At 36.3% G+C, this 281,125-nt stretch overlaps 1 protein-coding gene across 17 annotated transcripts; it reads right to left on the reverse strand.

Moving 5' to 3' along the window:
- Positions 1-21,491: 21,491 nt before the first annotated feature.
- Positions 21,492-225,273, reverse strand: RPS6KA6 (ribosomal protein S6 kinase A6). 17 transcript variants are annotated; one of them, XM_082377142.1, is made up of 26 exons: positions 221,419-225,273; positions 213,225-213,290; positions 210,678-210,756; positions 208,095-208,136; positions 139,637-139,696; positions 110,144-110,260; positions 104,248-104,313; positions 103,147-103,228; positions 102,395-102,475; positions 99,112-99,191; positions 88,048-88,154; positions 87,722-87,759; positions 79,390-79,532; positions 70,805-70,875; positions 70,482-70,570; positions 69,625-69,683; positions 67,865-67,967; positions 67,111-67,241; positions 66,540-66,662; positions 65,933-66,022; positions 64,586-64,744; positions 62,034-62,195; positions 57,026-57,102; positions 55,099-55,216; positions 22,934-23,074; positions 21,492-21,666 (listed from the first exon to the last, which is right to left on the reverse strand). In XM_082377142.1, the coding sequence occupies exons 4-26, from the start codon at positions 208,110-208,112 to the stop codon at positions 21,541-21,543; spliced, it is 2,241 nt and encodes a 746-aa protein (XP_082233268.1). In that variant the 5' UTR covers positions 208,113-208,136; positions 210,678-210,756; positions 213,225-213,290; positions 221,419-225,273; the 3' UTR covers positions 21,492-21,540. The 17 variants fall into 17 exon arrangements, 16 of the variants coding, with proteins under 16 accessions (XP_082233268.1, XP_082233264.1, XP_082233262.1 ...); XM_082377138.1 differs by lacking the exons at positions 208,095-208,136; positions 210,678-210,756; positions 213,225-213,290; positions 221,419-225,273 and adding exons at positions 166,887-166,996; positions 168,660-168,938; positions 173,905-196,450; XM_082377136.1 differs by lacking the exons at positions 208,095-208,136; positions 210,678-210,756; positions 213,225-213,290; positions 221,419-225,273 and adding exons at positions 166,887-166,996; positions 168,660-168,938; positions 169,127-173,896.
- Between the last annotated feature and the right edge of the window lie 55,852 nt (positions 225,274-281,125).

The raw sequence follows: 281,125 nt of genomic DNA on the forward strand, positions 1-281,125 counted from the left end.
ACAAGAAAAATAACGGGAACTATGAACCTGCAGCTTGCAAAAAGGAGAACCCAAACAGAGTAAGGTAAACAAAATGAGAAGACAGAGAAATATGCAGTAGACAAAGGAGTAAGGTAAAAACCCACCAGAACAAACTAATGAAGAGGAAATAGGCAGTCTACCTGAAAAAGAATTCAGAGTAATGATAGTAAAGATGATACAAAATCTTGGAAATAGAATGGAGAAAATACAAGAAACATTTAACAAGGACTTAGAAGAACTAAAGAGCAAATGAGCAATGATGAATAACACAATAAATGAAATTTAAAATTCTCTAGAAGGAATGAATAGCAGAATAACTGAGGCAGAAGAACAGATAAGTGACCTGGAAGATAAAATAGTGGAAATAACTACCACAGAGCAGAATAAACAAAAAAATATGAAAAGAATTGAGGACAGTCTCAGAGACTTCTGGGACAGCATTAAACGAACCAACATTCGAATTATAGGGGTCCCAGAAGAAGAAGAGAGAAACAAATGGTCTGAGAAAACATTTGAAGAGATTAGAGTTGCAAACTTCCCTAACATGGGAAATAGTCAATCAAGTCCAGGAAGACCAGAAAGTCCCATACAGGTAAAATTAAAGGAGAAACATGCAAAGACATATATTAATCAACGTAGCAAAAATTAAGTATAAAGAAAAAAATTAAAAGCAGCAAGGAAAAAGCAACAAATAACATACCAGGGAATCCCCATAAGGTTAACAGCTGATCTTTCAGCAGAAACTCTGCAAGCCAGAAGGGAGTGGCAGGACATATTGAAAGTGATGAAAGGGAAAAAACTACAACCAAGATTACTCTACCCAGCAAGGATCTCATTCAGATTCAATGGAGAAATCAAAAGCTTTACAGACAAGCAAAAGTGAAGAGAATTCAGCACCACCAAACCAGCTCTACAACAAATGCTAAAGGAACTTCTCTAGGTAGGAAACACAACAGAAGGAAAAGACCTCCAAAAACAAACCCAAAACAGTTAAGAAAATGGTAATAGGAACATACATAACAATAATTACCTTAAATGTAAATGGATTAAATGCTCCAAACAAAAGACATAGACTGGCTGAATAGATACAAAAACAAGACCCATATATATGCTCTCTACAAGAGACCCAGTTCAGACCTAGGGACACATACAGACTGAAAGTGAGGGGATGGAAAAAGATATTCCATGCAAATGGAAATCAAAAGAAAGCTGCAGTAGCAATACTAATATCAGATAAAATAGATTTTAAAATAAAGAATGTTACAAGAGACAAGGAAGGACACTACATAATGATCAAGGGATCAATCCAAGAAGAAGTTATAACAATTATAAATATATATGCACCCAACATAGGAGCACCTCAATACATAAGGCAATTGCTAACAGCTATGAAAGAGGAAACTGACAGTAACACAATAATAATGGGGGACATTAACACCTCACTTACACCAATGGACAGATATCTAAAATGAAAATAAGTAAGGAAACAGAAGCTTTAAAAGACACAATAGACCAGATAGATTTAATTGATATTTATAGGACATTCCATCCAAAAACAGAAGACTACACTTTCTTCTCAAGTGTGCACGGAACATTCTCCAGGATAGATCACATCTTGGGTCACAAATCAAGCCCCAGTAAATTTCAGAAAATTGAAATCATATCAAGCATCTTTTCTGACCACAATGCTATGAGATTAGAAATGAATTACAGGGAAAAAACGTAAAAAACACAAACACATGGAGGCTAAACAATACGTTAGTAAAGAACCAAGAGGTCACTTAAGAAATCAAAGAGGAAATCAAAAAGTACCTAGAGACAAATGACAGTGAAAACACGACGATCCAAAACCTATAGGATGCAGAAAAAGCAGTTCTAAGAGAGAAGTTTATAGCAATACAACTCTCCTCAAGAAAAAAGAAACATCTCAAATAAACAACCTAACCTTACACCTAAAGCAATTAGAGAAAGAAGAACAACAAAAAAAAAACAACCCCAAGTTAGCTGAAGGAAAGAAATCATAAAGGTTAGATCAGAAATAAATGAAAAAGAAATGAAGGAAACAATTGAAAAAAGATCAATAAAACTAAAAGCTGGTTCTTTGAGAAGATAAACAAAATTGATAAACCATTAGACAGACTCACCAAGAAAAAAAGGGAGAAGACTCAAATCAACAGAATTAGAAATGAAAATGGAGAAGTAACAACTGACACTGCAGTAATATAAACGATCATGAGGGATTACTACAAGCAACTCTATGCCAATAAATGGACAACCTGGAAGAAATGGACAAATTCTTAGAAAAGCAGAACCTTCCAAGACTGAACCAGGAAGAAATAGAAAATATAAACAGACCAAACACAAGCACCCAAATTGAAACTGTGACTAAAAATCTTCCAAAAAACAAAAGCCCAGGACCAGATGGCTTCACAGGCAAAGTCTGTCAAACATTTACAGAAGAGCTAACACCTATTCTTCTCAAACTCTTCCAAAATATAGCAGAAAGGGGAACCCTCCCAAACTCATTCTATGAGGCCACCATCACCCTGATATCAAGACCAGAAAAAGATGTCACAAAAAAAGAAAACTACAGGCCAATATCACTGATGAACATAGATGAAAAAATCCTCAACAAAATACTGGCAAAAAAAATTCAACAGCACGTTAAAAGGATCATACACCATGATCAAGTGGGGTTATCCCAGGAATGCAAGGTTTCTTTAATATACACAAATCAATCAATTGATACACCATATTAACAAATTGAAGGATAAAAACCTTATGATAATCTCAATAGATGCAGTAAAAGCTATTGACAAAATTTAACACCCATTTATGATCAAAATCTCCAAAAAGCAGGCGTAGAGGGAACTTACCTCAACATAATACAGGCCATGTATGACAAATCCACAGCCAACATCGTTTTCAATGGTGAATAACTGAAACCATTTCCACTAAGATCAGGAACAAGACAAGGTTGCCCACTCTCACCACTATAACTCAACATAGTTTTGGAAGTTTTAGCCACAGCAATCAAAGAAGAAAAAGAAATAAAATGAATCCAAATTAGAAAACATGTAAAACTGTTACTATTTACAGATGACATGATACTATACATAGAGAATCCTAAACATGATACCAGAAAACTACTAGAGCTAATCAATGAATTTGGTAAAGTAACAGGATACAAAATGAATGCACAGAAATCTCTTGCATTCCTATACATTAATGACAAAAACTCTGAAAGAGAAATTAAGGAAACACTCCCATTTACCACTGCAACAAAAAGAATAAAAAACCTAGGAATAATCCTACCTAAGGAGACAAAAGACCAGTATGCAGAAAATTATATTGTGAAAATTAAATTTCACAAATTATATGATTCCATTTACAGGAAATGTCCATAACAGATAAATCTACAGAGGCAGAGAGTAGACTAAAGCTGCCTACTTGCCTTAGAGCTGGAAAGGGGGTCAATAGAAGGATTGGGGATATGTGGTACAGAGTTTTTTGGGGGGTGGTGAAAATTTTCTAAAATTGATTGTGGTGATGGCTGCACAGCTCTGTGAATGTACTAAAAATCATGACTTGTACACTTTAAATTGATGAATTACATGTTGTGTGAGCTATATCTCAATAAAGCTGCTATCAAAAAAAAATCCTACCTAAGAAGACAAAGGTCTGTATGCAGAAAACTATAAGACACTGATGAAGGAAATTAAAGATGACACAAACAGATGGAGAGATATACCATGTTCTCGGTTGGAAGAATCAGTATTGTGAAAAATGACAACACTACCCAAAGAAATCTACAGATTCAATGCAATCCCTATCAAATTACCAGTGGTAATTTTTATAGAACTAGAACAAAAGATTTCAGAATTTGTATGGAAACACAAAAGGCCCCAAATAGTCAAAGCAATCTTGAGAAAGAAAAACGGAGCTGGAGGAATCAGGCTCCCTGACTTCAGACTATACTACAAAGCTACAGTAATCATGACAGCATGGTACTGGCACAAAAACAGAAATATAGATCAATGGAACAGGATAGAAAGCCCAGAGATAAACCCACCCACATATGGTCATCTTATCTTTGACAATCGTGGCAAGAATATACAATGAAGACAGTCTCTTCAATAAGTTGTGCTGGGAAAACTGGACAGCTACATGTAAAAGAATGAAATTTGAACACTTCCTAACACCATACACAAAAATAAACTCAAAATGGATTAAAGACCTAAATGTAAGGCCAGACACTCTAGAACTCTTAGAGGAAAACATAGGCAGAACACTCTATGACATAAATCACAGCAAGATCCTTTTTGACCCACCTCCTAGAGAAATGGAAATAAAAACAAAAATAAACAAATGGGACCTAATGAAAGTTGAAAGCTTTTGCACAGCAAAGGAAACCATAAACAAGACAAAAAGACAACCTTCAGAATGGGAAAAAAAATATTTGCTAATGAAGCAAGTGACACAGTATTAATCTCCTTATATACAAGCAGCTCATGCAGCTCAATAACCAAAAAATGAACAACCGAATCCAAAAATGGGTAGAAGACCTAAATAGACATTTCTCCAAAGATATACAGATTGCCAGCAAACACATGAAAGGATGCTCAACATCGCTAATCATTAGAGGAATCCAAATCAAAACCACAGTGAGGTATCAACTCATACCAGTCAGAATGGCCATCATCAAAATATCTACAAACAATAAATGCTGGAGAGGGTGTGGAGAAAAGGGAACCCTCTTGCACTGTTGGTGGGAATGTAAGTTGATACAGCCACTATGGAGAACAGTATGGAGGTTCCTTAAAAATCTAAAAATAGAACTACTATACGACCCAGCAATCCTACTATGGGGCATATACCCTGAGAAAACTATAATTCAAAAAGGGTCATGTAGCACAATGTTCACTGCAGCACTATTTACAATAGCCAGGACATGGATGCAACCTAAATGTTCATCAACAGATGAATGGATAAGGAAGATGTGGCACATATATAGAATGGAATATTACTCAGCCATACAAAGAATCAAAATTGGTTTATTTATAGTGAGGTGGATGGACCTAGAGTCTGTTATACAGAGTGAAGTAAGTCAGAAAGAGACAAACAACTACTGTATGTTAACACATATATATTGAATATAAAAAAAATCGTTCTGATGAACCTAAGGGCAGGAGAGGACTAAGTCTCAGATGTAGAGAATGGACTTGCGGACATGGGGTGGGGGAAGGGTATGCTGGGATGAAGTGATAGAGTAGCATTTTCATATATACACTATCAAATGTAAAATAGTTAGCTAGTGGGAAGCAGCTGCATAGCACAGGGAGATCAGATCCTAGAAGAGTGGGATAGGGAGTGTGGGAGGGATCTGCAAGAGGGAGGGGTATGGGGATATATATATACATATAGCTGATTCACTTTGTTATACAGCAGAAACTAACACAACATTTTAAAGCAATTATACTACAATAAAGATGTTATAAAATATGACATAGTAGGAAAAAATATTTGCAATAATAGATCATAGATAAAGGGTTAACAGCCCTAAATTACATTTAAAAACTTTTAAAAGCTGAGGAATAGAGAGCAAAATCCTATAGACTCAAACTTATGAAAATATATTCGACTTCACTCATATTGAGAGAAATGCAAACTAAAACTCTACTGAGGTATCATTTCTCACTCCTCAGCTTGGCAAAAATACCAAAGCCCTGAACTATAATCTCTGACTCATGAGGTCATCAGATGCTCAGAACCAGAGGTATTCAGAGAAAAAGATATAGGGAGATGGAGACAAGATGGTAGAGTACCAGGACGTGAGCTCACCTCTTCTTAGGAAAACACCAAAATAACAATTAGCTGCTGAACCATCATTGACGAAAAAACGCTGGAAACTACCAAAAAAGATATCCTACATCAAAAGCCAAAGAAGAAGCCATAACAAGAAGGTAGTAGGGGTGCAATTGTGATAAAATCAAATCCCATACCTGCTGGGTGGGTGACCTATAAACTGAAAAATACTTATACTCATTGGTGTGAGCCCTCTTGGAGGCCGCCATTTTCTCACCAAAACCTGGACCCACCGTACAGCCTATAGGCACCAGTGCTGGGATGCATCAAGCCAAACAGCCAAGAGGGTGGGAACACACCCCCACTCATCAGCAGACAGGTTGCTTAAAGTCTTCCTGAGCTTAGATCTGCCTCCTAAACACACCCCTTTACATGGTCTGGCCCACCAGAGTTACAAGACCAAGCTCCACCCACCAGTGAGCAGGAAACAATCCCTCCCACCAGAAGGCCTGCACAATCCTCTTAGACACCTCACCCCCCAGAGGGCACAGAGCAGAAGCAAGAAGAACTATAACCTTGCAGCCTGTGGAACAGAAACTGCAATTACAGAAAGTGAGGTAAAATGAGATGGCAGAGAAATATGTCCCATATGAAGGAACAAGATAAAACCCCAGAAGAACAACTAAGTGAAGTAGAGACAAGCATATCTATAATGATAGTAATGATGATCCAAGATCTCTGAAAAAGAATGGAGGCACAGATTGCAAAGATACAAGAAATGTTTAACAAAGACCTAGAAGAACTAAAGAACAAACAAACAGAGATGAACAATACAATAACTGAAATGAAAAATACACTAGAAGGAATCAATAGCAGAATAACTGAGGCAGAAGAATGAATAAGTGAGTTGGAAGACAGAATGGTGGAAATCACTGACATGGAACAGAAGAAAAAAGAATGAAAAGAAATGAGGACAGTCTAAGATATCTCGGGGACAGCATTAAATGAACCAACATTCACATTACAGGAGTCTCAGAAGGAGAAGAGAGAGAGAAAGGACCTGAGAAAATATTTGAAGAGATAATAGCTGAAAACATACCAAACATGGGAAAGGAAATACCCAAGTCCAGGAAGCATAGAGAGTCCCAGGGAGGACAAACACAAGGAGGAACATGAAAAACGACACAGTAAAAAAATTGACAAAATTAAAGACAAAGAAAAAGTATTAAAAGCAAGAAAGGGAAAAGCAACAAATAATATACAAGGGAATTCCCATAAGGTTAACAGCTAATACTTCAGCAGAAACTCTGCATTCCAAAAGAGAGTGTCATGATATATTAAAGTGATGAAAGGAAGAACGTACAGCCAAGAATGCTCTATCCAGCAAGGGTCTCATTCAGATTCAACGGAGAAATCAAAAGCTTTACAGACAAGCAAAAGATAAGAGAATTCAGCACCACCACACCACATTTGAAACAAATGTTAAAGTAACTTCCCTGGGCTGAAAACAAAAGGCCACAACTAGAAACAAGAGAATTACGAATGGCAAAGTTCACCAGTAAAGGCAAACATACAGTAAAGGTAGGAAATCATCCACACACAACAATGATTTCAAAACCAGCAACTGTGAGGAGAGTACAAATTAAGGATATAGAAATTGCATCTAAAATTAAAAGCCCAGCAAATTAAAACAATCATACACACACACACACACACACACACACATAGAGAGAGACTGCTATAGCAAAACCTAATGGTAATTGCAAGCTGAAAATCTACAATAGTTGCACACACAAAAAAGAAAAAGGAATCCAAACACAGCACTAAAGTAAGTCATCAAACCACAAGATAAGAGAACAAAAGAGTGAGGGAAGAGAAAACACCTACAGAAACAAATCAAAAACAAGAAAATAGCAATAAGAACATAAATATAGGTAATTACCTTAAATGTAAATGGAATAAATGCTCCAACCAAAAGACAGAGACTGGCTGAATGGATATAAAAACAAGAATCATATATATGCTGTCTAAAAGAGACCCATTTCTGATTTAGGGACACAAAAAGAATGAAAATGAGGGGAAGGAAAAAGGTATTCCATGCAAATGGAAATCAAAAGAAACCTGGAGTAGCAATACTCATATAAAACAAAATAGACTTTAAAATAAAGACTGTTACAAGAGAGAAAAAAGGATACTACATAATGATCAAGGAATCAATCCAAGAAGAAGATATAATAACTGTAAGCATATATGCACCCAACATAGGAAGACCTGAATATATAAGGCAAATACTAACAGTCATTAAAGGAGAAATCAACAGTAACACAGTAATAGTGGGACACTTTAACACTCCACTTACATCAATGGACAGATTATCCAGACAGAAAATCAATAAGGTAACAAAGGTCTTAAATGACACATTAGACCAGATGGACTTAATTGATATTTATAGAGCATTCCATCCAAAAGCAGCAGAATACACATTCTTCTCAAGTGCACATGGAACATTCTCCAGGATTGATCACATGCTGGGTCACAAAGTGAGCCTCGGTAAATTTAAGGAAATTGAAATCATAGCAAGCATCTTTTATGACAAAAATACAATGAGACTAGAAATCAACTACATGAAAAAAAAATGTAAAAAGCACAAACACGTGGAGGCTAAACAATATGCTACTAAGCAACCAGTGGATCACTGAAGAAATCAAAGAGGAAATCAAAAAATATCTAGAGACAATGGAAAAAGAAAACATGATGATCTAAAACCTATAGGATGCAGCAAAAGCAGTCCTAAGAGGGAAGTTAATAGCAATATTATCTTACATCAGGAAACAAGAAAAATACCAAATAAACAACCTAACCTTATACCTAAAACAACTAGAGCAAGAAGAACAAGCAAAACCCGAAGTTGATAGAAGGAAAGAAATTATAAAGATCACAGAAGAAATAAATGAAATAGAGACAAAGAAAACATTAGAAAAGATCAATGAAACTAAAATCTGGTTCTTTGAAAAGATAAACAAAATAGATAAATCTTTAGCTTAGACTCATCAAGAAAAAAAGGGAGAGGGCTCAAATTGGTAAAATTAGAAATGAAAAAGGGGAAGTTACCACAGAAATACGAAGGATCATAAGACACTACTACAAGCAACTATACACCAATAAAATGGACAACCTAGAAGAAATGGACAAATTCTTAGAAAGGTACAATTTCCCAAGACTGAACCAAGAAGAAATAGAAAATATGAACAGACCAATCACAAGTACTAAAATTGAAACTGTGATTAAAAACTCCCAACAAACAAAAGTCCAGAACCAGATGGCTTCATAGGCGAATTCTAACAAACATTTAGAGAAGAATTAACACCTACCCTTCTGAAACTATTCCAAGAAATTGAAGGGCAAGTAAGCCACCCAATCTCATTCTATGAGGCCACCATCACCCTGATACCAAAAACAGACAAAGATACCATAAAGAAACAAAATTACAGGCCAATATCACTGATTAACGTAGAAGCAAAAGTCTGAAACAAAATACTAGCAAACCAAATCCAACAATAAATTAAAAGGATCATATGCCATCATTAAGTGGGATTTATCCCAGGGATGCAAGTATTTTTCAATATCTGCAAATCAATCAACATGATACACTGCATCAACAAATTGAAGAATAAAAACCATATGATCATCTCAATAGATACAGAAAAAGCTTTTGACAAAATTCAATACCTATTTATGATTAAAAACTCTCCAGAAATTGAGCATAGAGGGAACATACCTCAATATAATAAAGGCCATATATGACAACCCACAGCTAACATCATACACATCAGTGAAAAGCTGAAAGCATTTCTTTTAAGATCAGGAACAAGACAAGGATGTCCACTCTTGCCACTATTATTCAACATAGTTTTGGAAGTCATAGCCATGGCAATCAGAGAAGAAAAAGAAATAAAAGGAATCCAAATTGGAAAAGAAGAAGTAAAACTCTTACTGTTTGCAGATGAAATGATACTATACATAGAAAATTCTAAAGATGCTACCAGAAAACTACCACAGCTCATCAATGAATTTGGTAAATTTGCAGGATACAAAATTAATACACAGAAATCTGTTGCATTCCTATACACTAAGAACGAAAAATCGGAAAGAGAAATTAAAGAAAAAATTCCCATTTACCATAGCCTCAAAAAGAATAAAATACCTAAGGATAAACCTACCTAAGGAGGCAAAAGACCTGTACTCCAAAAAGTGTAAGATGCTGATGAAAGAAATGGAAGATGACACAAACAGATGGAAAGATAGACCATGTTCTGGGAGTGGAAGAATCAATATTTTCAAAATGACTATACAATCCAAAGCAATCTACAGATTCAAGGCAATCCTTATCAAATTACCAATAGCACTTTTCACAGAAATAGAACAAAACATTTTAAAATTTGTAGGGAAAGAGAAAAGACCCCAAATAGCCAAAGAAATCTTGAGAAAGAAAAATGGAGCTGGAGGAGTCAGGCTCTCTGAATTCAGACTATACTACAAAGCTACAATAATCAAAACAGTATGGCACTGGCAGAAAAACAGAAATATAGATCAATGTAATAGGTTAGAAAGCCCAGAAATAAACCCACACACCTATGGTTAATGAATCTACAACAAAGGAGGCAAGACTATATGATGGAGAAAAGACAGTCTCTTCAATAAGTGGTGCTGGGAAAACTGGACATCTACATGTAAAAAATGGAATTAGAACATTCTTTAACACCATACACAAAAATAAACTCAAAATGTATTAGAGACCTAAATATAAAGCCTGATACTCTAAAACTCTTAGAGAAAAACAGGCAGAACACTCTTTGCCATAAACTACAGCAAGATCTTTTTGGATCTGTCTCTTAGAGTAATGGAAATAAAAACAAAAATAAACAAATGGGACCTAATTAAAATCAAAAGCTTCTGCACAGCAAAGGAAACCATAAACAAAAGAAAAGGAAAACCCACAGAATGGGAGAAAATATATGCAAACAGTGCGACTGACAAGGGATTAATCTCCAAAATTTACAAAAAGTTCATACGGCTCAATATCAAAAAAAAAACAACCTAATCAGAAAAATGGGCAGAAGACCAAAACAGACATTTCTCCAAAGAAGATATACAGATGGCCAACAGGCACATGAAAAGATGCTAATCATCACTATTTATTAGAGAAATGCAAATCAAAACTACAATGAGGTATCACCTCACACTAGTCAGAATGGCCATCATCAAAAAGACTACAAACAATAAATGTTGAAGAGGGTGTGGAGAAAAGGGAATCCTCCTACACTGTTAGTGGGAATGGAAATTGGTACAGCCACTGTGGAGAACAGTATGGAGGTTCCTTAAATATCTAAAAACAGATCTACCATATGATGCCACCATCCCACTCCTGGGCATATATCCGAAGAAAACCATGGCTTGAAAGAATACATGCACCTCAATGATCATTGCAGCTCTGTTTACAATAGCCAAGATGGAAGCAACCTAAATGTCCATCGTCAGATGAATGGATAAAGAAGATGTGGTACATATATACAATGGAATATAACTCATTCATTAAAAAGAATGAAATAATGCCATTTGCAGCTACATGTATGGACCTGGAGATTATCATACTAAGTGTAGTAAGTCACACAAAGAAAGACAATATCATATGATATTGCTTACATGCAGAATTAAAAAGAATAATAATACAAATGAACTTATTTACAAAACAGAAGCAGACTCAGACTTAGAGAACGAACTTGGGGGGAAGGGTGGGAGGAGGAATAGAGTGGGAGTTCAGGATTGCCATATACACACAACTCTATTTAAAGTAGATAACCAACAAGGACCTACTGTATAGCACAGGGAACTCTACTCAATATTCTGTAATAACCTAAATGGGAAAATAATTTTTAAAAGAATAGATACATGTATATGTATAATTAAATCACTTTGTGGTACACCTGAAACTAACACAACACTGTTAATCAAGTATGTTCCAATATAAAACGAACATTTAAAAAAATTAATACAACACTGTAAAAAAAATCTGTAATAACCTAAATTGGAAAAGAACTTGAAAAAGAATAGATACATGTATATGTACAACTGAATCACTTTGCTGTATGCCTGAAACTAACACAACATTGTTAATTAACTATACTCCAATACAAAATAAAAATTTTAAAATAGTACCAAAGCCCTTCAATACACTCGGCCGATGAGGCTAGGAACAACAGGTTATCTCATACATGCTGGGGAGAATGCAAAATAGCTTTATGTCTTTGCAGGGAATGTTGGCAGTATGTAATAAAACTACATATTTACTTACCCTTCAATCGAGCAATCTCACTTTTAGAAATTTACTCTGACCACACAACTTCAAAAATAAGAAAACTTATATACTCCTATGCTTTCACATTTATGTAGTTTCCAATATTTTACAATAACAAACTAGGCTGCCATAAATAACTGTAAAAAGGAATATGGAGGATATCTGTAAACCTATATGAATTTCCAAAATATATTAAGTGTAAAAGCAAAGTTAAAGAGAACACAGAGTATTCGATCTTTTATGCAAGAAAAGAAGGGAAAATAATAAAGCATGCATGTATCTGTTTATCTTTACATAAAGAAACACTGAAAGGATGAACCAGAAAACAATGAAGTTAGCTACCTATAAGGGGTGTGGTAAAATGGGGTAGAGAGGATACTGAAGGGAGTGATAGTTCTCTGAGCATATCTTTCTGTACAGTTTTGACTTTTGAAAACACTGAAATTCTACGTATTCTTAAAAATAAAATTAATACAATAAGTGAAGATCATCAAAAGGTACAAACATCTAGCTATAAGATAAATAAGTCATGAGGATGTAATATATAGCATGGTGACCATAGTTAGTACTGTATTGTATATTTGAAAGTTGTTAAGAAACTAGATCTTAAAAGTTCTCATCACAATAAAATAAATTATAACTTGTGTGGTGATGGATATTAAACTAAACTTATTCTGGTAATCATTTTGCAATATATACATATATCAAACCATTACATTGTACACCTAAAACTAATACAAGGTTATATGTCAATTATATCTCAAATTAAATTAAATTAAACCAATAAGAATAGAAAGGGGGGGCTAAAATTCAAATGAAATTAAATAAACCCAAATGAACATCAAATGAAAAACATAACCACACTAAAGAGAAACAACAACAAACTTAGTCATAAGTCATCCAGCATCCCTACCTGACTGAGGAAACTGCATGTCACCTAGAGTTCATGGTCCTGAAAGCACATTGTTTAAGTGGAAGAGACTTTAGGTATTCTGTTTGGGGAAGAGTGGTATGTGAATTTTATGTAGACATAGGCATTTAAAAATGTGTATATATGGGAAGGATACTGGGTAGCCAATAGGAGAATAGCGGACATGATTTGTTATGCTGCATCAATTTGCCCTTATTATGGCTACATCAATTTCCATCTGAAGGATCACTCCTCTTCCCATTTTCTATTCAAGTATTTTTTATGGAGTTGACTCTAGCCCCAAGAGCTAAACATGAGAGAGGAGGTAAGGTTTGGACCTGTTACTGCCATCTTGCCATCATGTAGAGCCTGAGAATGGGTCAGCATTGAAAATAGATCTGAAGGATGGAGAAAAAATGTCCTCATGATACTGCCTAAGACATGAATCCAGTCAATAAACCCCCTTTGCTTGGTTAAGTCAGTTTGAGTTAGATGTTAGCACTTGCAACTAAAAAGATCCTAATGGATTTGCTACAAAACCATGGTTAAAGACATTATTTAGTTCAGTGCCCCTTATATAAAGTTATCCTATGTTAAATACTTTTAAAACTTCAGCATCAGCAAAAAGCATCTCTTGCAGAACTGGCATGCTTCTTGTCACGTAATTGTTATATAATCTGCTGAGTTTCTCTTCTTGCCTTCCCTGTCAGGAAGCTCAGAGCTCAATTTAATGTTCAATTAAATTACCTGTTAGCCCTGGCTCTCAGCACACTTTTCTTATCGTTTTTCACAGTTTTGTTTTTGTGTTTCAATTTTAACAGCCTTATTGCATACATATTTATTACTATAAATAACCTTGAATCTCCTTTAGAAGAACGAAGAATAAAATCAGTAATAGTGTCTGGCACAAAAACACAATATACATCTGTTAAGTAAAAATTGCATCTATTAACAAAGAGAATGTATTTTTGTCAGAATCTGAATAATCAGAGGAAGTAAAATACAGTGCCTTACTTTACAATACTAAAGGAAAATCTAAAATACCTGTGTTCAGAAAATATAACAAATGTATTTGAGAGTCTTGAGGCAAAAGGAGAGAGAAAGGCAAGGCTTGGCTCCTAACCTGTGCTTAGGTAGGGGGATGGGGCATGGGGATGAGGGAAAGAGATAAAGAAACAGAGGCTGTTGTAGGCTTGAATAGAGCAGGTTCTAATTCTAGAAAAACCCAGTGGTAAAAGAACATAAACTCTACCTTCACAAATAGGTCCCCAACATTTTCAATCTATCTCTCCAAGTAAATAGGAGGGCACTGGGGGAATCATGGGAGAAACAAATTGTGGTCTGCTTCTTCTACCCCTCACCCTACCCTCCAAGTCAACCTAAGAAGATTAAATCAGGTTGAGCCTGGTAGGACTAAATTATTTCAGGGCACCAGTCAACAAAAATACATTCTTTATCCTGGTAGCTAATGTTTAAAAGACAAATGCAGAATGAAGTATACTTTAGTGGGAAGAAGTTGCTTAAAGTATTATGAGGTATAAGCAGTGATCAGATATTTTATTAAGGGATGGGGGAGATGGGAGGCATGAAAGAAGCAAAAGCATAAGAGTGATGAAAAAGATGTGGCCAATGAGAAAGCAATTTTTGAAGACTTCCCAAAGTTGCACTAGGGTCTATCTATTTACTTTTAGGAAGTTGAGAAAAACAGAAGAGGTACATGGAGATTCTGATTGCCAGGCTCTAGATGCATTTTTGAACCTCATATGAAATTAAGTTTCTATATGTGTATGCATAGCTGCTATAACCTAACATGGCCTACAAATGTTAGGGGATAAAATTTCTGTTATTCTACTTGATTTCAAGCTTAAAATAAATTTTCCAATACTTAAAGACTAAGATTTTCATTTGTCCTTACTGCAGAAAAATTAAGTTGTCACCTTAACTTACAGAAGAGTAACCTTAAAGTGGGAAAATATTACAGTTCAAATATCAAGGTTATATGCATAAACAAATGATATCTTGATATGCCTTTTTTACAACTGGCTCCTGAACAATGTATAGCAATTTTCAATGAAATATGCAAGAAGATATACGTGTGTATAAAAGCTGACACAATTTTATATCCATAAATGATCAAGCAAGGTCTAATGTCAAATGTTAGAAAGTTGCAGCCTTTTTATTTAGTACCCAGAGAATGCCAGTAATTTAACATGATATCTTGATAAATATTGCTCACAGAGTTTTAACAAGAATAAAAATAAATAAAATTTCTATGTCATGTTTGGCATACTGTAAATTCAAAATGATAGCCATTTCTTTAGTAGCACTATGAGGGGGAAAAACACTGTAAAATGCAGTACTGGATTTGGTCTTACATAAAAAATGTAGTACAATGAAAACTTTAATGTCAAAAGGAACAGTATTTTAAAGAAAACATTTATAAAATAAATTATGGTATAAACTCCATAATGCAGGCAGAGAAAGAAAATACTAAAAATCTGACTACTGAGGACCTTTTCTTTCAATTTCAGCTTTTAAGTTTTTAAGTATACGTGAATCAAATATACACAAAACTTCTACTTAATGCCATTTCTGTCTTGAGAAGTGCAAAAAAAGTCAGTAAATATCGTATTTTCTACATCAGAAAATAAGCCGATGAATCCCAAAGCGCTTGGGAAGTGTTGACAGGACAATTTTTTTTTTTTTCCCACTGTGGCTATAGCAAACTACACTCTTTCTGCATAAATCCTATGTAACTCACAACTACCAACACTATTTACTGTTAAAAAAAAATCAAACACAGGAAAACCACTTTCTCCTTTTCTTGTACTATGGAATTTAATGCAAAATAAATTCTCATTTCCAAACCATGCTTGCATTTGGATATTTAATCAAAGTTTCCTGTATAACTTTTATTTATTTATTTTTAAAATATTTATTTATTTATTTTTGGCTGTGTTGGGTCTTCGTTGCTGTGAGCGGGCTTTCTCTAGCTGCAGCGAGCAGGCGCTACTCTTCATTGGAGCGTGTGGGCTTCTCATTGCAGTGGCTTCTCTTGTTGTGGAGCATGGGCTTTAGGCACACGGGCTTCAGTAGTTACAGCATGTGGGCTCAGTAGTTGTGGCTCGCGGGCTCTAGAGCACAGGCTCAGTAGTTACGGCGCATGGGCTTAGTTGCTCCACGGCATGTGGGATCTTCCTGGACCAGGGCTCGAACCCATGTCCCCTGCATTGGCAGGCGGATTCTTAACCACTGCGCCGCCAGGGAAGTCCCCTTGTATAACTTTTAAAATGGTTGTTTCTTGCTAGACTGCTTCCGTGATGTTAAGAATGATTTTATCATATTAAAAAACAAACAACATTTTTGCTATAAGTGGTATCAATTTCAGAGGGAGAGAATTTGAAAAGAGAACTAAAATGTGACCTGAGAAATATTAGTTGATAGGAAAGAAAAAAAGCAAATAAATCTAATTGGTCACATTCTGACAATTTATTAAGAAACTAATGCACTTTGTACATTCTCTAGAACTGCCCCACATAAAATTAGATGCTTAATAAGACATTTTTTGATGAGTAAATTAGTTCATGTTATTACACAAACAGAATGAAAGCAAAACAGTCATCCAAAGAAGTTCTATTGTACACGGTTTAGAAATGTGAATATAAAACAAATTCTAATGTGTCCATCATATATATATGTATATATACATATATATGTCTATATTCCTAAGCATTCAGCTAAGATTTCTTGCTGGTCAATAAACTAAAAGGTACATAATTTGTGGAATATTATCTAACTAAACAATCTTGAATTTCTATATTCTAAAAAATTATTTTCCTTTGTGTTTTTCTTTGTATTTCAAAGAACCTTATGCCTATAATTTAGGGCTTATTATACCTTCAAGTATTAGCAATCAAACTGAATTTTAGATGATCAAGCTTTAAAATTTCATTCAAATTATATGATGGACTTCACTATATTGTATGACTAAAACCAGGAACAGTGCATCCATGAGCATAATGTATTGATAATAATGTATTTGATAATAATCACTATCAATGACACTACACTCTTGCATAGGAAGGCAGATAGCACACTACTGAATTATTCTGTTAATTTCAGCAATCATTCATTTTGAGATACATGCCAAAAATACTTGAATAAGCTTTGAAATGTAAGAAACTGTTCTAAAGGAGTTTAAGTGTAGTTGACTAATCTATACTTAATATGGCTTGCATTCTTGTTGAGGAATAACATTGTGATAAATAGGTTCTCTGTGTCCTGAAATTTAGTCAAAAGATCTGGAGACTTTGACTGCACTGACAGTTTGCATTCAATCTTTCTGTGCTCTTGTTTCTCTATCAATAAAATAGGAATAGAGTCTGGGGCTAGGGGGGAGACTACTTATGTTATATGGACTATGTAATATGAGAAACAAGAATACAGATAAATATGGGCTTAACAACAACTGCCTCCCTCCACACCATTCTTTCATAGAAGTTCATTGTGAAGTTCAATGGGATAAAAGAGCTTGGAAGTTTTTAAGAGAAAATGTAGATTGAGAAGTAGTAAGGAAGGAGCTGTGCAGAAAAACAAAAACAAAAACAAAACCCACAAAAAAAAGACACTTTTTTTGGATAATCTGATACTAGGGGCACGTTGTGTAAGTTCCTTGCCCCAAAATATCTTCCCTGATAATAACTGATTTTAAAATTATTCTCATCTGGCTAGACTGCCTGAAAATCCAGCAACTAGAAACTCATTTGATTAATGGACATCTTCCTTGAAAAATGTCAAATTATCTATTAGCCACTGACAGAAAAATGTGAATTAATTTAATAAAATAGCTTTCCTTTCACCTTTTTAGCTGAAAATAGCTGCTCTGTGAGAATGGAAGTTCTGACTCAGGGAAGGGGAAGGGTAGAGGTCCTTTTGGAGCACAGAATCCTTCTGGAGTAAGCTTTAATCACTGGAGTCCTCTGTGAGGTACTCAAGTAGGATAGCATGTGGGAGCTGGAAAGTCAGGAGGAAGAGAATGTAGAGAATGCCAAAGACATACTTTGCCTAGTTTAAAGCCTAAGTTTTTTAGTTGATCTTAAAGCCAAGGTAAGTGGTTCTTTTCCTTCTTCATATATGAAGGGCCTCTTACTGTCAGGAAAATGCTACTCAATCAGTATGAATAAGTTTCTGTGGGAAGTACAATTTTAACATGATGTTTCAAAGAGGAGACATTATAAACCAGCAGTCGCCACCTTTTTAGCACCAGGGACTGGTTTCCTGGAAGACAATTTTTCCATGGATCGGGGTGGGGGGGGTCGGTGGTTCAGGCGGTAATGCAAGTGATGGGGATTGGCAGATGAAGCTTCGCTCGCTCGCCCGCCCACCGCTCACCTCCTGCTGTGTGGCCTGGTTCCTAACAGGCCGCAGACCGGTATGGGTCTGCGGCCCGGTGGGTTAGGGACCCCTGTTATAAACACCAAGCATCTATTCTTAAGGCTTCAAGTTGCCGATACGTATAAAATCCTTTTGGGCTAACCAGAGGTGCTATCAAAATGCTTTACTATGTTTAATTACCAATGGCAATAAATGACAAAAATCAAGGTTTAGGCATTCACGGATCTAAGAAAATAGGCTAAAGTTTGATTTTCATGAAAGAACTAAAACCATTGTTTTTTTCCACAAAATCACCAATACCAGCACTACATTTTAATTTTCATACGAATGGTTTCCTGAGTTTATTCATAATAATATGTGCTTTAGGACAATAGATGGTAAAGTCTATCTGGGCAAATCTGTTTTTTCCCTTTGAGGAAAACAATACAATATCCTCTCCTTTCCAGAACAACAATAAAAACCCCAAACTGTGCTATCATTAAATACTACCAAGAACCATCAACTAGAAAGAAAAGCAATGCAAAATAGTGTTCACAAATCCATTAGAAACCAAAGTATTCTGAAGTCTCAAAGAAAGGATTTGTTTATACTGGTTAAGTATTTGTAGAAATCCCATCAAAAAATGTCCCATTCATATCTGCTTTTGTTGCTCTAGAGTTCTAGCCAAAATAGACATGATTAGGCATCCCTACCTGGGTTCCTTCGACAGAATGAGGGTGTAATTTGAAGTTTTCCCTTATAATAAGGTTGCCCCCTACTACTGTTGTTAAGCTACCATGTTCGAATTTTCCAGAAGAAAGCTCTCACAATTATTGGGAAAATCCACTAGCACATCTGCATCTTTTTTTTTTTTTTTTCATCTGCGTCTTTTATACACTGTCAATCCTCACTGAGTGATAAGGAATCATGCTGTTCATTGCTTATTTCTGATCACGTTCCTTTCACGAAGGGACTGTATGACATGACCTTTCTGAGCAAACTCATTGAAAAATTAAGATCATCTACTTTAAAAAACTACTGATTATGGAAAGACTGAAAGTTATTTTGTGGTCATTTTTCATTTTCCAACTTTACTTACCCTAATTCTACTACTACAAAAGCATACACGGAAATAGTGTCTCTGTCCTGAAAAGTTGAACACCAAAATCATACCTCTGAGTTTGTCATATCAATTCTGATAAGAAGATATAACATCACAAACAAGATAATGACAAGAGGAAAATAAGCCAGAATATAAGAACACAAATTGTCACACACAAGTACTTCTAGTAATAAAACAAAATGAGGAAAGAAAAAGCCAAACTGGGACATAAAAATCTACAAGATATGGTCCCAGTATGTTTCTAAGTAATGTTTTCCATGTAACACTAGATATTCCTTAATGTCTTTCCATTATTGCAAAAAGACACCTCAAAATAAGGATACATAGTTTTATATATCACACACAAGAAATAGATCTTTGTGAATGGAATATACATCACTTACATTATAAAGAAAATTATGTATAGTTTCTTTTATTAAATACTGAAGTTACAAGTCTCCTAGACTAAATTGTATACTTCAGCACTCAGTAATCACCTCTCTCTGAACTAAGCAAAATAAAATACACAGCAAACAGTATACCAAGCACGCACAAGTAGATCACTTATATTCACTAAAGAAAAGTAATATCCTCCAGTTTACATTCATGAGTTCCTTCTGTCAGTAGCAGGAGCAGTAGCAGCAGTAGTAGCAGTAGTAATGGTATTTAAAGTAGTAGTAATGGTATTTTCTTCAACAACACAAAAAGATTCTTTCAAATTCCATCATTTAGAGAAAACAATACATACTACGCAGTGGTTCTGAATCATAAAATTTAATAATAGGACAAATTTGGCCAGACTTTTTATTATAAATATGATTTTAAAATGTGTTCAAATTTTATGCAGATCATTAACATTAATTCCTATTTAAAAAGACTGTTTATCTTCTTGAAGTCAACTATTATGTAGCATTATCTAAAGTTTACTGAAATGCATTATAACTATATCATGTGTGCTAAGCTCACAAGTCCACTACAGTAAAGTTTCAACTATATGACCACAGGATTAAAGATAGATTAATATGCTACACTGTAATTCAAAGCACATGGAAGTCCAAAAAACAACAGTGTAGTTCATTATAAAGGGACAGATGATAATTAAATCCAATTGGTTAACTTGAAAGTCAGCTTACATAACACCAAGGTAGTGCCAACACCATGTACTTTATTTTCAAAGGCTTAACTATGACCTATTTAGTAGATTACAACACCAATATAAAGCCTTCGGCTAAAAATTTCTTCACTTGTATTACAATTCCATTAGATGTAAAATTTACAGAAGCCTTATGAAAACCTTTATTTCTAGATGAGGCCACTTATGGATAATATACAGGTCTGTCGGCACACATTATCTGTGATTTAATTCTTCTGTAAAATTTGGCATCAACCATATTAGGAGTTCACATATTAGCACAAATGATTTTTTCATCTGGCACTAAACTACTGTGTTTACATTTTAGTAACTACAGAGAGTCAAATGAATGGAGTCCTTTGGTTACACACAATAAGCTTCTACAATACATTTTTTGTTTGATTTTCTTAAAAAAAAAAAGAAGCCTATCCTTTCAGGATCTAATGTTAAAAAATACTGACATTGCTTGGCATTATACTATTATACTTCCATCTTAACTGTTGGTAATGATTCCCCAAACCATTATTTTACATAACCAGAAAAACTATTAAAGTAACTTTATTTGAAAGGAACTTTAGAAGTTAGTGTGCAGAGAAGTTGGTAGGACCTTGTAGACACCAATTTTATACTTAAATAAACACTTGGACACTACTGAAAAACAATGCAGTATGAATATTGTGGACCTGTATATGTTTTTTATCTCACTCTCCCTTAAAAAAAGGAAGCTTAAACAGAATATTCAAGTAATGTAGTAGAAAACAATGCCTTTGATATAAGATTAGACAAAAAGCCACACATTTAAATTTTTATTCATCCAGTTTGGCTGAGGAACACTAAAAATCTTACAGGCCAGTTGATGTTCGCTTTTTCATGCTCCGTCGTTGAGCTAAGCTTGAAGCAGCAACAGGCTCTAGGACTGGTTGAAAGGTCTTGTGAGTCAGGGCAGAATATGTGGCGACCACTGCTCCCTAAAATAATGAGAAATATCACAAAATGAATAACAATCTCTGGAAGTAAGAAAACTTCCACATTATATCATGAGAAATTTAACTAGAATACAACTTTTTCCCCCCAGGAAAATAATTGAGAATCCTTAATATGTGCATTGATGCTCCCTTGATTAATTAACACTTGATTACTTGTATATTTTTTACTTCAATAACTATGCTTCTTACAAATTTTTAAAACACTAAAATATATTATTTTTATCAGTCTTTCAAAACTTATCGAATTTGCTTTTAAATATCTTTTTAATCTTATTTTTAATAGGAATTGTATATATTTAAGACATATAACATGTTATTTTGATATATATACAGTAAAATGATTACTACAGTCAAGCTAATCAACATATTTTCTCTTCACACAGTTATCATTTTTTGTGTGATGAGAGCACCTGAAATCTTAGAAAATTTCCAGTACTCAACATAGTATTATTAACTATAGTCATCAGGCTTCACATTAGATCTCTAGACTTATTCATCCTACATAACTGTAACTTTGTATGCCTTAACCAATATCTCCCCATTTCCACCACCTCCATGCCCCTGGTAACCACTGTTCTACTCTCTGTTTCTACATATTTGACTTTTTTAGATTCCACATATAAGAGAGATCATGTACTATTTTTCTTTCTGTGTCTACATTATTTCACTTAGCAATAATGTCTTATGGGTTCACCTATGTTGTTGCAAATGGCAAGATCTCCTTTTAAAAAGCTGAATAATATTCTATTATATATAATATATTCCATACACACACACATCACAATTTCTTTACCCTCAGAGATTATCTGCACTCCCATGTTCATTCCAGCAATATCACAATGGCCAAGATATGGAAACACCTTAGTGTCCATCAACAGATAAATGGATAAAATACTAAACTTTAAAATCTAGGTCCAATGTCTATAAATATGGAAACCAATGGTTATTAATTTAGGAACCACTAGCCATCTTTTGTTTCCATACAAAACTTGAATTTAGTCTGCTCCTAGCCCCAGTGTCTCTTAAGAGCAAGTCAAAAACAATCAAGAAATTTTTATTTATCATCAGTAAGGCAGTAGGTAAAGAAGTTTGTTACTTTAAAAAGCAAACCAAAACAAAAAATCTATAAATATACCTTTAAAAAATAAAGATACTTTAAAGTAATTATATGTGTCATCAGTGGATGGCATGCAATGGCATTATTAGGTATCAAGCATTTAGAAGGTGCTTAAAAGTATGTTTGTTTTACCTTAACAACATGTGATGTATCATTCCTATTTGGCTGATCATTTGGCAACTGATCTCTGTGGGTTATCCACGAGTGTTTTAATACTTGTTCTGTAGTGTACCGCTGCTGTGGGTCCATATGCAGCATATGGGAAAGCAAATCCTAAATTAAAATGAAAAATATATATATACATACATGAAACTACATATCATTAAAGGTTTTAGTAAAATATATCATTTCACATTTTCTCAAAGTATGAAAGCATTAATAGCTTTGCAATCTGTTTTATTTGACCTATCATTAGGGAAAACAAAACCCATATACTGCATAGTTAACTGTCAAAAGAGAATCTTAAAACAGATTTTTCAAAATACAGTATATCCCTATTTACCATTCTAAAATCAGGGGATACCAATTCTGTGGAACTGGAATGTGGTTAGTGAGGGAGGAGAAAAATGTAAAGTAGCAGGAGCTATGGTGGAATGTGCTAAATGGTCAGGAGGAGAAAGGAACTATTGATCTTTGCTGGTAATCTGGGCCCCAAGGTATAAGGGTATCTGTATATAGATACAACATCATAGAAGGGAGGGTCCCATGTTGTTAATATGCTCAGTAACTGGTGGTTTACTGTATAAAATACTAAAGAAAGCAAAACTGCTTTCTAGCTGACTGCTAGCATTGTAGTGGTCAGAATATCATACATTTTTCATCGGAGTAAATGTGAATATGCTTATTTTCTCTATGTTGTAATAAAAACTTATAAATGTAACATAACCTCATAATAAAACATAATTTTAAATCTATTAAATGATGTAACAATTTAAAATAAACTATCTCTACCAAGCATCTTTTATAGAAAGGAGAATTAAACTCTCCTTAACAAGCATCTTCTAATATAGAAACAAAAGCATTTGTGAACTTTTTATCACTAGCAGAAGCAGTGAGAAACCAAAGACTACACTGTAATGTCAGAATTTGAAGAATAATGTAATTGGTTGAAACTATGTAGAGGAGTAGAACAACCAATCAAAAAAATCTTTTGAAAAAAGAACATATGTGCAGAAATAAATGAAAAAATAATATTTAAAATAACATAACAGTGAATTACATCAATAAAACAGACATAAATGATAATCATAAAAATGATTAAAGTTCCAAGGACTTCTGTGCCTCTGGCCAAGATGTAAAACCAGGAACTGGATTCACTCACCTGGTTGAAACCCAGTCCCTCCAAAAAAAAAAAAAATACCCATAAAATATAGGAAGCAACAGTATTCAAGAGATCAGATATTAGGCAATGAAGGAAAGTAACCCTTAAAAGATGGGAAACAAATCAATAAGCCCTATGATTGCTCTAGCTTAGAACCTTGAAAGAGTTTTCAGGATGCTGGGTAGGTAAGGAAAACTCAGGCAGAGCCTGGAAGATTCCCTGTGGTGACAAGGCAGAACTGAGAGTCAGGGAAGACCAGGGCAGAGAGAGCAAGAAAGATTAATGAAGAGGTAAGAGGAGCAGAGAGAGAACCCTGTAGGGTGTCTCTTCCAAGTGTCTTCACCACAAACCCATATGTGGTGAAAAAAATAACACAGGTCATGGGAAGAACCATATGAAAGGATTAGAGGGAAATGGGAGTTCATGCAGGGTGAAGAATATTGCTTGTTCCCACCAGTCAGACTGGAAAATCTCATATTCATGGAGTATTTGGTAGAGAAATTGAAAGAAACCTGCCTGAGTAGTGAGTATCCCTAGATTAAACACTGCTCTGGTCCTGCCTAAAAATATCTTAAAAGGAATGCACAAAAGTATCAATTGTTTTCCCTAACTTAACTCAGAAAGTAGCTCAAGAATGGGAATACAAAAGCATCCAGCACTCACCAAGGTAAAATTCACTATGTCAAGCTTCTTATCCAAAATTACAAGGCATACAAAAGAGAAGGAAAATACAATGCAAAATGAAAAGAAAAAAACTCAATCAATCAAAATTGACCCAAAACTGAAATATATGTTCAAAAGTTAAGTAGAGAGACATAGAAGATATAAAAAGAAACAAATAAAACAGAGGTGAAAACTAAAATGTGAGACAAAAAAAAAATAAAAAGAACCAAATAGGATTAATGGCAAATTTAAGATGGCAGGTAAAAAGACTGGTGAAGACATGGCAATAGACACTACAAAAAAGAAAAAGAAGTGCAAAACAAACAAGCAAAACAGCAGAGCATCAATGAGCTATGGGACAACTTCAACTGACAAAGCACACAACTTCAATTGGAGTCCCAGAAAGTAAGAGGGAAGAAAACAATATTTGAAGAAATAATGCCTCTAAAATTTCCAGATTTTATGGAAACTATGAACCCACATATCTAAGAAGGTCAGTGAACCCCAAGTAAAAGAAATAAAGAAAATTACACCAAGGGACATCAAACCAAATTGCTCAAAACCCAAGACAGAGAAAACTTTAAAAGTAACTGACAAAAGAAAAAAGACAAGTTACATATGATGAAACAAAGATAAAAATAAAAGCCCCATAGGCACATACATTAAGCTGCCCTGGGACAACCCCACCCACCAGTGGTGAGGTACCAGCCCTAGGTCCCCCCAGACCCTGCAGACAGTCACCTAGGCCCCTGGTCCCACTCACTAGCAAGCCAGCACCAGCCCTGGGACCACTGGGGCTGAACAGCCAGTCATGCCAGGACCCAGCCCTGCCCAAGAGTGGGCTGGCAGCCACCACAACACAGGGCCTGGCAACCAACTGGGCTGGAGCCAGCCCTGCCTGCCAGCGCACCCAGAGTAGTGGCCCCACCACAACAGAAGAACCCACGCAGCACACACATGGGGCACCCCTAGGACATATAGCTCTGGTGATCAGAGTGGAGTATGCTGATTGGCCCCATAGAATATCTCCTACATAATGCCACTTCTCCAAGATCAGGAAACATGACTGACCTACTTAATAAATAGAAATAAACACAGAGAACTGGACAAAATGAGGAGACAGAGGAATATGTTCCAAACAAAGGAACAAGACAAAATCTCAGAAGAACTAAACAAAGTGGAAGAGAGCAACCTACCCAATAAAGACTTCAAAGTAATGATCATAAAAAATGTTCAATGAACTTGGGAGAATAATGGATGAACACAGTGAGAAGTCTAACAAAGAGTTACAAAGTATAAAGAACCACAAAACAGAGCTGAAGAATACAATAGTTGAAATTTAAAAAACAAAAAAACAAAAAACACTAAGAAGGAATCAAGAGTACGTGACATGATACAGAGAAACAGATCAGTGAACTGAAAGACAGAATAATGTAAATCACCCAAGCTGAACAGAAAAAGGGGAAAAAAAGAATTTAAGAAATGAGGATAGCTTTTAAAAGATTTCTGGAAAAAATACCAAGAGTACTAATATTCACATTATAGGGGTCCCAAAGGAGAAAAGAGAAAGGGACACAATTTATTTGAAGAAATAATAACTGGAAACTTCCCCTACCTGGGAAAGGAAATGGACATCCAGGTCCAGGAAGCAACTGAGTCCAAAACAAGCTGAATGAAAAGAGATCCACACCAAGGCACACTATAACTAAAACGGCAAAAATTATAGATAGAAAATCTTAAAAGCGGCAAGAGAAAAGCAACTAGTTACATACAAAGGGATTCCCATAAGACTTTCAGTTGACTTTTCAGCAGAACCTGCAAGCCAGAAGGGAGTGCCAAAGTGATGTATTCAAAGTGATGAAAGGACAAAACATACAACCAAGACTACTCTACCCAGCAAGGCTATCTTCAGATTTGAAGGAGAGAGAATGTTTTACAGAGAAGCAAGCACTAAAAAAGTTAGGTACCACTAAACCAACGGCTCTCCAAGAAATGCTAAAGGGACTTCTCTAAGTAGCAAAGACAAGACCAAAACTAGAAATATAAAAATTACAAAAGGCAAAATCTCACTGGTAAAGGCAAAGGCACAATAAACATCAACCATGTATAAAACTACTAGGAAGGTTAAAAGACAAGAGTGGTAAAATCACCTACATATACACATAAAGTAGTTAAGAAATACACACAAAAAACATGCAAAATATGATGTTAAAAACATTAAACATAAGAGGGGTATAAAAATGCAGGGTTTTTAGATGAGTTCAAACTTAAGAGATCATCAACTGAAAATAATCATATATATTGTGAAATACGAACATCATGGTAACCACAAAGCAAAAACCTGTAACAGACACACATACACACACACACACACACACACACACACACGAGAGAGAGAGAGAGAGAAAGGAATCCAAACATAATACTAATGATAATCATCAAATCACAAGGGAAGAGAGCAAAAGATGAAGAAAGATAAAAAAAGACAAAAACAACCAGAAAAAAATTAACAAAATGGCAATAAGTATTGATACATACCTACTGATAATTATTTAAAATGCAAATAAATTAAATGTTCCAATCAAAAGACATAGAAAGTGGCTGAATGACTAAAAAAAACAAGACCATCTATATGCTACCTATAAGAGACTCACTTCAGATGTAAACACACACAAAAACTGAATGTAACAGGATAAAAAAGGTATTCCATCCAAATGGAAATGAAAAGAAAGCTGGGGTAGCAATACTTATATTAGATGAATAGACTTTAAAACAAAGACTGTAACAAGAGACAAGGACGTTACATAATGACGAAGGGGTCAATCCAGCAAGATGTATATCAATTGTAAATATATATGAAACCAAAGTTGGAATACCTAAATACGTAATGCAAATACTGACATTAAAGGACAAATTGACAGTAACACAATAATAGTAGTCGACGTCAATATCACACTTACATCAATGGAGAGATCATCCAGACAGAAAATCAATAAGGAAACACTGGTCTTAAATGACACGTTAGACTAGATGGAAATAATACAAATATACAGAACTTTTGATCCAAAAACAACGAAACACACATTTTTTTCAAGGGCACATGGAACATGCTCCAAAGACAGTTCACATGCTGGGCTGCAAAACAAGCCTCAATAAATTTAAGAAGGCTGAAATCACATCAAGCATATTTTCCAACAATGGTATGAGACTAGAAATCAAGTACAAGAACAACAAAAAAAAACTTCAAAAAAAACCCCCGACACATGTGGAGTCTAAATAACATGCACTAAACAACCAATGGATCACTGTAGAAATCAAAGAGGAAATCAAAAAATACTTAGAGACAAATGAAAGCAAAAACACAATGATCTACAATCTATGGGCCACAGCAAAAGCAGTTATTAGATGGAAGTGGATAGTGACCCACGCCTATATCAGGAAGCAAGAAAAATGCCAAACAATCTAACCTTACACTTAAAGGAACTAGAAAAAGAAGAAAAAAACAAAACTCAAAGTTAGTAGAAGGAAAGAAATAATAAAGATCAGAGCAGAAACAAATGAAATAGAGATTAAAAACCTCTAGCCAGAGTCATCAAGAAAAAAAGAGAAAGGGCTCAAATCAATAAAATCAGAAGGGAAAGAGGAGAAATAACTAATAGCACAGAAATAAAAAGGATCACAAGAGATTACTACAGTTATACTCCAAAAAATGGACAATCTAGAAAAAAATGGATAAATTCCTAGAAACATACAATCTTCCAAGACTGAACCAGAAAGAACTAGAAAATGTGAACAGACCAATTACCAGTAATAAAACTGAATCAGTAATAAAAACAATTCCCAACAAACAAAAGTCCAGGACAAATGGCTTCACTGATGAATTCTAAAAACATTTAAATAAGAGTTAACACCCATCCTTCTCAAAGAATTCCTAGAAAATTAAACAAAAAAAGAATACTTTTGAACTCATTTTATAAGGCAAGCATAACCCTGATAACAAAACCAAAGATACCACCAAAAAAATGAAAATTACAAGCTAATATCACTGATGAACATCGATACAAAAACCCTCAATAAAATATTAGCAAACTAAATTGAACAACCTATTAAGAGAAACACAAAATGATAAAGTGGGATTTATCACAGAGATGTAAAGGATGCTTCAGTATCTGCAAATCAATCAATGTGATACACCACATTAACAAATTGAAGAAGAAAAATCATATGATTATCTCAATAGATGCTGCAAATGCATTTGACAAAATTAAACATCCATTTATGATAAAAACTCTAAACAAAGTTGGTCTAGAGGTAATATACCTCAACATAATAAAGGCCATATATGACAAATCCACAGCTAACATCATAATCAATGATGAAGTCTAAAAGCTTTTCCTCTAAAATCAGGAACAAGATAAAGACGTCCACTCTCACCACTTATATTTAACATAGTACTGGAGGTCCTCACCAAAGGAATCAGACAAGGAAAAGAAATAAAATCAATAAGGAACACAGTCCTTAAATGACACATTAGACCAGGTGGACTTAACTGATATCTATAGAGTGTTCCATCCAAAAGGAGCAGAATACACATTCTTTTCAAGTGCACACGGAACAGTCTCCAGGATAGATCACATGCTAGGCAACAAAGCAAGCCTTGGTAAATTTAAGAAAATTGAAATCATATCTAGCATCTTTTCTAACGATGATGCTATGAGATTAGGAATCAACTACAAGAAAGAAACTGCAAAAAAACACAAGCACATGTAGGCTAAACAATATGCTCCTAATCAACCAATGGATCACTGAAGAAATCAAAGAAGAAATTAAAAAAAAAATACCTAGAGACAAATGAAAATGAAAACATGAAGATCCAAAAGATATGGGATGCAGCAAAAGCAGTTCTAAGATGGAAGTTTATAGCAATACAAGCTTACCTCAGGAAACAAGACAAATCTAAAATAAGGAAGCTAACCTTACACCTAAAGGAATTGGAGAGAGAAGAACAAACAAAACCCAAAGGTAGTAGAAGGAAACATAAAGATCAGAGCAAAAATAAATTAAATAGACACTAAGAAAACAATAGAAAAGATTAATGAAACTAAAAGCTGGTTCTTTGAAAAGATAAACAAAATTGATAAACCTTTAGCCGGACTCATCAAGAAAACAAGGGAAAGGGCCCAAATTAAGAAAATTAAAAATGAAAAAGGAGAAGTTACAACGAACACCACAGAAATACAAAGGATCATGAGAGATTACTACAAGCAACTATATGCCAATAAAATGGACAACCTAGAAGAAATGGACAAACTCTTAGAAAGGTACAATCTCTCAAGACTTAATCAGGAAGAAATAGAAAATATGAATAGACCAATTACATGTACTGAAATTGAATCTGTAATTTACAGCTCTAAACAAAATACCTATGACATTATTCAAAGAACTAGAACAAATAATCCTAAAATTTATATGGAACCATAAAAGACCCAGAATTGCCAAAGCAATCCTGAGGAAAAAGAACAAAGCAGGAGGCATAATCAACCCTCCCAGACTTCAGACAATACTATGAAGCTACAGTAATCAAAACAGCGTGGTACTGGCACAAAAGGAGACAGACAGATCAATGGAACAGAGTAGAGAGCCCAGAAATAAACCCACACACCTATGTGCAATTAATCATTGACAAAAGAGGCAAGAATATACAATGGGGAAAAGACAGCCTCTACAGCAAGTGATGCTGGGAAAGCTGGACAGTCACATGTAAATCAATGAAGCTAGAACACACCCTGTCACACCACACACAAAAGTAAACTCAAAATGGCTTAAAGACTTAAATATAACACAAGATACTATAAAACTCCAAGAAGAGAGTGTAACAGGGAAGAGCCAACCCTGACTCCATATTGGATCTGTTTCTTTACTTTAACCTTTGCTTCCTGTTGCTTTTGTTCACTGACAGGATACTGTCTATACATAATGGCCTGCCTTGGGTAACCCTGCCCCTCTGTGTGAAAGTTAAACCAAAGTGCCTTTGTTCAGGGAAACATCCTGACCCTGTCCACCTGTGAATAGCTGCAAGAAAGAAGAAATTAACACATCCCCTCCCCAAGGCTGGCCATTCCAGGAGGTAGTTACAAGACATAGCCTTTTTATTTTACTTCCTCACCTCCTCCCCCTCTCTATTCTATAAAACAAACTGGCATCCAGACCCCGATAAGATGGTGTTTTGGAGACATTAATCTGCCACCTTCTCAGTCTGCCAGCTTCCCGAATAAAGTCATATTCCATACCTCAACACATCATCTCCCAATTTATTGGCCAGTCATGCGGCAAGCAGAGCGAGCATGGATTCAGTAACAAGAACACAGGCAAAACATTCTCTGACATACATTCTACTAATGTTTTATTAGGTCAGTCTCCCACGGCAACAGAAATAAAAGCAAAAATAAATAGGACCTAATCAAACATATAAGCTTTTGCACAGTAAAGGAAACCATAAACAAAACGAAAAGACAACCTACGGACTGGAAGAAAATATTTGCAAATGATGTAACCAACAAGGGTTTAATTTCCAAAATATACAAATAGCTCCTACAATTCAATAATAAAAAAACCCAAATAACTCAAATGAAAAATGGGCAGAACACCTAAATAGACGTTTCTCCAAAGAAGACATACAGATGGCCAAAAGGCACATGAAAAGATGCTCATCATCACTAGTTATTAGAGAAATGCAAATTAACATTACAATGAGGTATCATCTCAAACCAAGCAAAATGGCCATCATTAAAAAGTCTACAAATAATAAATGCTAGAGAGGGTGTGGAGAAAAGGGAACCCTCTTATGCTGTTGGTGGGAATGTAAATTGGTGCAGTCATAATGGAAAAGAGTACAGAGGTTCTCAAAAAACTAAAAATAAAGGTGCCATATGATCCAGCAATCCTACTCCTGGGCATATACCCAGCCAATGCCATAATTCGAAAAGATACATTCACCTCTATGTTCATAGCAGCACTATGTACAGTAGTGAAGACATGGAAGCAACCATCGCTAAGTGTCCATCGACAGATGAACGGATAAAGAAGTTGTGGTACATACATAGAATGGAATATTACTCAGCCATAAAAAAATAATGAAATAATGCCATTTGCAGCAACATGGATGGACCTGGAGATTATCATGTTAAGTGAAGTAAGTCATAAAGAGAAAGGCAAATACCATATGATATCACTTTTATGTGGAATCTAAAATACAGTACAAATGAACATATCTATGAAACAAAAACTGACTAACAAATATAGAGAAGAGACTTGTGGTTGCCAAGGTGGGGAGGGTGGGGGAGGGAAGGATTGGGAATTCGGGATTAGCAGATGCAAGCTATTATATATAGGATGGATAAACAACACGGTCCTACTGTATAGCACAGGGAACCATATTCAATACCCTGTGATAAACCATAATGGAAGAGAATATGAAAAAGACTATATATATATATGTATAACTGAGTCACTTTGCTGTACAGCAGAAATTAAACACAACATTGTGAATCAACTATACTTGAATAAAATTACAAAAGAAACCACTCCCAACAAATAAAAGTCCTGGACCAGATGGCTATACAGGCGAATTCTACCAAACATTGAGAGCACAGTTAGCACCTATCCTTCTGAACCTAGTCCAAAAAATTGCATAGGAAGGAACACTTCCATACTTATTCTGTGAGGCCACCATAACCCTGATACTAAAACCAGACAAAGATATCACAAAAAAAGAAAATTACAGGCCAATACCACCAATGAACAAAAGATGCAAAAATTTTCAACAAAATACTAGCAAACTAATCCAACAATATATTAAAAGGATCATACAACATGATCAAATGGAATTCATCCCAGGGATATGAGGATTTTTCAATATCTGCAAACCAATAAGTGTGATACACCACACTGACAAGTTGAAGAATGAAAACCATATGATCATCTCAACAGATGCAGAAAAAGCTTTTGACAAAATTCAACATCCATTTATGATAAAAACTCCCCAAAAGGTAGGCAAAGAGGGAACCTACCTCAACATAATAAAATCCACATGTGAAAAACCCACAGCTAACATCATACACAACAGTGAAAAGCTGAAAGCATTTCCTCTAAGATCAGGAACAAGACAAGGATGTGCATTCTTGCTACTTTTATTCAACATAGTTTTGGAAGTCCCATCCATGGCTATCAGAGAAGAAAAAGAAATAAAAGGAATTCAAATTGGAAAAGAAGTATAACTGTCACTGTCTGCAGATGACATGATACTATACATAGAAAATCCTAAAGACACTACCAGAAAACTACTAGAGCTTATCAATGAATTTGGTAAAGTTTCAGGATACAAAATTAATGCACAGAAATCTCTTGCATTCCTATACACTAACAACAAAAGATCAGAAAGAGAAATTAAGGAAACATTCCCATTTACCACTGTATCAAAAAGAACAGGAGCTTCAAGATGGCGGAAGAGTAAGACGCGGAGATCACCTTGCTCCCCACAGATACATCAGAAATACATCTACAAAGTGGAACTGCTCCTATAGAACACCTACTGAACGCTGGCAGAAGACCTCAGACCTCGCAAAAGGCAAGAAACTCCCCCATGTACCTGGGTAGGGCAAAAGAAAAAAAGTAAAAAAAGAGACAAAAGAATAGGGACAGGACCTGCACCTGTGGGAGGGAGCTGTGAAGGAGGAAAGGTATCCACACACTAGAAGCCCCTTCATGGGCAGAGACTGAGGGTGGCGGAGGGGTGAAGCTTCGGGGCCACGGAGGAGAGCGAAGCAACAGGGGTGCGGAGGGCAAAGCGGAGAGACTCCCGCACAGAGGATTGGAGCCGACCTGCACTCACCAGCCCGAGAGGCTTGTCTGCTCACCCGCCAGGGCGGGTGGGGGCTGGGAGCTGAGGCTCGGGCTTCAGAGGTCAGATCCCAGGGAGAGGACTGGGGTTGGCTGCGTGAACACAGCCTGAAGGGGGCTAGTGCACCACGGCTAGCCGGGAGGGAGTCCGGAAATAAGTCTGGAGCTGCCAAAGAGGCAAGAGACTTTTTCTTCCCTCTTTGTTTCCTGGTGCATGAGGAGAGGGGATTAAGAGGACCACTTAAAGGAGCTCCAGAGACAGGTGCGAGTCGCGGCTATCAGTGTGGACACCAGAGACGGGCATGAGATGCTAAGGCTGCTGCTGCCGCCACCAAGAAGCCTGTGTGCGAGCACAGCTCAATATCCACACCTCCCCTCCCGGAAGCCTGTGCAGCCCGCCACTGCCAGGGTCCTGGGATCCAGGGACAACTTTCCCGGGAGAACGCACTGCGCACCTCAGCCTGGTGCAACGTCACACTGGCCGCTGCCGCCACAGGCTCGCCCTGTATCCGTACCCCTCCCTACCCTCAGACTGAGTGAGCCAGAGCAGCCGAATCAGCTGCTCCTTTAACCCCATCCTGTCTGAGGGGGAACAGATGCCCTCAGGCGACCTACACGCAGAGGCGGGTCCAAATCCAAAGCTGAGCCCCAGCAACTGTGCGAACAAAGAAGAGAAAGGGAAATCTCTCCCAGCAGCCTCAGGAGCAGCGGATTAAATCTCCACAATCAACTTGATGTACCCTGCATCTGTAGAATACCTGAATAGACAACGAATCATCCCAAATTGAGGAGGTAGACTTTGGGGGCAACGATATATATATATTTTTCCCTTTTTCTCTTTTTGTGAGTGTGTATGTGTATGCTTCTGTATGTGATTTTGTCTGTATGGCTTTGCTTTAACATTTGTACTAAGGTTCTGTCTGTCCGTTTTTGTTTTTATTACTTAAAAAAGCTTTTTCTTAATAAGTATTTTTAAATAACAATTTTATTTTATTTTACTTTATTTTATTTTATTTTAATCTTCTTTCTTTATTTTTTCTCCCTTTTACTCTGAGCCGTGTGGATGACAGGCTCTTAGTGCTACAGCCAGGCATCAGGGCTGTGCCACTGAGGTGGGAGAGCCAAGTGACACTGGTCCACAAGAGACCTCCCAGCTCCATGTAATATCAAACGGTGAAAATCTCCCAGAGATCTCCATTTCAACGCCAAGACCCAGCTCCACTCAACGACCAGCAAGCTACAGTGCTGGACACCCTATGCCAAACAGCTAGCAAGACAGGAACACAACCCCATCCATTAGCAGAGAGGCTGCCTAAAATCATAATAAGGTCACAGACACCCTAAAACACATCACCAGATATGGACCTGCCCGCCAGAAAGACAAGATCCAGCCTCATCCACCAGATCACAGGCACTAGTCCCTCCACCAGGAAGCCTACACAACCCACTGAACCAACTTTAGCCACTGGGGACAGACACCAAAAACAACGGAAAGTACAAACCTGCAGCCTGCGAAAAGGAGACCCCAAACACAGTAAGTTAAGCAAAATGAGAAGACAGAGAAACACACAGCAGATGAAGGAGCAAGGCAAAAACCCACCAGACCTAACAAATGAAGAGGAAATAGGCAGTCTACCTGAAAAAGAATTCAGAAAAATGATAGTAAAGATGATCCAAAATCTAGGAAATAGAATAGAGGAAAAACAAGAAACGTTTAACAAGGACCTAGAAGAACTAAAGAGCAAACAAACAATGATGAACAACACAATAAATGAAATTAAAAATTCTCTAGAAGGGATCAATAGCAGGATAACTGAGGCAGAACGGATAAGTGACCTGGAATATAAAATAGTGGAAAAAACTACTGCAGAGCAGAATAAAGAAAAAAGAATGAAAAGAACTGAGGACAGTCTCAGAGACCTCTGGGACAACATTAAATGCACCAGCATTCGAATTATAGGGGTCCCAGAAGAAGAAGAGTAAAAGAAAGGGACTGAGAAAATATTTGAAGAGATTATAGTTGAAAACTTCCCTAATATGGGAAAGGAAATAGTTAATCAAGTTCAGGAAGCACAGATAGTCTCATACAGGATAAATCCAAGGAGAAACATGCCAAGACACATATTAATCAAACTATCAAAAATTAAATACAATGAAAACATATTAAAGTTGTAATTATTAGTGAATTATTGTTTTATTAAAAATTTCTGCTCTTGTAGGAATCTGCCTTATCTACAAAGTATATGTTAAAATTACATTTTAAAATATGAAAACTGTTTTCACAATAGAAAATAATTACCAAAATATTGATTTTATAAGCTGCTCTTTGGAGTTGACAAAGGATGTCCAAATGTTTCTGGATTCTAATGGAAATCTTAAAGCTTTTTATTGCCTGTTTTTAAAGGTAATCTTGGCCAATATAATAGAAGATTAGAGCTAACCTCATGCTCAATGGTGAAAATCTGAAAGCTCTTACTCTAAGATCAAGATTAAGACAATAGTGCTCACTTTCACCACTTTTATTCAGAATAGTACAGGAGTCCTAGTCAGAGCAATTAGGCAAGAAAAAGAAAGAAATGGTAACAAATCAGAAAGGAAGAAATAAAATTGCCTCTGTTTGGCTATTGTAAATAGAGCTGCAATGAACATTTTGGTACATGACTCTTTTTGGATTATGGTTTTCTCAGGGTATATGCCCAGTAGTGGGATTGCTGGGTCGTATGGTAGTTCTATTTTTAGTTTTTTAAGGAACCTCCATACTGTTCTCCATTGTGGCTGCATCAATTTACATTCCCTAAGTGTCCATCAACAGATGAATGGATAAAGAAGATGTGGCACATATAAAAAATGGAATATTACTCAGCCATAAATAGAAACAAAATTGAGTTATTTGTAGTGAGGTGGATGGACCTAGAGTCTGTCATACAGAGTGAAGTAAGTCAGAAAGAGAAAAGCAAATACTGTATGCTAACACATATATGTGGAATCTAAGAAAAAAAAAAAGGTCACAAAGAACCTAGGGGCAAGACAGGAATAAAGACACAGACCTACTAGAGAATGGACTTGAGGATATGGGGAGGGGGAAGGGTAAGTTGTGACAAAGTGAGAGATTGGCATGGACATATATACACTACCAAACGTAAAATAGACAGATAGTGGGAAGCAGCCGCATAGCACAGGGAGATCAGCTTGGTGCTTTGTGACCACCTAGACGGGTGGGATAGGGAGGGTGGGAGGGAGGGAGACGCAATTGGGAAGAGATATGGGAACATATGTATATGTATAACTGATTCACTTTGTTATAAAGCAGAAACTAACATACCATTGTAAAGCAATTATACTCCAATAAAGATGTTAAAAAAAATAGAATAAAATACATAGGAATGAACCTACCTAAGGAGGCAAAAACCTGTACTCTGAAAACTATAAGAAAATGATGAAAGAAATGGAAGATGACACAAACAGATGGAGAGATATACCATGTTCTTGGATTGGAAGAATCAATATTGTGAAAATGAATATGCTACCCAAGGCAATCTACAGATTCAGTGAAAACCCTATCAAATTAGCAATGGCATTTTTCACAGAACAAGAACAAAAATTTTCACAATTTGTATGGAAACACAAAAGACCCCGAATAGACAAGCAATCTTGAGAACGAAAAATGGAGCTGGAGGAATCAGGCTCCCTGACTTCAGACTATACTACAAAGCTACAGTAATCAAGACAGTATGGTACTGGAACAAAAATAGAAATATAGATCAATGGAACAGGATAGAAAGCCCAGAGATAAACCCACACACATATGGTCACCTTATCTTTGATAAAGGAGGCAAGCATATACAGTGGAGAAAAGGCAGCCTCTTCAATAAGTGGTGCTGGGAAAACTGGACAGGGACATGTAAAAGTATGAAATTAGAACACTCCCTAACACCATACACGAAAAGAAACTCAAAATGGATTAAAGACCTAAATGTAAGGCCAGACACTATCAAACTCTTAGAGGAAAACATAGAACACTCTATGACATAAATCACAGCAAGATACTTTTTGACCCACCTCCTAGAGAAATGGAAATAAAAACAACAATAAACAAATGGGACCTAATGAAACTTGAAAGCTTTTGCACAGCAAAGGAAACCATAAACAAGACGAAAAGACAAGATTCAGAATGGGAAAAAAAATATTTGCTAATGAAGCAAGTGACACAGTATTAATCTCCTATATATACAAGCAGCTCATGCAGCTCAATATCCAAAAAATGAACAACCGAATCCAAAAATGGGTAGAAGACCTAAATAGACATTTCTCCAAAGATATACAGATTGCCAGCAAACACATGAAAGGATGCTCAACATCGCTAATCATTAGAGGAATCCAAATCAAAACCACAGTGAGGTATCACCTCATACCAGTCAGAATGGCCATCATCAAAATATCTACAAACAATAAATGCTGGAGAGGGTGTGGAGAAAAGGGAACCCTCTTGCACTGTTGGTGGGAATGTAAGTTGATACAGCCACTATGGAGAACAGTATGGAGGTTCCATAAAAATCTAAAAATAGAACTACTATACGACCCAGCAATCCTACTACTGGGCATATACCCTGAGAAAACCGTAATTCAAAAAGAGTCATGTACCAAAATGTTCATTGCAGCTCTATTTACAATAGCCAGGACACGGAAGCAACCTAAGTGTCCATCAACAGATGAATGGATAAAGAAGATGTGGCACATATATACAATGGAATATTACTCAGCCATAGAAAGAAACGAAATTGAGTTATTTGTAGTGAGGTGGATGGACCTAGAGTCTGTCATACAGAGTGAAGTAAGTCAGAAAGAGAAAAGGAAATACCCGTATGCTAACACATATATATGGAATAAGAATAAAAAACAAAAAAGGTCACAAAGAACCTAGGGGCAAGATGGGAATAAAGATGCAGAACTACTAGAGAATGGACTTGAGGACACAGGTAAGGGAAAGGGTAAGCTGGGACAAAGTGAGAGAGTGGCATGGACATATATACACTACCAAATGTAAAATAGATAGCTAGTGGGAAGCAGCCACATAGCACAGGGAGATCAGATTGGTGCTTTGTGACCACCTAGACGGGTGGGATAGGGAAGGTGGGAGGGAGGGAGACGCAAGTGGGAAGAGATATGGGAACATATATATATGTATAACTGATTCACTTTGTTATAAAGCAGAAACTAACACACTACTGTAAAGCAATTATACTCCAATAAAGATGTTAAAAAAAAAGAATAAAATACATAGGAATGAACCTACCTAAGGAGGCAAAAACCTGTACTCTGAAAACTATAAGAAAATGATGAAAGAAATGGAAGACGACACAAACAGATGGAGAGATATACCATGTTCTTGGATTGGAAGAATCAATATTGTGAAAATGAATATGCTACCCAAGGCAATCTACAGATTCAGTGAAAACCCTATCTAATTACCAATGGCATTTTTCACAGAACTAGAACAAAAAATTTTAAAATTTGTATGGAAACACAAAAGAACCTGAATAGCCCGAACAATCTTTAGAAAGAAGAAAGCAGCTGGAGGAATCACACTGTGTCTTCAGACTATACTACAAAGCACAGTAATCAAAACAGTATGGTACTGGTAAAAAAATAGAAATATATATCAATGGAATAAGATAGAAAGCCCAGAAATAAATACACACATATTTGGTCAATTAATCTACACCAAGGGAGGCAAGAGTATAGAATGGAGAAAAGACAGTCTCTTTTGTAAGTGGTGCTGGGAAAACTGGATATCTACATGTAAAAGAATGAAATTAGAACATTCTCTAACACCATACACAAAAATAAACTCAAAATGGATTAAAGACTTAAATGTAGGGCTTCCCTGGTGGCACAGTGGTTAAGAATCCACCTGCCATCCACGAACATGGGTTCGAGCCCGGGTCCTGGAAGGTCCCACATGCCGTGCAGCAACTAAGCCCGTGCACCACAACTACTGAGCCTGCGCTCTACAGCCCGCGAGCCTAGAGCCTGTGCTCCACCACAAGAGAAGCCAACTCAATGAGAAGCCCGTGCACCTCAACGAAGAGTAGCCCCCCGCTCCCACAACTACAGAAAGCCCGCGCGTGGCAACGAAGACCCAACGCATTCAAAAATAAATTAAATAAATTAAAAAAAAAGATCTAAATGTAAGACCAGATACCATAAAACTCCTTGATGAAAACATAGGCAGAACACTCTTTGACATAAATTGCATCAATATCTTTTTGGCTCTGTCTCCTAGAGTAATGAAAAAAAAAAAACAAAAACAAATGGGACCTAATTAAACTTAAAACCTTTTGTACAGAAAAGGAAACCACAAACAAAATGAAAAGACAACCTATGGACTAATTAAGGGATTAATCTCTGAAATATACAAACAGCCCAGGTAGCTCAATATCAAAACACCAAACAACCCAATCAATAAATAGGCAGAAAATCTAAATAGACATTTCTCCAAAGAAGACATACAGATGGCCAACAGGCACATTAAAAGATGTTTAACATCGCTAATTATTAGAGAAATACCAATCAAAACTACAATGAGGTATCACATCACACTGGTCAGGATGGCCATCATCAAAAAGTCTACAAACAATAAATGCTGGAGAGGGTGTGGAGAAATGGAAACCCTCCTACATTGTTGGTAGAAATGTAAATTGGTGCAGCCACTATGGAGAGCAGTATGGAGGTTCCTAAAAAAACAATTAAAAATAGTGTTACCATACGATCCTGCAATCCTACTCCTGGGCATATATCTGGAGAAAACCATAATTCGAAAAGATACATGCATCCCAATGTTCATTGCAGCACTATTTACAGTAGCCAAGACTTGGAAACAACCTAAATGTCCATCAACAGATGAAATGAGAAAGATGTTTTATACATATACAATGGAATAATACTCAGCCATGAAGAAGAATGAAATAATGCCAATTGCAGCGACATGGATGGACCTAGAGATTATCGTACTAAGTGAAGTAAGCCAGATAGAGAAAGACAAATATCATATCATTTATATGTGGAATGTAAAAAAAAGTGATACAAAATTAACATATTTACAAAACAGAAACAGATTTACAGATGTAGAAAACAAACTTATGGTTACCAAAGGGAAACGGTGGTGGGGGAGGGAAAAATTGTAGGTTTGGGAGTAACATATACACACTAATATATATAAAATAGATAAATAACAAGGACCTACTGTATAGCACAGGGAACTATAGTCAATATTTTGTAATAACCTATATGGGAAAATAATCTGAATAAGAATATATACATGTATATGTATATGTACAACTGAATCCCTTTGCTGTTCATGTGAAACTAACACAACATTGCAAATCAACTATACTTCAATTAAAAAAAAGAAATAAAATACATCAAATTGCAAGGGAAGGGGTAAAACTGTCACTATTTGCACATGACATGATGCTGTATAGAGAAAATTCATATATCTCCACCAAAATGCTATTAGAACAAATAAATTTAGTAAAGTTGCAAGATACAAGATTAATATACAGAAATCTATTGCTTTTCTATACACTAATAATAACCTATCAGAAAGAGAAAGCAAGAAAACAATCCCATTTAAAATCACATTAAAAATAATAAAATACTTAGGAATAAACTTAACCTGGGAAGTGAAAGACTATCCTCTGAAAAGTATAAAACATTGATGTAGGAAACTGAAGACAATAAAAAGAAATGAAAGATATCCTTTGTTCTTGGATTGAAAGAATTAATATTGTTAAAATGTCCATACTACCCAAAGCAATCTACATATTTAATGCAATCCTTATCAAAATACCCATGACATGTCTCAGAGAACTAGAACAAATAATCTTAAAATTTGTATGGAACCAGAAAAGACCCCAAATTGCCAAAGCAATCTTGAGAAAAAATAACAAAGCTGTAGATATCATGCACCCTGATGTCAAATTATACTACAAACCTACAGTAATCAAAACATTATGGTACTGGCACAAAAACAGACACATAGATCAATGGAAAAGAACAAGGCCCAGAAACAAATTGATGTTTATATGGTCAATTAATCTCCAACAAAGGAGGCAAAACAATACAGTGGGAAAAAGACAGTTTCTTCAATAAAAGGTGTTGAGAAAACTGAATAATTACATGCAAAAGAATCAAACTGGACTACTTTCTCACACCATATACAAAAATAAACTAAAAATGGATTAAAGAATTAAGACCTGAAACCATAAAACTCCTAGAAGAAAACATAAACAGTACACTCTTTGACATCAGACTTAGCAATATTTTTTGAACATGTGTCCTCAGGAAAAGGAAACAAAACCAAAAATAAAGAAATGGGACAACATCAAACTAAAAAACTTTTGCACAGCAAAGGAAACTATCAAGAAAACGAAAAGGCAGCCTACTGAATGGAAGAAGATATTTGTAAATAATATTACTGATAAGGAGTTAACATCCAAAATACACAAATAACTCATACACTCAACAGCAAAAGAACGAATAACCTGATTAAGAAATGGACAGGGGACCTGAATCAATATTTTTCCAAAGGCCTACAGATGGCCAGCAGACTAATGAAAAGATGCTCAACATCGCTAATTATCAAGGAAATGAAAATCAAAACCACACTGAGATACCACCTCACATCTGTCAGAATGGCTATTATCAAAAAGACAACAAACAACAAGTGTTGGCGAGAATGTGAAGAAGTGTTGGAGAGAATGTGGAGAAGAGGGAACCCTCATGCACTGTTGTTGGTGGGAATGTAAATTGGTGCAGCCACAAAGGAAAACAGTATTGAGGTTCCTCAACAAATTAAAAATAGAACTGCCATATGATCCAGCAACTTCATCTGGGTATTTACCCAAAGAAAACAAAAACACTAATCCAAAAAGTTATATGGAGTCTAATGTTCATTGTGGCAATTTTTACAGTAGCCAAGATATGGAAGCAACCTACATGTCCATCAATAACAAATGCATATATATGTGTATATATATGTGTGTATATATACACACACATTCACTGGAATTTTAATAAACCACTAAAAATGAAATCTTGCCATTTGCAAGAACATGAGTGGATCTAGAAGGTACTATGCAAAGTGAAATAAGTCAGAGAAAGACAAATACCACATGATCTCACTTATATGTGGAATCTAAAAAAACAAAATAAATGAATACACATAACAAAACATAAACAGTGTTATAGATACAAAGAACAAGCAGGTGTTTGTGAGAGAGGAGGGGAGTACAGTGAAGAAAGAAATAGGTAAGGGGGATTAAGAGGTACAAACTTCTAGTTGTGCAATAAATGAGTCATGGGTATGAAATGTACAGTGTGGGAAATATAGTCAATCTTTGGTGACATATTGTAACTAGACTTACCATGGTGACCAATTTGAAATGTATAGAAATACTGAATCACTATGTTGTGTAACAGGAACTTACACAGTGTTGTAGGTCAATTATATTTCAAAAACAAACAAGCAAATTCATAGAAAGAGAGATCAGATTTGTGGTTACCAGAGGCAGGGTGTGGGGGAAATAGAATTGGATGAAGTAGCTAAAAAGTACAAACTTCTAGTTACAAGATAAGTAAGTACTAAGGACGTAATATACAACATGATAAATATAATTAAAATGCTGTATATTTTATATGAAAGTTGTTAGGGTAAATTCTAAGAGTTCTCATTACAAGTGAAAAATTGGGTTTTATTTCTTTAATTTTGTATGTATATGAGATGCTGTATGTTCACTAAACTTACTATGACAAATATTTCATGATGTACATAAGTCAAATCATTATGTTGCACACCTTAATCTTATACAGTGCTGTATGCCAATTATATCTCAAAAAACTGGAAATTAAAAAAACACAAAGAAATGAACCTAGAATTTTATACTGAGTGAATATATCTTTCAATAATAATGGAGAAAATTACCAGGGATTAAGAAGGTCAATTCATAATGATAAAGGGGACAACTAATCAAGAGGTCAAATTTATAAATGATTTATGCACCTAAAAACAGAGCTTCAAAATACACGAAGCAAAAACTGATATATCTGCAAAGAGAAAAAGACCAATCCATAATTATGGCTGAAATATGAAAGTAGACATCACAACAGTATCTACAAACATTAATAGATTAGTAAGGAGATTTTATGAAAAACTTTATGACATCATATTCAACAATGAACAATTTCCTTGAAAGAAAAAGAATACCAATGCTCACTCAAGGAGAAATAAAGAAAACCCCAAGCCCAGATGAATTCACTGGTGAATTATAACTGTAAAATAAATAAAGGAAACCTCATTTAAAAGGGAGTCTTGCCTATAGGTTGCCCTAGTTTGCTTGTCCTGAATTGCAATTCTCTGCTTTTCCCCAAATAAACTCATTTTCCTGGTAAAATAACTGGCTCTTCTGGTTTTTTTTTTTAAGGTCAATATAACAAATATTTAAAAAGCAATTCCAATTCTAAATAATTCTTCCAGAAAACTGAAGAAGAGGTAATGTTTCCCAACTCATTTAATGAGGCCATTATTACCCTGATACCAAAATCAGAAAGATATTACAAGAAATCCACAAACCAAAATCCCTCATCAACATAATATAAAACTTGTGAACAAAAATTTAGCAAATCAAATTCAGTTATATGTACATATAAAAAGGATAACATATCATGATGAAGTGTTTATCCTGGGAAAACAAGGTTAGTTTAACAATTGAAAATCAATGTAATTATAAATGCTATAATAAAAAACAAAAAAAAAAACATGTGATTTACCTCAACAGATATACAAACAGCATTTGAAAAAATCCAACATCCATCCCTAAGAAAAATGTTCATCAAACTGGGAACAGAATGGAACTTCCTCAACCTAATTAAAAGCATCTATGTAAAATCACAGCCAATATCATACTTAATGGTAAAAAAAAAGAATGATTTCCCTCAAGACCAGGAACAAAACAAGAATGCCCATCCTCTTCACTTCTATAACACTATACTGCAAGTTCTAGCCATTGAAAATAAAGAAAATACATCCATATGAGAAAGAATTAAAACTCTTTATTCATGAATGACATGATTGTCTACGTCGAAAAACTGATGAAATCTACAAAAAAGCTACAAGAATGTCATTTTATCAAAGTTGTAGTATACAAGTTCAATATAAAAAAACAATTGTTATTTCTACATACTAGCAGCAAAAAATTCTGGAACATGAAATTAAAAACAATGCCATTTACGATAGCATGAAAAGTAGGAAACAGGTAAAATACACAATAAAAGATGTGTAAGATCTGTATATTGACAACTATAAAACATTGATGAAATTAAAGAAGGTCTAACGAATTGGAAAGAGATACCATGTTCATGGATCAGAAGACTCAGTGTTGTTAAAATGTCAATTCTCCCCCAATTGACTTATAGATCCAACCCCATCTCAATCAAAATCCTAGTAGCCTTTTTTGGTGGAAACTGAAAATCTGACTCTAAAATTCATAAAGAAATGCAAAGGACCCAGTTCAAAACAACTCTGAATAAGTAGAAAACGGTTGGATGACTAGCAGTATCTAATTTCAAAACTTAATTATAAAGAAACAGTAATGAAGGCAGTGTGGTAATGGAGTAAAGACAGACAAACAGGTTAATGGAACAGAATAGAAAGTACAGTAAGTCCCCCACATACGAACCTTTAAGTTGTGAACTTTCAAAGATGCGAACATGCATTCGCATGTCCAATCATGTACAAGTGGCTGTGCTTTTGTGTTCTTTACTGTACAGTACTGTATAGAGTACAGTAGTACAGTATCTTTATTTCAAGCCCAGGATGTCTGGAAGTAAGAGTAAAAGCAGTGGTGATGTAGCTGGTACTGCTAAGAAGCGCCAGGAATTGGAAGCCCAGAGAAAGGACAAAGAGAGATAATAGGAAGAAGAAGTAACTGAAGAATCAAAGATTCACGACACAGGAAATGGCAAGGGGATTTTCTTTATTTGAGGAGGCACTGTTAGTTTCTGAGGCACAGGATCTGAATGTAGAATGGTACACGAAGGTTGCAGCAGCCGTTCAAAACGCAATCCAGTGCTGTGTCATTTATGACGAGAAAAAAAGAGCTACTACCAAGACATCACTGGATCATTTTTTCTAGAGGGTAGATAAAATTGAATCTAGCAAGGAACCAGAACCTGTGCCATCAACGTCAGGCGTGAGTGAAATTGCAGCTTGCCCTCCATCTCCTACTGCTGCTGATCCTTCAGCTCTACCATCTCCTACCCCCCTCCCTCCTCCAGTCAGTAACCCTTCTTGCCTCTTTACTCAATGCCAGTCCCTGTATGCCAGCTGTTGTACTGTACTACTGTACTTTTCAAGGTACTGTACAATTTAAAATGTTTTATTTTTTGTTTGTTCATTTTTTATGTATCATTTGTGTGAAAATATTATAAAGCTATTACAGTACAGTACTATATAGCCAATTGTGATAGTTGGGTACCTATGCTAACTTTGTTGGACTTACGAACAAACTGGACTTATGAATGTGCTCTCGGAACGGAACTCGTTCGTATATAGGGGACTTACTTTATAGAAATAGAACCATGCATATTTAGGCAGCTGATTTTTGATCAAGATAGAAATGTAATTCCACAGAGAATGGATAGTATTTTCAACAAATGGTGCTGGAATAATCAGGTGTCTGTGTGGAAAAATTAGTTTTGAACCATATATTGCACCAAAAACAAATACTGAATCAAAATGTATCATAGATCTAAAGATAAAACCTAAAACTATAAAACTTCTAAAAGAAAACACAGGGGAAAACACTTGAAATTTGGGGCAAGGCAAAGATTTCTTAGCTATTAACACCAAAAACATGCTACAGAGAAAAAATAAAAATGAAACACTGTCTTTATCAACATTAGAAACAATTAAGAGAATTAAATGACAATTTATAGACTGAGACAAAATATTTGCAAGGCATAGCTCTGATAAAGGACTTGCATCTAGACTATATTAGGAACTGTCAAAACTCAATAATAAAAAAGTGACCAAAATAAAAAAAGGGGGTAAAAGATGTCAATGGGCAATTCAAAGAAGATAAATGGATGGCAAGTAAGCACATGAAAAATGCTCAACATCGTTAGTTACTAGAGAAGTGCAAATTAAAATAATATGAGATACCGTTACATACATTTTAAAATAGCTAATATTAAAAAAGAATGATCATTATCAAGTGTTGGTGGGGACTTCCCTGGCGGTCCAGTGGTTAAGAATCCGCACTTCCAATGCAGGGGGCGCAGGTTCAAACCATGGTTGGGGAACTAAGATCCCACATGCCGCACGGCCAAAGAAGAAAAAAAAAACAAACAACAACAAAAAACAAACAAATCAAGTATTGGCAAGGATATGGAAGAACTAAAACTCTCATACACTGCTGGTAGGAATGTAAAATGGTACAGGAACTGAAAAACAGTTTGGTGGTTTCTTAAAAAGTTAAATATATGATCCAATCATTCTACTCCTGAGTATTTAGACAAAAATGAAAGGCATGCATCCATGTAAACACTTTCACATGGATACTCACTGCAGCTTTACTGGAATATCACAAAACTGCCAACAACCCAAATGTCCATCAACAGGTAAATGGACAAACTGTTGTGTATCCATACAACGGATATTATTCAGTGATGTAAAGTAACAAACTATTGATACACTCCAATAACATGGATGAATCTCAAAATAATTATGAGAGAAAGAGACAAAAAAAGAGTATATACTATATGATTCCATTTATAATCATTTCGAGAAAATGTAAACTAACCCGTAGCATCAGATAGTAGGTCCCTGGTTGCCAGGGAATGAGGGGCAGGGGATTGTGAGTTCAGGATGTGAGGCAGGAGGGAAGGATTATAAAGGAACACGAGGAAACTTTCAGGGGTGATGCATATGTTTATTATCTTGATTTGGTGATGGTTTCATTGGTGTGTAAATATGTCATAACATTAAATTATATACTCATTTTGTTGTGTAGCACACCTCAGTAAAGTTGTTTAAAAAAATCAATGGTCTAGCCCAAAAGAATAGGTTCCTCTACTCCCACTCACCAAAGTATGTTTCAACATATAAATTAACTATACATACTAAAATTTAACACTACTCTGCTCCTCATTAAACCTTATTTGAGCTTTTGTACTTTCCTGTGGATTCTGAAGGTTTACTGAAAGGTACAGGTAGTGATGGTGAGAGAATGAAAAAGAATTTTAGGAGATGGGCCTATACAAATATTGAAATATACTACTATGGCTTTAATTTCACTCATGAGGGTTTTTATTGCTAATGGGAATTTCAAAGATTAACATTTGATCATCAAAGTGCTTTATACATTCTTAATGATATTAGCTAACACTAACTGAACACTTATTATGACTATGTGGTACATTTATTAACCTGGTTTATCTTCATAACAACCCTGAGGTAGGTACTATTACTCTCTTCACTTTACAGATGTGAAAACTAAGGCACGAAGAGGTTAAGCACCATTCCCAAGGTCACATAGCTAGTAAGTATGTAACACATAACTAGTAAGTAAGGATAGGCATCCAGGCAGTCAGTCAGAGTCTGGCTCATAAGTACTAAACTATACCTCTCAATCTTCCCTATTAAACTCAATATTGATGTCTGAACTTTACATAATTAATTGCTGCTTTCTTTCTAAAGTAATAACTATCATGTACACACAATAAGTGCTCAATGTTCATAGCACTAAGTAAGCATTCATGAAAAATATCAAAATCTGTTTCAGAAAAAAAAATCAGTTTTTCATAACAAAGTTCAACAATATTGCTTTATTATATATTCACTGAAAAAATTTAACTGAAATTAAGGACAGTTAAAGCTAAGATGGCCATACAATTTGTTATCCAAAATGGGAAAGTTGAGAGCCAAAGGCATAAACCAGGACTGTTCCAAGCAAACTGTGATATATGGTGAACCCTGTTAAAGCAAAAAGGATATAATTATTTCTGGGGTAAAATTCAGCTAAGTTATATAAGACTGAGATTGTCAATTTATATTTGGAGACAAAGACTGATTTCCAAAACCAAAGTGGATTCTCCTTAAATGAAAATGAAAATGCAGTAAACATGGCCATATCCTAAATGCTTATAAAACATTATAATTATTGTTTCTTTGGAAAGATGAACAGAATGCTGATTAGTTTACAATATCAAATAGCTTCATAGCACAGTATCAACATTTTGCTACTTTCTTTTAAAGAACCTGAAGTAGTTTTAATAGGGCTTAATCTATCTTACTTCTTTTTAACCTCCCTGAAAAACAAGCAGTAAAATCTCCTTGACAGAATGACGAGAGGATGGATGACAAATGAAAAAGCAAATGTGTCATTATCTTAGGTAATATTCACTGAATTTTCTTGATAGCTAAGAGGAAAATGAGCTCACTCACAGTACACAAAAATCTGTCCCTTCCATATGAATAATTTTCCACTTTTTTCGAAGTAGATATAGTAGTGTTGGCCAGGTTTAATAAAAGATACTGTGCTACGACAAGAATGATCACTTATATACAATCACCTGGGTATTTAGTTAGATAATCTAGTTGGAAGAAAGCCATTACTAATTAAAATGATTAACTTAATCTAACTTAGACTTAAAGATTTCCTATTTTTTTATATCCATTTTAAGTAAAAGTCAGCAAAACTCCAAATTCTTTGAACAAACACTAATATGGGAGAATAGCAATTTTCCTATTCTCATAGTACTCAGATGGCAAATTCATTAAAGTTTGGAAACTACTGATTAACAATTCATCACTTCTATTTCAAATTTAATCATGTGACTGAGATAAACCATTATTTTCACTTCAGTTATTACTAATTATACTGCAAGCATTTTAATTTGGTCAAATGTATTACAATTCATACTTCCTCAGTATAAAAGACTGAGTTCCATACATAAGTAACACTTTCTGCCCTGATTACAGGTAACAACAAATAATTATCCCTCACAATTAAATAAGAATATAATTCTAATTACTGAATTTGCTAGTGCATTTCCCTAGCTTTGTTTAGACATTGTAGTCTTTCTCTAGTATTATTTGGCACAAGGTGTTTGAAAGCTATAGTACTAGAAGTTCTAGAAGTATTTCAATATAGTGTTTTTGTTTTTGTTTTAAATTTTTATTGGAGTACAGTTGATTTACAATGTTGTGTTAGTTTCAGGTGTACAGCAAAGTGAATCAGTTATACATATATCATATATCCAATCTTTTTTCTTTTTTTACATTCTTTTCCCATATAGGTCATTACAGAGTATTGAGAAGAATTCCTTGTGCTATACAGCAGGTCCTTATTAGTTATCTATTTTACATATGGTAGTGTGTATATGTCAATCCCAATCTCCCAATTCATCCCCCCCCCACTAATCCCCTGGTAACCGTTTGTTTTCTACATCTGTGACTCTACTTCTATTTTGTAAATAAGTTTATTTGTACCCTTTTTTTTAGATTCCACATATAAGTGAGATCATGTTTGTCTTCCTCTGACTTACTTCACTCAGTATGATAATCTCTAGGTCCATCCATGTTGCTGCAGTTGGCATTATTTTGTTCTTTTTTATGGCTAATATTACGTTGCATATATGTACCACATATTCTTTATCCATCCCTCTGTTGATGGACATTTAGGTTGCTACCATGTCCGGGCTATTGTAAATAGTGCTGCAATGAACATTGGGGTGCATCTATCATTTCGAATTATGGTTTTGTCTGGGTATATGCCCAGGAGTGGGGATTGCTGGGTCGTATGGTAGCTCTATTTCTAGTTTTTTAAAGAACCTCCATACTGTTCTCCATAGTGGCTGTACCAATTTACATTCCCACCAACAGTGTAGGAGGGTTCCCTTTTCTCCACACCCTCTCCAGCATTTATTGTTTGTAGATTTTTTGATGACGGCCATTCTGACTGGTGTGAGGTGAGATACCTTACTGCAGTTTTGATTTGCACTTCTCTAATAATTTGTGATGTTAAGCATCTTTTCATGGGCTTTTTTTGCCACCTGCATGTCTTCTTTGGAGAAATGTCTATTTAGATCTTCCACCCACTTTTTGATTGGGTTGCTTGTTTTTTTGATATTGAGCTACTTGAGCTGTTCATATATTTTGGAGATTAATCCCTTGTTGGTTGCTCCATTTGCCAATATTTTCTCCCATTCTGAAGGTTGTCTTTTTGTTTTGTTTACGGTTTCCTTTGCTGTGCGAAAGCTTTTAAGTTTAATTAGATCCCACTTGTTTATTTTTGGTTTTAGTTTCATTACTCTAGGAGGTGGATCAAAAAAGATCTTGCTGCAATTTATGTCAAAGAGTGTTCTGCTTATGTTTTCCTCTAAGAGTTTTATAGTGTCCAGCCTTACATTTCAATATAGTGTTTTAACTGTAAAGCTGCTGTGTAATATAGATTAAGTAACAAGTAATAAGCTTTGGTATACTTAATTTCCATATTATAGGAAAGAAGTAGGTGAATGATAACACCTTTCCTCTGAGCCTTCTATTATTAAAGGGTTATAGACCTCTTTCTTCTCCATTCCATCCACATAAGCCAAGCTAATCAAGCCTTTCTTCCTCCAGAAAGTCTTCCCTAACATGTGGTAGACTGAAGAGAGTTCTGGACTGAAAATCAATTCTAGCTATGCCACTCAGTGTATGACCATGGACAAGGTAAATTCTGCACACCTTGGTTTATCTATCTGCAAAATGATGGACCAGATCCCACCTAGCTCTAGAAATCTATGACTTATAAATACGTGAACAAAAGACTTCACTTAAAAGCAACTTCAAGCCAAAATGGAAAATAAATATTTACATAAAACCTGACCACTTATTTCAAATTTATAGCCATTCACAGTAGTACATATATACAATGGAATATTACTCAGCCATAAAAAGGAATGAAATTGGGTCATTTGTTGAGACGTGGATGGATCTAGAGACTGTCATACAGAGTGAAGTAAGTCAAAAGAGAAAAACAAATATCGTATATTAACGCAGGTATGTGGAACCTAGAAAAATGGTACAGATGAACCGGTTTGCAGGCAGAAATTGAGACACAGATGTAGAGAACAAACGTATGGACACCAAAGGGGGAAAGCTGCGGGGGGCTGGGGGTGGTGGTGTGATGAATTGGGCGATTGGGATTGATATGTATACACTGATGTGTATAAAATTGATGACTAATAAGAACCTGCTGTATAAAAAAAAAAAAAAAAAAAGAACCAAAACAGCCAAGACAATTTTGAAGAGGAAGAAGAAGATGTGGTAGTGATAAGGTGTGGAGACTTATTTATGCAATAACAAGACTTTTAAAATAAAAGTAGTGTAATGTTGGCATGGGAGTGGGCAAGTACTGTATGTCAATGTAACAGTTCAGAGTGCTCAAGAAATGACCCACATATAATGAGAACTTGGTGTTATTATAAATTGGCATTATATTGATTAATTTAAAAAAAACTGACTACTTATTTCAAATTTATAGCCATTCACAATAGGAAAATATTTATATTTCTATATTGTACAAAAAAAAGCTTATAGTGTAAATTAACAATGCAAGGTATACTTGAGGAAAAGATTAAATAGTTTGTGAAAAGAGAATTCAATTAAGTATTTATTATGCTAGGTATGATAGGAAATGCAAAAGTGAATATGACATTTAAAGCTCCCTGAGTGGGAAAAATAAAAATGCGTACAAATGAATATATAACCAGGGAGAAAGTGATTAAGTACTAATACTCTAATAAAAGTACACACAATGCAGTAATAGGAACGCAGTTGAGGAAAAACACAAGTTGCTCTTTTTAAAGAAGGCAAGGGAGGAAGCCACAAATAACTGTCCTATAAAAACTTCTACTGGGCAATTCTTTTTTTGGTCAAGGGTGTATGTAGCTGAAATAAGTGACATTTTACTGACTTAAATTATTGTAAAATTTAGATAGAAATGCCTTCTAATTAATCAGGTATTATTGTGTTTATTTTTAATATATTGTGACATCATGAAAACTTCATTACTCTCTTGCCTCTTCTACTCTTGTTTTGTTTACCAGATTCTTCTCCTTGTCCCCACTGTTTAACAAAAGGGAAGCAGCAATGTCAATGTTCTCAATGCTGAAACTATTGTAGCAATAAGACACACAAAGCTAACATGACTTCCACTATCACCCCCACCCCCACCCCATTTAACTGAATGAACAAATTCTAGGAACTGTGCATGGACAGGAGGCAAACAGAATCATCTTCTATATGCTTCTGATAGTGACACTCACCAATGTCAAGAAAAGCACTGAAAAGGGAAAAACAACTTATAAGGAACTATAATTGAGTAAAACAATTGTCATGAGGTGACAGTAAATGTTACAGTTCTCCCAACTAAAGGGAACTAGTATAAGGGGTTATGGGTAACTGAACAATAGTTTACCTTCATCACTAATTTAAAACAGACAAGAAATTATCGAATTGTTAAAATGTACAGATTTTTTTTAAAGTTCATATAGCTCATTTGCTCAGTAATCTGCCACTATTTTCAGAAAAATTCCAAAGACAGAACTAAAGTAATTTAATCCATAAAAAGGGAATACATGAAAGAACTTGTGAAATATTTCAACATCCCCCAATATCTTTTTCTATGTTAATTTCTCCAGAATATCAGACTAAATGAGGTGAGAATAAAACTGAATTTTGATATCTATTATTCCTTAAGCACTACACAGATGCAAACATAAAACACACAGAACATGGAAAACCAAAAATCTAAGCACAAGTGGCATATAAATCTCTATTTCAGCATTAGATTCACTGTTGCTAGTTATTTTTTTTTTTAAGGAACACAAGAGTATCATGTGTATAGCTTTAAACATTGGAATTGTTCCTTGGGAAAATGTACTTTTTGACGCACGACCTGGCTGACTAGAAAATACATATATTTAATGAATAATATTAGTAGTTTCAATCACTTTATAAAGGGAAATCTGACAAATTATAAATAAACCAAATTGCATAGAAATGGAATTTTGGAATTGGAAGGAACCAAAGGGAGAACTTAATCCCCAAATTTTACAGATGAGCAAACTGAGGCAGCTAGTTAGTAGATCAAAAACTAGCACTCAGTTCTCTTGGCTTCCAATCAGGTGTTCCTTTTACTACACCACACAGCACACTTGTGTTATGGCTAAGATCCAAACACAATCTCCTCCCTGTTTTTCTAATGTTTAAAAGGTAATGATACTCAAATCTCTGATTTTCTTATTCTACAGTGATCAGGATACAAGATTTACTCCATAATGTATCCTACAGATTAGCTAATGTCCTTGAGACAATTAGGTTTTATCATTAGCAGACATTAAATACAAGCAAATCCTTTTGTCTTAAAATGTTTTCTACTTCAAAATGTAGCTTAAAAGCTTTAGGGCCCTATAAACCACATGCTGACAACTTTGGGTTGTTGTTTTAAAACTTAAAATGTTTAGACTATAAATGTAAGAATTAGTATACAAGCCTTGACCTATTATTTTTTCCCTAAATTAAGTAAGGCCAGTTACTTTGAGACTTCACTAATAACAACAGCCACTAGCCACCTGTGGCTATTAAGCACTTTTAAAATGTAGGTACGTCCAAATTCAGACGGGCTATAAGTATAAAATACACACCAGAATTTGAAAAATTAGTATGAAAAAAGAATGTAAAATCTCACTAATTTTTAAAATATTGATTAGATGTTGAAATATTTTGGGTATACCAGGTTAAATAAAATATATTATTAACATTAATTTCACCTGTTTCTTTTTGTTTTTAATGTGACTACTAGAAATTTTAAAATTTTAAAATTACATTTCTATTGAACAGCTCTTAGCCATCAATTGTAAATATCTAGGTACGACTGATAAAAAGTTTGTATATTCTCTAAGAATAAGTTAACATTATAAAAATCACCTACATAATCACTAGTCAATGTCTGTGCTAAAGAAGATATGATGTGTAAAATCATACTAAATGCAGAAATCAACTTTAGTTGGCTTTACATATTTTTCCTCAGTAGATTTACATTTTTGGTTTTGGTTAATACTGGAACTGGTTTATATTCCCTGATCACATATGAACTGATAAGAGAGAAATGTGCCCCAGAAGCATGGCAAAAAAAAAAAAAAAAATTCAGCCTTTGTCTTCTTCAATCCACACATATATGTGAATTGACTTAAAAACAAATACTGACATAAAACACCATCAGATACTTTGCAAATGCAGACTAGGCTATAACTTAAAGATTTCAGGAATTAACAGTAATTCAACAAAACAAAACATTTATATAATTTATACCTTTGCTCCATCTGAAATACTGTCCCAGTTTCCACCACTCAAAGAGAACTTTCCATTGCCTATACGCAGCAGTATCTCTTCAGGAGTATCATTGGGGCCATTAGCAAATGGAGTATAGCTATTAATAAAAAAGATTTAAGTATACATAAGGGCCTAACATATACATTAAATCTAATTGAAAGTGATGAGTATAGAACTACAAGCATATATTTACTATAGCAAATTAAGAATACCACCTAAAATTTCCCTTTACTGTTCATATCAAATTTTACATTTCAAACAATAAACTTAATCCTAATAAATTATTTAATAAAATGAAGAGTCTTGCCTACATCAATCATCTTTTTTTTTGCCTTTGATCAGTTAATCAATGTAAAATAAAATACATTTATGTAGCTCTACATTCTGAAAATCAGACCAGAATGAAACATGCAAATTTTGTATTCTCACAGGCATAAGTTAGCAAACCAAATATACCTACTATGAAGAAATTGTTAATTTCATATATTCATAATATATTTATTGAATTGGCTCAAATTTATTCATTAGCATTTTATCAATATTATCAGTGAAAACAAGTTAACAATAGTTTTAATTAATGTTTATGAAAAACTGGTTAAATATTTATATCAATGTAACAGAAAAATCCTCTATAGCCATTAAAATTATTACATGGATCAATATTCATGGACAGGAAGACAAATACATTGTATGAAGTTAAAATAGGTTAAAAAAGAATTATAGAATGACAAAAAGTGATCAGTTTTATACCATTGTAACAAATGGAACTAAAAATGGTATTCAAATTTGGGAACAGAAAGACTTATGGTTAAAAAGTATGAGGAAGATGTCTTAATATGTTAATGTGTTAATTCCCTCATGTAACAATTAAGTTGAGATAAACACACATACATATGCACACACACAAAATGTTTTGTTTAGTCATAAAGTAAATATTTGAAAGCAGCTATCTAGAAATCATATCCCATGGTTTGAAACCAATACTGCTGATTGCTGTTCACATGCAAACTTGAGCTACCCTTAACTTTAGCACTTGCTGTGGTCTATAACTATTTTGCATACATCTAAAAGTACGTGGAATATACTGACATGTGATTATCACCAAGCCAATAAATAATTTAGAGTCACCATTTTCATAACTTATCTTTATAAAGCTCCTGCTATGTCAAGCATATTTAATTATACTAAATGGCTTCTTTAAAAACTCACACCTAAGTACATTATAATTACATTATAATTCTTCAAATTCCATTCTACACATTAGACTTTGCTAAACCTAGCGTTTATCTACAGCTACACATTTTTACTCCTAAATAAAAGTGCTATTCATTATTAAGAGTAAAACAGCACTTGTATTATTTATAAATTAACAATATTAACACAATCCAATGGTTACATTTTTTAGTATTTCTTTATCCTTTTAAGAGAAGGCAGCTGTGCATGTTTCTGTAGTTTAGTATTGTTACTACTTTATTTAGCTTTCTTATAAAGCTCAATCTTACTAAATCTCTACTGCCAAGAGAACCAAAATTCAAGTACTTAAAAAAAATTAACATCAGCAAGTTCAGTGGGTAAGCACCTGCTGAACCATGAAATTATTTTATGCTCAAGTAAACATTTTCAAAAAGTAATACACTCAAATGTAAAATATCAAAGTAAAAATATATGCTTTGTTTTAGAAGTTTTAGTTCTAATTGAACAATCTTTTAATTATATATCTAAATAATGCCTCCTTAAACACCTTACCTTATGTTTTTTTAATTTTATAAGTACATAATATATAATATTTTGAAATGTTGATAGCATTTTCCTTAAGGTTACTTTCATCTGTCCTCTTTCTAGATGAAAATATACAGGTGAAATTCAAATAATGATGTGAATTAATCTGAGTATACAAATTTCTTACCCAGCCAACATTGTGTAAAAAAGGACTCCCAGACTCCAAATATCACAAGCAGCATCATAGCCTTGTTGCATAAGAACCTGAGAAAGAAATACTCATCTGGTACTACTCAGTATAAACTCAGTTTTCTCATCTAAAAGAAAGTTGTGTTTCTAATAATCTCACAAATGTTCACAATTTAGCTCATTTTAATCTTTTCAAAAATAGATTCACAATGTTAAAGGCAAAGTCTTCTGCAATTAACAAGCATTCAATAAGTGGCTGTTAATGTGATTAAGCAACATGAGTGATACAAAAAAAACAACCTTTTTAAGATATGATCCCTGACCTCAATGAGCTTTCACTCCTCCTCTCAGGAAATCCAGACACATCAAAATTTAAAATAATATGTACAGAGAGCTTAATATATTCTACACAGAGTACTGTCTTTTAACCCTGACACTGACTCTATGAGATAGATATTACTTCCATTTTGAAGATGAGGAAACTGAGGTAAATGTTAAGTAATTTGTCTAATATCACAAAACTAGTGAGTGGTGGAGCAGGCATTCTTACTCTAATGTCTGTGATTTTAATATCTATGATAATTGCCTCCTTACTACACAAGAGGTGGTAAGATAATATATAATCTCATGAAAGCAAGATGAATTTATATTTTATATACAAGGCTCATATCTTTAAAAAAATTAGTATATTTCTGGGTCACAAACACACATTTGATAAATTCTGAATGGTTTCATTAATTTTTCATATAATAATTTTGGTAGTTTTTTTCTTTTGAGACTAGTATTAATAAAAATCAAATAACATATTTATTATATATTCATGTGAATATTCTCTGTGAAGTTAATAGCTAGTTTGAGGTGAAATAAGACCTTTTATTAAATTTAGAAAAACAAGCCCACTGCTAAAGCCTTTAGACATAGGAACAAAATAGAAACATTATTAATGCATTAACACTGGGGATTGTATAACCACCAGAATGGACATTTCATTTATAAAAGGCTAAAAATATTAATGTTTAGCTTTGACAATGGCCAGACTTGAATAATAAGTATCTAACTAACTTAAAATTCAACATATAATGTTTTTTTCATAGTCAAAGTGTATTTATAAGAACACACGTACCTGCAAACTTGGGAAGCTGAATAGGCTATCAAAATACCTATTTAACTGGCTTATGTAAATAACACAAGTGGAGACTACAAAGGCCCTAATAAATAATGAGGTAGAGCTAAACAATTCACATCACGATAAGCCTAACCTGGCATCCTCTAGTGAAACATAAACCTCTCCTGCTTTTTTCCCCTATCTCTTTCCTTTTCTCATCACTTCCTTTTTTTTTATAATAAATTTATTTATTTTATTTATTTATTATTCTTGGCTGCATTGGGTCTTCGTTGCTGTGTGCGGGCTTTCTCTAGTTGCGGTGAGTGGGGGCTACTCTTCGTTGCGGTGCACGGGCTTCTCATTGCAGTGGCTTCTCTTGTTGTGGAGCATGGGCTCTAGGCATGCGGGCTTCAGTAGTTGTGGCTCGCAGGCTCTAGAGCGCAGGCTCAGTAGTTGTGGCGCACAGGCTTAGTTGCTCCGTGGCATGTTGGATCTTCCCGGACCAGGGCTCGAACCCATGTCCCCTGCATTGGCAGGCGGATTCTTAACCACTGCACCACCAGGGAAGCCCTCTCATCACTTCTTGTAGTTCTGGGCATCACCATGTTTTCCCTGGTTCCCTTAGGACAATAGTCTTAAAGGTTCCCAGATGATCCAATGCAAAGCCAAGGCTGAGGGACTGCTTAGTGAACTAGTTGGGCAGGCAAGGGTTAATCAGTGAGTCAGCTATAGGTATTTCATACTCCCAAAACCTTCAGAGTTAATGAGAAGAAAGGCACTGGAGGAATCATATTGCTTAATCTAATTAGGGTCAACCATGAAAAACTTGGTTTAGCTTTACCACACACTTAAACCCATTTTGTATGTGTAAAGAAGAGGCAGTCTACTTTTGTTCTAGAGTAGGTCTCAATGTCCTATTAATAGTAAGAACATACAGCCATAAAAAAACAAGGCAAGGTAGCGGGATGAATGAAAGAGTACAGTGTAGAAAGTAACGTGTTTCATACCTTCTTACTTGCATCGAGTTAAATACAAAGAAGATAGAAGTCAGAATTAAAGTAGTTAATGACTTTACTTTCTCTCTCATTTGGCTTCCCAAATCATCAAAATGTAACATAGAGATTCTCATTCAGATAAATTCATATTTGGAGCAAAACATATGACAGCCCAAAGCCAGAGCAAAGCAGGGTAATTTCACATTTACTTTTTTAAAAGAGTTGCAGGCATAGCATCCATCCAATATATTGTAAATTCCTCTAGTTCAGGATCATTCTTAGACCTCAGTAGACATTAAATGTCAGTTGAATAATATGATAGATTTGCTTTTATAAAAGAATAAATATTTTTTGAGATACATTAATTTTTGTGACATAGGTATAGTACAAGCACATCTATTAAGTAAATAAGCCTTAAGAGGTTGACTGAATTGATGCATATCAAAAAAGTGAATGAATATTCCTTATTGTTCAGCTGAAATTGTACTACTAATTAGTTCTCTTTTAGCAAATAAGGGCTCTTAATGAACTGTGATGAAATAATGAATTTATACTCTCATAAATGCTATTATTTATTCAAATATCTGCATGGATACTTGAATCTTTCTGATTCTAGTTTAAAAGATGATGCATTGGGCTTCCCTGGTGGCGCAGTGGTTGAGAATCTGCCTGCCAATGCAGCGGACACAGGTTCGAGCCCTGGTCTGGGAAGATCCCACATGCCGCAGAGCAACTGGGCCCGTGAGCCACAACTACTGAGCCTGCGCGTCTGGAGCCCGTGCTCCGCAACAAGAGAGGCCGCGATAGTGAGAGGCCCGCGCACCGCGATGAAGAGTGGCCCCCGCTTGCCACAACTAGAGAAAGCCCTCGCACAGAAACGAAGACCCAACACAGCCAAAAATAAATAAATTAATTAATTTAAAAAAATGATGCATTTCATACACTTCACTAATAATTTTTGAAAGGGTCTGAAATTTTAGAAACAAATCTTACCCCAAACCTGTTTTTCATTTATAACAATTTACAAATATGCATTGATTGCTAGCAGAGGCTTCAGCTCTTGATAATAAAACTTTTCAAAGCATTTTGAAAATACAAATACTAACCTAGCCAAAGGTAGTTCAGACACTAGAGGCATTAGTTACAGACAAGTGGTCTCCACATGCCCACCTGAAAACCTTCACTATTACAATGGTGAGAGTGTCTTACTACAATGGAAGTCTGGTAGGATAAAAAGCATCAATGGGCTGTATTCTACTCTGCAGATTTGTACTCATTTGAAAATGTTTACCTAGCCAATAATCTAAAAATGTTTACCTAACCATTAATCTAAACACAAACATACTGTATATTTTTCATTTTAATGAAATGAGAAATATACAGTATACCCTATATTTAACAGAAGAGCCTTAATCTCAAATTTCTATCTTCCTATTCTATAAAACCATTAAAATGCCCTAGAAAAGCTAATTTTTTTATGTCTAAGATATCTCTTACACCTGGGGGCAGTACAATAACCCCTTCTTGGATCATGCATGCATCCCAATTTTTGTTTTGGGAAATACAGTTTCCATATATTTTAATGTGATAAAAATTTGTACATTCATTATTCTATGAATATAATTAGAATATAGATTAAAGCACATTCTCTGGATACATACATAATTTCTTACAGGGCAAATCTTATCATAAAAACCCTGTAAAGCAGGTGTTATACCTGTTCCTCAACATTAACATCTTAAAGGAAGATTTAATAAATTTTAACATGGGAACTTTTCACTATTAGAAAGTTATTTTCCTATTTTCTATGTTTCTATTTTCATCACTAGAAATATTATTTTTCTAATAGCTACATTAAAATACAGATTTGTTGATATTTCAATACAAGAAATATACTGTATCTTGTATTATATCTGATATGCAATATTATCCATAAAGGACTAGTATTTAATGCAAAAAAAAAATCATGCACATGAGATAGGAATTCATCCTCAAATTATTTTATTCTTCTTCTGACTTGGAAAATTCAATTTTTCTAACCTGAGGATATCTGTGTATTTTGATTTGTGTTAAACATCCGATAATCCATATGACTTAGCATTATTCATAACATATAAGAACAGTTCTTGACTTTTACAAAGAAAACTTAAAAAGAATCTATATGACCAATGCCATCCCTGATTCATTTTTCATCACCCATACTTTCACTGCTGTGGGAGTTGCTACTGTCAAAGCTCCCATCCCCATTATCAGAACTGACAGACTGCTGGAGCTTGCCAAATGTGAAACGTGCACCCCTTGACTTCCTCATCATCACCTTCCCTGTCTCTTCTCTCTAAGATCTACATACAAATGTTATTTGCCAAGAAAAACCCCACTGCTTATAAAAAAAAAAACCCTGTGAAGCTGTTTTCTCCATGAATTAGAAGATCTTAAAGATAATCGGGGATGGCATTGCCCATGTTATGTATAATGCTAAACAATATAAATCACCTCATGTTCAGCACAAACCAAAATATCTGAAAATATCCTGGCTTTGTTACTCAGTGAATGCTGTTATTAAGTACTTTGAGCCTCAGTTTCCTCATTTAGAATATTTAATATGTTCAAGGTGAGGTTATCTTCACTCTCTGCCCTGTTCTAAAACGGTATGATTCCGAAACCACTATGTAACCCAACAGAATAGAATAATCTGATTATTACATTCAGGTTGGTTTCAGATGCTAGTTATTAGTCTGAATATTTATATTGGGAGCTATCAGAATTGAATGATTTAAAGAGCTTTATAGCTGGGAAAGGACAAGATAACTCAGCTTTTACCTACCTACCATAACACATACATGATATCAAATACATTTAACTAAAGGAAAAGAATGAAAGGCAAATACTGAAGTTTTAAAGAATACCTCAGGTGCTACAAAGTTTGCAGTGTAGCATGGAGTTAAGAGAAGTCCATTTTCTCCTCGAAGTTGTTTTGCAAACCCAAAATCACAGATCCTAATGGAGTCTGCGTTGGCTGATTCATCCATGTATAAAATATTACTGGGTTTAAGATCACGATGAACAACCTTGAACATTAAAAAAAAAGCTTTACATTTCTATAGCTAACTAAATATCTGTGAAATAAAACATTGTAAGTTAATATATTTCCAGGAAAAGGAAATGTCTCAATCATAAAATTTTGAAAATGATACTTTCTCCAACCATGATGGCCCCGACAACCTGAAGTACACAGACGAAATTATCTCTGTCAGACAGATGTGCCAGTTTTTATCAAGCCACCAGTTTTGTTAACCACTTCCAATCTCAAAACTCACTTATCAGTTCCACTTGTGGATATAATGGACTAAGACCCTACTCAACACCCCCTCCCCACAGTAAACAAATATAAAACCTGAGTAGAAAAATCAACTACCTTGAAGGTACTGGGGAATGAGCAGGAAAGAAGACTCTGGTGGGGAGTACATACTTGGTTGAAGGAGGGAGCTGCATGAGTAGGTTCCCATATCAGTCAGTGGCTTTTAGCCTAGAGCTTAGTACAGCCCCTAGGGCACACAGTAGTAGTAAAGACATGAAGAAAAGGCCACTGTCTTTCTGGCCTGGAGGACCAGAAAAGAAATGCTGGGAAACCGTGAATGCTGAGTGGAGGAATACAGTAAGGGAAAGAGCCAAAACTGACCCTTGAATCAAAAATGTGTAGAGGAGGTTCAAAGTAGTTCATAAAGACAAAAGATATAGACAGAGACCACAGCTGCTGCTCAAAAAGCAAAGTTTTCAGCACAAACCCTGCTAAGAAAATTACCCACTGAAAACAAAACAAAACAAAAAATAATCACTGGAGAAAAATAACAGAATATAATAAATCTCCATAAGTTAATACACAAATGTGCAGTACACAATCCAAAATTATCTGATATACAAAGAACCCCTCCCCCCCAAAAATGGAACACAGTTTCAAGAAAAAAGAAAATCAATTCCAACTCCAATATAAAACATGTTGGACCTAACAGCAAGCATTTTAAAGTGGCTATTATTGTGATATGATAGATGTGCTCGGTAATGCTATGGTGGTAATCATACTGTAGTATATAAATGTCTCAAATCAACATGTATACCTTAAACGTACACAATATTATATGTCAATTATAGCTCATCAAAATGCCTTTGTTCAAAATTCACAAGACTAAATAAATATAAGAGAAATTAAAAAGTAAAGTAGCTCCTATAACTATCTTCAGTGAAGTAAAACAAAATGCTTTCAATGCATGAAAACTCGGCAGAAAAACAGAAACAGTAAGAACCAAATGAAATGCTAGAAATGGAAAATATTCTGAAATTCTCTATGTGATGATTTTCTTTCTGATACACTATCCACTTCATTTAATCTAGTCCTATTTTTAATCAGCAGTTTGCTACATTAAAAGGTCTTTCAAGACAAGGATCAAGACTTAAACCCATGGTTGAATCTGCAATACCTTTTACAATGTCTGGCATGTAGAAATGCTCAACACATGTCTGTCATTAATTTACTTAATTGATGTATTGTTTAATTTCTAAAATAATAAACAAAAGAGGTTTATCATTTTCTTCTTCTCAAAAATTCTGGTCATCCTTTATTTTAGAGTGTGCTGATAAAGACAATCAAGGAATTGAATTATTATAGAACTACTCCTTTAGCATTATACAATTTACATTTCAAAATGCTGAAAATGTACTCTATAAAACCACACTCAAAAATGAGTTCTGGCACCTGTAGAATTTTCATTATGTCATTGCTGAGTCGTTCATTGTTTTATTGTTTATACATAAGTGGGTACATATCTACTACTACAACTATTCAAACTTACATTTTTAAATTATTTGTGACTTTGTTTTCTTGTTTAGCTATATATATATAATAAAAGTGACCTTTTTTGATAACTCAGTTCATTTGCTTTCTTTATGAAGAGATAGGAAGCAAAATAACAGGGCTGCCTCTCCACTAGAAATTTCAATATAGTAATACTTCAAATGTTTAGAATCCAAATTTCTTACTGTATTGGGGGAGGGGCTGGCAACAATCAAGATATGCAGTCTTGCCAGAACTTTATATGTTAGACATAGTATAATTTGAATAATATTCACAACATGTCCTTGGATAACTCTTTTATGTTTCACTTTTAAGTTTGATTAGGTTTAATAATTTAAAAGTCAAGGTTAGATATATTTGTATAATTCAAACCACTTTTACAGCTAATATGCTATTAAATTAGGGCTAACAGGTAGAGTGAAGAAAATTAATAAGGTATTACCCAATTTCCTAATCCTATAACCTTCACTACATTATGAATTTTATTAGGCGATTCCATATAAAAATATGTGATACAAAAAGTAATTCATTTTAGGTGTCATATCCTATATATTATTTTGTGAAGATATAAGCCCCAGAATTAAAAGGAAGAATATAACTACAACTTACTCCTTGACAATGAAGATAGTCAACTGTGTTAGTTATTATAAACAGTACATCACTAGCTTCCCGTTCTGAAAAACATTTTTGTTTGAGAATACGGTCAAGTAGCTCTCCTCCTTTCATCAAATCCGTAACAAGGTAAACATATCTACCATCATCATAAACCTAAAAAAGAACATATTTTATAAATGATATTATTTATAATTACAATTCTGAAACGTTTTAAATTATATTTACTTTGCTTTTCTAATGAACCTCTAGTGTTAAAAAATATATTATTCCTTTAGTATTAATATAGTGCAGGCTCTACTGAAGGTTAAACTGGCTAAATGGACTCTTACACCGTTCTGTGAGACCATGTGAAACATATAATTGTTTTAACTTTTGAAGTTTTCTGTTATACTTCATCAAAGAATATAAATGGAAAAATAAAACTTTGTGCCTCTCAAATGGCATCTGTCTCATTTTTTTACTGTATTATAGGCACTTTCCTTCCTTAATGATAGTAAGCTTCCTTCTGGCAGTAAATATATTATTTGTTTTTTAATATCTTCCCCATAGTCTATTATCTGACATGGTGTCTTAAATATTTGTTGAATTCAAATACTATATCAAGGAGAATATATTAAAAATATGTACACCCTTCTATTCAGATCATGTGATATCTACATCTACACATACAAACACATATGTGTAGACATATATCTATCTATCTATCCACACACATACATACATTTACATATACATAAAATACTATTTAAGGATTATAAATCAAAATGCATATCATATTATCTAAAACAAACTGATCAAGGTGATGGTTTATTTGTCTGCCTTTTCTACAGAGGAAAGAGCATTATTTTCTTTACGTGAAAAGTCAGCATTCAGTAACATCTATTAATATGAGTTATATGTTCACTTTAAAAAAAGTAGACTAATACTATTTCACCCAAGCAACAATCCACAACGCTACAGCCAACTGCTGTACAATCAAGAAAGTAAAATCTCCTAGAATTTGGCAGATTCCCAATCTCCTGTATCTTCTATACTTGTAGTACTAGAGAATAATAAATGTTGCTGGTGATAATGTTAACTAGTTAACAGCTAGAATACATTCAAGTAATCAGGACACTCTCATTTACCAACCATCATAGTTCCTTTCTGACATTTTATAATAAGGGTAGTAGTATAAAATCACAGGGGGAAAATGAAGAACTGAAGTGGCAAATTTAAGAGTCTTAAGATTTTGTGGCATGAAAGTAAACATACCATGGACATGAAAAGTTTCAATAAGAAAATAAAGTGCCAAGTTATAACTTCATTAGCTTAGCTGATACATAGATTTTAAATACCTACATCCTTTAAAGTGATAATGTTAGGGTGCTGTCCATAGCGCATCAAAATTTCAATTTCTTCTGAGGGGTCTCTTTTACTTTTGTCAATGATCTAAGAAATAAGACAAGAACAATCTCAGAGGAAAAATATTTTCTTTGTCTAAAAATGAATGACATAATTTCAATTTGGTTATATTTTCAAGAAAATAATAAAACTCAAGAGTAATGTTTATCTCACATTATTTTAATATTTACAAATTTCCTATAACTGAAACAATAAAAAACACATTATATTCCACCTAACTAAAACTATACTGATAATTTGATCCAAATGTGACAGTAATTGTCACAATTGTTCAATCTTAACATACTACATTAAAATAAAATTATTCAAAAGCAAGACATTCATGAAACACACTGTTCCTCCAAAATAAAGTCTTTTTTTTATTGAACAAAATAAAGTTTTGGAAAGAAATTCAAAATGAAAATATTAAGTCTTAAGAGGTTTTCCTCATCATTTCATCTTTGCTTTCTCCACTTGCTCCACTGAAAAACTGTCTGTCAGTTAACCTGCAATTTAACTTACACATATAAAACAAACCAAAAAAAGTTAGCCTCAGAGACAATACCTTCACTGCAAATTCCATGTTGGTAGCAGTATGTATGCATCGTTTGCAAACAGAATAGGAGCCAACACCAATATCCTCTTTCAATTCATATACTTCACCAAATTGTGCAGCATTTCCATTTATCTGTTTTTGTTAAAAAGTAAAATACAAAAGAGAATGATATGGTTTCACATTTTGTATCTTCTCTCCTAAGTATACATTCTTCTTAAATCTTTTAAAAATCAAGAATAATTCTACAGAAGTTTTATCAGTATTTATAAATGGTTTACACAGATTCTGAACTGATCCTAAATTGTAGACTTTCTAGATCCCCAAAGCCAATACAATAATTAAATCAACTAGCTAATACATCACCCATTACATTTTCTTGCCAAAAGAGATCACATAAATACATAAATATAATTAAAGGTTACTACTGTCTGCTTTTTTCCAAAACATATGGAGACATCTTTAATTCATTATACAGAGATAAATGAAGCAGTTAAAAATCACTTAAAAATCACTGTAAATCCATTAGCAATAACTGAAAGAAATAATTATCCGTAATCTGAATAATCTAAGTGGAATTTACCTGAACAATTGGTAATACATTTGCACTTGTGATCGGAGTGATTTTATATTCTTCTGCAATAGAAGTTGCAACAAAGCTGAATCCTTTGAAGAGTTGATGAGCATTAGCACTAGCTGGCAAACCAGGAGAATCTAATGTCCAAATAATTATATTTAATTAGAACTACACAGAATTTTATGATATGAAATGTCAACATTTCTTTGAATATAAACGAAACCATTAAATGTTATCATCAGACATACTATATTAGGTATTTGATTTATTTTATATTATCTGTTTCCCCATACTATTATGCAAGCTCCATGTAGATTATAATTTTTGTCTGTTCTGTTCACTTCTGCACCGTCACTGCTTAGTACATAGTAGGTATTCAATATTTGTTGAATGAATGTATGAAACAGATGCCAATAAAAGTAAACCTCATTAAATTCTAAACTATAAGAGTCAGAGTGATATATCTCATATCTTACCTCCTACCCCCATCCTCTAATGCATTAGCATGTCAAAAAACTTTTAAAGTAAAAAAAAAAAAAAAACGTTCACCCTTTGCTCTAGTCTGTGCTTCCCTAGTAAATATTTCCCATGTAAAGCCTCTACTTGAAAGGTGTCCAAGCAATGCTGTATATAGGATCCACACTTCCACACAGGGCAAACCACCCTCTGCAAACTTTTAGTTTTTACCTAAGAAGCTAGTTTACTTTTTTAACCATCTAACTGAATAAAAGCCCTGATGTTACACATAAACATGCATTACCTTTAGGTGTTTTTGCAGTAAATTCAGGATCAAAACAAAAAGTATCATCTGGTTTTCCAGAAGCCGGTTTGAAAGGAGGCTGAACTTCTCTTTTATATAATTTCTAGAAGAAATAACAGAATAACACAGAAACGTATTAATACTTGAAAAATTATTAAAGCAGAACATGATATTCACAGTCCTTAACAGAATACTCACAATTTCATAAATGAAATTTCAACAGGCTTCAGATACCTGTTAACCAAATTCTAAATTCTAACCTGTTAACCAAATTCTGTGTATCATCTAAACTTGAGAGATAATGTACAGAATCAAATGAGACCAAGAAACACAGCAGCAATGCCACAGGTTGCATTCACGAGGAATAATTCTGTTCAGTTTTGGATTTCAAAAACTGACTTGAATTCTCACTGGTAAAATAACCATACAGAACATATCACAATGTTACCATGCAGAAATAACTAATAACATTCTAGGATATCAAACTTAATAATTAGTCTATCTCCAAGAAATATGCATTATACCTATTTTGTTTTCACATAAAAATATGCATTAGATGCACTGTTTAGAGCTCTTTTTATAGAATTCACAAATTTAAACTTGTCTAACAATCTAACTTCCTAAAATTTATGTTTTTGAAAGACATATAAAATATCTTACAACATAACTGGTTTTTGGAAATCTACTTTTTTAAAAGCTCACAGTCCCACAGTGAGGGAAAATTAATAGAGGATTACTTTAAAGTAATTTTCATTTACTTAAATATGTACACATTCCACTCTTTTATTATTTAAGAGGAATAAACAAACTGTTTAGATATAAAAATAATGGAAAAATAATTTCTAGTTTTTCTAGTTAAAGAAAAAGGAAGAGCAGAGAAGCATTAGAAAAAAATGACAAGGGAATGCAAGGACACCGAAAGAGGGATGCACACAGATATGACAAAGGGCAGACTCCCATGCAGTGTTGCAGTTTTACAACTATAAAAAATAAATCAAAATATTAACTTCTGAAACCTGTTCTACAAGCCAGAAGAAATAATAATTTGGTCAGTGAATAGTGGCTCTCTACCTCTGCCTTAGAAACCAAAAGAGACACTTTTTCTTTTGGGAAAATTTTCAATACCAGTGCCAGAATTAAATAATCAAAAACACTTACCTATGATGATTAATAGTACATAAAATACATAAAGCTGTGTTGTAAACAACAACAAAAAGTGAGCTTTTCTAAGAAAAGCTCATTAGTCTGGGAGTTGCAACTTAAAAAAATTTAATACATGACTTTGCAGAATTTCACAATGTTTCTGTTTTCATGTTCTCTCAAAATTTAGTAAAATACCTATATACAAAGATTTTCACTTCTTAACAAATGTAATTTGTTCTAATACATGACAAAGAACCATTTGAAATTAAATAACATCTTAGATTCTTTAGAATTCATTTTTCTATAAGAATCTCTCCTATGATTCATCCCCCTTCTCCTTTCTCTTCTTCCCCCCACATTCCCCAACCTAGAATAGGGGAGAATATTAACCATATTTAACAAGTAAGACAAATGAGCAACAAAAATTTACTACATATCATCCACACATCTACTGGTTCAAGGTAATTGCATGAAATGCTACACCTGTAAATAAAAATCTCATACTAAATATAAAACAAATGGATTAAGTTTATCAGCAAAGTCCATATATTACCATTTACTCTTCAGTTTTTGTTTTTATTAAAGGTACTCAGTAACGAACTTTCTACTGAACTTACATTCCAGTCAATATTTGCAAAAAAAAGATGTCTTTTGATTTCGTCAACTCCTTCTGAACCTATAAAAATGGAAATAATTTTTTTACCAGTCTGATTTTTTTAATCTGCCTACCTGGCTTCCAGGCTATTACCTGTAAATAGGAGTACACACATTTCATAGATTCCCTGAAGTGAAAAGTTTACGATTTCTTATCTGATGCTTTATTAATTGGTCCTCTGAATTTAATATAATAAAAAAATAGCTGATGTTCATGCTGAAGCACATAGGGTATCATGAAATACTGAAATGCCTTCTGAATCAAATAAAAATCATATCTAACATAACATTAAAATTAAAGCAATTTTCATTTTCTTCATAATTCAATTTATGATCTCATATCTATAGGCCAAATTAAAAATGCAATGAATAAAGTGACATCGAAATTTTAACACATGGACATAAACAGGGTAATAGGATCACATTTGGATCCAGGGAAAGGCTACTAGAAAGTAGCCAAATAATGAGCAGTTATGGAAACATAACATTTATCCTGAAGAATATTGGAAGGGACAAAATAATTATCTTCAAATATCTAAAAGGATTACCTATAGAAGGGAGAATTCTGTGAATTATGTCAAAAGAGACATTCATATGATATAATGATATATATTAAACATAAGTTCTGAATAACTAGACCACTCCATTTTTTAATGATGGATATAACAGAGTTTACTGGAATCTGCATACATAAAACGTAGAATTCTACGTATAAACACATAGCAGCAGTAAATGAACTTAGGCCAGAAAACATAAAGTTATAATTATCCTCCCAAAGCATGTAGTATATTGTTATAAAAGCTAAGAAAATAAACAATACCCAATCTATTTGCTGGATTCCTTTTGAATAACATCCTTAGAAGACTTTGTGCTTCAGCACTAAGAAACTGAGGCATTCCAAGTTTTGCTCTGGAAAAGAGGATTTCAGAAAATTTCATTTAAATCTAGCCATACTTCTAAATTGATAAATCCCAAAAAGAATTTTAAAGAACGCTTTCACAATGGCAAATAATGTCCCCTATATGGTGGAAGGGAATGAGACAATGTGAAAAATGTTCTTTTGTGTCAAATGAAAACCATAACAAGTTTCTCAAAACTGAAAGCAAGGAATTTTTCCCAAAAGAAAAAAATGTTTACACTTACTTTAATATCATATTCATGGTCTCATTTCTGTCTTTACCTTGAAATGGCAGAGTACCAGTAAGCATTTCAAACTAAAACAAACAAAAAATACCACGAGTCAACTTAGTACAACTTAGAATTTACAATGAAATTCATCAGAAATAAGAATGAGACTTGTAATACATGATCATCAAATCATGCAGGATCTACATGATAGTAGGTCAAAACAGGACCAGAAAACTAGGTTGCTTAAGGGAATACACCTCTGGTACCCCACAGTACATAGGCCAAATGAGAGGTGATTTGTAGCAAATGTAACCAACCATTTTTTCAATCCTAAATTCCCCAAACCAAAGCAATGTGGAAATAGACACAAGGCATTTTCTTTTAAAACAAAGATAAGCTTTTAAAGCAAACATTTAACAATGAAAGAAAAGCAAAAATAAGTACTGAGCCATTTCAAATTCATACATGCTCAGGAAAGATAATCATTCTCATTCCCTTTGCTCTCTTTAAAAAAAAAAAAGGAACCAAACAAGAAGCTATACACACAGATACACACACCACACACTGGTATATGTATTTTAATTTGAGACAGTTGTACACAGCATAATGAAAACATTTTCCCTAAGAGAGTTAATAGAAATGCGGATAACTAGAACATTAAATAATCATATTTAAAAGAAAAAGTAGATCTGAAAACGAAGACCATTATAGCTCACTAGAGAGAAATGTTTTTATATCCCTAATATTTAAATATTTCTTTTTTGTTTGTTTGTTTGTTTTTTTATACTGCAGGTTCTTATTAGGCATCAATTTTATACACATCAGGGTATACATGTCAATCCCAACCGCCCAATTCAGCACACCACCATCCCCACCTCACCACAGTTTTCCCCCCTATGTGTCCATATGTCCGTTCTCTACATCTGTGTCTCAACTTCTGCCCTGCAAACCGGCTCATCTGTACCATTTTTCTAGGTTCCACATACATGCGTTAATATACGATATTTGTTTTTCTCTTTCTGACTTACTTCACTCTGTATGACAGTCTCTAGATCCATCCACGTCTCAACAAATGACTCAATTTCGTTCCTTGTTATGGCTGAGTAATATTCCACTGTGTATATGTACCAAGACTTCTTTATCCATTCGTCTGTTGATGGGCATTTAGGTTGCTTCCATGGCCTGGCTATTGTAAATAGTGCTGCAATGAACATTCGGGTGCATGTGTCTTTTTGAATTACGGTTTTCTCTGGGTATATGCCCAGTAGTGGATTTCTCGGTCATATGGTAATTTTATTTTTAGTTTTTTAAGGAACCTCCATATTGTTCTCCATAGTGGCTGTATCAATTTACATTCCCACCAACAGTGCAAGAGGGTTCCCTTTTCTCCATCACCCTTTCCAGCATTTGTTGTTTGTAGATTTTCTGATGATGCCCATTCTAACTGGTGTGAGGTGATACCTCATTGTAGTTTTGATTTGCATTTCTCTAATAATTAGTGATGTTGAGCAGCTTTTCATGTGCTTCGTGGCCGTCTGTATGTCTTCTTTGGAGAAATGTCTATTTAGGTCTTCTGCCCATTATTGGATTGGGGTGTTTGTTTCTTTAATATTGAGCTGAATGAGCTGTTTATATATTTTGGAGATTAATCCTTTGTCCGTTGATTCGTTTGCAAATATTTTCTCCCATTCTGAGGGTTGTCTTTTTGTCTTGTTTATGGTTTCCTTTGCTGTGCAAAAGCTTTGAAGTTTCATTAGGTCCCATTTGTTTATTTTTCTTTTTATTTCCATTACTCTAGGAGGTCGATCAAAAAAGATCTTGCTGTGATTTATGTCAAAGAGTGTTCTTCTTATGTTTTCCTCTAAGAGTTTTATAGTGTCCAGTCTTACATTTTAGGTCTCTAATCCATTTTGAGTTTATTTTTGTGTATGGTGTTAGGGAGTATTCTAATTTCATTCTTTTACATGTAGCTGTCCAGTTTTCCCAGCACCACTTATTGAAGAGACTGTCTTTTCTCCATTGTATATCTTTGCCTCCTTTGTCATAGATTAGTTGACCATAGGTGCGTGGGTTAATCTCTGGGCTTTCTGTCTTGATCCATTGATCTATGTTTCTGTTTTTGTGCCAGTACCATATTGCCTTGATTACTGTAGCTTTATAGTATAGTCTGAAGTCAGGGAGTCTGATTCCTCCAGCTCCATTTTTTTCCCTCAAGACTACTTTGGCTGTTCGGGGTCTTTTGTGTCTCCATACAAATTTTAAGATGATTTGTTGTAGTTCTGTAAAAAATGCCATTGGTAATTTAATAGGGATTGCATTTAATCTGTAGATTGCTTTGGGTAGTATACTCATTTTCACAATGTTGATTCTTCCAATCCAAGAACATGGTATATCTCTCCATCTGTTGGTATCATCTTTAATTTCTTTCATCAGTGTCTTATAGTTTTCTGCATACAGGTCTTTTGTCTCCCTAGGTAGGTTTATTCCTAGGTATTTTATTCTTTTTGTTGCAATGGTAAATGGGAGTGTTTTCTTAATTTCTCTTTCAGATTTTTCATCATTAGTGTATAGGAATACAAGAGATTTCTGTGCATTAATTTTGTATCCTGCAACTTTACCATATTCATTAATTAGCTCTAGCAGTTTTCTGGTGGCAGTTTTAGGATTCTCTATGTATAGTATGATGTCATCTGCAAACAGTGACAGTTTTACTTCTTCTTTTTGAATTTGTATTCCTTTTATTTCTTTTTCTTCTCTGATTGCCGTGGCTAGGACTTCCAGAACTATGTTGAATAATAGTGGTGAGAGTGGACATCCTTGTCTCTTTGCTGATCTTAGAGGAAATGCTTTCAGTTTTTCACCATTGAGAATGATGTTTGCTGTGGGTTTGTCATATATGGCCTTTATTATGTTGAGGTAGGTTCACTCTATGCCCACTTTCTGGAGAGTTTTTATCATAAATGGGTGTTGAACTTTGTCAAAAGCTTTTTCTGCATCTATTGAGATGATCATATGGTTTTTCTTCCTCAATTTGTTAATATGGTGTATCACATTGATTGATTTGCGTATATTGGAGAATCCTTGCATCCCTGGGATAAATCCCACTTGATTGTGGTGTATGATCCTTTTAATGTGTTGTTGGATTCTGTTTGCTAGTATTTTGTTGAGGATTTTTGCATCTATATTCATCAGTGATATTGGTCTGTAATTTTCTTTTTTTGTAGTGTCTTTGTCTGGTTTTGGTATCAGGGTGATGGTGGCCTCATAGAATGAGTTTGGGAGTGTTCCTTCCTCTGCAATTTTCTGGAAGAGTTTGAGAAGGATAGGTGTTAGCTCTTCTCTAAATGTTTGATAGAATTCACCTGTGAAGCCGTCTGGTCCTGGATTTTTGTTTGTTGGAAGATTTTTAATCACACTTTCAATTTCATTAATTGTGATTGGTCTGTTCATATTTTCTGTTTCTTCCTGGTTCAGTCTTGGATGGTTATACCTTTCTAAGAATTTGTCCATTTCTTCCAGGTTGTCCATTTTATTGGCATAAAGTTGCTTGTAGTAGTCTCCTAGGATGCTTTGTATTTCTGCAGTGTCTGTTGTAACTTCTCCTTTTTCATTTCTGATTTTATTGATTTGAGTCCTCTCCCTCTTTTTCTTGATGAGTCTGACTAATGGCTTATCAATTTTGTTTATCTTCTCAAAGAACCAGCTTTTAGTTTTATTGATCTTTGCTATTGTTTTCTTTGTTTCTATTTCACTTATTTCCACTCTGATCTTTATGATTTCTTTCCTTCTGCTAACTTTGGGTTTTGTTTGTTCTTCATTCTCTAGTTTCTTTAGGTGTAAGGTTAGATTGTTTACTTGAGATTTTTCTTGTTTCTTTAGGTAGGCTTGTATAGCTATAAACTTCCCTCTTAGAACTGCTTTTGCTGCATCCCATAGGTTTTGGGTCGTCGTGTTTTCATTGTCATCTGTCTCTAGGTATTTTTTGATTTCCTCTTTGATTTCTTCAGTGATCTCTTGGTTATTTAGTAACGTATTGTTTAGCCTCCATATGTTTGTGTTTGTTAGGATTTTTTCCCTGTAATTGATTTCTAATCTCATGGCGTTGTGGTCAGATATGACCATATGTGCTTGATATGATTTCAATTTTTTTAAATTTACTGAGGCTTGATTTGTGACCCAAGATGTGATGTATCTTGGAGAATGTTCCGTGCGCACTTGAGAAGAACGTGTAATCTGCTGTTTTTGGATGGAATGGCCTATAGATATCAATTAAATCTATCTCGTCTATTGTGTCATTTAAAACTTCTGTTTCCTTATTTATTTTCATTTTGGATGATCTGTCCATTGGTGTAAGTGAGGTGTTAAAGTCCCCCACTATTATTGTGTTACTGTAAATTTCCTCTTTTATAGCTGTTAGCAGTTGCCTCATGTATTGAGGTGCTCCTATGTTGGTTGCATATATATTTATAATTGTTATATCTTCTTCTTGGATTGATCCCTTGATCATTATGTAGTGTCCTTCCTTGTGTCTTGTAACATTCTTTATTTTAAAGTCTATTTTATCTGATATGAGTATAGCTACCCCAGCTTTCCTTTGATTTCCATTTGCATGGACTATCTTTTTCCATCCCCTCACTTTCAGTCTGTATGTGTCCCTAGGTCTAAAGTGGGTCTCTTGTAGACAGCATATATATGGGTCTTATTTTTGTATCCATTCAGCAAGCCTGTGTCTTTTGGCTGGAGCATTTAATCCATTCACGTTGAAGGTAATTATCGATATGTATGTTCCTATGACCATTTTCTCAATTGTTTTGGCTTTGTTTTTGTAGGTCCTTTTCTTCTCTTGTGTTTCCCACTTAGAGAAGTTCCTTCAGCATTTTTTGTAGAGCTGGTTTGGTGGTGCTGAATTCTCGTAGCTTTTGCTTGTCTGTAAAGCTTTTGATTTCTCCATCAAATCTAAATGAGATCCTTGCCGGGTAGAGTAATCTTGGTTGTAGGTTCTTCCCTTTCATCACTTTAAGTATATCATGCCACTCCCTTCTGGCTTGCACAGTTTCTGCTGAGAAATCAGCTGTTAACCTTATGGGAGTTCCCTTGTATGTTATTTGTCGTTTTTCCCTTGCTGCTTTCAATAATTTTTCTTTGTCTTTAATTTTTGCCACTTTGATTACTATGTGTCTCGGCGTGTTTCTCCTTGGGTTTATCCTGTATGGGACTCTCTGTGCTTCCTGGACTTGGGTGGCTATTTCCTTTCCCATGTTAGGGAAGTTTTCGACTATAATCTCTTCAAATATTTTCTCTGGTCCTTTCTCTCTCTCTTCTCCTTCTGGGACCCCTATAATGCGAATGTTGTTGCGTTTAATGTTGTCCCAGAGGTCTCTTAAGCTGTCTTCATTTCTTTTCATTGTTTTGTCTTTAGTCTGTTCCGCAGCAGTGAATTCCACCATTCTGTCTTCCAGGTCACTTATCCGTTCTTCTGCCTCAGTAATTCTGCTATTGATTCCTTCTAGTGTAGTTTTCATATCAGTTATTGTATTGGTCATCTCTGTTTGTTTGTTCTTTAATTCTTCTAGGTCTTTGTTAATCATTTCTTGCATCTTCTCAATCTTTGCCTCCATTCTTATTCCGAGGTCCTGGATCATCTTCACTATCATTATTCTAAATTCTTTTTCTGGAAGGTTGCCTATCTCCACTTCATTTAGTTGTTTTTCTGGGGGTTTTTCTTGTTCCTTCATCCGGTATATAGCCCTCTGCCTTTTCATCTTGTCTATCTTTTTGTAACTGTGGTTTTTGGTCCACAGGCTGCAGGATTGTAGTTTTTCTTGCTTCTGCTATCTGCCCTCTGGTGGTTGAGGCTATCTAAGAGGCTTGATGGGAGGCTCTGGTGGTGGGTAGAGCTGATTGTTGCTGTGGCAGTCAGAGCTCCCTAAAACTTTAATCCACTTGACTGTTGATGGGTGGGGTTGGGTTCCCTCCCTGTTGGTTGTTTTGCCTGAGGCAACCCAACACTGGAGCCTACCTGGGCTCTTTGGTGGGGTTAATGGCAGACTCTGGGAGGGCTCACGCCAGGGAGCACTTCCCAGAACCTCCGCTGCCAGTGTCCTTGTCCCCACGGTGAAACAGAGCCACCCCCCGCCTCTGCAGGAGACCCCCCAACACCAGCAGGTAGGTCTGGTTCAGTCTCCCCCAGGGTCACTGCTCCTTCCCCTGGGTCCCGATGCACACACTACTTTGTGTGTGCCCTCCAAGAGTGGGGTCTCTGTTTCCCCCTGTCCTGTCGAAGTCCTGCAATCAATTCCCACTAGGCTTCAAAGTCTGATTCTCTAGGAATTCCTCCTCCCGTTGCCGGACCCCCAGCTTGGGAAGCCTGACGTGGGGCTTAGAAGCTTCACTCCAGTGGGTGGACTTCTGTGGTATAAGTGTTCGCCAGTCTGTGAGTCACCCACCCAGCAGTTATGGGATTTGATTTTACTCTGATTGCTCCCCTCCTACCGTCTCACTGTGGCTTCTCCTCTGTCCTTGGACGTGGGGTATCCTCCTTGGTGAAGTCCAGTGTCTTCCTTTCGATGATTGTCCAGCAGCCAGCTGTGATTCTGGTGCTCTCGCAAGAGGGAGTGAGAGCACGTCCTTCTACTCTGCCATCTTGGTTAATCCCCAAGCTAATATTTAAATCTTAAGCTTAGATTCAATAATGGCTTTGGCCTCAGTCCTCTGTTCATTTATTTGAACTTACAGCCTTAGTTAGCTTATCCATTCAACTCTCTCCTGATGACTGATGACTCTCAAATTGATTCCAGTTTCAATCTCTCTCAATCCCCAGTTTTCCCTTCCACATCTAAAGTAATGGTTCTCAACTGGAGCCTGAAGAGATAGGGGTAGGAGTCACAGAAAGGTAATGAAGACGAAGGGAAGTATGGTGTATGGGGATCATCTCTCTCAAGCTCCAGTCCCCTGCCCCCAAACCTAAAGTAATGGTTCTCTCCTGGAGACTGGAGGAGTAAGAGGTGGAAAGGCAACAACAAAAAGAAAAAGAGAAGGATAGTACATTGGAATCACACCTGCCCCTCAAATAAACGATATACTGGCTGGCAGGGTAGTTTTTTTTTGTTGTTGTTGTTTTTTAAGGTCTTCAGATGATTCTGACGCTCTCTCCACTGCCCTCTCCTAATTCATTACTATCAAGGGGTTAAACACTAACCCACAGTAACCTATGCAATGTGTTAAAAATAAATTCTTTCCCCACTTTCAAAATCAGCTGTCCTTCCCAGCTATCTCTTTTCTATTGAACTACTTTTCTTTTGATCCCCTGAAGTTTTAGAGGTATCTCTATCTTTGACCCTTTCCCTCTGTTTCATCTGTGGCATTTAATCTGTTACTAAGGTCGTCCACTTCTTCCCTTGAAATGTCTTTAAGATTTCCTTTTTTTCATTCTATAATCTTAACAACTGTCTTCTAAGGAGAACTTCTTGGTCTCCCTACTTTTAGTTTCCTCCATTTGCAATCCATTTATATAATGCTACCAAGGCTAATTTTCCTAAAGTACATTTTTTCTCTACTTACCATCGTGTTCAAGAACCTACAAAAGTTTCCTACCGCCCAGAGTATTGTGTGCAAATCCTTATAGGCTTATAGCCTCATTTCCTCCACCTTCACCCTCATTCTCCACTACTACTCTAGTCAAACTGGTTCTCCAGGTCTTTCCTAATACTATCACAATACTATTCTTCTTGACACACAGCTATTTGAATTTTATCCATCCTTCAGGGCTTAATTTAAGTTCTATCTCCTCCACTTTTCTTACATCAACTTATATGAATTCTTGCCTGAACTCCTGAGGTATTTCCAGGCAGTTTATTTAGCTATTCCATTTGTTTCCCCAACCAGATAGCATGCTTTCTTAGGTCATGGAAAATGCCAAATATTGTACTTCTAGTCTGTTCCCACCCCACTGCCCTTACCAAATGCCAGGCTCATAACAGCCACTTAATATATTGATGCATCATACGGTAATTCAGTGATAAATAGGCAAAAATGGATTATCAGGCTTCTAAAGCAAATTGTGTCTGATTCAATAGCTATTCATTTATCACCCTACTTAATACTACAAATTCTATGCTTAATCTTATACCAAATCAGTCAGTCCATATGCTCATTATGCTAGATACTGTGGGAGATTATAAGTAGTAGAAGACAGGATTGCTCTCCTTAAGAGGTTTACAATCTTTCTAGGGACATGCTTGAAAAAATGTGACAATAAGATAATATACCATAAGGTGCTAAATTCTGTGATACCTAGTTAAAATACCATGCAACTACTAAACACAGTATTCTGAAATCTAAAATCTGGTAGGCCTTTATCTAAGTTTTAAATTTGAATAATTTATAAAAGAATGCTGCCATTTACCTTTTAATCTAGCAACTAAAAGAAATCAGAACACCAAAACCCTAATTTTTATTGTATAACAGCTAGCCAATCAAGTTTTTTAACAGCCATGAACTTGAGAACCCTATTCTCACCTAACACATTCCAACACTCAGATTAAAATTTGAAACAATACTAATTGTATATTGGCATAATTTAAAAAAAAAAAACTACTTACCATAAGTACACCATATGACCACCAATCAGCACTCTGGGAATGACCTCTTCTATTTACTACTTCAGGAGCCATATACTCCACTGTACCACAAAATGAGTAGGCCTTCTTCTCCTGATCTACTGATTCCTTGCTGAGTCCAAAATCTATAATAACAATATTACACAAAAACATATCTGAAGATCTTCAGAAAATAGAAAATACCAAAAGAAACTAAACTATGAATTAAACCTACTCATGATGGCCTACGATTACCATTAAGAAAGCTCCTTACCATTAAGAGACCAGTAATAGAAAGCAACCTGTATTTTATAATACTCTTTTGGAGCATTTAAAATTGCTCAGTTAAACCTCATCCTCAAAATACATGTTTTCATGTCTATACAGGAATATGATTCAACAATTTTGAAAGGACAACAATTAAATCAACACTGTCATAGTGACCTAATTTTTAAAACAGACTAAGACAAAAAAAGATAGTAATTTGCACTTTTTAAAATATTAGAAAGGCAAATTTTGCTTTGGCTTTGGTGAACTTCCATTTCGTTTATGGTCTTCAAAGAGCTAAAGGTACTGATATATAAAAATCAATCTTATTTCTATATACTAGCAATAAAAAATTGAAAGGTGAAATTTTAAAAGTACTATTTATAACACCACCAAAAAACCCTCATGAAATCCACAGGTATAAATATACAAAGTATGTATATACAAGACTTGCATGCTGAAAACTATAAACATCAATGAAAGGAATCAGAGTAGATCTAAGTAAATGGAGAGAGATACTGGTCATGATTTGGAAGATTCAATGTTGTTAAAGATGTCAATTCTCCCAAAAGTGATCTACAGAGTCAATGAAACATTAATAAAAATCCCAGCAAGATTTCTTCTGTAAAAATCAACAAGCTGAATTTAAAATTTATATAAAAAGACAAAGGAAATAGAATAGCCAAAACAATTTTGAATAAAAAAGGAAAATTCAAGGACTCACACTACCTGACTTCAATACTTACTATAAAGCTATAGTAATCAAGACAGTGTTGTACTGGAGAAAGGCTACACACACACATACATATATGAATGCAACAAAACAGCGTCCAAGAATAGACTGACATATACAGTCGGCTCTGCTATGCTTGTTTTAAAACTGCAAATTTGTTCCAATGCGATTGATACCTTACTGTTACCTTTCAGAGATTTATACCACTTCACAAACGTCCTTTGCTGTACTATTTCTGACAAAACTGACATTTAACACTAGAGTTTGCTTGGCGAATATAACATGAATTTCAAATTTCAGCTTGGTTTATGTGCAATTTTGCCCGCAAGAAATAATAGGTGAAACACTAGAAAACTGCACCTAGTTGAACTGAGCCAAGCAGAAATACATACATGCACACACCTCAAATATCTACCAGCTATTTCAGCACATCATGTGTGTTATAAGCCACTTCTGTTCACCCGTAGTATTAGAACTCCCAATTCCAGATAATTTACCTCCCACTACTTCACAATAACTTACAAACTGCAAACTTTCTGATGCCGATTATACAAGCAAATTTCAGGATTTTTTCAAGGTAAGGTATCATATTTATTGTAGTATTTATCTATTCTCAATCAGTTAGAAAATATAAAACAATGCCATCATTTTTAACAGCTTCCTATCTTTCTTTAATGTGTCACTGGTTATATATTTTAGTGTTAAACCCCTAACTCCATTTTCTCCATAAGTCATATTTTTTACTACGCAATTATGCAGTAGTACAGTGATTTTTAAGATCATATGTGTTGCATTATAACAGAACTGGCTATATACAGCCAACTGATTTCTGACAAAGATGTAAAAGCAATTCCATGGAGAAAAGGTCAGTCTTTCCAACAAATGGTGCCAGAATAATAGAATATTGATATACAAAAATCCGTCCCCATACCATACCTCATAAACAAACATTAATTCAAAATTTCTTAGATACAACATCAAAAGTATAATCCAGGGCTTCCCTGGTGGTGCAGTGGTTAAGAATCCGCCTGCCAATGCAGGGGACATGGGTTCGAGCCCTGGTCCGGTAAGATCCCACATGCCGCGGAGCAACTAAGCCTGTGTGCCACAACTACCGAGCCTGTGCTCTAGAGCCCGTGAGCCACAACTACTGAAGCCTGCATGCTACAACTACTGAAGCCCGTGCACCTAGAGCCCGTGCTCTGCAACAAGAGAAGCCATTGCAATGGAAGCCCACGCACCGAAACGAAGAGTAGCCCCCGCTTGCCACAACTAGAGAAAGCCCACGTGCAGCAACAAAGACCCAATGCAGCCAAAAATAAATAAATAAAATAAATATATTTTTTTAAAAAAGTATAATCCATAAAAGAAAAAAGTTGGGGCTTCCCTGCTGGTACAGTGGTTGAGAACCTGCCTGCCAATGCAGGGGACACGGGTTTGAGCCCTGGTCTGGGAAGATCCCACATGGCGCGGAGCAACTAAGCCTGTGTGCCACAACTACCGAGCCTGTGCTCTAGAGCCCGTGAGCCACAACTACTGAAGCCTGCATGCTACAACTACTGAAGCCCGTGCACCTAGAGCCCGTGCTCTGCAACAAGAGAAGCCATTGCAATGGAAGCCCACGCACCGCAACGAAGAGTAGCCCCCGCTTGCCACAACTAGAGAAAGCCCACGTGCAGCAACAAAGACCCAATGCAGCCAAAAATAAATAAATAAAATAAATATATTTTTTTAAAAAAGTATAATCCATAAAAGAAAAAAGTTGGGGCTTCCCTGCTGGTACAGTGGTTGAGAACCTGCCTGCCAATGCAGGGGACACGGGTTTGAGCCCTGGTCTGGGAAGATCCCACATGGCGCGGAGCAACTAGGCCTGTGAGCCACAATTACTGAGCCTGAGCATCTGGAGCTTGCGCTTCACAACAAGAGAGGCCGCGATAGTGAGAGGTCCGCGCACCGCGATGAAGAGTGGCCCCCACTTGCCACAACTAGAGAAAGCCCTCGCACAGAAACGAAGACCCAACACAGCCATAAATAAATAAATAAATAAATAAATATTTTAAAAAAAAGAAAAGAAAACAGAGGAGGAGGGAGCACTTCCCAACTCATTTAAAAAAAGAAAAAGAAAAAAGTTGATAACTGGAATTTATCAAAGTCAAAAAGTGCTCTTCAAAATATACTGTTCAGAAAATTAAAAAGAAGCTACAGACTGGGAGAAAATGTTTGAAAATCACATATCAGATAAAGGACTTGTATTCAGAGTATATTTTTAAGAACTCAAATTCAGTAATAAGAAAACAAACAATCCAATTTTTTTAATGGACAAAAAACCTGAACAGACACTTCTCCAAAGAAATACATGAAAAGATGCTCAATGTCATAATTTGTTAGGGAAATGCAAAATAAAATCACAATGAGATACTACTCTATGCCTTTTACTAGAGCTAAAATAAAAAATACTAACAATACCAAGTAATGGCACGGATGCAGAGCAACTGGAACTCTCATACATCGCTGATGGGTATGCAAAATGGTACAAGCACTTTGGAAAACAGTTTGGAGGTTTCTCATTAAGTTAAACATACACTTCCCATATGATCAAACAATCCCACCACTTTGGTATTTACTGATGTGAAATAAAAATTTATGTTCACATAAAACCTGTACAAAAATATTTCTAGTGGCTTTATTTGTCACTGTCAAAAACAGGAAACAACCCAAATGCCCCTTAATTGGGGACTGGATAAACAAACCATGGTACCATCATAAAATGGAATACTACTCAGCAATAAAAAAAAGAAATTACTGATACACACAACAATATAGATGAATCTCAAATGCACTATACTAAATAAATAAAGCCAGATTCAAAACACTATATACTGTCTTCCTATTTATATTATTTTGTGGAAAAGGCAAAACCATAGGGCCAGAAAGCAGATTGGTGGTTGTCAAGGGGTAAAGGGAGAACTGACTTATAATGGGGAAATTCTGGGGGGTGAGGGAACTGTTTTATATCTTGATGCTGACTGTATGCATTTGTCAAAGTTCGCAGAACTATACACAAAAAAGTAACTTAAAAAAATAAACTTTTGTATTTTGAGGCAACTGTAGACTCACACGCAATTATGTGAAATACTACAGAGATCCCGTTTACCCTTTAGCCAGTCTCCCCCAAGGTAATATCTTACAAAGCTATATTACAACATCACAACCACAATAATGGCAATGATGCAGTCAAGATACAAATTAGTTCCATTATCACGAGAATCTGAACAATGAGTTTTACTCTATGTAAATTATACCTTAATTCTATAAATGAAAAATTTATAAGCCCTATATTTCTCTTTTAAAATAAAATACAATATTAATACTTAATTTTAGGGCCCCTTGAAACTGATTTTCTAACCACACTCCGTATTTTCATTTAAAAATTACTTATTCTTGTATAATAACTGAATGCATTATGATTTTCAGCATAATTTAAAAAAAATCTTTTCAATGTACTATGCTCTTTCTCCACATTTTAAGGCTTTTAAACTCTGCAATTCCATTTCAAAATTAAATTTAATGAAACGTAGTCTCTGAGGTCAGTTCAGCTGAATATAACAACATACCTTGTAGAGAAGAACACTGGCTTCTTTGGCCATTCCACAGAGAAGGAAGAAGGGAAGGTAATTTTCTTATCCTCTGTTACCTTTCAGAGATTTACACCACTCCATAAAGGTCCTTTGCTGTACTATTTCTGACAGAACTGACATTTAACACTAGAATTTGCTCAGCAATCAACTGACAAAAATTTTTACAATAATAAGAGTTAGCTACAAGATTAAATAAGACATATGTTAATCAGTGGTTTTTCCAAACCACTAATTTGAAAAGAAAATGTAGAAATCAGCTATATAAAGGGTTTTTGGTGGGGGAGGGGGGGTGAGCTATACCTTTGTTTCCTTAAATGACTCTTTTAGAGACTTTAAATTTTAAAAGCATGTCCAAAACACAACACTTTTATGAGTACCTACTATATGTAAAAGTAATTTCAGTGACTAATTTTCAGATAGCCATAAAAATTACTTAAAACTATTTTCTTATGTATATATTTTTTGTTAAATATTCAGCTCAAGTACCGTGTGATTTAATTTCTGACACTGTATATTTTATCTTCCCTCTCTTTATAAAAACTACTTCTGAATTATGTCCCTCAGAAGTGATTCTGGCGACTCCAGATTCCCTTTCCCACCCAGGTTTGTGATACTCTTACACCCATCCCTGTCCACATGCCCTGACCCTCCACATCCATAGCACCCTCTCCTCACACTAGATTTCCAGTTCTGGCCCCTCCTGCCTTTTCATTTACAGGACTGTGTTGTTAATCGAGTTGATGTCTCAGAGAAATTAGATCCTTTGCCTAAAATGAGAACGCGAAGGGCTCACTGAAAGTACTACACGTGACTCAGCACATTTACCAGACTGGCCAAAGCATGCAAACCTGAACAAGGAAAACTGAACTCAGGAAGAGACAGCTGTGGAACCTTTCTGTCTGCTTCTAAGAAGATGCCAACGTGACCTGTGCTTCCTCTACAAATTCCACAGGCTGTGATAGAAATGAATAACATAGTTCACCAAATAAACCAAATGAATAACCGTAGTTCATCGAGCAAATAGTACTCGATGATAGTATTCAAAATGGAAGGAAGGAGATAGGAAGAGAAGGAGGGAAAAAAGGAAGGGAAGGAAGGAGGAAAAAGGCACAGCAGGTAAGAAAGCAAGAAAGGAAGAAAAAGAAAAGAAAGAAAAAGAAAGGAAGAATAAAAAGAAAAAGAAATTAAAGGAAAGAATGAAAAAAAATGAAATGTCTTAAAACACTTGCTATGAATGGTCACACTTTAACCAACCTTACTGGAATGTTGTGAGGTTAAATCCATAAATTTATTATTCATTACAAGACTTTGAATTCTGTTATAGTCATGAAACTGTAAATTATCTAATATTTATCATTATGTACTTTCTTTAAAGAAATATTGGTGTCACTTTAAAGGAAAATAGATTAAATTGTTTAAAAATATATATAAATCACAGTTTCTTCCTGTCACATGCCTTGTGTCCCTTGCTTATAAATTAACATTGATTCTAATTACTCTTTACTCCTCGGCCAGTTTAAGTCCAAAAGGTGTAAAAGCAGAATTCATATTATAAGACTAAATATAAAACAAATTGGCATCATTATTCACTCAATTAACCTTAATGTAGAAGAGAGATATAGGTAGAATTTATTCTACTCTTTCCCCACCTTCCTTCTTCACCCATGACAAAACAGGCATAACTTATTAAGAAAAATGAAAATAATTAAATTCTAATTAGCTTTGCAACTAAAGATTGATTGTTGTAAAATAAAAATTATGTATTATATAGGGCTTCCCTGGTGGCGCAGTGGTTGAGAGTCTGCCTGCTAGTGCGGGGGACACGGATTCGAGCCCTGGTCTGGGAAGATCCCACATGCCACGGAGCAGCTGGGCCCGTGAGCCACAACTACTGAGCCTGCGCCTCTGGAGCCTGTGCCCCGCAACAGGAGGGGCCGCGATAGTGAAAGGCCCGCGCACCGCGATGAAGAGCGGTCCCTGCACCGCGATGAAGAGTGGCCCCCGCTTGCCGCAACTGGAGAAAGCCCTCACACGAACCAAGGACCCAACACAGCCAAAAATAAATAAATAAAGTAGCTATAAAAAAAAAAAAACACTTTCATGCATCCTTTCAAAAAAAAATTATGTATTATATAAAATTTCAAAACTCTGCTGTTCTCTCTTCATATTTCTCTTCCTTGTCCTCTTTGAATCTCTTTAAATCTGCTTTGCTTCTTTCATATATTAGAAAGAGAATCAGGCTATGAATCAAAAAAAGATTTACTAAGCTTTACTTGAACTTTGTCACATTTACTTGAGCTTTCAAGTTAACAACTTCATACTTTATTTTTACATTGAAGTAGTATACTTAGGAATTTAAAGCAACTTACCTTTAAAGTGTACTGGTCCAAAATTCTCTGTAAAGACCACATCTTCATTTTATCTCTGTTTTAACATTCTGATAATTAAATACAGAATTTACTATCTATTTAAAACATAAGTAACCTTTTGAGATTGGCTCACTCAGCACAATGCCCTTGAGTCCATCCAAGTTGCTGCATATATCAAGAGTTATTTCCTTTTTATTGCTGGGTAGTATTCCATTGCATAGATGTATCACAGTTTGTTTATCCATTCACTCTCTGAAGGACATTTGGGACATTTCCAGCCTTGGGCTATTACAAACAGAGCTGCTATGAAAATTCATGTTTAGGTTTTTTGTGTGCATGTAAGTATTTATTTCTCTAGGATAACTGTCCAGGTGTGTGACTACTGTACAGTTCTATTTAAAATAGAAACAAAATAACAAACTTAAAATAACAAACTTAGAGATATAGAACAGATAAGTGGCTTCCAGGATTTAGGGAAGGTGGGAAGGGTATGACTATAAATGGGCAGCACAGGAGAGTTCTTTTGTGGTTGCAGATCAGTTTGGCTTATTGATTGTGGTGATGGTATTTGACTCTACATGTGTGAATAAAATGTCATGGAAATATACACAAAGACAAACAAAAAAATGAATACGTGCAAAAACTGGTGAAATCCAAGTAAAGTATATAGTCAAGTTAGTTGTAACTGTACCTATCAATTTCCTGGGCTTGATAATGCACTGTAATTTTGTAAAATGTCACCATTGGGGGAAGCTGGGTGACGGTACACAGGACCTCTTGGTACTATTTTTGCAACTTATTGTGAGTCTATAATTATTTGAAAATTAAAGGGGTTTTTTTAATGGTATAATAAGGATACTTTATGCCTAAGAGTCCTGTGAAAATTAGCAGTGTTTCACATACAGTAAACACTCAACATTCAAAATAAAGTAAAATAAAATGTGTTTTTACAAAAGAAAGAATAAAATGAACCTCTTATGAAACACTTGGTTCAGAAGTTTATAATTCACTATATTTCAAATGTGATAACTACTTATGATAAATCTTTCAGCCTAGACTGAAACAAAAATGATGTGATTTTACCTAGAAAACCAAATGTCATTTCTTAATGAGGACAGTGACTCTACCGTATAATTTTTTGGTATTACAATTAGAGCATATTGAGAGTTATCTTATTCACCCTTTAAATGAATTTTAGTTCACCAAAGAAATAAACAAAATGCAAATTAAAACAAGAAAGAGGGAAAAAAACAGGTTAGACAAATATATATATTAAAATAACAAAAAATATAAAACAGGCTTAGGGTAGAATGAGAAAATTTGCATACCTGTTAACTTGATATGTCCTATTTCATCAAGCAAAATGCTGTAAATCAAAATTCACATTCAACAACGTGGGATAAAATATTTTTACATAAAACATTTACATAAAAATCATCATAAAAGAGGTCAATATCTATTTGATATACTGGAAAACTTTGAAATGACTAATTTAAAATCAATTGGTATCTTATGAAGATTACTTTTTAAAGTAAGTTTCATATAACTGTATAATTCACGCATATTTTCATATAATCTTTAAAAGACTTAATGGAGAAAAAAGTAGTTATAGAAATACTGGTAACAGGGATACATAAAGAGAATATAGCTTTACTTTTCTGGCTTCAGGTCTCTATATACAATTCCTAATCGGTGCAGATGATCCAAAGCAAGGGCCAGTTCTGCGAGGTAGAATTTCACATCTTCCTCTGTAAACAGAACCTAGAATAAAATAATAATTTACCATTTGATCTTTTTTTTTCAATGTTGAATTTATTTAAATTTTCTTATATAAAAGCCAGTAAACAGACAAATCTAGGCAAACAAGAAAATAAAAGAAGTATATAGATGGAACTAAACTATTTAAGAATCCTTCTCAGACTTCCCTGGTGGCGCAGTGGTTAAGAACCCGCCTGCCAATGCAGGGGAAACAGGTTGGAGTCCTGGTCCGGGAAGATTCCACATGCCGCGGGGAAACTAAGCCCGTGCGCCACAACTACTGAGCCTGAGCTCTAGAGCCCGCAAGCCACAACTACTGAGCCCATGTGCTGCAGCTACTGAAGCCCACCTGCCTAGAGCCCATGCTCTGCAACAAGAGAAGCCACCGTAATGAGAAGCCTGCGCACCGCAACGAAGAGTAGCCCTCGCTCGCTGCAACTAGAGAAAGCCCGCATGCAGCAACGAAGACCCAACGCAGCCAAAAATAAAAGTAAATAAATAAATTAAAATAAATAAATAAATAAATAAATAAATAAATAAATAAAATATACTGAAAATTTTTTTAAAAAATCCTTCTCTTCAACATTAACCATTTTAATGTAGATCTTCCTAAAACATATTATGTAGCTTGCATATCTTTTTACCCTGAATGTACTGCACAGGATTTACCTTTTTAAAAATGACTTAGTGTCATAATTCGGTTATTATGTTTAGTACACTACTATATAGGGATGCTCTCAGGATCTTTGCAGTATATTAGATATTTTGTTTTAGCATTGGTAATTCCACTATTTCCACTATTTTCTCTTTCACTGTCTACCATCACTTCTCAGGAATTTTGCTTTTAGCAGCTCTACTAACCTAAAGCTTCAATTATACCAACATAAGTTGTCGAATTAGTAACTCATATTAAACACAGTTCTAAACCCAATCTCTGACCTAAGGGGTAGCTCCAGGACTCTTCTGCTAGTAGAATACATGAGCTTAAAGGCACTGAATTCCTCAATCTTTTTCTGCCTAGGAACAGAGCTGCTATGATGAAGTGAAAAGTGCACTGGACTTGGAATTAGAATTAGCAGTGTAATGTTTGACATTTCACTTAGCCCTCGGGGCTTCAGTTTCCAAATCTGTAAAATAAGGATAATAGTATCTGCTACATCTACTTAACAAGGTTGTTTTAAGAGTCAGCTTAGTTTATGTGGGAAAAAAATCTTTGTAAATTGTAAAATCCTATGTGTGTAACCATGAGGTATTATTGTTATAGGTTTATGTCTATATTCATTCAAAAGTGAGTGTTAATTTACACACAAAATTGGGCATAACTCAACCATTAGATGTAATTGTTAAGATTTATCAAGGGCTTCCAATTGGCAAAACAAATAACTTGTCTAGAAATTGGTTATTTTCATTAAAGAAATATCTAGATTATTAGGAAAACTCAAAATTTTAATGAAATATCATAAAATCTTATAACTGGCTTGCCCACTTAGAATTATGGCCACTGAATTACATTATGCAGACTCAGGTACTAGTAAAATTTCTGAGAATGAGCAATGAAAGATAAATTTTGATATTCCACCCACTTTTTAAAATGATCTATAGAAAAACAACGATTGTTCATTATCTAAGTTTCAGGAGAATTCATTTGAATACTATAATGGTAAAAGTATAAGAACGTCATTTTCACTTGATATTTTATTAAGAAGAAAAACAGATGTTACCTATTTCACTTCTGAGGAAGGCTAATCAAAACGTTCATGGAAATTTAACACATAAGAAAACCCTAAACAAAAATCTTTCAAACGCTAAAAGAAGAAAACTGCCTAGTTTACAGTTTATGACAAGCATATTATCTTGTCATGAAATTGTCTCTGAGGAAAGCTTCATGATGGACACAAATAAGAAACTTATTAAGTAACTATCACATGCCAGCCACTTTTCATGATGTTATTACAATCTTCTAAACAACCCTATGAGGTAGGTATTATCACCACCTTACATGGAGACTCAGAGTGATAAAGTAACTTGCCTAGAAAAACACAGTAAGAAGAAGGCAGGATTTGAACTCAGAAATAATTGTCCCTAAGAACTACCTCTTCCCCAGAAGCCACTTCTGTCATATGTTATGTTACAACTTTTTAAGTTTCAGGTTCACTACCAATAATGCTTTTCTATTCACTAATTATCCTGAGTCTCCCCCTAAATAAAACTCATCTAAAACCCCAGCACCCTGAGGTAAGGACTGCTAGTCTTTCTGTCTGCTCTTCAAGTCGTTCACGTACGTATGTATGAGGGTGTGTGTTTCAACATATTTGAGATCACACTACATAAACTATTTAGTGGCCTCCTTTTTCCCCACTTAATATTATATTATAGGCATTCTTCTATATCTTTAACTTATTAATAAAGAGTTTTCAATAGCTGTACAATCTCAACGTACTAATTTACTATAATTTACCTAATGTTCATTTAGGTTATTTCCAGTTTTTCACTATTATAAATAACTCTGTAATATGCATATATATTTTTGATATTTATGGTTATTTCCCCAAAATGGATTTCTGAGAAATAAAAAAGCAAATACTAGGCAGTCAAGGAGAATAAATAGTCCAAGACTCTCGACATACACAACAAAATTATTTGTCAAAGGGTTACAATAACTTACACTCCCATCAGCAGTTTATGAAAGCATTTGTCTTACCACATCCATGATAGCATTGAATATACCCTTTTAAAATATCTTTTCTAATTTGATATACAAAAATGGAATCAATTGTTCTGATTCTTAGGCTATATAATTTTCCATGTCTAGTGGCCTTTCTATTTTTTTAGTGAATTATCAGCAATGTTTTTGCCTATCTTCCATTATTTACTTACTGTTTTTTCAATTGGTACAAGCCCTTTAAATATTAAAAATGTCAGTCCTCCATCATGTTATTTGTAAATATTTTCTCCACTTTGTGCTGGTTTTTGATGTTCAGTAATTCTTAATTTTATGTAGTCAAATTTATATATAATTTCTATATGATTTTACTTCATTACTTTAATGATTTAGGAGACCTCCATTCAATAGTCAACTACACATTCAGTTGCATTTTCTTTTAGGATGAGAAGTTTTCCAGATTTAGCTCTTTAATGTAAGTAAGATTTATCTTTGTATGTGGTAGTGATAACAATTTAAAATGCTTTTTTCTTTCTGAAATTTCTAACCAATTTCTCATATATGGTTTACTGAACAATCAATCTCTTTGCCATTAACTTGTGATTCTTCCTCTATTATAATAATATATGGTAAGTCATATATACCAGAATATTCCTGGACTATACAGTATGTTTCTAATCTTGTGTTGATACTGTGATGATTTGCTTATAGCAGTAGCTTTATAAAGTTTTAAACAAGAGGTAGGGCAAGGAAATGGTGTTCTTTATTTTCAAAATGTCTTAGTTCTTTTCATTTGTTTACTTTTCCAAGCACGCTGATAAAATCATCTGTCAATTTCAAACAAGAATTCCTATTGGGATTTTGTTTGAAATTTTGTTAAGTCTACAAATTAATTCTGGAAGAACTGGCAGCTTTATAATTCTCAGCCATTCATCTCATTGTATTTTCTTGACATTAGCAAAATATGGTATGATCTAAGAGGTGTGTGTGTGTGTGTGCGTGTGTGTGTGTGTTTGTGAGGAGAGAAATATGGGGAGGTGCCGTTCCCTTTAAAATATATATGACATACATTATAAATTTCTTTAACAAATACAAAAATGTATTTTTAAAAGTCTTTTTCTAAGGCATAAAGAGTAAGTTCTCATTTTTGATGATATAGCAGTTTTTTGTACATACACATGAAGTATAACCAATAAAAACTTATTAATAAGCTGTCTATAGAAGTAACTATTAAATCATTTCTTAGCAGCCTATTCAATGAATATACTAATTTATTGTCTTTTGGGAAATGCGTTTAAAATGCTTGTTCTTACCTAATATTCCAGACTTAGGAATCAAAACTTACTGACTGCATCTCTGTGCTAGTATGGGTTTAGATAGTCCCACATCAAGAATGGAGGTCTGAAGAGTTTAAAAGAAAATTAGAAATGACTACAAGTAAGAATTTCTCAAACATATTCTTCACACTTCTACAATCTAACACAAGAAATCATGAATACTTGTTATACTATTGTCCCTCTGTGTCTTGGAACCAGCTTTTAATAGGGTCCTTTAAAGACCCTCTGGGAAGGGGGTCCTAGACAGACCCTATCACATACTGAACTCTGTTCTAGAGTAAACAATATACCAAGGTCACAGTCTATGTTCATGCATGGAATGTTCTATACTGGAGGTAGACAGATATAAACCAGAGGTCTTAGCCACTTAAGCACTAGCTAGCATCCCAGAATCACACTGTTCCTTTCTCACAGCAAGTTCTAGAGCTCTGAGAATCAAGAGTAGCTTTCCCATATTTTAATTCTGGAAGTGAGATGTTGAACCACTATCACCCAATTAAAATTCTACTCCCAGACTACCACTTCAAGACAAAATGAGGTAGACAAAGACAGGATTTAATCTCCCATCTGAAACAACTAAAACACAGGACAAAATATATGAAATGACACTATTCAAGACACTGGACATCAGGCAACAAAGGACAGTGAATATTGAGAGATGGAAACAACCCTACAACTGTCCTAGCTCACTACCTGGAAAGAGTTCTTAAGCAGCAATGCAGGGAGGGCAAAGTCAGGCCAGAGCCTGGAAGGCTCCTGAGTTGATGAGATGGAGCTGAGAGAGTGGGGAGACAAGAAGGACAGAATTCACAAGATAGAGTACAGAAGGGAGAATTACAGAGAGAAAACTGTAGAGTTATGTAGATGGTCTCTCTCAAGTATTCAGCAGAGAAATGCTCAGCACATGTGAGTGAGGAAACCTGAGCCAGAAAAATAACCAATGGAAGTATTAGAGGGACTAATCCATGGAACTCACACAGGGACAGGAATAGTTCCTGTTACCTCCACACAGAGCAGAAAACCTCATAATTCACAGGGCATTGGACAGAGTAATAGATGCTTCACAGTGGTGTAAAATCATCCCGATTAGACACTGCTTTGGTCCAGTTTAACAAACTGAAATAAACTAGTTCCACACAAATTCCAGAACAAAGTTCAATAATATTTATAGGAATACAAAAATATCCATCACCTAACAATGTGAATTTCAGGATGTCTGCCATCCAATGAAGAATTCCCAATCATGGATCTAAGGAAACTACTTGAACCCAGGAAAAGAACAACCTTAAAAGATTTTTAAAAAAGAATTCACAGAGCTCACAAAGGACCAGGATAAGTCCTGCACCAAACAGTGAGAGTGAAAAATCTCGTAATTGATAGGCTGGTTAGAGTACTAAGAAGGGTCATGTTTCAGTATTGGGAAAAATTAATCCTAAATTCTGCTTTGGTACCACATAACAAAGCTTAAAAGCAAGACTCAACAGGTTAACTGCATCCCAGAACAAAGCTAAATACTACTTATAAGAAAACACAAGTATCTAGAGTACAAGAAAATTAAATTCATAACACCTGCCATCCAATAAAAAATGGCCATACAATTATGCTGCCACTGAAGCACAAAAGCAACCATAGACAATACTTAAACAAATGGGTGTGGTTGTGTTCCAATAAAACTTTATTTACAAAAAAAATCAACAGGCCATATTTGGCCTGAGACTATAGATTCCTGACTCCTGAATTAAAAGCTTATACTACAAACCCTAAAGCAACTACTAAAATAACACAACGACAAAATGTTATTTTGATAAAAAGCCAACCAAAGGTATAAATATAAAATCATGAAAAATAATTAATTAAAAATAAGGCAGCAAAAGAGGAATAAAAGAACAAAGAACAGAAGGGACAAAAAAACCCCCACGAATAGAAAGATGGAGATTCAAACCCAACCATATCAATAGTCAGATTAAATGTAACAAGTCTGACACACCCATTAAAAAGCATAGATTTTCAGACTGTATAAAAAACAAGGACAAGGGGCTTCCCTGGTGGCACAGTGGTTGAGAATCTGCCTGCTAATGCAGGGGAGCCGGGTTCGAGCCCTGGTCTGGGAAGATCCCACATGCCACGGAGCAACTGAACCTGCGCGTCTGGAGCCTGCACTCTGCAACAAGAGAGGCCACGATAGTGAGAGGCCTGCGCACCACGATGAAGAGTGGCCCCCGCTTGCCGCAACTAGAGAAAGCCCTCACACAGAAACGAAGACCCAACACAGCCAAAAATAAATATAAAAAATAAATAATAAATAAATTAAAAAAAAAAAACAAGGACAATTATATGCTGCCTTAAGTACTGCACATTAAATATAAAGACAAATAGATTAAATAAAAATATGGAAAACAATATACTAAACACTAATTTTGTAAAAACCTGGAGTGACTGTATTAATATCAACATAGATTTCAAAACAAAGACCATTAGCAGGGATAAAATAAGTCATCTCATAATGATAAAGGGTCAATTCACCAAGAGGGAATGATAACCCTAAAGGTTTATGTACTTAATAACAGAACTTTGAAATACATGAAGCAAAATCTGACAGAAATTCAAGAAGAAATAGATAAATCCATAATTATAGTAAAAGGTTTCAATCCCTGTCTCTCAAAAAATGTTAGAACATGTAGAGAAAAAATTAGGAAGAATATAGTAGACTTAATACCACTATCAACCAACTTAATCTAATCGACATTTACAGAACCTTCTACTACCCAAAAGCAGAATACACATTCTTCTAAAGTACACATGGAACATTTACCAAGATATACCATATTCTGAAGCATAAAATATTTTAAGTGAATTTAAGAGAATTCAAGTCATACAAAGTGTGCTTTATGACTACAATAAAATTAAATTAGAAATCAATAATAGAAATTTATCTGGAAACTGCCTAAATATTTTAAAATTAATTAGCATACTTCTAAATAACCCATGAGACAAAGAAGAAATAAAAGGAAATTAGAAAACATGGTGAACTAAAAGAAAATAAAAACATCACATATCAAAATTTGTGAGATGATGCTAAAGCAGTATTTAGAGGGAAACTTGTAACACTATATGCGTATATTAGAAAAGAAGAAAAGGTATCAAATCAATAACTTCTGCTTCCATCTTAAAAACCAGAAAAGACAGTGAAACACATAACTAAGCAGAGAAAAATGAAGTCATAAAGATTAAAGTGGAAAACAATGAAACAGAAAACAGAAATACAATAGAGAAAATCAGTGAAACCAAAAGCTGGTTGGTTCTCTAAGAAGAATAAAATTGATAAACCTCTAGCAAGGCTAAGTGAGATGAAAAAAGAAGACACAAAATACCAACATCAGGAATGATGATATCAACATCATTAACGATTCTACACCTATAAAAGTTGTAACAAGGGGATATTATGAAAACTTTATGCCAATGAATTTGATAACTTTGATGAAATGGACAAATTCCTTAAAAGACACAAGATACTAAAGCTCATTCAAAAAGAAAGATGAACTGAATAGTCCCAAGTATATTAAATAAATTGAATTTATAGTTAAACACCGTACCATTAAAAAAACACTTCAGGCCCATATGGCTTCACTAGTGAATACTACCAATCATTTAATGACAATTTAACATTGAACTTTTCCAGAAAATTGAAGAGGAGAAAATTCTACCCAACTCATTCTATGAAACCAGAATTGCTCAGACACCAAAATTAGATATAAACAATAAAGAAAACTACAGTCAAATATCTCTCATGAAAATAGATGCAAAAATTCTTAACAAACTTTTAGTAAATAACGTCCAATAATATGCAAAAAGGATAATACATCATGACTACATGGGGTTCATCCACAGATGCAAGGCTGCTTCAACATTTGACAATCAATCAATGTAATTCACCATATTAAAAGATTAAAGAAGAAAAAAACATGATCATCATCTCAATAACTGCAAAAAAACAAAGTTTGACAAAATCTAACATACATTCCTGATAAAAACTCAACAAACTAGTAATAGAAGGGAACTTTCTCAACCTGATAAAGAACATGCAAAAAAGACCTATACTTAACTTTGTAATTTATGGTGAAAATATGCTTTCCCCCCTAAAATCAGATATAAGGCAAGAATGTCTGCTCTTACCAATACTTTTCAACACTGATCTGGAGGATCAAGCCAGTGTAACAAAGAAAAATAAATGATGTCCATAATGGAAAAGAAGAAGTAAAACTCCTTATGTGCAGATTACCAATAGAAAGTTCTATTTGTAGTCTACCAAAAAGCTGCTAGATAAAATCAGTAAGTTTAGTTATACTGTGGGATACAAAGTCCAATATACAAAAATAGTAATCATATTTCCATCCAATTTGAAAATAAAATTAAGAAAGTAATTCCAGTTACAATGGCATTTTTTTAAAAAGAAAATACTTAGAGATAAATCTGACAAAAGACATGCAAGACCTGTACACTGAAAATGACAAGACCTTGCAGAGAGAAATTACAGAAGACTTAAATAAATGGAGAGAGATACTATGTTCATGGATTGGAAGACTCAATATTGTGAAAATGTCAATTATCTGCAAATTGAACTACAGATTCAATACAATCCCAATCAAAATCCCAGCAGGCTTTTCTGTAGAAAGTGAAAAGCTGATTTTTAAATTGATATGGAAATGCAAAGGACCTAGAAGAGGCAAAACAACTTTGAAAAAGAAGAGCAAAGCTCAAGGATTTGCACTATCTGACTTTAAGACATATTATAAAAGTACAGTAATCAAGAAAGTGTTGTATTGGCATAAAGACAGACAAACAGATCAACGGAACAGAACAGTGTCTACAAATAGATCTTCACATATATACGGTCAATCGATTTTCAACAAAAAATGCAAGGTAAAAAAAAAAAAGCAAGGTAATTGAGTGGAGAAAGCACAGTCTTCTCCAATGATGATGCTAAAACAATGAGATATCTATATACGAAAAAAAGGACTTCAACACATATTTATCACCATATATGAAAATGAACTCAAAATTGATTATAAACATAAATGTAAAACCAAAAACTACAAAACTTCTAGAAAACATAAGAGAAAATCTTTGTGACCTAGGATTAGGCAAATATTCCTTAAACAGGACACCAAAAAACACAATTCATAAAAGGAAAAAAAATTATAAATCAGACTTCATCAAGATTAAGAACTTCTGCTTCTTGAAAGACACTGTAAAGAGTATGAAAAGACAAGTCATAGACCAGAAGAAAATACTTTCAAACATACATGATAAAGGACTTACCATCCAAAATATATAAAGACTCAAAATTCAGTAAGAAAATTACCCAATAAAAAATGGGCCAAAGATTTAAACAGACATTTTATCAAAAAAGATAGATATATGTCAAATAAGCACATGAAGAGATGCTTAACATCATTAGTCATTAGGGTAATGCAATTCAAAACCACAATATGGTATCACTACACACTTACCAGATGTTCAAAATTAAAACAAGACTGACCATACCAAATGTTGGTAAGGATATGGAGCAACTGAAACTCTCATATACTGCTGGTGGGAATGTAAAAAATTATATAACAAATTATATAACAGTTTTCTTTGGAAAACAGTTTGACAGTGTCTTTAAAATGTTAAAATATAGACAGACTATATAACCCAGTCATTATATTCTTAGGTATTTAACCATGAAGAACAAACACATGTCCATACAATCACTTGTACATGAATGTTTGTAGCAGCTTTATTAGTAATATCCAAAAATTGCAAAAAACACACATATCCATCAACAAGTGAATGAATAGACAAATCATTGTGTATCCATACAGTGGAATACCACTCAGCAATAAAAATGAACTACTGATACATGCAACAACTTGGATGGATCTCAAAATAATTATGCTGAGTTTAAAAGCCAGACCAAAAAAAGAATACATACTATATGATTCCATTTATATAAAGTCCTAGAACATAAAAACCAAACAGTGACAGAAAGCAGATTCAGTAGGGGTCGGGCAGGAGGGAAGCATTAAAAAAGGGCATAAAGGGGGCTTCCCTGGTGGCGCAGTGGTTGAGAATCTGCCTGCTAATGCAGGGCACACGGGTTCGAGCCCTGGCCTGGGAGGATCCCGCGTGCCGCGGAGCAGCTGGGCCCGTGAGCCAAAACTACTGAGCCTGCGCGTCTGGAGCCTGTGCTCTGCAACAAGAGAGGCCACGATAGTGAGAGGCCCGCGCACCGCGATGAAGAGTGGCCCCCGCTCGCCGCAACTAGAGAAAGCCCTTGCACAGAAACGAAGACCCAACACAGCCAAAAATAAATAAATAAAAATAAATTAAAATTGCCAGATTCCACCCATAGCTTTCTAAAAAAAAAAAACCACTCAGCTGACCTGTAGACTCATTAGAAATAATAAATTGTTGTGTCTTAAGCTACTACATTTAAAAAAAAAAGGGCATAAGAAAACTGTTGGAGATGATGAATAAACTAATTATTTTGATTGTGCTGATGGTTTCACAAGTTTATACAAATGTCAAAATTTATCAAAGCATGTACTTTAATATGTGCAGTTTAGTGTACGTCAACTGTACCTCCATAAAGCTGTTTTAAACATGAATAAATTAAACACTACTCCCAGAGGCATTTTGGTAGCTTGAGTAGCCAAAGTCCTAGGTAGCCCCTATCTGCTTCATCCAGTTATTTATACTGATCTTGTGCCTAAGAGAAAAATGAGTAACTCATTGAGATGACCTAAATGACAGGCAGACAGAAAATGCCATTAACTGGCACATTCACTAAATACTATGTAACAAAAAAAGAATAATTATTTAAAATTTCCGTAGGAAAAAAAGTAATTAGCAAAAGAACAAAAACAATTATTCTTAGTTTTGTTTCAATAAAATATAGCAAAAATTTACAAATACTCACCTCTTTGGATAATCTTGTGAAGACATCTCCTCCCCTGAGAAAATCCAGTATTAAATACAGCTTCCCTTCAGTCTGAAAGGCTAATTAGAAATTAGAATGTAGTAATAATAACTTTTAAGGCTTACAAAGCTTAGCATAGTTTTTAATTAATATATATGTTTAGAATTTTATTATTGAACACTATAAAGCAATTAAGCATTTACTCACATGGTCCATGATTGGATAACATTATCTCAAAATTAAAACTAGTGTTGAAAAAGCTGTAAACCCCTTCCCAGAACATAATCAACCTTGGATGTAGCTTTATACAGAAACTTGTACCACCATCGTTTTCCTGATTTATGGAGCACCATGTTCTACTGCAATTGCCTGAACTCTACTTCCCCACCTACTGAAAATCTACTAATTCTGTCAAGCTCAACAAAAATGTCACTCCCTCTATTTAGCTTTCTTCTATTAAGGATTTCCCTCTTTTCACATTTCCCTATAGCATCCTTAACCTCTCCCCCATCAGAATTACTTGTTACTACTTTTGAGATCTCATTGCACTTTACTTATGTCTCTCTTATGGTACTTAATCCATGTTGATTTATACAATTAATTGGTCTTACATTTCTGTGTTCCCTATAGATTATAAATTTCTTGAGATCAGAGATTATTTCACCTCTAGAACCCACTGAATTGAATAGAATGTTTTGAACACAACTGGTGTTTAGTGATTAATCTAATGATATCCTAGAGGTTCAAGGAAGGAGATCTTTAGATACTACTACTACTCTCATTCCATTAGGGTAACGGGGAATAAAACAATAATGGGTGGAAAATTCTAGAAGGATTTTTACAGAGAGAGTTGGGCACATACTATAATGCATTATTTGTCAAAATTACCTAAGAATAAAATCAATAGCTGCTGTATTTTTAAATTTCAAAAATTGAGAGTGACATAGTAGATTGGATCAGTGATTTAATAATGTATATGCCTTTGAATTCTCCAGGGAAGCCAAATGTCACAATCTCATGCATCCATTAAACTAGCAATGGAGCCATGATTAAAACTCAGAACTGCATGGATTGGAAGAATTAATATTGGTGACCCAAAGCAATCTACAGATTCAATGCAATCACTATCAAAATACCAATGGCATTTTTCACAGAAATAGCACAAATAATTTTAAAATTTGTATGGAAACACAAAAGACCCCAAATAGCCAAAACAATAATGGAAAAGAAGAACAAAGCTAGAGGCATCACACTCCCTGACTTTTAGACCATGCTAAAATCTACAAAAATCAAAACAGTATGGTACTGACACAAAAAGAGCCATATATATCAATGGAACAGAATAGAGAGCACAGAAATAAACCCATGCACTTATGGTCAATTAATCTACGACAAAGGAGGCAAGAATATACAATGGAGAAAAGACAGTCTCTTCAACAAGTGGTGCTGGGAAAACTGGACAGGTGCATGTAAAAGAATGAAATTAGAACATTCTCTAACACCAGATAAAAAAATAAACTCAAAATGTATTAAAGACCTAAACCATAAAACTCCTAGAAGAGAACACAGGCAGAATACTCTTTGACATAAATCGTAGCAATGTTTTTTTTGGATCTGTCTCCTCAGGCAATGGAAACAAAAGCAAAAATAAGCAAATGGGACCTAATTAAAATTAAAAGCTTTTTCACAGCAAAGGAAACCATCAATGAAATGAACAAACCTACTGAATGGGAGAAAATATTTGCAAATGATATGACCAATAAGGAATTAATATCCAAAATATATAAATAGCTCATATATCTCATCATCAGAAAAACAACCCAATTAAAAAGTGGGCAGAACACCTGAATAGACATTTTTCCAAAGAAGATATACAGATAGCCAACTGGCACATGAAAAGATGCTCAACATCACTAATCATCAGAGTATCAATACCCCATATCAAAACAACGATGACGTATCACCTCACACCTGTCAGAATGGCTATCATCAAAAAGTCTACAAATAACAAATGTTGGAGAAGATGTAGAGAAAAGGGAACTCTCATACACTGTCAGAAGGAATGTAAGTTGGTGCAGCCACTGTGGAAAACAGTATGGAGGTTCATCAAAAAAATAAAAATATAACTATCATACGATCCAGCGATTCCACCCCTGGGTATATATCTGAAGAAAATGAAAATATTACCACAAAAAATATATGCACCCCAATGTTCACAGCAGCATTTTTTACAATAGCCAAGATAAGGAAGCAACCTAAGTTTCTATCAACAGGTGAATGGATAAAAAAGATGTGGTGTACACACACACACACACACACACACACACACACACACACAGAATATTGCTCAGCCATAAAAAAGAATGAAATATTGCCATTTTCAACAACATGGATGGACATAGAGAATATTATGCTTAGTGAAAATCAAAGACAAATATTGTATGATATCACTTCTATATGGAATCTAAAAAATAAAACAAACTAGTGAATATAACAAAAAAGAAACAGACTCATAGAGAACAAACTAGTGGTTACCAATGGGGAGAGGGAGGGGGAAGGGGCAAGATAGGGGTAGGGGATTAAGAGGTACAAACTACTATGTATAAAATAAATAAGCTACAAGGATATATAGTACAACACAAGGATTATAGCCAATATTTTATAGTAAATATAAATGTGATATAACCTTAAAATTGTGAATCACTATATTGTACACCTGAAACTTATATAATACTGTAAGTCAACTATATAGCAATTAAAAAAAAAGAAACCTCAGAACTGTCTGACTCCAAATTCATGTTCTTTCCATTGTACCTATTGCTTCTCACTGGTATTCCTCTCCTGCCAAACATAAGAAAAAATAACTCAAATAGACTAATATACCATATGGTCCTCTTCAACAGAATGAGGAAGTAAGATTAATATGCTCATTATGAACATGTAAGAGGAGCCCTTCCAAACACAAAAATGTTTTGAAGAAATTATCACAGTAGTTTATAGCCTAAGATCCCTGGAGGTATACCCTAGTACAGAAATACTACTAGACAAGTAATCAGAAGACACTATCTTGTTACCTTAGACAAGTTAACCAACAAATACAGGAAATACAACTAAAAGCTAGATATTAATTCTTATTTCAGATAAACACATTTTACATAGTTGAATGTATTAAATCATTCCATATTCATTTCCTGTTTGAAGTATTTATCTCCTGTTATATTACTGTCTGAAATGAAATCTTAGTTCTCTAATTCCATAATTTTTTTAAAAAAAGATTACATACCATAGTGCAATTTGACAATAAATGGATGATTTACTTCCACCAGTATATCCCTCTCCATCTTTGTCCGAACTCTGTCTCGAACTAAAAATTACAGAAGGGTAGAATATATTGCTCTCGTATATAATTTCAGTAGGGATCCCATCAGTAATTCACCAAACAAAAATATGGAAATATAAAACGTAACTTTATAAGTGCCCAAATTTGCAGTCTATATTCCTAGACAGTAATTACCATATTCTCAGAAAGCTAACAAATTCAGTTTAGATCTAGAGATGGGTCTTTAAAGAGACACAAAGTTATTTGGTGAATAAGCATTTATTATATATTAGTCTCCAATTGTCCAAATGAGTTTATTGATTAAAACTGAGCACAGTGTTATTGTTATCACAGCCTGGAAGACAGTGTATATAAGTGTATGCAGGTGGCTGTGCTCTCTCAATATGCAATACCAACACAGATAGACAGAAAAAAATAAGAATCTTGAAATAAAAGAATATAGTTTAATAAAATAAGTTCACTTTAAATAAAACATGTCACTTTTTATCCCATTAAATTTTTACCAGGGTGCACTCTCACTAAATTAGGGTATGTGCCAATATCAAACCTAGAAATATCACTTACCACTAGAAATCTGTAACAATTACTAATGTTAAAAGGAAACTAAATCTACTCATCTTATATAAGCAGTACACAGCATATTTCTTAAAAAAAGCTTTACCAAATCTATTTTAATAAGCTTTCTAATTTTCTACCTTTTAAAGAAGCTTTTTTTAACACCTTCATTGCATAGAGCTGTCCAGCATCAGGACCAGTCTTCTTTCTAACAAGAAAAACCTAATGGGAGAATTAAAATTAAAACAGTGAAATTCACATACCAAGCCATTGCTGCTAAACATATACATTAGCACATACATATGGCCTTGCATTTTCTCTAATTTTATAGATATACCTTTCCCTATAAATTATACTTGGTTAATATTTTCTCATTTTCATTCACTTAGTGAATCACACTCCCATACATCCTACTGTGGAAAAGAAAATTTTAAAGAACATTTGAGAAGTTTCTGATGTAAGAGATAAATAATATAACGAAAGACAATTTGAGCTAAGGGAGCTCCTTATAAGACCCAAGCTCCTTTTTGTTACCTTAATAAGGAGCAAACAAATGTGATGACCATTAATTTGATACCTTCATTTCTACTTCCCTATTGGTCCATTTTAGAAGTTACCAGGTATTTTATTTTCTAATAAGAAATCAGAGGCAATTCTTATCTGTCTGCCAAGAAAAAGAATAAAGATGGCAAATATTTCAATAAAGAAATGGAAGTTAAATTATTTAAAGCTACCAAGTAAGCTTAAGTAATAATATCTCATATTTTCAAACCAGGATTATGACTCATTAAAAGCTAAGTTTTAAAAAGCCTCAGTTATGAAGATAAATATGAGTATATTACAGTTTTATGAGTTATTTATTAGTAAAGGGTTGTTTCAATTTGTTTAATTATTTAGTAAAACGTGTTCACTGCCTTACCTGCCATCCTCAACTCTAACAAGTTCTATTCAAGTGTTGCTTAACTTTAAAATGTGGTCAAGTAACTAACTTGTTCACACAAAACTGCAGATGGGAGAGCTTTTAATTAATTTTTTGTCTTGTCTCTTTCCTAAGGTAGAGCTTAAAACCCTTTAATCCAAATATTTTATGTGATAATTATGTATCAGCCAACTGGGAAGGTGAGGGGGTGGAATCCTTACTTCATTTAATCTCTGCTTCTCCTATTCTTTATATCAGACCTAAACTCAAGGACCATTTCAGGTTTACAGTTTTCATACTCATCTAGTGTAGTGCTTCTCACACTTTCTGTGTAGACCAACCAGTCTTTTTTTCCCCCTTTTCTCCAAGTCCATTGCAGACCATACTTCTATAAAATATAATCAAAATGAATTATTTAGAAAATTGAAATTTAAATGTCATAAAATACAATCCCTTTTTATACTAATAGATTCTACACATAAAATTACTTTGTCAAATTTCTGTAAAAGTTGCTAAATGCTTACTCTCAGTTTTTGAACATGTCTTACAGTAAGCCAGTAACAGTTCATACCACACTTGGAGTAGACTAATCAAGAGAATTCACATATTAACAGATGGCTGGGTTTTGCAACATAAAACTATCTTTGGAGAAAAGAAAATTTCAGGGCTTGAACCAAATTGTAAATTTTGCATATCACCATAAACATTTCTGTACTGAAAGAACTAACAAAACTACTACCCTATGTTACTTTCTTGTCTAATATCTACTCTGAACTCCAACAAGATCTCCCCAAACAATGTAGAACCCCAAGGAAGTGTGCATTGCCATGGAAGATTTCAGTAGCTTCATTCCATGGAGTTATTTTTAGTGCATTTAAACTTGGAGAGGATAGTCCTAAAAATCCATGGTTTTTCACTGATGAAAATAGTAAGCAATGGAACAGAATGTCAAATTTAACACACCTATAGCCTACCCTCGGTCTCCTTTATAAAGAAGATTCACTAGAAAATAAAATTAGTATTTTATAAATGAACAGTTTTAAATCAGGCTTTTTAATCACAGAAGAATATATTCAATCTGGGTTAGAGAGAATACACACACAAACTAGATTACCATGGGGTTCTAAATGTCATATAAAACTTATTGAGTAAGCTAAAGAAGCTATGACCCCAGATGCACATTTTCTTATCTGTGTTTTTCAAGTTTTCTGCTGTTGGCAAACAAGTGAACTTGTATGTATTTGTATAGCTGATTTCAGTCTATATCAGTTTTTTAAACAGCAGACTAAATTAATTGCCATAACACACGCACACACACACACACACACACACACACACACACAAAAGCTTCAAAGCTAAGCAAATGTCATTAACCCTAAGCACCAGACTTAAAGTTTTCATTCAATTTTACTGACATGGGCAAATAAAGGTAGATAAACAGTTTCCTCTTTCCTAATCGATATCATGTGACCAAGATGTTGACAACAAAGAAGTCAAGTCATTTCGTGAGTGTTGACTACACCACAAGTAGGAGAACTATCTTTCTCAGTCTCTTCCAAGAAAGCAATTCTCAATATTTTTGGTCTCAAGAATTCTTTTACTGTGCTGTACAGTAGAAACTAACATAACATTGTAAAGCAGCTATACTCCAATAAATATTAAAAAAATAAAATAAAAACCTTAAAGATGATAAACATAATAAAAAAAAGAATTCTTTTACAATCCTAAAAATTACTGATGACTCCAAAGTACTTTTGTTTTTGTGGGTTATATCTATTGATATTTACTATATTAGAAATTAAAACAGAAAAAATTAACTATGTATTGATTCATTAAAAATAATAAATACCTGTTATATGTGAATATAAATATTTTTATAAAGATAACTATATTTTTTCCAAAACAAAAAAATCAATGAGAAGATTGACACTGATCTACATTTTTGCAAGTCTCTAATATCTGGCTTAACAGAAGACAGTTGGATTCTCATATCTGCTTCTACATTCAATCTGTTGCAATTAAGTTGTTTTGCTTAAATTATAAGAAGAAAATCAGGCCTCACACAGATATGTATTTGGAAAAGGGAGTACTATTTTAATAGCCTTTCCATATTATTGTGGTTATTCTTCTTTGATACGACACAAGAATTTGACAAGTGGCAGTTTCTTAAAGATTAGTTGCAATGAAAAATCTGAAACCACATCAATTAACTGTCCATATTCTTTTACATAATAATCCATGGTCTACCTGACACTTTGAATGGATTTTGTACTGATGTCTGATTTGATAACATCATGTGTTGGTCAACTCAAAAACATTGGTTCACTGAGTTATGCAGATCTTCCAAATGTTGACAGTAGCAATCTCATCAGGAAAGTCTTTTGAGTATTGAGAAGAGTTGAGCCCACAGTGGCAAATAAAAATTTTCCAAAATTCTAATTTTTTGCTTCAAAGCTCAAATTTTATCATTAACAAAAATATTATCAGTTGTTTTCCATGAAATAACAGGTTCGCTCCATTCATTTTTGAGAAAACATCTACCAAATACCCAAGTTTAAGTAACCATAGTTTGTCGATCATTCTTTCAAGTAAAAATGCTTTTCCATGAAAAAAGTGTCTAATTTAGCTCACAACTCAAAAACTTGCAAAAGTGCTCTGTCTTGAGACAATCATACTCTTTTGGTATGCAGCTAAAGTACTTTGTGTACTTCTCAATTTCATTCCACAATATTAAAAAGATGTGTACTCAAGGGCTGATACTTGATAAATTTAATCACTGTTAAAACCTCATCGAGGACATTCTTAAGTAAAACACATTTTTTTTTAACTGTAAGTGGGTGACAGTGAAGAATATGATTACTGATGTAGTTTAAAATCACTTCCTTGACTGTGCCAAAGTGCCAAAAGTTTTACAAATAATATCTTAGTATTATAAAACAGTCTTGACCTTGAGAACTCCCTGAAAGTGTCCTGTGGATATCCAGGGGTAGTAAGACCCACTTTGAGAACCACTGTTCTAGAACACAGCCTTTAGTGTAGTTGAAATGAATGGAATACAGAGGGTAAAAAGAGGCAATTAAAGAAGAAAGAAAAAGTCTAGGCTTTAAAAAAGACACACAAAGCAGCCACTTTTCCCCTATCTCTTAAAACACTCACTAGTATCTCAATATGGCATCTAATAGAAGCCATCATTCACAGTCTAGAGATGTAACTGTTTATTTGTTCATTACCTGATTTGTTCTTTTCAGGTCTAATGAGTGAACTTTCCTAGCATAAGAAAACATCATCTCACTCTGCTCTCTTCCCATGATCAACTACAGAAGAAGCTGCATGACTTCAAACTACTGTTTCTAAAAACATCTCTCTCCTGATCAGAGAGGTTTCTTTTCAGTCACCCTAATCCAATTCTCAGAAATTGTTCAGAAGAGAAATGAATGAGTGAATTACTCCAATATACTTTTCTCTCTGTCATATGGACTTTTATATTTTCCGTTAAGAAGTGTTTGCTGAAGTGAACTGCAGAACTGCACAGCTTTAACACTGATTGAAGAGAAAGGACCATTTGCAAGAAATTTTAAGTTGTAAACATATATTTTTAAAACTATCTCTTGATAGCTAATCAATTACTAAGGAGGGCAAGGGTTTGATATTTTCAAAAATCCATTTTTAAGTCCTATATTTAAAGGCTTTACTATCACAAAAGCAAAAAAAATATGAAGCATGAATGTTAAAATGTATGTATGCTTTGTGTAAATATGATTTGACATGTGAAATATATGAAAGGCTAGTCTGACAATGTCAAACATGTTTTCAAGTGTTTTATTTTATTGAGTTTTAAAATAAGTAATGTAAGTTGTTTGGTATACTTCATTTCAATTCACACATTACTTGATGTGCTTAGTACAGAACTTTATATGCATCTTTTATGATAATGCATGCTTCCTTAAAGTACAATTTTACAACTGATTTTCGTAGGATTTTTTCCCGATTAAATAGACTATATAGACGTTCAATGTCACAAAGCATTATATAGGTTAAAATTCCATTTATTGCATTTTAACAATGGGACTTTCACAGAAAAACTTATAAATAAGACTGCAGCCCAAAGTTTCTTGGAATTGCTCCTACACTTATCTGATTCACAGCCTTGGCCAAATTCCTGAATAGGTTCAGCATATAACAAGTCCCACCCACACAATGCCTACGCAAATGACGTAATACTGACAAGCAAGTATGTTCACATCCTAGGAAGAAAAAAATAAGCCACCTCCTTAATATTTCTTTGGTTGATGAACTGCACAAGGATCACTATTCTGTATTTTAGTATTAGGAATTTTTAAAAGGCTTCTATGATATCCTTGTTAAACCAAAGTTCCTGTACAAAGCTGAGTGTTCCCTGAATTTTTTAAGGACTGCATTGACATCTTGTCAGCGTGTTGCTATAATTAATGTGAAGATGTTACTGAAGACATTTTATTATGTTATACTGTATTTTCTTCATGAAGCCCCATAAGAAAAATTTCTCTGGTCTGTTTGATCTGTTTCTTAAAGATACTGTCAATAATCATACAATTAAATGTTTCAGCCTCTTTATAATGGCTGCCAAAATATTTGTCTTCACTTTTGCCCCATTTCTAGGCCCTTATACCATGCATCTGTGAACAACAGAGTTTATTCCTGGCTTCATCTCATCTTTCCTGCTCTAATTTTTCTGCTTCCATCATCTTCCCCACTTATTTTAAATTTTATTTTATTTAGTATTCATCTATGAAAGCCTTAAATCCTTTCTGGAACAAAGCTGGATATAAATAAATACACATATGAATAAATTTATATATATCAAATGACACAACAAATACTTTTAATGTCTTGAAATGATTGCCTGGTGATATTTTATTTAAGTCGCTATGTAAGCATCTATATATTGGGGATGTAAAAGAACTTCATCTCTGTTCTAAAATTAACATCATAAAATATAATGTAAAATATTTTTTTTAAATACTGTACTTTTAGTAACTTTAAAAAATAAAGGTGTTCGAAATGCACATGCCTACTCTACAGGTCAGTTCTATAAATACACCCCCCACACATACAATCTATTGAAAGCTCCTTCTAGTTTTACTCTCCCTAGCACAACTATTCAAATCCTATCTCCTTGTCATCATATACCTCCTGTACCAATTCACCGCCAAACCATAATCCACCTTAGTTTGTACTTTTTGTGTCCTGAAAATGTTTCTCTATATTTTACATGTTGTATTCTATACCACACAGGTATCAGATTACTTTAAGACAATTATGCCTACTTTATATTAACCAATGCTGTTTTTTAAAGTGTTATACACAAACCAGGTGTTCAATAAATGTCTTTCTTTTAAAATGTTTCAGAGCATAATAAATAAGCAATGCTCAACTTCCTTACTTTCCCCTTTGAAACTAAATCTCAGCCACCCTGAAATTAGTAGTTTCTCATTAACTTCCTCCCCTTAAATTGCTGTTGTTGCTGTTTCCTAAAGGCTGTTACTTAATATGTGTATGCAATACTCTTCATGTCTTAGATGTTAGGTATACAAAAGTCAGGAATCAGACCTACATACTTCTTTTCCAAGAATCATATACCATTAAGCACTTAATAACCAATTTTAATAATGAGTGTCAGAGTTTATCTTCCTCAATTTTGTTTTTTCCCTTGAAATTTAAGCCCTTTGAAGGCAGGAGTTTCACATAATCCATATATCACCCGGTACTTACCATAGCTGTATTTTACACACATATTTGCTTTAAAAGATGATAGATTAATTCATGTATTCAATACATGAATTGATACATACATTCTGACTTCTGTGATAGAGCTAAGGAATACAGATGAAATCACCAAGAAAGAAAGCTAAGGTCATGCCAGCATGTGAACAGAGAAACAAGATCTCTTTTACAAAATTCAAACTTTCTTGATTTAGGCAGCTAATAAATAGCATGCTATACTTTGTCCTAGAGATATCAGTGATCCCAGGGGATTAGAAAACCTTTATTATTACAGAGAAGTATAAAGAAATTGAACTAAAAATACAACAGAAATAAAAAGGAGTAAAATTAGAGCTGCCTTTGTGTGTATCCTTTGACAATTTGGAAACAGCACATTTATCAGATTTCTACCTATGTGTACACTTTTTTGCTAAATGTTTAGAAGAAAAACAAATGGGGAAAAAGGCATTCATTACCTTTCCAAAGGATCCCTGACCAAGAACTTTGAGCAACTCAAATTGTGCAGGATCTGCTTTCTCATATCCTTCCTTAACGTGATGAGTAATAGGGATTTCTTTAACAACTCCTTCATCCTGAAAAAAGAAATCCAAGCAATACTCAAATATACTTACAACATCTTATGATTAGCTCCATTTAGAACCAGAAATCACAACAGAAATAATTTAATATCTAACTCCTTCAATCTAGCACAGAGTTTTATGGGCTACTAGCATCCCCATTTCCTGGGTTTTCTAACACATAGAGATAGACCATCACCACCACCACCCCTATTATATAATTTCATGTAAACAGAAGCATGTAAAATCTATGCTTCAGCTTCTGTTCCAACTAGGTAGAGACAGAAGAAAAACATCAACTAAAAGAGTCTTAAGACCCTCAGTGGAGTATGACTTATGAGGTAGATGCAGAAAAAGTCAAGAGATAGATAAAACCTTGTAAATTGTGGGACATGACAAAAAATGTGAACCTCAAGAGTTATTTTAAATAGTATTTCACTATACCATTTTAAGTAGTCAGTAATATATGAATATTTAAATGTCCAGCTAGCCATATCAATGAAAAAGAAACTAGCACAGAAAAACAAAATCTGCAAAGCCCAAACATATGTTTCCAGGCCATGAGCCTACTTTTATTGAAACTTTATATATAAATGATATGCCAGATTTCCTACCACCTGGGTCAGGCAGAAGGAAGTCACTTGGAAGTGTTTCTGCTCCTTCATACAGGACTCTATATCAAGACTACACTCAGGTGAACTGTAACTCTAGTCCCTAGCACAGTAGCTAGGATGAAAAAAAAACCCTCAAATATATTATATATCACAAAATAACAAAAGCTGGGATATATTATCCAACCTTCTGACTGTATAGGGGAGAAAACTGAGACCCACAGAGTTTAAGTTCATGTGACTAGTTAATCATGATGTCTAGAAATCTTGGTAGCTTTCCATTATATCATATCAGTTCTGGTCTGGATGGCAAGAATGTTCCCAATCCATTCACCCTTTAATTAACTGATTAATCAATGGTGACTGTGGTCAAACTGGGCAAGAGCATGGTCCCAAGTAAGCTGGCTTCATGGCAGCTAAAATAACTGTCATGTTACATAAGTAGTCAGACATTTACTCTCAAAGAAGGTATCCAGCAGAGGAGTTTTAGCTTTAGGTATTAAGAACCACTAATCAGTCAGAAATGAAGTATCTGTTCTGAAAATATGTCCATGGATGTTTCTTATACATCAAAATAGTATTTCACTGGACTCTTTTAAGTAGCTATGAGAGTGAGTTTCCCCTTTTCAAGGAGTCTTTTTTGTAAAAAGTCAAGGACCTTTATTAATGCAAATAAGTATGTTCTGTAGCTGACATTTTGGAATTATATTAAAGTATGGCATATCTTTATGCACTTTTGCAATACATGTACACCAAAAGCAACATCAAATTGTATACTCATTAATATTATGTTAACTGATTTTATACCACATATTATGAACATAGTAATAGTCTTCAAAGAATGGAATATAACAAAAACATACTTACTGGAAGTTTTCTCCAGTGTATAGAACACTGACGGAAGAGTCACAGCCTAAGTTTTCCTCTTAGTTCTCCCATGCATAAGCTAAGCAGCCTTGGCCAAATCACAAACCACTCTACTTCAGTGTTCGCACATGACAAACAGATTATGTTAGACTGCTCTTTAAAGTCCCCTTCAAGTCTGTGATATTATATTGAACACAATATAATATTTTTATGTTTAAGAAGGCACTTCAGTTTCTGCCACATTTAAGATCATCATTATAAACATGGGTCATGACATCAGTTTTTTAAAAATGTTCAGAGCTAGGAAACAACTGTACTCTATCCTACTTAGTTTCACCAAACCTAAGCAAGTCTTCAAATGGAAATGTCTGCCCAATGCCTCTTCTAATTAAAATCCACATATGCCCACCCTTTAAAAATGCAATATCTCTTTCGATTTTCAGCAGCATTACACTATAAAATTTCAAACATGAAAATGCTATTAGACAAGAAAAGACAACTATTCCCAGCAGACAGCCAGCAAAGAATATTGTTACACTGTGTCCTAACAACTTATTACCTTGTCTTTCTCTCCCACTAGACAGGTAAGCAACCTGTATCCAGGTAATATCACATTCATGTCTGCATTCATAATGCTTAGCACAATATTTGTTTGACTTTATGGGAGCAGACAGCCCAAAAAATCCAACCAATTTCATAAAAAGGGAATGAAGAGAAACATTTTTTAAAAGAAAGATTTATAAAAGTAAAATTAATCAATAAGAAACTTCAAAATTATTTTTAAGTACCTTTTTAAAAAACAGAAAAATATGTATGAAGAATTTATTTTTTAAACATATAAAGGTAATAGGGAAACAGGAGATTCATTCTGAATAATGGAATTATGTCAATTTTGAATAGAACTGACTTTGTGATGACAATATATCTAAATTTAATAATATAAGCATTTTTCCTTAGATATGAGGAATATAAATAAACATGTTTCCAGATAATTCATGATTTGGCCACGCCACATGGCATGCGGGATCTTAGTTGCCCAACCAGGGATCGAACCCGTACTCCCTGCAGTGGAAGCGCAGACTCCTAACCACTGGACCACCAGGGAATTCCTCATGATCAGTATTTTTATTACACTGTGTTGTACTCAACACAAATGAAGGGTATAATGACCCCAGAATCTGCACTTTTAAAAAAATGCTGATATTAACTTACTGATTGGTCATCTGCCTGTTATAGATATATGTTCCTAGACAAACAACTATATGTATATTACTAAATTATAGATAGTTTGCCTTTAAGTAGACAGTAGTTTACAATGTTCTAGTTTCCAAAAAATCACTTATAAAATATTTATTCAATATGCATGTTTGGTTCCCACCCTCAGAGATTATGGTTCATTAGAACTAGGGTGGGGCGGGGGGAAGGAGTCAAGATGGCAGAATAGGAGGAGACAGAATTCATCTCTCCTGACAAGTACATCAAGAATACATCCACAAATAGAACAATTCTCATAAAGCACTGGATGAACATTAGTGGAAGACTTCAGACACCTAAAAGGACAAGAAAAATCCCTTCGCAATGGGGCATGATGAAAGAAAGAAAAAAAGAAAAGAGGACTCATAAAAGGGACCAGTGACCCTGGCAGGAAGGTGAAGTTCTTGTTGTTGTTTTTATTATTATTTTTTTAATTTTTAAAATATATTTTTTCTATTTTTACTTTGATTTTTTGTTGTTTTGTGTTTTTTTCTTGTATTTGGTCCTTTTTTCCTTTTTTTGATCGTTTTTATGTGTTTGTTTTATGTTTCTTTGCTTTTTTCATTGTTTGCTTTCCATTCTTGTTCTGTTTTTCATTTTTTGTTTTTCTTAGTTTAGTCTTTATTGACTGCTTTCATTTTTGAGTTCTTTTGTTTGTTCTCTTGTTTTTTTGTTTTCTTGGGGATTTTTGTGTGTTTCTTTGTTTCTGTTTGTTTGGTTTTGTTTTTATCATTTGTCTTGGGTTTGGTTTGTATGTTTGTTTTCTTTCTTTTCCTGTTTTGTTGTTGTTGTTGCAGTTTGTTGGGTTTTGTTTCTGCTATTTGCATTGGGTTTTGTCTGTCTGTTGGTTTTCTTTTCCCTTTTTTCTTTTTTCTCTGGCCACACTGCACTGCTTGCGGCCTCTTCATTCCCTGGCCAAGGGTCAGGGCTGGGCCTCCTGGGTGGGAGTGCTGAGTCCAGGATGCTAGATCACCAGAGGATTCCCAGGCCCAGGGAATATTAATAGGTGTGTGCTCTCCTGGAGGTATCCATCTCAACACCAAGCCCTGGCTCCGGCCAACTGCCTGCAGGCTTCACTGCTTGACACCTCACGCCAAACAACCAGCAACACAGGAACACAGCCAAACCCATCAGCAGACAGGCTCCTAAAGTCGTACTAAGCTCACAGACACCCCAAAACACACTAACTGACGGGGCCCTGCCTATCAGAGGGAAAAGACTCAGCTACACCCACCAAAGCGCAGGCACCAGTCCCTCCCACCAGGAAGCCTACACAAGCCCCTGCACAACCTCACCCACCAGGGGGCAGATAACAGAAGCAAAAGGAACTACAACCCTGGAGCCTGTGGAAAGCAGACCATGAACACAGTAAGTTAGACAAAAAGACAGAGAAATATGTAGCAGACAAAGAAGCAAGGTAAAATCCCACAAGACCAAATAATGAAGAGGAAATAGGCAATCTACTTGACAAAGAATTCAGAGTAATGATAGTAAAGATGATCCAAGATCGTGAAAATAAAACGGAGGTATGGATCGAGAAGATACAAGAAATGTTTAACAAGGACCTAGAGGAGTAAGAACAAACAATCAGTGATCAACACAATAAATGAAATGAAAAATACACTAGAAGGAATAAACAGCAGAATAACTAAGGCAGAAGAACAGATAAGTGCGCTGGAAGACAGAATGGTGGAAATAACTGCCATGGAGCAGAATAAAGAAAAAAGAAAGAAAAAAAAATGAGGAACGTCTCAGAGACAACACTGAACACACCAACATCTGAATTATAGGGGTCCCAGAAGAAGAAGAGAAAGAGAAAGGGTCTGAGAAAATATTTGAAGAGATTATAGTCAAAAACTTCCCTGAAATGGGAAAGGAAATAGTCACCCAGACCCAGGAAGCACAGAGATTCCCATACAGGATAAAACCAAGGAGAAACATGCCAAGACACATATTAATCAAACTAACAAAATTAAATATATTACAAAGAAAATATATTAAAAGCAGCAAGGGAAAAGCAACAAATAACATACATGGGAATCCCCATAAGGATATCAGATGATTTTTCAGCAAAAACTATGCAGGCCAGAAATGAGTGGCAGGATATATTTAACGTGATAAAAGGGAAAAACCTATAACCGAGATTACTCTACCCAGGAAGGATCTCATTCACATTCGATGGAGAAATCAAAAGCTTTACAGACAAGCACAAGCTAGGAGAATTCAACACAACCAATCCAGCTTTACAACAAATGCTAAAGGAACTTCTCTAGGCAGGAAGTACAAGAGAAGAAAACAACCTACAAAAACAAACCTAAAGCAATTGAGAAAATGATAATAGGAACATACATATCGATAATTACCTTAAATGTAAATGGATTAAATGCTCCAACCAAAGACACAGACTGGCCGAATGGATACAAAAACAAGACCTGTATATATGCTGTCTACAAGAGACCCACCTCAGACCTAGGGACACATAAAGACTGAAAGTGATGGGATGGAAAAAGATAGTCCATGCAAATGGAAATCAAAAGAAAGCTGGAGTAGCAATTCTCTTATCAGACAAAATAGACTTTAAAATAAAGACTACTACAAGAGACAAGGAAGGACACTACATAACGACCAAGGGATCAATCCAAGAAGAAGATATAACAATTGTAAATATTTATGCACCCAACATAGGAGCACCTCAATACATAAGGCAAATGCTACCAGCCATAAGAGGGGAAATCGACAGTAACACAATCATAGTAGGGAACTTTAACACCCCACTTTCACCAATGGACAGATCATCCAAAGTGAAAATAACTAAGGAAACACAAGCTTTAAATGATACATTAAACAAGATGGACTTAATTGATATTTATAGGACATTCCATCCAAAAAAACCAGAATACACTTTCTTCTCAAGTGCTCATGGAACATTCTCCAGGACAGATCACATCTTGGGTCACCAACCAAGCCTCAGTAAATTTCAGAAAAGTGATATCATATCAAGCATCTTTTCCAACCACAACGGTATGAGATTAGAAATCAATTACAAGAATAAAACTGTAAAAAACAAAAGCACATGCAGGTTAAATACGTTACTAAACAAACAAGAGATCACTGAAGAAATCAAAGAGGACATCAAAAAATACCAAGAAACAAATGATAAGGAAAACACAACAACCAAAACCCTATGGGATGCAGCAAAAGCAGTTCTAACAGGGAAGTTTATAGCATACAATCCTACCTCAAGAAACAAGAAAAATGTGAAATAAACAACCTAACTTTACACCTAAAACAACTACAGAAAGAAGAACAAACAACACCCAAAGCTAGTAGAAGGAAAGAAATCATAAAAATCAGAGCAAAAAGAAATGAAATAGAAATGAAGAAAACAATAGCAAAGATCAATAAAACTAAAAGTTGGTTCTTTGAGAACATAAACAAAATTAATAAGCCTTTAGCAACTCATTAAGAAAAAAAGGGAGAGGACTCACATCAGTAAAATTAGAAATGAAAAAGGAGAAGTTATACTTGACACTGGAGAAATACAAAGGATCATAAGAGACTAGTACAAGCGAGTATATGCCAATAAAATGGACAACCTGGAAGAAATGGACAAATTCTTAGAAAGGTATAACCTTCCAAGACTGAACCAGGAAGAAAGAGAAAATATGAACAGACCAATCACAAGTAATGAAATTGAAACTGTGATTAAAAATCTTCCAACAGGGCTTCCCTGGTGGCGCAGTGGTTGAGAATCTGCCTGCCAATGCAGGGGACACGGGTTCGAGCCCTGGTCTGGGAAGATCCCACATGCCACGGAGCAACTAGGCCCATGAGCCACAATTACTGAGCCTGCGCATCTGGAGCCTGTGCCCTGCAACGGGAGGGGCCGCGATGGTGAGAGGCCCGCGCACCGCGATGAAGAGTGGCCCCCACTTGCCACAACTAGAGAAAGCCCTCGCAGAGAGGCGAAGACCCAACACAGCCAAAAATAAATAAATAAACAAAGTAAACAATGCCTTAAAAAAAAAAAACAATTGTGCTAAAAAAAAAAATCTTCCAACAAACAAAAGTCCAGGACCAGATGGCTTCACAGGCAAATTCTATCAAACATTTAGAGAAGAGCTAACACTTATCTTTCTCAAACTCTTCCAAAAAATTGCAGAGGGAGGAACACTCCCAAGCTCATTCTACGAGGCCACAATCACCCTGATACCGAAACCAGAAAAAGATATCACAAAAAAAGAAAATTACAGGCCAGTATCACTGATGAACATATATGAAAAAATCCTCAATAAAATACTAGCAAACCAAATCCAACAACACATTAAAAGGTTCATACACCATGATCAAGTGGGATTTATCCCAGGGATGCAAGGATTCTTCAACATATGCAAATTAATCAATGTGATACACCATATTAACAAATTGAAGAATAAAAACTATATGACCATCTCAATAGATGCAGAAAAAGCTTTTGACAGAATTCAATACCCACTTATGATAAAAACTCTAAAGAAAGTGGTCATAGAGGGAACCTACCTCAACATAATAAAAGCCATATATGACAAACCCACAGCAAAAATCATTCTCAATGGTGAAAATCTGAAAGCATTTCCTCTAATATCAGGAACAAGACGAGGATGTCCAATCTCGCCACTATTACTCAACATAGCTTTGGAAGTCCTAGCCACGGCTATCAGAGAAGAAAAATAAATAAAAGGAATCCAAATTGGAAAAGAAGAAGTAAAACTGTCACTGTTTACAGATGACATGATACTATACATAGAAAATCCTTAAGATGCCACCAGAAACCTACTAGAGCTAATCAATGAATTTAGTAAAGTTGCAGGATACAAAATTAATACACACATATCTCCTGCATTCCTATACACTAAGAACAAAAGATCAGAAAGAGAAATTAAGGAAACAATCCCATTTACCACTGCAACAAAAAGAATAAAATACCTAGGAATAAACCTACCTAAGGAAGCAAAAGACCTGTAAGCACAAAACCGTAAGATACTGATGAAAGAAATCAAAGATGACACAAACAGATGGAGAGATATACCATGTTCTTGGTTGGAAGAGTCAATATTGTGAAAATGACTACACTACCCAAAGTAATCTACAGATTCAATGCAATCCCTATCAAATTACCAATGGCATTTTTCACAGAATTAGAACAAAAACTTTACAATTTGTATGGAAACACAAAAGATCCCGAATAGCCAAAGCAATCTTGAGAAAGGAAAACTGAGCTGGAAGCATCAGGCTCCCTGACTTCAGGCTATACTATAAAGCTACAGTAATCAAGACAGTATGGTACTGGCACAAAAAGAGAAATATAGATCAATGGAAAAGGACAGAAAGCCCAGATATAAACCCACGCACCTACAGTAACCTAATCTATGACAAAGGGTGCAAGAATATACAATGGAGAAAAGACAGCCTCTTTAATAAGTGGTACTGGGAAAACTGGACAGCTACATGTAAAAGAATGAAATTAGAATACCCCCTAACAACAAACACAAAAATAAAATCAAAATGGATTAAAGACCTAAATGTAAGGCCAGACACTATCAAACTCTTAGAGGAAACATAGCAGAACACTCTTTGACATAAATCGCAGGAAGATCTTTTTTTAACCCACCTTCTAGAGTAATGAGAATAAAAACAAAAATAAACAAATGGGACCTAAATAAACTTAAAAGCTTTTGCACAGTAAAGGAAACCATAAACAAGATGAAAAGATAAACCTCAGAATGGGGGAAAATATTTACCAATGAAGCAACTGACAAGGATTAATCTCCAAAATATACAAACAGCTCATGCAACTCAATATCAAAAAAAAACAATCCAATCAAAAAATGGGTGGAAGACCTAAATAGACATTTCTCCAAAGAAGACATACAGATGGCAAAAAAACACATGAAAAGACACTCAACATCACTAATTATTAGAGAAATGCATATCAAATCTATAATGAGGTATCACCTCACACTGGTCAGAATGGCCATCATCAAAAAATCTACAAACAATAAATGCTGTAGAGCGTATGGAGAAAAGGGAACCCTCTTGCACTGCTGGTGGGAATGTAAATTGATACAGCCACCATGGAGAACAGTATGGAGGTTCCTTAAAAAACTAAAAATAAAAAAATAAAAAATAAATTAAAAAAAAAACTAAAAATAGAACTACCATATGACCTAGCGATCCCACTACTGGGTATATACCCAGAGAAAACCATAATTCAAAAAGATACATGCACCCCAATTGTTCACTGCAGCACTATTTACAATAGCCAGGACATGGAAGCAGCCTATATGTCTATCAACAGAGGAATGGGTAAATAAGATATGGTACATGTATACAATAGAATATTACTCAGCCATAAAAAGGACCGAAATTGGGTCATTTGTAGAGACGTGGATGGACCTAGAGACTGTCATACAGAGTGAAGTAAGTCAGAAAGAGAAAAACAAATATCGTATATTAACACGTATATGTGGAATCTAGAAAAATGGTATAGATGATCTTACTTGCAAAGCAGAAATAGAGACACAGACTTAGAGAAAAGTATGCATACCAAGGCGGAAAGGGTGGGGGTGGGATGAACTGGGAGATTGGGATTGACATATATACACTGCTATGTATAAAATAGATAACTAATGAGAACCTACTGTATACCACAGGGAACTCTACTTGGTGCTCTGTGGTGACCTAAATGGGAAGGAAATCCAAAAAAGAGGAGATATATTATGTATACGTATGGCTGATTCACTTTGCTGTACAGCAGCAACTGACACAGCAGCGTAAAGAAGCTATACTCCAAAAAAAAACAAAAAAAAAGGAACTAGGATGGGGCTCAGGCATATGTATTTTTAAAAATGTCCCCAGATGATTATAATAAATGGTCAGAATTGGGGAACACTATTTAGGTGCTTCTAAGATATATAGTTAGATTGATAGATGTGCACACAAATATATACACGCATATACACACACACACACAAATGGCTACTTATTACAGAAGTGCTGTCGTATTTGTATGCCACTAGCTCTTTTGTAGTGCCAAATTATCTGGTACCCTCCTGTTCCATCACTTCCAATATTGGTCTTTCTTATTTCATCTGCTCCCTGCCCCATTCTTGTCTATTGCCTAAAATTTCTCAGCTTTCCCGAGGTTATATTTATTGATGCTTACTATTAAAATATTCTTTTTTTTTCTCATCTGCAATCCTCCTTCCTTCCTCCACCTTGCTTTCTTCTGGTTCTGCACCATTCTGAAAGCTTAAGAGTGGCAGCAGTCTAGCTCAAAATAAGGTAGTAATGTACTTATCAGTGATCCATTTGTTTTTCCTCAGAGTGAATCATCTTCCAAAAAAATCTTCCTATCCTGGTATAATAAAGTTGTGATATATCACCTTCTCTTCTCATAATACACTCTTTTCTCTATATTCACTCACTCAAAAAATCAACAACATTCATGAAGCACATGCTATGTATTAGGCACTATACTACACACTGGGGATACAGAGATAAAATGTGGACTTGAGGAGAGCAAATGTTGTCAGAAATATCATGTCCCTTAATAAAACAAAAAGGTATACAATACGTTATGGGATGAAACATGTCCCCTCAAATGCATATGCTGAAGTCCTAACCCATAGTACCTCAGAATGTGACTGTATTTGGAGATAGGGCCTTTAAAGAGGTAATTAAGGTAAAATTAGGTCATTAGGGTGGGCCCTAATCCAATATGACTGGTGTTCTTATAAGAAGAGATTAGGCACAGACGCACACAGAGGAGAAAGCATGTGAAGGCATAGGGAGAAGACAACCATCTACAAGCAAAGCAGAGAAGCCTCAGAAGAAACAAACCCTGACAACACCTTGATCTCGAACTTTTAGCCTCTAGAATTGTGAGAAAACAAATTTGTTATTTAAGTCACCTAGTATGTGGTACTTAGTTATGACAGCCCTAGAAAACTTATACTCAGTATACCTAATCATAGTTATCTGTGTAAAAAAAGTTGGTACTATAAAATTAAGATTTAATGACTTTGAAATAGGGACTACTATTCTTTCCAACATCATGACAAATTTGAGGCAAGGATTATTATGAGTTAGATGGGTTTTTTTGAACTTCATAGTAATTGTTGATAAACAGAAAAACTATGAAGGCTTAACCACAACCAAAATAATGTGCTCTGACCTCTAAAATCTGCGATCATCTTTTTTATTCAGGGAGCCAACAATGCTATAACACTGGAGAAACATACTGTGATGACAATCTATTCGGAAGCCATACTATATAACTCTATTACAACAGTTCCATAGGACTGTGGAACTCAGCATAGATACCCACAGAAAACACAACAAAACAAAAGAAGAGGGATTTTTAAAGCCTACATTTTTGGTTTTTATGTAATAATGCAACATCCACCTACCTGTTCAAACATTTGCTTTATTTGTGGGTAGATAGGCCAGTTTCATCACTCTGAAATTCCAAGAAGCATTTAAACTACAGATTTGTTAGAAGATACATGCAGAGTTCTGGAAAAGCATCTTGACATACCATTTTCATGCAGTGAATAATCCAGGGTCATTGAAAACCAAGCCAAGTGTCAGCATACTTTGAAAGAAAGCTAACAGTAATAATAATTTACATGTCAAAACGCCACTAGAGTGAACTAAACACATCAAATGATGTACACACTGGAAAGTAATTGCAGGATACTTAGGTTTGCAAAATTGTATCAATTTGTAGTGATGTCTGAAAAACAAAAAAGGGTGACAAACTAGTTCCCACTGAGGTTGGTTTATTCTATTCAATACTTACTAGAGTCAGCTCTTTAGTTCCTTCATATATAAAATGGGAATAAAACCTACAGAATCCATTTCAGATCTCGGTTATAAGAGTCAACTGAGAATTCTGAAAACCACAAAACATCTATAAAAATTAAAGCTATTAAACTTATTTGTACTATTAACCTTTGCATCCCTTGTGGTGCAGCATACAACTCCACCTTATAGTGGCTCTCCACCAACATTTAATTGAACAATAATTGTTTTGCGAATCTGTAGTAGAAGGGTTCCAATTATTATTATTTTTTAAGAATCAATTATTTATTTATTTATTTATTTATTTATTTTTGGTTGCATTGGGTCTTCATTGTGGCACGCGGGCTTTCTCTAGTTCTGGTGAGCAGGGGCAACTCTTTGTTGCGGTGCGCAGGCTTCTCACTGTGGTGGCTTCTCTTGTTGAGGAGCATGGGCTCTAGGTGCGTGGGCTTCAGTAGTTGTGGCACACGGGCTGAGTAGTTGTGGCTCACAGGCTCGAGAGCGCAAACTCAGTAGTTGTGGCACACAGGCTTAGATGCTCCATGGCATGTGGGATCTTCCCAGACCAGGGATCGAACCTGTGTCCCCTGCATTGGCAGGCATATTCTTAACCACTGTGCCACCAGGGAAGTACCCCAATTATTTTCTAAACAGGGTGAGTGAATATAAAGCAGAAGCAAGCATCAACTTTGAAAGGGAAGAAAAATACTGAAGCAGACAAAGCCTAAATGTCCATCAAAATGGAAAGACAAATAGAGGAAGGAAAAACACACCATATAGGAAGCAGACCCTCCAACTTAAAATACTCCCAACTTATGGCTACACAAAAGTTTAAGTAAAACACCCTTGTGAGACAGTATTTTTTAAAAGATTCTTATGGGAGATACACGTCAAGAATGGTTTCTAAAATTCGAAACTCATGGCTTAAAAATGTCAGGAAATCAGTTTTATTTTTTGAATACATATTTTCAGTTAAAAGTAACATGTACATTTCTGGGTAATAAAAACATAAATCAATTTAGAGACTAAAAATATTGCTGACCTTGTGCTAATAAAATCTACAAAATCTTCTTTTAAAATTCCTAAAACACTGGTAGCATTAAAAATATGTATTTTATTTCAGGGAATAATAACCATTCCATACAAACTTTAAAAGTAAATATAGGGGAGACCTTCAAGATGGTGGAGGAGTAAAACGTGGAGATCACCTTCCTCCCCACAAATACATCAGAAATACATCTGCATGTGGAACAACTCCTACAGAATACGTACTGAATGCTGGCAGAAGACCTCAGACTTCCCAAAAGGCAAGAAACTCCCCACATACCTGGGAAGGGCAAAAGAAAAAAGAAAAAACAGAAACAAAAGAATAGGGACAGGACCTGCACCTCTGGGAGGGAGCTGTGAAGGAGGAAACGTTTCCACACAATAGGAAGCCCCTTCACTGGCGGAGACAGGGGGTGACGGGGGGGGAAGCTTCAGAGCCATGGCGGAGAGCGCAGCAACAGGGGTGCAGAGGGCAAAGCGGAGAGATTCCTGCACAGAGGATCAGTGCCGACCAGCACTCACCAGTCTGAGAGGCTTGTCTGCTCACCTGCCAGGACGGGTGGCGGCTGGGAGCTGAGGCTCCAGCTTCCGAGGTCAGATCCCAGGGAGATGACTGCGGTTGGCTGCATGAACACAGCCTGAAGGGGCTAGTGTGCCACAGCTGGCCAGGAGGGAGACCAGGAAAAAGTCTGTAACTGCCTAAGAGGCAAGAGACCATTGTTTCGGGGTGCACGAGAAGAGGGGATTCAGAGTACCGTCTAAACGATCTCCAGAGATGGGCATGAGCCGCGGCTATCAGCGCAGACACCAGAGACAGGCATGAGACCCTAAGGCTGCTGCTGCAGCCACCAAGAAGCCTGTGTGCGAGCACAAGTCACTATCCACACCTCACCTCCCAGGAGCCTGTGCAGTCCATCACTGCCAGGATCCAGTGATCCAGGGACAACTTCCCCAGGAGAACACACGGCGCACCTCAGGCTGTTGCAACGTTACTCCAGCCTCTGCCGCCACAGGCTCACCCCGCATTCCGCACCACTCCCTCCCCCCGACCTGTGTGAGCCAGAGCCCCTAATCTGAGAAAAGAACAGACGCCCTCAGGGGACCTACACACAGAGGCAGGGCAAAATCCAAAGCTGAACCCCAGGAGCTGTGTGAACAAAGAAGAGAAAGGGAAATTTCTCCCAGCAGCCTCACGAGCAGCAGATTAAATCTCCACAATCAACTTGATGTACCCTGCATCTCTGGGATACCTGAATAGACAACGAATCATCCTAAAATTGAGGCAGTGGACTTTGGGAGCAACTGTAGACTTGGGGTTTGCTTTCTGCATCTAATTTGTTTCTGATTTTATGTTTATCTTAGTTTAGTATTTAGAGCTTATTATCAATGGTAGATTTGGTTATTGATTTGGTTGCTCTCTTCCTTTTTAAAATTTTTTATATATAGATAAATATATTTTTTTCCTTTTTCCCTTTTTGTGATGGTGTATGTGTATGCTTCTTTGTGTGATTTTCTCTGTATACCTTTGCTTTAACCATTTGCCCAAGGGTTCCGTCTGTCCATTTTTTTATTACATTTTAATTTTTTTTTTAATTTTAATAACTTTTTAAAATTTTTATTTTAATAACTTTATTTTATTGTATTGTATTGTATATTTTTCTTTCTTTCTTTCTTTTTTTCTCCATTTTCTTCTGAGCCGTGTGGCTGACAGGGTCTTCATGCTCCAGCCGGGTGTCAGGCCTGTGAGTCTGAGGTGGAGAGCCCAGTGCAGGACATTAGACCACCAGAAACCTCCCAAGTCTATGTAATATCAAATGGCAAAAGCTCTCCCAGAGATCACCATCTCAACGCTAAGACCCAGTTCTACTCAACGACCAGCAAGCTACAGTGCCAGACACCCTATGCCAAACAACTAGCAAAACAGGAACAAAACCCCACCCATTAGGAGAGAGGCTGCCTAAAATCATAAAAAGGTTACAGACACCCCCAAAAAAAACCACCGCATGTGGTCCTGCCCACCAGAAAGACAAGATCCAGCCTCATGCAGCAGAACACAGGAACCAGTCCCCTCCACCAGGAAGCCTACACAACCCACTGAACCAACCTTAGCCACTAGGAGCAGACACCAAAAACAAAGGGAACTATGAACCTGCAGCCTGCAAAAAGGAGACCCCAAACACAGTAAGGTAAGCAAAATGAGAAGACAGAGAAATACACAGCAGATGAAGGAGCAAGGTAAAAAACCCACCAGACCAAACAAATGAAGAGGAAATAGACAGTCTATTTGAAAAAGAAATGAGAGTAATGATAGTAAAGATGATCCAAAATCTTAGAAACAGAATGGAGAAGCTACAAGAAACGTTTAAAAAGGACCTAGAAGAACTAAAGAGCAAACAAACAATGATGAGCAACACAATAAATGAAATTTAAAATTCTCTAGAAGAAATCGATAGCAGAGTAACTGAGGCAGAAGAACGGATAAGTGACCTGGAAGATAAAACAGTGGAAATAACTACTGCAGAGCAGAAAAAGGAAAAAAATAAAATAAAAATAATTGAGGACAGTCTCAGAGACCTCTGGGACAACATTAAACACACCAACATTCGAATTATAGGGGTCCCACAAGAAGAAGAGAAAAAGAAAGGGACTGAGAAAATATTTGAAGAGATTATAGTTGAAAACTTCCCTAATATGTGAAAGGAAATAGTCAGTCAAGTCCAGGAAGTGCAGAGAGTCCCATACAGGATATACCTAAGGAGAAACACTCCAAGACACATATTACACAAACTATCAAAAATTAAATACAAAGAAAAAATATTAAAAGCAGCAAAGGAAAAACAAAAAGTAACATACAAGGGAATCCCCATGAGGTTAACAGCTGACCTTTCAGCAAAAACTCTGCAAGGCAGAAGGGAATGGCGGGACATATTTAAAGTGATGAAAGGGAAAAACATACAACCAAGATTACCCAGCAAGGATCTCATTCAGATTCGACAGAAAAATTAAAACCTTGACAAACAAGCAAAAGCTAAGAGAATTCAGCGGCACCAAACCAGCTTTACAACAAATGCTAAAGGAACTTCTCTAGGCAGGAAACACAACAGAAGGAAAAGACCGACAATAACAAACCCAAAACAATTAAGAAAATGGTAGGAGGAACATACATATCGATAACTACCTTAAACGTAAATGGATTAAATGCTCCACCAAAAGACATAAACTGGACAAAAGGATAAAAAACAAGACCCGTATGTATGCTGTCTACAAGAGACCCACTTCAGATCTAGGGACACATACAGACTAAAAGTGAGGGGATGGAAAAAGTTATTCCATGCAAATGGAAACCAAAAGAAAGCTGGAGTAGCAGCTTTCTCATATCAGACAAACTGGACTTTAAAATAAAGACTATTACAAGAGACAAACAAGGACACTACCTAATCATCAAGGGATCAATCGAAGGAGAAGATATAAGAATTGTAAATATTTACGCACCCAACATAGGAGCACCCCAATACATAAGAAAAATGCTAAGAGCCTTAAAAGGGGAAATTGACAATAACACAAGCATAGTAGGGGACTTTAACACCCCACTTTCACCAATGGACAGATCATCCAAAATGAAAAGAATAAGGAAACACAAGCTTTAAATGATACGTTATACAAGATGAACTTAATTGATATTTATAAAACATTCCATCCAAAAACAACAGAATACACTTTCTTCTCAAGTACTTATGGAACATTCTCCAAGATAGGTCATATCTTGGGTCACAAATCAAGCCTTGGTAAATTTAATAAAATTGAATTCGTATCAAGTATTTTTTCCGACCATAACACTATGAGACTAGGTACCAATTGCAGGAAAAAAAACTGTAAAAAATACAAACACATGGAGGCTAAACAATCCACTACTAAATAAACAAGAGATCACTGAAGAAATCAAAGAGGAAAACAAAAAATACCTAGAAACAATTGACAATGAAAACATGACGACCCAAAACCTATGGGATTCACCAAAAGCAGTTCTAAGAGGGAACTCTATAGCAACACAATCCTACCTCAAGAAACAAGAAACATCTCAAACAACCAAACCTTACAACTAAAGCAACTAGAGAAAGAAGAACAACAAAAAAAAAAAAACCCAAAGTTAGCAGAAGGAAAGAAATCATAAAGATCAGGTCAGAAATAAATGAAAAAGAAATGAAGAAAACATTAGCAAAGATAAATAAAACTAACTGCTGCTTCTTTGAGAAGATAAACAAAATTGACAAACCATTAGCCAGACTCATGAAGAAAAACAGGGAGAAGACTCAAATCAATAGAATTTGAAATGAAAAAGGAGAAGTAACAACTGACATGGCAGAAATACAAAGGATCATGAGAGATTACTACAAGCAACTCCATGCCAATAAAGTGGACAACCTGGAAGAAATGGACAAATTCTTAGAAAAGCACAACCATCTGAGACTGAACGCGGAAGAAATAGAAAACATAAACAGACCAATCACAAGCACTGAAATTGAGACTGTGATTAAAAACCTTCCAACAAACAAAAGCCCAGGACCAGATAGCTTCACAGGCAAATTCTATCAGACATTTAGAGAAGAGCTAACACCTATCCTTCTCAAAATCTTCCAAAATAAACCAGAAGGAGGAACACTCCCAAACTCATTCTAGGAGGCCACCATCACCCTGATAACAAAAACAGACAAAGATGTCACAAAGAAAGAAAACTACAGGCAAATAACACTGATGAACATAGATGCAAAAAATCTCAACAAAATACTAGCAAACAGAATCCCACAGCACATTAAGAGGATCATACACCATGATCAAGTGGGGTGTATCCCAGGAATCCAAGCATTCTACAATATATGCAAATCAATCAATGTGATACAACATATTAACAAATTCAAGGAGAAAAACCATATGATCATCTCAATAGATGCAAAAAAAAGCTTTTGACAAAATTCAACATCCATTTATGATAAGAACCCTCCAAAAGTAGGCATAGAGGGAACTAACCTCAACATAATAAAGGCCATATATGACAAACCCACAGCCAACATCACTCTCAATGGTGAAAAACTGAAACTGTGTCCTCTAAGATCAGGAAAAATACAAGGTTGTACACTCTCACCACTATTAATCAACATAGTTTTGGAAGTTTTAGCCACAGCGATCAGACAAGAAAAAGAAATAAAAAGAATCCAAATTGGAAAAGCAGAAGTAAAACTGTCACTGTTTGCAGATGACATGATACTATACATAGAGAATCCTAAAGGTGCTTCAGAAACCTACTAGACCTAATCAATGAATTTGGTAAAGTAGCAGGATACAAAATTAATGCACAGAAATCTCTTGCATTCCTGTACATTCATGATGAAAAATCTGAAAGAGAAATTAAGGAAACACTCCCATATACCACTGCAACAAAAATAATAAAATACCTAGGAATAAACCTACATAAGGAGACAAAAGATCTCTATTTAGAAAACTATAAGACACTGATGAAAGAACGTAAAGATGATACAAACAGGTGGAGAGATATACCATTTTCTTGGATTAGGAGAATCAACATTGTGAAAATGACTGTACTACCCAAAGCAATCTACAAATTCAGTGCAATCCCTATCAAACTACCAATAGCATTTTTCACAGAAGGAGAACAAAAAATTCCACAATTTGTATGGAAACACAACAAACCCCAAATAGCCAAAGCAATCTTGAGAAAGAAAAACGGAGCTGCAGGAATCAGGCTCCCAGACTTTAGACTATACTACAAAGCTACAGTAATCAAGACACTATGGTACTGGCACAAAAACAGAAATATACATCAATGGAACAGGATAGAAAGCCCAGAGATAAACACACGCACATATGGTGACCTTATTTTTGAAAAAGGAGGCAAGAATATCCAATGAAGAATAGACAGCCTCTTCAATAAGTGGTGCTAGGAAAACTGGACAGCTACATATAAAAGAATGAAATTAGAACACTCCCTAAAACCATACACAAAAATAAACTCAAAATGCATTAGAGACCTAATGTAACACCAGACACTATAAAACTCTTAGAGTAAAACATAGGCGGAACACTGTCTGACATAAATCACAGCAAGATCCTTTTTGACCCACCTCCTAGAGAAATGGAAATAAAAACAAAAGAAAACAAATGGGACTTAATGAAACTTAAAAGCTTTTGAACAGCAAAGGAAAACATAAACAAGACAAAAAGTCAACCCTCAGAATGGGAGAAAATATTTTCAAATGAAGCAACTGACAAAGGAGTAATCTCCAAAATTTACCATCAGCTCATGTAGCTCAATATCAAAAAAAACAAACAACCCAATCCAAAAATGGACTGGAGACCTAAATAGACATTTCTCCAAAGAAGATATACAGATTGTCAACAAACACATGAACGGATGCTCAACATCACTGATCAGTAGAGAAATGCAAATCAAAACTACAATGAGGTATCACCTCACACCAGTCAGAATGGCCATCATCAAAAATTCTAGAAAAAAATATCTACAAATAATAAATGCTGGAGAGGATGTGGAGAAAAGGGAACCATCTTGCACTGTTGGTGGGAATGTAAATTGATACAGCCACTATGGAGAACAGTATGGAGGTTCCTTAAAAAACTAAAAATAGAACTACCATACGACCCAGCAATCCCACTACTGGGCATATACCCTGAGAAAATCATAATTCAAAAAGGGTCATGTATCACAGTGTTCATTGCAGCTCTATTTACAATAGCCAGGACATGGAAGCAACCTAAGTGTCCATCAACAGATGAATGGATAAAGCAGATGTGGCACATATATACAATAGAATATTACTCAGCCATAAAAAGAAATGAAATTGAGTTATCTGTAGTAAGGTGGATGGACCTAGAGTCTGTCATGAAGAGTGAAGTCAGAAAGAGAAAAACAAATAACTTATGTTTACACATATATATGGAATCTAAAAAAAAATGCTTCTGAAAAACTTAGAGGCAGGACACGAATAAAGACACAGACGTAGTGAATGTACTTGAGGACATGGGGAGGGGGAAGGGTAAGCTGGGATGAAGTGAGAGAGTGTCATGGACAAATATATACTATCAAATGTAAACTAGATAGCTAGTGGGAAGCAGCTACATAGCACAGGGAGATCAGCTCAGTGCTTTGTGACCACCTAGAAGGGTGGGATAGGGAGGGTGGGAGGGAGATTCAAGAGGGAGGAGATATGGGGATATATGTATATGTACAACTGATTCAGTTTGTTATAAAGCAGAAACTAACACACCATTGTAAAGCAATTATACTGCAATAAAGTTGTTAAAAAAAAGATATAGCCACTCTCTGCAACAAACACACACACAAAAGTAAATATAAATGGGTCATAAGCTACCAAATATAAGATACCTATGCTTATTTTGACAATGTAAAAAATTAACTCATTTCACTCATCTACTAAAGAAGAATCATAACATATTTTTTCTTACCTGGACAGTGTTCGGAGAAGTATGGGACCAAGTGGTGAAATATGATATCAGGTATCTTTTATCAGTGACCTATTACTGAATGCTTACCAAATGTGAAGGCTGTCTTGGGAGATGGAAAAATTCCTCATAACAAATCTAGACATATTAAAATCATATTAACTATAATTCAGCTTTGCTAATCATACGCTATATATATGGAGAGTGGGAAGCATTTTATTTAATTTTGCTTGTTTTAATTGAAGAAATCAAATGGCCATGAAAGTCTAAAGTGACAATAATTTCGATGGAGCAGACTGGTTATCTAAAACAGTCAATCACAAAGCAGCATCAGGCCAGGATAGGCAATACGTAAATTTCAAATTTAAAGAATACTGCTTTAAAGAATCTATGCATCATAGAGCAGTCTCTACAATCCACCATTACATAAAAAATAAAATAAAAACAAAGCCACCCACAAAACAACACACAGCTGACAGCATCACATTGGAATAGGCAACCACAACCAGAAAAATAAATAAATAAAAACAAATCCTATATATGAAAATACTAAAAAGGGGGAAGATAAATTTATATGGTTGAGAAACTCTTAGGATTAGGAACCAAGATGGCGGAGTAAAAGAACGTGCTCTCACTCCCTCATGCGAGAACACCAGAATCACAACTAGCTGTTGGACAACCATCGACACGAAGACACTGGAACTCACCAAAAAAGATACCCCACATCCAAAGACAAAGGACAAGCCACAATGAGATGGTAGGAGGGGCGCAATCACAGTAAAATCAAATCCCATAACTGGTGGGTGGGTGACTCACAGACTGGAGAACACTTATACCACAAAAGTCCACCCACTGGACTGAAGGATCTGAGCCCCACGTCAGGCTTCCCAACCTGGGGGTCCAGCAACAGGAGGAGGAATTCCTAGAAAATCAGACTTTGAAGGCTAATGGGATTTGATTGAAGGACTTCGACAGGACTGGGAGAAACAGAGACTCCACTCTTGGAGGGCACACACAAAGCAGTGTGCGCATCGGGACCCAGGGGAAGGAGCAGTGACTCCAGGGGACACTGAAACACACCAACCTGCTAGTGTTGGAGGGTCTCCTGCAGAGGCGGGGGGTGGTTGTGGCTCACCGTGGGGACAAGGACACTGGCAGCAGAAGCACTGGGAAGTACCCCTTGGCTTGAGCCCTCCCAGAGTCAGCCATTAGCCCCACCAAAGAGCCCAGGGAGGCTCCAGTGTTGGGTTGCCTCAGGCCAAACAACCAACAGGGAGGGAACCCAGGCCCACCAACCAGTAGTCAAGTGGATTAAAGTTTTACTGAGCTCTGCCAACCAGAGCAACAGTCAGCTCTACCCACCACCAGTCCCTCCCATCAGGAAACTTGCACAAGCCTCTTAGATAGCCTCATCCACCAGAGGGCAGACAGCAGAAACAAGAAGAACTACAATCCTGCAGCCTGTGGAACAAAAACCACATTCACAGAAAGATAGACAAGATGAAAATGCAGAGGGCTATGTACCAGATGAAGGAACAAGATAAAACCCCAGAAAAACAACTAAAGGAAGTGGAGATAGGCAACCTTCCAGAAAAAGAATTCAGAATAATGATGGTGAAGATGATCCAGGACCTCGGAAAAACAATGGAGGCAAAGATCGAGAAGATGCAAGAAATGTTTACAAAGACCTAGAAGAATTAAAGAACAAACAAAAAGAGATGAACAATACAATAAATGAAATGAAAACTACACTAGAAGGAATCAATAGCAGAATTACTGAGGCAGAAGAACGGATAAGTGACCTGGAAGACAGAATGGTGGAATTCACTGCTGCGGAACAGAATAAAGAAAAAAGAATGAAAAGAGAAGAAGACAGTCCAAGAGACCTCTGGGACAACATTAAACACAACAACATTCGTATTATACAGGTCCCAGAAGGAGAAGAGAGAGAGAAAGGACCCGAGAAAATATTTGAAGAGACTTTAGTAGAAAACTTCCCTAACATGGGAAAGGAAATAGCCACCGAAGTCCAGGAAGCGCAGAGAGTCCCATACAGGATAAACTCAAGGAGAAACACATCGAGACACATAGTAATCAAATTGGCAAAAATTAAAGACAAAGAAAAATTATTGAAAGCAGCAAGGGAAAAACGACAAATAACATACAAGGGAACTCCCATAAGGTTAACAGCTGATTTTTCAGCACAAACTCTACAAGCCAGAGGGAAGTGGAATGATATACTTCAAGTGATGAAAGGGAAGAACCTACAACCAAGATTACTCTACCTGGCAAGGATCTCATTCAGATTTGATGGAGAAATCAAAAGCTTTACAGACAAGCAAAAGCTAAGAGAATTCAGCACTACCAAACCAGCTCTACAACAAACGCTAAAGGAACTTCTCTAAGTGGGGAACACAAGAGAAGAAAAGGAACTACAAAAACAAACCCACAACAATTAAGAAAATCGTCAAAGGAACATAAATATCAATAATTACCTTAAACGTGAATGGATTAAATGCTCCAACCAAAAGACACAGGCTTGCTGAATAGATACAAAAACAAGACCCATCTATATGCTGTCTACAAGAGACCCACTTCAGATGTAGGGACACATACAGACTAAAAGGGAGGGGATGGAAAAAGATATTCCATGCAAATGGAAATCAAAAGAAAGCTGGAGTAGCAATACTCATATAAGATAAAATAGACTTTAAAATAAAGAATGTTACAAGAGACAAGGAAGGACACTACATAATGATCAAGGGATCAATCCAAGAAGAGGATGTAACAATTATAAATATATATGAACCCAACATAGGAGCACCTCAATACATGAGGCAACTGCTAACAGCTATAAAAGAGGAAATCGACAGTAACAAAATAATAGTGGGGGACTTTAACACCTCACTTACACCAATGGACAGATCATCCAAAATGAATATAAATAAGGAAACAGAAGTTTTAAGTGACACAATAGACGAGATAGATTTAATTGATATCTATAGGACATTCCATCCAAAAACAGCAGGTTACACGTTCTTCTCAAGTGTGCACGGAACATTCTCCAAGATACATCACATCTTGGGTCACAAATCAAGCCTCAGTAAATTTAAAAAAATTGAAATCATATCAAGCACATATGGTCATATCTGACCACAACGCCATGAGATTAGAAATCAATTACAGGGAAAAAATCCTAACAAACACAAACATATGGAGGCTAAACAATACGTTACTAAATAACCAAGAGATCACTGAAGAAATCAAAGAGGAAATCAAAAGATACCTAGAGACAAATGACAATGAAAACACGATGATCCAAAACCTATGGGATGCAGCAAAAGCAGTTCTAAGAGGGAAGTTTATAGCTATACAAGCCTACCCCAGGAAACAAGAAAAATCTCAAACAATCTAACCTTACACCTAAAGGAACTAGAGAAAGAAGAACAAACAAAACCCAAAGTTAGCATAAAGAAAGAAATCATAGAGATCACAGCAGAAATAAATGAAATGGAAACAAAGAAAACAATAGCAAAGATCAATAAACCTAAAAGCTTGTTCTTTGAGAAGATAAACCAAATTGAGAAACCATTAGCCAGACTCATCAAGAAAAAGAGGACTCAAATCAATAAAATTAAAAATGAAAAAGGAGAAGTTACAACAGACACCACAGAAATACAAAGCATCCTAAGAGACTACTACAAGCAACTCTATGCCAATAAAATGGACAACCTGGAAGAAATAGACAAATTCTTAGAAAGATGCAACCTTCCAAGACTGAACCAGGAAGAAATAGAAAATATGAACAGACCAATCACAAGTAATGAAATTGAAACTGTGATTAAAAGTCTTCCAACAAACAGAAGTCCAGGACCAGATGGCTTCACAGGTGAATTCTATCAAACAATTAGACAAGAGCTAACACCCATCCTTCTCAAACTCTTCCAAAAAACTGCAGAGGAAGGAACACTCCCATACTCATTCTATGAGGCCATCATCACCCTGATACCAAACCAGACAAAGATACTACATAAAAAGAATATTACAGACCAATATCACTGATGAATATCGATGCAAAAATCCTCAACAAAATACTAGCAGACAGATTCCAACAACACATTAAAAGGATCATACACCATGATCAAGTGGGATTTATCCCAGGGATGCAAGGATTCCTCAGTATATGTAAATCAATCAATGTGATAAACCATATTAAAAAATTGAAGAATAAAAACCATATGATCATTTCAATAGATGCAGAAAAAGCTTTTGACAAAATTCAACACACATTTATGATAAAAACTCTACAGAAAGTGGCATAGAGGGAACCTAACTCAACATATTAAAGGCCATATAGGAAAAACCCACAGCAAACATCATTCTCAGTGGTGAAAAACTGAAAGCATTTCCTCTAAGATCAGAAACAAGACAAGGATGTCCACTCTCGCCACTATTATTCAACATAGTTTTGGAAGTTCTAGCCACAGCAATCAGAGAAGAAAAAGAAATAAAAGGAATACAAATTGGAAAAGAAGTAAAGCTGTCACTGTTTGCAGATGACATGATACTATACATAGAGAATCCTAAAACTGCCACCAGAAAACTACTAGAGCTAATCAATGAATTTGGTAAAGTTGCAGGATACAAAATTAATGCACAGAAATCTCTTGCATTCCTATACACCAATGATGAAAAATCTGAAAGAGAAATTAAGGAAACACTCCCATTTACCATAGCAACAAAAAGAATAAAATACCTAGGAATAAACCTACCTAGGGAGACAAAAGACCTGTATGCAGAAAACTATAAGACACTGATGAAAGAAATTAAAGATGATACCAACAGGCGGAGAGATATACCATGTTCTTGGATTGGAAGAATCAATATTGTGAAAATGACTATACTACCCAAAGAAATCTACAGATTCAATGCAATTCCTATCAAATTACCAAAGGCATTTTTTACGGAACTAGAACAAAAAATCTTAAAATTTGTATGGAGACACAGAAGACCCCGAATAGCCAAAACAGTCTTGAGGGAAAAAAATGGAGCTGGAGGAATCAGACTCCCTGACTTCAGACTATACTACAAAGCTACAGTAATCAAGACAATATGGTACGGGCACAAAAACAGAAATATAGATCAATGGAACAAGATAGAAAGGCCAGAGGTAAACCCACACACCTATGGTCAACTAATCTATGACAAAGGAGGCAAGGATATACAATGGAGAAAAGACAGTCTCTTCAATAAGTGGTGCTGGGAAAACTGGACAGGTACATGTAAAAGTATGAAATTAGAACACTCCCTAACACCATACACAAAAATAAACTCAAAATGGATTAGAGACCTAAATATAAGACCAGACAATATAAAACTCTTAGAGGAAAACATAGGAAGAACACTCTCTGACATAAATCACAGCAAGATCTTTTTTGATCCACCTCCTACAGTAATGGAAATAAAAACAAAAATAAACAAATGGGATCTAATGGAACTTCAAAGCTTTTGCACAGCAAAGGAAACCATAAACAAGATGAAAAGACAACCCTCAAAATGGGAGAAAATATTTGCAAACAAATGAACGGACAAAGGATTAATCTCCAAAATATATAAACAGCTCATGCAGCTCAACAGTAAAAAATCAAAAACTCAATCCAAAAATGGGCAGAAATGTAAATAGATATTTCTCCAAAGAAGACATACAGATGGCCAAGAAGCACATGAAAAGCTGCTCAACATCACTAATTATTAGAGAAATGCAAATCAAAACTACAATGAGGTATCACCTCACACTGGTCAGAATGGCCATCATCAAAATCTACAAACAGTAAATGCTGGAGAGGGTGTGGAGAAAAGGGAACCCTCTTGCACTGTTGGTGGGAATGTAAATTGATACAGCCACTACGGAGAACAGTATGTAGGTTCCTTAAAAAACTAAAAATAGAATTACCATATGATCCAGCAATCCCACTACTGGGCATATACCTAGAGAAAACCATAATTCAAAAAGACACATGCACCCCAATGTTCATTGCAGCACTATTTACGATAGCCAAGTCATGGAAGCAACCTAAATGCCCATTGACAGACAAATGGATAAAGAAGATGTGGTACATATATACAATGGAATATTACTCAGCCATAAAAAAGAACGAAATTGGGTGATTTGTTGAGACGTGGATGGATCTAGAGACTGTCATACAGAGTGAAGCAAGTCAGAAAGAGAAAAACAAATATCATATATTAACACATATATGTGGAACCTAGAAAAATGGTACAGATGAACCAGTTTGCAGGGCAGAAATTGAGACATAGATGTTGAGAACAAACGTATGGACACCAAAGGGGGAAAGCGGCAGGGGGGTGGGGGTGGGGGTGTGATGAATTGGGCGATTGGGATTGACATGTATACACTGATGTGTATAAAATTGATGAGTAATAAGGACCTGCTGTATAAAAAAATAAATAAAATAAAATTCGAAAATTAAAAAAAAATAAATGACCCCAACGCTCACAATGACCCTAACTCTGGCCACACACTAATCCCTGACACCAGGCACAGGGTGAGGTTTAACCCCAGTGGCAGACAAGCCCTAAATCTTAGTAGTCCCTGGCCATTTGCTCAGGCCTCAAATTCTCCCATGAACCCAGTCCTTCATGTGGAAAATTAAGCCTCTCTAGCCCTGCTACAGATCCCAAACTTAGCCCTACTCTCCGAAACTGTCCCTACAAAAATCCCACCGCGTTTTCTAAGGATTCTTACTACTAGAATCTAGAGGCACAAGAAAACAGATGGACTAAACAGATGGGAAAGGCCCCCGAGTGGTAAGGTTGTTGATGCTGGAAGGTCCCTTAGACAGCATCCCACCTCACCCCCTCATTTTACAGCCAGGCCCAGAGAAGTTAATAAGTAACTTGTTCAAGGTCACACAGTGAGTCCACAGCAGAACCAGAATGGGAACCCAGGCCTCCTCTCAGTCCAGTGCTTTCTCTGTCTTGCCTCACTCACAGAGAGTAGGGAGCATCTCTCATCTGGTAAAACAGCTCCCAGAATTTCCTTTGGGAACCCACTTTTCCCCTGTTCTCTACCCAGGATTTTGGTCAAATCCAATCCACGCAGCACCAAGTATTCCCATGGCCCTGTGATCAGTTGTGGGCTAGACTCAGGAGCCAGGCAAGGCAAGGCAAAAAAGTTAAAAAATAAAATAAAATTTATATGGTTAGTGTTTCTTATCACCCAGATCATTTAACTGACACAAAATGAATATCTGAACTCTCACACAGCAGAAATACATAATGCTTTAAGTCCCAATAACTCAGGCCACAAATTAAATCAAATCCTTGGAAGTGATTCTAGGTTCCTTATTCTGCGAAACTTTAGATTCCCCTTTCTAGCCACTGAAGTTAACTGCCTAATGTAAATCACATTAACATCGAGCACTATATTTTTACTGTCTTTCCATTAAAACTGTACTTCTTGGCTCATTTTTTAAGATTAATTTTTATTGGAGTATAGTTGATTTGCAATGCTGTGTTAGTTTCTGCTGTACAGCAAAGTGAATCAGTTATACATATACATACATCTACTACTTTTTAGATTCTTTTCCCATATAGGTCATTACAGAGCATTGAGTAGAGTTCCCTGTGCTATAGAGTAGGGTCTTATTAGTTATCTATTTTATATATAGTAGTGTGTATATGTCAATCCCAATCTCCCAATTTATCCCTCCCCCCTTCCCCTTTGGTAACCATAAGTGTGTTTTCTACATCTGTGACTCTGTTTTGTAAATAAGTTCATTTGTACCATCATTTTTTTTTATTAAAGTTAGAAAAGTAAATATTTAACAATAACCCTATGTATATGTCTATGTGTTTACATTGGCTACACATGTACACATACATACATACACACACACATTTTTTTTTCCTCCTGTGCTGTGGGGCATGGTATTTCCCTGTTAATTTATTAATACTGAAATACACACTTCCCCATTGCCTTTGTATTTCCTTACGCTCTATCGTTTATAAACTAGCAACATAAATATTACTATGCCTTAGCGCATATGATCTGCAGATAAAGCTCTAGATGATTTTGATAGAAGTTTACATTTAATTACATTCAAAATTAACATAAAAGCTATTATGTAAATTACAAAAGCTAAAATGACAACATTTTACATCCCATCTTGTTAATCAGAACTGAGATTACTGTTACAACATCAGTATCTGCAGAGAAAGTTGATTTTTACATAGGACATTTCAAGGGAGAGTATTGGACAAACCCAATTTTAATCTCTCTGCTGGTTCCTATCTGAGAAAAATTCACTTTAACAGGTTTCGGGGGGAAAATAAAGACATGAAGGATGATTTTATCCACAGCTAAATAAGAAAAGAACAGTGCTTTCCTTATTTTCCACTTCTTTGCATCTACACAATACACAACTGACCTAACATGAGGCACACCGGGTCATTAAGCCTTGATTCTGCTACTTGTTAGTTTTATGGCCTAGTATAAATCATAATAACCTCTACAGGTCTCAGTAGACTTATATATACAATGAAAGTATTATAGAATACTATCTCTGAGGCTCCTTCCAGGTTTAAACAAAATCTACAATTCTATGAAAATATCTATAGAAATGATAATCAAAATAACAACATCGATGGGGATGTCTACTTTAGTCAGACCCTCCCTAAAATCTTAAGAACTCTCTTCTGTATAACTAGACCTTGTAAAACGGGAGACTAGGATTACAGGCCTTGCATAGAATGGCCTGCCTAATAGCTAAGCAGTCTTTTAAACCAGTTAGAAATTTCTGAAATAATTTACATGCAGTCCTTTTTGAAAGCCAGGAAATAGATTTTAAATGACCTCAATTTATCCTTTTAGTTAAATATTTTCTCGTTAGATCTCCTTTCTACCCTAAAGTTGAAGCCAGTTTTATTTAATTCAGAGGATTCTATATTTAAATAATCCAGTTACTCATATACTGGTAATAAAAACTTCATCCATTACACTTAAAATGGGTAAATTTCATGGCATGCAAATTATGCCCCAATAAAGTTGTTAAAAAAAAACTTTATGGATAAGAATTTCTGGCAAGAAAATCTGGCCTATATTTTGAACTGTTGCCGTTTTATTAATAATTGGATTTGCTTATTAACTTACCTAAATACATTTATTTAATTGACAGAAGATTTTCTCCTTTCATATTATTCTCTTTCCTTATAGTCTAAAAATGTAGCTTAATAAGTTAACATGAGTACTTACTTGGCAAGAATCTGCTTCTCCCTCTTCCATTGGCTCATCAACCATTTTAAGACCATTCACCTGAAAAATATTGTTCAAAAACTGAAGTTCAAGAGTAATAGAACAAGAGTAGTAACTAAGAAAAATATAACCCTAGGCACTGCCCTTCACAATTTAACAAGATCCACACTTACTGAAACACAAAAGGACAAAGGACACATAGAAGGTACTTAAAAAAGGAACATTATTAATATGATTTCCAGATTGTCTTTGAAAATCCTTGAATTTCAGAGCTGTGTATTTCATTTCATATTGTTTAAAGCTTTGCTATGGTGAATGAACATACACTAAACATATGACATGTATACATTCACTAGGACTGTCCCGAACCAAATATTTATGAGACAGGAAAAATACCACAGAGGAAATTTATTGTGAGGATATATTCAAAGCAAATTAGGATGGGAAGAGTTTCATATAATTGCACTGTTGTGAATTCCTTTCCTTTCGATCAGTTCAATTAAAATTTGAGTTACTCTACAGAAGAAATAATAAACTATAGGAGAAAAATATAAATGGCCATGGAAACAAAATTATTTCAAAATACAAAGCTTAGTGGGTAATAATACTCTTCAAGCAATACTTCAGGAAGGAGTAAGCATAGAGAACTTAGATCAAGGGTCTGCAAGCTGTAGCCCATGGGCCAAATCTGGCCCGCTGTTTTTATAAATAATATTTTACTGGAACACAGACACATCCATTTGTTTCCATATTATCTATGGCTGCTTTCTCACTTCAACAGCAGAGTTGAACAGTTGACAGAGAACCTATGCCTGTAAAGCCTAAAATATTTACTATTTGGCCCTTTACAGAAAAAGTCTGCCAACCACTGATCTAAGATGTTTGAAAATTAAGCAACAGCAAGATGGTCTAAAAAATAAATTTTACCACTGTCTATTTATGAATCCACAGAAAATTTTAAAAATATTAAAAAAGAAAGAGAGAAGAAAAAAGTAAATTAAATAGAGCTTCTGGTGACAGCCAAGATGGAATAAGACTATCTCTCCTCTGATTATTAACTAAAAACTTTGGACAAAACACAAAAAGCAACTACCTGAGGACTCTGAAAACTAAATAATAGCAAGCAGATTAGGAAGGGAAATCAAAATTTGAATAGTAACTAGTACTCTGGTGAGTTTCTTGGGTTTACTTTTCACCTTTATCTCTTGATTTTGACCCAAGGAGAGACTGAGTCATGGAACGCCTGTATGAACAAAATTTCCAAGAGAAATCCCACTTTCTAAACAGAGGACCAGAAAAAGACACACTTTTGAGCTGGTGAGCACTAAGGAGAACCCTAATTTTTCTTTCTTTCCCACTTTTTTTCCCTTTTTTGACTGCCATTCCTGCTCCAAGGCAAGCCTCATTCATGAGAAGACCTCTCTCTCTGGTCAGAGGAACCAGAAAAAGAGGCTCATATAAGAATAGTATGGGGGTAATCCCTGTTGTTGTTTTTTTCACTCTCTCCTTCACTTCACCCCAACAGGCAGCCCCAACAGTGCAAAGCTATGTAACAGCATGAAAGGCTAAGACTATGAGAGAAATTCAAATTTCTGGTCAGAGGAACAAGAATAAAAGGTCCATGTCAACTGGAGAATCCGTAGAGGAAATCATGGAGGAGATCAAATGGGAAAAGGATATTCCCTAATTCTGTGTATGAACAGACACAGTCCTGGCCTCAACAGCAAACTGCACATGTGTGGAATAAAACCAAAGAAGTCTAACAAAGGATTTGAAAATGGAACTGCAATATCAATCACTGCTCAAGTCTCAGACTAAACCACTGACTTAGCACAGGCACTAAGTGGCAAATGCAGGGTGCTGACCCAAACACTCTGAAAACATATTTAACATTGGAACCATCATCCAGAGAGGGAGAGATAAAACTTGGGAGTCTGAACCTAACCACACAGACTGCTTGCTGAAACAATCAAAATCAGCAGGTATCAATTCCAGGACAACTCCAATGTTGAAACAGCTAACAAGGACTTTAAGCAGCTATTATAACTATGCTCTTTTGGGTGAAAATAAACACACTTGAATGGGAAGATTAAAAGTTATAGGCAGAGAAAAAGAAACTATAAAAAAATCAAATGTAAATAACTTTAAAACTAAAAATTACAATGTATGAAATATTTTTAAAATACTGGATGGGCTCAATAAAAGACTGGAGATGGCAGAGGAAATAATAAATGAAAACAGATCAATAGAAATTAACCAATATGAAGAAGAGAGTGAAAATGATTAAAAGCAAATGAACAGAGTCTTAGAGACATGTGGAACAATATCAGAAGATCTAAAATCTATATCATTAACATCACAGAAAAAGAAAACAGTAATACAGAAAAAATTAAATAAATAATGGCAATTCAATTCACATAAAATGTTAAGAGGAAAGTCTGTAGAGACAGAAAGTAAATCAGTGGTTCCTTAGGGCTGGGGGATGAGGAGATGGGGGTGATAGCTAAAACTATAGTAAAAGCTTTCTATTTGATGTGACAAAGAAGTTCTAAAATTGACTGTGGTGATAGTTGTACATATTTGTGAATACTGTATACTAAGTATACACAAGGTTGTCCATTTTAAATGGCTGAATTATGTGGTATGTGAATTATGTTTCAATAAAGCTATTTTTTTTTAAAAGGCTGAGAATTTCCCAAATTTGGTGAAAAATATAAATTTACAGTTTTAAGAAGCTCAGTGAAACCCAAAAAGTATAAAATTAAAGAAAGCCACCTCAAAACATACCTGAAATAAACTACTCTAAATCAGAAGAAAAAAGGAAGAAGTTTTGAAAGTAATGAAAGAAAAACACATTACATAGACATCAACTTAAATAACTGCAGACTTCTTATGAGAAATCATGGAGGTCAGAAACCAGTAGGAGAATATTTACCTGAGATAAATGGAAACTTACGTTAACACAAAAATCTCTATACATGAATGTGTATAGCAGCTTTGTTCATAACTTTTTTGGAAACATTCCAGATGTCCTTCAAAGTGGAGAAAGAATAGAATACTACTCATCAATAAAAAGGAAAAGATTATTGATACTTGTAACAACATGGATAAATTTTAAATGCATTGTACTGACAAAGAATCGAAACCCAAAAGGCTAAATATTGTATGATTATATGTATATGACACTGAAAAAATGCTATAGGGAAAGAATTCATATCACCGGTTTCCAGGGGAAGGGGAGAGAGGAAGGGAGAATACTATCCAGCAATGAAAAGGAATGATCTATTGATATATTCAACAACATGGGTGAATCTCAAATACATTATATAGTAAATGGGAAAAATCAGCCTCAAAAGGCTACATACTGTATGATTCCATTTATAGGACATTCTGGAAAAGGTAAAACTATAAGGCATGGAGAAGGGATTAGCAGTTGTCAGAGGTTAGGCCCAGGGGTAGGCACCAATGGGAATTGCAGGGGGTGGCGGGGGGAATGATGGGACTAATCTATACCTTGATTGTGGTGGTGGTTACACAACTCTACGTATTTGTCCAAGCTCAGAACCTTACATAAAAAAGAGTGAATTTTACTGTACGTAAATTTTAAAATTAACTTATTAAAGAGTAATTTACCCTGCATTATTTACTTGACTAGCATCTTTCTTCTAAAATCTCAACAAGAACCAAATAAATGATGGTTCATCACCCATGATGTCCTTATCTTACTTGACCTTGTTGTAGCATGTCACAGTTGACCAACCACTCTCTTCTATTTGCATTTTTGTGATACCATACTTTAATTTTCTTTTACTCCAATTTCTTTGCTCTTTTCAGTATCCTTGAAACATTGTAGATCCTCAGGAAATGGACTTGGCTCACCTTCTCATCTTGCTCCTCATTCTTTCTCCAGATAGCTAATTTACTGACATGACTCACATTTACTCAGACACTACTCTTCTGAGCTCCTGATCCATATAACGAACTGCCTACTTGACATTTCCACTTGCTCATCTCACATGTCTCAAAAATAACCAATACAAAAACAAATTAGTGATCTCCCCCCCACACACACATAAATCTGCTTTCCTCCAGGGTTCCCGATTTCGATAAACAGCACCATTATTTATCATCTTAACTCAAAAGCACATATAGACTATGCGGGATGAAAAAAAAACACGGTAATGAATTCATCACTAGCATATAGGAAAAGGCACATTCAGCAAGAGAGTCCACAAACCAATATTAAGACAGAATACTGATAACTGAAATTTTACTACAAAATGGCTCTCAGGATTATCCGTAGAAAAAGGTAATACTGCTTTCCTCTGTTACCTCAGTTACTGGTTACTTCCAATTCATATCATCTTATGATTAATTTAGCATGAAGCCTAAGAATATTCATTCCTATAAAGGACCTCAGTATTCAGTGATATTTACTATAAATTAAGTCATTTTTACCTGCATGAAAACAAAAACATTTTCAGAATTCTCTGGGACGATAAACCTTTATTTCAAAAATAAAATTTATAATTTGAAAAAACAAGCAGATAGGCTGTTTCTGCCAATTAAGTGCCAAATAGGGAAGAAAAAATTTCCTACATAAGATTCTGAAAAGCTTATCAACAATTATAAAGACAGTAATAATTTACTCAAATACTCAAACCCAAGTGAACACCCTCTCATATCAGAGCCTAGTGGAGAATTCTTTTAAATTATTTTCATCCTCTCAGAAAATAATTAAATAGATCACTTTATAAGATTCTGGACAAATAGAAATACTAAGCTGAGTCAAAGTACTCACCTGATCTCAGAAAATCATATAGGTCACCCCAAAACTATCATTTTCTTACTGCTAATGACAAAAGCAGCTCATCATGGAAAATTAAACTGAGAAAAAATATTTTCCCTTCAGATCCTTAGAATTGGAGGTGGTGTGGGAAAATGAACACATAAGTGCACAGAGTTTTGTAAAAAGACTGCAATCTGGCCATGCTAACACTATTAAGCATACATCTGTTTCTCAGTGTCAAACTCAAGAAGCTCATGACTTGGTGTTGACAGATATACTGAAGAAAGAAGTAGAGAGATAAACAAGCAAGGAAGAACAAGGTACAAGGTAAGTGAGAAGTATGGGTGATGTAAATCATTAACAAAACATACATAGGACACCAGTATTCACAACAAATTTGATAGTATTATAAACTTTCAAGTAGTCTCCAGGATCCCCAAATTCCACCCAGTAGACAAAAGTCCTATATTTATATAGTACCTAATGTTAAAAATGTTTAAGAAGTTCACATATAAAGAAAATTTTCTCTCTCAAATAAGCTTCATGTTTCCAGGTTAGCTGCTGACAGATTTAGAAACAAGAGTTCTTCAATTATTTTCACTTCATTTAAATAGCTACAGCAAATCAGATCTAAATTTGGAGGTGGGTCCACATCTGCCTAAAACAAAGGTCTTTGTCTGTATATAGGCATACCTCAGAAATATTGCAGGTTCAATTCCAGACTACCACAACAAAGAGATTATTGCAATAAAGCAAGTCACACAAATGTTTTGGTTTCCCAATGCATATAAAAGTTATGTTTACACTATACTGTAGTCTATTAAGCATGCAATAGCATTGTGTCTTAAAAAACAATGTACATACCTTAATTTAAAAATAGTTTATTGCTAAAAACTTCTAACCATCATCTGAGCCTTCAGTGAATTGTAGCAGTAACATCAAAGATCACTGATCACAGATCTTGGCTGCTGACATGCCATCCAGACTAAGGAAGACCCAAACACTTAAGGGTCACGTGAGCCATAGCCATGACTGCACTGGCAAACACCGGAAGTACCCAGGAGGCCAGGGTAATGCTGGTGGCATGCATCAACACAGGATCAACTTTTACAAATATCATCCAGGTTACTTTGGGAAAGCTGGTATGAGTTGTGAAAAGAACTATGTCAGGAATGAATGACATATGACCTGAGGACCTCCATGTTTGCTGTTCATGCTGGACTTTTGCTGAATGCTCTAAATTAAAACTGCTGAATAGTTCCTGTGTTGCTAAAAGGAAAGAATAATGCTGAGAACTGGATTTGTTCTGGACTAAAGAAAACATACCTTTCCCTAGTAATGAATGAGATGCATTCCAAAACCCAATTGTATGTAAAGAACAATTTTACCCTCCAATCCAAATTCTTGGTAAACAACCTATGAAAGCCTATATTAACTGCCCTCTTTTTCCTATAGAAAAACCTGTTATTTTCTTCCAGTGGGACACTATTCTGGGTTCCTCCAGAATCTGTGATCCCCGAATTGCAATTCTAAGACCTCAAATAAACTGTCTTTTTGCCTCTTTACAGTTCATGGTCCTTTTGGTTGACATTTTTGGTGTCAGAATTGGGATCCAAAGCAGTCTTCCTCCCATCTCCAAAGCTGCCGTGGATTCGAGCAAGATACTTGCATGAGCCCCTTGTGCTCTGTTGTCTCCCCAGTGGCGTTGGATCTGGGTAATAAGTCCTCTCAGTCCCAAACCTCCCTCCTAGGTTGAGAGTCAGGCCCTTATTCTGGGTGTCTTTTGTTTGGTCAGTCGCTTAAGGGCTTGCTCCCTTTTGGTGAGTGCACTATAATGGGATGTTCACAGTCTAAGACTGTTTTGGGGAAGGATTCTCGCCCATCTGGGACTCCAGCTGGGTACCTGTACAAAAAGTACGGTGCTGCCTCTTGTGCTTACCTAGATGAATGGCAATGGTATACCAGAGATAACATCTGGCTACAATGGGGAACTTCTGAAATTTCAAAATTGGTCTTTTTATGTGCACAATTAGGAGCTAAAGGGTTCAAAACTAAACAAATAGAATGGGAAGCCTATTTCAATTAGTACATTGAAGCCTCTCAGTGAGCTCATGAAACCCAAAAGGTTTGCAAATCTAAAACTGCTTCACTTCAGGATACTGTTTCCAAACTCACTGCTGCAAATAAAGATCTGTGCTCTCATCTAAATACTCCAGAAAAGGCTCAAGAGCCCTCTTCCTCCCCTCTTTCTCCTTTGGCTCCTATGTATCCTAAACTTGCTGAGCTGCCATTCTATCTTTCTGATTCTCCTATTCCTCCTCCAAAATCTTTACCCCCACCTCCCAGCCCTCCCATAAAAACCTTTCCCTTTGTCACTACTTTGAACACTGATGGCATTTGCTATCTGGTAGACTACAGGCCTTCCTTCATCCCCTGCAGAATTATGAGTCATAGCCAAGGAATTTCCCAAGGTCACTGAGGACCCCCTCCGCTTTGCAGAAGAATTTAACCTTGTGATATAAACCTATGATCCAGGCTTCTCTGACTTGTATCAACTAAAAGGAATCTTAGCTGGAGAAAATCAAGCCAGACACTGCAAACTACTGCCAGCTGGCTTCACCCTTTAGATGATATCCACAGAAAGGACATCAGTGTGATGGCACCAGCTTCTCAGGTGGCTCGAGTCCTTCATGAAGCAATTCCTTACGCTTTTCCACACCCCACTGACTGGGGAAAATTCAGTCTACTACACAAAGACCTGATAAAACTGTTCATGATTATCATTCATACCTAAAGTTAGTATTCTGGGAAAACTCCAGACTACATGCTGGGGTAAACAATATTCAACCCTCTTTAATTCAATCTTTGTTGGGGACTAGATGAGGAACTTGGACTGCTGATGAAATGGGTACAATCAAATTGGGAAACAGTGGTCTCTCCTGATCTAGTCAATTTGGCTAATCAGCTATCTAACAATCAAATGTACAAAAAAATGTAAGACCACTAAAATCATGAATTTGCAACTGCATCAACTGGCTGCTGCTGCTCAGTGGCCACTTCAATGGAAAGACCAGAGTTCCCATAAGGGTCCCTTCCAGAAGCCAAGCGCCTACCACTATTGTAAGTAGACTGGCCACTGGAAGAATTGCCTAAAGTTAAAAAGAAGGTTCTATTAGCAGCCCGAGACCCCTTGCTCTGACTTTTTTCATGAACTTTCTGAGAAATTTGAGAAGTGCCTCCTTTTTGTACACTCATGAATAGGGATGCTCTGAGGAAAGTGTCGGGGTCTTCCCAGTACTCCCATTGGGAGAACTGGACCTTTTTATAGGAGCCAAAGCTATTACTGTTCTTATGGACACAGGAGCAACTTTGTCTGTCTTGAACCCCACCAGCCTCAAGGCCCCCCTTCTTCAGAGTACAGAAAAAGTACAAATGGTGGCCCCCTTGTCTTTCAAGATAAGCTCTCTTTAGGGAACTCACCAGTTCCTTCTTGCTCCTTCTGCTCATGTACACCTTTTGGGCTGAGACCTCCTGGAAAAATTACAACCTAATGTTTCCTCTTCCCCAAAAGGGGAAATACACTTACAAATCCTTGACTCCTCAAGGTCTACTTCTAACTCTAGTCCTAATATTGAGATCCCCTCCTTGCTCCTGTCTTGTCAACTCCCAATCACAAGGATTTGCTAAATTCTGTTCTTCCTATCTATGGTGCACCTCTTTAAATAACATAGGATGCATTCATTCAGCACCACCAATTAAGATCCAGGTAGACCCTAATAAACCTTTGCCTCACCTCAGATGATACCCTCTCAGGCTTGAGGCCCTGTAAGGAATTTATCTCACTGTAGAGGCACACCTCCAGAAGGGCCTAATGAGCCCATGCCCCAGTCCCTGCAACACATCAATTCTTCCCGTACGCAAGCCTCATGGTCAAGGTTGGCATTTTGTTCAAGATCTTCAAGCTATAAACAATACAGTCATACCGTGTCACCCTGTGGTCCCCAACCCTCATACCATTCTCAAGTTAATCCCTCTAAACACACAGTTCTTTACAGTCAGAGATTTATGTAGTACTTTCTTCAGCATTCCTGTCCACCCAGATAGTCAGTACCTGTTTGCCTTTATGTGGGAAGGACATCAATTTACTTGGACTGTTATGCCTCAGAGCTACACAGAAAGCCCTACTTATTTTTCACAGATATTGAGACAAGACTTGGCCAATTTATATTTTGCCCGAGGCTCTACTTTACTCCAATATGGTGATGACCTTTTGTTATGCTTCCCCCACTGAGAAAGCAAGCCTCAAGGATAGCCTACACCTCCCACTCAGCTAGCACATAAAGAACATAAGGTCTCAAGGGTTAAGTTCCAATTTGTTCGAGATATAAACAAAGAAGATCAAAGAGTGTTTCTGCTCACCACCCAGTTCTACAAGGATTAAGTCACAACCCACAGCAGTCACTGACCAACAGCACGGTCTGAGAGGAAATTAAGACAATAACAGGATGCTGTGTGCTTTGGACAAGCAGGCCCCTTAAGTAGTTAGATATATATCTCAGGAATAATTTTAATGAACCCAGATTCTTGCATCTTCCCATACATAGAGAAGCACTAAAATCAAACTTGAGATATCTGTTCTTCGTGACTTGCAGTAATCTTTTAGGAAGATGCATTATGCTTGCCTGCACGTATTCTCTAGCTAAAAAATCATATATATACTGGCTTCTCCCCTACCTCCGTGGAGCAGTTCCCTCAGAGCTATGGAGAGGCTGTCTCCTGGGCATATAAAAAGGTGTTCATTAAGGTCCTTGAATAAAATTTAAACTCACAACTCTTATGTTGTGTGTCTTTCTTTAAGTCAACAAAACCCAGGTAGGATACTTGAGTCATTTGTTTACCCCTCAAGGGCTAATGCTGGATACTACACACATCCAAGGCATATCACAGTTTCCCCTTCCTGTCACCAAATGCCAGTTGAGAGGCTTTCCTGGGCTAGCAGGCTATTATAGGAGTTGGGTTCCCAATTTCTCCTTTTATGCAAAACCCTTTTATTCCCTTTTAAAGGACAAGAGACACAATCCTCTTGTTTAGAATCATGAGGCTGAGTCAGCTTTTAAAACTTTAAAAACTCAGTTGGCCACAGGCCCTGCTTTAGGAAACCCTAATTATTCTCTTCCCTTTCTACTATGAAGTTAGTGGAAATACCCTTGGAGTGCTCGTTCAGCCGCACGGAGACAAAAGCATGCCTATCGGCTATTATAGCCAACAATTGGAACCCGTAACTCAAGGACTTCCACCTTGCCTTTGAGCAACAGCAGCCACTGCTGCCCTTCTGCAGACTACAGAACAGTTATAGGGTCTTCTTTACAAGTGTTTGTCTCTCACTCTGTTGAGGCACTCAGGAACTCACACTATACACAACACAATCTGCTAGCTGACTGACATCTTACGAAATCTTATTGCTTTCCTCACCAAATGTCACTTTGTCTCATTGTAACTCCCTAAATACTGCTATTCTCTTACCATCACCAACAGATGAGACCCCACATGACTGCATAACCACAACTGATCTTTTGACTAGTCCACATCCAGATTTACAAGAAACACCTTTAGACAACTCCGATGCTTCTTAGTTTTCCGATGACCCCTACTTACGAAATGACGATGGGCATGTGAAAACTGGGTATGCTATTACTATTCCCTTCACTTTAATAGAATCTAATGCTTGGCCCTTTACTTCTTCAGCCCAACAAGCTGAACTATAAGCACTCACTCATGCCTGCACTCTGGGCTCTGGCAAACACGCTAACATTTACACAGATAGCAGGTATGCTTTTGGAGTAGCTCATGACTTTGGAATGCTTTGGAAACACAGAGGTCTCCTGACCTCAGGGGGAAATGAAATTTAAAGCAGCCCCTTTGTTAAGGCCTTACTGGATGCAATCTTGCTCACAACAACTGACAATAATAATGGTCCTAGCATGTTCCAAAGACAACACTGAGGAAGGAAAGGGGACCAATGAGCAGATAGAGCCACTAAGGTGGCAGCATTACAAGATTCAGGCTCCATAAAGGAAACTCCTCCTGTTGGTCATTCTATTCACACCATGTTACCTACTACTTGGAAGGACACCAAGATTTAAAGGGTATTATCAGAGATGGGCAATTGCATGCTACAGCTAAGGAACAGAGGTGGGTTTCTGAAGGATGAACATTTGATCAACATACTGGGCTTTGGTATGGGCCAAATGGTTGCCCTGCTCTTTCTGAAGTCACTCAAGAAACCATGTTAAGATTAACATATGAAATGACTCATTGGGTAACTGATAAAATGAAAGCCTGGGGAAAACAATACTTTTCGAAACCTTTTCCCACAGTAGCAACCGAAATATGTCAGAGGTGTCAGATCTGTCCTAAGTACAATGCAGAAAAACCTACTCATACTTCTCAAGGCCACCTTCCTTTGCCTCCTGGTTCCTTTGCTGTCTGGCAACTGGATTCTATCCAGCTGCCTCACTCTCAAGGATATAGATATTTTCTGGTGATGGTTTGCGTGTATTCCCATTGGTTAGAAGCATTTCCTTACAAACGAGCAACTGCCCTTGCAGTAGACAAAATACTGTTGGAAAGGACTATTCCTACTTGGGGAATTCCCTTGGAATTACATAGTGATAAAGGTACCCACTTCACTGGAAAAATTCTAAATGCTGTTTGTGATCTGGCCTGTATTACATTTCCGCTGTGCCTATCATCTTCAACCTTCTGGTCTAGTGGAAAGACCAATGGCATAATCAAAACTCAATTGGCAAAACTCTCTAAGGCCTTCAGCCATCATTGGCTTAAATTGCTACCCATAGTTCTATTAAACTGAAGATCTATACCCTTTGGAAAACAGAAACTGTCACCATTTGAAATAATCACTGGAAGACCCATGATTCATGACTCAGGACTGTATGAGCCACTTCTAGTCAAGGGAGACCTTTTACATTATTGTCAAAGTCTCATTACGGCTCTAAAGAAAAATACGCACCTGGTTGAAAAATCTTTTCACACTGTGCTCTCAGGGGACAAAGGTATAGACCACCACAATTTACAACCAGGGGACTATGTTTTTGGAAAAGACATCTTTTAAAGGACTCCTTACAGCCCAGATGGAAAGGACCCTATCATAGTACTTTTAACCAACCCCTGTGCTGCTAAACTTAAAAGCACTGATTCTTGGATTCATTTTTCACATTTTAAAAAGGTGTTTCCACCTGAGTGGGCCTCTGGAACAGTTGGAGACCTAAAGCTGAAATTGACCCAGAAGTGAAACAGATGACACCTGATATAGATGGCTCTTCCAAGACTCTGGACCAGGCCAGTACTCTCCATGATCCCCAGCAATGAAATTTCTCTCATTACCCTTGTTCTAATTGTGGTCACCATAGAGTTGTGATATCTCCCTCATTATGTAATATCTGGTGATGCATCAACCTACCACTCTCCTTATTCTCCTTCTTATATTAGACACATTTTCAAAGAGTGAAAATTTTCATGTATGGGTTTACACCTAGAATGACAGTTCAGAAAAAGTGACCCTGGCCCTTTGGTCCCCTAATTTTGAAGGACTGGAGAACTGAACTTTTGGGACTCTTCCTTGTGGCTACAGGTTTCTTAACGTTCTGTGCCCTACTACATACAGTGGGCATCCTCTGTTGATGGTAATTCTATGAAAACCATAGATCTTGCTTTAACTCTGCTGGGAATAAGCCTCTGGCCCCAATTCTTGGCCATCTGATTAATCTGTTCAGCTTGGGAATCTTTTATTAACCAAGGCCAATGAGCCACCCTTACTCCCCTTTATATTAAAATGGCTGATTTTTCTTGGGATAGTTATTTCACTAGAGTTATGTTGTTATAATGTCTCTCTTAATATCCATACAGACCCCTTACGCCTGGGAAAATAATCCCTTAGTCCACATTTCCCAAAGTCTAGACACTGCAGGAAATCAAACAGACTGTTGGATATATCATCAGTGCCCCAGACTACTCACTGAATACTGAGATCTCCTTACCTTAGCTACCTCCAATCTTACTGGTATCCCCCCACCATGTCTTATTTAGAATTCATCTATTCTCCTAGCATATTGTGTCCATCTACTCAAATCCACAGTTCCCTTCCCCTGTTTGGCCAACAGAACTAGACCAAATGCCCAACAGTTCCTTAGGAACATGTGTTCCAAGGGAATCCTGAGGTTACCTGGAAACATCAGATCCAGCTTCCAAACACCCACATTTACCTCACTGTGCAACAACAAAACATATTATCATGATAACCCCCATTTTGTTTTCAGGATTAATATAATGCTCTTAAAGCAGTTGGCACAGTGTCTGACACGTGCTCAATAAATACCTGATGTGTGAACGTTTTCCTGCCAAAAAGAAAATACAGGAAAAAAGTATATGAAACATTTTAGTTAATAATTCACCAAAGGTACATAATGCTACCTGTGTGCAAAATAATATATCTGTGAGTCAAAACTTACTGCTACATCGTCATATGCTACTGATTTAATAGATTTAGTTTCGACATACTATCGTGGGAACATTACTCTTAAGTAATGATAGAATCATTTTTGGTCAACTTGAAAACAATCTTCCAAATCAACCCATAAAGGTACATACATTCATGCATAGATGCCTTACTTTAAGAATCACAAATTGGAGAGAAGTGAAAAGTATCTTTGTATATTTTTACTATGACACACTTTATCAATTTCACTAACAGTCTTTTAGTTGGGCATTTCCAAAAATAAGTCTTTTTGTTTTGCTTTCCACATAGATTTAATTTGCATCCTGAGTTTTTGTTTTTTTTTAATTAATTAATTAATTTATTTATTTATTTATTTATTTTTGGTTGTGTTGGGTCTTCGTTTCTGTGAGGGCTTTCTCTAGTTGCAGCAAGCGGGGGCCACTCTTCATCGTGGTGCGTGGGCCTCTCACTATTGTGGCCTCTCCTGTTGCGGAGCACAGGCTCCAGACGCGCAGGCTCAGTAGTTGTGGCTCACGGGCCTAGTTGCTCTGTGGCATGTGGGATTTTCCCAGACCAGGGCTCGAACCCGTGTCCCCTGCATTAGCAGGCAGATTCTCAACCACTGCGCCACCAGGGAAGGCCGCATCCTGAGTTTTAAACTACTAAATATTTTCAAAGGTTTATTAATAGTTATGGCCATTTCCCCAGTAGACTTTATATTTATAATCTTTTAGATTGAATTCTACAGTCAACAGACTACTTATAGATAATTTGATAGCACCTGCAATATTCATTAAAATGATTTGCTTTGATCTTTCTGGCTTTCTAATTATACAATATTCCTGTTGTTTTTACCCCAATAGGTTAGTCCTTTCAAACATACCCACCTAACCACTGCCACTGCTTCAGGGAATATTTAAGAAAGGGCAATTGTGTTTCAAATCGCTCTGAAAGAGTTATTATTTTGGGGGTTTTTTTTGCCTGCACCACATGGCTTGTGAGATCTTAGTTCCCTGACCAGGGATAGAAAGAGCGGAGTCTTTTTTTTTTTTTTTTTTAGACATCTTTATTGGAGTATAATTGCTTTACAATGGTGTGTTAGTTTCTGCTGTACAAGAAAGTGAATCAGCTGTAAGTATACATATATCCCCATAACCCCTCCCTCTTGCGTCTCCCTCCCACTCTCCCTATACCACCCCTCTAGGTGGTCACAAAGCACCGAGCTGATCTCTCTGTGCGATGCAGCTGCTTTCCACAAGCTATCTATTTTACATTTGGTAGTGTATATATGTCCATACCACAAGAGCAGACTCTTAACACTGGACAGCCCAGGAATTCCCCTGAAAGAGTTATCTTTTTAAAAGAGAGTCTCGGGCTGGGAAAGAGAGAACCGCCTCTGAGCTATTCCGTTAGTCAGGTATTTAAAAACAAATATGAGACTCTGCTATAAAGTAAATTAGCTGATAAAACATCCATGTTCAAATCAAAGCATAAAAACAGAGTCCAAATTTAAATATGAATGATCATTGAAGTATTTACCATTTCAGGTTACCTGTGCTTTTTTCTTTCATATTGTTGACAATAACTTTATTTTTTTAATTAATTTTTATTGGAGTATAGTTGCTTTACAATGTTGTAAAGCTTCTACTGCACAGCAAAATGAATCAGCCATACATATACATATATCCCCTCCTTTCTGGATTTCCCTCCCATTTAGGACACCACAGTGCATTAAGTAGAGTTCCCTGTGCTATACAGTATGTTCCCATCAGTTGTCTATTTTATATATAGTATCAATAGTGTATATGTGTCAATCCCAATATCCCAATTCTTCCCACTCCATCCCTTTCCCCCTTGCTATCCATACATTTATCCTCTGTGTCCCTATTTCTGCCTGGCAAATAAGGTCATCTTTACCATTTTTCTAGATTCCATATATATGCGTTAATATACAATATTTGTTTTTTGTTTTCTCTTTCTGACTTACTTCACTCTGTATGACAGTCTCTAGGTCCATCCACATCTCTACAAATGACCCAATTTCGTTCCTCTTTATGGCTGAGTAATATTCCATTGTGTATATGTACCACATATTATTTATCCATTCCTCTGTTGATGGACATTTAGGTTGCTTCCATATCCTGGCTATTGTAAATAGTGCTGCTATGAACATTGGGGTGCATGTGTCTTTTTTTTGTAACATCTTTATTAGAGTATAATTGCTTTACAATGGTGTGTTAGTTTCTGCTGTATAAAAAAGTGAATCAGCTATACATATACATATATCCCCATATCTCCTCCCTCTTGCACCTCCCTCCCACACTCCTTATCCCACCCCTCTAGGTGGACACAAAGAACCGAGCCGATCTCCCTGTGCTATGCGGCTGCTTCTCACTAGCTATCTATTTTACATTTGGTAGTGTATATATGTCCACGCCATTCTCTCACTTCATCCCAGCTTACCCTTCTCCCTCCCCATGTCCTCAAGTCCATTCTCTACATCTGTCTTTATTCCTGTCCTGCCCCTAGGTTCTTCAGAACCACTTTTTTTTTTAGATTCCATATATATGTGTTAGCATACAGTATTTGTTTTTCTCTTTCTGACTTACTTCACTCCGTATGACAGTCCCTAGGTCCATCCACCTCACTACAAAAAACTCAATTTTGTTTCTTTTTATGGCTGAGTAATATTCCATTGTATATATGTGCCACATCTTCTTTATCCATTCATCTGTCAATGGACACTTAGGTTGCTTCCATGTCCTGGCTATTGTAAATAGAGCTGCAAGGAACATTGTGGTATATGACTCTTTTTGAATTATGATTTTCTCAGGGTATATGCCCAGTAGTGGGATTACTGGGTCATACAGTAGTTTTATTTTTAGTTTTTTAAGGAACCTCCATACTGTTTTCCATAGTGGCTGTATCAATTTACATTCCCACAGTTTAAGAGGGTTCCCTTTTCTCCACATCCTCTCCAGCATTTACTGTTTGTAGATTTTGATGATGGCCATTCTGACCAGTGTGAGGTGATACCTCATTGTAGTTTTGATTTGCATTTCTCTGATCATTAGTGATGTTGAGCATCTTTTCATATGTTTGTTGGCCATCTATATGTCTTCTTTGGAGAAATGGCTATTTGGGTCTTCTACCCATTTTTTGATTGAGTTGCTTGTTTTTTTGTTATTGAGCTGCTTGTATATTTTGGAGATTCAAGGCAATCCCTATCAAATTACCAATGGCATTTTTCACAGAACTAGAACAAAAAATTTTACAATTTGTATGGAAACACAAAAGACCCCGAATAACCAAAGCAATCTTGAGAAAGAAAAATGGAGCTGGAGGAATCAGGCTCCCTGACTTCAGACTATACTACAAACCTACAGTAATCAAGACAGCATTGTACTGGCACAAAAACAGAAATATAGATCAATAGAACAGGATAGAAAGCCCAGAGATAAATCCACACACCTATGGTCCCCTTATCTATGACAAAGGAGGCAAAAATATATTGGGTTGGCCAAAAAGTTCCTTCAGTTTTAAAGTAAAAATAAAAGACACATTTTTCATTTTCACCAAGAACTTTATTGAAAAACATATTCACCATTTTCTTCCACTACCTTCAGCCATTTTTCAGGCAATTTCATAATTCCATCTTCCCAAAACTTTTTATCTTTTTGAGCAAAGAACTCTTCCAGGTGCCTTTTACAGTCTTCCAGGGAATTGAAATTTTTTCCATTAAGAGAATTTTGTAAAGACTGAAATAAATGGAAATCCGAAGGTGCAATGTCTGATGAATATGACAGATGAATCAGAACTGCCCAGCCAAGCTGTAACAGATTTTGCCTGGTCATCAAAGAAACATGCGGTCTTGCGTTATCCTGATGGAAGATTATGCATTTTCTGTTGACTAATTCTGGACGCTTTTTGTCGAGTGCTACTTTCAGTTGGTCTAATTGGGAGCAGCATTTGTTGGAATTAATGATTTGGTTTTCCGGAAGGAGCTCATAATAGAAGACTCCCTTCCAATCCCACCATATACACAACATCACCTTCTTTGGATGAAGACTGGCCTTTAGTGTGGTTGGTGGTGGTTCATTTCACTTGCCCCATGATCTCTTCCATTCCACATTATTGTACAGTATCCACTTTTCATGGCCCATCACAATTTGTTTTAAACACAGAACGTTTTTGTTACATTTCAGTAGAGAATCGCATGTGGAAATACGGTCAAGGTTTTTTTCGCTTAACTTACGTGGAATCCAAACATCAAAGTGATTCACATAACCAAGCTGGTGCGAATGATTTTCAGCACTTGATTTGGATATTTTGAGTATGTCGGCTATCTCCCGCGTGGTATAACGTTGACTGTTCTCAATTAATGTCTCGATTTGATCACTATCAACTTCAACTGGTCTACCAGACTGTGGAGCATCGTCCAGCGAGAAATCTCCAGTACAAAACTTTGCAAACCACTTTTGACATGTTTGATCAGTCACAGCACAAATCTGTTTTTGCATTTCAGTTGGGCTTTTACCTTTCTTGAAATAATAAAGCATAATACACCAAAAATGTTGCTTTTTTCCTTTCATCTTCAATATTAAAATGGCTACACAAAAATTCACCAGTTTTGATAAGTTATTTTTTAAATGCACGCTATGACAGCTGTCACAATACAATCTAACAAAACTGTTTCGAATGAAGTTAACGACAACTAAGCACTACTAGAGCCATCTTACGCAAAAAACTGAACAAAACTTTTGGCCAACCCAATACAATGGAGAAAAGACAGCCTCTTCATTAGGTGGTGCTGAGAAAACTGGACAGCTAAATGTAGAAGAATGAAATTAGAACACTCCCTAACACCATACACAAAAATAAACTCAAAATGGATTAAAGACTTAAATGTAAGGCCAGACACTGTAAAACTCTTAGAGGAAAATATAGGCACAACACTCTTTTACATAAATTGCAGCAAGATCTTTTTTGACCCACCTCCTAGAGTAATGAAAATAAAAATGAAAATAAACAAATGGGACCTATTAAATTTAAAAGCTTTTGCACAGCAAAGGAAACCATAAATAAGACAAAAAGACAACCCTAAGGATGGGAGAAAATATTTGCAAACAAAGCAACTGACAAAGGATTAATCTCCAAAATACCTGTGCTTTTGAATGTTAACTCGCCTTTATCAAGACACAATGTCATATCTTCCCTTTTTTCCTTCCACCTTACCACACACAGACTTCTATCCATAAACACTGTCTTACTTAGGTATCTGTCCCATTCCTCTATCACACTGTAAGTTCCCTGAGGAAAGGATCATGTCTTATGACTCTTTGTAACCCCAATATCTAGCATATTATCTAGAATATAATTGATCCTGGAAAAATATTTGTGGAATGGAATGACTGAATTTGTAATCTGAATGAATTAAATGTAAAAATAACTTCAGTAATAAGTAACTGCTATAGGTTTTCCTTAGTTTTTATTAATTTTCTTACTTGAAACATTTAAAAGCAACTTTGAAACTTAATTTCATAAAGTATTTCCAGTAGTCATTTTGCTTATCATTTCTGACTCAATTTTAAATTCTAACAGCCAACAGAAATTGAACTTCTTCAAAATCATTTTAAAAACACATAGCTTTGGTCATTCATAAGATATTTTTCAAAAAAAAAGGATTAAATTCCTGATAATTCATATATTGCATGGGAGTTATTTCAAAGGTTCATATTTTTTTTTTTCAGTTAGGTTCCTAACCCTAAATTTTGTCAGCAGATTAGTACAAACTTACCTTTGTAAACCACATTTTAAAGCCATTTTTCTAAACTGGGCCCCATAGGCTAATTTTTTTGTTTATATATTTTTAAAGGATTGTTTAAAACATATGCAATAGAGATTATAAAAGGCAAACAAACTCGAAAATATTTATCTGACTCTTAACAGAAGAAGTTTACCACTCCTTGGTCTAAACTATATAATTTTTTAGTAATTAGAAGCATTTACTTTTAAAAATGCACAAAAGAGTACCTAGTTGGCCTATCAAAGAAATAACAAACTAAAATTATCTACTCTATGGGATTATAATTGCTGCAGTACACACAAATATTGCTTCATCCAGATTATATTCATAATTTCATACCACTCAACCTGTATTTTCAATTTACTTTTACTCCAATGTCCCTTGTACCCTGTAAATTAAAAAAAAGCCCAGCAGAATGGATTCTTATTTTCCATGTTTTTTGAAACCAATAACTTTATTGACAGAAACTTGTGATAATCACCTCCCTTAAGGCAGGAAGAAGAGTATGTTAGATTTTTAGAAGTTGTTAACCCTAATAAGAGACTAATGAATATTTAGTTCACTTTTTGGAACTGGCATAATTCAGTCAAATCATTTTCAGTATTTCACTTGTGCCATACTAAGTGTTACAAGGATTTAAAACAAATAGAGTCAAGTACACTGTTTTTTAAAAACAAAGAATCTAAAAATGTAAAAACTGAAATAATGATGATGACATTTCTGTTTCTCTCAAATTAAAAAGAGACAATGACTCTAAAGTTACTAAATTTATTCAATTGGGATGAGTCTTCAAAATAATACCCTAATTCAGGATCACTCTGTATCTTCAGAGACGTTGTTATTTCTAGAAAAAGAGTCATGCCATGGCTCTCTTAATAATCTCTCTGCAACACAGAGCCCAAAAGTTTAAATAAAAGGGCCTAAGTCAGTCCTATGTTATCTAGCCAAGCCCATGTTTTCCAGCGACTGCTTACATGTATCTGTTAAAATTGGTCACATAAGCTATTATTTATCTTGCTACTCAGCTTCTGAATAATCTCATTATGAAAACAATGAGGATAAACCTAATTTCAAAATTTTACTACTACTGCTACAATAGCCATTTATGTTCTCTGCCATATTTTAGCATACACCTCAGAAACTTGGAGGTGAAATATACAAAATCAAACACAACCATCACTAGCAACTTGAAGGGTAACTTGCTAACCCAGAAAACCAACATGTAGACTCTTCATTATTTCTATATCAATAATTAAGAGACCCAAATTCAAAGACAATTCATTAGGAAAATACATTTCCTTTCCCATGTAGCAAAAATGACTGTAGAAGAGCACTAAATAAAAGCAAAAGGGACACATGCCCCCAAATAATAATCTTCCTCAACTGCCATAATCCACTGCCAGGAGTGGAGGTACATAAAGCAAAAATAAGACAAATAGAATTGCCATACATACTGAGACTCCACTCTTGATAGTTGATTTGAATAGGAGGAAATCTATTAATATTTTTTAAAAATATCAATATTTTTAAAAAGCAAAGGAGTTGGAAGGAGTTATCAGTGAACCTGTGAGTAATTTCACAGGAATATGGAATTAAGACATTAATACCCCAGAAAAATTAAAATTTTAAAAAGCTTTCTGTCAGCCTAAATTTGTTGGTCTTTGTGACATAATATACTGTCCTTTCAGACATTTCCTTGTGACTATGAAGAATGGATGGATATACAGTTAATTGGTTTTCAGTTATCACAGTAGAAACCTGGAGCAATAACCAAATGAATCCTATCTAGTAACTAACACAATAACTTACACGTGTAGGCATTTAATGATCATTTGCTTAATTAATGCATGCAAAATAATATTTAGAACCAATTAAAACCAATCTAAGTATCATCATGCTTTTAAAAGGACTGGTAGTTGTGCAAATGATAGGTTACTATGAGTTGAACTAAGCATATCAATATTATATATACATTAGAAGGTATCTGTGGAACATTTTAAAACTTTGGTCCAGTGACAGTAAAGCAGCTTCCCTGGTTGCTGTTCAGGCAGGAATATGTTTACTTTGTGTGGTTGAAATCAGAGCTAATGACTTTAATGGTTCTAAATAGCTCCAAAATGTTCCCCATACCAAGGCACTGGCCATCTGGCCAGTCTCATATGAACTACAACATATGCTTTGGAAATTTTACTTTCAAAGGATACATGTATTGTGTGTAGTACAGATGAATGCACATATATACATGACATGTGTACACACATAGCATTCTTTAGCAGTAATTCTTCTCACTGTAGTAACTTCTTAGAGATATGAGGTCCATGAAATTTCATTAAAATAAAACCTTGGGGAATGTGAAATAAGTTTAAATTGTCCATTGAGTTATTTATCTGGCTAAAAGAAGTACTTTGTCTAGGACACCTAAATCTTAGAGTTATTTGGTTGAAAACAATAAATTTATTATTCTTGTCAAATATTATACATAAAGAACATTTTATTTACTTCTCAAAATAATCAGAGATAAACACATTAATTTCCATTTTATATATGAGGAAACTGAAGACCTTTACTCTACTTCTGCACTTTTCTCAGAAATCAGTTGAGCCTATTTGAGTGTATCTATTTCTGGGTTCCCTATTCTGTTCCACTGATCTATGTGTCTATTCTTCCAATACCACACTGCCTTAATTACTTGTTACTGCCTTACCATCCCATATAGAGTGATTTCTTGCACTTTAGTCTTCTTTTTCAAAATTGTTATAGATATTCTAGGTCCTGTACTTTTACATATGAAATTTAGAATAAACTTGTCTATGTCTACATAAAACCTTGTTGGATTTTATTGACCTTCATTTTAAGTAAAAATAGCTATTGAATCAGCAGCTCTGATTTACTGATCTGATATGGTTGTCAACAACTTGTCTGTATCTTCTCCTTATCTTCAATATTGTCCTTACAAGGGAGACAACAATGTATAGAGGAAAAAGCATGAATTTAAAATGATCTACATTCCAATTCCAGCTGTGCCTTCCACTGATTTATATGTCTTTCTCATCTGTCAAAAAGATGAGATGTATCAAAAAGATACACCTTTTCTCACCAAACTGTTTTGAAGAGTGAATAAAACTGAAAAGATAATACATGCTCAATAAATGTCATTTCTTTCTCCCTTAAGAGATACATTTAAGATGGAATGGAGTCCAATGTCTTTTTGGGTAAAAAAAATTTACATTGGGTGTTAAAATTACTATTTCCTCTTAAAGTCTGTCCCCAACCACTTTACTGGAGAGACAGACAGGTCCTATAGTAAGAATAATTATTCGTGGCCTTTGAAATTTTTGTTAGAGATGTGATAGGATATTTTGTTCACAATGGAGTCACTATCCCCTTACTTAGCTAGGAATAAGGTATGCAGAGTATGTAGCTTCCAAATTATAAGGCTAAACTGTATCAAAAATCAGCTGGGACACTATTTTTTTTTTCTCTTATGGAAAAGCAAATTCCTCAAAACTACACAGCAAGAGCATACAAGACAGTTCAAATACTTCCTTTGCCCCAGTCATATCTTAGAACAACAACAGAATAAAACATACAGAAAAACATTACAATTCACAGAAAATTTATTTTAGAGCTAATTGCTAGCTTAGGAACTGATATGCTTTTTTCCTGTTGAATAATGAGAACTATATGACTATTTCTCTTTTTACTTTGGCCTAGAGCTATGGTTCTTTATCCTTGGCGGTACATCATAATCATCTGGGAAATGATGCCCAGGCACCCACCAGATAGTTAAATATGAGTCTCTGTGTTAGGCACTAGCATGGAAAATTTTTTTTTAATTCCCAGGTATATCTGATCTATGGTCAGAACTGAGAACTACCAGCCGAAAAGGAAAAGGAAATCCGAGGCCAAATTTGCAATTCAACTATATTTTAAATGTACAGCAAACCTCTAGAACCTGCTTACCTGTGTTCTAGTTCGCCCTCCAACTCCATCCTCCATCCTTTCCATATACCTTCTACTTTATGTTTTCCTGTATCCTGAATATCAAAATGATTTTTATTGGATTTTATTTCCTATAAACCACCTTAAATACTTTGTGAAATGAAGCAAGGAATAAGCAAAACACACTCTCTCCCTCTCAATCTCTCTCTCTCTCTCTCTCTCTCTCACACACATACACACACACACACACACACACACACACACACACACACACAGCAGGACCTACTTCAAATGTACAGATACAAGTTAAAATTGAGCAGCAAAATCAGTTACATAGAATGCCTCCAGGGCAATTCAGAAAACATCTCTATTATCTACAAAAGCCAGTTTAAGCTTAGCTCTAAATCTCTCTCCCATTCAACTCCCTTCCCACCTAAAAATAAACCAAAAGAAAACAATATAGACAAAGAAAAAAAAAACTACTATCATCAAGAACAGTAAATAATCTTTAGAAATAACATAAATGTGTAAATATTATACAGCAAATTCTGACAAAGTACTAAAATTTAAGACCTCAAGATTCAAAGTACTTTTGAAGCAGTTCCTGAGAACTGCTGCTAAAGATAATGACAGCATCCACCAAGAGAGAAATAACAAGAAGGGAAAAAATCCTATATTTCCCTCTCAAAATTATAGATGAGAGAGACTGAGAGGGGTGGTACTGAAACAACAATATGGCCTGAGAAAGCAACGGCACCAAGTCAGGCCTTATTTTGGAATGGTGAGGTAATGATTACCTCTCGATGAAATAATCAAGGTAGGGAAATATAGAGGCCCTGCCCTGAAGGAACTGACCTGAATATTTCCAGACCAGACTGGTTCAAAGGAAGATAGTCTTGGAGAAACTGGGAAGGCACCAGTGGTGGTGAGGGGTCAGGGCCCTGTTGGCCACTCCCCCCTTTCTAGTCCAAATAAACCTGGTGAAAGTATATAAGAAATACAGATGTCCCTGTTCTCTTCCACATTCTAGAAAGAAGCGCCAGCCACTATTTTCAGCACAGCCCTCTGCACCGGGGGCTGCTATTTAAGATGAATATTGATAAAGCAAAAATTACAGGCTTGAGCACCATTTTAAAAGCACTGAAAAACTTTTTAGCTAGTAGTAAGTGCATTCACCGTTAGTAGTAAAGATTTTAAGCATGCCAAGCATAACTAGAAATCTTTAGAGTGGCTTGCTCTTGTTCAAGACACCATGGCGGGAGGGGGGGTCATTTTAGCTTTCTATCTCCCTATGCTGCAAATATCTATTTATCTTTATATTAGTCCAGTGGCTAGCATAGACACTTTCACTGGCAGACAAGCATTAAATATCTGTTATATTGAATTAAGTCCTACCACAACACTCTTAATTTCTCTTACTCCCCAACATCTAATCAGTTGGCAAACTATTTTAAGTCTGCAAGGTATCTCCCATCAGTCTTCTCCTTTTACCCCTTCTGTCCTAGTTTAAAAATCTCACTACTACTTCCACTGATTAATATTCCCTACCCTCAGTCTCTCCCCAACTCCAATCCATCCTATACACTGCCATCCATTATTGCCAGCACAGATCTGGTCATGTCATTCATGAACTCAAAAATCTTCAGTAGCTCCCATTTACAGAACAACACTGAAAACCTTTAAACTAGCTTTAAAAGCCCCATACAATCTGGGCCTTGCCTACCTTTAGATGAATACCTCATCTCACACTATATCCCCATTCTCACATCACAGACTTATATCCTAGCAATATCAGATTCCTCCTTCCTCCAAGAACACCTCCATGTCTTTGCTTATATTGTCCCCATCCACCAGAAATATGTTCCTTTAATCTGTCTGTGAAAATATAATCCACTCTCCAATGCCCTGCTCGAATTCCACCTCTTTCACAAGGCCTTACTAGATCCATCCCTAAACCACCACCACAACCACCCCATTGTTGATGGTCTTGTGATCTGTATAATAGCAGTTTCTGTGTATGTCTATCTAGCCCATGTGAATGTAAACCCATGGGGCTGGGATGGGATTCAGGATCGTATATCTTTAGACACTTCACATTACAATGCTATGTACTGCACTGCCTTGTACACAATAAACACTTCATGAATTGAACCAATTCCTACCATGACAAAAGTTCAGAATAGGAAAAAATAAATGTCAGTGAAACACCTCACTGGCCAGTTATAACAAATTAAATTATTCGTCTCTCTTTATCCCCCAAAGTAGTCCTAAATATGACTTCATATTTCATCCTTAATCATCCTGTGATTACAAATGTGATCACCATACTTAAATGAAATAATCAGCTCTAGGAAGGAGGTCTTAAGAAAAACTGCTCATAAAAGGGAAAGCTGGAGCTATGACCATGGCTATCTAAATCCCAAGGTTTTAATATAATTGACAATCATTCAGAGTTTAGGGGCAGAGAAAGGGGCATGACGATGACTGCTGGGAAAGAGAAGGAACTGGAGACCTACTATGTGCAAAGCACCTTGCCAAGTGAATTAAACACAGTACAGTATTCAGTTTTTACATAACAACTCTTGAAGATGGTTCTTCTCCCATTTACAGATGAAGAAATTGAGGCTCAGAGAGGTTAGGTAACTTGCATTGGGTCACACAGCTAGTATACGTTGGAGGTGAGATTGGAACCCAGATTAAACTGGCCTCCAAAGCCCATATTCTTTCCCCTATTACTACAGGGTCTCATGAAGTTAATTAAAACTAGCAGTTTTTTCCCAATCTGCCATATATTTGCCATCCTAGTTAAATTTTTAGAGTCTGTGGCCTTAGCTCCAAACTGTTTTTAGCAGTGAACTGTATTACTTTCAAAACTAACTTCCTTAAACAAAAGCAGTATTGCTAAAGAAATAAGTACCAATTAATATTTAATATAATATGATGATATGATATAATATACAATTTGAAAACTCTGTAGTAAACTCCATCAGGAACCAAGCACTCCCTCACCAAAACAAAAAATGCACAAACCATGTACATGGCACTACCTCATGAAAAGTCCATTTTACTAAAACAGGCTATTCTTAATGACCCTTGTCCAGGAATGACCAATACCTATCACACCTCCTAATTCTTGTTTGAAACCTCTGAAACATTTTCCCACAGGACAATTTTACAAACAGTGATTAGGCTCTTCATCATTATACCTCTTCCCTGATCCTGACAGAATCCAGGCAACAGGTAAAATATGGCTGCCTGAGGGTTGATACCCTTTGAAGTCCCTATTCCCAGTAGACCTAATTGAGACAGTCCCTGTAAGAGTTCTCACAACCAAAGCTTCTTGCTTATCCTATTTCCCCTCTCCCAAGAACCCTCTTCTCAGGAGTCAATAGAGCCCATATTTCCCTTTTTCAGGCCCATTCTCCACCTCTCACTGGAGCCAACCTAATTCTTGTTTGAAACCTCTGACACATTTTCCCATAGGACAATTTTACAAACAGTGATTAGACTCTTCATCACTATACCTTGTTATTGTGCACTGGTCTAAAAATGTAACTATCCTTAATAATTTTTTCCTGTGCAAAAACATGTTAAGAGTCTAAACAACCAACTCTCACACTTCTGAATGATAATTCAAAGGTTAACAGCTGCCCATGAAACAAGACAGGTAAAAGATGTTGAAAAACACTCCACAATATATGATAGTGTATATAATCTTTAATTTTACCAGGATTTAACACACACAGAAATAGACATTAAAGTTTCCTTTGACATTAAGTTAACAGATTCTTACTTACATTTTCTTTAAGGACTCCAACACATTTTCAAAAAATATATTCTACAATGAAAGCACCCTTAGTCCTAAAAACTATCACGATTGAGGGCTGCAAAGCTCATGCTCAAGGTTAACATTTCTAAAGCCAACATCAACAAACATGTAATTAAAATAAATATAAATTCTGGGAAGTAAAATTGTTTCCTTCTTATCAAAAGAATACCATTATAAACAAACATCAATAACAACAACAACAACAACAACAAAACCCTCTTCTAAGTACTAAGCAGGTCTAAGCAGATTCAGATGTAGCATTTAGTTTTCACCAAGAATATTTTTAATTAAGTCACTTGCAAGGTTAAATCTAACCAATCATAACTGTTTTAGACAAAGAAGGCAGAAATACTATCTTTACCACATTACCTTCACCTTTCGTTTTACTTCATAGGGATTAACAATTTCCACTCCAGTATTTTTCCAAATTGCTGAGGTAGAGAGACCCATTGTTAAATCTCTATAATACCTAAAACATACTGTAAACAATAAAAAAAAAACCATATGCAGTAATTACAATTTAAAACATTTCTACATTCAAAGTTAACAAAAATAATAAGGAGTAGGCATGCGAAAGCCCCCTCCCCCATCCCAACCTTATATCCAAGCATTTAACTGTTTTTATAAACCAGATGCCTGGAACTATAAGTCAATAGATTACATACATAAATAAAACAAACTTCCTCTCCCCTTGAATAGTCTTCTAGAAAATTCTTGCAACTATGAAACATTCCAAGAAGAAATAAACCCCTCTTCGTTTATCCTGTTCTTAAGAGATGTAGAATATTAAAATGTACTTAGGAATTCCTTAGTGTACTAGTAAAATATTTCCTATAAGAAGAGAGTTCAACTTTAGACTCCTTCCATATTTCCACTACATTTCTTGTTAAATGTTATTCTGGCACGTAATTTTAACCCCAGTTCAGTTGGAAATTTGAAAAGAAAAAAGAACAAGTTAAACAGACAGCAGTCCAACGTGTATTTTTAAGGATGAAGCAAGTACTTCAAGACAAATTTGCACCTAGAGATGTGGAGGCTTGCGAGTCCTACCTCAAAATATCCTACTGTGAATCAATTTGGCATTCAATATTTTTAGGTCTGTGATTGTGATGGTCTCTACTGTACTACTAGGCTGTCAATGATTAGGTTATCAGAAAAAGATCTGACTTTCTATCCCCAAAGTCTCGTTTTTGTGTTTAAATGCCGCTTGCTTTAATAACAAGAACAACAAAAACAACAAAGAAACAATAATAAAAACAAAGTACCTGTGCACATCTAAGTTCTCACTGCACAGCTGACCAAAGCCCAACCAGAACAGTTTCAAAGTAAGAAGAGCGGGAAGGGAGGCGAACCAAAATACTTCGGTTGAACCTCGCTGTCTTACCAAAGATTGGTCTCATAAGGGCTGGGGTTTACTTTTCGTGTTCTTTTACTGACCAACGGGGCGGGGACAACAGTTGGGCAAGGGAGAAGGGGCGGGAGGAAGAGGGCAGTAGAATTCAGGGGACCGCAAAGGAGGCTGCAGAAATCACCTGAATGTAGATAAAGAAACCTCGCCTCCAGTTAATCTCCACTTAGGTTGTTACAAAGAACCACAATAAGCCACAAAGAAATGAGAAAAGTAAGGAGCACTCATCCCTATGTGCAAATCTCCCCAGAGTCTGTCACCTTGCTGTGTTTCTGTTGCGCTGGGTTCCTAAAGCACCCGGGGTTCAATAGAGAGCTGCAGTCAGCAGCTGTCCCCCAAAATGTTCCCAACTAGCAAACTTGGCGCAGCGTAGAAAGAGGGACACGCGGAGCCAGGCGCGGCACCTGGCGCATCCCCCAGTTCCACTTCAGGTCGCAAAGTGAAGAAACTTAGTCACAACTCTGGCGTGGCCCGCGAGGCAGTCACTCCGCCCGAGGCCAAGCCCGGGCCCGGGATGCACTCACTCCCAACTCGAGAGCCCGCCGCCCAGTCCCCGCCGGCTCCCAGGCGAAAGCGCGGTTTGGGCAGAGCGTGCTCCGCCGCCCCGCAGCCTCAAGGAGGCTGGCCTGGGCACCTCGCTTTCCAGCCCCACGCCCCTTCTCTCTCGGGCCCCCGGCAACGGTCCTGAGAGGAGGAGGGTGGCGGCTCCAGCCCCTCTTGGCCACCGCACTAACCTCGCAGCTGCTTGCGCTGCCGCCGAACAGCTCCATTTCTTGGTCCCAGAGCTCGTCTTGAGGAGTGAACGGTAGCATCGCCCCTTCAGGAGCACTCGAACAGGAGCTGCCAACCGCCCGCGCGGCCGCGCATCCCGTCTTTGGAGCTTGCCTGCCACTGCCGCCGCCGCCGCTGCCGCCGCCGCCGCCGGGATCCCCAGCCTTGCCTTCTGCGACAGCTGCCCTCGCCGTGGGGTCCCTCAGATACTCGGAGCGAGGGGTCGCCGCCGCCGCAGGCTGCTGCTCCCCAAAGAGAAGACAACTCTGTGCTGCCTCTCCAAGAGCTGCCGCTCGGCTCGTGCTCACCACTGCCACCGCTGCAGCCGCCGCGACAGTCGCTCAGCGGTGACTCCCCCCCCCCCACCCCGCTTCCTCGGGCCCCCTCCCAGCTCCCAGCTCTGTCAATATGGCGGCAGCGGCCGCTTTACCTGTGCGGCGCCTGGAACCCCCCACCGCGGCGGCACAGCAGCGTCACCCGAACGTCAATGGAGATTCCCCAGCCTGGGGTGAAGGGGGGGTGGGAAAGAGGGGCGGGGGTGGGTGCGGGAGACCGCGTGGTGGGGGGTGGGAAAGAGGGGAGGGGGGCGTGCTGGGCGGGGGAGACGGGAGAGGAGTAGTAAAATCCTCTGCTAGCTCCTCGGTAAACCTGCCCTCTCCACGGAGCATGCGCGGCGCTGTTCACACATGCTCAGCAGGCCCTCTCAAGTCTACCGAGCAGTCTTGCCGGCGGGAGGATTCCCAAAAAGGTTGGGGGAACCGGAGACCCTCCTGAGCGTTGGAGGGGTCAGTGTCAGGGGAGGACTCCAGGAATATCTGCTTGCCGGGCTCGCAAAAGCAGGCGCCCTATACACCGAACCACGCCCATTTTGGTACTTAGTGACAAATACTAGGGCGGGGGTTTTAGTCCATTTTACATTATCCTCCTAGAAGCTGGAGACAGGAATAAAATCCATTTAAAATAAATCAATACACCTGCGCTCCCTAACTCCCGGCCCCCCCGCTTGTTCCGCTCACGGTGTTGGTGTTTACGCTGGTTGTCTTCATACTATTGATGACACACAATGTTTCCAGTATTCACATACACCACCACTTATTGGACTCTACTTGTGGCAGTAAAGGCAGAATGTATGAAGCTAACCTCACCTCCACCCCGCTCTGAGGATATTGGACCTATAGTGACAGAAATTATCATTTTTCTCTCTTCTCCAAATCGAACATTTACTGCTTTGCTACTCTAAGCCACACGCTGTACTAGGCGCTAGCGATTTAACTGAGATAAAGTACAGCCTCATACACAGGAGATGATCAAGATCCTGCTCATGGAAATACTTCAGAACCTAAAGTTAAAAAGTTATTCCATATTTGACACTTCAAAGAACTTAAAAGAGCAACTGTAACAGCGACTAAGCCAGCTCAGTACCTTGGAGAGGTTTCTAATGGTAGACATAAAGCACCCCCTCCCACCTACTACACCTAGGGCTGTGGTGCTGTGCTCGCGGAAAACGTTGAACTGTGCCCTCCATTTATTTCACCATGTAGTGTCCAGCGTTAGCAAAGTAAAGCGGACCACAGAGATTGCCACTGAATCGCAAAGATCACTAGTAGGCCACTCCCACCTACTCTGCTTAAAATCCCAGGGAGAAAGTGAGCTTTATGAATATGATTCTGTGAAAATGAAAGTTTTGAAAGTAGTGGGGACATGGGGCTATAAACAGTGAAAATATGTGAGTGTGCGCACACGCACATAAACTCCCCTTTGGCTGAACTGACAGCGGTCTTAGGCCAACGCTTTTGAGATTTGTATATCATCTTTTCTTGCCTACTCAAAGGCTTTGTTCTGCAATCCCTCGCCCCACCCCCCGCCCGCCCCTTTCACATCATCTATTTTCCTCCCTCTACTGGACATTTCCCATCAACAAAAATCATGCTGTTACTGACTTCAACTTGCCAGACCACTCGTTAGCATTTGATGCAGTTCATGACTCTTTAAACATTTTCTTCACTTGGCCCCCAGAACAAAACATTGTTCATTTTCCTCCTCCATCATTGGCCATTTCTTCTCAGTGTCCTTTGCCGGATCATCCTTCGTCTTCCTAATCTCTAAAAGTTGGAACTTCAGGGCTCAATCCTTGACCTCTACCTTCCCCAACATTCTAGGCATTTCCATATCCCATCCTGTTCCATGGCTTTAAATCCCATCTGTATGCTGAGGACTCTCAAATTTTACCTCCAACCATAAACTCTTTCTTGAAATCAAGACTTGTACATGCAACTGCCTATTCTGTTTGGATACCTGGTAGGGATCTCAAACAACCCATTCAAACTGAATTCTTGATTCGACCCTAACCAACCTGCTCCTCACCTAGTCTTCTTCAGAATAATTAATGATCTCCACCATCCACTAGTTTTTTGCTCAAATGTCACCTCAGAGTCTTTCTACGGCCATCCATTCTAAAACACCATCCCATAATTATCTAACCTCACCCTGCTTTTTCTTCATAACACCAATCAACATGTGGTATATTATTTATTTATTTATTTATTCCCTCCAGCACCTAGCATAATGCCTGGAACATAATGAGGCTCAGTAAATATTTTCTGAATGAATGAATTTGTCCTTTGCTCTTGTTTTATGCATTTGATAAATACACCACATAAACTATATTAAGAAGCTTCCTCACTATGAATGTATTACTCTGCTTCTATATACAATTTAACCTTCATATATGTTCATTCATTCAACATTCCCCTTAGCTTATAAACATACATATGTCTCTGTCATTAAAAAATTAATTAAAATCCCTTCCTCAACTCAATGGTTTTAATAGACTCCCATTTTTCAAATCCTTCCATCAGTTAACAAGTCTTTTTTCTTCTATCTCAAATATTTTTTCAATGTCTGCTCTATCCCCACTGCCACTGACTCAGTTCACCTTGTAAAATATTTACTTGAACCAATGATAACAATGATTCCCCTTAACTGATCTCTCTGACTCTAAATTTATACTGTCTCCCCAATCCATCCTCCTCACTGGCAGCCCATTGATCAAAATTCTCCAATGATTCTTCTATCATCTCCAGTAAAATATCCAAACTCCTTAGCTCTAAATGCAAATGTTTAAATGTTTTTACCATCTGGCCTCTGACTATCTTCCTAGCTTCATCTACCATTTCATATTCCAGTCAAATTTATGCATATGTTATTGTCTCCTCCCTATCCTAGTCTTCCTAGAAAACTTTCTCTTAATAGCAGTCAACATTAACTACTACTTACTGAGAGCTGACTATGCTCCAGGCATATGCTCTTCATGAATTCATTTAGCCCGCATAACAACTTGTGAAAATTTATATTATCTATATTTTACAGACGAGGAACCTGAGCCTAAGGTTCAGTAATTTCCCCAAGACCTCACAGATATTAAATGAAAAATCTAGAATTAAAACCAGGTCTGCCTGGTGTCAAACCTTCTACCCCACTCTGGTGCTCTGTGAAACCTCTCTGAGCTTAACTTCCCCTCTTCATTCCTTCTTTCCACTCATCCCAGGGATAAATTAGTCACCCATTCCTCTGTACTTCCATAATATGTTTTCCATATACTAATTTCAGCACTGCTTTATCTTTCTTTATCAGTGAACTTTGAGCTGTTTTATGTTACTGTATTAACCTATTAAGGTCTGCATTCACAGCGTATGGCTGGTGCTCAATAAATATGTTGGATGGACAAACAACACTTCTCTACTTTAGCCAGACACTGTATTAAAGTTGTGATCTGATATAAAAATGTATGACAGTACTTAACTCTGCGAAGTTTAATGCCTACTTGCTCTTTGTTGACTCCCTGTATAAAAGACGTATTATCTGATTTTAAGTTATTAGTAACCAGGGACTATTAGATCTAATTTCTACTAGCCGAGAAGACCCTTGAATTGTTGGTGAAAAATATGATGACTTTACTTAAGCACAAAGGCATGTACTAAGGAAGACTGGAACTTCTAAATCTTCTACAAAGTACATGAAGACTGGAACTTCTAAATCTTCTACAAAGTATACACAGCAGAGTTTGTTGCTTTCCCTTCAGTCTTCAGGACATTTTTGCCTCAAAATTTCTATATGCCTATGTATCTCTGGATTTCCAATTATTGTAGCATAGCATTAAAAGTTTACAAAATATTTGGCAATATTTTGGTGGTTCTGGAACTGGGATGTACTATAACTAGTTTCTAAATAATATATTGTTCACAATAACTATACTCCAATATAAAATACATTTAAAAAATTAAGAAAATAATGCTCAGCCACAAAATCTAAAAAAAAAAAGATGATAAGATGGACTCTACCATCATTAGAGCATATTTTCTGAGTATTTCCAGGACTAGGGAAAGGGTACACAAACCTCCGCACTGACTTCTTTGCCCTGTGACAAATGGCACACACTGGATGATCAGGGTCAGGTGTGAAAGTGGGTGGTCATGCAATTTAGCTGAAAAAAGTTAACTGACCCATATGGAGATAAAAAACAGCCCATCTTGGCTCCACTAAGGGGGTGTGAAATATGAACCAAGGACCATTGATCAGAAGATCACATAACACCCACAGATCCTACATTGTGGTTCTGATTCCAAAACTGTGACATATACAAAGTAATGCATATTTAGGGTATAATTATAGAAAGAGCCACACAATCCCTCAGTAATCTCTGGCTAGTTCCCTGAAGTTTATGATCCAAATAGCTGGAAAGTGATGAACCAACACAGAGCATAAAAGCACTATTAGAAAAATATTCAAATATTTTATCTTGGAGATACTCTGATTGAAAAATATAAAAATGGGATCTATGTACAGAAACAGGAAACGTTTGTTTTAGCAAATACTTATATTTAAGTCATTCCTTAGGAGTGTCAGATAACTTTTGTTCTCTTAAAATACTAAGTAACTTTGGTCCCTCTACAAATCAACTTCAAAAGGGGGAGCAAGTCACACATACTTGTGAAATATGTTTCATTATTGCCTTTTTGTTGAGATGAATGAGATTAAACAGTAAATAGACGATAGATATGACCATAGTTTAGTAGTTATTCCTCTTTGGACGGTAACTAAAGTTTATAGTACACAGAGAGTAAAATCCCTTAATAATACTAGAGAGGGGGAAGAGTAGTAACGATTGTTTGTAGTCTAACTCCTAAGATTTTTATGAAAGATACTTACATTTTACGATTTAGCTAGAACTCCAACTCATCTCATTTTAACAATGGCACAGGTTACAAAGGAGTTCTTCTGTATTATATACAAGCAAAATATCAAAAAGTAAAATTTTATTTTCTTTTTATTTCTAAATATCTTTAAATCCAGCCAACATATTTGCTTATAATGACATTTTTCTGGAAAAAAAAAAACAGCTGATCTTAATAGTGGGTTTGCCAAAATGTTAGAATGATGGATCTACTAAACAAGAAATGAATTCCGAGGATGACATACATAAATGTAATAACCAGCCATAGTTGACAAAACAGATACATTTTTAAAAGCCCAAGCAATTGCACCAGATATGAAGGTAATCTGGCTGCCCACATCCTTCACAGCATTATTAACCAAGGTACAGCCAATTAATTTGACTGGTTATATAATGTCTCTTCCCTAGCTCACAATTTTTCAACTGGGTCCCTTGCAAATCTTAGAACTTTTTTGAGAGTTCCTTCTGAGATAAAAGTGGGCCATTCTTTGATTAAGGATATGAGAGTAACCATGTTACCCTAGTAAGACTTCGAACATAACTCATAAGTCTGTAAAGCAATAAAAATGTAAATTTGTGCATCTACCAATTTACCTAGTGTCAGACTGTCTTTTGCATATAATTTGCAAGACTCTTGTCACCTACAATAAAACATGTGATCAGAGTTCCCATGACTGAGGTAATGATAAAAGATTTCCCTGGGCCCATCCATACATGTTCACTAGGTTCCCCTGGTATTAAAAGTTTCTAAATAGGAATTATGTTAAACTGAACCAGATAATTTCAGACTTATGGTCATGGTCTTATTAACATTGTACTCTAAGTCGTTGGTAAGATTCGTGCACATCAGAATCACCTGCAGGGCTTTGTCAAAACACAGGTTGCTGAGCCCCAGTGTTTCTGATTCATTAAATCTGGATTGGGGACTGACTGTTTGCATTCCTACCAAGTTCCCAGGTGATACTGATGCTGCTGGTCTTAGAGCCAAACTTTGAGAACCACTGTTTTAAGTTATAATAAGCCAAAGTAAGAGACAGATATTTTAGAGAGTAATTTTGTTCAAAAAGCCTATATGATTCATTCAAATTTCAGATTTTTAAACTCATATCAAAAATTATAGGGATTGGAAAGTAAATGCGAATTTAAACTGCAAAAAAATCTACAAAGGAAATCTTATAAAAGGTACAAACTCCACTGAAGCCCTTTAAGACCTCATTATATAAAAACAGTTGGCAAGCTAACAACTTATTATTAGTATATATAGTTGAAGGTAATAAAAGTGCCTTTTTCCTGATGCCCTATATTAGGAGTTCAACTGGGAAAATAGGCAAATTTGGAGGTGGCTACAGAAGAAAAGTTTATATATATATATATATATATATATATATATATATATATTCAGATTGGGCACAGACAGGGACAGGTGACAAAGCTTCTAGGTTACTTATGGTCAACAAGTCAGAGATAAGCAAGTTGAAATTAGGAAGATACGTAGACATTGATATGGGCAGAGGGTTCTCGTCCAGGGGATCAGGACAACTTCAGGTAAATGTAGTGTAGTACCCTGGATAGCTCCCTGGAGGAGAATTTGCTTTGAGTTTAAGTCTGGCCTCACCTAAGACTTTTTATTTTCTATTTAGAACCCCACTCCTTGTTAGAATTATGAATGCTCAAGGAGCCCACACATTTATGTAAAGTTGAGCCCCTGGTTACTAGGGGGCAGAGGATTATTTTAATTTCCCAAGTAACATTCAGAACCCCTATCGGAAACATCTAGAATCCCAAGTAGGTCTATGTCAGGGTCCTGACATATTTAGACAAAACAAGACTTTTAAAACCAATAATTGGCTTTCCATCCTAAAACAGAATTATTTTTATTATTTTCTTTCTGCATTTAGTGATTCAGAGTTCATTTAGCTCCTTAATTATTTATTGAATTGACCTAAAGTCTAGTTTCAAGAGATTTTCAAAGTGAATGTTATAGAAAATAATCTTGTAACTCTTTAACACACTCTTAGAAAATACATCCTATATAATCAGGAAAAGTTCTTAAAGGCAACACAGTTTCTACCTAACTTCTCTGTTTTCTACATCTTTGAGTATGATCTAGTATATTTAATTGGACATTTAATTAAAGCAAGATTAAAACCTATTTTTAAAATAAAAATTGTGTATGCTTAAGGTGTTCAATATGGCGATTCGATATACATAGTGAAAGGTTTACTACAGTCAAGCTAATTAACATATATCCTCACAGTTACCATTTTTGATGTCTGATGAGAGCACCTGAAATCTATTCTCTTAGCAAATTTCCAGGATTCAATACAGTATTATTAACTAGAGTCATCATGTTGTAGATAATCTCTAGACCTATTCATCCTACATAACTGCAACTTTGTACCCTTTGAACAATATTTCCCCATTTCTTTCACCTCTTTGCCCTTGGTAACTACCATTCTTCTCTCAGTTTCCATGTATTCAACTTTTTTAGATTTTACGTGTAAGTGAGACCATGCAGTGCTTTTCTTTCTGTGTCTGACTTATTTCACTTGGCACAATGTCCTTCAGATTCATCCATATTGTTACAAATGGCAGGATTTCCTAATTTTTTATTATTGAATAATATTTCAAATATCACATTTTCTTAATCCACTCATCCATCGATAGACGCTTAGGTCATTTCCATATCTTGACTACTGTGACTAGTGCTGAAATGAATATGGGAGTGCAGATATCTCTTTGAAATATTAATTTCATTTCCTTTGGGTATATACCCTGAAGAGGGATTACTGGTTCATATGGTAGTTCAATTTTTAGTAAAATTGACCCTTAATCAGAGGTCCCGCAATGGCATTTCTTATCTTTTGGATTTTAATCCCTTTCAAGAAAAGAATTTAAGTTAAAGCCTTACTTAAATTAATAGCTATTCAAAATGAATCTAATTTCATACCTTAGAAACCCTTTGTTGTTTATCAAATGGCATTTAAATGAGAAAAGATCTCATTAAAAACATAAATACTATACCTTAACTCAGGGAAGATTTGACCTCCTTTTAAAAATAATAAAATATTAACATTACAATACATCTTAGAACTAAAATAGATGACCAGGCTTATACACAAGGACATACAGTGCCAAAGGAAACTCCTATATGACCTCTCCCTAAACACTCTTTAAACAAATTGATTTTTTAAAAGATATCACCCAGAATTCCACTTCAGCCTAAGATGTAGAAAAGATGGAAACTGCATCATTTCTCTCCTAACAACAACAAAAAAGGCAAATAAACAACAAAGTAATAACTTTTCTTGAACCCATCAGAAAGCTGAGGTTACAGGGCAACAGAGTAGCCTAAAATCCAAAGACAAGCCTTCCAAGGAGAGATGGAACGCTAGCACTGGTTCACCTGTAGCACAACACAGGAGTAAAAGATATATGATGCCATAAAGCAGAAAGGAGAATTGAGTTAAATTTTTAAATGATTTTTCTAAAGTCCAAATGTGGAGTACCATGATATTATAAAACTTGGAACTGCAAAGACCAGGGAAGTTGGCATCCACTCTCAGGCTGTTCTCCACAGACTTACACCTGGTGATCATGAGAAAGATGGGTGGCAGGGCAGAACACCAGGTAAAGCCTCTCTGAATATTGCAGGCCTGGAAGAGGGGGGAAGCCATTGCTACAGAAAAGGCAAAAATTCTGCACAAATGCTACTGGCTGGTAGGGGGAGGTGTGGCAGTGCACACTGTTGCCCCTCAGGAAATGTGTGAACACCCACTGCTTCCAAGGAAGGGTAAAAGGAAAAAAAAAAAATCCCTCTGTTCCTTAGGAGAGGGGCAGAAAGCTGTCCCAGACTCAGACAATTAGAGGCTTCCTAGCAATGAGAAGGGGCAGAAAACTTTCCTTCAAAGGCCCACCAAAGATATAAGGCAATATTTAGCTGCCATGCAGAGGAGAGGCAGTATGGCTGAGAAAACTCCACTCTGGTAAACCAAGGGACACAAGGTCTGTCTAAGACTGAGGCTACACTGGGACAACAGAGAAATCCCCTTGTCCTACCACTATGCTAGCATGTGCCAAATAAAAAGCAACAGCAAATTAATTTAATATGGATCATATTGTAAAATTTAAAATTATAAAACTTTTAGAAGAACACATAAGAAATATCTTTGTGACTTAGGGTCACAAGTCATAGATGAAGAGTTCTTAAATATGACATCAAAGCTATGATCCATAGAAGAACAAATTGATAAATTAGACTTCATCTAATTAAACTTTTTTCTGCAAAAGATCCTATTAAAAGTATGAAAACATAAGCCACAGACTGGCGGAAAAGTTTGCAAATTACATATCTGACAAAAGCCTTGATCCAGAATATATAAAGAATTCTGTAAACTCAAAAGGAAAAAAAATACCAAAAAAATCAAATTTAAAATTAGGAAAAATACTGGAACAAACACTCCACCAGACAGAACATATGTGCCAATAAGCACATGAAAAGATATTCAACACTGACAACATCAAATGCTGGCAAGGATGTAGAACAACAGGAACTCTCATTCATTGCTAATGGAAATGCAGAATGGTACAAACTACTCTGGAAGACAGTTTGCCAGTTTCCTAAAAAACTTAACATGCTCTTAACATATGATCCAGATATTGTGCTCCTTGCTATTTACCCAAAGGAACTGAGGACTTATGTCTACACAAAACCCTGCACATGGATGTTTATAGCAGTTTTATTAATAATTGCCAAAACTTGGAATCAATCAAGATGTCCTTCAGTAGGTGAGTGGATACATAAACTGTGGTATATCCAGATAATATATTATTCAGTGCTAAAAAGAAATAAGCTATCAAGCCATTAAAATATATGGAAGAACCTTAAATGCATATTACTAAGTGAAAGAAGTCAATCTGAAAAGGTTATGATTTCAATTATATGACATTCTGGAAAAGGCAAATCTATGGAGACCATAAAAAGAACAATGGTTATCAGGAGTTAGTGAGGAGGAAGGGATAAAGAGGTGGAGCAAAGAGGATTTTTAGAGCAGTGAAATTATTCTGTGTGATACTATAATAGTGGATACAGGCCATTACATATTAGTCAAAACCCATAGAATGTACAACACCAAGAATGAACCCTAATGTAAACTACGGACTTTAGTGATAATGATGTTTCAGTGTAGGTCCATCAGTTGTAACAAATGCATCTGGTGTGAGATGCTGATAGTGGGAGAGGCTGTTCATATATACAGGCAGGGAGTATATGAAAAATCTCTGTATTTTCCTCCCAATTTTGCTGTGAACCTAAAATTGCTCTTTAAAGTGTCTATTTTTTAAAAAATAAGATATTCAACATTGCTATGGTATGAATGTTTTTGTCCCCCCAATATTAGATTAGTACTTAGAATCGATAGCATTAAATGCTTATATTAGAAAAGAAGAAACTTCTCAAATAAATAACTTAAAGTTCTACCTTAATAAAGTAGTAAAAGAAGAACAAATTGAACTCAAAGCAAGCAGAAAGAAGGAAATAATAAAAATAAGACTGAAAATCAATGAAATTGAAGACAGAAAACAATAAAGAAAATCAATAGAACCAAAATCTGATACTTCTTGAAAAGATGAATCAAATTTATAAGCCACAGTCTTCACCAATCAAGAAAAAAGGTAGAAGGCACAAACTACAAATATCAAGAATGAAGTAAGAAATATCACTACAAATTCTACATATATGAAAAGTATAATAAAGGATACTAAAAACAACTTTATGCCAATAAATCCAATAGATAAAATTAACCAGTTTCTTTCTTTTTATATTTTTTAAATTTTTTACTTTTTAAAAAAATTTATATTGGAGTATAGTTGATTTATAATGTTGTGTTAGTTGTGACCAGTTACTTGAAAGAAGCAAACAACAAAAGCTCACTCAAGATTCAGTGGAATATTATTCAGCCATAAAAGGAATGAAATATTGAAACATGCTACAACATGGATGAACCTTGAAAACACTGTGTTAAATGAAAGAAGCCAGACACAAAGGACCACATATTGTATGATTCCATTTATTTATTTATTTATTTATTTTTAATTTTTGGCTGCGTGTGGACTTTTTTCTAGTTGTGGCAAGAGGGGGCTACTCTTTGCACTGTGTGGGCTTCTCATTGTAGTGGCTTCTCTTGTTGTGGAGCACGGGCTCTAGGAGTGCAGGCTTCAGTAGTTGCAGCATGCAGGCCCTAGAGCACTCAGGCTTCAGTAGTTGTGGCATGCAGGCTCAGTAGTTGTGGCTCATGGGCTCTAGAGCACAGGCTCAGTAGTTGTGGTGCATGGGCTTAGTTGCTCTGCAGCATGTGGGATCTTCCCAGACCAGGGATCGAACCAGTGTCCCTTGCATTGGCAGGCAGATTCTTAACCACTGCACCACCAGGGAAGTCCCCTATGATTCCATTTATATAAATGTCCAAAATAGGCAAATTCATAAAGATAGAAAGTAGATTAGTAGTTTCCAGGGACTGGGGGGAGGGGAAAATGAGGAGTGACTACTAATGGGTAGTGGGTTTCTTTTGGGGGAGATGAAAATGTGCTGGAATTATATAGTGGTGTCAGTGATACAATCTCATATATATACTAAATTCTACACTTCAAAAGGGTGAATTTTATAGTATGTGAATTATATATCAATAAAAATAAATAGATATCATGAATATAATCCTGTATCTATTATAGTAATTGAATTCATAGTTAAAAACATTCCAACAAAGAAAATTTAGGCCCAGATAGCTCAACAGGTGAGTTTTAACACATATTTAGTTAATAAATAATACCAGTTCTACACAAGCTCTTCCAGAAAATAAAAGGAGGAAACACTTTCCAAGTTATTTTTAATTCCAATATTAACCTGATACCAAAACAGAGAGAAATTACAAGAAAAAAATACAGTATACTTCAAGAACATAGAAGCAAATATCTTCTCCAAAATATGAGCAGAGTCCACAAATAAATTAAAAAATAAAAGGCATTATGGCCAAAAGATATTTCTCATGAGAATGAAAGATTAGTCCAATATTAGAAACACAATCAGTATAATTCAACAAATTAAGAGACTGAAGAAGAAAAAATCACATTGTTTCAATGACACAGAAAAAGCATTTGACAAAATCTGACATCAATTCATGATAAAAACTCTCAGAAAATTAAGAACAGAAAGAAACTTCCTCAACCTGAATAAGGACATCTATGAAAAACATACAGCTAACTTCATACTCAATGATAAAATACCGAATGCTTTCCCCCTAAGATCACGACCAAGATCATCAGCATTATTTATAATAGCCAATACATGGAACCAACCTAAGTGCCCATCAATGGACGAATGGATAAAGAAGATGTAAGATACACACACACAGACACACACAAACACACACACACACACAATGGAATGCTACTCAGCCATAAAGATGAAATCTTGCCATTTGTGACAACATGGATGAAACTTGAGGGTATTATGCTAAGTGAAATAAGTCACATGGGGAAAGACAAATATCATATGATTTCACTTGTATGTGGAATACAAAAAACAAATCAACAGAAAACAAAAACAAAATAAATGAACAAATGAAGCCAAACAAAAACAAACATGTTGATACTGAGAACAGAGTAGTGGTTACCAGAGAGAAAGGGGTGGGGAGGAGGGAGAAATGTGTAAAGGTGGTCAACCATATGGTTATGGATGGAAACTAAAATTTTGTGTGTGTGAACACACTGCAGTGTATACAGAAGTAGAAATATAATGTTGTACACTTGAAACTTATATAATGTTATAAACCAATGTTACCTTAAATTAAAAAAAAAAAGATCAGGGAGAAGAAAGGTGAGAATGTCCATTCTCACCACTGCTATTTGACATTACACTGGCACTTCCAGCCAATGCAATATGAGATGAAAAATAATTAAAAGGCATATAGATTGGAAAGGAAAAAATAAAACTCTTTATTCATAGAAAACACGAGTATCTACATAGAAAAACCAAAAATATATATTAAAAATCTACTAGAACTAGTAAGTGAGTTTATCAAGGTAACAGGCTACAAGATCAATATGAAAAAATCATTTTTATGTCTAAAAACTAGCAACAAAGAATTGGAAATTAATATTAAATAAACTGTACCTTTTATAATAGCATAAAAGAATGTGGAACACTTAGATATAAACCTAACAAAATATTTTCAGACTTTGTGTGATGAAACTACAAAGCACTGATGAAAGAAATCAAAGAAAACCTCTGTAAATGGAGAGATGGACTGTATTTGGATTCAGATTCAAAGTCTCAATATTATTAACATAATTTTCTCCAATACGCTCTATTGATTCAATGCAATTCAAATGAGAATCCCAGCATGATTTTTATAGAAATTTGTAAGCTGATTCTACAATTGATATAGAAAGGCAAAAGACCTAGAATAGCCAAAACAACTCAAAAACAAGAGTTAAAAAATGTGCAGTATCAGACTTCAAGACTTATTATAAAAATACAGTAATCTAGAGAGTGTATTATTAGATATAGATAAATGGAACACAATATAGACTCAGAAATAGAACCATACATGCATAGTCAACTGTTTACAAAGTTGGAAAAGCAATTCAGTGGAGAAAGAATAGACTTTTCAACAACAGGCGGTTTAAAAATTGGGTATCCATGTGGAAAAAAATGACCTTTGATCAACTCCTTATAGCATATACAAAGAGTAACTCAATATGGATCATAAACATGAATGTAAAACCTAAAACTATAAAATTCTTAGAAGAAAGAATGTAAAAAGGAAGAAAAATTTTGTGACTTTTTTAAGGCAAATGTTTCTTAGATTTAACACTAAAAGCATTATCCATAAAAGAAAAAATTGGACTTCATCAAAATTTAAAATGTCTGCTCTTGTAAGACATGATTAACAGAATGAAGAGACAAGCCACAGGGTGGGAGAAAATGTTTGCAAATCATATATCTGACAAAGGATTTGTATCCAGAATACATAAGGAACTCTCAAAACCCAATAATAAAAAGAAAAAGAATTTTTTAAAAGTGCAAATTGTTTGAACAGACAACTCACCAAAAAGATATACTGATGAAGAAAAAGCATATGAGAAAATGCTAAACACAATTAGTCATTAGGGAAATCCACATGAAAACCACGATATGATGCCACTGAGCACCTATTAGGGACTGAATGTTTATTTTCTCCCAAAATTCATATTTTGAAACCATAACACCAATGTGATGGTATTAGGAGATGGGGCCTTTGGGAAGTAATTGGGTCATGAGGGTGGAGCCCTCATAAATGGGATTAGTGCCCTTATAAAAGGGACTCAAGAGAGCTCTCTTGTCCTTTTTCTGCCATGTGAGGATGTAATGAGAAGACAGCCATCTAAGAACCAGGAGGTGGGCCCTCGCCAGACACCAGATCTGCCAGCACCTTAGTTTTGGACTTCCCAGCCTCAAGAAATGTGAAAAATAAATGCTAGTTGTTTAAGCCTCTCAATCTATGGTATTTTGTTGTAGCAGCCCAAATGGACTAAGACAATACCTAATAGAATGACTAAAAAAACAAACAAGAAAAACCTGACAATACCAAAAGCTAAAGAGAACACGCAGCAACTGGAACACTCTTTGATTGCTAATTGGAATGCAAAATTTTACAGCCACTTAGGAAAACAGTTTGGCTGTTTCCTGTAAAGTTAAACATATAATTATCAAATAACCTAGCACCTTACTCCTAGATTTATCCAAGGAAATTAAAATATATTTTCATATAGTAACTTGCATGTGAATGTTTATAGCAGCTTTCATCATAATCTCCAAAAACTGGAAACCACCAAAATGCCCTTCAACTGGAAAATGGATAAATAAACTGTGGTATATTGAAAGGAATATTAGTCAGCAATAAAAATGAAGGAACCACTGGTACCTGCAACACATGAATGAATTGTAAATACATTATTTCAAGTGAAAAAACATACCCTCAAAAAGCTTCATACTCTCTTATACCTTTTGTGTGACAACTTGGAAAAGGCAAACTGTAGGGGCAGAAAACAGATTAGTGGTTGCCAGGGGCTGGAGGTGAAAGGAAGGGTTTTGTTCAAAGAGGCAGATGTTTTGGTGGGTGATGGAAAAGTTCTGTATTTTTGATTATATGTCTTTATGTGTTAATCAAAACACAGAACTATACCCTAAAAATAGTGTTTTATTGTATAAAAAGTATTCTTCAATAAACCTGACTTTTACAAAGGGCATCAAACAGACCAAAATAAAGGAAATACACACACACACACAAAATGTGAACAATAGTAGAGGGTAATGTAAAGAGAGTTGAGGAGTGTGTAAGGAAGTACAAAGAGTGGATTTTGCAAAAGGGCATTTTGAGGCCCAAGGAAAGTATTTAAAGGGCAGGAAACCTTATGACCAAACTAGCCTTGTTACCTTGGTTATGGGTGTGGGTGTTTATGTGCTAATTATATAAGAATACCTCAAATCCTTTTTAGCAATAGCCTGTTCTGTCACCTGATTTTTCCCTCCCACTAACATACTGAGTCACTGTCCTTCCAGAGTATTTGTGCAGTGCAAGCAACACATTCCCTACAATAGTGCACAGCATCCTAAAATGGGAGGCCCAGAGGGATAGCTCTGATATGCTACACCCTAGCATCAACTGTTCCGCCTAAAAAAATTTTGTTGGATATCCCCAGAAAGGAGCACACTCAAATTTAGATATTTTAAATTTTATATGTTTTTCTTTAAATGAGGCCACAGTAGAGCATAAATTGCTTTATTAAATGGCAGAGAAATGACTTACCTTTTAACATATTTTACAAGAGGAATAAAAATCATTATTTGAATGATATTAATTTCCTTTGGAAAGTGTTTGAAATATGTATAGTTAGGAATGTATGTTTGGGAAAGACAATATCTTTAAAATGTAACATTCATATTCAATATCAGAGAAATAAATATGCTGTATGTACAGATTTAATAAACACTGATATTGCAAATATTTTCTTAAAGTAAAAGCCAACGCTACTTCTTGCACACTGCCTTTTGTAGTTTCTTATGACCATTTAAGCCTGTGCACATTCTCACATTATCACAAATTCAAGATGGAAGTATTTCAGAAACAGAAGCAACACTTTAAACTTCTTTGAAAAGAAAAGATAGCTATAATACCAGTCTTTTCAGTAACAAACATCTCTCCCAACCAGGTGGCTACATGCCATTGCTAATTATCCCATTGCTTAATCTTAATTGTACCTCTTTTTTAGAAGGTAGATTAGTAGTGAAAGAGTTGTATTATTTATTAATACTTTGTTTACATATATAATTTATTTACTCTGCCTATGCCCCAAAACAATTTGAGGAGCCACATTGTTTAAACTCACTGGAGCAAAGAAATAGGAATTAAATAAGTGACTCAAATTAATAAAAATTAAATTATCCATAGATGCCATCCATCCTCTTTGCTTGCAAAACATAAAATCTGTAATAACAAGCTGATTGCCTCCACAATACCTCATCTCCTTCAACCTCCCTTCCCAACCCCCTCCTGCTTCTGCCTTCCCACTTCCTTCTCTCCTTATTCTATGTTCAGGCTTCCTGAGCCCCTTTGCACTCTCTCCACCCCTTTCTTCCGTGCTTCTTCCCTCAAGAACTCACCCTTTCTCTCTCCTTTGCATTCTCTCCATACTCCCTCATTCCCTTCTCATCAGCCCCAGTTCCCTAACATTTTGCCACCTTCTCACTCATTCCTTATGTCCGCCCTGATCTCCTGCCCTCCCTCCCTTCTCCTCTTAGGCCCTCATCTGATTTGGGGAACACTCATTTACTACCTCCCTATTACTACTTTGATTACCGACTCTTAGCTGCCACTATTCCTTCTAAACACTCCCACCTGCCTTTCAGTGTGTCTTTTTATTATCTGCAACTAAACTTATTCCAAAGTGGCCATCCCACTGGGCGTGTTAGACTCCAGTTACTCGCCTCTCATGGCACATGGTCTATCATGCTTTCCTCTGAGTTCCCATTCTGACATAAACAGTGGTGATCATATGTTCTGATTGCTATTCTTCTTACAACAGAATATAATGTAAACATGGATGCTAGAACATCTGAGTATGTTTAATAAAATGGGTAAAGAATTATTTAGAACACATTGTATGTTACATAATCCAATTTCCAATTTTATTAAGGTGGTAGAAATAATATTCCCTTGCTGACCAACAAGCAGGTTTTTAATACAAGGAATTTGAAAAAAATGTATCACATCTCCTGAAAAGACTTGATTTCAATACAGAAGTGATACATGTAATATCAAGTTGCATATGGAAACCTTCCAATTCTACTCATGTTCTATGATAATGATTTATATTGCCTGGATAAGATAGCATTGTGGGACTTCCCTGGTGGCGCAGTGGTTAAGAATCTGCCTGCCAATGCAGGGGACACGGGTTCGAGCCCTGGTCCAGGAAGATCCCACATGCCACGGAGCGACTAAGCCCGTGCGCCACAACTACTGAGCCCGCGTGCCTAGAGCCCATGCTCCGCAACAAGAGAAGCCACCGCAATGAGAAGCCACCGCAATGAGAAGCCCACGCACCGCAACGAAGAGTAGCCACCGCTCACCGCAACTAGAGAAAGCCCGCACTCAGCAACAAAGACCCAACGCAGCCAAAAATAAATAAATAAATAAATAAAAATTTAAAAAAAGATAGCATTGTGAAGTCTAAATACATTTCTCCTTTAGTCATTGGGGTGGAGAACTGGTAGTAGGTAAGCTGTGAAAAAGAGATGATCAATAATTTATGCAAAAGGAGAAAGAACTTTGGGCACAGAGGATTTTTCAGGCAGAGAAAAGTACTCTGTATGGTATTATAATGATGGATACATGTTATTATACATTTTTCCAAACCTATAGAATGTACAGCACTAAGAGTGAACTCTACAGTAAACTATGGGCTTTGGGTGATTATGATGTGTCAGTGTAGGTTTATCCATGGTTTAAAAAAAAAAAAAAAAAGTACCGTTCTGGTGAGTGATGTTGATAATGGAGAAGGCTATGCATGTGTGGGAGCAGGGGATATATGGGAATCCATACCTCCCTCTCAATATTGTTATAAACCTAAAACTGCTCTTAAAAAATTGTCTTAATAAAAGAAAATCCAACTTCGGGCCATACTCTCTTCAAATTCCTGAAAATGTAGTGACTATCATAAAATCTCTATTAAATCACTGGTCTTGCAATACTGAGCTCCATTTACCTGAAAGAGTCAGTATAGTACATGTAGTCAGAAAAATTTTCAGCCCGACATCAGCAAGTAAGCAGGGGTCATCAGACTATTAGGCCTTCATAATGGCCCACCCATGGCTACCATCTGCTACTGGCAAAGGGCATTCTTAGTCCATTTACCCACCCATAGTATGCTTTTCTTCCTAGCATACTGAATCTCTCTCCTACTACAGAGATTTCAGGCGTTGCTACTTTGGTAAACTCTACATGAATGACTAGACAGAAGAGTGGAGTCTTTAGAATTTATTCAGTCCTTGCATCCATGTTAGCTCTTCAAATAAGGATACTTTTCAGTCTTAATTGTCTTACTCTGATATGGCTATCCATCTACTCAGGCCTGAATTAATGTAACCTATTTGTTTCATCTGAATTATAGAAAGAGAACAATGCACTGTTGATCTCAACTTGATTAGAACCAGCACTAAAACCTTTATCAGAAGCACAGGGCTCTGCTTAGATTAGATCACCTCCACCTAGCATAGAAGCTAATATACTTGCAATTTTAAAGCAAATTACTTTCACTTTTCTACTTATACTTCTAAAAATAATCTGCATTTTGATTTACATGCCTAATGGATAAATTAGAATTAGATCAATTATATACTGTAAGTCCCATTCACTTGAATAAAGATCCTGATTTAGAAATATTCATTCATTATGATAAATAATCCTATCTTGTTTACAGAGATAAAAATCAAGCTGCCAGAAAATATTTAATGAACCTGACCTTATAACCATTATAGAAATGAACTGTGTATCATCCCTGACATATGTTCTGGCAGGTCTTCTTTTTCAATCATTGGAAGAAGAACTTGTTTATAGCTAAAATATTTATAATTGTTCCCTGCTTTAGTCTGTCCTAGAACTAAATGAATAAAATAAGTAAGGATAATTTATAGAAAACAAAATACAAGTAAAATATCACAATATAAAACTTGTTTTACATTCCCAGTACTTCTCCCCATTGAGCCTGAGTTGTCAGTATCATGGGCAAATACAAGGCTGCAAGGAGGCTGGCTTGACCCCAAAGGAAAAATCAGAGAGTGACAATTTCTTCAACTCCCTTCTAGTGTAGAATGCCTTTTTTCTAAAACGGATTTTTTCAGGAGGCAAGGAGGAGGTAGGAACTCCTAGTCTAAAGAAGGCATAGACTTTTGTCCCCAAGGGCTGGGAGTCTTTAAAGCCAGAAAAGCTCACTCTGTGCATAGTATGTCAAGAAAAGGCCGTAACCACTGTGTTGCCAGAAATATTTGGCTACAAACTTTTGTCAGCACAACAAATCCATTTGGAAATCCCCCCATTGTAGCATTTGGTCCAGGATGAGCTACTCTTTCTACAAAAACTTCAGTCGAAGATATCTCTGCCAAACCCTACCCTCCATTCCTTTACTTTCACTTCCTGCCCATTTCTTTAGATAATACCTTATTGCTACAGAAGATTCCTTTACTATTTGTTCCCTCCAGACTTATCTCTATCAGACCTACTCTCTGCTTAACCTACTACTTTTGATTATTCATTTACATTCTCCTCTTTCTTGATCCAGCCTAGGACCAACTCCACAGGGAAGATCCTAGCCCTCATCCTGGGTACAAGATGGTCTCACCCACAGTTATTCTGTGCAGAAATAGAAATTAGCTGCCAAAAGCCTTGTTTTGGCCACATAATTTATGAGATATTCCTTTCACAATGTCCTAAGTGTGCATAAGTAGAGGAATCCTCAACAGTTCCATCTTGATTCTGCTCTGTTCACCTGAGCCTTGGCAGCATAATTGATACTCATTAGCTCCTACTGGGTCATGCTGTGCTAGTCTGACAGTTGTAAATTTTATTAAATCTGTGTCACCACAGCAAAGTTCTTAGCAATGGAGTTTAAAAATATTTAGTATTAAGGTATCTTCACAGCGTTGTTATGAAGCTCAAGTAAAATAATACACGTGTAAGAGCTCTGCAAATAAAGTATTAGAGAAATACAAGAAATTATGCCATTTAATTATTTAATTTTCTGTTTCTATGGATCATTTTTCCAGTTGACTTTCATAGTCATTTGCAGTATCTTATTTTGTAATTGGATATTTAATAATGTGTAGTGTAATATGAAATCTGCAATATGTATTTTTTATATTGGTGTAGTTAAAGTCACAAGTCTATTCTCTAATCATAACACTATCAGGAGAGATAAAAGTTGCCCTTGGTGGAGAGTATGTTACCTCTTGACTCTCTTCTCTAAATTCTCTAAAATAATATACATATAAATACACATATATGTATATATGTGTGTATATATATATATATATGTATATATACACAGAGAATATCACTCTATACCTGATATTTTGCAAAATATTATTCACCAATTTCTGTATTCATTCATTCTTCTATTAATCCAACAAATATTTTCTAAGCATCTACAAGCACTCTACTAGGTAGTGGTGATAGAGAAATGAACAAAATATGGTAGCTTATGTCTATAAACAGTCTAGAAAATGTAATGTGATATCCTGGATGGAAACCAAGAACAAAAAAAAAATAACATTAAATAAAAACTTAGGAAATCTGAATAAAGTATGGACTTTAGTTAGTAATTATGTATCAATATCAGTTGTGACAAATGTACCTATTAATGTAAAATGTTTACAATAGAGGAAACTGGTGTGGAATATATGGAAACTCTCTGTACTATCTTCACAACTTTTCTCTAAATCTAAAACTGTTTTAGAGTAAAAGGTTTATCACAAATGAAATGGTCTAGTGGGAAAAGAATACTGGAGAATGGATAAATAAAAGCACATCTGTGTGATAAATTTTATAATTATAGGTATAATGTGATTTAGGAGTACAGGAAAGGTGACAGTACTCAGTGTTGTGGCAATTGGGGACAACCTGAGTGAGAGAGATGTTTGGAGAGTTTCCAAGAGATTAGTCTTTAAGGGAAAATGGAGATTTGCTTGCGTCTGTCCTGAAGACGGAAGGAGGGAGAGCAGGGAAAGGGGAAGATTAGTGGAGATATCCTAGGCAAAAGGAAACAGCATATACAAAAGTCCTGAAGCATGAGAAAGCCTGTTGCTTTGGGGGGACTGAATATAATTTCTTTGTGTTGGAGCAAAAGGTGAGTTTGTGTTTATGTGTATGTGTGTTTTGGCATGCATGATACATAATGTTTCTGAAAAGTATGGATTTACAATGCAGTCACTTCTGTTCGTGTCCATTGTATTTACTCTGGCAATTTGACCATTTTCTTTTGGTAGATCACTTGTTCTACCTTCTCCTGTTATTTCATCTACATATGATTATCCAAGTAGTTAAATGATGGAAATTAGCAATATTTAGCACTCAACTGAGATAAATTATTTCCTCAACGATGAATGGTCATTTCCCAGAATAGAACTAATGCAACGTGGGTTTGACTGAATTTTGAAAGAATCCAGACAACTGGGGATTACAGATTTCATCAGGGAACAATATACTATAAATGTTTATGCCAGAGTGCTCACACCAAACACTCAACAGGATGATCCATTTCAGATTGTGTCTGAAAGATTATAAAATATGTTTGGGCTTCACTATATTTCATTTTAGCTTCTCTCTCAATGTATCTTTCAGGTTCTCTCATAACTTTCTGACCTTTCCTCAGTCTTCTATGATGACTCCTCTTTCTCTGAGCACCTCTAAAATATAGACATTTTTTTTCCTTTTATTTCTCTCTCTCATTCTCTCTCTCTCTCATATCCAATCCATCATCTACTCCTATAGCTTCAACCAGCCCATTATACCATTATACACTGATAACTCCTAAATCAATATCTTCAGTCAGACCCTCTCCCTGACTCTGAATGTAATCTATGAACACCTGCTAAACACCTTTATATGAAATCCCTCAGTCATTTCAAATTCAATGTGTAACCAACCAAATTCATTATTTCTCCCCATCATCTTGCACACAGCCATTTATGTTAGAAATATTGTAATTATCTTTCAATTCTCTGCCTTCCTCATTTCCCACATCCAGTTGACAAGTTCAGTCAGTTCTCCACAAATGAAACCATCCTATCTCCTTTTCTGAAAACATTCACCAGATCTTCAATATGCCTAAAATAAAATCCAAACTCCTTTCAATGGCCTATTAGGCTCTGTGTATCTCTCCAGCCTAATTTTACTACTAAATTCCAGTCACACCCTTTTCCCACCTTCTTCCCCACGCCTCAGATTTTGCTTAGCTAATTCCTACTCGTCCATGGGTGCCCAATGTAACTGCCCCCTTCCTTTCCTTAGGAAAGCTTTTTCTGGCTCCACCCCTTCCACTAGATTAGAATCTCCTGCCAAACACTTTCAAGCCACTCTATTTTACTTTTGTATCACTTATTAATAATAATTTTACTAATATCTATTGAAAACTTACTATGGGACAGGTGATTTTTATATCTCTATTTAATAGATGAGGAAGATGTGAAAGGTTAAATAACTTGTCGTAGGTCACACAACTAACTGAGAGAACCTAGGTTCAATTCCCAGCTGTTTCAGAGCCAATGCTCTGAACTACCATGTTGTACTACATCCAACTTCACTGGGACAAGAGCTATATTTGTCTTGTTCGATGCTGTATCTTCAACAGCCAAGTTAGTTCCTGACACATATAAGGGGCTCAATAAATCTTTGTGAAAAAATTAAATGCAGGTATAAATGAATATCTTAGATCTGTCCTCTCCTCTCCATTCCTCCTTTTACTGGTCCCCACCATGTCACTCATCATTTTTCACCTGGACTATTTCAAGAGCCTCCAAATAGTCTCCTTAACTTGCTTTCTGGACCTAAACTGGGAGTCTAACTTGTGAAGCCTCTGAGACTCCTCATTTTATCTCTCTGGCTTTTCACATGTGCCTTTCCCCTGAAGATATGGTAGGAGATCAAGATATGTCCCAACCTTCAGAAGTTTACAATCTAATGTGGGAGACAGACTCATATGTCAGTAATACTGATAGAAAGCAGATTGTATGTTGTCATTATGGAAAAAGAAAAGATTTATTCTTACAAGATGAGAAAATAAAAGAAGGCTTTTTAGAATTTAAGATTTAAGTTGGACTTTGAAGGAAGGGTAAGATGATCTTCCTAACATATATATCTGATCACATCATCTCCTGGCTTAAAAAACCTTCACCGACTGCCCATCACATTCAGAATTAAATCTAAACTCAGTAGCATATAAGACCCTCTGTGAACTGGTACCTGTATACCTCTCCAGCTTCATCTTCTGACAATTCTCCATTTACATCTTGTATTTCCTTAACTATGTCATGTTGCTTAAGTTTATGTGTCTTTGTATAAGCCATTTCTGTACTTCTTCCTTCCCCTCCTTATCTACTCAAATGACTCCTAAATTTCTGTTGTAGCCTAGTTCAAGGAACCCTTCCTCTCTGAAGCCTTCTTAACTCAACATATCATGTCAAATTCCTCTCCTTTTTGTTCTGATAACATCACATACCTTTCCCTCAAAGCACTTATAGTCTGTATACATACAAGTTTGTGATATCATTTTATTATTGTCTGAGTCTTCCACTAAAATGTAAACTATAAGATGGCAAGGTCATATCTGCTTTTTCTCACCACTGCATATTTCCATCATCCAGCACAGCACCTAGCACATAGTAAATGCTCAATAAACAATTTTTGGATGAATAAATATTGATCCTTTGTGTCACTTCTTTACTTTGTACATATCTCTCTTATTGCACTTACCTGTGTACATGACTATTCTACTATCTTGAAAGCAGAGAGGTTTTGACGAAATTACATACATGATATAGATGGAAGTGCCAAGAAAAGGCTTTATACGTTTGCATGTTTTTTTCTATAAATGAAGAAAATTGGGCCCAGATTAAAAGATTTTCCCAAAGTCGCACAGCTAGTAAATATTACAAATTGGATTCTAAATAAACCTTGTAACATAATAAATGTATTCATAAACAGTGGCATCTATTCACTAACAATTGTTTTAATGGCTACTTCTCTATATAGACTTTCTGTCATCAACAAGTAGCAGTGTGATGTAGCTTCTGACAGACTTGGATTTAAATTATGGCTTGTACCACATGTTGGCTATGTGATCTTGGGAAATTTACTTAAGCTCTCTTAACTTCCAATTCCTCAATTTTTATATTTATGTAACTGAAGCTATCTTGTAGAGTAGTTGTGAGAATTATAAAAGATAATATATGGAAATGCCTACTAGCAATTTGAAGGAGGGAGAGGTGGGGATGGAAGGTGCCATAGTAACGGTTAATTATTGCAAATGTATGCCCATTCTGTTACTAATTTATATTGATCACACTAGGCCAAAATTTATATAATTGTGTTGTCTGTTTTTTTGTAGTTATACAAACACCCTCAATTTCAAAATTCTAAATTCACTGACTCTACAACTTATTCCATAGTCATGTTATCTGGGCTGATTTGCTTTCCTGTTTTCTTGATTTGCTAAGTAATGATTATAAATTAATTATGTTGCATTTTCTATTGTTTTAAAGCTCTGTTCAGCAATAAATGACTATTGTTGCCCTATTTCAGCTCACTGAAATAACGATGCATGTTTGTAGGGGAGAAAAAACCCTCCAATTACTCAGCCACCACTGTTTGTTGCCACTTGTTAGTATGCTGTGTATTATTTGACTTGCTGCCATTTCAAATGTTAATTTTAGAGTCTATTTTTCCTTATTACACATTTTTGGTACAATACCACACCAGTAACTATAGACAGCTTAGAATCTCTGTTATCTTTTCTCCTTTTTTAATAAGCTTGTTTTCACAAGGATAGTTTAGAATTGCTATTTGTCTTCAAACAATGACTTTCTTATCAGGAATCAGTATACTATGCATTGCATTAATTAGCATTATTGCAGTTAATGTTCAGACACACATACACCAACAAAGAATTTGAGGATTTAGGCAGTTTCTCAACAAATTTTATATTTGTAAATGTTTAACACCAACATTCTTTCCAGTTTTCAAGCAAAACTCACATTTTGCTTAAAATATTCAGGTACTGTAATTGAGGTCAAACAGGTCATCTTTTTGTTTAAATCGTGTGGATAATTGCTCCAGTTCTTCACTTCACTTTGAGTGAAACAACTAATTGAGTGAAACTTCCACTGAAAATTTCAGTGAAAAAAAAAAATAGTCACAAACCAGTGTTGAGTATCTTTAAGCCCAAACAAGTTGCTAATTGCCTGAAATTACCAGTTGTTTGGTTATCCAGCCTTAGTGCATTTAGATATAGCCGTGGTGAAATTGGAATAAAGAAAAATAAGCATCCCTTCAGCATGCCTACCACAGTGCTCAATCATATATATTCAGTGAGTTAGAACATTAAAAATTCTTACTTTTCTTCAATTGCTCATTTTATCTCTTGAAATAAGTTTATGTTATGAGAATTTATGTCAGTACAGAATAAAAAATGAGTTGGGGGCAGCTTAGTAGCTCACTTTATTTTAGCAATTGCCACAAATATCTACTTTGGACTTGGAGAAAAATTCTAGAGGGAGAAAACTAAGTAAGAACTAGAATAATCTGATAAACCAGAAATGTGATGATTAAATAGAAATATTTTCACATATATCATGTTTATGTTGTTAGAACACAGCCTAGGATAAGCAAATTACAAGTGTGTAGGTACATTAAGAACTGAAAAAAAAAAGGTCATTGTTAAATATTTACAAATGTAAAAGAGGTCTGGGAAATCTTAAAGACTATGAAACTGTTTAACAACACCCCTGAGGGCAAATGCTATCAAAATTATAATGAGAAAAAAAATAGATGTTTAGGAATCCAATTTTCTCCTTTGAACTGTTGATGCCAACGCAAATGAACCTTATTTCACAGACTTCTATTATTTAAAAGGCTTTCCAAAAATCTACTAATAGATTCACTTTGCCATATGGCCAATCTGCAATAAAGTCATTTCATAAAGTTAGCTGTTTGCTCTATTCAAAGAAATTTCAAAAGGGAAATTTTTTAAATTTATCTTTACTATTAAAGAAGTCTACTTTTTCCTTACTGTAGAGTGAGAAGTGTTATTACATAAAAACAAACTTCCGATTGCCCCACTATGATTAAAGCTTATCTCCTCTGGTCTGACTTGAGTGGACATGTTGAACAGTTGCCTGATCCACCCCTTCCACTCCTCATATGATATCTTTCCAACTATTTGAAGATGTGGTTAAGCTAACCCTTCAGTTCTCTTAGGCTTATTTTACAGAGACAATTTTCTAAATCTTTCAAAGGAATCACTTTGGCTAGCTTACCCTGGCCCTTCTCTAAATACCCCACATCTCATTTAAGCCATAGATACTTAAGCAATATATTATAGAATATATATTATATATAGAATATATTATCATATAGAAGACATGATAAAAACCTAATACAGAATATAAAAAGAACATTATATCTCAGCCCTTTCATGCCATTAATATATCTCTATATCTATATAGGAGATAATGTTCACCATTTTCAGCCATATGGCATTTTATTACTGACGTTTTGACTCATGACTCCCACAGTCCCAAGGCAATTATTTCCTATACTTATACATAACCAATCCAGAACCATCTTGTACCCATTTCTGTAATCTGGTATTCTTCCCTAAGTGAATTTGCCTTTAATAGACTTTGTTTTGTTTATTTTTACCCACTTTAGCTTGTCAAAATTGTTTGGAATCCCAATCTTATCCCACCTCCTCAATCCCCCACACCCACCCACAAAGGCAGAATTCTTTGGACTTGTATGAGTTCCTTAGAGAAACTCTCAAGCATGATAAACCTATTTAGCAGATCTGCATAGTCATGACACTAAGACACTCAACATTTCCCAAAATTTTGTCCCTTAGTCACAGCCTAATAAAACCCAAAGCCTTGGGAGTTCCCTGGTGGTCCAGTGGTTAAGAATCTGCCTTCCAATGCAGGGGACGTGGGTTCGATCCCCGGCCGGGGAACTAAGATCCCACATGCTGCAGGGCAACTAAGCCCGTATGCTGCAACTAGTGAGCTTGCGTGCTCTAGAGCCTACACACCACAAACTAGAGAGAAGCCTGTGCACTGCAACGAAGAGCCCGCTTGCCACAACGAAAGATCCTACATGCCACAAAGACCCAACGCAGCCAAATAAATAAATAATAAAAAATAAAAATAAAAGCAGAGATGGCTAAAGCATTATTTAAAAACAAAACAAAACAAAAAAACAACCTAAAGCCCTGTTTCTAGATGTTCTTACCTGATTCTCAGGTCTCCAGTGATGTTTGAAGAATGGAAGGCAACAGCACAGGCTTAAATTGGAGTTGGACCTATTGCCAGATGCTCTACGATGTGTCCTTCTAGAACTCATTGTGCCTCAAAATGGATACTATCTATAAGTGTGTTCCCCCTGGAGTACAGCCTGAAAAAAAACATGTGACTGGGATGGAGAACAGTGGTGGAGCTGGAAAACACACCAATTCAATGAATGGGAAGGGAGAGGAGATGGAGTGGGGGAAGAAGTTTCCAGAATAGGTGATCTTACCTTAACGCTTACTCTCTGGGGATGCAGAAAGTTTTATGCTTGCTGTAACAATAATAATAATAATAATTCAACTCTTTAGGTCAACTCTCTCTCTTGGACAAGGGGAAGAGAAGGCAGGAGAAAAATTGAATGAGACTTCGCCCTCTATAAAGCCTGGGTTTTACATATTCCTCAGGCACGGAAGGAGAAAATAGGCTGAATTATTCCCTTTTCATCTATTTTCTCCTGGGATCTTCACTTACTCTTTCTCACTTAAATTCCTGGCATTCCCATCTCAGAACTTTCTCTATCCCTGGGCAGTTCCTGGCATAAATATACCCTTCCACCTCAGCTCAGACCTTCTGGGCCTCCAGCCAACTGGCATGTCTCTTCTATCAATAATTAGACTATCCCTAATTATACAGCATTTAGATGTTACAAATATCAGCATGAGTAATTAATTTGGACTGTGAACCTGATCGACAGCATCTACTATGCCATTCACATTCAATATATATTAAGTTACAATAAACCAGTGTATTATTATGTCAATGTAAGTTTGTGTTGAAACTTAAAATAGATAATACCAAGTATTAAGCGTTTGGGGAGATTAAAGTATGTACTAATTGAAAAGATACTTGGCATTTCAGTTTACCTAGTATAGATGTAGGTAAAGTTAATTTGCAGTTTTAAGCACTTGGATTTATGTGGGACAGAGGACAGCTGGAGCCTGACATTGAAATTTTATTTTATTTATTTATAACTTATACTATACGTACTTCTAAAAAGGATTAGAGGCAGCAGCTGACATTGAATTGGAGATGTGCTATCATCAATTACTATTGAAGTATTTAATTCAAATATTTTTAAAAAGATTCTGTATATTTGCACCACTTCAAGTTTTACTTAAATATCCCCAAATAACTAGGTTGAAAAATGTTTGTATCCTTTTTATAGGAGTATTTAGTGATGATGAAGATTACAAAGTGTATTGCTGCAAGAGCAGATCTTTATTCTAAGGAATGGATGGGTGATAGAACATTTTTCTCCATCATACTAATGTGTCCCTATCTCCCTCCTTTTCAGCTCTCTCCAATAACACAATGTGATTTAAAAAAAAAAAAAAGAGTTCACCCCATTAGAGGTAAATATGGCTGCTATATGATATTGTCTTTTTTCTCATTCATCAGCATTATTCTTTGAAAACATTTCTTCACATTTGTTAGAATCAATTACCAAGGCCACCAAATTCATGACTGTTAATGACCCTGGATTGAATTAATAGTTGGCTATAAGCCTTGTAGCTGATATGAAGAAGAAAATGCAAGAAGAAATGAAAAAAATCTAGGCTAGACAATCAGCTAGATGCTTTACACAATTTAAATCCTCAAAATCCTAAAGTAGATAATATCATCCCCATTTTGCAGGTAAAAAAACTAAAGTTCAGAGAGGTTAAGTGCCCACAGCTAGTTAGTGGCATAGTTCACATTGGAATTGAAATCTGAGCCCAAAGGCTGTGCCTTTTCTATCTCTCACCACTCTGGTAAAGGGAGAACATAATGAAGAATGAGGCACAAAAACAGAAACTAATTTTCAACAGAGTGGCTACTCATTCCTTTCCCCACTGTTCTTCTATTTTGACTGAACAATAAAACAAAATAATATAGCTTCTCTATTCAGTTCCAAAATATATTTACAGAGTTGAACTATTTCTAAATAAATTATGTTTATAAAAATGGATGCAGAGTTTTCTTTCCTGGATTTAGAAATAAAGAACAGAAAAATGAATCCTAAGGATTAAACCTTAGAACTGTTATTTCTAAGCATTAAGTGCTATTAGTATTCCAAGCCCCCAAATTTAGCCTGTGTTTATAATCTAATCATTTATACTGACACATAAACTCTTGAGACTCTATTCCAAAGACCAAATTAAGGAAAACATTGTCAGAGTATATTATACATGATTAAACATGAGCTGACATGACTGTAGCATTAATATTTTAGCACCAAAGCACAATCAACTAAAGGTCTTTATTGGCTCTGTACATTGGACGACAGCTTGATGGATCTGAAGAATAACTAGAAGATTTTATAACCAGAACATGCATGTAATAATTAAATATTTTAATATTTAACAACTTTTTGGAAACATAGGTATACCCAACCTTGAAAACAACTATTATGATATCCTATTGCTCTCTCTAGTTACCACCTTTTTTTTTTTTCTTTCATGGTCAAACTTTTCAAATGGTGTACATAAACTTTCTCCTTTTTCTATGTAACCTCCCTATACATAGTACTTCAATTTTTACTTTGCCCCACCTCACTAGGACAACTGCTTCTCAGAGTTCACCACTAACCTCTTTCTTAAAAAATCCACATTCTGAGACTTCCCTTGTGGCACAGTGGTTAAGAATCCGCCTGCCATTGCAGGGGACACGGGTTCAAGCCCTGATCCAGGAAGATCTCACATGCTGCGGAGCAGCTAAGCCCATGAGTCACAACTACTGAGCTCACGTGCCACAACTACTGAAGCCCATGTGCCTAGAGCCCGTGCTCCACAACAAGAGAAGCCACCGCAATGAGAAGCCCATGCACCGCAACGAAAAGTAACCCCTGTTGGCTGCAACTAAAGAAAGCCCATGCACAGCAACGAAGACCCAACACAGCCAAAAATAAATAAATTAATTAATTAATTTAAAAAATCCACATTCTCTCTTCACAGCACATTGTTACCCATCACCTCTATCTTGAAACTCTTTCTTCCTCTGACCTCCATAACAGTATCTATCCTGATTCTTTTCCTTTCTCCCCACATATTTATTCTTTATTTACTTCACTGGTTATTCTTACTTCTACATGTTTCTGTGGACGTAGTTTTTAATGTCCCTGCCATTTTTTCACTCTTTACCTTAGAAATTTCGTTCATTTTCATGGATTCTATCACATCTGTGTTGATGACAGCTAAAGCTAGATCTTTGGGCAATATCCAGTCTCACACATCTTACTAAAAATGTTTATGTGGCTAATAATCATTACTATAGATTCTTCAAGTCCAAAACAGAACTCATCATATTTTCCTCATAAATGTCCCTTTCCTGTCTCCCACCTTCCCTCTCTCTCTCTCTCTCTCATAACATTCTTCCATCTACAATTCATCATCTTACCCATTTTATCACGTCAATCACCAACTCCTATCAAATTCTTCCTTTTCCACTGTTCTTATGCCTTTAGGTCAATTGGACACACCTGCCCAAGCCACAGCTGGAGTGACATACAAAGCTACCACCAGCATTTTGCATTGTGCCTCCAGAATCTCACTAAATCCAAATCCTATGTTTTCACTGTACTACTTACCCTGTTATCCGAAATCACTACACATTGACCACTTCCCTCTGCCAAGCCTCTCCACTAAAATCTTAGTTACAAAGATTGGTATTTTATATTTGACACTTATTCCCTTCCAAGACTCAATTTTTATCTTTGCTCTTCTGATAAGGCTATACAACATATCGAATAGTCCTGCTAGGCAATAAAGATTACTAATGTTTTGACATAGTTAAGAACCCAGAAACTGTAATTCCACTGTCTACCTGCTTTCTTGGGCTACATATCCCTTGGAAACACAATCAGGGGAAAAGTAGACTAATCAAGAGACCATCCTTATGTTACCTGCCCTATCCAGCCTAGATCCCATTATCTATCACTTCAGTATGCCAATGTCCTCACCTTTAATATTCACTGTCCTTATGTAGCATCCACACAGTAAATTCCAAAATATATATCGACCCAAATGTTCACGTCTCTAGCCCTACTGTATTGAACTCATGAATGTAGTTGGAGAAAATTACAAATTGGTCTAATGCAAATTCTTTGTCTCTAATCTCGACTTGCTTTCAATGCCACCCAGTTATCCTCCTATCTCCCTCTCTTTTAGCAGCTATTTCAAATCTTCTCATCTTTCCTACCACCACCACCCCTCTGCCCCGTAGTCTCTTTAGACAATCTCACCTCCTGCTATGTGGAGAAATTAAAAACCATCATATGAGAACCCCTCAAATTTTCTGCCATACTACCTATAAACATACCTGCTCAGCTCTCAGTCTCTCCAGATGATCCACTTCTGCCACATAACATATGTTCTTAATCTTACTGCTTCCTGATATCTCAGGGTTGCCACTCTATCAAGCCCCCCATCCAAAATTCACTCTTTTTCTCTCCTGTATCTTTAACCTTTCCCTTCCTGCTAGTTCCCAACAGCACTGAAACATGCTTAAGTCTCTATTTTTAAAAAAAGCAAGCAAACGAACATGACTCCTTTTAATCTGATGTCCCCTTCTAGTTACTGAAATATTACTGCTTCTGCATAATAGCCAAGTTTCTTTAAAGAGTTGTCTACAATCACTGGTTCAATGTCCACACATCTTATTTACTCTGCAACTTACTATAATCTTGTTTCCACTCCGCTGATCCACTGGAATTTCCACAGTCTACAATGACCAATTTACTGCTAAATCCAATGGTTATATTGACCTCTCTCTCTTACCAAAATGCCTCTTTGCCTTCTGGTTTCTAAGACACTATCTTGTTCTAGTTCTGTGAAAAATGCCAGTGGTAGTTTGATAGGGATTGCATTGAATCTGTAGAATGCTTTGGGTAGTAGAGTCATTTTCGCAATGTTGATTCTTCCAATCCAAGAACATGGTATATCTCTCCATCTATTTGTATCATCTTTAATTTCTTTCATCAGTGTCTTATAATTTTCTGCATACAGGTCTTTTGTCTCCTTAGGTAGGTTTATAACTAGATATTTTATTCTTTTTGTTTCAATGGTAAATGGGAGTGTTTTCTTAATTTCACTTTCAGATTTTTCATCATTAGTGTATAGAAATGCAAGAGATTTCTGTGCATTAATTTTGTATCCTGCTACTTTACCAAATTCATTCATTAGCTCTAGTAGTTTTCTGGTAACATCTTTAGGATTCTCTATATATAGTATCATGTCATCTGCAAACAGTGACAGCTTTATTTCTTCTTTTCTGATTTGGATTCCTTTTATTTCTTTTTCTTCTCTGATTGCTGTGGCTAAAGCTTCCAAAACTATGTTGAATAATAGTGGTGAGAGTGGGCAACCTTGTCTTGTTCCTGATCTTAGTGGAAATGGTTTCAGTTTTTCACCATTGAGGACGATGTTGGCTGTGGGTTTGTCATATATTGCCTTTATTATGCTGAGGAAATTTCCCTCTATGTCTACTTCCTGGAGGGTTTTTATCATAAATGGGTGTTGAATTTTGTCAAAAGCTTTCTGTGCATCTATTGAGATGATCATATAGTTTTTCTCCTTCAACTTGTTAATATGGTGTATCACATTGATTGATTTGCGTATACTGAAGAATCCTTGCATTCCCGGGATAAACCCCACTTGATCATGGTGTATGATCCTTTAATGTGCTGTTGGATTCTGTTTGCTAGTATTTTGTTGAGGATTTTAGCATCTATGTTCATCAGTGATATTGACCTGTAGTTTTGTATGGAAACACAAAAGACCCTGAATAGCCAAAGCAATCTTGAGAACGAAAAATGGAGCCGGAGGCATCAGGCTCCCTGACTTCAGACTATACTACAAAGCTACAGTAATCAAGACAGTATGGTACTGGCACAAAAACAGAAATATAGATCAATGGAACAGGATAGAAAGCCCAGAGATAAACCCACACACATATGGTCACCTTATCTTTGATAAAGGAGGCAAGAATATACAGTGGAGAAGACAGCCTCTTTAATAAGTGGTGCTGGGAAAACTGGACAGCTACATGTAAAAGAATGAAATTAGAACACTCCCTAAAATCATACACAAAAATAAACTCAAAATGGATTAAAGACCTAAATGTAAGGCCAGACACTATCAATCTCTTAGAGGAAAACATAGGCAGAACACTCTATGACATAAGTCACAGCAAGATACTTTTTGACCCACCTCCTAGAGAAATGAAAATAAAAACAAAAATAAACAAATGGGACCTAATGAAACTTAAAAGCTTTTGCACAGCAAAGGAAACCATAAACAAGACCAAAAGACAACCCTCAGAATGGGAGAAAATATTTGCAAATGAAGCAACTGACAAAGGATTAATCTCCAAAATATACAGGTAGCTCATGCAGCTCAATATCAAAAAAACAAACAACCCAATCCAAAAATGGGCAGAAGACCTAAACAGACATTTCTCCAAAGAAGATACACAGATTGCCTACAAACACATGAAAGAATGCTCAACATCATTAATCATTAGAGAATTGCAAATCAAAACTACAATGAGATACCATCTCACACCGGAACAGAATGGCCATCATCAAAAAATCTACAAACAATAAATGCTGGAGAGGGTGTGGAAAAAAGGGAACCCTCTTGCACTCTTGGTGGGAATGTAAATTGACACAGCCAGTATGGAGAACAGTATGGAGGTTCCTTAAAAAACTAAAAATAGAACTACCCTATGACCCAGCAATCCCACTACTGGGCATATACCCTGAGAAAACCATAATTCAAAAACAGTCATGTACCACAATGTTCATTGCAGCTCTATTTACAATAGCCAGGACATGGAAGCAACCTAAGTGTCCATCGACAGCAGAATGGATAAAGAAGATGTGGCACATATATACAATGGAATATTACTCAGCCTTAAAACAAAATGAAATTGAGTTATTTGTAGTGAGGTGGAGGGACCTAGAGTCTGTCATACAGAGTGAAGTAAGTCAGAAAGAGAAAAACAAATACCGTATGCTAACACATATATATGGAATCTAAGGGAAAAAAAAAAAGGTCATGAAGAACCTAGGGGCAAGATGGGAATAAAGACACAGACCTACTAGAGAATGGACTTGAGGATATGGGGAGGGGGAAGGGTAAGCTGTGACAAATGAGAGAGTGGCATGGACATATATACACTACCAGATGTAAAGTAGATAGCTAGTGGGGAGCAGCCGCATAGCACAGGGAGATCAGCTCGGTGCTTTGTGACCACCTAGAGGGGTGGGTTAGGGAGGGTGGGAGGGAGACGCAAGAGGGAAGAGATATGGGGACATATGCATATGTATAACTGATTCACTTTGTTATAAAGCAGAAACTAACACACCATTGTAAAGCAATTATACTCCAATAAAGGTGTTTAAAAAAAAAAAAGACAGTATCTTGCTTTTCCTCCTAGCTACTGCTTCATAGTCTTTTTTGGTGGGAACTCTACTTCCTTCAAAAGTCCCTTAAACATTGGTCTTTTTTAATGTCCTACCCTTAGCCCTTAACTTTTCTCATTTTACACTCTCTTCTCCATGTGATCTTATTCCTGTATGTTAATATATCACAAACTTCATCCTCAATCCAGACTTCCTTTCTAAACTATTAGATTTCTCCACTTGAACTTCTTTCAGGCTACTCCAGTTCAACATAACCAAAACTGAATTTATCAACATCCGTCTCCAACCCCAAAATGTTGGAACGGCTCCTCCCCCTTTGTTTCTATTCTCAGTAAATGGACTCACCAACCAAATGTTTTCCTAACCCAGAAACCTAGATGTCAACCTTGACTCCTCCTTCTTCACTGAACTTCTCACCATTCTCTAGACATGGTCAGCCCTTTCTCTAAACATTCTCTAGACTCTGCTTTTTCAAATAGTGCTCCTGTGCCTAAAATGCTCTCCTTTCTTTCTTTTTTCTTAGGACATTTCCTACTTATCTCACTCAGTTTGACTCTTGCAGATTTTGTATTAAGTATCCCTCCAAGACTTCACTCCTCTAGGTTTCCATTTCCAACTATTCACAACTCTGCTGTGATAATTACCCCATTATTTCATTCACTTCTCTGTATCCCCCATAAGACTGTAAGTAATGTGAAGTTAGAGGCTGTGCTTTGGTCATATTTGTATCCATGCATTTCATACAGTACATTGGCACTTAAAAAATTATTGAATAATTTTTTAAAAAAATCTTAACAAAATGGAGAGGGCCGACAAATGAAAACTAGAGAAAAATGTCAAAGATGTTTTGGTAAGGAAATATAAAAATGTCCAATCTATAGAAAATAGATGTATTTTTTTCTCAACATAAACACTGTTTAATCACTTTTTATCTAATTATAAAAAATATAGTGTTCATTGTAGGATTATCAGAAAATACAGAAAATTTTTAAAAAGAAAATAATCTCCTACAGTGGTATCATTATTCTGTTTTTATTATTTTAAAATATTTTTATAACAGGGACTTCCCTGGTGGTCCAGTGGTTAAGACTCCGTACTTCCATTGCAGGGGGCACGGGTTCCATCCCTGGTGGGGGAATTAAGATCCTGCATGCTGCACGGTGTGGCAAATATATATATATATATATTTTACAACAAAAAGCTATAAAGAATATTACAGCAAATTCCTGTGTGTTCATGATTATTATCCCTCAAGAACTCAGAGACTCCCCAACCTTCCTCACATAGTTTTCATTCCCATGATTTTTTTTGACTTAATGCTCAAAAACATTTTTGGGTCAACCAAGATCTGTTCTGCTTTAAAATTAAGTTGTTTTTTCCCTTTGCAAACTATTTCATAGTCATAGAAGACAAGTGGTCAGCATCTCCCTTTTCCCTACATAACCCCCCCTACATTTTCTTGTATACAGCAACTACATTATCCCTTATTATTGTCTTCTTTGGACAGGGTAGCCTTAATTGTGTTAGGGCTGAGTCTCCATCTTGCTGATTATTTCAGGAGAGTCCCTCCAGTTTTTCCAAGTCTTAAACCAAATAGAATGTTATTTCCAAAAAGCAAATAAACTAAAGACTCATTTATAGTAATAAAAGATATCCAGCTTAGAGGATGAGAACCTGCATTTTAACAAAACAACAGGAATGCCTTTGTCTTTTCCAATCCTCTATTCAGAACTACACAAAGGCAATGTCTTTTTTTTTCTTATTAATTCCAGTCTGCAAATGAGAGTGTGTAGGGGTTACAAAACACTAACGAATTACTCATGGTATACAACTTCTAGCTCTTTATCAATGCCACTCTTCTTTACAGCCAGATTCCACATGAAGGCAATATTAATACTATGGAATTTCTGCAAGCTGATTATTCCCCTACAGGTGGCTTTTCACAAAGAAGTCTGTTAACCAACCTCAAAATTTTGACAAAATTGTTTCCAATTAATTGATATTATACTCTACTCTTTCTCAAGACTTTTCTCCTCAGCTTTATACTCTATGCCCACAAGGAAGAACAATGTCCTAGCCTCTTGTGAGTCAGGCTGGTTTTATATTTTTCCTCGTTCTCTGTCAACCTTAAAAGAAAAGGACCAGAAAGGTGAGGAGATGGCCTGTGATTACTAAACGTCTTCTTTCACTACCATGGCCATCATCTGCTCAACAAAGGCTGAAAAAAATAGATGCCATAGAGAGAAGACAGTATATTAGACTGGCTAGTATGCTCAGCTAAGCTATAAAAGAGAGAAGCTTCTTTGGCCTTGTGCTTATGTCTTCTTTCTCTACCTCTCCTCTTCTAGCCCCTGCCCATACAATGCCTAGGCCCCCATTGTCTTTATATTATCACCTCGACTGTGCAGGTTCCCCACCCAAACCTGTTTGGCTGGAGTAGCCATTTATGCTCTGGCTATTTCTCCTCCTGTTTCTCACTAGCAACCCTCACCTATTATTGTGTTCTTTTCTCTCAAGGATTTGCTAGGTAATTGAAACTGATCTGAGAAAATAACCCATATTAAGATAATAGATGATAAAAGCCTAATGAGTTTCCGCTTTGAGGTAGCAAGTTAGGACTGTGATAAGAGCCTTCCACATCTTCTTAACCCCAAAGTGCAATACTTTCAGGCACTATGGAAGACTTTTGAGAGATTTCGGCCTTCTCTAGTACTCCTTAAATCATCCTGCAGAGGCCAACCAGAATCTCTTGAGCTTCTTTGCAGATTGATAGCAGCCACATAGTTTCCTTTTTCTCTCCTTTTATTCTTACCTATCAAACCTTATTACCTATCACATACAATCAGTGAAAGTAAAGAACCTCTATAGTTTATCAAATATTGCCTGCGGCATCTCCTCCTTTCTTTCCCTTCTTAACATTGTGATTCTCCCTGTTTGGCAAGTGGTTAAGTGCCTGGACAAAGACACCTATGTTATTAATTATGGATATGCTCAAGAGGCCTCTGCATTTGGCTTTTTATTTTTCTTAATAAACTGAAAGAATAAGTAAACCAGTAAAAGGGTCACGTTGGTTAGCACTTAGGGGCAAATGGATACTCTGGGTTCAGTGCCCCTTTCAATCCCACATTCCTGGTAATACCCAATTAGTGCCTGTGCATTGCAAGGAGAGGCCAAATGGGGACGTGCCTAGTCAGGCCTCTGTACAGCCCTTGCAGAGACCCATTCACTGCTACACTAATCAAATCATTCGGCTACACTCTGTGACTTACTTACATATATGCTAGGGATGGCATTTTAAAATGTTAATACCATGGATGAATCCAAACCCATTTGAGAACTGCTCATATGCTCAATTGAAAGCACTAAAGTTCAAAGTTTGCTTAATTATTTCCCATAAACACAATTCTGAAAGCTCTTTTTGTTTATTTCAAGTCAAGAAAATCCATTTTCTCCCTGATGGTTATTAACTCAAATGGTGGATGGGAAAGTTTTTTTTTTAATTTTAATTTTTTATTACCTCACCTCAGATTTTTCTAGCTTAAGCTGTGTTTTATATAACACCTATCATAGAAATTCTAAAATGAAAAGTCATACAAATCATCCAAACAGGGTTTTTTAAGGAAAAATACTTGGCAGCATTAAGCACAACAATTTCTCCTTAGTATTGAGTTAAGTGGGCTTATTTTATAGTCTGTCATCCATTGCGTTTAAAATTACTTCTGTTCTTATACTTGCCATGAATCACTATTAGCTCTCCAGCTCCCTTTCTATCTCTAGGTCTCTTTTCTCCCTCATACTCATACCTACACATTCATTTACAGTCCACATTGTCAAAGACTAAATGATCATTCTTTGCAGCTGCTGTAACCAATGCCACTTGTTTTTTCTGAGTCATTGGAGTCAACTAGTAGAACCCTTCCTGCCCATCTGCCTAATTACTGACCAAGCACTGCATCAGAAATTGCAATTGATAATCACACAGAAGAAGCAGGAGGTATTAATCCTCTTGGGAGAGGGTGAACAAATAGGCAAAGATGATGAAGCATATTTCCCTTGCATTTCAGCTGATATTTGTATTTAAATGAGCAGCTTTTTAAAGGCTAGTCATGGACTTTTACCTGAGATCTGGAGTGCATTTTGCAGCAGCATTTCTCAGCATCCTGAAAAAGGAATGATGTATTGCTGCAGTAAAAATGAAAATGCTAATGCACACATGAGTAACGTTTTTCTCCTCTGAACGGTATATACTAACTCAGGCTATGTGGAATCATTTACTGATGCATGCACTGATTGAAATCCAAATATTCTTTAAAATTAATAACCTGTTCAACATTCCTGGGGAAGATTATGGCCATGAAGGCAAATATTATTGTCTCCCTTGAAGAAATATTTCCACAATAGGTAAACTCTCTTAGATTTGCAATCAAAATTAGAAATCTGGTGTAAGCTCTGATTTGACAAATACTTTACAAACCATACAAATTGCCTGTCTCAAACTTTTATCCCAATAAGTTCAGTGCATACACAAACAGTATTCCAAGAGTTTCTCTATTTGGGTAATGGATGAGTTTCAAGCTTTCCTTTTAGTTGGAGGCTTTGGATATCCAATCTGGCAGACTGCTGTGGTCTTAGAAGGAATAGTCATTTGGGGGGGGGGGTAGATATAATGTTTAATTGATTTCTAGATTTTACTTATTGTTTCTATGAGTATAGTCCTCGGCTGAATTAGAGTAGACTGAAGTGAGAAGCAGAGAGCCACCAGAGGAAATACTAGATTGAAAATAGGGATGCCTGGTTCATTGACAACCCCCAACTCCTACCTCTTTTCCTCTACTTACAGAGTAATAGAAGAAAATCACTTAACTGCACTGTTCCTGCTACTTCAAACTCTATCAGCTGGCAAAAGAAGAAAGTGTTCCACGTCTTAATTACACACTTTTTAAAAAGTCCAATCTGCATTATGTGTTCAATAAATACTTGTTGACAAGAGTGTCAATTCTCAAAGGAAATCGCAGGCTCCAAACTAAATCCTTACACTGTCATTTTTGCCCCTCTAGCTTTGTCTTCTCAGATTACAAATGAAGTCTACCCTCTAGAGCTGCAGGAAAAAAAGAAAATCAAATGGCTCATACTTGTGGAACAGCAATAACAAAAGGACCTAAGGATAAAGCAGTCCACAAACCAGAATCCCTTAATTCTGAATGTACCTAAAAGCACAGTTTACAGTAACCAGATATGAAGGTATAGAGAGAGGTAAACAAAGCGGTTCATTATTCATCACTTAAGGCAGTCATATAAAGGGATGCATTTTCATTAACAGTGGGTTGAATCATTAGAAAACCTGAGCTACTCAATCCATATTCAGTGCTTGCTCTGCTCTGCTAAGTGAATACTGTAGGGGTGGGTAGATTGCTGTTAAATAAGATTCCAATTAAGAGTTTATTTTTCTTGTGAGCCCAAACTAGGAGCTCAAAACTTCAGAGGTACTTAATTTTGATTAAGTTTTTAGCAGTATAAAGTTTTGAGTTGAGCCCAAAGATTTCAGATGTCTTAAAAATCCAATAGCTTTCTAACAATAACTTTGAAGCTGTTAGTTCTTCTTCCCCTGCTCACTCTCCTCCCTAATGGTGTTACCCCATGATATGCCAGCACCATTGCTTTCCGCCCACCCCATTCTCCGTCTTTTAGTTTTCATATCTCCCTCCCCCTGCTGGATTTTCAAATTTAATATCTCCTCATTCAAAGCAATGATTGAAAAGTTTCTTTGCAATCTGGTCTGTAGTCCTTGAATTCTGACAGCTTTGAGATGCTTCATTTCCTTTTTATTCTCTTCTTGAATAATCATTTTCCCCCTCCTTTCTTCCAGAAAAAAAATTGTTTGGGGGAGGAGGGGTAAATAGGGAGGAAGCATCTATATTTTATTTCCTTCCCTCTATTCTTGGTAAACTATATATATATATATGTGTATATATATATATATATATATATATATATATATTTTTTTTTTTTTTTTTTTTAGAAATCTCTAACTCTCCTGGCAATAAATGTCTATCTCTATTTCCCTACTGACCATCATTCTCTTCTTTGTTTTTGGAATTCTCATTATTCATCTTTACTTTTTCTGCAATAATCTCTCCTATCTCTTATTAAGTTTTTTTTCAACTCTTGAAACCCTCTTATCATTTTAATCCATTTTATTATTTGTAATTTCAAGCTTTGATGGTTTACCACTCAGGAGTTTCATGACTCGTTTGCTGATACTTAATCTAGGCAAAATCATTTGGTTGAAATGAGAACTAATTTTTAAAAAGAAAATAGAGATGATCTTTTAAAATATTTTAAAATATTTTTTTTCAGGATACGTTTTGAATGAATCCCTCGTTAGGAAGAGAATGATAAAGGTTTCTGGAGATATTATCTTAGTCATCATTTACAGAGGGATGTTATACCATCCACTTTGCATCATCAGTCACAATCCCTTATGGAGAAGAACAGCAGCTTGGGTAGAACAGAATGAGTCAATATGCCCTTTCTTATTCCCCTATGGCTTTTTCCGTCTGCTTTCTCTTTATTAGTGGGATTCTTAGTCATTAATAATAATAACAATCCTCTCAAAATATAACATCTTATAGTCCAATCAGTCTAGGTCAACTGTCCCCAACAATTAGATAATGATCTACTAGTAGATCTCAAGGCCTTACCTGGGTGGTCTCCAAGCCATGTAGATCAAGGGTTGAAAGGTTGATATGTAGATCAGCTTCTCCAATCACATGTTCCTCTCTAAGATTTACAGAGAAGCCTAGTGGAGGGAGGTTGCATGCAACAATCTGGTTCAGGAGGTAACTAATCCTTTAAATTAGCAACTCATATTTCCCTGCATGTCTGCAACCATCACAAACTTCAGTTAAATACAAGTGGCTCCTCATCAAGAAATGGTTGCCATTTTATTTCTTTTAAGATGATTTTACAATCCCGAAAGAGAGAAAATAAAATTAGTATGGTGAAGGCTCATTCCTGGAGGTCTTGATTACTATGACCAAAATAAGAAGAGGCAGAGCAAAAGTGAAAGATTGCTTTCACCAAAAGTCAGTCTCAAATTGTGGACAGTGGAATGACTGTTACTACCCAGTGATTAGGCACTATAAAAGATTTCAAGAGACCCAGTACAACAGTCTCAGAGGGGGTTGGGAAATACTGGGTGATTGTTTGAAATACAAGTCAACTAATCACCCAGTCACATTTCCCAGGACATTAAATAGACAAGTGGGATGGAATTATGCTATTCTTATTAAGCCACTTGACTGGAAACTGATAACACAAAGGATAGGCCAGCAATGGATCCCTACAGCTCCCCTCCACCCCTTCCCTTGCATCCTCATTCAGAACAGGAAAGTAGGTAAAATGAACAAAATATTGTAGATTGGCAGCAAGCCATAGTGGAAGAAACATGCTATCTACAGCTAAAATCGATGCCTTTAAACAGGAAGTTGCAGAAGAATGGAAACTTAACCAAATAGTAAATGAAGGCGTCCCTGCAGCTGATGAATCAGAAGATGAAGCTATTGCTTGGAATGATGAAAGAAGACACAAAAAGATCAACTGGTGCCTGTGGAAGAAGAGTCTATAACTGTTTGACGTAATAGAAAACTATCTTAATGTTATCATGAGATTATTTAAAAATATTAAAGCTTCATTGGACAGAATTCCAGGGATGTTCTCCTCCAAAAGTTACATATCATCAAATCTGTCAAATATTAAAAATATTCCAAAGCAAGTACAGTGAATTTATTTTAAACTCTAGTCATTCACTGTTAAGTATGTACTTAAAGGTTATGCGACTAAAGAGGAAAGAATAGCCTAGTTTAAAGGCCACAAATAGAAAGCTGTGTCTCACGGGGAGGGGGAAGGGAAATCTGGGATGAAGTAAGAGAGTAGCATTAACATATATACACTACCAAATGTAAAATAGATAGCTAGTGGGAAGCAGCTGCAGAGCACAGGGAGATCAGCTTGGTGCTTTGTGACCACCTAGAGGGGTGGGATAGGGAGGGTGGGAGGGAGACGCAAGAGGGAGGAGATATGGGGATATATGTATATGTATAGCTGATTCACTTTGTTATAAAGCAGAAACTAACACACCATTGTAAAGCAATTATACTCCAATAAAGATGTTAATAAATAATAATAATAATAAATTAAAAAAAAAAGAAAGCTGTGTCTCATAATAGTAGAGATTATGGATGTCACAGCACTGTATACAAGAAGTGTTAATGAATTACCTCGATTAACTTTTTGATGAAAATTGGAATTTTACATAAGCTCCAGCCTCAAAGAGCAGGAGCTGAGCTGGACAGAAGGGGAAGACAAGTCACCTGTTTAGAAAAGTATTCACATGCTAAGTTCAATAAGAATTTCTAGAAGAACCACAATAAAAGCTATACTGATTACAACTGCTCCAAGTTGAATATTAGGAGGTTGGACACTCAGTTATAAGATTTTGGAATTTTAGGCAAGCATTTAGGAAACAACAAAATATTATAGCACTGAAGCAACATGCTTTAAACAAAATGGGAAATTATTTAATGGATAATTATTCAAATGTTACCCACTAGACTATCTGGACAAAATTTGCTATCCACACCCATTAGCCATCTGAAAGTACTAGGTTCTGAACTGTTGCAGAATTTTTAATACAAGATGCTCATGCCAATACCCAGAGCTATTGCAAAATGTTTCTAGGTAATATTGTAAAAACCAGCACTAGACAGCACTGCTTTAAATTCCACCATGTGGACATTTACCATCTACCAAATAATTCTAGAAAATACCCACTCAAACTGTGACAAGAATAATATGAATGGTGAACAAGGCTGATTTTAAAGTAGCCAAATAGACGCCTGCCTATCTGGCATGATTTACGAGACATTGGGAAAGGCATATGCCCCAAATTACCTCTTTAACTAATGGTTGAAATTCCATCCTTATGGATTCACTAATGTAAGGTTTTCAAAGCTGGTAGATTTCAGCATGTCCTTTATCCCCAAATTGAAATCTAATTATTCCACAAGAAGGCCAAACACTGATCTTTTTATAATTATCAGTTGTTAACACCATAGTACTTTAACAGTTGAATTCACAAATGTGACTACTAGTTGAGAGTACTACACTCTATGGTGGAAAGGGCCTTTAGGGCAAGATTGCAGCAGAAGATATTAAAATAAAGGAAGGAGGAAGAAAACTTCACTTACTTGATTTGTTATTGGGCCAAAAGTTGGTCCTGTGTACAGACCTTGATAATAGGTGATGCAAAATTCCTGTAAAGGCAGAATAAGAGTAAAATTATGGGCATGGATATAGGGCTTAGCAATGTAAATAAAGGAATGACACTTATTCCATAGAGAGAAAGGAATGTGGAAATGCTAGAGAGTGAAAAGATAGAGATTTGAGGTGAAGAGAAGAAAAAGGACTCATTTATACGAACATCTACCTGGCAAGGTCAACGTAAGGACTACTGAAAGAGAAAGTGAGTTTGGAGTTTAGGACTTACGGATACTTACTAGTAATCATTTGGAAATGGGATAGAGGTTTATAAAGAATCTCAGCTTTTTTTGGTGACACTTGACTGCCGGCTTATAAGAATGGACAAAACAGACAGAAGTCTCAGACTACTAATGACAAAATATCATGTCTCAACTGAAAGCTGCAATTGAACCATAGGCTTTTCACATGGAGACAAAGGAGAGGAATAATAAATATTGAAAATTTAACTTGCCCCCAAACTGTCACACTTGAAATAAACCTTTTAGGGCAAGTATGATTATAATCTATATAATAGTATTGAGGAAATGACTAGCTCTACACCACTAAAATAAGAGTGGGTGATGGTGTATTTGTTCCTTAATTATACTACAACAACCTAAGAGCAAAATCCACCTTGAAAACTGAGTTTCATTATTCTGATTTATATTGGCTTAGGCAATATTTTAAATGTAAAGCTACATCTAATTATCTTTTTTTAAAAGTTATTATTTAATTTACTTTTGGCTGCGTTGGGTCTTCATTGCTGTGCGCGGCTTTCTCTAGTTGTGGTGAGCGGGGGCTACTCTTTGTTGCAGTGCACGGGCTTCTCACTGCAGCGGCTTCTCTTGTTGCAGAACACGGACTCTAGGTGCGTGGGCTTCAGTAGTTGTGGCACGCAGACTCAGTAGTTGTGGCTCGTGGGCTCTAGAGCTCAGGCTCAGTAGTTGTGGCACACAGGCTTAGTTGCTCCGCGGCATGTGGGATCTTCCCAGACCAGGGCTCGAACCCGTGTCCCCTGCATTGACAGGTGGATTCTTAGCCACTGCGCCACCAGGGAAGCCCATACACCTAATTAATCTTAAGGCTAAAAACAGATAGCTTGGTTAGTGACACTGAAGGGTTTGGTGATTTAGGATGATGGTCATTGAAAATAACATTCAGATCAAATTCTTCAGAGATTTATAAAAATACTATACATCCTTTAGAAAAACTAAAAGATGCCATTTTGTTTTAAAAAGGAAGCGTGATTGAGGCACACATTTAACTTACAAATATATGTGGCGATTCTTAAATTATATTGACCAAAATAAAAGTAATGGTCCCAAGATTCACCAGCAAATTAAGAGAGACTGACACGTGAAAAATATAGGGTTGATTTTAAAGCAAGAGACAAGACCTCACCACATTTGGTTCACCAATAATTATCTCTCAAATAAAGCTGATAAAAGAGTTCTATGGCTATTTCTCATCATCATCATGAAATGCATTGGGGAGGAACTATAACAACAAACCAATAAAGTCTGGCCAAGAGACAAAGAATTTGGCCATTAAGCAAACCCTCTGACATAGTTCACTTGTTCACTTGTACAATATTCAGATGTAGCTATTATGCTTACTATCTAAACTTTATATAGTACTTTCACAGTTTACAAAGACTTTCACAAACATCATCTCTGTTAGTCATTACAACCAATCATTTAAGCTTGGTTTCCCATTGACTAAGTAGCTTGTGCAAGGTCACAGCAACAGAGCCAGAACATAAAATCTGACCTTCAGATTCCAAGTCTCTCTCATGCTGCTTTTCCACAGTTGTCTCTCAATAGGTATATATTTAAAAACTTACATAAAAATAATAATTAAGAATGTAGCTTTGGTAAATGGGGAGAGAAATTTCCAGGCATCAGTTTGTAACTAGACGGTTGATAAATCCTGGTTATAGATCATGTCCCCGTGCAATCTACAAGGTGGCATTTATAGAGACTATTTCAAGTTATCAGGATATTTATATCCCAAAAGCAAATTACTGTAAGAATATTGGGCAACTGATTTCATGTTATGAAGAATTTACACCAGATTAGCAAGAAACAAAGAGTATCTCTTAGGAGATGGTTTCTTCCTGGGTGCTTGTATTTGGGTCCAGGTAGAGCTAAATTCTTCCAGTCTCATCATTAACAATTCAAGAGGACGAGGGGCTCCAATAACAATTCTGCCTTTTATTAATTTGTGACCTTGGATGAGTGACTTAACATATGTAAGCTTTACTTCTTTCAACTGTGAAATGGGGATTGTAATGGAGATGAATAGCTATAGCTTATATGAAAATACCTTGCATGAAATATGTCATTTTTATAAAATTAATTCTTAGTTTATTAATTAATTAATTAATTTTATAAAATTAATTCTTAGTCTGTGGATCAGAGAAGAGACACTCCCTTGTGCATAAACAGGAGGTAAGAGGGGCAGAACTAAGGCACTCCCTCTCCTTGTGAACATAGTGGCAGTAAGTATAGCTGATCTTAAAATAACATGAAGCATTGGACCCTTATACAAGGGTCTCAGCTATTAAGAACCCATGCATAAATCACCAGGAAGCCAGTAGGAAGGAATATCAATCAGGAAACGATTTATGTACTTGTCTTTCATTAGTTCTTGTTTTCCAAAACCAGTCACATAAGCTAGGTTTGCTCTCATAAGACTTTGGGATCCAAATTTTAGAAAAAATTCACTTCACTACCTAGTTGTCTGAAGTTTTAGTTAGTTTGTTTACCATCATATAAATCTTTCCAGTTCCCTCTGTATACACATGGAAAATGCCTACAAAACAATAAATTCCTATTTCTAACATGAGTGACAGTGTCATAAAATTTCAGTACTGGAAAGAAACCAAAATCCCATCCTTCTCAATACTATGAAGTTATTTGTACTCTCCATAGCCTAAAAACTCTTCACAAACATAACAGTTGTAGAAATTTGTCCATACATCTTTATAACAAAGCTAATTCTGTGGTGGAGTACATTTGACAGAGTTAAAGCTCAGGCAAACTGTTATAATAAGCTTCGATAGGATGTGTGAAATGGAGATAACTGTAGAAGCCCTAATGACTCCAGAGAATTATACCTTACTCAGCTGGAACTACTAAAAGCAGAAGATCTATGGCAAAATTTAATTCACCAAATTAGAAGCTGGTCAAGAAAATGCCTCTGGGATTTTATCAGCTTAAAATGGCCTAAAGAACATACTCTCTTCAACAGTCAAGTATTGCTTAGAAATTTGCTATAGCAATTGCTCTGATTCACAACAAGTAACCTACGTGAAGTAGCCTACACAGTATGGTATACTTCCCTGCATTTTTTTATTCTGCACATATTACATGATCCTCAAGGAAAAAATGTATGTAGATAGAACACATCATCTAATCACACGGGTGGGCACATCCATGAATCACGCCTAGGCTCACAAACGATTTTTTAAAACATCTGATTGATGTGGCAGCTTAGAAACCAATTGTATCCTTGTAGCTTCCAGTTGCAAAAATCAGTTTTGCACTGATTTAACAGATTGCTTTGGTGTGGGAGAAACAGAGCAATCAATGGTGATGTCAGCAGCCTCTTTGTCATGCAGACCTAAAGAAGTTGGCTATAATCAGTCTTAAGCAAGGAGAAGCCACTGCTGTCATCATCAACATTGAGTGCTCAGTTTCTCTGGTGCTAAAACGATCTGATAAAAACAAAAGGAAGAAGCCTTGGGCCTGAAACATGAAATGAAAGATGTGTATATTAAATATGTGAATTAGTGCTTAAAATGAAAGCAGGAGAGATTTATAGAAAGAACATGGTTTATATTCTAAATACCATACAGAAGTGGATTGGAATTGTCATGGGGAACTCGAAGGGAAATGCTAGAGCTGGTGGCTGGGTAGGTAGAGGGAGGGAGGGCAGAATTCACCAAGTGTATTTGTAACATGAGTATGAAAGACTATAGGTGTTACTATCTATTCATTCAGTAAGTCCTTTTCATGGAAACTATTTGATATACACTATTTCTGAAGATCTTTAAACAAGGTAAAAATGCAAGTTCATAATTATACAGGAATGATCCAGTTCGATCTTATTTTCATTTCGCATTCTTCCCAAGAGGCAACTTTATCACATTGTTCTGAATTTATAAAGAGTTTTTCTTCTAAGAATATTAAACCATGTCAGATGTAGGATCACATTTCTTCCATCTCTATAAGGTAGCCGGAGGAAGGTAGGTAAAGGGGGCAGGGAGGGCAGATCTGATTATTTCTATAAACATAGCAAACCTATGATTTGTAACAATTCACCCAGGTAATCGTAGGAAGTTGAATAAAAAGTACAGCCCAGAATTCAACACTGATTTCCAAGACATAGAGAAAGAATGAAAGAATGCTCCCTGTGAGCGTGTTTTGGGAAGGAGAAGTGGCATTTCATCCATGATAATGCTTATTTTCTTCATGAAATACTTTTCTCAGACAAAGTGAGATTCTTCAGAGTAGCTAACAAGAATAAATAAATAGCTGAATATGATCTTAGGAAGCACTGCTTTTTTCAGACTGCCAGATTAACTCTAACCTTACTTGATTGTATAAATTGGAAAGAATTATGTGAGCTCTAAACCCCAAGGCCTGAACCCTAACTCTCAGTTCCAGACAGAAAAACAAATTCCAATCTAATTTTGTTCACTTAGAAATATTTGAGTGCCTACCACATGCAAAGCACCAAATAAGAAGAGATAAAAGACATGCCCATGCCTGCTCATACTCTAAATAGTAGGGATAAGACATGCATACATACAAAAAAGTGGGTAGGTTAAATTGGGTCAAAAGAAAAGGAGGCAGTTAGGAAGCTGTTACAATACTGCAGTAACCCACGTTAAAAACAAACAAACAAACAACAAGAAAAAAAACCCTAAAGCATGAATTAGTGCAGTGGCAGTAGAATTAAAAAGGGAGAGGCTGATATGAAAGATGTTTCAGAAATGATGAACGTGGCAACTAATTTTATGTAATGCATGAGAGGGGGTAAAGAATGACTCCTAAGTTCCTAGTTTTAATAACTAGGAGAATGATCATATCATTTATAAAACCAGGTAGTTCAAGAGGAGAAGTAGATTCATAGGGGAAACAGAGGCATTTGATTTCAGGCATGATGAATTTCTGGCAAAAGTTCTCCAATCTTATTTCTTCATCCTCCAAACCACTGATCTTTAAACTTTGTACACCTTATCAGTAAATTTTGGATATGTGTCCCCTAAATTTGTAGGGCAATTATATTAATGTATCAATCTAATTATATATGAAACTTACACAAAAAGTAGAAAATGTAAAAGAGTGAGTTAAAAGTAACTATAAATAATTATACTATTTTTCTTACCATATTCCAATAGCTTGTTTTGCACAGCTCATGTTGCAGACCGCTTATCTAAACAATTTAGCTATACCTTGTCTTTCCAATTTGAAAAACTGAAAAGAATATTGATTTGTCTAACCGAGGTTATTGATAAGAAATTCAGGTTATAGAAAAAACATTTTGAATTTCCAAGGTAAAAAAAATAGTAAAATACTCATCATTAATAATGCTCTCTGAATTTCAAGCTTTGCAATCAATTCAAAAGGCATGGAGATTCCTATACACTTTATCAGTTTCACATGTGTATCTTGCACTAATGAAACTTTACAAAATGGCAAACTAAGACTCTCCAAAAAGTCCCCAAAATTAGAAGAGCAGGAAAGTAAGTCCCTGTTGAGCACAGTTTCTCTTTGCTTTTATATTTTGTGAAGGAAGGATTTTAATCTTCACAAAAACTTTATGAGGTACCATCCATCTGAAAAAAAGCAAAAATCCTGAAACCAGGGCTCAAAAGTATTAAATGACTTACCCAAGGTCACTTAGCTAATATGTACTAGAGTCTCATATTTGAAATCAAGTTTTTACCTCAAGTTACTCTCTTTTTACTAGACCGCAGCTGCCTTAAGTCCTTTTGCTTCTTTTTGATGTTTAAGGCTGCCTCAATCCTCCTATTAACACACATACTTTAAATTTCCACCTGGTCTCTAACCCAAACTGTAGAGAAGAAAGAAACAATATTGCTTAAAATGGACAAAAAAGGTGACAGACTAGTATTTCTCTCCTTTTCTTTCCTATTAGACAAAGGTCATATTCTCACAATTTTCCAGCTTTTATTTCTGTCTATCACCCTGACTTCTGGGTCAGTTTTGTATCAAAAATGGCTGCTCCTGAAACATGAGCTCTGTCGATTGGAATTTTAGTTCCACTTCTGGGGTTGGTTAGGACAGTACAAGAGCTCTGAAGTCTGAGGGCATATAATTTATCCTTGTTAAATCCAGATAACTCGAACTGGCAAGACAGAGACCATTTCGCCTTCAATAAGTTAGCAAGGGTTCACAAAGAATGAGTTGGGCCAAACTAACTTCATTTCCTTTTTTGATAGTGTGAATAGTCTGAAAGATTAGATGAATGCCTTATAGCTAGCATGTCTGAATTGAACAAAACATCATCTTCCTGTTGTTAAGACAAAGTGTGGCCTGAGGTAATAGGAGGATTTATAGTTAGGTAACCAACCATTCCACCAAATATATTAATTAATTCGTTGTTGACAATAGTGGAAAGTTATAGGCTCTCCTATTTTATTCACATTGCTATCAGGACCCCAAAATGAAAATAGAAAAGGAGTGCTTTTTAAATTGACATATGACAAAACTGGAAGGGAGAGCACATGAGTGTGATGCCAATCTGAAAGGATGGATAAAATCTAGCCACATGAAATGGAAGAAGTAATTAATGCAAAATATCTTAGTTTATGAAATTATCTATACAAGGAGACCTGCCTTGACAGCAATATGAATATAGTGGTCACTGGAACTTTTCTTTTGTTGATCGTAAGTACAATAAGCCAGTAGCTGCTGGAAAAAAAAATCCAGGAACAGAAAACAGCACCACCAATAGACAAAGCTAACGCAATTTAAAACAAAGTTAATGTCATTTAAAACAGTACATTCCAGATCAAGCTCTTACACAGTTCTCTGAATGGAGCATACCATATCCACTGTGTAAATATTTGAGGGAGGGCACATTTGAAGAATCAGGACAAACTGTATGTAAACAAAGGCAGGAAACCATCCTTAAGGAAGAAACTGGAGGGTTGGGAGGTGGGGAAGGGGATTGTGCACCCAGTAGCAACTTTCAAAAGTTTTAAGGTCTGAGAAATAAAGACTGATTTATTCTCATTTTGATAAGGCTAATATCTAAATCATCAATTAATAGCACTGTCAGTGTTTTAATAACTGAAACATGAGACCCATGTGGGGTAATGTAAATCAGATTCTTCCAGAGTGTAAGTCACTACTTGTTTATATACATGATGTACTTTTGAGAGTTTCTCTTATTCTTTCAGATATTATTATTGTATGCTCTCATTTAGTTTTAAACAATAGTGACATAACTCAGGAGCTAAAGGGATTCAAAGTTAGGGCAGCTACCAAATTGACTTCTATAGTTAGGGAGTTGCTTGATTCAGGAGAGAAGCTGAGCTATACCTGTAGTTACGGATAGATAGAAGGGCCATATCGCAATTATGAATGAGAAGAAAAGTAGGTAGGTAGTCTTCCTAGGTATGTCTGTGCTCAATAACTTGCTAAAAGGTAGGGTCATCCCTAGGATACTGAGAGCCCTAGGGGAATCACGTGTTGTTCTCCCTCTCTCAACATTTGTGTTACAAGAAATAACAAGGAGTCTGAGAGTGAAAGAATAGTCACTTAGAGGTCAGCCTCAGGGCACATGTATGAAGGAGAGGAAAGGAAGCCACCCCTGGCTGCTGTAACTTGGAGCAGCAGGTGGGGGTGGCTGCAGAGGGGGAATGGGATGTTTATGTGTTTGCATACATATGCTTCAGGCCTTTTAGTACCAGTTGATGAAATGCCTCCCTTACTTTCTATCTGCCCACAGGGGTACCTAAAAGTTACAACACCATGAAGATCAGCACAGCTTGTCATATTCTAGTAACAGTTCTGCCTACTGACTAGGGGAGAGAAAATGCCCATTTTTCAGCTCACCTTAACAACTAGAACAATGCTTGAAGATAATGATTCAAAGAGAGATTACCTGCTTAATCTCTGAGTCTCTCTGTTTCTGAATGCCAATACCGGTGTCCTTCTCTAGAACAGCAACCACACTTCAAACGGCTGGCTGTGATCAAAAGACAGCCTAGTGGTCCTCACAAGGGATGTATAAGACCTGCCTGTTTACTTCCAGTGCTCTGCAGGAAGAAAAATCAATGTTTGACAAGGTTATCAGCTTGAATAGCAGAAATAAACATTTTCTTAAAAATGGAAGAATAAAAGAAAGCAATAACCAACAACTGTCTGTTAGAAAAGAGATTAGAAAATGGCTGCTAAAGAAAGCAAAGTTGAATTCTGGAAAGCTCTTTGAGTGTACTGAGAAAAAGGAGCCCCAGTCCCCAGGAATAACCAGTGACAAGTTAATCCTTCACTCTGGGGCTTCCACGCCTGTTCTAAGAACACTCTTGAAAAACTACTCACCACAGAGAAGTTGGCCTTTGATAGGCATCCAGAGGCAGCCAGTCTGCTTCGGTGGGAGGGCACAGGACAGGGAAGTGGGAGCCTAGGATTTTTAGTTCCAACTCTGTCACTGACTCGTTTTGTGACCTTGAGCAAGTTCCTTCACCTCTAATACCGGATCTAACCACCTCACAGAGGTACTAGAAGAACACAATGAAATCATGGAGGTGGAAGCACTTTGCAAAGCAAAGAGCACTGTACAAGTGTGAGGGATTATTATCCAAATAGATTTCATGCCAGCCCTTCTGGTATCACCCTCGAGGCCTCCTCAGCTTTGGCACAGGATCCCCAAATTCCTGGTTGCTCCCTCCAAGTCCTACCTGGCTTGGGAACAGAAGCTTTCACCACCCCTCCCACCCAGCCTTCTCTTGCCAGCTTCCTCCTTAATGATGCCAGCTGGATTTAATTATTCTTCATCAGCTTTAGTCTCTCCTAGAGAGGTCCAGTCCTCCTCAGGAAAAGACTCCATCTTCTATAACACCAACAACTCTTCAGGCACAAACTACCTATGTGGTAGGTGTGAAGCAGGGGAGAAAGAAAACTGGAGCACTCTCCAGGGGAGAAATCTGTGATTTGAGTGAAACTTGCTTGAGAAGCTCTCAGTGCCCAGAACACACACACACACACACACACACACACACACACACACACACACACACACACACACAATCTTAATGAAAGGCTCAGGCTGTTCATATACCATAGCAATCAGAAATCTTACCTGATTGCTGCTCTCTGCTCCTGAGCCTGTGCTGGTCACTCTGTCTGCCTTCTGTCTACTACCTGTGATGATTCTAATTCAATGCTGCCCATTTATACACTCCTGGGAGTGGCAGGACTCCAGGAATCTCTGTTCTCACCAATCTTAAGTCAGAATTCTCAAATTTTTGACCATGTTTGATTTAAACCTGTTTATGTAGACATTCCATCAGTGTTGTCAGCTTCCTAACTGAAGGCAGGACTTGGCCTCAAAATCAAGAAGCTGCTGTCTCATGCCTGCTGTCCGGACCCTGTACCTGGGTTCCCCAGTTCCCACAGACAATTCCTCTGGAGAACAAGTCTCACTCACAGGCAACATGAGGAGAATAAGAGAGAAGTCAAGTCCTACAGAACAAGGGGCTCAAGTGTATAATGGATCCAAAGGGAAAAACTAAGGTCAGAGACCCGGGTGTCATATTAAAACAGAAGGAATAGGATACGGGCAAAGTTAAAATAGGCAGTGGGTTTAATGCTTACAGATCCAGGCTTGGCACAAGAGCACATACCAAAGAAGGGTCCTAACACTCAAGCAGAATTTGGTAACTTGACATCCTAACTGGCATGAACAGAAGTGGAGTCTAAAGATAAAACACAGGCGGAAAACAGGGTACAAACTGAGTCTAATAATAGTGCCCTAAGCTCTGATACACTCAAATAGGCCCCCACAGTACAAAAGCCATAATATGTCTGAAATTCTTAGGCTGGGAGTACCAGTTTTCAGTACCTCACCTGGTATAGAAAAGCAAGAACTCTAGAGAAGGAAGTAGGGCTATATAAGGATTCAGACTTGAAGCTCAAGCAGGGTACAGGGTTTTGGGGTATTATACTGGGTCTAACTAAATCTTGGGACAAATGCCCTACCTAGATAGAATATAAAGATTGTCTTTCTGGGGCTTCCCTGGTGGCGCAGTGGTTGAGAATCTGCCTGCCAATGCAGGGGACACGGGTTCGAGCCCTGGTCTGGGAGGATCCCACATGCCGTGGAGCAGCTGGGCCCGTGAGCCACAATTACTGAGCCTGCGTGTCTGGAGCCTGTGCTCCGCAACAAGAGAGGCCGCAATAGTGAGAGGCCCGCGCACCACGATGAAGAGTGGCCTCCGCTTGCCACAACTGGAGAAAGCCCTTGCACAGAAACGAAGACCCAACACAGCCATAAATAAATAAATAAATAATTAAAAAAAAAAAGATTGTCTTTCTGGTTTGGAGATTAGGGTATCCCAACTCATATTCAGTCCTGGATGGCTTGTAGGCAAAATACTTCTCTTTCTATCTCTTGGTGCTCTCTATTGCTTCTTGCTCATTTACCTTCATACTTATTCCAAGTTCAGACTAGTTTGTCACAGAATATAACTCAGGACTTGGGATAGTATGCCAGGAAAGAGGTTTGCTATGGTAAGTCTACTCCTCACCACATGTCAATGGCCATAGGGGACAAGAACGGGAGAGGAAATAGTATTAACTCTTGGCAGGACTTGTCATGGTAAAACTGGTCCCTGCCAGAGGTGTCTCGGGGCTATATCTGATGTAGACCAGGCTTCTCATTCATAAAAACAACTATACGCATCCCTGTTCTCCATGGAAATGAGAACTGATGAAAAGCATTTGGCAAAGTAGGGCCCAGGTGGTAGCAAAATACCATGCCAAGGGCTGAAGGTGTGAAATGGTGACCAGATGTTGGAATAGATTGTGTAAAGAGAATCACAGGAGAAAAACTAAATTTGTTCTCAAGTGGCTCCATTTAAAATAACACCCACACGAAGCTTTCCTTGTAGAAGCTGGCATAGTGCCTACTTAGCACAGAGCCTGGCACATTGTACTATAGGCATCCAATAAATGGTTTTGATTGAATAGAATTATAAATTACTCAGTAAAACAGCCAGGCAAAACGTTCCAAGCTCTTTAATCACAGCTGTTAAAAGGATGTAAAGTTGTAGTAAAATTCTTCATATATTGAATCAACTACTTTGAGAAGTTATTTTACATAGCTGAAGTTTTATTTTTATCCTCTCATGATTTAAATTCCTCAGTTATGTACAACTATTTCCTTAGGTGTAATGGGAAAAACTATCTAAGACCCACTGAGATTAGTGGGCAATGGAAGAAAGAGGAAGACAACCAATCAAAGATAGGAAGGAATCCAAACTTCTTAGAGTGGAAGAGAACTATCCCTCACCTTACTAATGTAACTATAAAAGCTTATTCTTGCAAAAAACAATGGCTAAGGGAAAAAAGGGGGGGGGGGAATATATTCATGGATTTTTGTTTTTTGGCCATGCCGTGCAGCTTGCGGGATCTTAGTTCCCTGACCAGGGTTAAAACCCCGGCCACTGCAGTGAAAGCGCCGAGTCTTAACCACTGGACCTGCAGAGAATTCCCTTCATGGATTTTTAAAGTCAACAATTACTTCTCTAAACTCCCTTGTTTCTATTCAATATAAGCTCCTTTCCCAATCAAGACTATTCTAATTCTTTTTTAAAATTTTACTGAAGTATAGTTGATTTATAATCAACTGTACCGCAAAGTGATTCAGTTATACATATATATCCTTTTCCATATTCTTTTCCATTATGGTTTATCACAGGATATTGAATATAGTTCCCTGTGCTATATAGTAGGACCTTGTTGTTTATACTTCTTATATATAATAGTTTGTGTCTCCTAATCCCAAACCCCCAATCCTTCCTTCCCCCACCCGCCCTCCCCCTTGGCAACCACAAATCTGTTCTCTATGTTCTGTGAGTCTGTTTCTGTTTCATAGATATGTTCATTTGTGTCGTATTTTAGATACCACATATAAATGATATCATATGGTATTTGTCTTTCTCTCTCTGACTTACTTCACTTAGTATGATAATCTCTAGGTCCATCCATGTTGCTGCAAATGGCATTATTTCATTCTTTTTTATGGCTGAGTAATATTCCATTGTGAGTGTGTATATATATATATATATATATATATATATATATATATATATATATATATACCACATCTTCTTTACCCATTCATCTATCGATGGACATTTAGGTTGTTTCCATGTCTTGGCTAACAATATTCTAATTGTTTAATATGCTCTGCCCCATAAAATAAAATAAGATATTGGACAGATGTACAGGCCTAAATTAAGGAATAGACTGGTTATGAAGGAAAGCAGATTCAAGAGGCTTAGAGGTCTGAAAGTTGTCAAGAGGATGAAAGACGTGTAAGGTCAATTAGCTTTCATCTGAGAGCAGCATCTATTTGTTTCTGGTTGATTTTAACCTATTTGCTGGGTGTGGTTGTACAGGGTAGATCACAGCCAGAAGAAATTATGAAGATTATTGGTGAATTCTGCCCTTACTAGAAAACCAGTGTGAGAGATAGTAGAACACTCCTGTCTCTTTTTACCTGGTCCCTTCTCTGAGAGGAAAAATAGTAGTCATTAAACGTCTTATCCTGCAACTTAGTGCCGCCTCTTGGGGCCTATCTCTTGGCTGAGCTCACTCTTTGTATTTCCCCAAGTTTGCTGCCTTTTCCATCTTCCAGTTCCTCTTCCACTGATTGTTTTACTGTTTCTCCCCTTTCTGCCTAGCCCTCTGCCCCTCATTTCTTGCCTTTTCCTTGGCTTCCTGGGATATGTTGGCCTCACAGAGCTATTGCCAATCACTTTCTCTAAAGTCATTTTAAACCAAGATCTTTCAGGATGCCCTTGACCCATATTTCATTTATAAACCGATAAATATCAAGTTGACAGGAAAGACTGGACAGAATCAAAATCAAATCCAAATGTTGAGAAAAATTTTCCACCTTCTCACTTAGTATTTTTCTAGTTTCTTAATATATTTTTCTTTATTCTAATTGTGAATTATGCAGATTTATTTGAAGGACATTTCTTCTTCTGTATTTTATCTACAATATATTTTAAAATGTCTAACACTAACAATGTTCTAAGTAATAATAACAACATTGAATACTATAATTCAGTTGTATTGGGGAGGACTTGAGGATGCCTCAAAGAAACTCTTGATAAGGAAGCAGGCTAGGGTAGAGGAAACAGCACTGAACTAGGAGTTGAGATCTCCATTCTAGTCCCAGATACATCATTTAATTCCTGTGTAACTTTAGGCAAGTTACTTTCCTTTCCCAGCATAACAACAGCAACAATGATAATAGTTTATGTGTATTGCATATTTACTATCTGCCAGGCAATGAAAGAAGCACTTTAGATGCCCTATTCTATTTAATCTTTACAACATCCCTACAAGATAGAAACTATTATAATTAATATTTGTAGATCAGGTAACCGAAGCTCAGAGAAGTTGAGAAAATTGCCCAAAGTTTCACATAGCCTAAGGCTATGGACGTTTTCAGAACCAAAGTTCAAGCAGCTAGTAAGTATCAGAACCAGGATTCAAACTCAGGTACATCTCACTGCTTAGTTCACACTTTTAACCAGTAGGAAATGCTGCTGCTTTACAACATTTTTTTGAGCCTTAGCTTCCACATTCATAAAAATAAGGGGATTAGGTTGATTTCTAAAGTCCCCTGTAGCTCTACCAGGTTAAGAGTCTCTTATCGAAGGAATATTGAAATCTCCAGTGGCAGCTAAAATAGCAGCTAAAAGCCAAAAACCCCACATCAGTTATTTCCCTTACATTGCATGAAAGGGCCATGGCATGCCAATGCTTTTCTTAGTGATGTTGAGAAGAAGGAGGAATGTTTTGAGTCATAGGTCAAGGGAGGGAAGAGCCTAGCCTTTCCATCAGGAAACCAAAAAACTGGGAGAAATGTGTGGCTTTTCAGTTCAGATATAAAATATTTGCCAGGGGAAAAATAAATATTCTCTTCCAAGAGTGAAGGAGACCAACCCTGCACAAATTGGTAACCAGTAACAATGTAGCAAACAGCCTCTGAATCTACTGAGAATTCAGCCAAAGACCTGGTTTTCAAGGAGGGGAAGCCTTGATATATTAATTTCAGTGTCATAAATAACAAATTACTACCAAGGAGTAATATTCCAGAAGAGAAATTCATGCCTTTGGTTGACATACCAAAAAGGCGTGGAGCACTGGAGACCAAGAGTTATTCTGGGAGTTATTCTCCCTCTACATTCTCTTCCTTTAAGATCTTGCCTACTAACATGGCTTCAACTATCATATCTATGTGGACGACTCCCAGATCTATATCTGCAGCCCTATCCTATCACACTAACTCCAAATCTGTATCACAGCTGCCTCCTGGACATTTCCACAGCGACATTTAGACGCCACTTCAACCCCATCAAACGTCAGATTTATCATCTTCTGTTCCAAGTCAGTTCCCAATAAAGTGGGAAAGATGTTTTGACATCTATAAGGACAAGTACAAATATAAAGTATTGTTTTTCTCATTCAGGGTCAAGGAAAACATTGTTTACCCAGACACCTAGGCCTGGGACTTTGGAGTACTTCTCCAAATCCAGGCACTTACTAAATCTAGGAGATTCTTCCCTTGTGAGATCTCTTGTATCTGTTCCTTCCTTTCCATTCTCAACATCATTACCTCCAGACTGATGAATTCTAAATCTTTATCTCTCACCTTACATAAATGCATGTAACTATGTAAAGTACCTGGCATACAGTGGTGATCGAACAGTGTTAGACGTACTTTTAAGTACTAGACATACTCAACTTAGATGTCCATCTGGCACCTCAAACTCAACATACTCTTGACTGAATGAATTTCCTTCCCTAAACCAGCTTCTCCTGATTTCCCAGTATCAGTTATTGACATCATAATCTACTCACTCAAGTCAGAAAACTGGGGGTGAGTTTTCTTTGAATTTTTTCCCTCTCTTGGTACCTACATGTAATTTCTCATAACGTCTTATCAGTAGTCTCTGGTATTTCTTTCAATATGTACCCTTTTTTATGTCCTCATAGGCACTGGCCTAAACAAAGACCTTTTTAGATCTGGATTTAGCTCAACAACTTACTGTGAGATCTTGGGCAAATTATTTAACTTCCTTGAATCTCAGTTTCTTCCTCTGTAAACATGGAGTTGTTTTCTGGATTAAATGAGATTATTGTATGTATAGTTTTGATAATAGAGTTACCTCTAAAAATATATTCCCTTTCCCCTCTCACAATTTTCCTCTTCTTCAAGTTGTTTAAAGTGTAAAGTTAGGCAGCTGATTTGAGATCTTAATGTAGGCATTTATAGTTACAAACATCCATCTGAGCACTGCTTTTGCTGCATCCAATAAATTTTGTTATTTGTATTTCCTTTGCATTAATCTCAAAGTATTTTCTATTTTCCCTAGGATTTCTTCTTTAATCCAGTGGTTGTTTAAGAATATATAGTTAATGAAAAAAAATAAAAAAAGAAAGAATGTGTTGTTAATTACACATATTTGTGAATTTTTGTTTTCCTTTTGTTATTGGTTTCTAGCTTCAGCCCACTGTTGAGGGAGAAGATACTTTGTATGATTCCAATCTTTTTAAATTTATTAAGACTTCTTCTGTGGCCTAACCTATGGCCTAGGGAAAATGTTCAATCTGTACTTGAGAAGAATGCACAGTCTGTTGTTAGGCGGACTGTTTTGTATATGTCTATTGTGTTTAGTTGGATTATAGAGTTGTTCAAGTCCTCTATTTCCTTATTGATTTTCTGACTAGATATTCTATCTGTTACTGAAAGTGTGATATTGAAGTCTCCAGCTATTCTTGTAGAACTGTCTATTTCTCCCCTCCAGTCTGTCAATTTTTACTTCATATATTTTGAATCTGCTATTAGATGCATAAATGTTTATAATTGTTATATCTTCTAGCTGTACTGAACCAAACCTTTTATTAATATATAATGCCCTTCTTTGTCTATTGTAACTGTTCAGATTTAAAATCAATTTTTACTACATGGTTCAAAAGGATACATGTACCCCAATGTTCATTGCAGCACTATTTACAGTAGCCAAAACATAGAAGCAACCTAAATGCCCATCGACAGATGAATGGATAAAGAAAATGTGGTACATATATACAATGGAATATTACTCAGCCATAAACAAGAACAAAATAATGCCATTTACAGCAATGTGGATCGACCTAGAGATTGTCATACCTCAGTATGACATACCTCAGACGTAAGCCAGACACAGAAAGACAAATATCATATGATATCGATTATATGTGGAATCTAAAAAAAATGGGTACAAATGAACTTATTTATACAACAGAAGTAGAGTCATGGATATAGAAAACGAACTTATGATTACCAGGGGGGTAAGTCAGGGGAGAGATAAATTGGGAGATTGGGATTGATATATACACACTACTATATATAAAATAGATAAGTAATAAGAACCTGCTGTATAGCACAGGGAACTCTACTCAATACTCTGCAAGGCCTATATGGAAAAAGAATCTAAAAAAAAATAGTGGATATATGTATATGTATAACTGATTCACTTTGCTGTACACCTGAAACTAACACAACATTGTAAATCAACTATGCTCCAATATGAATTTTTTAAAAATCTTAAAAAAAATTTCTCCTGTTACTTAGGTTATTAATTATAAACAGATATGTTAAAAGCTAAAAATATTCCCCAGAATAAATTAATAACTTCATGGCAAAATTAAAAAAAAAGAAGTGGTACATATATACAATGGAATATTACTCAGCCATTAAAAAAATGAAATAATGTAATTTGCAGCAACATGGATGGACCTGGAGATGATCATACTAAGTGAAGTAAGTCAGACAGAGAAATACAAATATCATATGATATCACTTATATGCAGAATCTAAAAAAATTAATACAAAAGAACTTATTTACAAAACAGAAACAGACTCAAAGACTTACAGAATGAACTTATGGTTACCAAGGGGAAAAGGTTGGGGGGAGGGATAGATTGGGAGTTTGGGATTGACAAGTACACATTGCTATATTTAAAATAGATAACCAACAAAGTCCTACTGTATAGCACAGGGAACTCTGTTCAATACTCTGTAATAATCTAAATGGGAAATGAATTTGAAAAAGACTAGATACACGTATATGTATAACTGAATCACTCTGCTGTACACCTGAAATTAATGCAACATTGTTAACCAACTATACTCCAATATAAAATAAATTTTTTTTTAAAAGTCAGTTTTTTTCTGATATTATTATAGCTATCCCAGCTACCTTTTGGTTACTATTTGCATGGAATATCTTTTTCCATCCTTTTATTTTCAACCTATTTGTGTATTTGGGTGTAAAGTGAGTAATTTGTAAGCAGCATATAGTGGGATTGTGGTTTTTGTCCATTCTGCCAGTCTCTGTCTTTTAATTGGTGAGTTTAATCCATTTACACTTAAAGTGATTACTGATAGTGAAGGACTTACTTCTGCCATTTTGCTATTTTAATATATATCTTATATCTGTTTTGTTCCTCTATTCTTCCAATATTGCTTTTTTCTTTGTCTTGGTTAATTTCTTTAAGTGTAACATATTGATTTCTTCTTTATTTTATTTTCTACATGTTTTAGTTATGTTCTTAGTAGTTGCCATGGAGATTACAGTTAACATCCTAAATTTATAACAATCTAATTTGAAATGACACGAAATTAGCTTCAAGAACCATACCTTAACTCTGCTCCTATCCAGTTCCATCCCTCCCTTTATGTTGTTATTGTCACAAATTAAATCTTTTTACTTTGTGTGCTCATTATCATAGATTTATAATTATCATTTTATGCATTTGTTTTTATAAATCATATAAAAAACAAAAAGAGAAGTTACAAACCAAAACTACAATGATGCTAGCTTTTATTTTTACCTATGTATCTACCTTTACTGGAGATCTTTATTTCTTCATATGACTTTGAGTTACCATATAGTTTCCTTTCCTTTCAGCCTGAAGGACTCCCTTTAGCATTTATTGTAGGAGAGAACTACTAGCAACAAACTCCATTAGCTTTTCTTTATCTGAAAATGTTTTAATTTCTGCTTCATTTTTGAAGGACAGTTTTCCTGGGCATAAAATTCTTGGCTGACATATGACCAAGCAATTCCATTCCTAGGATTATATCCAAAAGAATTGAAAGCAGGGACTTGAGCAAGTATCTGTAAATAGTTGAGAAAACAAATTGAGACCCCAAAACATCATATAAGAACTAATGTAAAGAGCAAGGAACTCAGTAGAATTGTTAAAAATCAAATTAATAAAATGAAGAAAAATTCTGGGGTAGTCACAGTGAATGAAAAGGATAAAGACAAATTAAACTAATTAGATACAAAATGATGAGTTGGGATCACAGATAATCTAATAATAATAATGCTGAAACAGAATAACTTCTATTCTACAATAAAACAGAGAACATATTAGAAGAGAAAACAGCAGAAAAATTTCCTGAAATAATCGAAGAACTACATTTGCAAATCTAAAGACTATACTCTGTGTTCGAGGTGAATCTGACAGATATTGATTGGAATCAAGTCATATCCTGATTACATTATTAAACAAGGATAAAGATGGCAACCAGGCACAGAAGGCAAGTCATATACACAAGGGGGAAAGAAAAAAACCAAACTTGTTGACATGGTACCTCTCCAGAGATACAGCTAATGCCAGAAGAAAATGGAAAAGAATAAAGTATTCTAAAAGACATTGTGATACAAGAATACCAGCAAAGTTTAACTGTAAATCTAACAGGCAAACATTCTAAAGCATGAAAGAACTCAGACTATATAACTAGCATGAGAACTTTTTTTAGAGGGGGAGAACTACCAAATGATGAAGTATTTCATTAAAATAAAAAACCCTACCAAATGATGAAAGGCTGGTCAACTGAAAGAAGAGTGGAGAATCTGTAGGAAAAGGACTAGTAGTAAACATTTATTCCATTTAATCATATATATATCTCCATTCATCTATTAATAGACAGTTTACTTCCAAATCCTGGTTATTGTTGGTAATGCTGCAATGAACATAGGGGTGCATATAACTTTTTGAATTAGTGTTTTTGTTTTCTTTGGATAAATACCCAGAAGTGGAATTGCTGAATCATCTTAGTAGTTACATGTTTAATTTTCTGATGTAGCTCCATACTGTTTTCCATAGTGACTGTACCAATTTACATTCCCACCAACAGTGTAGGAGGGTTCTCTTTTCTCCACACCCTCTCCAGCATTTGTTATTTGTAGACTTTTTAGTGATGGACATTCTGACTGGTGTGAGGTGATATCTCATGTGGTTTTGATTTGCATTCCCTGTTGATTAGGGATGTTGAGCATTTCTTCATGTGTCTGTTGGCCATCTGCCTATCTTCTTTGGAAAAAGGTCTATTAGGTCCTCTGCCTGTTTTTTAATTGTATTTTTTGGTGTTTTTGATATTGAGTTGTATGAGATATTTATATATTTTAGATATTAACCCATTATCTGTTATATCGTTTGCAAATATCTTCTCCCAGTCAGTTGGTTGCCTTTTTGTTTTGTTGATGGTTTCCTTCTCTGTATAAAGGCATATCTTTACAGGGCAAATTTCTTCCCTTTGGGAGCTTCAAGAGCAGTGAAGCATGAGACAAGTCCTGTTTTGCCACTTTACTAGCTATATGACCTTGTGTATGTCACTTCCTCTCTGGAAGCAGACCTCAATTTTCCTATTTCTGGGGATATTCTTGATATTCGTGAATCTCTGATACCCATAGGCCCACTTTTTCAGCAAAGCTGAATCTAGGACAAAGCTTCCTAATTGATAACTACTAGACATCCATTTCCAGGCATAATACTTGGCAAAAGTATGAAGTTGGCAAAGCTTATCTCTGGAATCCTTCCGTCTTCCTAATTCTGTGGGCACTTCTAATTTTGCTGCTTGTTTCAATTCCTCCCCCACTTCTTCCAACAGCTAACCTAAAGTTCTTCAAAGGTTAGCTGATAATAGTTTAAATGCTGAAGGTGGGGAAGTAGGAAGGGATTAGGGAAGCATTTATGGAGAGGAGTGGTTAACTTTTGAAGTGTGACTATTTGGGGCAAAGAGAGTAGTCCATTTTGCTGGACACACAAGGTAGATTTCTGGGAGAGAAAGGTTAGATTGAGATCAGATTGTGTGGGGCTTTATACCTCATGGTTGTGGCATTTGAAATTAATTTGATTGATAGTGGGGAGCCTTTGAAGGTTTTGTCCAGGGGGTGACTTGAACAGGATGAAGCACAGTTCTCTAAAAAGCCTCAGTTAAAATGCAAATTATGTTCCCTGGGAGGGTAATGTATTAGTTCATTAGCACTTATTAACACCTTAGAGAGAGATTTCTTATCGAGGAGCAAAGTGCCCTGAGGGGCTGGGTCACAAGCACAAAACAGAGCAATATTGATTAGGAAGAAAGAAGGAGTAAAGAAGTTTCAGAGAACAAGTAGTACCTGAATGTACATTGTAAGGGGGCCCTGGGCAGATGGAAGGCAACAGGAAAACAGCACTAGGCCTGGAGTGAGAAGACATAAGGGCACCAAGAGTTGGGGTGCCAGGCTAGGTCCTGGGTCCAAGTATAATGATCTGAAGACAGCTTCTGGCCCAGAAACAGCTGTCTTTTCTGCTAGCTGGAAATAATACCATGAGAGATTCATTCTATAGGATCTGGAAAGGCATTTATTTAAAGATACTTTGAGACCCCTAAGAAAACTCAAATACCACCAGGTAACAACACCTAGTGCACATTTTTGGGGCCTGGTTTCATCACGTCTCACAATCTCTCTTTTCACATCTGTAAAATGGGGATAGTGCTGTTTTGCCTTCCTCGTATATTTGAGGTGAGAGAATGAGAGGATCAGATAAGATGATAGATGATATAGAATGTTGTAAATGATAAAATGCTAGACCAGTATAAGAAAGGTTGAGTATTTTTTTATAGTTTTCCTTTTTCCCCACAGTTCTAGGCAGAGAGCTGGACATTTTCACATATGTACTTATTAAGACTGAATTGAAGTGAATTGCTGTAATTTAATATATTTTCACAAGGATTATATGAAGCTAAAAATCTTTAACAACAACAACAAAGACAAAAAAGCCTTATTTTAGGAAAAATAGTCCATGATCATTCTTAGATTCCGGAAGATATATTGCTTGAGAGAGAGCAATTATTTACCTTTACTTTTGCTGTAGTCTCTGCAAGATTTATGACTAGGCTGCTGAAGTCCAAATTTGCTTTAGACTATCACCACTTCCTAATTAAATGCAGGTTTAGAGTACTGCTCTATGCTATTTAACTTCTTTTTTTTTAATGTAGGGTTTGTTATTTTATTTCTTTTTTTAAATTAATTAATTAATTTATTTATTTTTGGCTGTGTTGGGTCTTCGTTTCTGTGAGAGGGCTTTCTCTAGTTGCGGCGAGCGGGGGCCACTCTTCATCGCGGTGCGCGGGCCTCTCACTATTGCGGCCTCTCTTGTTGCGGAGCACAGGCTCCAGACGTGCAGGATCAGTAGTTGTGGCTCACGGGCCCAGTTGCTCGGCGGCATGTGGGATCTTCCCAGACCAGGGCTCAAACCCGTGTTCCCTGCATTGGCAGGCAGATTCTCAACCACTGCGCCACCAGGGAAGCCCGCTATTTAACTTTTAAAAGGTGATCTAGTACAATTTGTTTATTGAAGCTATTTTTGTATTTAATTTTAATATGAGAAAGTAGATAATTATTTTGCTCTAAATGCTTTATATCAGTAGTTATTGATTTCACCTTATCTGGATATATTTTTGCTGAAGCTCTTTGATCATTCCAAGATTTTGTTTAAATTCAAAGGGAAAGTGTTAAAAGTCTTTAAATGTAAAAACGTATTCTCCTGATCTTGAAGTCATGGTCAATCCTATAGGGCCTAGGTCCTGGTATTTCAAAGCACTCTGCAATGGGTTTGAAATGCTTCTAGCTCTTAATCTTTCTCCTGGTCCTCTGCTTCCTTAACTACAGCCCAATCTGGCTGGACAACCCCAACACCAATGAACCCTTTAAATTGATATAGGTCAGTGAAAGGACATAAGTGTAAGGGAAAAATAAGATTTACCTATGGAAATCTCAGTTTTCAGAAGAGCAAATAATAAAATTTGAGTTAGCAGACCTGAGTTCTAGTCCTGCTCCAGATATTTACTATATTTGGCAAGTCACTTTCCCTTTCAGGACCATAGTTCCTCTATAACTAAAATGATTTACTGAGCTAGAAGATATCTAAGGTCTCTTCCACCTCCATCAATTGAATTTTCATGCCTGAGAATATAGGATACAATTCTGACCATTGGCCTAGGTGAGTGATGTCAAAGGACATGCACATGCTAATTATTTCATTATGTTACATGGCTCTTTTAGCAAAAAGTACTTGTCTAAGTACTCTCCTGGTTGTCAACTTTAGATACTGCACAAGGCCTTTCAGAGTACTTGGATTGATGTTATCTCATCACCCACACAGCAACATCTCAAAAAGTGTAACCTGGGGTTATCCTCATTAGAATCACCTGGAATGCATGTTCTAGTGTTCCATTCCAACCTGCTGTAAATAATAATATCCTGGGTCGGTGAGGACTCGGAATCTGCACCTTATCAAGGTCCTCAGCTGATTCTAATGTCCACTAAAGTTTGAGAATCATGGGATACAAAGTTAGAGTCATTCAAGAATATGTCAGATACAGGGAGAAGCAGAATAATCGTGCCTTGAAAACAATGCTTGCTGAGGTGGGAAGAGTGTGGGTGAGGAGGTAGCACACTCAGTATGAGAAAAACAAATACCTGCTTATAAAAAAGAACATTAAAAACAATTGAAGAACATAGTAAACTTGAAACTAAGCACAATATTACATGAGAATGAATCTTCAGAGGGGAAAAGTGAAATGTGAACATTTAACATTTAAGAAAATCACTCAAGGTAAAGATATTACACTTGTAGAGAGTACTGGTAGTAACATCTTTAAGGTGTCCTGATTTTATTAAGGGGACTACTCACTACTTTTCCCCAGAGGCCAGGAATGTGGCACTTGAGTTGTTGGAATTTTCCCTTTGGAAAGTGGGATTTCCCTGGATGCTTTAAAAGCCAAATCATCAGGGGCTTCTCTGTACTGTGAGGTGCCAAGGTTGGCAGGAGAAATAATGGAAAGAGAACTAGAGGAAAAGGAAAATGTGAGAAAGAATATGGAAAATGACAGATGAGTCAAGGAAAGGAACTAATCAAAGAGAGAGAGTTTATATGAAGAGAAAGAGAAGGCTAAGCCATGTAAAATACTGAATAGAGACTGGGATTGAACAAAGCTGGAAAGGAGAAAGAAGAAAACTAGGTAAATGGTTTTCTGAGGAGAACTCTAATTTGTCATATGAAAGGAAAAATAGTTTGATTCTGTACCTAACCTGGAATAGGGCCCACTGAAGGCCTTTTTGCCCATACAAATGACTTTCTCCTTGAAGTTGAAAGCTGGTTTCAAGGTTGTTCCTGCCTTAAAACATCTTTAAGAACTGGTCTTTTTTTTTTTTTTTAAGAGAAACATTCAGATGCCTTTGCACATGGTTGGTTATATATTAATTTGCCAAACAGACAAATCCTTAAAGGTGGGTAACAGTGTTAGCCTGAGGTACAGTGATAGGCTCTATCTTGTGATTCAAGGTTAAAGGGTTCCCACTCAGAACCTTATTCTTCACTAGCCTGGTCTGAAATTCCCAGGAAAGAGTCACTCCAGTTCATTAGCTTTGTCTCAATAGTCTCTGTTAAAATGCAAATATAATTCCTGGAAGAGGTAACATATTAACCAGTTCACACCATTAATATTTATTAGTTTTCTCAGATTAGCTCTAGCAGGTTTGCCTGGAGCAAGGCCTGAAGGGAATAGGATAAATCCACAGAAGTTTAGATTTTTGAGGGTTTTTTTTTTGGTGGGAAGGTAGTTAGAAGGGCAGGATGGTATTGGGGAAACCCCTGAGAACAGGGTTTTTCTAATACTCCATCTAAGGTTGACCTGGGAAGGGATGGTGAAGTCCAGGAGAAACTGAAGGAGGAGGTATGAGATGGGCTCCTCAGAAGCCAGTATTCATGGACTGGATATATAGGGTGGAGGAAAGTGTTGGAAAAAGGTATAGACACAAGAAGATATTTTGGGATGGGAAGATGGGGTGGAGGGAGAAAAAGCTCTGAAGACCAAACACTTGGTAAGACCTCTCTGGAGCTCAGTTTTCTCATTTGTTAAGATAAGGGGGATGGACTAGATAATATCAAAACTCCTTCAGAGGCTAACATTCTGGGATTTTTGCTTCACAATGTGATATAGGGCCTTTAGTTCCTGGTAAAGTTGAGTTCCTAGTGTACTTACTGTTAACAAGCACTCTGATTGGGAGTGTGAGACAAGTGAAAGACTTAAATAATAACTTGCTGGCTGGTCTGTCTGTTGGTAAAAGCCCAATGAATCACACATTGGTTTTGTATTAGTGAAGGAACTGCATTCTCATAAGGTCAAATGCCTATACATAGTGTTTAATAACTAGAAAGAAAGTATGAGTTTTTGAAGTTTCAACCTTTTTTCAGAGAATGGGATTGATGAGAAGCAATGTCTCTCCCTGCGCAGAGAAAAGTTTCACAAATTTTCAGTCTGTTGATGATTCACCACGATCTATTGAATGTAGAAGAAATGCCTTGACCATCATATGAAAGTGGTATCATAGTATAGAAAACCTCATTCTCACTAAACTATATATACATATACATATTTACAGATGTGCAGTAAAACCCTCCCAGCCCTTATAGTAACTTAGCAGAAAAAGGATGTGTTTTCAACATTTATTGATACCTAAGTAGAATGTCCTCCACTGAATTCATGAGAAGTAAGCAAAAGTTTAGTAATCTTCAATCCTCTGTTACAACACGGAGGGCAAAGACCTATTGCCTACAGAGATGAGTTGGAAGGTTACTAGAGATCATTCAGCTCAACCCTCTCATTTTAAAATGGACAAGGTGACTTGGCCAGGGTACCACAGTGATTTAGAGGCAAAATCTAGATGCAAAGCAAGTCTTCTGAGTGCCTACAGAGGCAGTGTGCCATCATGGTAGAGAGCATGGACTTTAGAACTGCAGACATGGGTTCAAACACCAAAAATACTACTTCCTAGCTATCTGACCTCAAATTAGTTACTAAACCTTTCTAAGCCTTGTTTTTCTCGTCTGTAAAATGGGGGTTAAAATAGCTCCCTTGTGGAGCTCCTGTGAGGATAATAAATATATAAACTCTAATTCACATGTCAAGAAACAGTGTAACATAATGGTCAGGAATTCCCTGGAAGTCCAGTGGTTAGGACTCTGTGCTTTCACTGCCGAGGGCCCAGGTTGGATCCCTGGTCAGGGAACTAAGATCCCACAAGCCATGAGGTGCAGCCAAAAGAAAAAAAAAACAGAAAGAGGAAGAAACAGTATAACATAACGGTTAAGGGCAAGTATTCAAGTACTCTGGAGCTTGTCTTCGTTTGAATTATGACACGAGCACTTAATCTCCGTGCCTCAGTTTCCTCATTTGTAAAATGTCAATTAAATTAGTATTTATCTTATAGGTTTGCATATACAAGTATCTGACATATAGCAATTCAATATAGATGGTAGCTCTTATTATTACCATCATCACCTCCACTTGCTCACCACCTCCTCCACCCCATTTACTGCTTCTTTTATGGTTGTTAAAGTAGACTACCAAGGGTAGGGTCTCAATAATATCTATTTTCCCCACTGGCACACAGTGTGGCCTGGACTCAATATTGGTAGCATCCCAGGTTTCAGTAAAGTCAGTAAAGGCATCCATTAGCATACAAACCCTCTATCTGGGAGAGAGAACACTTAAGCCATTAGCACTTTAGTTAGAATAATCAGATTAGTCCTTGATGGACTTCATTGTCAGGATCTGTGGAGTTTAGGGGGGGTTGGGGAACCCTACAAAGTTTGAAAACTAGGGATGGAAACCAAGGTAGAAATGCATAGGAAGATGTGTTATACACCTCCATGGGGGTAGGGGGTGGTTATAAAACAAAGGGAGGGAATTAAGAAGGGTAGAAGGGTAGAGAGCAAATCCAGCCCTAGGCAAAACTGTGGATTTGTCGAGTGCCACTTGTACCCTTTCCTCCAGCTAATTCTTACTTCTTTTAATACCACCTTCCCTCTGGTCATTTAGCAAACAAATGTGTGGGTGGCTTAATGTGTTGCCATTCCCAGGAGTATAACTGTGCCTAATTTAACAAATCCTCTTCTTAAAGGTGTTTTTTTTTACAACCAAATACCATCTCAAGATAAATCAGGATACATGAAAATGGAATTCTCTGGAAAATCTAGCTAGGGGTAGCAGTAAAAGTAAGGGGTAGTTCTGGTTTCCAGCTTGTCTAATTCTGAAGTAGACATGGAAGCTGAGTAGGAGAAGCACCACCAGCAGGGAGTAGAGCACAGGGAAAACCACAAAAGGGGGAGGAGAAACCTCCCTATGGACTCATGCCAGTTACCTTGGGCAGGGATTCTTATCTGGATTGAGATCCCCTCTGGAATTCCCATGTTCTGTAAGACACCCCTCTACTTCTTTTGCATGAAGTTTCTGACTCCTAGGTAGGTTATTAGTATTAATTTTCTTCATTTTTAGAGGTATCTATGATTCCCATTAAAAAGAAGGGACCTTCCAAATGATATTACTCAGGCATCTGCCTATTGATATGCTTTACCCAGGGATTTAGTATGGGTTGCATACAGAAGTGGAAGGGCCTTGAGTATAACATTTCCTCACCTGATACTTGTGCCAGAGGTCAGCCAAATATTTAACTCAAGGAATCAAAATGTGAAGATTCTCCTTTCTAACTCCTCTAAAGAGATCTGTGGCCATTTTGAGAAGCGCTGTACATTGAGATCCAAGGTGGCTTGCGTTCAACCATTTCATTGGTTTTCAAGTGACTTACCTTGAAATGGAACTCTGAACAGAAGAAAATATATCAATGATATTCACGCACACCCCCCTCTCCACTATGATGTGTGAGTCACTGGCCTCACATTGCTATTTCCATAGGCACCCCAAGTCTATCTGCTTCTTTCTCATTGCTTCAGTCATTACAACAAGGTGTGACTTCCACCGAGAGTTGGAAATTGCAGTTCCTGCTGTAACTGACATACTTGTCAGATGGATTTAAGTCTTTCACTGTCCTGACTCAGGCCAGAAAAACAATAAACTAAGCCAGTGGAATGGATATACCAACAAATAAACTTTGAGACTATGAAGAAGTGTTAATATCTGTTATCATGTCACCACTCTTCCAAAATGAGTTTTGTTTTACATCTGACCTGTGGACACAAAATGTCACCTGCCACTTCAGTAAACAAAGGATGTTGTGGCCATAAAGCCATCAGCCACTGCAGCAGCCCCCAACAGTGTACCCTGAGGGGAATTCAGAATGTAGAAAATAAGATTCTGGTTCTAGATAGTTAAGATGCATATCAAAGGAATAATTTCAATGAGCCCATACTCTCACATCTTCCCATACATAGAACAGCACTAAAATCATTAACTTGAGAGGTCTGTTTTTTGTTATTAGCAGTAATCTTTTGATGTTCGACTACACTTTTTTTTTCCCAGCAAAAACTGAAATAAATAAATAAATAAATATATATATATATATTGTCTCCTCCATTACCTCTTTAGAACAGTTTCTCAGAGATATCTGAGTGGCTGTGTCCCAGGCTATGGCCCTCAATAATGCCCCAAATAAAACATAATTCTCAACTTTTAGGTTGTGCATTTTTTTTCAGTCAACAGACTTAAGAACCAAAATCAGCAATATACCTTTTCCCTCCACAAATCTATCTCTGATCTAGTGTGTGGTGTGAAAGGAAATTTACCATTGGAAAGTCAAAATAAAATTAAGGGACTCTAAATCCACTTATGTTTCTTCTGATTTTAAGAACTGTACTAACAAGAAGAAGGAGGATCCTTTATGGTGTGATTTAAGGGTACAGTGAGAAAGCACAATTATTCCCAAAATGTCTTCCTCAATTAAACTGCTAATGCTCCAATATCTGTTTATTCATTCAATAAAACACTTACAGTGTCTACCATGTGCCAGGCACATTCTCAGGAACATGAAAAAAGTTGAGGGCATCTTCAAATAGGAAAAGGGGAATATAAAAAAGCACTTGGAAGCTGACCTGTGGGCAATGGGGGAGGGGAGTGAAAAAGGGATACGGCCAAGAGAAGGAAAAGTTCAGAAAGGAGAGAGCAACAGATTTTCCTGATTTCTCAATAGTGGTCCCAATGGCAATATGTTTATATGTCTCATTCACCTCTGCAATTAGCTAGTTCAGTTGGTGATTATAGCTCTTAACCAGCTAGTACCATTCTTAGTTATGGGAGAAAATTATTCTGAAAAAAGTTACATTTTACATTTAGGTTTTCTTTCTTTTTTTTTTTTTTTTCCTTCTTTATTTCTTTAACATCTTTACTGGAGTGTAATTGCTTTACAATGGTGTGCTAGTTTCTGCTTTATAACAAAGTGAATCAGTTATACATATACATATGTTCCCAGATCTATTCCCTCTTGCATCTCCCTCCCTCCCACCCTCCCCATCCCACCCCTCTAGGTGGTCACAAAGCACCGAGCTGATCTCCCTGTGCTATGCGGCTGCTTCCCACTAGCTAACTATTTTACATTTGGTAGTGTATATATGTCCATGACACTCTCTCACCCTGTCACATCTCACCCCTCCCCCTCCCCATATCCTCAAGTCCATTCTCTAGTAGGTCTGTGTCTTTATTCCTGTCTTGCCACTAGGTTCTTCATGGCCTTTTTTTTCCCCTTAGATTCCATATATATTTGTTAGCATACTGTATTTGTTTTTCTCTTTCTGACTTACTTCACTCTGTATGACAGACTCTAACTCCATCCACCTCATTACAAATACCTCCATTTCATTTCTTTTTATGGCTGAGTAATATTCCATTGTATATATGTGCCACATCTTCTTTATCCATTCATCTGTGGATGGACACTTAGGTTGCTTCCATGTCCTGGCTACTGTAAATAGAGCGGCAATGAACATTGCGGTACATGACTCTTTTTGAACTATGGTTTTCTCAGGGTATATGCCCAGTAGTGGGATTGCTGGGTCATATGGTAGTTCTAATTGTAGTTTTTTAAGGAATCTCCATACTGTTCTCCATAGTGGCTGTATCAATTTACATTCCCACCAACAGTGCAAGAGTGTTCCCTTTCCTCCACACCCTCTCCATCATTTATTATTTGTAGATTTTTTTTTTCTAGATTTTTTGATGATGGCCATTCTGACCAGTGTGAGATGATATCTCATTGTACTTTTGATTTGCATTTCTCTAATGATTAATGATGTTGAGCATTCTTTCATGTGTCTGTTGGCAATCTGTATATTTTCTTTGGAGAAATGTCTATTTAGGTCTTCTGCCCATTTTTGGATTGGGTTGTTCGTTTTTTTGTTATTGAGCTTCATGAGCTGCTTGTAAGTCTTGGAGATTAATCCTTTGTCAGTTGCTTCATTTGCAAATATTTTCTCCCATTCTGAGGGTTGTCTTTTGGTCTGGTTTATGGTTTCCTTTGCTGTGCAAAAGCTTTGAAGTTTCATTAGGTCCCATTTGTTTATTTGTGTTTTTATTTCCATTACTCTAGGGGGTGGATCAAAAAGAATCTTGCTGTGATTTATGTCATAGAGTGTTCTGCCTAAGTTTTCCTCTAAGAGTTTGATAGTGTCTGGCCTTACACTTAGGTCTTTAATCCATTTTGAGTTTATTTTTGTGTATGGTGTCAGTGAGTGTTCTAATTTCATACTTTCACATGTATCTGTCCAATTTTCCCAGCACCACTTATTGAAGAGGCTGTCTTTTCTCCACTGTATATGCTTGCCTCCTTTATCAAAGATAAGGTGACCATATGTGCGTGGGTTTATCTCTGGGCTTTCTATCCTGTTCCATTGATCTGTATTTCTGTTTATGTGCCAGTACCAAGCTGTCTTGATTACTATAGCTTTGTAATATAGTCTGAAGTCACGGAGCCTGATCCCTCCAGCTCCATTTTTCATTCTCAAGATTGCTTTGGCTATCGGGGTCTTTTGTGTTTCCATACAAATTGTGAAATTTTTTGTTCTAATTCTGTGAAAAATGCCAGTGGTACTTTCATAGGGATTGCATTGAATCTGTAGATTGCTTTGGGTAGTAGAGTCATTTTCACAATGTTGATTCTTCCAATCCAAGAACATGGTATATCTCTCCATCTATTTGTATCATCTTTAATTTCTTTCATCAGTGTCTTATAATTTTCTGCATACAGGTCTTTTGTCTCCTTAGGTAGGTTTATTCCTAGATATTTTATTCTTCTTGTTGCAATGGTAAACGGGAGTGTTTTCTTTATTTCACTTTCAGATTTTTCGTCATTAGTGTATAGGAATGCAAGAGATTTCTGTGCATTAATTTTGTATCCTGCTACTTTACCAAATTCATTGATTAGCTCTAGGAGTTTTCTGGTAGCATCTTTAGGACTCTCTATGTATAGTATCATGTCATCTGCAAACAGTGACAGCTTTACTTCTTCTTTTCTGATTTTGATTCCTTTTATTTCTTTTTCTTCTCTGATTGCTGTGGCTAACACTTCCAAAACTATGTTGAATAATAGTGGTGAGAGTGGGCAACCTTGTCTTGTTCCTGATCTTAGTGGAAATGGTTTCAGTTTTTCACCATTGAGGACGATGTTGGCTGTGGGTTTGTCATATATGGCCTTCATTATGTTGAGGAAAGTTCCCTCTATGCCTACTTTCTGCAGGGCTTTTATCATAAATGGGTGTTGAATTTTGTTGAAAGCTTTCTCTGCATCTATTGAGATGATCGTATGGTTTTTCTCCTTCAATTTGTTAATATGGTGTATCACGTTGATTGATTTGCGTATATTGAAGAATCCTTGCATTCCTGGGATAAACCCCACTTGATCATGGTGTATGATCCTTTTAATGTGCTGTTGGATTCTGTTTGCGAGTATTTTGTTGAGGATTTTTGCATCTATGTTCATCAGTGGTATTGGCCTGTAGTTTTCTTTCTTTGTGACATCTTTGTCTGGTTTTGTTATCAGGGTGATGGTGGCCTCATAGAATGAGTTGGGGAGTGTTCCTCCTTCTGGTTTATTTTGGAAGATTTTGAGAAGGATAGGTGTTAGCTCTTCTCTAAATGTTTGATAGAATTCGCCTGTGAAGTCATCTGGTCCTGGGCTTTTGTTTGTTGGAAGATTTTTAATCACAGTTTCAATTTCAGTGCTTGTGACAACAAGATGCTACACACTCATCTTTTATATTCCCTGCCCCAGCCCTGGAATCAGGAATTTCTCCATGGAGTCTCAGCTCCTTTTATTAGAGAATGGTAATTAGAAACCAAGATCTGAAAATTAGGTATCCTCATTGCTCCTGGGGTTCACTGCTTCTAGGTGCTCCTTGGCACACAGATCTATTATTATTTCGGTATCTATCCATCTGTATAAATATTAAACAAAATACGAGTTCATTTTGATGTCTCCAACTTTCATCCCCAATTCCAATCTAATGTAACAGGGTTCATTCTAGCCGTCCCCCTTTTCTTATTTGTAACTTCTTCCTCTCACAATGAGAAGCCTGGCTCTCATTATCCACAATCCTATATATACATAAAGTAGTTTCAGTCTATTTCTGGACTTTATATTTTATTGTATAGATTATTTTTTAAAAGTCCAATTGGTAACATAAGGACAAGAATGGTTTGCTTTACAGTAGGATTAGTATAGGAAAATAAGATTGGGAAAAACCTCCATCTTGACTGCATGAATCACATAGACAAATGTTCCATGTGTTGTGGACTCTATTCTCTCCTTTACATACTGTGGGCTAACTGTTAAGTCCCTTTCTGGGTTCACAGGAAAACAATATTTGGAGTTTCCTTGCTCTGTCACTCACCTACATGGTAATCAGCCTACCAGCAAGATTGATGCTAAATTATTACAATAACAATAACAGCTAACAAACACACATGATTTCCTGTGCAAAGCACTATGCTAATTGTTCTTCATGCATTTAACCTTCACAATAGTCCCCAGTCATGCAAGAATATAATATTATCTTTCCAATTTTCAGACAAGGAAAGTGAGGCTCAGGGAGGTAATATGCTCAATATCACACAGCAGAAATGGTCACACAGGTCTTTTTGATTCTAATATCAGCACTCAACCACTATTTTATATTGCCTCACTACAGTAAAGCATACTCGTAGCTTGAATGTGTTTGGACATAGTTTGGTCACACATCTCATGCCAGGTTTCCCAGTGTGGAACAATGCACCCCTTAATTTCTTAAATATATGGCAAATATCTGATACCACAAGTTTGCCAGCCTGCATCCTCCAACCAGGGAGAATCTGATTCTACAAAAAATACCCATTCTCTCTCAGAAAGTTATCGAAAGTCTAGTCATTTCTTTTTCTCAAAGCTTTTTGCAGCCTTGAGGTAAAATGAAATGCTTTTGTCTTCTGTTATTTTATAAGGGCTGTGGAGTATCTGTGAAAAGCTAATAAACAGTTAAAACTAATAAAGAAGTTTGTACCTTAACTTTTAGCATTTTTCCTAAAAGCTATAAAAAATCTGCAATAGCAAGTGTTTTAGAGGAACACAAAACCTCAGGATTATGAAGACAGAGAGAGATGATTTAGGCAGGGTTAAGGTTCAAAAATTGTGAGATGAAATCCTTTCTTGTTAAATCTTCATGTAGCTAAAACCATAAAGTCACAAACCACAAAGAGTTATACTTGTTAGTACATTTTTAGATATAATCCACCCATAGCATTGACTGGTCCAACTTTTTCTCCTACACCACTCCTTTGCTACAGGAAATCTACCAAATCATTGCTTTGGGGCAGCAGCTTCCACAGGGTAGTCTGCTTTTACAAAAGCCATCCAGTGGTCCTACACTTCCAACAGAAGCAATACAGTCTCTTTTTGACATCTTTAGATGTGGTTACAATTATGGCAATCAACCTATAGATTTGTAGCAAGCAAAGAAAGTTATTGGAGCCTCATATCAGGTTGTCCATGCTGTGGATCCATCCAGATGCAGATTTACTGTGAAGCTAATAAAGTTGAAGCTTCAGGGCCCCTCACTTGCATAGATGCTTTCCAAGGCTGTGAGGGGCACCTTAGCAATGTGTTCACATGTTCACATGCTTGTGTAAATTTTGCAAGTAAACTGCACACATTATTTTTCTTAAATAGGGAATGTCATGTTATATACATTTTAGGCCCTACAAAACTAGATCTATTCTGTGTCTACCATATCACAAGCATGCTCTAGCTCTTATGTAGTTAGAACCCTGTGGACTGGGTTCCAAATAGACACTCTTTTTACCATAACCTGCTCAGAGTGAATAACCTTAGTTACCTGAAGTGTGACTCTCCAGCTTGTAGCTCTGAGTTTGCCAGAATACACAGGAAAGAAAAAAATCTTCTTTTTGCATTTGATAAATTATTTTCTTCACTTGACTGCTTTGAAAGCAACTGTAGGTTGTTTTCTGCCCTTTGGAGTCACAGGGAGAGAAATGGCTCATGCAAATAGCTCTCTATTTCACGATTCTCCCTATTTTTAAGCTGTTTCCCTACCAACAGGAAGGGTCATGACCCTGGCCCAAGCTTTGCTTTCTCTTCTGTCCTAGTTATCAGTATTTAATCAGGTTCTACATTGAGCTGAATGCATTTAGTAGCCTTCATGCAAGGCTAAATTTAGCACAGCAACACACACCAGTGTTCCAATCTCATCTTGAAGCAAGGCCAACATTATTTACCTCTTGTTCTGTGAGCAGTGTTTCTAGAAAATTTTTCCATGCAAAGAACTTGCATCAGTACTCAATATCTACAGTGATGAACAGAATAGTGCCTGAACATATGCCCCAAAATAAAATTACTTATAATGATCAGAAGTTTGGGTTTTCATTCTGTTAAGGCTTCAGAACTACCTGCTTCAGTAACAAAAAAAAACACTTCTTGAATATTCACTGGCTGCATGATATTATACTAGGTGCTCCCATGATTTGATGCTGTTTAAGAAAAAATGGGCCTCCAATTTTTGGGTAGCCCTAATGAAGAGTTAGAGCTTCGTATGGCTAAGGTTAGGTCAGAAGAGAGAACACAATAAAATCAGAATTGAAAATTTCTCTTTGAAAGTTGACTGAAACAAAATAAAGAATAGGGATGTTGAATTATAAACCATTGTATATATAAAATAAGAATGAATGAGTCCATGCTGATATAAAAATTATTTAATAAGTAAACAAATGGGAGAGAAGAGAAAGCTCATATCTACTAGTAGAATTTCAGCTAGTAAATGTAGAAAAAATGATGGAAATAGAAAATCACTATCTGCCAAACACCACAATAATAGCATAGTTTAAAAGCAGCCCCGCCAACAAGATAATTATTGATTATCCAAAGAAAAAATAATAAATTTAGAGTGGAGAAATCCTCAACCAAATGATCAAAGTTAACAACATCACCAGTAATGGGACAAAAGGACATGATATGATTCCTGATATGATCCACCGAGAAGCATGCATTACTTTTATGCTATTTCCACCAAAATGCATAAACTGATCAAAAACCTAAGTTGAGGACCATTATACAAAAAAACTGCCAGTACTTTTTAAAGGTTTCAAGGCTCAGAAAGACAATGAAAGACTAAGACAGATTCCAGTTTAAAAGAGACTTATGAGACATGACAACTACAAATGTAACATGTGTTCTTTTTTTTTCTTTTAACATCTTTATTGGAGTATAACTGCTTTACAATGGTGGGTTAGTTTCTGCTTAATAACAAAGTGAATCAGCTGTACATATAAATATATCCCCGTATCTCCTCCCTCTTGCGTCTCCCTCCCACCCTCCCTATCCCACCCCTCTAGTTGGTCACAAAGCACAGAGCTGATCTCCCTGTGCTATGTGGCTGCTTCCCACTAGCTATCTATTTTACATTTCGTAGTGTATATTTGTCAATACTACTCTCTCACTTCGTCCCAGGTCACGCTTCCCCCTCCCCATGTCCTGAAGTCCATTCTCTACCTCTGCATCTTTATTCCTGTCCTGCCCCTAGGTTCTTCAGAACTATTTTTTTTTTAATTCCAAACATATGTGTTAGCATACGGTATTTGTTTTTCCCTCTCTGACTTACTTCACTCAGTATGACAGTCTCTAAGTCCATCCACCTCACTACAAATAACTCAATTTCATTACTTTTTATGACTAACATTCCATTGTATATATGTGCCACATCTTCTTTATCCATTCATCTGTCCATGGACTTAGGTTGCTTCCATGTCCTGGCTATTGTAAATAGAGCTGCAATGAACATTGTGGTACATGACTCTTTTGAATTATGGTTTTTTCAGGATATATGCCCAGTAGTGAGATTGCTGGGTCATATGGTAGTTCTATTTTTAGTTTTTTAAGGAACCTCCATACTGTTCTCCATAGTGGCTGTATCAATTTACATTCCCGCCAACAGTGCAAGAGTGTTCCCTTTCCTCCACACCCTCTCCAGCATTTATTATTTGTAGATTTTTTGCTGATGGCCATTTTGTACCGGTGTGAGATGGTATCTCATTGTAGCTTTGATTTGCATTTCTCTAATGATTAATGATGTTGAGCATTCTTTCATGTGTTTGTTGGCAATCTGTATATCTTCTTTGGAGAAATGTCTATTTAGGTCTTTTGCCCATTTTTGGATTGGGTTGTTTGTTTTTTTGATATTGAGCTGCACGAGCTACTTGTAGATTTTGGAGATTAATCCTTTGTCAGTTGCTTCATTTGCAAATATTTTCTCCCATTCTGAGGGTTGTCTTTTGGTCTGGTTTATGGTTTCCTTTACAGTGCAAAAGCTTTTAAGTTTCATTAGGTCCCATTTGTTTATTTTTGTTTTTATTTTCATTTCTCTAGGAGGGGGGTCAAAAGGGATCTTGCTGTGATTTATGTCAGAGTGTTCCCCCTATGTTTTCCTCTAAGAGTTTGATAGTGTCTGGCCTTATAGTTAGGCCTTTAATCCATTTTGAGTTTATTTTTGTGTATGGTGTTAGGGAGGGTTCTAACTTCATTCTTTTACATGCAGCTCTCCAGTTTTCCAGGCACCACTTATTGAAGAGACTGTCATTTCTACATTGTATATTCTTGCCTCCTTTATCAAAAATAAGGTGACCATATGTGAGTGGGTTAATCTCTGGGTTTTCTATCCTGTTCCATTGATCTATATTTCTGTTTTTGTGCCTGTACCATACTGTCTTGATTACTGTAGCTTTGTAATATTGTCTGAAATCCAGGAGCCTGATTCCTCCAGCTCCATTTATGTTTCTCAAGATTGCTTTGGCTATTCAGGGTTTTTGTGTTTCCATACAGATTCTGAATTTTTTTTTCTAATTCTGTGAAAAATGCCATTGGTAGTTTGATAGGGATTGCAATGAATCTGTAGATTGCCTTGGGTAGAATAGTCATTTACACAATGTTGATTCTTCCAATCCAAGAACATGGTATATCTCTCCTTCTGTTTGTATCATCTTTCATTTCTTTCATCAGTGTCTTATAGTTTTCTGCATACAGGTCTTTTGTCTCCTTACGTAGGTTTATTCTTAGGTATTTTATTCTTTTTGTTGCAGTGGTAAATGGGAGTGTTTCCTTAATTTCCCTTTCAGATTTTTCATCATTAGTGTAGAGGAATGCAAGAGATTTCTGTGCATTAACTTTGTATCCTGCTACTTTACCAAATCCATTGAATAGTTCTAGTAGTTTTCTAGTAGCATCGATAGGCTTCTCTATGCATAGTATCATGTCATCTGCAAAAAGTGACAGCTTTATTTCTTCTTTTCCGATTTGGATTCCTTTTATTTCTTTTTTTTTCTCTGATTCCTGTGGCTAAAACTTCCAAAACTATGTTGAATATTAGTGGTGAGAGTGGACAACCTTGTATTCTTCCTGATCTTAGAGGAAATGGTTTCAGTTTTTGACCATTGAGAACAATGTTGGCTGTGGGTTTGTCATATATGGCCTTTATTATGTTGAGATAAGTTCCCTCTACGCCTACTTTCTGGAGGGTTTTTATCATAAATGGGTGTTGAATTTTGTTGAAAGACATTTTTGCATATATTGAGATGATCATATGGTTTTTCTCCTTCAATTTGCTAATATGGTGCAGCACATTGATTGATTTGCATATATTGTAGAATCCTTGTATTCCTGGGATAAACCCCACCTGGTCATGGTGTATGATCCTTTTAATGTGCTGTTGGATTCTGTTTGCTAGTATTTTCTTGAGGATATTTGCACCTATGTTCATCAGTGATATTGGCCTCTAGTTTTCTTCCTTTGTGACATCTTTGTCTGGTTTTGGTATCAGGGTGAAGATGGCCTCATAGAACGAGTTTGGGAGTGTTCCTCCCTCTGCTAGAGTTTGGAAGATTTTGAGAAGGATACGTATTAGCTCTTCTCTAAATGTTTGATAGAATTCGCCTGTGAAGCCATCTGTTCCTGGGCTGTTGTGTGTTGGAAGATTTTAATCACAGTCTCAATTACAGTGCTTGTGATTGGTCTGTTTATATTTTCTATTTCTTCCTGGTTCAGTCTCGAAAGGTTGTGCTTTTCTAAGAATTTGTATATTTCTTCCACATTGTCCATTTTATTGGCATAGAGTTGCTTGTAGTAATCTCTCATGATCCTTTATATTTCTGCAGTGTCAGTTGTTAATTCTCCTTTTTCATTTCTAATTCTGTTGATTTGAATCTTCTCCCTTTTTTTCTTGATGAGTGTGTCTAATGGTTTATCAGTTTTTTTAATCTTCTCAAAGACCCAGCTTTTAGTTTTATTGATCTTTGCTATCGTTTCCTTCATTCCTTTTTCATTTATTTCTGATCTGATCTTAATGATATCTTTCTTTCTGCTAACTTTGGGGTTTTTTTGTTCTTCTTTCTCTTATTGCTTTAGGTGGAAGGTTAGACTGTTTATTTGAGATATTTCTTGTTTCTTGAGGTACGATGGTATTGTTATAACCTTCCCTCTTAGTACTGCTTTTGATGCATCCCATAGGTTTACGGGTCATCATGCTTTCATTGTCATTTGTTTCTAGGTGTTTTGTGATTTCCTCTTTGATTTCTTAAGTGATCACTTGGTTATTAAGTAGTGCATTGTTTATCCTCCATGTGTTTGTGTTTCTTACAATTTTTTTCCCCTGTAATTGATATCTAGTCTCATAGCATTGTGCTCAGAAGAGATGCTTAATACGATTTTCTTAAATTAACCAAGGCTTGATTTGTGACCCAAGATATGGTCTATCCTGGAGAGTGTCCCATGAGCACTTGAGAAGAAAATGTATTCTGTTATTTTTGGATGGAATGTCCTGTAAAAATCAATTAAATCCATCTTGTTTAATGTATCATCTAAAGCCTCTGTTTCCTTATTTATTTCCATTTTGGATAATCTGGCCATTGGTGAAAGTGGGGTGTTAAAGTCCCCTACTCTTATTTTGTTACTATTTCCCCTTTTATGGCTATTAGCATTTGCCTTAGGTATTGAGGTGCTCCTATGTTGGGTGCATAAATATTTACAATTGTTATACCTTCTTCTTGGATTGATCCTTTGATAATTATGTAGTGTCCTTCTTTGTCTGTTGTAATAGTTTTTATTTTAAAGTCTATTTTTTCTGGTATGAGAATTGCTACTCCAGCTTTCTTCTGATTTCCATTTGCATGGAATATCTTTTCCCCTCCCCTCACTTTCAGTCTGTATGTGTCCCTAGGTCTGAAGTGGGTCTCTTGTAGACAGCATATATATGGGTCTTGCTTTTGTATCCATTCAGCCAGTCTATGTCTTTTGGTTAGAGCATTTATTCCATTTATATTTAAGGTAATTATCAATACGTATGTTCCTATTCCCATTTTCTTAATTGTTTTGGGTTTGTTATTGTAGGCCTTTTCCTTCTCTTGTGTTTCCTGCCTAGAGAAGTGCCTTTAGCATTTGTTGTAGAGCTGGATTGTTGCTGCTGAATTCTCTTAGCTTTTGCTTGTTTGTCAAGGTTTTAATTTCTCCGTCGAATCTGAATGCAATCCTTGATGGGTAAAGTAATCTTGGTTGTAGGTTTTTCCATTTCTTCACTTTAAATATGTCCTGCCACTCCCTTCTGGCTTGCAGAGTTTCTGCTGAAAGATCAGCTGTTGACCTTATGGGGATACTCTTGTATGTTATCTGTTGTTTTTCCTTTGCTGCTTTTAATATGTTTTCTTTGTATTTAATTTTTGATAGCTTGATAAATATGTGTCTTGGCATGTTTCTCCTTGGATTTATCCTGCATGGGACTCTCTGTGCTTTCTGGAATTGATTGACTATTTCCTTTGCCATATTAGGGAAGTTTTCAACTATAATCTCTTCAAATATTTTCTCAGTCCCTTTCTTTTTCTCTTCATCTTCTGGGACCCTTATAATTCGAATGTTGGTGCGTTTAATGTTGTCCCAGAGGTCTCTAAGACTGTGCACAATTGTTTTCATTCTTTTTTCTTTATTCTGCTCTGCAGTAGTTATTTCCACTATTTTATCTTCCAGGTCATTTATCCATTCTTCTGCCTCAGTTATTCTGCTATTGATTCCTTGTAGAGAATTTTTAATTTCATTTATTGTGTTGTTCATCATTGTTTGTTTTGCTCTTTAATTCTTCTAGGTCCTTGTTAAACGTTTCTTGTATTTTCTCTTCTATTTCCAGGATTTTGGATCATCTTTATGATCATTAGTCTGAATTCTATTTCAGGTAGACTGCCTATTTCCTCCTCATTTATTTGGTCTTGTGGGTTTTTACCTTGCTCCTTCATCTGCTGTGTGTTTCTCTGTATTCTCCTTTTGCTTAACTTACTGTGTTGGGGTCTCGTTTTTGCAGGCTACAGGTTCATAGTTCCTGTTGTTTTTGTTGTCTGCCCCAGTGGTTGAAGTTTGTTCAGTGGGTTGTGTAGGCTTCCTGTGGAGGGGACTGGTGCCTGTGTTTTCATGGATGAGGCTGGATCGTGTCTTTCTGGTGGAAGGACCACATCTGTTGGTGTGTTTGGTGGTGTCTGTGACCTTTTTATTATTTTAGGCAGCCTCTGTTAATGGGTGGTGTTGTGTTCCTGTTTTGCTAGCTGTTTGGCATAGTGTGTCAAACACTGTAGCTTGCTGGTCATTGAGTGGAGCTGGGTCTTAGTGTTGAGATGGAGATCTCTGGCAGAGCTTTTGACATTTAATATTATGTGGATCCAGGAGGTCTCTGGTGGACCAATGTCCTGAACTCGGCTCTCCCACCTCAGAGGCACAGGCCTGACACCTGACCAAAGCACCAAGACCCTGTCAGCCACACACTCTGAAAAAAAGGGAGAAAAAAAGAAAGGAAGAAAAACAAATAAAAAAGTTATTAAAATAAAAAATAATTATTAAAAATTTAAAAATTGAAAAGTAATAAAAGAAAGAAAAAATAAGAAAGAAAGAAAGAAGAGAACAACAAAACCAAAAAGCAAACAACCAATGATAGCAAGAGCTAAAAACTATACTAAAAAAGAAGCAAAGAAATAAAAAAACGGACATACAGAACACTAGGACAAATGGTAAAAGCAAAGCTATACGGACAAAGTCACACAAAGAAGCATACACACACACAGTCACAAAAAGGGAAAAAGGAAAAAAAAATATCTATATATATGAAAAAGAAAAAAAAAACAAGAGGAGGAAGAGGGCAACCAAATCAGGAAACAAATCTACCAATGATAATAAACTCTAAATGCTAAACTAAAATAAACTTAAAATCAGAAACAATTTAGATGCAGAAAGCAAACCCCAAGTCTACAGTTGCTCCCAAAGTCCACCACCTCAATTTTGGGATGATTTGTTGTCTATTCAGCTATTCCACAGATACAGGGTACATCAAGTTGATTGTGGAGATTTAACCCGCTGCTCCTGAGGCTGCTGGGAGAAAATTCCCTTTCTCTTCTTTGTTCACACAGCTCCTGGGGTTCAGCTTTGGATTTGGCCCTGCCTCTGCATGTAGGTCACCTGAGGGCATCTGTCCCCCGCCCAGACAGGACAGGGTTAAAGTAGCAGCTGATTAGGGGGCTCTGGCTCAGTCAGGCCGGGAGGAGGGAGGGGTATGGAATGTGGGGTGAGCTTGTGGCGGCAGAGGCCGGCATGATGTTGCAACAGCCTGCAGTGGGCTGTGTGTTCTCCTGGGGAAGTTGTCTCTGGATCACGGGACTCTGGCACTGGCAGGCTGCACAGGCTCTTGGGAGGGTAGGTGTGGATTGTGACCTGTGCTTCCACACAGGCTTCTTGGTGGTTGCATTAGCAGCCTTAGAGTTTCATGCCAGTTTTTGGTGTCTGTTCTGATAGCCACAGCTCATGCCCATCTGTGGAACTCGTTTCAGTGGTGCTCTGAATCCCCTCTCCTTGTGCACCCTGAAACAATGGTCTCTTGCTTCTTAGGCAGTTCCAGACTTTTTCCTGGACTCCCTCCCGGCTAGTTGTGGCACACTATCCTCCTTCAGGCTGTGTTCACACAGCCAACTTCAGTCCTCTCCCTGGGATCTGACCTCCCAAGCTGGAGCCGCAGCTCCCAGGCCCCACCCGCCCTTGTTGGTGAGCAGGCAAGCCTCTCAGGCTGGTGAGTGCTAGTTGGCACTTATTCTCTGTGTGGGAATCTCTCCACTTTGCCCTCTGCACCCCTTTGCTGTTCTGTCCTCCGTGGCTCTGAAGTTTCCCCCACCGCCAGCCCTCGCCTCCACCAGGGAAGGGGCTTCCTAGTGTGTGGAAACTTTTCCTGCTTCACAGCTCCCTCCCAGAGGTGCAGGTCCCATCCCTATTTTTTGTCTCTGTTTTTCCTTTTTTCTTTTGCCCTACTCAGGTACTTGGGGGAGGTTCTTGCCATTTGGGAAGCCTGAGGTCTTCAGCTAGAGTTCAGTAGGTGTTCTGTAGGAGTTGTTCCACATGTAGATGTATTTCTGATGTATTTGTGGGGAGGAAAGTGATCTCCACGTCTTACTCCTCTGCCATCTTGAAGGTCTCGTTGGGGAAAACTCTTTAAAAATAATGAAAAGAAATTTGTTGGCAGGGCATGTAAGGGCAGGATGAAGCTGCTCCGGCGTGAGGCAATGGGACATAACATGTGTTTTTGAATTAGATTCTGGATCACACAAAGCACATTAGTGGGGCCACTGGTGAAATTTAAATAAGGTCTGTAGATTAGATACTACCATTGGATCATTGTTAATTTCCTGATTTTGATAGTCATGCTATGGTTATGTATGATGAATCTGATGAAGGGTACTTGGTAATTCTTTGCAACTGTTTCTGTAAGTCTGAAATTGTTGTAAAATGCAAAGTTAAAATAAAACTTAAAATTGCTTCATATTTCTGAACACAGCAGGTACTTTTGTTCTTTTATTAACTTGCTATCACATTTCAGAGAGACAAGATGCTCCTTAATATTTGCTTGAAGAGATTCAATGTGTCATGTATTGAACACATCCCATATGATAGGTACTGGAAAATGTGGAAGACACTAAAATAAGTAAGACCTAGTCTCACGTCTCAGGGTAATAGAAAAAAAAGACATACTCAACCAAGATGAAGAGCTGTGGATACTGTTATAAGAGAAAGGCAGATCACGTGTTACAGGCACTCAGAAGAAGGAGAGCTTATTTCCTGCTTTAGAGTATCAGAGAAAATGCAATTATGAAAATAATCTTTGGGCTAGGCTTTGAAGGAGGGCAGGATTTCGACAAGCACAATTTGGGGATATTGTGGTAAAGTATATATAAGGTTAAGAGAATAGCATGAATAAACTTCAGAGGAAGAAAGAAAATTCAAAGAAAATTCAATGGCTCCAACACAACACATTTGTACATTTTGTTTTGGGTCACCTTATTGGGATATTGTTTGATTATTATAATTTTTGATTGCTCATGAAAACTGTAGGCTCATATCCACAGTACACTAGATTTGGAAGGTACCTTAGAGAATTTCTTACCCAGCTACCTCATTTTGGTGCTGGAGAAAATGAAGAGGCTCTTTCTTCTAAGGATTCACACAGTTAGTAACAGCAGTAGAACTAGGACTCAGAGCTTGTACTTCCAACTTTAGTATTCTATCTACTCTAACATTGTGAAACTTATAAATAAGCATTGTGATATAAGCCAGACACATTACCATGCAGATACAGGAATTCTCCAGATTCCTATCACCCCCAGAATCTAGTCATACTGCAATTCTGTCCTCCTTTTCCTATGCCCCTCCTGTTTTCCTTATGAAGTTTTATATTGAAGATTGGGCAGAGAGGCACAGTTTCAGGGTGCTCTGTGACAGCTAGCAAGTAGCCAGCTATTAGCTAACTTTGATGGGGCTGAAGTTCTATTCTCATGTAAGCCCACTCATGTGTTCATTTCTTCTGGCTATAATTGGTTGATGAATCATTCCTTAGTCTGAAACAAAACAATCAACAGAAAGCCAAATTATCCTGTCATTTGTATCTTTTCAGGTGAAGCCTTCATAACCATCCTACACACCCTTCCCTCAGACTCACGTGCTTTCCTTTTTGAAGAGATGACATGAATTCTAAAAATGCATTTGCTAAAATAATAATATCCTCAGAAGGCATGAAGCCAGGCCAGGGCACCAGAGAAGGAGAGTGAGGGAATTAGGTCAGAGGCTGGGAGTTAATACTTTCTACTCCTTACACATGCAAATGACTGCGTCTGCTCTGAAGGCCCATCAGACAATTTGTTCCTCACTGTAAAAACCTCCCTATTATCTTCATGAGTGTAGGTAAAATTTGTGCACATAGCTCAGACAATTGTGAGAAGGAGGCAATGGAGACTTAGAGATCTTCTCACCTTACTGCTCACTAGGCCTACAGGGTCAAAGGGAGGCCTAGAGACACTTTTGGAATTCTAAGCAGTCTGCTGGTAAATCATAAGATTCAGAGTTCAGTGGAACTAACCTCAGTCATGCCTAAAGTCAAGGTTAAGTCCATTTAAGTTTGATCCCAAGAAACCAAGCTGACGGTGAATAACAATTAGAAAAGAACAAAGAGATGATGGGGATGGAAGCAGAACTTGTCCTTTCTCAGCAAAGAAACGTTGAGGTTTCCATTGTTAATGGATTATTAAAGAAGGTGGAAAAAAAGCAGCTAGCTCTGTAACTCTCCCATTTAGGAGCAGCTTCTTTATGATCAGGATCACAGCCAGAGCATCAGGAAATCCTGACTTCTAGGCTGATGTGCATGTATCCCCAAAATTAGTATATCCAAGAAGGGAAATTGAGGACAGATATGGTGAAGGAGGTCAAGATTAAAGTCTTATGTTAACATTCTTGTTTTTGTAGATCTCCAAATTTTCCATGCCATCTACTTCAGTTCTTTTCCACTGACAGAAATGCCTGGGGAAAAAAATACTCATTTCCAATTTTCTCTTCCTACTTACCACTACTGTCAGTTCCTTTCCCTCCAACCACCAATATTTGCCTGTCCTCTGTCACAATTTCTCAGAATCCTGCTCAAGGAAAAACTAGTTGAGATGGTTGAGACTAATGATTGTAATTAGTCAATCACTAATCCCCTGCCCATTTTGGGTAACATTTATATTCTAACAAAGGCTTTTAATCCTTTGTTGATGGAAGTAGCAAGCTAAGGAAGGGACAACACTTTGGGGATGGGATGCCTCTTACTGCTCTTCATATCACTGCAGGGAGCTGGCCATCTATTTCACTCTATGCGTAAGGCTGCTCAGTATAGTAGGGAGCCATCTGGATAGTGCTAACAACAAGGACACTACAGCCAGTTTCCGATGCTATAGTCCGTGGGTATAGTTTAATGAGTTAATAATGCAAAGTACAAACATATCAAGCTGAGTTTTTAACATGTGGCTAGATTCAGTGAGGAGAAGAGTTACTAATTTGAGTTTTTCTTGAATTATCCCCACCCTCCCCATACATATATCCCCTTGCGATCTCCCCTAGGATTGCTAAAATAATTTCCAACATAATATTCATCATTTAGCTTTTTCAAACCCACCCCACTCTGGATTCTGCTATTTAGTCGTCTTTATGGATGGGGACCATCCGAGAATTATGAGAACAACCATGAGGCATGGGACTTTTAATCTTTATCTCATGTAGCTGCTTTGTAGATGGTTCTAGCCATTCTGAGCCAGGGAAAGTGTTCATAATTCAGATGCTATCATGTGAATAGGATTTTCTGCTTTATATATTGGCTACAAATCAGTTTTTGAGATGGTAAATCAGAAACTGGGAGCCACTTTAAACAAATTAAACAGCACCATAGTCAATTTGTTATTCATTTCTTTCACTGTTCCTGTAATAGGTTCAAAGTAACAGAGTTGGGCTTCTCAGCCCTGGGGAGGCAAATTGTCTCCAGGGGCAGCATGACATTCTCTAAAAGGAAATTATATTTAATTCTTAACAGAAAGAAATAAATATAACCCAGAAAAACATTTTTTAGGAAGCAGGTGGGGCCATGAGTTTAGTAAAATCAAACAGATGACAAGGTTGTCCTGACTTTCCCCAAGTCAGAAATAAATGCAAGAGCGTATATGTGAAGCATGCAGGTGGTGAGAAAGCAGAGGACAAAGTACTCTCAACTAAGTCTCTCAAATACACCAGACTCAGGGGAAAGCTGGACTAATAATGTGTGTCTTACACAATCCCCTGAAGGTCAGAGCCCCAGGCAGAGAGTTCTTTTGCAGCAGGAAATTCCAAAAGCATAAAAGCTATCTTGACTCAAGGCAGAGTAGAACATTTTCAGGACCTGAGGAGTGACAGGTGTATCTTCTGGGTGACAGCATGATTAGAAATACCCACTGCACAGCTGTGTGTGTTAAGGGAGGATCAAAGAATGAGAGATCCTTGATTCTCCTATAGGGAGATGACAGTTGACTAAGAATCCAAGGGGTTCCATTCTGACATTTTGCTTAAGGGCCTGGATTTAAATTAACTGTTATAAGAGGCAGGGGAAAGCATCTCAGAGTTGTGCAGTAGGAAAAAGTCAAATGTTAACATTTTCAACATGTTCATGAACAAAGTTGTAAAGTTCCCTTGCAAGGCAACTTAGGGTATTAGGAAAAAAGGGCTAGTCTAGGTGAAAGAATATCTGAGTGCTAGTCCTGGCCTCTGCTATTGGTTAGCTATTTGCTCTTGCGCAATTTTCTTCTTCTTTTTGGGCCTCAATTTCTTTAATTTTTAAATAATTTATTCTCTCTTTTTATTTTTCAGACCTAATAAAAAGGTGGGGTGCAAATATGGGGTTGCTTAATTTTTATCTTACCAATAAAGATACTTTAGAAGATAATTTAAAAAATACTTTACCGTCTACTATTGCCATCATCAAGAAACTAGGAACAAAATGGTACTTACCTCATAGGGTTGTTGTGAGGATTAAATGAATTAATATATGTAAAGTGTTTAGAACAGCACGTGGCACATAGTAAACATTTAATTTATATTATTGTTATTATCATCATTATCATTAATTCAATACATAAAAGATATTTTAACAAAATTAATAGGATTAATAAGAGCAAAATTATAGGAAAAAATAATTCTCAAAGTTACTTAAATTCAGGTTTATGAACAATTGAATTTTTCTTTATATTTCTCATAGAAAACTTCATATCATTGGTAATCACTGGTTTAGATGATCTTAAAAAGTCACTTCTAACACTAATATTTTATTCAGGGGGGCATTTAAAATGTAAAAGATGACTAGCTGATAATATAACATATTTAACTTCATGGGTCTTCATAAGATTTACCAGTAAATTTGTTAGGGGAACCACTGACTGAAACTGCCCGCCCTGGCCAGGCAAGATAGTAGCCACTTGCATGAGTTATCTTAACAACAGGAGGTCCTGGTAAGGAATGCGGAACTGACAAGCTGCCATCAACTGGAAGAATTCGGGAAAGGTCAAAAGGAGAGAGGAGACGCCAGTCCATATGTCCTACCAACCTCCCAGAATCCTTCTCACTGTAATCCATCTTGGCTGAGAGATGCATGCACCACCAGGAAAGACCCTGAGTCAGAATGATTGGCCAGAGACAACCCGGAAACTAACCCTATCACCATAAAACTGGAGACTGCGAGCCACGTGGCAGAGCAGTCCTCCTGGGTTCCCTTACCCTTCTGCTCTCGACCCGGGTGCCCCTTCCCAAAAAAGTTTCTTGCTTTGTCAGTGTGTGTGTCTCCTCAGACAATTCATTTCTGAGTGTTAGACAAGAACCCACTCTCAGGCCCTGGACGGGGTCCCCCTTCCTGCAACAAATTCAAGTAAATTTATGACAATATTCAGAAATTTGCAAATCAATTTTTGGTGCCCCCTTCCAAACTTTAGCAGATCTCTTTTGTCTTTGTCTATCCAGAGCTTGTTCTGCCATACATTCTCACTAATTCCTGCTAAAGATTTTATATCACTAAAACTTTAGCATTGCCACTCAGGCAAGGATGTTGGCTAGCTAGTTGAATTGAAGCTCCTTAAAAGTGCAACTCTTGGGGCAAAGATAGGGGGTGGAGGGTAGTCTATTAAAGGCTTGATTCACAAAGTTAGTTGGGTGAATGTTTGTCCATAGGTCATCACATTGCTATAAGTGATGTAGCCAAAGGGAAAAAAAAATCCTCCAAAATTTAAATATTACAATAAAGATCTACTTTCTTTGCTAATTAGCGTAGTATCTTATTGAACAAAGTATTTTCCATAGAAAGTTAATTAGTTCTAACATTCCAGTCTTGCCTCCCAATTCTTCCTCACAAGAAACTTCCATTTGGCCAAAATTGACCCCTTAATGTTGTTCATGCTTTTGTTCTTCGTTTATGCCATTTTTTCTCTTTGGAAAGCACCAGCCCCATCACTTTCCATCTCTGTCATTTAGAATTCTACTAATTTTTCACAGTTTGTCTTTATTTATTTATTTAACATCTTTATTGGAGTATAATTGCTTTACAATGGTGCGTTAGTTTCTGCTTTATAGCAAAGTGAACCAGCTATACATATACATATATCCCCATATCTCTTCCCTCTTGCGTCTCCCTCCCATCCTCCCTATCCAGCCCCTCTAGGTGGTCACAAAGCACCGAGCTGATCTCCCTGTGCTATGGGACTGCTTCCCACTAGCTATCTATTTTACATTTGGTAGTGTGTATATGTCCATACCACTCTCTTACTTCGTCCCAGTTTACCCTTCCCCCTCCCCGTGTCCTCAAGTCCATTCTCTACATCTGCATCACAAAGTTTGTCTTAATCACCATTTTTTCCCATGAAGCTTTTCTTAATTCCTTCTCACTGGATATGATAGTCTCCTTCTTTGAGTCTTCATGATACTCTTTAATGTTATTTCTCTTTAGTTTAACATAATAATTAATCCTAACTTTATAAGCCATACAATTATCATGAGGGAACAGAAATAAAAATGAAGTACAAATTTCTTTTCACTAAAAGAGTAGTGAGCAATGTAAAAGCTAAGTCTGTGATGGTTAGTTGTGTTTTTCACCTTTCCTTAACAGTAGATTATTAGTTCAAACACTAGTATTAGGAGCCTAGGCACAAGGAATTGCCTCTCCTTGGAAGTTCTCTGAACACTTCCACCTGTAGGGGAGTAGAATTTGCCACCCTAAAATATGTGTTCTTGGCATATTAATTACTTTAAGCTGGTTATTTTCTAAGAAACAGCAGGCACCTGGGAAAAACTCTGAAAACCAAGTAGGAGTTACTTTTTTGTAAGAAATGTTTACACTTATAAGAAAAAATCTCCATTTGTAAGCATGTTTCCCTCTCTGTACCAGGAAGAGGAGAATGACCAAACCTCTAGAAATCTATCAGAAAAAGCAAGGACAAATCTGAATAACAAACTTACCCTTGTTTACTGTGCTTTTTTTCCTGGTGGCGTTCCATAACTGACTCCTCACTCTCAACATCCCCTTTTGTCTTTAGCTGAGGATGGTATCTAAGGTGAGGGCTTCAGTCATTTTGGTGAGTTACTCAGTTTTTCTACATCTCTCCCATGTATACATGTTATTAAAATTTTGTGTGATTTCCTCCTCTTAATCTGTCTCATGTCAGTTTAATTCTTAAGCCAACCAAAAGAACCTAGAAGAGGGGAGGAAAATATTTTCCCTGACACACCCCACCCACACTCGGACCTTATTTTCAAAGAAAATGCAATTTTCTAAGTTGTTCTCGGAAAGTCAGATGGACTTTGCACTAAAGGTCAGCCTGAAAGTCATACTGGAAATGTGCCTGACCTTTTCACACCTAGCTCAAGTGCAAGTAGAAATTTTACACACACATGAAGTGAAAGCCCAGAGGAAGTCTTAGGAAATGTGACCCTGAATATTTATAAACTCTGGAGAAGCAGTGTGAATGTATCTGTATGGCTGTGCTGCCCCCTTGTAGTGAATGCAGATAAAAAAAAAGCATTAGGAGAACAGCAGTCTCATTCGTTTAAATTTCACAAATTAAGCCTCATCCAATGCTTGAGATGAATGGGATATAAAACTTTAGGCTTCCAAAGATAGAACAGTGATCAATCACTCGCCATCATTTTGCTCATTTTGCTGGCCTTTTTAAAAGTTGCCCGCTTTTCTCAGCTGATTGAGTCATACAGCCAACTAGTTTGACAGATTCTTTTTATCCAGCTGACAGAATCGATTGGTTATTTTGATATCAAGTAGGCTCAGCTTTAATAACTTCAGGGAATCTTTCTAGTGAGCACGTTATAGACAATATATTTCATTATAGACAGAAAAAGAAATATCTTTTAAAGAATTAATGGCTGCAGTTTATATCAGGGGATTAGGAACTTCAGATTTTATTTCAAGCATAGCTTTCCATTTACAAAAAAATATTTATTTATTTATTTATTTTTGGCTGTGTTAGGTCTTCGTTGCTGTGCATGGACTTTCTCTAGTTGTGGTGAGCGGGGGCTACTCTTCATTGCGGTGCTTGGGCTTCTCGTTGCAGTGGCTTCTCTTGTTGTGGAGCATGGGCTCAGTAGTTGTGGCTCACGGGCTTTAGAGTGCAGGCTCAGCAGTTGAGGTGCATAGGCTTAGTTGCTCCTCGGCATGTGAGATTTTCCTGGACCAGGGATTGAACCCATGTCCCCTGCATTGTCAGGCAGATTCTTAACCCCTGTGCCACCAGGGAAGTCCCTAGCTTTCCATTTTTAACATGACTTTGGATGAGTCATATAACCTCAGAGTGGCCTTATTTTCTTCATTTACAGAATATAAAATTATACCAGCTCCTTAATATGATGTCATTGTATTTTATGGCTGTATTTTTCAATATCTGCTATGTATCCATATCAGTTCAATCATCAAATCTTCAATATGGTCACTTCCAGACAATAGTCCCCTGAGATCATACTGTTGGAGTCACTGCTGGCTAGCATAAAAGGGATTCTACCATAGTTCACACAAACTGGCTGAGAACTAACCTATCCATGGTTTCAATCTCTTGGCTGAGATTCATGTACATCACCTCCTTGTATTCTTTATGAAGGTACAGAGCAGAATCATTATTTCTTATTGCTTAAAGACAGGAAAGAGAATACTGAGGTAGTGTGGTCTAGTTCTCTAAAGAACTAGAAGGCAGAATTATTTCTCACTGCTTAAAATGTAGTCAAACTTACCTCTCATTTTCCAGATTTTTCACATGTAAAATTAGGAAAATAACATATATAACAGTATTTACCAATGGTTACCAACATTTACACCATCTGTCTATTAAATACTATAGAAATATCTATAGTATTCTGGTCCATACTACCTAAATAAATTTCTGGTCCATACTACCTAAAGAAATCTGCAGATTCAGTGCAACCCCTAGCAAAGTCTCAATGGAATTATTGCTGAAATAGAGGGAAAAATTCTATAATTCATATGGAATCTCAAAGAATCCAAATTGCCAAAACAATCTTAAAAAAAAAAAACCTCAAAAATTTGGTGGCCTCATACTTCCTGGTTTCAAAGTATACAAATCTACAGTAATCAAAACAGTGTGGTACTGGCATAGAGACAGACACATAGAACGATGGAACAGAATAGAGAGTCCAGAAATAAACCCTTGTGTAGTCAGCTAGTCTTTGACAATGGCACCAAGAACACACAATGGGGGAAAAGACAGTCTCTTCAGAAAATGGTGTTGAGAAAATTGGATATCCATATGCAAAGAAGGAAGTTGGACCTTTATCTTACATAATGTAAAAAATTAACTCCAAATGGAATAAAGACTTAAAATTAAAATCTTAAACTATAAAATTCCTAGAAGAAAACACAGGAAAAATGCTTTTGGACATTGGCATTGTCAACGATTTCTTGTCTAAGACAGCAAAACCACAGGCAGCAAAATAAGACAAATAGGACTACATAAAACTTAAAAATATCTGCATAACAAAGGAAACAATCAACAAAATGAAAAGGCAATCTATGGAATGAGAGAAAATAATTGAAAATCATATCTGATAAGAGGTTAATATCTAGAATGTACAAAGAAATCCTACAACTCATCAACAAGATCCCAAATAATCCAATTAAAAATTGGCAAAGGAACTGAATAGACATTTCTTCAAAGAAGATATACAAGGTAGAAGTACGTGCTCTCACCCCCTCTTGCGAGAACACCAGAATCACAACTAGCTGCTGGACAATCATCGACACGAAGACACTGGAATTCACCAAAAAAGATACCTCACATCCAAAGACAAAGGAGAAGCCACAATGAGATGGTAGGAGGGACATAATCACAGTAAAATCAAATCCCATAACTGCTGGGTGGGTGAGTCACAGACTGGAGAACACTTATACCACAGAAGTCCAACCACTAGAATGAAGGTTTTGAGCCCCATGCCAGGCTTCCCAACCCGGGGGTCTGGCAACGGGAGGAGGAATTCCTAGAGAATCAGACTTTGAAGGCTACTGGGATTTGATTGCAGGACGTTGACAGAACTGGGGGAAACAGAGACTCCAGTCTTGGAGGACACACACAAAGTAGTGTGCCCATCGGGATGCAACGGAAAGAGCAGTGAACACAGGGGAGACTGAACCAAACCTACCTACTAGTGTTGGGGGGTCTTCTGCAGAGGTAGTGGGTGGCTGTGTCTCACCGTGGGGACAAGGACACTAGCAGCAGAAGTTCTGGGAAGTACTCCTGGGCATGAGACCTCCCAGAGTCCACCATTAGCCCCACCAAAGAGCCCAGGGAGGCTCCAGTGTTGGGTTGCCTCAGGCCAAACAACCAACAGGGAGGGAACCCAGCCCCACCAACCAGCAGTCAAGTGGATTAAAGTTTTACTGAGCTCTGCCAACCAGAGCAACAGTCAGCTCTACCCACCACAAGTCCCTCCCATCAGGAAACTTGCACAAGCCTCTTAGATAGCCTCATCCACCAGAGGGCAGACAGCAGAAACAAGAAGAACTACAATCCTGCAGCCTGTGGAACAAAAACCACGTTCACAGAAAGATAGACAAGATGAAAAGGCAGAGGGCTATGTACCAGATGAAGGAACAAGATAAAACCCCAGAAAAACAACTAAAGGAAGTGGAGATAGGCAACCTTCCAGAAAAAGAATTCAGAATAATGATAGTGAAGATGATCCAGGACCTCGGAAAAAGAATGGAGGCAAAGATTGAGAAGATGCAAGAAATGTTTAACAAAGACCTAGAAGAATTAAAGAACAAACAGAGATGAAAAATACAATAACTGAAATAAAAACTATTCTAGAAGGAATCAATAGCAGAATAATTGAGGCAGAAGAACGGATAAGTGACCTGGAAGACAGAATGGTGGAATTCACTGCTGTGGAACAGAATAAAGAAAAAAGAATGAAAAGAAATGAAGACAGTCTAAGAGACCTCTGGGACAACATTAAATGCACCAACATTCGAATTATAGGGGTCCCAGAAGAAGAAGAGAAAAAGAAAGGGACTGAGAAAATATTTGAAGAGATTACAGATGAAAACTTCCCTAATATGGGAAAGGAAATAGTTAATCAAGTCATGGAAGCACAGAGAGTCCCATACAGGATAAATCCAAGGAGAAACATGCCAAGACACGTATTAATCAAACTATCAAAAATTAAATATAAAGAAAACATATTAAAAGCAGCAAGGGAAAAACAACAAATAACACACAAGGGAATCCCCATAAGGTTAGCAGCTGCTTTCTCCGCAGAAACTCTACAAGCCAGAAGGGAATGGATTGATACATTTAAAGTGATGAAAGGGCAGAACCCACAATCAAGATTACTCTACCCAGCAAGGATCTCATGCAGATTCGATGGAGAAATCAAAAGCTTTACAGACAAGCAAAAGCTAAGAGAATACAGGACCACCAAACCAGCTTTACAACAAATGCTAAAGGAACTTCTCTAAGTGGGAAACACAAGAAAAGAAAAGGACCTACAAAAACAAACCCAAAACAATTAAGAAAATGGTGATAGGAACATACATATCAATAATTACCTTAAACGTGAATGGATTAAATACTCCAACCAAAAGGCACAGGTTTGCTGAATGGATACAAAAACAAGACCCATATATATGCTGTCTACAAGAGACCCACTTCAGACCTAGGGACACATTCAGACTGAAAGGGAGGGGATGAAAAAAGATATTCCATGCAAATGGAAATCAACAGAAAGCTGGAGTAGCATTACTCATAGCAGATAAAATTGACTTTAAACTAAAGAATGTTACAAGAGACAAGGAAGGACACTACATAATGATCAAGGGATCGATCCAAGAAGAAGATATAACAATTATAAATATATATGCACCTATCATAGGAGCACCTCAATACATAAGGCAACTGCTAAGCTATAAAAGAGGAAATTGAGAGTAACACAATACTAGTGGGGGACTTTAACACCTCACTTACACCAATGGACAGATCATCCAAAATGAAAATAAATAAGGAAACAGAAGCTTTAAATGACACAATAGACCAGATAGAATTAATTGATATTTATAGGACATTCCATCCAAAAACAGCAGATTACACTTTCTTCTCAAGTGTGCATGGAACATTCTCCAGGATAGATCACATCTTGGGTCACAAATCAAGCCTCAGTAAATTTCAGAAAATTGAAATCATATCAAACATCTATACTGACCAGAATGCTATGAGATTAGAAATGAATTACAGGGAAAAAACATTAAAAAAACACAAAGACATGGAGGCTAAACAATGCATTACTAAATAACCAAGAGATCACTGAAAAAATAAAAGAGGAAATAAAAAAATACCTAGAGACAAATGACAATGAAAACATGACAATCCAAAACCTATGGCATGCAGCAAAAGGAGTTCTAAGAGGGAAGTTTATAGCTATACAAGCCTACCTCAAGAAACAAGAAAAATCTCAGATACACAATCTAACCTTACACCTAAAGGAATTAGAGAAAGAAGAACAAACAAAACCCAAATTTAGCAGAAGGAAAGAAATCATAAAGATCAGAGCAGAAATAAATGAAATAGAAACAAAGTAAACAATAAAAAAAATCAATAAAACTAAAAGCTGGTTCTTTGAGAAGATAAACAAAATTGATAAACCATTAGCCAGACTCATCAAGAAAAAGAGACAGAGGACTCAAATCAATAAAATTAGAAATGACAAAGGAGAAGTTACAACGGACACCGCAGAAATACAAAACATGCTAAGAGACTACTACAAGCAACTCTATGCTAATAAAATGGACAACCAGAAAGAAACGGACAATTTCTTAGAAAGGTATAACCCTCCAAGACTGAACCAGGAAGAAATAGAAAATATCAACAGACCAATCACAAGTAATGAAATTGAAACCGTGATTAAACATCTTCCAACAAACAAAAGTCCAGGACCAGATGGCTTCACAGGTGAATTCTATCAAACATTTAGAGAAGAGCTAACACCCATCCTTCTTAAACTCCTCCAAAAAATTGCAGAGGAAGGAATACTCCCAAACTCATTCTATGAGGCCACAATCACCCTGATACTAAAACCAGACAAAGATACTACAAAATACTAGCAAACAGAATCCAACATCACATTAAAAGGATCATACACCATGATCAACTGGGATTTATCCCAGGGATGCAAGGATTCTTCAATATACACAAATCAACAATGTGATACACCATATTAACAAATTGAGGAAGAAAAACCATATGATCATCTCAATAGATGCAGAAAAAGCTTTTGACAAAATTCAACACCCATTTCTGATAAAAACTCTCCAGAAAGTGGGCATAGAGGGAACCTACCTCAGCATAATAAAGGCCATATATGACAAACCCACAGCAAACATCATTCTCAATGGTGAAAAACTGAAAACATTTCCTCTAAGATCAGGAACAAGACAAGGATGTACACTTTTGCCACTATTATTCAACATAGTTTTGGAAGTCCTAACCACGGCAATCAGAGAAGAAAAAGAAATAAAAGCAATATAAATTGGAAAAGAAGAAGTAAAACTGTCACTGTTTGCAGACGACATGATACTATACATGGAGAATCCTAAAGATGTCCCCAGAAAACTACTAGAGCTAGTCAATGAATTTGGTAAAGTTGCAGGATACAAAATTAATGCACAAAAGTCTCTTGCATTCCTATGCACTAATGATAAAAAATCTGAAAGAGAAAATAAGGAAATACTCCCATGTACCATAACAACAAAAAGAATAAAATACCTAGGAATGAACCTACCTAGGGAGACAAAAGACCTGTAGGCAGAAAAGTATAAGACACTGATGAAAGAAATTAAAGATGCTACCAACAGATGGAGAGATGTACCATGTTCTTGGATTGTAAGAATCAATATTGTGAAAATGACCATACTACCCAAAGCAATCTACAGATTCAATGCAATCTCTATCAAATTACCAATGGCATTTTTTACGGAACTAGAACAAAAAATCTTAAAATTTGTATGGAGACACAGAAGATCCTGAATAGCCAACGCAGTCTTGAGGGAAAAAAGCGGAGCTGGAGGAATCAGGCTCCCTGACTTCAAACTATACTATAAAGCTACATTAATCAAGACAGTATGGTATTGGCACAAAAACAGAAACACAGATCAATGGAACAACATAGAAAGCCCAGAGATAAACTCACACAGTTATGGTCAACTAATCTATGACAAAGGAGGCAAGGATATACAATGGAGAAAAGACAGTCTCTTCAATAAATGGTGCTGGGAAAACTGGACAACTACATGTAAAAGAATGAAATTAGAACACTCACTGACACCATACACAAAAATAAACTCAAAATGGATTAAAGACCTAAATGTAAGGCCCGACACTGTAAAACTTTTAGAGGAAAACATAGGCAGAACACTCTATAACATACATCACAGCAAGATCCTTTTTGACCCACCTCCTAGAGTAATGGAAATAAAAACAAAAATAAGCAAATGGGACCTAATGAAACTTAAAAGCTTTTGCACAGCAAAGGAAACCATAAACAAGACAAAAAGATAACACTCAGAATGGGAGAAAATATTTGAAAATGAATCAACGGACAAAGGATTAATCTCCAAAATATATAAACAGCTCATGCAGCTCAATATTAAAAAAAAACCAACCCAATCCAAAAATGGGCAGAAGACTTAAATAGACATTTCTCCAAAGAAGACATACAGTTGGTCAAGAAGCACATGAAAAGCTGCTCAATATCACTAATTATTAGTGAATGCAAATCAAAACTACAATGAGGCATCACCTCACACCAGTTAGAATGGGCATCATCAGAAAGTCTACAAACAACAAATGCTGGAGAGGGTGTGGAGAAAAGAGAATCCTCTTGCATTGTTGGTGCAAATGTAAATTGATACAGCCACTATGGAGAACAGTATGGAGGTTCCTTAAAAAACTAAAAATAGAATTACTATGTGATCCACCAATCTCACTACCGGGCATATACCCAGAGAGAACCATAACTCAAAAAGACACATGCACCCCAATATTTACTGCAGCACTATTTACAATAGCCAGGTCATGGAAGCAACCTAAGTGTCCATCGACAGCCGAATGGATAAAGAAGAACTGGTATATATATACAATGGAATATTACTCAGCCACAAAAAAGGGACTAAATTGGGTCATTTGTAGAGACGTGGATGGATCTGGAGACTGTCATACAGAGTGAAGTAAGTCAGAAAGAGAAAAACAAATATCGTGTATTATCGCATATATGTGGAACCTAGAAAAATGGTATAGATGAACTAGTTTGCAGGGCAGAAAATGAGACCCAGATGTAGAGAACAAGTGTATGGACACCAAGTGGGGAAAGCGGCGGGGTGGTGGGGGTGGTGGTTTGATGATTTGGACGATTGGGATTGACATGTATACACTGATGTCTATAAAATTGATGACTAAGAAGAACCTGCTGTATAAAAAAATAAAATTAAATTAAAAAATTTAAAAAAAGAAGATATACAAATGGCCAACAAACATATAAAAAGCTGTTGAAAATCATTAATCATTAGAGAAATTTAAATCAAAGTCATAATGAGATATCACCTCACACCCATTAGTATCGCTGTTATCAAAAAAATCAAAATAAGTGTCATGAGATTGTAGAGAATTGGGAACTCTTGTGCACTGCTGGTGTGAACATAAAATGGTGCAGCCACTATGGAAAATAGTACAGAAGGTCCTCTAAAAACTAAAATTAAAATTACCATATGATCCAGCAATCCCATTTCTGGATATATATCCAAAATAATTGAAAGCAGGATCTCAAATAGGTATTTGCACATATGTGTTCATTGTAGCATTATTCACAGTACTCAAGAGGTGGAAGCAACACAAATATCCATCGATAGATAAATGGAAAAAGAAAATGTGATATATACGTACAATGGAATATTATTCAGCCTTTATAAAGAAGGAAATCCTGTCCGATGCTACAATATGTATGATCCTTGAAGATATTATGCTGATTGAAATAATACAGTTACAAAATAATAAATACTGAATAATTCCATTTAAATGAGATATCTTGAATAGGCAAAGTCATCAAAACAGAATGTAGAATAGTAGTTTCTAGGGGTTAAGGTGAGGGGAAAATTGGGAGTTGTTTTTCAATCAGTATAGAGTTTCAATTTTTCAAGATAAAGAAGTTCTAAAGGTCTGTTACATAGCAATGTGAATATAGTTAACACTTTACTAAACTGTATACTTAAAAATGGTTAAGATGGTAAATTGTATATTTTGTGTCTTTTTACCACAATTTAAAAAAATATTCTAGAAAGAATGATAAACTTATTTAAAAATAAACTTTATGAATAATTAAATGAGAAATCATTTTCATGAGATGTCATGCTATATGCTCCCCAAATCATTTTAATTAATACTTTAAAGGTTCACATCTTCGGATGGAGATCAAGATGGCCAAGTAAGAGGACGTGGGGCTCATTTCTCTCACAAACACATAAAAATACATCTACATGTGGAACAATTCTCACAAAAAGCTAACTGGAAACTGGTAGAAGGTCTCCTCTATGACCAAACCTGCAAGAAAGATCCCCACATAACCGAGTAGGATGGAAAAAAAAAGGCATCAGTGCCCCTGGGAGAGATCTGTAAGGAAGAGAAGGTTCACAAAGGCAGACACTCACCCTGGGGAGACCTGTTGACTGCTGAGAAATCCACTGGGACAAATAGAGGGTCTGGAAAAACCTAGACTCTACTCAGGAGGAGCACGTGTGCTGGCTTGCTAACAATCAGGGTGGAGAGAGACTTGCACTGGCAGCTGCTGCCTCCCTGCACTTCCCAATCTAAAGGGACAAACACCTTGGCCCACTCCACACCACAGCCTGGAATGAGATCAGGGCAGAGAGTTGGTCTAGTTGTGCAGAGACAGACAAGGGCACCTGGAGTGTGATCCAGGGGGAACTGTGGAGCCCGTTGTCAGTGCACACAGAGTGGGGGCAGGTCTGACCATGGTGAACATTGTCAGTGCCTGCACAAGGCAGCACCACAGGAATGTGCAGTGGTTGGGCACTGAATCTCGGGCAGACAGGCCCTGGGGGAGGACTTGATCTAACTACATGGAGAAAGCCCAGAGGATCTGGAATGTCATCTTGTGGTTCATTTCCTGGAGGGATCCTCCCACTCCCCAACTCAGCTTGGCCCCAGATCAGGGGCTGACAGGTCCTGGGAGAAGTCTGCCACAGAGACAGCCCAGGTCTCAGGCGGCAGCATGGCCACCTCAATTCCTGTAAGCATAGTGCCCTCGCCCCCAGCACCAGCCTATTTCACACCAAAGTCTGTCACCAGGTCTGGGACAAACACAACAGAGAAAGGACTGCGACCTTGGGCTGCTTCTGGGGGGAACCTTGGATGCCTGCATGGGAAGTGCATTGGTGCACTATGACCACAGAGGCCTTACTTACTTCAGTAGTCACCTCCTTTTAGGCAAGGCACACTCTCAAGGGCAATGGAGCTTGATCAAGCCCCACCCTCAGGGCTTCTACTCCAACAACTGTGGAGCAGACCCCACTCCTGATAGGATGGTGACAGTTTCAGAGCAAAGAGGAGGTCCCACCTCACATCCAGCATAGACTGTGGACACCACAACACCAATCACAGCTCCTATCAAGGGGATAATGGCCAGCATACCCTAAGGAAAGATGTGGCTAGCATCTGTACTAAAACCAGCCCTTGCACCAAAACTATTGGACACACACAGTCTACACAGGGAGGCTCCCACATAAAAACACCCCTTCAAGACTACAGTAGATAACTATTTCTCCTAAATTCATAGAGATCTGTCTATGAAGAAGAAAGAAGCAGAAGGAAGGAAATAATAAAGATCAGAGAGGAATTAAATAAAATAGAGATTAAAAAAATAGAAAAGATCAATAAAACCAAGAGCTGGTTTTTTGAAAATATTAACGAAATTGATAAATATTTAGACAGGCTCACCAAGAAGAGAGAGGACCCAAATAAATAAAATAAGAAATGAAAGGGAGGAATAACAACAGATACCATAGAAATACAAAAAAATCATCAGAGAATATTATGAACGGTTATATGCCAACAAATTGGACAACCTAGAAGAAATGGACAAGTTTCTAGAAACATACAGCCTGTCAAAACTGAGTCAAAAAGAAACAGATAATTTGAAGGACTGAATAGCTTCACTGGGGAATTCTACTAAACATAAAGAGAACTTATACCTAGCCTTCTCAAACCATTCCAAAAAGTTTAAGAGGAGACAATACTCTCATATTCATTCTATGAAGCCACTATCACCCTGATACCAAAACCAGACAAAGACACTACAAAAAAAGAAAATTACTGGACAATATCTTTGATGAATATAGATGCAAAAATCCTCAACAAAATACTATCAAACCAAATCCAGCAATATATAAAAAGGATCATACACCATGATCAAGTTGGATTCATTCCATTGTCACAAGGATGATTCAACATATGCAAATCAGTCAACATGGTACACCACATTAATAAAAGGAAAAATAAAAACCACATGCTCATCTCAATAGTCACAGAATTTTGTTGACAAAATTCAGCATCCATTTATGATAACTCTCACTAAAGTGGGTACAGAGTGAACATACCTAAACATAATAAAAGTCATTTATGACAAACTCACAGCCAAAATAATACTCAAAGGTGAAAAACTGAAAGCCTTCCTGCTAAGGATGCCCACTCTAACCACTTCTATTCAACATAGTATTGGAAGTCCTAGCCAGAGTAATCAGACAAAAAAAGAAATAAAAGTTATCCAGTTTGAAAGGGAAGAGGTAAACAAAAACCCATGACATTTTTCACAGAACTAGAACAAATAATCCTAAAATTTATATAGAACTACAAAAGACCCAGAATTGCCAAAAACAATCCTGAAGAAAAGGAACAAAGCTGAAGGAATAACCCTTCTAGATTTAAGACTATACTACAATGCTACAGAAATCAAAACAGCATGGTATTGGCACAAAACAGACATATAAATCAATGGAAAAGAATAAAGAGCCCAGAAATAAACCCATGTACCTATGGTCAATTAATTTACAACAAAGGAGGCAAGAATATACAATGGAGAAAAGACAGGCACTTAAACAAGTGGTGATGGGAAACCTGTACAGCTAAATGTAAATCAATAAAATTAGAACACTCCCTCACACCATATGCAGAAATAAACTCAAAACGTTTTAACGACCTAAATATAAGACATGACACCATAAGACTCCTAGAAAAGAACATAGGCAAGACATTCTTTGACATAAATCATAGCAATATTTTCTTAGATCAATCTCCCAGGGGGAAAAATAAATAAATAAAAGCAAAAATAAACAAATGGGACCTAATCAAACTTAAAAGCTTTTGCACAGCAAAGGAAACCACACACACAAAAAGAAAATATAATCTATGGAATGGGAGAAATTATTTGCAAAAGAAGCAGTCGACCTGTGGTTAATATCCAAAATATACAAACAGCTCATATGACTCAATATCAAAAGAACAAACAACCCAATCAAAAAATGGGTGGAAGACCTAAATAGACATTTCTCCAAAGAACACATACAGATGATCAGCATGCACATGAAAAGATGCTCAACATCACGAATTATCAGAGAAATGCAAATCAAAACCACAATGAGGTATCACCTCACACTGGTCAGAATGCCTATCATCAACAAATTTACAAAGAATGCTAGAGTGGGAGTAGAGAAAAGGGAACCCTTCTACACTGTTGGTAGGAATGTAAATTGGTTCAGCCACTATGGAAAACAGTACAGAGGCTCCTTAGTAAAGTAAAAGTAGAGCTATCATATGATCCAGCAATCCCACTCCTGGCTATATATCTGGAAAAAGAAGAAAACTCTAATTCGAAAGATACGTGCACCCCAATGTTCATAGTAGCACTATTTACAACATCCAAGACATGGAAACAATTCAAATGTACAGCAACAGACTATTGGCTTAAGAAGATGTGGTATACACACACACACACACACACACACACACACAATGGAATATTACTCAGCCATAAAAAGCATGAAATATTGCTATTTGCAGCAGCATAAATTGACCTACAGATTATTATACTTAGTGAAGTAAGTCAGACAGAGAAAGACAAATATGATATGATAGCACTTATATGCAGAATCTAAAATATAATACAAATGAATCTGTATATAAAAGTGAAACAGACTCACAGACATAGAAAGCAAACTATGGTTACCAAAGAGGAAAAAAGGGGTGGAGCGGTAAATTAGTGGTATGGGATTTACAGATACAAACTACTATACATAAAATAGATAAGCAACAAGGATTTACTGTATAGCACAGGGAACTATATTCAGTATCTTGTAATAATCTATAATGGAAAATTATCTGAAACAAATAACTGAATTACTTTGCTGTACACCTGAAACTATTACAATATTGTAAATTAACTATACTTCAATAAAAAAAGAAAGAAAAAGGTTCACATCTTTGTATACATTTCTAAGATACTGTATTTCAATCTTTAAAGCATGACTTAATAGTAAAATTTGGCTTAGTCGCATGATCCATGTAAAACTATTTTATTGCAGTAAATTACTGCAGTCAAAGAAGGAGGTGCAGCTCATTCAAATTTCTTCATCTTGTATTCTCAAATTTATAGTTATGCAGTCTCACTCTGAATGTTATTATATTGATCTCCTGACTCTAGCAACACAGGAGCTTTATTTTAGTCAGGAGGTTCTCAGGAGTCTCAAAGGGTCATGTCATAGCAATTCACCTCTGAGTCCCCTCTACCTTTTTCTTTAAGATGATAGGATACAGAAGATTACATTACAGCTCTAAGATGCTATCATTTTATGCCCTCCCAACTCCTTGTATATAATTCAGCCACATGGAGACAACACCCTTGTAAAACTGAAATAATCCTTATCTGAAAATGAGGTGTCAACTTATTATAAATTATTGGAATTGTACAGTCAAATGAGTGGTGCTCTCTTCAAAGTAATAACTTTGAGAACTATATGTTTTGTTCTAATGGTGCTGCCTTTGCTCTAAGCCATGCAAGAACTTCTCTGTTGGAGCTTCCAGCAGAGCAAATTTATGAGCAACATGAGGAAATCAGTCCTACCACTTTATAATCATGCCTCGTATAATGTGCGGGACAAAATGGCAGGACTGTTTCTCTTAGTGGGAACTCATCTGTGACTACATCCTTGCTACCATTATAAATGAGGGAAAATTCAGACCTGGCTTAAATGCCCAATTATTTCCGAAAACTTTGTCTGATTCTCCTCAGTCAGAGCCAAACCCTCCCTCCTCTGAACTGCCAGAGTACCTCGTTGATACCTTTCTCAGGACACTGAGGTCATATTATTTTTGGTTACAGTTAATTCTACACCTTTCCCTCTTTTAAATAAAGCTCCTTAGGAACATGTCTTATTTAGCTTTATATATCTCTCACAGAGTAGGCTATCAACAAACATTTCTTGAATGAATAAATGAATGAAAGACGCAAAGGGAACCATTTTTTGATATTGAATAAAAAAACTTTCTGGGCCTCATCTATGAAATGGGAATGGTAACAATCATATCTAGTCCACAAGCATGTTGTGAAGACCAAATCAGAAAAACTGAAAAAATGCTTTGAAATAGCTAAATGCTATAAAAAATGTAAGGTATTGTTATTAATTCATTTTTTGTAAAAATGAAACCATTCAAAACTTTCAGCACATATTTATTGGCACTGTAGTGAAATAAAGATGAATCTCACACCTTCACTGCTCGTAAGGAGTTTTCAACCTTCTTCATAGCATTTTATCACTCCCTAAATTATATATTGATTTTTTTTGTCTCTTCCACTAGAATGAAAACTTTAAAAAGAGATGTTGTCTATCATGTTTAATGCTGTATCCCCAGTAAATGTTTTTTGAATGAGTGAATGAATGAATGAATGAATGGCTATACCTAGGAGAAAATATAGTACTTTAGTCAGTATTCAACAAATATTTACTGAGTTCCTACTATGAGTAAGACACCAGAGGATCCAAAGGTGAAAAGAAAATGTTCAGACATCTAACATAGAAGGCAGAGTGTGAACAGAAAGTTGATAGAGTTATAAGCAAAGTTCTGTGTGACTCTATAAGATTTCATGGAGTTGGCATTTAATCTGGACCTTGAAATATGGGCAGAATTTGGGCCAGTGGAGATGAGGTGAAAATATTTTAAGCAAAAGTAGTCTCATGAGCAAAGCATAAAAGGTAGGAAGGTTTAGGTACATTTGGGAAATCCAGATAGCTCAATGTAACTGGAGTATAAGATCCAGAGGAAGTGAAAATGGTTCAGTCCATACTGGGGAGGGCTTTGAATACCAGAATAATTCAGCTAAACAATATTCCTGTTTGAAGAAAGAGGAGTTTTGTACAATATTGCTGGGAAGCATGGGTTAGACTTGATGACTTAGAAGTTCAGTTTGGACCCATTATTTCCTGACCTTTTAATGCTGTTGCCAGGGTTAAGTTATTTTACTTTAAAATCCAATTATAACAAAAGTTAGGGTCCGAGAGTTTGGTGTTATTCAAAGATCTTTTCTGACCCTGTAGAAAACAGTTTTGACATGTTTGGAGAAACTGATTTTTTGTTTTTGTTTTTTTGCCAGCAATGGAAAATCTCAGATAAAACAAGGAACAGCAGAAATAAGACATTTCCTTTTGTTGTGTGGTCTTCATAACTTTGACCAGAGACTTACTTATATTTTATCGTGTTTTAATTTCCACAAATCAGTACAAATCAAATAGTATCAAACTCTGGCTAAGAAAATGTAAATGAGATTTTGAGCAAATGCTTTCCAAAGACTAATGATCAGAAGAAATATGTAAGAAGGAGGTCACTAGAGTCAGTCTCAGCTGGTTACCCAATTTCAAGGATAGTACCAATGCCTTCTTAGAGGAATATATGTGAACGTGAGAACGGTTCTCTTCTTTAGCAGATCTCAATAGTGAGATTTTTATTTCTTCATTCTAGTTCCACTTCATTTTCACACACACTCCGGTCTATAAAACATTTAGGAATAGTAGTTGTTGCTTTATTTGTCTCCCACTGAACATTTAAATAAAGGAAAATGCAAACCAAATCATTGCTTTAAATAGTCTCCTCCTTGTACACCCACTCTTATGTAGAACTGAGTCCTTGATGTCTGCCATCTTTATCCATCCATCCATCTGTCCATTCATCTATCTGTGCATCTATCCATTAAAAAAGCATTTACAGAGTAGGTACATTTTCAGATACCACGTCAGGTACTATGGGTTCTGTGCTTTCTCTTAACAAGTTAACTTACATTTATTTTCAGTATATCCACATGTAAAATCTAGAATGGGTATAGAAAACAAACATATTAACCTATAGATGGAGCTATTTAAAAACTTTTAAACATTTAACAATATACTGATTTATTTTAAATTCCCAGTAACTGAATGGATTACCTCAAGAGAAATGTTCCTTTTAAAGTCAGTTTGCTTGAGGAGTTGTAGTTAATCATTGAATTGAATCTTTCTTTCTCTCTTTAAGGAAGTCCAAGAATCTAAGAGTTAGAATGAACCATGCAATCTGATCATTAAAAGTCTCATTTATTTCATTCTGTATGACAGACTCTAGGTCCATCCACCTCACTACAAATAACTCAATTTCGTTTCTTTTTATGGTTGAGTGATATTCCATTGTATATATGTGCCACATCTTCTTTATCCATTCATCTGTTGATGGACACTTAGGTTGCTTCCATGTCCTGGCTATTATAAATAGAGCTGCAATGGACATTGTGGTACATGACTCTTTTTGAATTATGGTTTTCTCAGGGTATATGCCCAGTAGTGGGATTGCTGGGTTGTATGGTAGTTCTAATTTTAGTTTTTTAAGGAACCAAGTCAGAAAGAGAAAAACAAATACTGTATGCTAACACATATATATGGAATCTAAAACAAAAAAGGTTCTGAAGAACCTAAGGGCAGGACAAGAATAAAGATGCAGACGTGGAGAATGGACTTGAGGACACGGGGAGGGGGAAGGGTAAGCTGGGACGAAGTGAGAGAGTGGCATGGACTTATGTATACTACCAAATGTAAAATAGATAGCTAGTGGGAAGCAGCCACATAGCATAGGGAGATCAGCTCAGTGCTTTGTGTCCACCTAAAAGGGTGGGATAGGGAGGGTGGGAGGGAGACGCAAGAGGGAGGAGATATGGGGATATGTGTATATGTATAGCTGATTCACTTTGTTATAAAGCAGAATCTAACACACCATTGTAAAGCAGTTATACTCCAATAAAGATGTTAAAAAAAGGCTCATTTACCTACCATTCTCCAATGAGGAAAATCTGTTATATTTGTTCTTAAATATATAGTGTGATTTCTTTTGTTGGTTTTTAACTGACACAGTGATGATCAATAAAAAGAGCACTGAATTTAGAGTGAGAATTTTGGGTTTAATTTTCACTTCTATAATTTATTAGTCGTATGACCAGAGGCAAATCATTTAATTCTTTAGGAGTCTCAATTTCTTTATTGAAAATATGAAAAATAAGGCTGCCTTGTCTACCTCATGAGGTTGTTATGAGAATCAAAAGAAATAATGGATATGAACACCCTTGTTAATCTGCCAAAGGCTCTTTAGCTATAAAAAGGAAATTTTTTCTTCTTCAGCCTGCATATACAGAAGGATCAATCTGTATTGGTTAAAGTTAAGCTGTTGGAAATTTTCAAAGAATTGTTGTAGAAACCTAAGGAGAAGAGAGATATTTCAAGTCAAGGGCAAAAACAAAACAAAAAACCCCTGCAAAACCTCCTTATTTACATCAATGCATTAAGCAGGCTCAAGGTCATCCATATTTCCTTCTGGATGGTCTTTTTTATTCCTCTAATCTCCAATTCATCTATTTTGCTTTGAGTTTAAAACATGCCTGAGTAGTAGAGCTGCCCCTAAGGAATGGTGGTTATTACTCCAGGCCTCAGGATTTGTGTGTGTGTGGTGGAGAGCTCACTCTAGAAACTAGGAAGTGACTAAGAGAGGCAGACTATAGAGGAGAAGATGATGACACTCTTAGATGATATTTAAACAAACAAAAAAGAGGCCTAAGTCCAGTCCATAAACTTTCACACTAAAGTGAATAGACTGAAAGAGACATAAGGATAAAGATTGTTCCTGTCTTGCTAATAATATCTTAATGAGTGACACATTGTAAATGTTTTATAAATATTTGTTCACTGACCTTCATCTTATAACAAAGGGAAGGACTTTCCAACTCTAACTAACCCTCCCACAAGGCCTTCTAAATTTGTACATTTTTTGTGTGTCTTTTCTGTTTAATGACTAATTTAATCTAAATATAAATGTCTGAGGAAGAGCAAGGGGTAAAGCACAAGTATTGTCCTAGGGTTCCTAATCAAAGTGTTTTCATACAAATGCTGCTGACCTGTTCCAT

The sequence above is a fragment of the Balaenoptera borealis genome, assembly GCF_965194805.1.
Source record: "Balaenoptera borealis genome assembly, chromosome: X".
Lineage (NCBI taxonomy): Eukaryota > Metazoa > Chordata > Mammalia > Artiodactyla > Balaenopteridae > Balaenoptera > Balaenoptera borealis.

Coding starts and splice junctions, on each gene's coding strand:
- RPS6KA6 (XM_082377127.1), bottom strand. CDS start 167,021: ATGGTTTTTTTTTTATTGTTTACAGTATGTTTTAGGTATTATAGAGAT. Junction 102,476..103,146: donor AAAAAAAGCTTCTTTAAAAG/GTAGAAAATTAG, acceptor TGTAATTTTTAG/TTCGAGACAGAGTTCGGACA. Junction 87,760..88,047: donor AGAGACCTGAAGCCAGAAAA/GTAAAGCTATAT, acceptor TTTGATTTACAG/CATTTTGCTTGATGAAATAG.